We start from the raw sequence: 252712 nt of genomic DNA on the forward strand, positions 1-252712 counted from the left end.
CTTTGTTTGCAAACATTGTGAATCGATCTGTCGGGGAGCTCTAGAAAAATAGCGGTAAGGGCTCCAATTCCAGACGTACAGAATCATCTTTTGAAAATCTATTCAATATTTTCAGCATTCTCCTTGTTTGATTCAGATATAGACCAGTCTTCTGGCTGACTGGTGTTTAGGGCACACTGTTTAAACCAGAGGAGGGTAGAAAACAAGATCTATTCTGTTCTGTAACAGTGCGTAGCAGTCAGATCTGGCTTGGAACTTAATAGAAGGTGGGAGATAATGGCAGGCCGAGTAAGAATGCAAAAGTTTAGAACTCAAGAGTAGTCAGGGTGAATGAAATCTGAGAACAGTGTATTAGGATACAAAAGCTGAAAAATCTTCAAGCTCCATAAAGAAATTTATCATAAAAGACTAGTGGAGATAGAACAAACCAGATTGGCAAAGAATAAGTAGATGTTGAAGCAATGCACATAAATAACTCCTGTGAAAACAAGCAGTGAAAGGAGGGAATAGTGGCTTGAAGGGATGGTGGATGAAAGGAATAGAAGTTTTCTAGTATAATGGACACCTGTTGGATTGTCTACTCAGCCCTCCTTTTCTAGGAATTAACCCTCTCCCCATTTACAAAAACTGTCATGTTAACCATAACCATCGCTGACTGGGTCAAAGGTAGATAACGAATCCAAGCTGGGTCGATCAGAATCTCATTCCCTAGAAATTTGGAATTGGACCAGAGAGATCAGTTTTTCTCTAAGTGTAAAACTTCGAAGCTGTCAGTAGTCAATTTTCCCATCAGAGGGACAAAAGTAAAAGATGCTGGTCTGCAGGAAGAGAGAAAACCGCAGACTCTAGAGCAGAGATGGGAGATAGGGAGTCTTCATCGTGTTTAAGACCCAGGTTCTAGATCATTCCTCAGGCATTCTTGCCCTTGGTTTCTCTGAGGCAACCTCATATCCTTACTATTTTTAAGATAGAGTTGGGTTAGAAACTACTCATGACCAAAAAATTATTAATTCAAGAACTGGTACCAGAAATGGGGTGTGGCAAATTATAGACCCTAAACTATGGAACTGGCAAAGATTGGAGATCTCCCATATCGTTAATTGGAAGTTGGCATTCTGTGTTATTTGGCAGCGAAGCAGTTGCTTATTGCTCTTGAGACTCAAAAGCAGAGCAGCCCTGCCTATATCAAGAGTTTAGCAGTTGCTAATGATTAGATATTCATGGGCTTTGCTGATTTATTGTCTCATTTTAAATGTTCCACTAATTAGGAAACTGGCATCCAGTTTCCAACGAACTGGAAAGAGGTTATCTTTACAAGCCACCACAGTATTCCTTGTTCTCCAGCTCCCCCAAATGTGATGATCTCTTCCTCTGTACATGCATTCAGCTGGAATGCAAGGAAGAGAGGGTAAGTGTAACATTCCCAGAGCAGATCGGAAAAGAGAGGCTTCACATCGTTGAACTCAACCTGTTTCCTATCCACGCTCTGAACTGGAGACCTTGAGCATAATGCCAGGGAGAAGGAGCCAAGTCTTTAGGTAGAGAGCTAAGAAATAGAAACCCGGGCTTCTCTGGTGGCGCAGTGGTTGAGAGTCCGCCTGCCGATGCAGGGGACACGGGTTCGTGCCCCGGTCCGGGAAGATCCCACATGCAGCGGAGCAGCTAGGCCTGTGAGCCGTGGCCGCTGAGCCTGCGCGTCTGGAGCCTGTGCTCCGCAATGGGATAGGCCACAACAGTGAGAGACCCGCGTACCACAAAAAAAAAAAAAAAAAAAAAGAAAGAAAAAAAATAAAATAGAAACCTGCAACAGGGTGATTATTCCCTTTAGCAAATCTGAAGATTCAAAGAGCATAAGTTGACAAGGTTCTTGGCACTTGTTATTAGCATTGTGAGGCCCCTCAAATGAAATTAACAGGCAATATGTGTAAGGTCGGATCTTAACAAACGGCACCGCAAAACAGAGGAAAGCTTCAAGTGAGCTTTATTAAGGAGCGCTCCTGGGCGAGGTTCACTGGTCCGAGAGAATGGGGCCAGAGAAGTCGCACCCGGGCGAGGGTTGGGCAAGATTTTATAGGGGAAGAAGGGAAAGGGGTGTGGTGAATCTGGGAGGGCGCAGGGTATTCCTTATTTGGTGGTCTTTTCGGGTATCCTGGGGGACCGTTAGTCCCGCCCCTCGAATGGCGGGAAGGCTGGGCCGGGTTCAAAGTCCCCAGGTCAGTTCCTGGAACTGGGTGGTCCGGAATGTCTCCAGGGCAGTTTCTGGAACTGGGTGGTCCGGAGAATTTCGGTCTGATGCAACCTGTGAATCTGATTGTGTTCCCCTGCCTCGGGCCAGTTGGCCTTACAATATGAGGTTTTGAGGAAGTTGTATCACTAGAAAATCCTATCTAGTGAACAGGGACCATGAGCCAGCAGTGATTCTCAAAGTATGGTCCCTGGATCGGCATATCAGCACCTAGGAACTGTTAGAAATGTAAATTCTCGGGACTCACCCCAGATCTCCTGAATCAGAAACTCTGGGGGTGGGGCTAGCAATGTGTGGTTTAAATGGTGTCAAAGATAAACAAAGCCTGACATTAGTTAAAGCAATGAGGACAGATTTTATTCAATTACTGATAGTAGGGGAAAAAGCAGAGCTCCATTCCCATTTGTGCAGAGGTGACTGAGCATTTTAAAGGGAAAAGGAGGGAGGAGAAGCGAGGAGAGGCTCAAGTAGAGTCAGGGAAGTGAAAAATTACAGAGTTGGCCAGCGTAAATGCAGTTAGGCTAGCTGTGTCTGCTAGCTGGCAATTATTTAAGTTAGGATTATATCCTCCCACAGTTACTGGGAGACAGAGGCCCTAGCCTTCCCGATGACTACATTTCAAAGGAATGGTCCTTGAGACACACACTCTGGAGTTGTAGGAGATACATATACATCTCAAAGGGACAGGGGAAGAAGTCATAATTTTAAGCCCTTTTTGGTAAATGCTCTAAGAAAGGGAGGTCAGGGGTCTATTGTCAGGTGTCAGCTAGAGTAAGCTATAAATTCTTTTTACAGCCTGAGCTTTTCCAGATGGAAATTGGGTCATCCCAGAGACTCCGACTTAGGAGGCTAGAAGCCAAATTTGGTCTAGTCTCTTAGTGTAGGTGTTTGAATGGAGTGTTTGTGTCGAGAGTTTTTGCAGGTCACACTAGTTCTCCAGGTGATTCTAATGCACCCTTACATTTGAGAATCACTGCTCTTCTAGAGCAGGCCCAAGTACAGACTGGTAAAGCAAAAAGAAGCATCAATAAAATGACTCCCATAAGTTTTTCTATACCCGTACTTTATTTCCTTCCTTCCTATCCAGGTGGAAATGGTGCACACTTGGACTGGTGGCTGATAAAGTTGTGCCCCTCTCCTTTCATAAAAGGGAACTTAGTGGTTAATCTAAATATTTCTCTACTATTGCATGTTAGATCTGTTGGTGGCAGTTAAGTTTATCAGGGAGTGGCAGGATCAAGACGATCCACATTTAGATTGCCACTGAACTAGATGAGGAAGGGGCATGTCCATGCTGTGCCGTTGCTCTGGATACAGTAGTTGCATGTGACTTGCAGTTGTCCATAGATTGTTAGGTGTGGACATTTGTGGAATTGTAGGTATGGGGAAAATGGCATATGTGTTTACGGGGCAGTCAAACGGAGGACTATAGGTAAATGTCTGTTTTGTCTCCCCAGTACCCCTTTTCTACCACTTTCTCTACCTTACCCTCATGGTTGCACCAGGAGCTTATTCTTTATGTACCTTCCCAGAGAATTTGGGATTGAGCTGGAGGAGGGGAGATGAAAAATCCTGGCTGCATTCAAGCACCTGATTTATGTTCCTAAGGCCCATCTGCACTATCGTTGGGTGTTTTGAGACACCACCACCATCTTTATAATAAATCCCTCTTTTTTGTTTAAGCTTGTTCAAATTGGGTTTCTATTACTTACAAACAAGAATCTTAACATATATAGTACAAGAGAAACTTTATGCTAGGCATAGGCCATAGAGAGGGAAGAGATAACAGAGGCCAAAGCCCTGAAAGTAGAAAGGGACAGTAGATGTCACAGAATAGTGGTTAAAGTGTGTGCTTTGGAGCTGAGATCTTGGCTCCAATACCAGTTCAACTCCTTATTTGCTATATAACTAACAAGTTATTTAACCTCTTGAGCCCTTATTGTATCTATGAAATAGGGACTCATTAATTTATTCAACAGATTTATTTGGTACCTACTACATGCCAGGAATAACGCTGGGCTAGGAGAAAACAGTTTTCAAGGCAGTCAAGGAGCTTAGAAGGGAGATGGTAATGTACTTACCTCAGAAACTTTTGAAGATTAAATGGTATATTAAAGTGCTTAGCATAGTAACTGGCACAGTAAGCACCTAATAAACCTTAATTATTAAAATGAAGGCTGGAGAGAAGCATAAAGAAGTTGCATCGAAAATTCATATTGGATTCAATCTTCTGATATCTTCCACCTAAGTAGTAACTAGCTGTTCAGTTTCTGCAAGGGGCCCACTTAGCTTTATCTATTGCCCAAATCCTTGGGGGCTGTTTGAGAGGCTGTAAGCTTATATGGTAATAGTAAATAATTCATTAGAAGGTCTAATAAGGCTGCTATGTTGCTTGTGTTTCTTGAACCAGCAATAATAGCAGGGAGGTCATTTGATTAGTAAAGGAAGCAAGGACTGTGGTTCTCAACCCTAGCTAGTTTAATATGATATTAATATATCACCTGGGGAGCTTTTTAAAACAATACTAATTATAGGAATGGGGCCCAGACACTAATTATTTTTAAATTGTGGTAAAATATATATAACAGAAAAATTACCATCTTAACCATTTTTAAGTATACAGTTCAGTAGTGTTAAGTATATTCACATTGCTGTGTAACCGGGACACTAATTTTTTTTTTTTTTTTGCGGTACACGGGCCTCTCACTGTTGTGGCCTCTCCCGTTGTGGAGCACAGGCTCCGGACGCACAGGCTCAGCGGCCATGGCTCACGGGCCTAGCCGCTCCGCGGCATGTGGGATCTTCCCGGACCGGGGCACGAACCCATCGGCAGGCGGACTCTCAACCACTGCGCCACCAGGGAAGCCCAGGGACACTAATTTTTAAAAATACCTCCCCAGGTGATTTTAATATGCAGTCAGCGATGAGAACTTCTGAACTGGAATGGAGAAATCTTACAAATTTGTAACAGGCATGTGAACTAGTCTTTTCCAGTTCTTCATCTGTTTATCCCAAGGTCCTGCTCCTATTCAGACCATCATCTATGCTTTATTTCATTTCTGTCTTGAGCTCCTGTCTTAAGACCCACCGTCTTTTCCCCAACTCCTACTACTTCAGCTCCTTCTAAATTCTTTAGTCACAGACTTAATTCTTTCATCTGATTCTTTTAATCTAGTGCTCATTAATGATGGCACATTTTAAATGGGTTTTATGGTGTTTTATCCCCCAACTTAAACACTTTCATCTCTGAACCTCACTTTACATCATCTGGCACCACTGGGGCAAATACCCAATCTTTCACCAACAGACCTCACGTTGACTCACAGGTTGAGTTCAGTTTTGTCACATCTCTATGACTGTTTCCTCCTTAGTGATATGTAAGGTCCCTTCAGTAGCTGTTACTATTATTTGAGCAGACCTACTACATGCCAGGTGCAGTGCTAAGCCCTTTATGTTTTTTCATTTAGTCTCAAAATACCACCAGTGAAGCAGTTATCCTTTTTACAGATAAGGAAATTGAAGCTAAAAAGTTAAGTAATTTTCCAAGTTCACAAAGCTAGAATACAAATCCAGGTCTGCTGAACTCCAAGTGGTATCTGTAGCAACTATAATAAGAACCAGGGCCCATTTCCAAACCAGTCTGGTTTCCCAAGTGCAAGTTTATTGTGAAAGTCACTAGAGATGTCTAACAATAAGCACAATTAGCAAATTTGGAACATATCTCATTTAATACTCACAACCACCTCATTTTACAAATGAGAAAATAGAGGTTTGAGGGGTCTGTGAGTCAAAAAACCTGTGTTTGTTCAACTGTGTACCTTGTATCCTCCCTTTAGGGATCACCTAGGAGAGAATACCTTGGAGTCATTGTCATAAAATCAAGGTAATAGATTTTTAAAAACACTTTACAAATCCTCATCTAATCTTGAATATTTCTGATAGGCCTCTTATTCTTCCTCCAGGGCTGTTTGCATAAACATATGCATGATTCTTCTACCTAAATTATCAAATGAACAAGGGATCTGACCTCATTTGACAGTTTCCCAAGTCACTGTAGTGTGGTAAATGAAAGATGTGCAACGGAGATTTCCAAATGCACTTTTTTCTGAAGGTGGACCATAAACACTGTCAATATGAAAGGAAATACTCCTTAATAAATTTACACAAAGGGCACATTTTGAATTCTTGCTTGTACCATAAACATATACTTCTCCTAAAATTATAAAACAAGCACTGGACATAACCTCATGAAAGATATATGAAAAGCGTATGTACTAATCATAATAATTAGTTGAAAACGTAGTCTAAATGTATTTTGAGTATTATTATTACAGTACATCTGAGAGTCAGTATGGCCTGAGGTTTTTCCCATGAATTTTGGAGTCAGACCTGGGTTTGGATCCAGGCTTCATCATTTACTAGCTATGGTACCTTGGTAAATTCTTTAATCTCTCTGATTCTCAAATTTTCTCTGTAGAGACAGTAACAGATCTAGCTTATAGGATTGTTTTATGAATTTTATCACAAGCCTAACTAACACAGTAGGTACTCAGTAAATCGTAGTGACTGTTCCAATTATGGCTCATTGACAAGTGAGGACAAGGGGTCCAACTCAAAATCTGTTGGAGCTATAAATCAAGAGGTAACACACAGCTTAGTTTATTCAGCCAACATATCTATAGGACTAAAGTTTTTAAATCTGCTAAATTAGATTTGGTAAATGAAGAACCAGTTTAAGCCAGATGATTGCAGTGACTATGACAGCGTTTTAATAAGATAACATACTCATTTTAACACAGCCTTTATTTTCTGTTTCAAAACAAAATTTCCAGGAAACAAAACAAATGGTTGGATACAAATGAAATAAAAATCACAATTTTAAAGAACCAAAATCAGACAACTGCTTAAAGGCAGATCACTTGGTTTACCAAAAAAATAATAAAAGTTAATGTCAAGAAGGATTAAAATTAGGTTTAACAACATTCCATATAATGCTACATTCCCCAATTAAGAAAGGAGAGTTCACATATACAACTAAGTGTTAAGTGTAGAGAAGTGGCTGAAATTCTGCATACTTCATAGTAAATTAATTATGCATGAAAGTTTATTAATTGCATAAACTTCCTGAGTGGCTCCCATGCTGCACTAGGTCTACATGCTTAATATTCATATCAAACAAATTACAGCTTTAAGTGATTGAGCATGACAGACCTTGAACAACTGCACTTTCCAATCAGTCACTATTTCTGCTGAGGGTATGTTCTGGACCACAAACCTCAATCTGAAATCTTAAATTATAACGGAGAAGAAATGCAACTTAAAAAAAAAAACTGGAAGGATGACAAGCACACATTTAGGAATTTTATTTTTCACTGGCACTTTTTTTTTTCTCAAGAGCCCAGTTTCTCCCCTTCTTGCTTGACTTTTGGCCTTTCTGTTAGAGGTTTTTTTAATTAAAAGAAGACCTTCCAGAATGGGAGCTGTTGGTTTATATAATCTTCCAGCTATCTCAGTTGAAAATAACTAAGTGTAACCTAGTTACTATCCCAGGCCCCTGCCAATGGTGGCTGTCAAGGTCCCTGACCAATGTTTGTGTTCATCCTTCACATACAAAGACTATTTCCAGGGTGACCTGAAAGCATCTGGCTCCATAAAAATTTCATACTAACTTCACTTCAAAGGATTTTACCAAGTTTGAGTGTCACCATTTTACAGTCTGGATTGTTTGTGGGTTTTTTATTTCAATCCCAGAAATTACATTTACCAAATCAATGACCTTTCCTATGCCCTGCTCCCTTACTGGTTCATCTTCTAAATAAAGGGGGAAAAAACAAGTCCCCAGTAAACTACAGGATTAAAAATGAACAATCTATTCTAGAAAATGGCCTGCACACCACCTCAAATATCTCAAGATTCTTCTAAACCAAACAGAAGATTAAATAACTGAATCCCAAACTGATGGCAAGTATACCTCAGGAATGTACTTGTACATGAAGCCTGAAATACAGTATTTACTAACATTAAACATGCTGTAGTGTTACACACAGTAAACATGTGAAACAAATAACATGTGGTTTACAAACATTTGCTCAGTTTTCTGGAAAAAACAGAGAATGCATCATTTTCATCACTCAGAGAAGACAGCAAAGAAGAAAGTCAATGCCTCCAATAAACTTTAGAGATTGGATAAACAGTTACGACTAACTACAATTCAACTAAAAGCATATGGCCATTTTAAGGTAATAAAATATCATTGCAAATACCTAGCAGTATGCTAATATGCTGAATGATGGGCCACTGCTGTAATAGTTGTCAAATATTTCATTGTGATAGTTAAAGCAGTTTCAACCCATAGCCCTTTAGGCACACAGACAAGAAACGCATCTCTAATAAAAGATACGAAGTTACAGGGCTTCCCTGGTGGCGCAGTGGTTGAAAGTCCGCCTACCGATGCAGGGGAAGCGGGTTTGTGCCCCGGTCAGGACCCCACGTGCTGTGGAGCGGCTGGGCCCGTGAGCCATGGCCGCTGAGCCTGCGCGTCCTGAGCCTGTGCTCCGCAACAGGAGAGACCACAGCAGCAAGAGGCCTGCGTACCGCAAAAAAAAAGATACGAAGTTACAGGCACCAGATTGTCTAATTTAGGTACTTTCTTATCATTTGTTTATTTTGCAACTAACTTCTACAACTAAGTCCTATATTGCCACCAGCTGGATTTATTTCTCTGTTCTCCATCCCTAAATCCCCAAAGCTTATTGCACAGAAGCATGTGGCTCTCGCCACTTAAACATAGATTGGTACCAGAGTGATGGTCCTTCTCATTTCAAACTCATAGTTAGCAGGCCAGATTTATAACCTGAAAGAATACTGAGAATCAAGGCAAAAAAGCAAGTTTCACAGGCAGTGTTTACATGTGTACCCCAAAACAGCACTGAAAAAGAGGTAGATAAACAAATGTAATTGGAGTAGAATTAAATCTGCGGTTCTAAAATGATACATCCCATCATACTGTACATAACACTCCACACTCAATCCAAAAATCACAGCAGAAAAGTGCCTTTTAAACTTTCACAGATAATTTTGCTGTCAAACCATTAGAATTCATGCTTGATATAAAACTGGCAAGAAAAATATGAAAAACGAAATGGATATTTGTTATACTACAGCAAATTGCCTTAGAGATTCAAGACTGCTACAAATATACATAGGGTTATTTTCATTAGATTTACACCAATACTGGTTTCATATTCTTATGATGTTACACCCAACTTCACAAACATAGCAGCAGGTAATTCATGATGAAATGCTCACATTGCCACATATGGAGATACAGTACTATTCATCAGACTTGCACTTTGAGAAGTAAACATGGTGGTTGGACACACAGACTACCTCCAAATAAACTTTACAAGTGGGATGGTTTAGTATAACCTTTTTTTTTCTACAAGAAGGAAAATGGAAAGGACAGGTTTGTGTGTGTGTGTTGGAAATGGGAAGAAGGCCCTTGTTACATAGTAGGCTCTTTGTTAAGTAAGAAGGGAATTTCTGAGCTTTACCTCAAGAGTTAATTATTTCTGGGGGGGGGGAAGTACCTCAGCAAGGATGAAAACAGCACTATCATATGATTTAGCAAAATTATGAAATAATGCAAAACCCCTAGATAGAAAACTAGCTAATATTTACAGTCAAAGTGACTGTAATTGGAATCAAATATTTAAGTAATGGGGAAAAAATAAAAACCCACAGTGATGTGAATAACACTGTTTTCTTCATTTCTGCACAAACTCACTTTTTTCTGTATTTTTAAACTTATACATGTTACATATACATCATGTATACATATGTTAACCCAACTACTGCAGTCAGCATGGAGACAGCAGTACACTACTCACCATCTTCAAACTTTAGAAGACTACTTTTCTTTCCAGCAAAAAATCTGAAAAGATTCTAAATATTACAAGGCACTGCAAAATTCTGCAGGCAAAAGAATGATGAATTATACATAAAACAGAGGTGGTGGCAAAATGTGGGACATTTGATGTAGAGCAGCCATTAATAAATGTAATTGTGCATGTCATCCATGGAGCTTTTTTCATCCTGGGGTACACTGTTTAAAAGGATTGCAACTCGAGAAGAAGGGGTCATAAAACCTGCAGTATTTTCACTTTATAGGTTGTAAGTCTCAATGTAATCACACAAAGCTGACTCTAATAATGAAACACAAGCAGTTTTAAAGAATTACGGATTTTAGGCACATTGTTTTTGTACACATGGAAAATTGCAATGCAAGAATTTGCATTACACTAATGTCCTAAAACCACTTCAACTTGCAAACCAATACTGTAGAAGAAATTTGAAGAATCTGTACATAAGATTTAGAAAGACTCATCCAAACCAGAATATGTTTTATTAAAAGAAAACTGTGGCTCTTATCAACAGCAATTCTCAAAATGCTGCCCTGGATGCCCCCAAATGATAGCAACAGAATCTTCATGATGCTGAGTGTGATCCTCAGGTAAGTAACATAAGACACATTTGTTTTTTTTGAAAAAGTGTACTGCATGTCACAAAGTAGACTGTGCAAAAAAAGGTACACCCATTAAGTTTTCCTCATTACCTGGCAAGATCACGGGGTAAAATTTTTAGAGGAATATGGAGGAAAATCTGTCAACAGAAATGTTGGGTGATCATCTGGAATGTTGACCAGTAGACAACTTGTTATTACGTAAATGTGTACTAGAAATGACCTTGAAATCTTCAGAGCGAAAACTAAGTATTTTAAACATCTTTATATGTGGTAGTCGATAAATACCATTTTAGAATTCTATTTGGGTTTCACAGACTGAGCATTAGGTAACTCTGTGACCAGCCTTTTAAGATTATTACAGTTAACCTTCTTGAAAACTAAAAGTGTATATTTTGACATTGCCTCCCCTCCTCCTAAAACTGGATAAAACCCAGTAAAGTGCAACTTGACAGTGATCTCTCTCAGATTCTAAAGAGGCTGCCAAAATCATCTGAGATCTAAAATCATCTAAGATGCTAGATACTAACAAGGAAACTATAACAACTGAAAAAAAGGTAATCCAAAAAAAAAAAAGCTAAGGGCAACTTAAATAGTATCGTTTGAGGGTCTACTATCTACTGCAGGACAATGTATACCCCACATCTCTTAGAACCCTGTAAAGCCAGTGTTTCATGTGTAAGTCTCAAAACCTACAAAACCTACTGTGTCAAGTAAATTTCACTTCAGAAGAATGGACTAATAGAGGTGTAACTTGAATCCTCTTTGTTAGGAACACTAAGATTCCCCCCAAATGAGATTCACATCAGCTGCAATACATCCCTTGCAAAAGAATGCAAGCCAAACCAATGCCTCTCAGATGCTCAAAAACAATGTAGTGTGCACATGAGAAACAGAGATAGCTGCTTTGAATTACTATGGAAATCCTAAAGCAGCTACAGTATCTGCAGAATCAAGGAACTGTTACAGTTCTGTTTTTTCCTTTCTCTCCGCCTCACCTAAAACAAGGCTTCACTCCTACTGCTGTGACGACGGGAAGAAAATCACATTAAAAAGGGCTCATGTTCTATATTGGTTGACAAAGTTATTCTAATTTTATATACCAAAACATTTCCTGCAGCAAGTTACCCTGCCTTCTGCGAAAGGTAAACCTAAGATAAACGTGAAGAATCCCATAAGACTCCAGCTGTTGGAGGGTCTCACTTTGCCCATGTTAGGGGAATATAAATAGTTTTTATACCTTTTAAAGAAAAGTATCATCCAGCTGCAGAGAGCAGCAATAATGGAAAGTGTCCTGGAAATGGAAATGCTCAAGCTGAGCTTATTAAAGCATTCTGAACAGTATTTTTAAAAAATCAAGTATCAAAGAGGATAGGATTTGAAGTGAAAAAACATTTCTGTGTGCAGTGTTCTATGTACAAACTGCACAGTTCTACAGGATGATGAGCTATATCAAATACTACATTGGAAAAAAATATATAGTGGAAAGTAAACTCAAAACGAGGGAAAATATGGCAGAACCCAAGAAGAAGAAAGTTTATTATCTTAGGTGTCCTGGAAATATTTCTGAAAAACATTTCCTTTTTCTTCATCTTCTACTCTGATTCACTTGGGACCAGGAGGGATCGCGGATGGATTCTGAACTGATGAAGCTGGAAATGCCTGCAAATTCATCCCCGGCTGGAACAGTCCCCCAGATTGGGTAGGAATTACTACAGACTGTTGTGGTGTTCCTGAAATTCCTACCCACTGTACCGGATACCCTGGCCCCCCCACAGCATTATATTGACAAACATGGGGTATTCCATATGATGATAATGGCCCAGGAAATGAAGGGCGTGAGAGTCCTTGTGGCAAGGAGGCTGGGACAGCTCCACGGATTTGGGACAGAGAAGAAATCCATGTTGATGTGTAGCCCATAGTAGATGGAGTATTCTAACAAAAAATAAAAACAAAAGATCAGTTTATTTGGTAGATACTTTTACCCATCTGTATTCTTTTTGCCTTACTACTCTCCCATTATTATTCTGACTGTCTACCATTTTTGGAGTAACGTTCTGTGTGCTAAGCATAGTTATATACCTTATTTCATTTCATCTTCGTAACTGCCCTGCAAGGCAGGCATTTTTAGATGAGGAAACAGAAGCTCAAAATTGATAACACCCATCACCACTTAGCAAGTTAATAGTAAGGTGAGGATTTGAACACAGTTCCAGCTAACTCCAAGACCCCTGCTAAATTTCTGTTCACAGTTTAGTGTCTCCTTTCCTCGTGCTAGCACTACTCTTCAATTTTTACTTCCTTCTGCCAGTCCCAGGCAGTCTCTCATTCAGGGCCACAGACAACAGTAGTCCATGTTACTACATAATTCTTTGAAGAAAGAGGAGCATGATTTAGAGTGGCATAGGGGAAAGCCTGGCATATAGTAGGTGCTCAAGAAATGTCACCTCCCTACCTCCTCCTACTCACTATTTAAAGTCTGACATTTCTGTTATATTTTTGGAAATTTAAACTCGACAATTATGTTTTGGGCAGTACTAAGAAAACATATTCCTGCCTGACTCTTCTTATTATATTGTATTGTAATTATGTGTATGTATAGAGATTACTGAAATCTTATGCACATGGGAATAATAAGTCTAAATGGAAGTAAATAATTCTTACTTAAAGGAGAGCTTGGTATCAGTCCCAAATTCTTAGTTCTTGTAAATTGATGGTCAAGCTAAAACGCTTTCAACTAAAGTTTCAAACTACAGTTAGGTTAAAGGTTTTTAGCTTGACTCAAGAATGAATGACAAGATCTCTTGAGGTAAAAAAGAAACATTTGAAGTCCAGCAATCCCTTTTTCATATCAGTATTTTTGTTCTGTTAAAGTAAAACTAAATACTTCTGATTTTAAAATAGCACATATAGTATGATCACATTTTTGTAAAGCTATTTCTATGTATTCATATACAGACATAGAAAGATATCTGAAATGATGTTTATCTAAAGTTAGTGACAATTATTTCTGGGTGATAGGATTTGAAGGTGGTATTTTAAAATTTTGTACTTTTCTGCATTGATTAAATTCTATAACAAACATTATTATTTTACAAACAGTAACAATGTGATTTTTATTTAAAAAAAATTGGAGATGACATGTTATACTTAATCTTCTCTTGGATATTTAAAAGGCATCTCAGATTCAAATGACCAAAACCAAATGTATGATCTTTCTTCTACCAAAACACACTGCCTGCTCATGTTCCCCTTCTTGATGATTGGTATGCTGGAATGATAGCCAGTTATACCAGCCAGAAACCTTGCCTTGACACCTCCCCTCTGCCAAACATCAGTTCCATCACTAAATCTGGTCCATTTTATCTCTTAAACATTTCTTGTAATCTGTTCACTTCTCTTCATCTCAGCTTCTCTCTCTCTTTTTTTTTAAATTGAAGTATAGTTATTTAAAAAGTTGTTCAACTTCTCTTTATCGGGCCTACTGTGACTAACTCTTAATTGGTCTACCAACATCTACCCTTATCTTCAATAATCTTTCTTCTTGCTTCAAGCCAGAGTGATCTTTTCAAAAAGCAAATCTGGGGCTTCCCTGGTGGTGCAGTGGTTGAGAGTCTGCCTGCCGATGCAGGGGACACGGGTTCGTGCCCCGGTCCGGGAAGATCCCACATGCCGCAGAGCGGCTAGGCCCATGAGCCATGGCCGCTGAGCCTGCGGGTCCGGAGGCTGTGCTCCGCGACGGGAGAGGCCACAACAGTGAGAGGCCCGCGTACCGCAAAAAAAAAAAAAAAAAAAAAGCAAATCTGATCATGTCAACCCTAGGGCTTCAATGGCTATCCATCTGTCTTAAAATAAAGACAAAGTTCCTTGTCATCACCACTTTTAAGACCCTCCTTAGATTCACTGTGCACCAACTCCTCTCTGCTCTCTACACTTCAGCCAAATGGACCTGCTTTCAGTCCTTTCATTCTGTTTCCCCATACAGGGGTTTTGCATATGCTGTTCTTTCTGCTTAGAATCATATTCCCTCCCCTTTTCACCTAGTTAACACTTACTCATCCTGCAGATCTCTGCTCAATCATCACTTTCTCAGGGAAGCTTTTCTTGACTTCCCTTTACTAGGTCAAATTTCCCTTACTGTATGCTATCCTATATCTCTCCTTTGTAGTCCTTATTACAGCTGCAATTTTATGTTTATTTATACAAGTCTGTTCATATCTAACTGTCCCACCAGCATATAAGTCCCATGAGAACAGGGAACATACTTGTTTTTGCTAATCAAACCCAGTGCCTAGGAGAGGGCTTGGCACATAATTGTGACAAATTTTTCTAAGGCACAGAACAGTAACATGCAAGAACATTAGATAGTGAGATGGGCTCTCCACACAAAGATATAATCAACTGAACCTAAAAATACAAAAATAGTTACATATATAGGATACTACTATGTGCTAGGCACTTTAAAGATGTTACCTCATTTAATCCTCACAGCAATCCTGCAAAGCAGGAAGGTATTATCCCTGTTTTAAAGACATGAAAACTGACGCACAAATGACTTGTCTAAAGTCACACAACTAGTAAATGACTGAGCTGACGCTGGAACCCCAGTCCGTATAAAGACCTTCACCGCTTTTATTCGTACTCCATTTTCTACTCACTCTTCTTCCAAACATTCTCATTATACCACAATAAACCACCCTCCAACTCATCAACAAAGGCCTCCATTCACATAGTGCTCAGAGGATCTCTCACGGGCAGCACAAACACATTTATGCCTTAAAATTTGCCTCTAAAGGCTTCCAATTTTTACAATGGTGATACTATCTGTGTATAAATCGGTGCCAGGAATAATATAAATACACAGATCCCTTAAGCAGATACACTGCTTACTAGTTTGGAAAATCTAGGCTTTTGAAAAATTTTATTCAATGTTAACACTAAATGTATTTTCAGACTCTTTACCAAACTACATGCAATGACTATATATACACACACATATATGTACACAAACATAACACACACACACACACTCAGATATATCTCTTTCAATTATATGGGTTCAGATTCTAAGCCCTGATTCACATTTTAATAGATTTATTCATTTTGAAAAAATGATACTTTAAAAATTCAAATACAGAAAAGTACAAAGTAAAATAAGGCCTAAATTCCACCATCCAGCATATTTTAATGGCTTTTCCTATTTCTATGCATATATACATGTATCTTATATAATTTTACATAAATACTATATATACTATTCTGTGAACCTGTCTTCTTCCCACTCCAGAATGCATTGTGGACATCTTTCTACATTTCAATTGCTTGTACACCTGACTAAGGACATATGCAATTAAGTAGACATCTCGTCCATAAACTTAAGATATATTTTATAATATTCTAGTTTAAATATCTTTAAAATTCTTTTTCATACTGAATACGTAAGATAACTTATTGGCTATGAGAATACTGATGTACAATTAACATAAGATAACTTTTCCTCAAAACCCAAATTCTTCTTGCACCACAAGGTTGAATTAACCCTCACTCCAGATGCTTTCTTTTTTGATACTTTTTTTTTCCTTCAGGTATAATAGCCTAAAACAAGGGTTAGCAATCTACAGCCTGCCACCTCTTTTTGCAAATCAAGTTTTAATGGACAAAACCATGCCCACTTGTTTATGTATTGTCTATGACTGTGTTGATTAGTTACAACCACATGGCTTGAAAATATTTACTAATTGGCCCCTTCCCAGAAATAGTTTGCTGGCCTCTGGCCTAAAACTTAATTTGCTCAAAGACATAATGAATCTAGACAAGGATAAAAGTCTCTATGTTGTCAAATCACACCACTCTATCATAGTGACTATAACTATAGGCCTAAGTGAATCAATCTTTATGGTTTTAGTTCTCATAAATAAAGAGGGTCAGGTATAAACAACTTACTTCATATACTTTGTTCCAGTTGTCTGTTTCTAGTTTCTGTTGACTCTGTTTAAGTTGGTTTAAACTTGGCTTAATAAGAGAATTTCCTACTGTTTCCTTTGTCCAGTCATCCACCAGTTTGTGTAAGTCATCTGTGAACATCCCTTTTTTACTAGCTGGAGATTGCTGGCATGATGCTGCACTACTTTCTGCCGCACACAGTGGATCTATAAGAAGAAAAAAAAACAGAGAAACCAGGAAAAGGAATTAAAACTGATAAACAAATACTCTTTTTCGGCCAGTAATGCAGAACTACATATTGGGTATAGATAGGGTAACCAGACATTCTAGTTCTGGCTTAAAGCTATGGTCCTTGTGTAATTACTAACAGTATCTCTTTCACTCTCAAAAGTTTCTTCTTGTTTGGATGGCAAATTATATGGTCACCTTAGGTATAAGTCAAATATAATAAATAGTATCTCAAAAATATTAGTATCAACTGTACTCTTATCATCAGGTTCCTCAGACAGATACTTAGAAGAGTTAAAAAACGATGACAGAATGTTAAAAATGGAAAGAACCTTAGAAGTCTAATCCAAACCACTTGTTTTATAATGGGGAAATGAGGCCCAGAAAAAGTAAATTGACATGCCTGAATTCCTTTTTTTTAAAATACATTTATTTATTTTTTATTTTTGGCTGTGTTGGGTCTTCATTGCTGGGCGTGGGCTTTCTCTAGTTGCGGCGAGCGGGGGCTACTCTTCGTTGCGGTACACAGGCTTCTCATTGCAGTGGCTTCTCTTGTTGCGGAGCACGGGCTCCAGATGTGCGGGCTTCAGTAGTTGTGGCATGTGGGCTCAGTAGTTGTGGCCCATGGGCTCTAGAGTGCAGGCTCAGTAGTTGTGGTGCACAGGCTTACTTGCTCCGCGGCATGTGGGATCTTCCCAGACCAGGGATCGAACCCGTGTCCCCTGCATTGGCAGGTGGATTCTTTTTTTTGTTTTCTTTAACATCTTTATTGGAGATATTAATGCTTTACAATGTTTAATGTTTAATGCTTTACAATGGTGTGTTAGTGGCTGCTGTATAACAAAGTGAATCAGCTATACTTATACATATATCCCCATATCCCCTCACTCTTGCGTCTCCCTCCCACCCTCCCTCTCCCACCCCTCTAGGTGGTCACAAAGCACCTAGCTGATCTCCCTGTGCTATGTGGCTGCTTCCCACTAGATATTTTACATTTGGTAGTGTATATATGTCCATGCCACTCTCTCACTTCGTCCCAGCTTACCCTTCCCCCTCCCCGTGTACTCAAGTCCATTCTAAACGTCTATGTCTTTATTCCTGCCCTGCCCCTAGGTTCTTCAGAACCATTTAAAAGAATTTTTTAGATTCCATATATATGTGTTAGCATACGGTATTTATTTTTCTCTTTCTGACTTACTTCACTCTGTATGACAGACTCTAGGTCCATCCACCTCACTACAAATAACTCAATTTTGTTTCTTGTTATGGCTGAGTAATATTCCATTGTGTATATGTACCACATCTTCTTTATTCATTCATCTGTCGATGGACACTTAGGTTCCTTCCATGTCCTGGCTATTGTAAATAGTGCTGCAATCAACATTGGGGTACATGACTCTTTTTGAATTACAGTTTTATCAGGGTATATGCCCAGTAGTGGGATTGCTGGGTCATATGGTGGTTCTATTTTTAGTTTTTTAAGGAACCTCCATACTGTTCTCCATAGTGGCTGTATCAATTTACATTCCCACCAACAGTGCAAGAGGGTTCCCTTTTCTCCACACCCTCTCCAGCATTTATTGTTTGTAGATTTTTTGATGATGGCCATTCTGACCGGTGTGAGGTGATACCTCATTGCAGTTTTGATTTGCATTTCTCTAATGATTAATGCTGTTGAGCATCCTTTCATGTGTTTGTTGGCAATCTGTATATCTTCTTTGGAGAAATGTACATTTAGGGCTTCTGCCCATTTTTGGATTGGGTTGTTTGTTTTTTTGATATTGAGCTACATGAGCTGCTTACATATTTTGGAGATTAATCCTTTGTCAGTGGCTTCATTTGCAAATATTTTCTCCCATTATAAAGGTTGTCTTTTGTCTTGTTTATGGTTTCCTTTGCTGTGCAAAAGCTTTTAAGTTTCATTAGGTCCCATTTATTTATTTTTGTTTTTATTTCCATTTCTCTAGGAAGTGGGTAAAAAAGGATCTTGCTGTGATATACGTCATAGAGTGTTCTGCCTATGTTTTCCTCTAAGAGTTTTATAGTGTCTGTCCTTACATTTAGGTCTTTAATCCATTTTGAGTTTATTTCTGTATACAGTGTTAGGGAGTGTTCTAATTTCATTCTTTTACATATAGCTGTCCATTCTTTTACATGTAGCTGTCCAGTTTTCCCAGCACCACTTATTGAAGAGGCTGTCTTTTCTCGATTGTATATTCTTGCCTCCTTTATCAAAGATAAGGTGACCATATATGCGTGGGTTTATCTCTGGGCTTTCTATCGTGTTCCATTGATCTATATCTCTGTTTTTGTGCCAGTACCATACTGTCTTGATTACTGTAGCTTTGTATTATAGTCTGAAGTCAGGGAGCCTGACTCCTTTTTCTTTCTCCTTTTTTCTTTCTCAATATTGCCTTGGCTATTTGGAGTCTTTTGTGTTTCCATACAAATTGTGATATTTTTTGTCCTAGTTCTGTGAAAAATGCCATTGGTAGTTTGATAGGGATTGCACTAAATCTGTAGATTGGCAGGCAGATTCTTAACTACTGTGCCACCATGGAAGCCCCATGCCTGATTCTTGCAATTAGATACCAGCAGAGCCAGGCCCAGAATTCTAAAGCCTAGAGAGCCTATAGAGAAGCCTATAGAGAAGAACTTTTTCTTTTAATATACCATACTGACTTTCAACAATCTTCAGAAAACTAGAATCTCATTTAAATTTTTGTTTACCAATATTTCTGTTTATTATTGATAAAAACAATGTCTATCTAGAATAGCAGAAATAAGAAGGCAGATGCTTTTGTTAGCCTCATGAGTTCTGGAGTACAAGATGTCCAAATAGATGAAATAAATCACTTACAGATGTCTTCATCAGTGAAAAGTTTCCTAATCTGAACATCACACTGTCTTTATATTATTTAGTACTATTACACAGGCTAACTAAATCATTCTCATAGAAAAGATTCATAAAGTTCCTCTGACTGATTTACAAGTCAAAACTTACAGAGTGGGTCTAAAATGAATTTTAGTAATGCAGTTGTGAAATGTAAGCACAGTAACACTTCCACAGATTTAATTAAATAAACATGTGAAAATATCTTGTACAATTGTTATGGGACTTTTTTTTAATTGTGAAAAACTATAAAAATGTAAAAGATAATGCAAGAAGCCTACATATAAACACTTTCAAAGTACTTTTCTTTATATTCTTTGAAACTCATAACAGGCCCGTGATATAGGTTCAGCAAGTATCATTCTATTTTGGGGATGGGAAGACTGGAATCCAGAAAGTAAACAGCTGAGGTTATACGCTGGGGTTAGAACCCAAGTATCCTGACTATTTGGTCAGTGTGCTTTCCATTGTACCATGCCAATCCATGCAACAAACTGGGAAAAGGATAAGAAAATTGCTTAATAAGGAGGAACATGATAATCTCAATGACTGCTTATGCATAGTCTGTCATTCTCTATGACCCTTGTGCTACTGAAGGCTTAGAGTCAAGGAGATTAAAAGTTAAATGGACATAGGGAACTATACTCAATATCCTGTGACAAACCATAATGGAAAGAATATGAAAAAGAATACACAGATATATATATAGAGAGAGAGAGGTATATAGATATATATATATATATGGCTGAGTCACTTTGCTGTACAGAAGAAATTAACACAACATTATAAATCAACTATATATACTTCAATAAAATTTAAAAACAAACAGAAAAAAAAAAAAAAAACAAGGGAAGTCTGAGAAAAACTGCCAAGAGGAGCTTAGAGACATGACGCGTAAATATCAGGTGGTATCCTGGATGGGATCCTAGAACAGAAAAAAGAATTTATGCAAAAACTAAGGAAATCAAAATAAAGTGTGGAATTTTTTTTTTTTTTTTTTTTTTGTGATACGCGGACCTCTCACTGTTGTGGCCTCTCCCGTTGCGGAGCACAGGCTCCGTACGCGCAGGCTCAGCGGCCATGGCTCACGGGCCCAGCGGCTCCACGGCATGTGGGATCTTCCGGACTGGGGCACGAACCCGTGTCCCCTGCATCGGCAGGTGGACTCTCAACCACTGCGCCACCAGGGAAGCCCAAAGTGTGGAATTTTGTTAATAAAAATTAAATGGAAATATAGTAGTGAAAATTGCTTAAGAAGAGTTTAATGAATTAAGTGGAACATATTCTCATATAGAAAAGTGTTTTACAAAAATAATGTTTACTAATTTTGAGTAACCATGATGTACTAAAAGGACGTACCAATCTTGTTGGAATTCCTACTTTTTGTTTTTGAATTCCTACTTTTTTAAAACTTAAAACCCAAGGACACACAAGTCAGCCTATAATAAAAGTATCATTTTTTCCTGTTATCCCTCTGCACATTCATGTGATTCTCTGCCAACTCCAGTGAGCAAACAAATAGCACAACAATGTTGGGAAAGACTTTGGAACTGAAGCCTTTATAGATTGTGTTCTTAACCTGGAAAAATGTCAGCAGGTAGAAATAAAAAGCAGACGATAGCCAGAAACATATACATATTAGTGCCAGCATTTCTGCCCACCCAACTAATCTGAAGGAGTATTTTTGTGCTCATTCCCCTTTAGTTTCTTTTAAAACATAGAGCTAAGTTTGAATGTCATTCATTTAAGAACATTTCTGCACTAACGGAAAACCCAACGTCAGGATTCTTCTTGTGTACAAATCTGGTGGAACAAGTGATCTTATGCACTCAATTGGCGGGCAATGATGGCTGCTGCACTAGTGATACAGTTGCCAACAAGTAGAGGAAGAAATAACAAACCGAAACAAGTATTTATTTTTCTTTTATTGAAGTAACATTGATCTATAACATTATATAAGTTTCATGTGTACAACACTGTATGTCTACTTCTGTATACCCTACTGAATGTTATTCAGTGCCTAACTATTCCATTAGGCACATTTATTGACTGATTTCATTTGAAAGTTATTCATATCATATTAAAGTTCACAAACCAGAAATTACCCAATGAATGCACATTAAAAGAAGTACTCTTCAAATGTGTTTTATGATAGGTAGTAACATAACTTCAAAGGTGCTCTTTAATATTCATTTCTTATTGATGAAATGAGTAAAATCAGAGTTCAGTCCTTGGTGTTCTTTTTTGTTTTCCCCCAAGGTGATTCCTATATTCAGATAGTTCCAGCGATCACCCAACTGCAAATGTTTCCATCTCTTATCTCAAATCTTGATGTCTCTTCAGTCCAACCTCACAGCCAACTCCCAAATTGTTTCTCCAATTCAATGTCAATAAATTCTTCAATTAAATACACCTGAAGTCAAGCCTATCATGGTCTAAGCATGACAGTTTGCCTAAATCTTATATTTCTTTTAAAGATACCATATATTTTACAAACCACCCAGTCTCAGACTCTTTGGATCTCTCAACAAACACACACATATCCAGTTTATTACCACATCATGGCAAATCATCCTATACAGCATCTCCTGTCTGTTTTCACTTCCATAGTTCTCTAAACTCTTAATCATCTCATATATGGACTGCCATGATGGCAATGATCTAAACAGATTCACTCCCTGGTTCTAGCCAATACATTCTTCACATTGCCACCAGAGTAGTACCAGTTAAATGCTGTTTTCAGCATTTCATTCCTCTCCTCCAAAAAGCCCCCCAAAACGCAAACTTTAACAGTTTCTTAGTACTAACAATAGTGGGTTTTCAACTTGTTTCAGTGGCAAACTCCTTGGTAGTCATGATTGTCTTTGCAGAAAATGCAAACATAGATTATCTTATTTATTATCCTTGAACATCATATCATTTATTAAGCTTAAATACATAATAATGTGTTAGATTAAATATATTATCTTACATCAAACCATAGTACAGATAAGCTGTGGCAGTTGCCAAAAATTAAAAAAAAAAGTCTGGGGGAAAAAACCTTCTAATGTAAACTCTCCATTTCACCCAACTGTTACATTCTCTTTCTCCCAAATACATCTCACATTTTACGATTTGCATGCCTTTATAACATGCAATTCTACCTACTGACAATACTCTTCACACTCCATTTCATCAATTTTAATCCGGTCCATTTACCTTTCAACACCAACTCAAATCCTACTTCCTGAATGAAACAGTCTCAGACCACTATCGCCTTTGACGATCTCTCATTGCCTCCTTTCAATCCACTGAAGACAGGATGTCTGGTATTGGGAGGCAATGCAGTATAACAGTGAAGAGCCAACACTTTGGAGTCAGACAGATTTGCTTAACCCCACTAACTGTAGTCTCCTTGCCTATAAGGACAGACTAACTTCTACCTACTTTAGAGATGTTTTGAGGATTGAGATTATGTAATGCGATTATGTTTCAGGGCTCCCAAGACCACTCACAGATTTACTGATTCCATAGACGGTCTTACAGAACTCAGCATATAGTTGTGCTCATAGCCAAGTTTGTTACAGCAAACGGATGCACATAGGATCAGCAAGGGAAAAATACACAGGATTCTAGAGAAATTCATGCACAGACTTCCCTATGCTTTCTTCCTATGGTGAGGGAGCATTCTTGAGTATGCTCCTTTCTCTCAGCAACAAAAAATGGTAAGTTTCCGGTCAGGGAAGCCCAGTAGAGACTCAGTGCCCAAGGTTTTTATTTGTGACTGGTCATGTAGGCACCTTTTGCCTAGCATTTACCAAAATGCCAGACTCTAAGAAGGAAAACAGGTATTCGGCATAAATCACATTATTTGTACCAACAATCTAGGCAACGTGAGCTATACTTATCAGTTAGGGAAGAAAGGGAAACCAAGTTCCTGCACACCAGCCAAGGTCCAACCTTGGAAACAGGCCTTTCTACAGATAGCAGTCTTGTGCCTGCTATGTTAACTCTTTTCTGCATAGTTTAGCACAGTGCTCATATTATAAGTTAACCACATACCTAAATTGTAGATACCATTACATGCAATATCCTGCATCAGTTCATGTTTCTCACAAAATAGGTATACCTGTGTGTAGGGAAAGATGGACGTGGATCTTTGTATATATGTTAAGGCAGTGCTTCTTAAAATGTGTTCTGTGAAAAGTGGGTTCTCTGGTAAAACTGTTTTGGGACATGTATATTTATTTCCTTTCTTGAAAATTCTCAATTCATATTAGCACATTAAAGGATCTAAGAGAGTCTACAGTGAAAAAATGGTTTTTATATGATTGACTCCAACATTTCCTATTTGACCATACAACACCTATTAACTCCTTGCTGACAGCTTACAAAATGCTGCGCTAAGGCCAACAAATGTGTCCACCAATCTTGGCCAAATGGGGAAAATATGAAATGTCAGCAAGCTTTGAAAGAGAGCTATTAGAACTAGAAATATGAAATCACTTGGTTCTGTGATAGTCAATGAAGTAATAAAACCACTAGAAGGTATGTGTGGAACACCCTATCTTTGCAAACTTGGCTTCAATGAATTCTTAAAAGAAAGAGAAAATGAAGATAATTTAGTTCCCATTTAGGGAAATAATATTTTCATATTAGGTCTGCTTAGGAATCAATCTAAACATTTTAATAAATAAGTTAATTTAATGGAAGTTTAATAGTTAGATACTGTCATTTCTATCTGCTAAAAAATAATTTATGGCTTCTAGCATGACAGAGTGAGGAGGTTTTCAAATCCTCTCCCTCAAAAGCAGTAATAAAACTGGACAGAACTCTCAAAAACAACCATTTCAGCAATCTGGAATTTGCCCAAAGTCCTACAACAAAATCGAAAGTGTTACTCATGAAAACTACTCAACTTTTAAGAACTGTGTAATCTGTGGCGTTTTTGCCCATGGCTGTTTCTGTTACCTCTGCACCAGCTCTTTTTGCTCAGCAATTCAACCGCAGCAGGACAGGCTGAGAAAACAATAAGCTTTGCTACTGCTGCCAGAGGTAACTCACTTGATTTGGAGCTTTAGAAGCAGTGTCTCCATTAACCTGAGGTTAACAGGGAGACCTGGGAAGTGAGACAACCATCGCAGGCTTGATCAATTCTCCACATATCTCAGGTTGACTGGAATATCGTCACATGCACAGCATAAACTCGAGGGCCCAAACCATACACACATCACTGGCTGACAGAGCCTGAACATGCAAGGAGGAGGCAGGAGAAATCCTAGAGGAAAATGAAAGCTAGAAAATGGCCTCAAGTTTAAATGAGTTTCCCAGGCCAGGCCACACATAGATCCAGTAGCAGAAAGTGGAAGCCCTTCAGGCTTGAGGTGTTTAAAAGTGCAACCTCTGATCAATCTCTGGCTGAACACTAAGTAATGCAGATATAGGGGTCAATCCCAGGAAGTCAAGCTTAAAAATAAAAACTAGGGGGGAAAACTGAGCAGAGACATCAGCAGCTATACACTGCGGGGCAAACGGGCTTAACATATTTAGTCTCTCCATAAAAGCTGGACAGACTACATGGAGCAGCAATCTGAGGATTGTGAAGAGTTAATAGTAGCAGGTGAATAGGGAATAAAACCAAAATTCAAAGTACCATTAAAATAGCAGTGAGTTTACCAATTTTTCCTATCTGGTATCCATGGCTAATCTAGAAGCAGGCACTGGGGTATTCAAAGAGAAATCTCTAGAGAAAATCCTCTACTTTTGGCATGAAAAATGGGAAAAGGAACTTCCAACATTCTCAAAATGTATAGAAATTCCTATTTTTTCTTCTTTTCTCTGTACTCTCTCCCCTACCCCCAAGCAATCCTGTGGTGGGAAAGTTCCTGGAAGCTCATGGAAGCCAAACTCTGAGGGAGGGGACCCCTCCCTTCTGATCAGTGGCGTGAGTTATGGTTCCATGACAGTGAAGACAATCACTGTTGCTTTACTGCTGTCTCTAATCTCCCAAACCTTGGCCCTAAACATGTGCACAGTGGTAGGTGTGCACAAGAGAGCGGAGTAACTAAAATCCCAGATTTCTGGCTGAGGAACAAAAAAAGGAGTCACTGGGAATCAGAAAGTACTGGAGGTACTGCAGGGAGGGAAGAACTGAGAAAAGTTATTTTTGAATTCCTGGATTTACTACTGAGCTGTGCATACATGAATCCAATCCTATTCAGCATACCAAACACATGAAAACTGAAAGAACAGACAACTTCCCGAGACTGAGACCCACTAGGAGACCCACACGTGGGATAGGTCCAAAAAGCACCACAGATGCAAAGCAAATGAACTGACATTAGAACAACAGAACACAGAAAACAGGTTGGAACTCATAAGGTAAAAATAACTGGGTCAATTACCTCCTATAACAAAAATGTCAACATTCTACATAGGATTTTAAAAAGACACCAGAGTCCTAGAATATTCAAAATGTCCAGGATAAAATTCAGTATGACTTGGCATACACAGAACCAGGACAATTTCAACTCATATGGGAAAAGATAACCAACAGATACTAATTCAAGGACAATACAGATGTTGGAATTATCTGACAAAGACTCTAAAGCAGCTATTATTAAAATGCTTAAATAGGTAATCACAAAAACTACTGAACCCAATGACAAAACTGAAAATCTCAACAAAGAAATAGAGAAGAAGATAAATGAAATTTTAGAACCAAAAAATATATAACAACCAAAAAAACCCATCAAAAAACCTCCTTGGATGAACTCAATAGCAGAAGGGAGATGACAAAAGAAAATTCAATTTTTTCCCAGTTTTATTGAGATATAAGTGACATACAGTACGGTATAAGTTTAAGGCGTACAGCATAATGATTTGAATTACATACATCATGAAACGATTACCACAATAAGTTTAGTGAACATCCATCATCTCATATAGATACCAAATAAAAGAAAGAAATTTTTTTCCTTGTGATAAGAACTCAGATTTACTCTCTTAAAAACTTTCATATAACATACAGCAGTGTTAATTGTACTAATCATGTTGTACAGTACATCCCTAGTACTTATTTATCTTATAACTGCAAGTTTGTACCTTTGACCACCTTCGTCACCACACAAAGATACTATATTTTTGTTTTTTTCGTTTTTTTTTTTTTTTTTTTTTTTTTTTGCGGTACGCGGGCCTCTCACTGTTGTGGCCTTTCCCGTTGCGGAGCACAGGCTCCGGACGCGCAGGCTCAGCGGCCATGGCTTACGGGCCCAGCCACTCTGCAGCATGTGGGATCTTCCCGGACCGGGGCACGAACCTGTGTCCCCTGCATTGGCAGGTGGACTCTCAACCACTGTGCCACCAGGGAAGCCCTGTATTTTTTTTTTTGACTATATTTCTCATGCTGTACATTTCATCCCTATGACTCATTTATTTTCTAACTGGAAGTTTGTACTCATTCCCACCACCCCCCAGAAAATTCAATTTAAACAACAGAGAAATAAGACAAAAAACAAACATGTACAGAAGCTAAGGGACCTATAGGACAATAGCAAAAAGTCTAAAATCTGTGTCATCAGAGTCCCAGAAGGAGAGTGAAAAAAAGAGCATGATAAGAAAAAAATATCTGAAGAACTACTAGCTGAAAACTTGCTAAATTTGGGAAAGGACATAAACCCACATATTCAAGAAGCTCAGTGAACTCAAAACAGAAATAAACACAAAGAAACGCATGCCTACATATGTAATTGCTGAAACTGAAACAGAAAAATTGCTGAAAATTAAAGAGAAGAAAAATTCTGAAAGCAACCAGAGAAAAACAATGCATTATACAGGAAAACAATGATTGAAATTTCTAGGGATTTCTCATCACAAACCATGGAAGCTAGAAAGAAGTGGCATAATATTTTCAAAATGCTAAAATACGTTGTCAACCCAAAATTCTGTATACAGCAAAATTATCCTTCAGGAATGAAGGCATGAAAAAAGACATTCTCAGATGAAAAAAAGTTAAGAGAATTTGTCACCAGCAGATCTGTTCTAAAAGAGAGACTAAAGGAAGATCTTCAAACAGAGGGAAATTATATGAGTAGGAAACATGAAAGAGCAGAAATGAAGGAAGACCAACAGAAGTGGTAGATATCAGGGTAAATGTATTCTTTTCAGTTCTGAAACTCAAGCAAAATGAAAATTATAACACAGTGTGATATAGTTTTTCATATATGTAGATGGAATACTTAAGACAGTTTATAGAAGGAAGAAATCTATATGGATGTAAGGTTTCTACATTCCTCTTGAAGTAGTAAAAGATTGATTTTAAGTAGACTGAAAAGTTATAATCCCTAGAACAACCACTTAAAAGTGTACAAAGAAATAAAGAAAAAAACATAATAGATAAATTAAAATGGAATACTAAAAGTACATTCAAATAAACCAAATGAAGGTAGGAAAGGAGAAGGAATAAAAAACAAACAGAAAATGGATTTAAAATATGGCAGACCAAAATCCAAACATATTGATCATTACATTCACTATAAATGGTTCTAAAATATTTGAAAGAGATTGCAAGAATGGATTTTTTTTAATGTGACCATAAGCTGTCTGCAAGAAACTCACTTCAAATATAATAATACAGGCAGGTTAAAACTAAAAGGATGAAAAAGATACACCATGCAAACAGTAACCAAAAGAAAGATGGAATGCATATTTAATATCAAAGGAGACATCAAAGCAAGCAAAAATAACCAAGAATAAAGAGGGATATTACATAATGATAAAAGTCAATTCACCAAGAAGACGTAACAATGCTGTGTCTGTAACTAACAAAATACCCTCAAAATACATGAGGCAAAAACTGACAAAATTGAAAAGAGAAAAAGACAAATCCTTAATTACAGCTGGAGTTTTCTACACTGTTCTCTCACTCAACAATAGAAGTAGTGCACAGCAAATAAGCAAGGATATAAAATAATTGAATAATACCATTCAAACATCTAGATCTAACTGACATTTATAGAAAACTCTACTAAACAACAATAGGGTATACTTTATTTTCAAGTGCACATGAAACATTCACCTAAATAAAACCATATCCTGGGTCATAAAACAAACCTGAACAAACTGAAAGTAATCAAAACCATTGAAAATATATCTTCTGATCATAATGAAATTGAAGTACAAATTAGTAACAGAGATAATAAGAAAAATCTCGAAACACTTGGAAATTAAACAACACAATTTACCAAATAAACCATGGAACAAAGAGGAAGTTTCAAGGGAAATAAGAAAATATTTGGAACTGAAAAAACCCCTACAATACAACATATCAAAACACAGAGGATCCTAGAGAGCAAAGAATAAACCTTAATGTGTGAAAAAAATTTAAATCATTTAGGAAGTCATAAAGATCCCAGGATGGAATGCATTTGCCAAAAAGTACAGAACTTTACAGCAAAAAGAGTCAATTTTAGCGCCTTCCCTGGTGGCGCAGTGGTTGGGAGTCCGCCTGCCGATGCAGGGGACGTGGGTTCGTGCCCTGGTCTGGGAAGATCCCACATGCCGCGGAGCGGCTGGGCCCGTGAGCCATGGCTGCTGAGCCTGCGCGTCCGGAGCCTGTGCTCTGCAACGGGAGAGGCCACAGCAGTGAGAGGCCCGCGTACCAAAAAAAAAAAAACCAAACAAGAGTCAACTTTAATGTATGAAATTTAAAAAAATCATTTAGGAGGCCAGGGGCTCTCAGGATGGAATGCAGAATGTGACAAAAGAATCTAATCATATTACAAATGTATGAAGGAATCTCACATAAAGGAGTACAGGAACAAGTGCTGACCTACATAACTTTGGAAAAGAGTGGCACCTATAATATTAAAGGCAAAAGAAACTATTCATAAGCACTGCATTCTAGTTGATAAAGGTATTTCCCACTGGGGCATAAATGAACAAATCTGAAACCACTATACCTTATACTGGAATTGGACAATTAAATAAATAGATAGGGGATGGTGAGAGCCTCTCACTGTTGGACTGGGAGTTTACAGATAAACAAGGGAAGAAGGCTATATAATCCGTATGGTAATGGATTAAAGTTGGAGATACCAATATGAATGCATATTTACCTTAATATAGACACAGATGGTTACATATAGAAATATTCATAGACATGGATATATATCAGTTAGTATGCATAGATATATTTCCTTATCCGTCAGCTAAAAGGGCCTAGAAGCAATGACACCCCAGTAGCAATGAGCACACCAAGCACCCAGATCTTGTTTTCTAACCTAATCTCCGATAAAATGAATTATGGTTCCTTGTGGAAATGGTGGCTTCTAGGAGCAGAAAGTATACAAGATGAGCTGGAGAATGTTCCACTGCCCGTGTAGGGAAGCAAAACTTGCCACCCCAAAATATCTCTTTGGCTTGTGGATTATTTCAAGCTAAAAATAATCAAGGCCCAAATGACTTGGGAAGAAACTTTGACTTCCCTCTCACTGCCTAAAATAATTTAGATAGAGGACCTGTTTCAATTATAGGGCTATCACCAGAGATATATACAAAGAACAGGGCTAGGTATGGTAGGCTAAACTGTAGGCAGAGGTAAAGATCAGAGTCCACTCTGTGTCCCACTGTCTCTGCATGGCCCAGCAAATATTTGCTTTTCCATCTTCATGTGAATTGCCTTCCTCGCCTTTGAAGTCCCCCAACATCTTCTTTTGTTGTTAGCTAAAGATGGTATTTAAGGTGAGGGCTTCAGTCATTTTGGTGAGTTACTCAGTTTTCCTGGGTCTCTCCCATGTATACATATTTTTTAAAATTTAATTTTATTTATTTTTTTATACAGCAGGTTCTTATTAGTCATCAATTTTATACACATCAGTGTATACATGTCAATCCCAATCGCCCAATTCAGCACACCACCATTCCTACACCCCCGCGGCTTTCTCCCCTTGGTGTCCATACATTTGTTCTCTACATCTGTGTCTCAACTTCTGCCCTGCAAATCGGTTCATCTGTACCATTTTTCTAGGTTCCACATACAGGAGTTAATATACACTATTTGTTTTTCTCCTTCTGACTTACTTCACTCTGTATGACAGTCTCTAGATCCATCCACATCTGAACAAATGACCCAATTTTGTTCCTTTTTATGGCTGAGTAATATTCCATTGTATATAGGTCCCACAACTTCTTTATCCATTCGTCCGTCGCTGGGCATTTAGGTTGCTTCCATGACTTGGCTATTGTAAATAGTGCTGCAATGAACATCAGGGTGCATGTGTCTTTTTGAATTATGGTTTTCTCTGGGTATATGCCTAGTAGTGGGATTTCTAGATCATATGGTAATTCTATTTTTAGAATTTAAGAAACCTCCATACTGTTCTCCATAGTGGCTGTATGCATTTACATTCCCACCAACAGTGCAAGAGGGTTCCCTATTCTCCAAACCCTCTCCAGCATTTGGTGTGTGTAGATTTTGTGATGGTGCCTATTCTAACTAGTGTGAGGTGATACCTCATTGTAGTTTTGATTTGTATTTCTCTAATAATTAGTGATGTTAAGCAGCTTTTCATGTGCTTCTTGGCCATCTGTATGTCTTCTTTAGAGAAATGTCTATTTAGGTCTTCTACCCATTTTTGGATTGGGTTGTTTGTTTTTTTAATATTGAGCCGCATGAGCTCTTTATATATTTTGGATATTAATCCTTTGTCCATTGATTTGTTTGCACATATTTTCTCCCATTCTGAGGGTTGTCTTTTCGTCTTCTTTATGGTTTCCTTGGCTGTGCAAAAGCTTTTAAGTTTCATTAGGTCCCATTTGTTTATTTTTGTTTTTATTTCCATTACTCTAGGAGGTGGATCAAAAAAGATCTTGCTGTGATTTATATCAAAGAGTGTTCCTCCAATGTTTTCCTCTAAGAGTTTTATAGTATCCGGTCTTACATTTAGGTCTCAAATCCATTTTGAGTTTATTTTTGTGTATGGTGTTAGGGAGTGTTCTAATTTCATTCTTTTACATGTAGCTGTCCAGTTTTCCCAGCACCACTTATTGAAGAGACTGTCTTTTCTCCATTGTATATCCTTGCCTCCTTTGTCATAGGTTAGTTGACCATAGGTGCCTGGGTTTATCTCTGGGCTTTCTATCTTGTTCGATTGATCTATGTTTCTGTTTTTGTGCCAGTACCATATTGTCTTGATTACTGTAGCTTTGTAGTATAGTCTGAAGTCAGGGAGTCTAATTCCTCCCGCTCCATTTTTTTCCCGCAAGACTGCTTTGGCTATTCGGGGTCTTTTGTGTCTCCATACAAATTTTAAGATTTTTTGTTCTAGTTCTGTAAAAACTTACACTGGCAACTTGACAGGGATTGCATTGAATCTGTAGATTGCTTTGGATAGTATAGTCATTTTCACAGTATTGATTCTTCCAATCCAAGAACATGGTATACCTCTCCATCTGTTAGTATCATCTTTAATTTCTTTCATCAGTGTCTTATAGTCTTCTGCATACAAATCTTTTGTCTCCCTAGGTAGGTTTATTCCTAGGTATTTTATTCTTTTTGCTGCAGTGGTAAATGGGAGTGTTTCCTTAATTTCTCTTTCAGATTTTTCATCATTAGGGTATAGGAATGCAAGAGATTTCTGTGCATTAATATTTTATCCTGTAACTTTACCAAATTCAATGATTAGCTCTAGTAGTTTCTGGTGGCATCTTTAGGATTCTCTATGTATAGTATCATGTCATCTGCAAACAGTGACAGCTTTACTTCTTTTCCAGTTTGTATTCCTTTTATTTCTTTTTCTTCTCTGATTGCTGTGGCTAGGACTTCCAAAACTATGTTGAATAATAGTGGTGAGAGTGGACATCCTTGTCTTGTTCCTGATCTTAGAGGAAATGCTTTCAGTTTTTCATCATTGAGAATGATGTTTGCTGTGGGTTTGTCGTATATGGCCCTTATTATGTTGAGGTAGGTTCCCTCTATGCCCACTTTCTGGAGAGTTTCTATCATAAATGGGTGTTGAATTTTGTCAAAAGTTATTTCTGCATCTATTGAGATGACCACATGGGTTTTTTTTGTGTGTGTGTGATACGCGGACCTCTCACTGTTGTGGCCTCTCCCGTTGCAGAGCACAGCCTCCGGACACGCATGCTCAGCGGCCATGGCTCACGGACCTAGGCACTCCACGGCATGTGGGATCTTCCTGGACCAGGGCACAAACCCGTGTCCCCTGCATCGGCAGGGGGACTCTGAACCACTGCGCCACGAGGGAAGCCCAACCATATGGTTTTTATTCTTCAGTTTGTTAATATGGTGTATCACATTGATTGATTTGCGTATATTGAAGAATCCTTGCATCCCTGGTATAACTCCCACTTGATCATGGTATATGATCCTTTTAATGTATTGTTGGATTCTGTTTGCTAGTATATTGTTGAGGATTTTTGCATCTATATTCATCAGTGATATTGGTCTGTAATTTCCTTTTTTTTCTAGTATATTGGTCTGGTTTTGGTATCAGGGTAATGGTGGCCTCATAGAATGAGTTAGGGAGTGTTCCTTCCTCTGCAATGTTTTGGAAGAGTTTGAGAAGGATGGGTGTTAGCTCTTCTCTAAATGTTTGACAGAATTTACCTGTGTAGTCATCTGGTCCTGGACTTTTGTTTGTTGGAAGATTTTTTTTTTTTTTTTTTTGCTGTACGCGGGCCTCTCACTGTTGTGGCTTCTCCCATTGCAGAGCACAGGTTCCCGACACGCAGGCTCAGCGGCCATGGCTCCCGGGCCCAGCCGCTCTGCGGCATGTGGGATCGTCCTGGACTGGGGCATGAACCCGTGGCCCTTGCATTGGCAGGCGGACCCCCAACCACTGCGCCACCAGGGAAGTCCTGTTGGAAGATTTTTAATCACAGTTTCAATTCCATTACTTATGATTGTTCTGCTCATATCTTCTATTTCTTCCTGGTTCAGCCTTGGAAGGTTATACCTTTCTAAGAGTTTGTCCATTTCTTCCAGGTTGTCCATTTTATTGGCATACAGTTGCTTGTAGTAGTCTCTTAGGATGCTTTGTATTTCTGCGGTGTCTGTTGTAACATCTCCTTTTTCATTTCTAATTTTATTGATTTGAGTCCTCTCCCTCTTTTTCCAGATGAGTCTGGCTACTGGTTTATCAATTTTGTTTGTCTTCTCAAAGAACCAGCTTTTAGTTTTATTGATCTTTGCTATTGTTTTCTTTGTTTCTATTTCATTTATTTCTGCTCTGATCTTTATGATTTCTTTCCTTTGGGTTTTGTTTGTTCCTCTTTCTCTAGTTCCTTTAGGTGTAAGGTTAGATTGTTTATTTGAGATTTTTCCTGTTTCTTGAGGTAGGCTTCTATAGCTATAAACGTCCCTCTTAGAACTGCTTTTGCTGCAGCCCATAGGTTTTGGATCATCGTGTTTTTGTTCCATTTGTCTCTAGGTATTTTTTGATTTCCTCTTTGATTTCCTCAGTGATTTCTTGGTTATTTAGTACTGTATTGTTTAGCCTCCATGTGTTTGTGTTTTTTACATGTTTTTCCCAGTAATTCATTTCTAATCTCATGGCGCTGTGGTCAGAAAAGATGCTTGATATGATTTCAATTTTCTTAAATTTACTGAGGCTTGATTTGTGACCCAAGATGTGGTCTATCCTGGGGACTGTTCCATGAGCACTTGAGAAGAAAGTGTAATCTGCTGTTTTTGGATGGAATGTCCTATAAATATCAATTAAATCTATCTGGTCTATTGTGTCATTTAAAGCTTATGTTTCCTTATTTCTTTTCACTTTGGAAGATCTGTCCATTGGTGTAAGTGAGGTGTTAAAGTCACCCACTATTGTGTTACTGTCGATTTCCTCTTTTATAGCTGTTAGCAGTTGCCTTATGTATTGAGGTGCTCCTATGTTGGGTGCATATATATTTATAATTGTTATATCTTCTTCTTGGATTGATCCCTTCATCATTAGGTAGTGTCCTTCCTTCTCTCTTGTAATATTATTTATTTTTAAGTCTATTTTATCTGATAGGAGTATTGCTACTCCAGCTTTCTTTAGATTTCCATTTGCATGGAATATCTTTTTCCATCCCCTCACTTTCAGTCTGTATGTGTCCCTAGGTCTGAAGTGGCTCTCTTGTAAGCAGCATATATATGGGTTTTGTTTCTGTATCCATTCAGCAAGCCTATGTCTTTTGGTTGTAGCATTTAATCCAGTCACGTTTAAGGTAATTATTGATATGTGTTCCTATGACCATTTTCTTATTGTTTTGGGTTTGTTTTTGTAGGTCCTTTTCTTCTCTTGTGTTTCCCACTTAGGGAAGTTCCTTTAGCATTTGTTGTACAGCTGGTTTGGTGGTGCTGAATTCTGTTAGGTTTGGCTTCTCTGTAAAGCTTTTGATTTCTCCATCGAATCTGAATGAGATCTTTGCTGGGTAGAGTATTCTTGGTTGTAGGTTCTTCCCTTTCATCACTTTAAGTATATCATGCCACTCCCTTCTGGCTTGTAGAGTTTCTGATGAGAAATCAGCTGTTAACCTTATGGGAGTTCCCTGTATGTTATTTGTCATTTTTCCCTTGCTGGTTTCAATAATTTTTCTTTGTCTTTAATTTTTGCCAATTTGATTACTATGTGTCTCGGCATGTTTCTCCTTGGGTTTATCCTGTATGGGACTCGCTGCGCTTCCTGGACTTGGGTGGCTATTTCCTTTCCCATGTTAGGGAAGGTTTCGACTATAATCTCTTCAAATATTTTCTCTGGTCCTTTGTCTCTCTCGTCTCCTTCTGGGACCCCTATAATGCGAATGTTGTCGTGTTTAACGTTGTCCCAGAGATCTCTTAGGCTGTCTTCATTTCTTTTCTTTATTTTTTCTTTAGTCTGTTCCACAGCAGTGAATTCCACCATTCTGTCTTCCAGGTCACTTATCCATTCTTCTGCCTCAGTTATTCTGCTATTGATTCCTTCTAGTGTAGTTTTCATTTCAGTTATTGTATTGTTCATCTCTGTTTGTTTGTTCTCTAATTCTTCTAGGTCTTTGTTAAACATTTCCTTATTTTATTTTATTTTATTTTTGTGGTACGTGGGCCTCTCACTGTTGTGGCCTCTCCCATTGCGGAGCACAGGCTCCGGACGCGCAGGCTCAGCGGCCATGGCCCACGGGCCCAGCCGCTCCACAGCATGTGGGATCTTCCCGGACCGGCACACGATCCTGTGTCCCCTGCATCGGCAGGTGGACTCTCAACCACTGCGCCACCAGGGAAGCCCTGTTAAACAGTTCTTGCATCCTCTCAATCTTTGCCTCCATTCTTTTTCCGAGGTCCCGGATCATCTTCACTATCATTATTCTGAATTCCTTTTCTGGAAGGTTGCCTATCATCACTTCATTTAGTTGTTTTTCTAGGGTTTTATCTTGTTTCTTCATCTGGTATATAGCCCTCTGCCTTTTCATCTTGTCTAACTTTCTGTGAATGTCTCCCATGTATACATGTTATTAAACTTTTGTTTGATTTTCTCCTATTAATTTGTGTCATGTTAATTTAATTTTAGACCAGCCAGAGGAACCTAGAAGGCCAGAGGAAAATTTCTTCCCGCCCAACACCAGTAAGTAAAGATTTGTTCAAAAACAAAATTCTTCAAAATAACTGACCGGTACTCCTCAAAACTGTCAGGGTCATCAAAAACAAGGAAATTCTGAGAAACTGTTGAAGCCAAAAGGAGCCTAGGAGACATGACTGCTAAATATAATGTGGTGTCCTGGATGTGATCCTGGGACAGAAAAAGGATATAAAGTAAAAACTAAGGAAATCAGAGTAAAATGTGAATTTTGATTAACAATCATGTATCTAGATTGGTTTATTAGCTGTGATAAATGTACCATACTAATGTATAAGATGTTAATAATTGGGGAAACTGGGCATGAGAGATATGGAAACTTTCTGTACTATCTTAATAATTTTTGTGTAAATCTAAAAATATCCCCCCAAAATAAAGCTTAATTTTTAAAAATCTTAGTAGATGCAGCCAAAGTAGGGCTCATAAGGAAAATTTATAGCATTACATGCTTGTATTACAAAAAGAAAGGTCTCACATCAAAAATCTAAGCTTCTATTTTAAGACACCAGAAAAACAGCAAAATAAAAACAAGGCATGTAGAAGGAAGGAAATAATAAAGATAATAGCAGAAATCAATGAAATTTAAAATTGGAAAACAACAGAGAAAATCAATAAAAGTACAAATGGATCTTTGAAAAGATCAATAAAATTGATGAACATCTACAAGACTGACAAAGAAAAACAATGATGCAAATTACAGATATCAGGAATTAAAGAGATGATAATACTACAAATATACAAGATATTAAGAAAATAATAATGAACAACTCTAAACACAAAGATTCAGCAACGTAGATGAAATGGACCAAGTTCTCAAAATCCACAAGCTACCAAAACTCAGCCAACAGAAAATTTATAACCTGCATAATCCTGTAACTACTATTCAAGAATTTGAATTTGCAGTTAAAAACCTCTAAAAAAATAAATCTCTGAGCCCACATTGTTTCCCTGGAAAATTCTTCTAGACATTTAAAGAAGAAATGATACTAATTCAACACAAACTGTTTCAGAAAATAGAAAAAGAGGGAGGAGAATGCCTTCAAAAAATGCAGCGAAAGGACCTAGGTGAATTTGCTCTTAAGACAATGAAAATATGGGCAAAACAACTAAAACCAACCATTTCAGAACTCTAACAATTATCCAAAGACAAAGAACAAAATAAAAATCATTAACCCAGGACAAACTACTGAGGTCTGTGACATTTTTAACTTGTCGTAATTCCCATACCCCTTTCGCCCCAGCTCAGTGTTGTGGTAGCCAAAAGCCAGGAACACTGCAGACAATGGAGAAAACAGACCTCTTTTTGAGCTCCCTTAAAAGCACTATCCCCAGAGCACAGTCAATATTTTGTCTGAACTCGAAACAACCTGGGAAAACCTGTATTATTAGTGTGGTGGATATTTGATTTCACTCAGAGTTCAGCTCAGCCCAGCCAGGCATGGGTATGAGGGGCAGGAAGAGGTAGGGGGCTACCTCCAGAGCATTACTGAAACAATAGGAAAGTGCTGGCAACAAATCAGATGCTTAAGGCTATGATTTCAGTTTGGGCAAATAAGATCCTGGTCTAGAATTTAAAAACAATGTTAGGACAACTAAATGACTATAGGAAAATTTGAAAACCTCTGACATATTCCTGGGAATATAAATCTCTGCCATACCAGGAAAGACCTGAAAAAGGAGAATGGACTAGTCATTCAATTCTGGCTCGATTTGAGTTCCTGGGCAAGCAGGAAGTAAATTCAAAGGATATCTTGCAAACTAAAGCCTGAAGGTGTGCCTTCTCACAGAGATTTTCTTGACGACGACAACCAGACAAGGCATTTAATAAAATATTCTGACCAATTATTGGTTCACCACTAACTGTACTGGCCCAGGTGTGAACCCTAGCATACCAGGCTTTAAAAATTTTTTTTAGAAATTTTTTACCTAGCAAAGAACTCAATGGCTAGCAAAGAACTCAGGGAATACAGAATTAGTAAAGGAAAATCACTAAACAAATAAACAGAGAGACCTTCAAGATGGCAGGGGAGTAAGATGTGGAGATCACCTTCCTCCCCACAAATAAATCAGAAATACATCTACATGTGGAACAACTCCTACAGAACACCTACTGAACACTGGCAGAAGACCTCAGACTTCCCAAAAGGCAAGAAACTCCCCACGTACCTGGGTAGGGCAAAAGAAAAAAGAGAAAACAGAGACAAAAGAGTAGGGAAAGGGCCTGCAGCACTGGGAGGGAGCTGTGAAGGAGGAAAAGTTTCCACACACTAGGAAGCCCCTTCACTGGTGGAGATGGGGGGTGGTGGGGGGGAAGCTTCGGAGCCACGGAGGAGAGAACAGCAACAGGGGTACAGAGGGCAAAGCAGAGAGATTCTCGCACAGAGAATCAGTGCCGACCAGCACTCACCAGCCTGACAGGCTTCTCTGGTCACCCACCAGGGCGGGGATGGGGGTGGGGGCTGGGAGCTGAGACTCCGGATTTGGAGGTCAGATCCCAGGGAGAGAACTGGAGTTGGCTGCGTGAACAGCCTGAAGGGGACTAGTGCGCCACAGCTAGCCGGCATGGAGCCAGCAGATCAAATATCCAAAATCAACTCGATGTACCCTGCATCTCTGGAATACCTGAATGGACAACAAATCATCCCAAAATTGAGGCGGGGGACTTTGGAAGCAACTGTAGACTTCAGGTTTCCTTTCTGCATGTAATATGTTTCTGGTTTTACGTTTATCTTAGTTTAATATTTAGAGTTTATTACCATTGGTAGATTTGTTTATTGATTTGGTTGCTCTCTTCCTTTATAATTTTGTAATATATAGAAATATATACTGTTTTCCTTTTTCCCTTTTTGTGAGTGTGTATGTATATACTTCTTTGATTTTGTCTGTATAGCTTTGCTTTTACCATTTTTCCTAGGGTTCTGTCTGTCCTTTTTCTTTTTCTTAGCATAGTTTTTAGCGCTTGTTATCATTGGTGGATTTCTTTAATGGTTTGGTTGCTCTTTCTTTCCTTTTTTTATGAATTTAAAATTTTTTAAATTTTAATAATATATATTTTTTCTTTTAATACCTTTATTTTATTTTATTATTTTTTTCTTTCTTCCTTTTTTGTCCTCCCTTTTCCTCTGAGCGGTGTGGCTGACAGGGTCTTGGTGCTCCAGCCGGGTGTCAGGCCAGTGCCTCTGAGATGGGAGAGCGGAGTTCAGGACATTGGTCCACCAAAGACCTCCTGGCTCCACATAATATCAAATGGCGAAAGCTCTCCCAGAGATCTACATCTCAACGTTAAGACCCAACTCCACTCAATGACCAGCAAGTTACAGTGCTGGACACCCTATGCCAAAAAACTAGCAAAACAGGAAAACAACCCCACCCATTAGCAGAGAGGCTGCCTAAAATCATAATAAGGTCATAGACACCCCAAAACACACCACGAGACACGGTCCTGCCCACAAGAAAGACAAGATCCAGCCTCATCCACCAGAACGCAGGCACCAGTCCCCTCACCAGGAAGCCTACAAAACCCACTGAACCAACCTTAGCCACTGGGGGCAGACACCAAAAACAACAGACACTATGAACCTGCAGCCTGTGAAAAGGAGACCCCAAACATGGTAAGTTAAGCAAAATGAGAAGACAGAGAAACACACAGCAGATGAAGGACCAAGGTAAAAATATTAAATGGAAAAAATACTAAAAGCAGCAAGGGAAAAACAACAAATAACACACAAGGGTATCCCCATAATGTTAACAGCTGATCTTTCAGCAGAAACTCTGCAAGCCACAAGAGAGTGGCAGGACATATTTAAAGTGATGAAGCGGAAAAACCTACAACCAAGATTACTCTACCCAGCAAGGATCCCATTCAGATTCGAAGGAGAAATTAAAACCTTTACAGACAAGCAAAATCTAAGAGAATTCACCACCAGCAAACCAGTTTTACAACAAATGCTAAATGAACATCTCTAGGCAGGAAACACAAGAGAAGGAAAAGACCTACAATAACAAACCCCAAACATTTAAGAAAATGGCAATAGGAACATACATATCGATAACTGCCTTAAATGTAAATGGATTAAATGCTCCAACCGAAAGACACAGACCGCCTGAATGGATACAAAAACAAGACCCGTATATATGCTGCCTACAAGAGACCCACTTCAGACCTAGGGACACATACAGACTGAAAGTGAGGGGATGGAAAAAGATATTCCATGCAAATGGAAATCAAAAGAAAGCTCAAGTAGCAATTCTCATATCAGACAAAATAGACAAGAGACACAGAATGACACTACATAATGATCAAAGCATCAATCCAAGAAGAAGATATAACATTTGTACATATTTATGCACCCAACATAGGAGCATCTCAATACATAAGGCAAATGCTAACAGCCATAAAAGGGGAAATCAGCAGTAACACAATCACAACAGGGGACTTTAACACCCCACTGTCACCAATGGACAGATCATCCAAAATGAAAATCAATAAGGAAACACAAGCTTTAAATGATACATTAAACGAGATGGACTTAATTGATATTTATAGGACACTCCATCCAAAAACAACAGAATACACTTTCTTCTCAAGTGCTTATGGAACATTCTCCAGGATAGATCATATCTTGGGTCACAAATCAAGCTTTGGTAAATTTAAGAAGACTGAAATCATATCAAGTAATATTTCCGACCACAACACTATGAGACTAGATAACAATTACAGGAAAAAATCTATAAAAAATACAGACAAATGGAGGCTAAACAATACACTACTAAATAACCAAGAGATCACTGAAGAAATCAAAAATACCTAGAAACAAATGACAATGAAAACACAACGACCTAAAACCTATGTGATGCAGCAAAAGCAGCTCTAAGATGGAAGTTTATAGCAATACAATCTTACCTCAAGAAACGTCTCAAATAAACAACTTAACCTTATACCTAAAGCAATTAGAGAAAGGAGAAGAAAAAAACCCCAAAGTTAGCAGAAGGAAAGAAATCATAAAGATCAGATCAGAAATAAATGGAAAAGAAATGAAGGAAACAATAGCAAAGATCAATGAAACTAAAAGCTGGTTCTTTGAGAAGATAAACAAAATTGATAAACCATTAGCCAGACTCATCAAGAAAAAAAGGGAGAAGGCTCAAATCAATAGAATTACAAATTAAAAAGGAGATGTAACAACTGACACTGCAGACATACAAAGAATCATGAGAGATTACTACAAGCACCTATATGCCAATAAATGGACAACCTGGAAGAAATGGACAAATTCCTAGAAAAGCAAAGTCTTCCAAGACTGAACCAGAAAGAAACAGAAAATATAAACAGACCAATCAAAAGCACTGAAACTGAGATTAAAAGATCTTCCAAGAAACAAAAGCCCAGGAGGACTAGATGTCTTCACTGGAGAATTCTATCAAATATTTAGAGAAGAGCAAACACCTATCCTTCTCAAATTCTTCCAAAATATAGCAGCGGTAGGAAGATTCCCAAACTCATTGTAGGAGGCCACCATCACCCTGATACCAAAATCAGACAGAGATGTCACAAAGAAAGAAAACTACAGGCCAATATCACTGATGAACATAGATGTAAAAATCCTGAACAAAATACTAGCAAACAGATTCCAGCAGCACATTAAAAGGATCATACACCGTGATCAAGTGGGGTTTATCCCTGGAATGCAAGTATTCTTCAATATATGCAAATCAATCAATGTGATACACCATTTTAACAAACTGAAGGAGAAAAACCGTATGATCATCTTAATAGATGGAGAAAAAGCTTTTGACAAAATTCAACACCAATTTATGATACAAGCCCTCCAGAAAGTAGGCATAGAGGGAACTTACCTCAACATAACAAAGGCCATGTATGACAAACCTACAGCTAACATCATTCTCAATGGTGAACAACTGAAACCATTTCCAGTAAGATCAGGAACAAGACAAGGTTGCCCACTCTCACCATTACTATTCAACATAGTTTTGGAAGTTTTAGCCACAGCAATCAGGGAAGAAAAAGAAATAAAAGGAATCCAAATCAGAAAAGAAGTAAAATTGTTACTGATTGCAGGTGACATGAAACCATACATAGAGAATCCTAAAGATGCTACCAAAAAACTACTAGAGCTAGTCAATGAATTTGGTAAAGTGGCAGGATGCAAAATTAATGCACAGAAATCTCTTCCATTCCTATACACTAATGATGAAGAATCTGAAAGAGAAATTAAGGAAACACTCCCATTTACCATTGCAACAAAAGAATAAAATACCTAGGAATCAATCTACCTAAGGAGACAAAACACCTGTATGCAGAAAACTATAAGGCACTGATGAAAGAAATTAAAGATGATACAAGTAGATGGAGAGATATACCATGTTCTTGGATTGGAATAATAAACATTGTGAAAATGACTCTACTACCCAAAGCAATCTACAGATTCAGTGCAATCCCTAACAAACTACCAATGGCATTTTTCACAGAACTAGAACAAAAAACTTCACAATTTTTGTGGAAACACAAAAGACCCCGAATAGCCAAAACAATCTTGAGAAAGAAAAACGGAGCTGGAGGAATTAGGCTCCCTGACTTCAGACTATACTACAAAGCTACAGTAATCAAGACAGTATTGTACTGGCACAAAAACAGAAATATAGATCAATGGAACACAACAGAAAGCCCAGAGGTAAACCCACGCACATATGGTCACCTTATCTTTGACAAAGGAGGCAAGAATACAGTGGAGAAAAGACAGCCTCTTCAATAAGTGGTGCTGGGAAAACTGGACAGCTACATGTAAAAGAATGAAATTAGAACACTCCTTAACACCATACACAAAAATAAACTCAAAATGGATTAAAGACCTAAATGTAAGGCCAGAAACTATCAAACTCTTAGAGGAAAACATGGGCAGAACACTCTATGACATAAATCACAGCAAGATCCTTTTTGACCCACCTCCTAGAGAAATGGAAATAAAAACAAAGTAAACAAATGGGACCTAATGAAACTTAAAAGCTTTTGCACAGCAAAGGAAACCATAAACAAGACCAAAAGACAACCCTCAGAATGCAAGAAAATATTTGCAAATGAAGCAACTGAAAACGGATTAATCTCCAAAACATACAAGCAACTCATGCAGCTCAATATCAAAAAAACAAACCACCCAATCCAAAAATGGGCAGAAGACCTAAATAGACATTTCTCCAAAGAAGATATACAGATTGCCAGCAAACACATGAAAGAATGCTCAACATCATTAATCATTAGAGCAATGCAAATCAAAAGTACAATGAGATATAATCTCACACCGGTCAGAATGGCCATCATCAAAAATTCTACAAACAATAAATGCTGGAGAGGGTGTGGAGAAAAGGGAACCCTCTTGCACTTTGGTGGGAATGTGAATTGATACAGCCACTATGGAAAACAGTGTGGAGGTTCCTTAAAATACTACAAATAGAACTACCATATGACCCAGCAATCCCACTACTGGGCATATACCCTGAGAAAACTGTAATTCAAAAAGAGTCATGTACCAAAATGTTTATTGCAGCTCTATTTACAATAGCCAGGACATGGAAGCAACCTAAATGTCCATCAACAGATGAATGGATAAAGAAGATGTGGCACATATGTACAATGGAATATTACTCAGCCATAAAAAGGAACGAAACTGAGTTATTTATAGTGAGGTGGATGGACCTAGAGACTGTTATACAGAGTGAAGTAAGTAAGAAAGAGAAAAACAAATACCGTGTGCTAATACATATATATGGAATCTAAAAAAAAAAAAAAGAAGAAAGAAAAGAATGATCAGAAGAGCCTAGGGGGAAGACAGGAATAAAGATGCCGACCTACTAGAGAATGTACTTGAGGATACGGGGAGGAGGAAGGGTAAGCTGGGACAAAGTGAGACGTGGCATGGACATATATACATTACCAATTGTAAAATAGATAGCTAGTGGGAAGTAGCCGCATAGCAGAGGGAGATCAGCTCGGTGCTTTGTGACCACCTAGAAGGGTGGGATAGGGATGGTGGGAGGGAGGGAGATGTAAGAGGGAAGAGATATGGGGACATATGTATATGTATAACTGATTCACTTTTTTTATAAAGCAGAAACTAACACACCATTGTAAAGCAATTATAATCCAATAAAGATGTTGAAAAAGAAAAAAAACACAAGCTGTGGTACATCCATAGCATGGAATATTACTCAGCAACTAAAAGGAATAAGCTATTATAACACAAAATAACTTAAATAATCCCAAGACAATGTTATGAGTCAAAAAACCAATCTCAAAAGGCATGTTTTTACCATGAGATCCCATGGTTGACTAGAAAGAAGCAGTGTGGTGTAAGTGCCTGACAATTAGCTTTTTTGATTCTAATAAGAAAGTACCTGACATTAAGCTTTTGATTGCTGAGGTATACATTTCAAAGAAATCCATCTCAAATAAACCCATTGCCAGCTATACAACTGTATAAAGAGCCAGGCCACCCCACCCATGAAGTTTCCCTTTTAGAAAGCCCTGGTTGACCTAGATAACTGATCATTTGAGTGACCCTGCTTTTCCCTCCCTGTGCTTTAATTCCCACTCTCACTCTCAATAAACAGTGAACTTGTGAAACACTAGGTACCCCACCCTCAACCAGAATAAAGTAAGAACCCCAGATCTGCTAGTGTGTGCTGTTGCTCTCTAGTATGTACTCCTGTTTCCCACCTCCTGACCAAACCTCTTGCTATGTGGCCCACACGATGTGTACTCCCCAGGACCTGTGAATAATAAACCTTGTTTTTTCAAACTTCCCCAGCCTTTTCCAGCTTCTATGGGTTGCCTGCATTCCTTGGTTTGTGGCCCTTCTCCTCCATCTTCAAAGCCAGCAGTGCTGCATCTCTCTGACACTGCTTCCTTCCTCATATCTTTTCTTCTGCCTCTCTCTTCTACTTTAGAGGACCCTTGTGATTACACTGGGCCCACTCAGATAATCCAGGATATCTACCCATCTTAAAATGTTGATTAGCATCTAAAATTCCATCTACAACCTCAATTACCCTTTGCCATATAATTGAACACAGTCACAGGTTGCAGGGATTTGCACATGGATGTCTTTGGGGGGGGGGACCATTTTTCTGCCTATCACAAATTCTGTTGTGATCTCACATATACCTTTACAGTTCACCCTCAACCCCACCTTGACTATGCACAAGTAACCAAGTAAGTCTGACCTGATTAACAACTTCTTTATTAAGTTGAGACTGATCCTCTCTTTTTACAAATTCAAAGATGTACAGTTTTTCTAATAGTCTCGTAATAAATGAAGATCTCTTACATCAGATAGCACATAACTTTACTTTTAAGATTATCTTTGTTAAGCAATAAAATCCTCAACAAACTCCAAATGCTAGACCAGCAGTTCCCATTGACTACCAACATTTCAAAAACTTATTTGGGGGATTTAAACTGGGTTTCCAGGTATTTGTTTTCCAAATGAAAACATAACACTCATCTGCTCTCCAAAATCTATCACCTATCCTCATCATTATTTCATAAAAGAACATTCAGCACCAACAAAGTGGAAAAGAACCTCAGAATAATGTATACTTCTTTAAATCACCTTAGCTTAATAAAAAATAAGTTAATTGTTATTTTTCTAATTTTGCTGATCTTTGACCAGTTTTTTTTAATCACTTTTAAGATTGATTTACCTGTTACAACTGTGCCACTGTCCACATGTGTCAAGGACTGGGGACGGCTTCGAAGTTTGCTTTTAAAAGATCTTGGTCTACGTGGTGATGCAGGTGGTAGAGGAATCTCTGATGATTGGACTTTGCCATCTTTAATTGCCCGAAGGCGTTCATAGAGCTCCTGTAACTCCTTATTCTGCTGGGTTTGAAGATTTACCACCTCCTGAATGTGTCTGAAGGAAAATCATGCAGAAAGCATTTTAATGGCACAGGCACCATACAAATGAGCCAAGGAACTCTACCAGTACAAGTAAAGTTTAACAAGGAATTTAGATTAAGAATGTGGAAATACAGAATATTTTCACAATTTTAAGATTTTCAATGCCTTCCTAAGTGTGACATTAAACTAATCAGACATAAACAAAAAGCTCAATAAATTGACAAAAACGAATTTCTAAAACTTCAATACAGTAAAAAATAATTTAAAAAATTAAAGTCTCGGGCTTCCCTGGTGGCGCAGTGGTTGAGAGTTCACCTGCCGATGCAGGGGACACGGGTTCGTGCCCCAGTCCAGGAAGATCCCACATGCTGCGGAGCAGCTGGGCCCGTGAGCCATGGCTGCTGAGCCTGCGCGTCCAGAGCCTGTACTCCGCAATGGAAGAGGCCACAACAGTGAGAGGCCCGCATACCGCAAAAAAAAAAAAATAATAAAAAATTAAAGTCTCATAGTACTGATAATATTAACCTTTTCTTTATTATATGTTGCAGGTATAAACAGGAAAAAAATTTGTAACATATAGTAAAAGGTTAATATTCCGAATATATAAATAGCTCCTAAAAATCAATAAGAAAAAAGGAAACAACTTTATAGAAAAAGGGGGAAAAAATATGAAAAGGTGACTCCAAAGAAGAGGAAATACAAGTAGCCAATAAATATGAGATGATGCACATCCTTAGTATTAATTAGAACACAAAATTTTTAACATCTTAATTGCAGTATAATTGTTTTACAATGGTGTGTTAGTTTCTTCTGTATAACAAAGTGAATCAGCTATACATATACATGCATCCCCATATCTCCTCCCTCTTCTGTCTCCCTCCCACCCTCCCTATCCCACCCCTCTAGGTGGTCACCAAGCTGATCTCCCTGTGCTATGTGGCTACTTCCCACTAGCTATCTATTTTACATTTGGTAGTGTATATATGTCCATGCCACTCTCTCACTTCGTCCCAGCTTACCTTCCCCCTCCCCGTGTCCTCAAGTCCATTCTCTACGTCTGCGTCTTTATTCCTATCCTGCCCCTAGGTTCTTCAGAACCATATTTTTTTCTTTTAGATTCATATATATGTGTTAGTATACATAGAACACAGATTTTTAAAACTATTTTTTATTCATCTGATTGGAATAAAATGAAAAGAATCAATAATATCCAGTCTAATCTTGTTAAGGTGTGGGAAAACAGGCACTTTCATATATTTCTGTTTGGTGTGTAAAATGGTATATCTACACTGGATGACAATTTTAAATGTACAAACCTTTTAACCAAGCAATTCCACTTTTAGGTATCTATCCTACAAAAATACTAACATAAGTATGTAAAAATATAAGGATGTTGCCTTCAACACTTTTTACATAAGCAAAATATGGGATAAAACTGAAATGCCCATTAAGGAGAGATTAAATAAACTTTAAATGGCTATATGCTATTCCAATGTATGGAATAAAGATTATTTGTGCAAACATGAATATGAAGAGGAGACAATGTTAAGTCAAAAAATTGTAGAGTAACATATATTATGATCCCACTTTTATAAAACTCAAAAACTATATATTTGTAAATGCAAGAAAAATGACAGGCAAGATATATACCAAATAGTTCATAGTGGTTGCCTCTGAGGAGATTAGGGCATGAGAAATAGGAGACTGGTTTATGTGCATTTTTACAGTTGTGATATTACGTTTTATAATAAAAAAGATATATTTGGTCTTTGTCCCTGTTCTTGGCACACAGCTCCTAAAACCCTTGTAACTTCCTAAGTGATAAGAGCAATGGGAGAATCTTTTGTTATAATATTTGGTCTTTTGTCCTCAAATAGCTCCAGTTCCTGAAATAGTTCCAGGGTGATAAAGGGAAAAGGAGTGTCTCATTATTCAAAACAAGCCCCTCTGATCACGAAGTGACTTTTGGATAGCCCCTAAGGATGGGTACCTCTAAGGAGGGGAATAAGGATGGAAGTTGAATTAATCACCAATGGCCAACGATTTAATCAATCATGCCTATGTAATGAAGCTTCCATAAAAATCCGTGAACTACAGGGGTTCTAAGAGCTTCTAGGTCAGTGAAGACATGAGGTGCTGGGAGAGTGGCACTTCTGGGAGGCCATGAAGTTCCATGCCCCTTCCCTTATACCTTGCCATCTGGCTGTTCTTGAGTTGTATCCTTTTATAATAAACCAATAATCTAGTAAGGAAACTGTTTTCCTGAGCTCTGTAAGCCACTCTAGCAAGGTAATCAAACCTGGGGAGGGGTTTGTGGGAACCTCTGATTTATAACAAGTTGTTAAGAACCATAGGTAACACTACCTGGACTCATGATGGGCATCTGAAAGGAGGCAGTCTTGTGGGACTGAGCCCTTAGCCTGTGGGATCTGATGCTACCTTTGTAGTTTTCAACCATAAATTTTTTCCATCATTAAAATGTCACCAATCCAAAATTAGTTACCAATCAAATACTTAGCTCTATAAAACCCAAGGCAATCAAATTTGTGACAAAAGAGAAGCAGTCCTTACTTTTCTCGTAATCTTTGAAGCTCCACCTTTAAGTCCTCATCCTCTACTTCTGACTCATCATCACTGCTCATTGGGGAAGACGGTGAATAGAAGAGTGAGCTCTGTGTTTGAACATAGGCTTTTTCTTCACGGAGTGGTAAGCACTTTACTCTCTCTGGACCACTCTTTGCCACTGATTTCCCTCTGCCACCAAGAGTGGCTGAAAATTCACTATTAGAGGTAGGCTGCATCCCAGCAGTAAGTATCTCTCTCTCTTTAAACAACAGTTCAGATCCAGACTGCATGCTACTTCCTGTGGCTGAATTTTCTTCCAATGCCTTTTCTGGAGTCATCAAAGATACAACAGTCTCACAAGCCATACTGAAAGATGAGAAGTTGTCAGCTTGTTTGGGAATTCTTTTATCTTCTTTTAAGGTTTCCTGAAGAGCTTGTAACTTCTGAGAAGAAAGTGAAGGTTGCAGATTGTGTGTGGCAGGTTCCATTTCTACCAATTGAGACTTTGCTGTTTTAGTAAAGGCTAAAGCTTCTTCACTAGGCTGGCTTGTCATTTTATTGAATGCTGGTATGTGTTCTATTCCAGAAGATGTCACTTTCACTGACTGCTGCTGAGGAACTGTAATCACCTGAAATACAAAAAGGCAAAGGTGGCTGGCTCTGCCTAACCAAAGAGTAAACCCACAAAGAAATTCAATATCAATATATAGCACAGACAATTGGATGGTCTTCTGTAATGTACAAACACTGATAATAACAAAACTAAAAAATCCCATCTATACTTAATCTATACTTATACTTATATACTTATACCCAATCTATACTTGCAATATTAAAAGCTTTGCAATTGGGCCCTTTGCAAAGAGAATTGGCTTCATATTGCTCAAATAAAATTCTGCAATTAAAAAACATTCCATATGTACACCTAAAACTAACACAATATTGTAAATCATCTATACTTCAATTAAAAAATAAAATGAGGGCTTCCCTGGTGGCGCAGTGGTTGAGAGTCCACCTGCCGATGCAGGGGACGCGGGTACATGCCCCGGTCCAGGAAGATCCCACATGCCGCGGAGCGGCTGGGCCCGTGAGCCATGGCCGCTGAGCCTGCGCGTCTGGAGCCTGTGCTCCACAACGGGAAAGGCCACAACAGTGAGAGGCCCGCATACCGCAAAAAAAAAAAAAAGAAAAAAAGAAAAAAAGAAAAAAATTCAATTGCCAAGATTCTAAAGGACATGAAATTAGATTTATAAAAAAGATGACCCAACCACCCACCAAAAAATGATGACCCATTTCTGTGCTCCAGTCCAGCTACTAAAATCCTCATTTCTTTAGATTTGCCTTTAGTGGATGGCTACAGAAGGTGACAGGATGTATATAAGGGGAGAAATTAAATATGATAATGATCTACATTTAAAATAATTACCATCTACAGACCTAGATCTTCAATGCTGTTACCTTTTATAATGCCTTTGTAGATGATTTAACCAAAGACACAAACCTGGAACCGACCCCGCTGAAATGATCCACTCATTGCTTTACATCTACTGAAAGCCCTAGCATCAGCTGTGGACTCTCCTGTCAGAGGAATGGGGTCAGGAGCAACTGGTGATCTCGTATCTTCTGTATCCACTGCAAGTTTTGCCAAATTGTAAGCAGAAAGGAGAAAATTGCTTGTTAAGACAACATTTGTTTACATTACCAAAAATGAAGAAAAGTAGAAAAAGCTTAACTCCTGCTAGACAATTAAAAAAGTGTTAATGTAATAAGCAACATTGTAGAAGTCCCTAATTCTGAATCAGACATTGCAAGATTTATCCCGAGACTTAGTATCTATATGAAATGAATACTTTAAAATCAAATTAGTTACAAAAGGAAAAATAAAATGGCAATGACATTAATGGGACATGTCACATACATGGGCTACATGGAAAAAGTGGCAAGATTTGTGTATGAACAACAACAAAAAGAAACAGAAGTAAATGAAAAATGATGTTACCTAGTCTATGTCCCTGACTGTAAGCACACTACCTTGACGGACTTTTGATCTCTTGAAAAAGCTGGTTGACTGCCGTAGCCTGTATGCCCAGCTTTTTAATTTGCGAGTCCAGGATTTCTTGCTAATAGGATTTTTGAGACTAGGACAAGTAAAGCTTAGGCCAAAATATCCACCTCCTGTCTGCAGATGAATGGCTCCACCGCTTGACACAGCAGCAGGATAGGCCTCTGGATCCCCTGGAAGTGAAGCATCTGGGGACATCTCCTAATGGAGACAAAAAGAGGAAAACCAAAATGGTAGTAATTTAGGTGAGGTGGAGCAACTGTTTCTACCATTGGAGTTTCTTGTATGGACTAATCAGTAATAAAAAATAGAATGCTATATCCTAAAGGAATTTCTCTAGGCAGAAAACACAAGAGAAGGAAAAGACCTACAATAACAAACCCAAAACAATTAAGGAAATGGGAATAGGAACATACATATCGATAATTACCTAAATGTAAATGGATTAAATGCTCCAACCAAAAGACATAGACTGGATGAATGGATACAAAAACAAGACCCATATATATGCTGCCTATAAGAGACCCACTTCAGACCTGGGAGATATACAGACTGAAAGTGAGCGGAGAGAAAAAGATAGTCCATGCAAATGGAAATCTAAAGAAAGCTGGAATAGCAATACTCATATCAGACAAAATAGACTTTAAAACAAAGACTATTACAAGAGACAAAGAAGGACACTACATAATGATCAAGGGATCAACCCAAGAAGAAGATATAACAATTGCAAATACTTATGCACCCAACATAGAAGCAGCTCAACACATGAGGCAAATACTAACAGCCATAAAAGGGGAAATCGACAGTAACACAATCATAGTAGGGGACTTTAACACCCCACTTTCACCAATGGACAGATCATCCAAAATGAAAATCAACAAGGAAACACAAGCTTTAAATGATACATTAAATGACATGGACTTAATTGAAATTTATAGGACACTCCATCCAAAAACAACAGAATACATTTTCTTCTCATGTGCTCATGGAACATTCTCCAGGATAGATCATATCTTGGGTCACAAATCAAGCCTTGGTAAATTTAAGAAAATTGAAATCATATCAAGTATCTTTTCTGACCACAACGCTATGAGACTAGATATCAATTATGGGAAAAAATCTATAAAAAATACAAACGCATGGAGGCTAAACAATACACTACTAAATAACCAAGAGACCACTGAAGAAATCAAACAGGAAATCAAAAAATACCTAGAAACAAATGACAATGAAAACAGGACGACCCAAAACCTACAGGATGCAGCATAAACAGTTCTAAGAGGGAAGTTTATAGCTATACAAACCTACGTTAAAAAACAAGAAACATCTCAAATAAACAACCTAACCTTACACCTAAAGCAATTAGAGAAAGAAGAACAAAAAGACCCCAAGTTAGCAGAAGGAAAGAAATCATAATGCTCAAATCAGAAATAAATGAAAAAGAAATGAAGGAAACGATAGCAAAGATCAATAAAACTAAAAGCTGGTTCTTTGAGAAGATAAACAAAATAGATAAACCATTAGCCAGACTCATCAAGAAAAAAAGGGAGAAGACTCAAATCAATAGAATTAGAAATGAAAAGGGAGAAGTAACAACTGAAACTACAGAAATACAAAGGATCATGAGAGATTACTACAAGCAACTCTATGCCAGTAAAATGGACAACCTGGAAGAAATGGACAAATTCTTAGACAGGCACCACCTTCCAAGACTGAACCAGGAAGAAACAGAAAATATGAACAGCCCAATCACAAGCACTGAAATTGAAACTGTGATTAAAAATCTTCCAACAAACAAAAGCCCAGGACCAGATGGCTTCACAGGCGAATTCTATCAAACATTTAGAGAAGAGATAACACCTATCCTTCTCAAACTCTTCCAAGGTATAGCAGAGGGAGGAACACTCTCAAACTCATTCTACGAGGCCACTATCACTCTGATACAAAAACCAGACAAAGATGTCACAAAAAAAGAAAACTACAGGCCAATATCACTGATGAATATAGATGCAAAAATTCTCAACAAAATACTAGCAAACAGAATCCAACAGCACATTAAAAGGATCATACACCATGATCAAGTGGGGTTTATCCCAGGAACACAAGGATTCTTCAATATACACAAAGCAATCAATGTGATACACCATATTAACAAATTGAAGGAGAAAAACCATATGATCATCTCAATAGATGCAGAGAAAGCTTTCGACAAAATTCAGCACTGATTTATGATAAAAACCCGCCAGAAAGTAGGCATAGAAGGAATTTACCTCAACATAATAAAGGCCATACATGACAAACCCACAGCCAAAATCGTCCTCAATGGTAAAAAACTGAAACCATTTCCACTAAGATCAGGAACAAGACAAGGTTGCCCACTCTCACCACTATTATTCAACATAGTCTTGGAAGTTTTAGCCACAGCAGTCAGAGAAGAAAAAGAAGTACAAGGAATCCAAATTGGAAAAGAACAGTAAAGCTGTCACTGTTGGCAGATGACATGATACTATACATAGAGAATCCTAAAGATGCTACCAGAACTACTAGAGCAATGAATTTGGGAAAGTAGCAGGATACAAAATTAATGCACAGAAATCTCTGGCATTCCTATACACTCATGATGAAAAATCTGAAAGTGAAATTAAATTAAATCCCATTTACCATTGCAAGAAAAAGAATAAAATACCTAGGAATAAACCTACCTAAGGAGACAAAAGACCTGTATGCAGAAAATTATAAGACACTGATGAGAGAAATTAAAGATGATACAAATAGATGGAGAGATATACCATGTTCTTGGATTGGAAGAATCAACATTGTGAAAATGAATATACTATCCAAAGCAATCTACAGATTCAACGCAATCCCTATCAAACTCCCACTGGCATTTTTCTCAGAACTAGAACAAAAAATTTCACAATTTGTATGGAAACACAAAAGACCCCGAATAGCCAAAGCAATCTTGAGAAAAAGAAACGGAGCTGGAGGAATCAGGCTCCCTGACTTCAGACTATACTACAAAGCTACAGTAATCAAGACAGTATGGTACTGGCACAAAAACAGAAATATAGATCAATAGAACAGGATAGAAAGCCCAGAGATAATAACCCACGCACATATGGTCACCTTATCTTTGATAAAGGAGGCAGGAATGTACAGTGGAGAAAGGACAGCCTCTTCAATAAGTGGTGCTGGGAAAACTGGACAGCTACATGTAAAAGAATGAAATTAGAACACTCCCTAACCGTACACAAACATAAACTCAAAATGGATTAAAGACCTAAATGTAAGGCCAGAAACTATCAAACTCTTAGAGGAAAACATAGGTAGAACACTCTATAACATAAATCATAGCAAGATCCTTTTTGACCCACCTTCTAAAGAAATGGAAATAAAAACAAAGTAAACAAATGGGACCTAATAAAACTTAAAAGCTTTTGCACAGCAAAGGAAACCATAAACAAGACCAAAAGACAACCCTCAAAATGGGAGAAAACGTTTGCAAATGAAGCAACTGAAAACGGATTAATCTCCAAAACATACAAGCAACTCATGCAGCTCAATATCAAAAAAACAAACAACCGAATCCAAAAACGGGCAGAAGACCTAAATAGACATTTCTCCAAAGAAGATATACAGATTGCCAACAAACATATGAAAGGATGCTCAACATCATTAATCATTAGAGCAATGCAAATCAAAAGTACAATAAGATATAATCTCACACCGGTCAGAATGGCCATCATCAAAAAATCTACAAACAATAAATGCTGGAGAGGATGTGGAGAAAAGGGAACCCTCATACACTGTTGGTGGGAATGTAAATTGATACAGCCACTATGGAGAACAGTATGGAGGTTCGTTAAAAAACTACAAATAGAACTACCACACGACCCAGCAATCCCACTATTGGGCATATACCCTGAGAAAACCATAATTCAAAAAGTGTCATGTACCACAATGTTCATTGCAGCACTATTTCAATACCGAGGACATGGAAGCAACCTAAGTGTCCATCAACAGATGAATGGATAAAGAAGATGTGGCACATATATACAATGGAATATTACTCAGCCATGAAAAGAAATGAAATTGAGATATTTGTAGTGAGGTGGATGGACGTAGAGTGTGTCATACAGAGTGAAGTAAGTCAGAAAGAGAAAACCAAATACCGTATGCTAACACATATATATGGAATCTAAAAAAAAAAAAAAAAGGTGATGAGGAACCTGGGGCAAGACGGGAATAAACACACAGACCTACTAGAGAACGGACTTGAGTACACGGGGAGGGGGAAGGGTAAGCTGGGACAAAGTGAGAGAGTGGTAGTGCGTATATGGACATATATACACTACCAAGTGTAAAATAGATAGCTAGTGGGAAGCAGTCGCGTAGCACAGGGAGATCAGCTCGGTGCTTTGTGACCATCTAGAAGGGTGGGATACGGAGGGTGGGAGGGAGGGAGACGCAGGAGGGAAGAGATATGGGGATATATGTATATGTATAACTGATACACTTTGTTATAAAGCAGAAACTAACACACCATTGTAAAGCAATTATACTCCAATAAAAATGTAAAAAAAATAGAATGCTATGTATACTTCTATTAATAGTATCATATCAGACTAAACCTGAAGTATTAAACTTATAGGAATTAAGCCTTCCCCTTTCTTTAAAAATACTATTTAGACTTCAGATAAATAAAACAGCAGAATATTAAACTTCCACCCTAGAATATTTTTTATTATAGCACCTTTGAAAACTGAAAATTAAAATATGAAGGAAATAACCCTCATATGCACCAATTCACTAAAAATGGTTACTTAAACCCTATGATCTTAAAATGGAAAGTTTCATTTATGCTTATATTATCTAAGAGAGTTTAAGATGCCTGACATGCATGATAAACAGAAAAACAAGATGTCTAGGCATTTACATTTACAGAAATATATTACCAAATCAAGTTTCTTACATTACATAAGCACACAGAAATTTACAATGGACCTCAAAATTATTTCAAATTCAAGCTCTAAAAACTGTTAGCATCAGGCCACAGCTGGCTATAAAATCATTCTTCCCTCTTCTTGTCCTCCCATCCCTCCCCTCAAAAATCAGAATTAACTGCTGCTGTATTCTGAGTATTCTAAAAATAAATTTCTTATAATAACTAATATAAGAAATTAATATACAGAGCCAGAAATACTTTGGGAAACATGAGCATGGCCCCTACTAATTTAGAAAATTAAAAGAGTAAAAGTTCAAAGAAAGGGATTCAGCATTTGTCTGAAGGAAGACAGCCTAAGCGGCACTAAGTAAACTGCAGTTTGGGGTAAGCATTATTAACACTTAATTCAGCAGTTATTAAAAGTAAAATTCTGAACAGTTTTTATTTTCCAAAGTCCCATTTTGGACAAGTAATACTACTTTCATAAAGAGGAAAAACTCTCAATAATATTATGATTTAGAAAGTGTTGCATTGGTCCCACTGAAATTACAGAAAAGATTTTTATTAAGTAATAACTGGATCAAGATGATAAATTAAATACAAGTTCTAGCCTCCCTTACCAACCCAAATACACAGGTACAACAGGAAAAACAGATGTAGACACATGCATATAAGATTTTTTAAATTAATTAATTAATTTTTTAGCTGCGTTGGATCTTCATTGCTGTGTGCGGGCTTTCTCTAGTTGCAGCGAGCGGGGGCTATGCTTCATTGTGGTGCGTGGGCTTCTTATTGTGGTGGCTTCTCTTATTGCAGAGCATGGGCTCTAGGCACATGGGCTTCAGTAGTTGTGGCCCACAAAGTCTAGAACACAGGTTCAGTAGTTGTGGCGCACGGGCTTCGTTGCTCCGTGGCATGTGGGATCTTCCCGGACCAGGGCTGAAACCCATGTCCCCTGCATTGGCAGGCGGATTCTTAACCACTGGGCCACCAGAGAAGCCCTGCATATAAGATTAAAGGAGGAAAAAGCAGCCTCCTTCAATGCATAATGATATATGCAGGAACTGTTTCAAAATGCAGCAAATTGAGGTGGTAGATATGGGCAGCAGGAGAGAGCGCCCTGGCCAACCAAAAGGATGGGTGGTTGGACAGAATGTTTACAAAGCTATAACAATCTATCTGTCTCCTATCTGTCACTTCAGCATCATATTATAACACTCTCCTACTTACTGGCCTTCTTTGGTTTCCTGGAACAGGTATCCACCTATGAATGTCACCATCACATACAAATCCTTCCCTGACCACCCTATATAAAGTAATTCCTTAGTCTTTCTATCATAACCCTTTATTTATTTGTTTAGGATCTATCTTCCCCGACTAGAATGTGAGCTCCACAAAAACAGAGATCTTGACTTATTTACTGCTCAGCAGATATTCACTGAACGGATGAGTGAACTGGTTGGGGCACCTTCCCACCTCATCTCCACAATAAACAAAAGACAGCAGAGGAATCTGCTCCCAAATAAGAGTGGTAAGGAGGAAAATGTTTATTGCTAAGAAAAAGGTCAGTAATGTAGGGAAGAGACAAGATCCAGGAGTAAGGGGAAGCCTTGCTACCTTTGAAGACTAGCTATTGGACCTCCCTCTGGGCAGCATTAAAGACAAGTTGCAATACCCAGTGCCAAGAAGCATGTCCCATGCTTTTCCCACAATTACTGGAGTAAGGCTATAGTAATTATATATAACATTTACAAAGAGACAAACAGGGAATCTTATGGGGGAAAAAGAAAAACTGAGTACACAACGAAGAATCACCAACACTTTTGGGAAACCAGCACTTTAAGAAAACACTAAACTCAACAAACAGCATACCCAGGGAAACAGCATTAATAAGACTTTAATATGTTGAAAGAGATGTGTGAATATACTATATCCATAAGAAAAAGAATGAACTATAGTTACTAGAAATTAAAAATGCAATTCCTTGACATAAAAAAAAAAAGCTGAATAGGAGATTATAAACAGCTTAAAAGTTGAGACATTCTCCCAGTACAAAAAGCAAAAGGACAAAGAGATGGAAAGCATGAAATGAGGGACTTCCCTGGTGGTGCAGTGGTTAAGAATCTGCCTGCCAATGGAGGGAACACAGGTTCAATTCCTGGTCCAAGAAGATGCCACATGCCATGGAGCAACTAAGCCCGTGCGCCACAGCTACACAGCCTGCGCTCTAGAGCTTGCATGCCACAACTACTGAAGCCTGCATGCCTAGAGCCCAGGCTCCGCAACCAGAGAAGCCACCGCAATGAGAAGCCCACACACTGCGACAAAGAATAGCCCCCACTCGCAGCAACTAGAGAAAGCCCACACGCAGCAATGAAGACCACATGCAGCCAAAAATTTTTTTTAAAAGCATGAAATGAAAAGTTAATAGATAAGAAAAACAGGAAATGAAGAAATAAAACTGTCTCTATTCACAGATGATAAGATCTTATATACTGATATTATATAGAAAATCTACCAAAAGCTATCACAGCTAATAAAAAAAACTCAGCGAACTTGAAGGATACAACATCAACAATCAAAAATCAATCGTATTTCTATACACTAGCAATGAAAAATCTGAAAAGGAAATTAAGAAAACAATTTCATTTATTATAACAACAAAGAATAAAATAACAAACAGTGCTGGAACAACTGGATAGCCACATGCAAAAGAATGAAGCTGGACCTTTATCTCACACCATATACAAAAATTAACTCAAAATGATCCTACCATCTGTACTTAATTGTGAAGCAAAATAAAGATATTTCTGGACATTAAAAAAAATTGGTCACACATGCAACATATTTTAAAAAATTACTCATAGAAGCATTTCAGGGGGGAAACAAAAAGGAATTCTAGGACACCAGAAACAGTGGCAGGTAATAAGTTTGATCTAGATGTAGCAATGGACACTTGAAACAAACAAAAGAATCCATTTAACCTTGACACTTGGAAGAGTCTCCTGAGCAACAAAGTTTAAATGACAGAGAATTACATTTCTTTCTTTCTTTTTTTTTTTTTTTTTTTTTTTTGCAGTACACGGGCCTCTCACTGTCGTGGCCTCTCCTGTTGCGGAGCACAGGCTCCGGAAGCACAGGCTCAGAGGCCGTGGCTCATGGGCCCAGCCGCTCCGCGGCATGTGGGATCCTCCCAGACCGGGGCACGAACCCGTGTCCCCTGCATCGGCAGGCGGACTCTCAACCACTGTGCCACCAGGGAAGCCCTACATTTCATTTTTTTATGGTTCTAATCATGTTACGTGATTACCAGATAACACAAATAATCATAATATAAATGCTGTTTACTGATTTTCGTTCTTCCAATCAACCTACAGACAAAGCAAAACCGATAAAGAAAAAAATGTAGATGTTATAAACTTTGCCAATGTTAAAAAGTAATTTAAGTAATAAAAATTGGGAGGTGTATGGGGAAGAAAAGTAGAGGAAAGGGAAAATATAATTTCTCTACCCTTCATAGAAGTGAGTCAAATTTTATTGTATAAAATTACTAAATCAAAAAATCGATAAGTATATTATTTATGTTATTAATAGCAATGACCACAAGAATTAAAACCAGGAACTTAATAGTGTTTGGGGAGTGGGAGTGTTAACACAACAATTCCTTTTAATTTTCTATCCTTCTGAATTTCTTTTGCATTTATGCATTAATTGCATAATTTTAAATTACTAGTTTACCAAAAAATAAGTACTTAAATTATATTTGCTCAATGGAATATTATGCTGTTGTTTAAAAAAGTTAGGTGAGGAGACTTCCCTGGTGGTCCAGTGGTTAAGAATCCGCCTTCCAACGTAGGGGATGCAGGTTCAATCCCTGGTTGGGGAACTAAGATCCCACACGCCACGGGGCAACTAAGCCCGTGCGCCGCAACTACCAAGCCTGTGCGCTATAGAGCCCAAGAGCCACAACTAGAGAGAAGCCTGCGCACCGCAACTAAGACCCAATGCAGCCAAATAAATAAATAAATATATTTTTTGAAAAGTTAGGTGAGGTGGAACTATGTATACTGACATGGATAGATGTCCATAAGTGGGAAAAAAATTTAGAACGCACATGTATGTAAGGAAGTATGTGTATATAAATATATAGTATGTATCTGTGTCTTTGTAAACAGATATAATACATATAAAGAAGTGCTATATAAATATTTGTATATTAGTGAAAACCATGTCTGGGAAGATTTATCAACAGCTGTGTCTATAGGTTTAGAAGTGGGGTGGATTTTACTTTATATACATGCATATATTATTTATATAATAATAACAATAATAAAGAGATACAGTGATAAATATTTTAAAATATGTCTATGATATACTGTAAAATTAAAAAATTAAGTTGTAGACCAATATGTTTATAGCACAATACTATTTTTGTGAATAAGAAGTTGTAGGTTTGTAAGTAGATCTGTATAAGCTTAAGTCAAGAAGGATTAGTACCATATAGTGGATAAGCACCAGATAGTGGTTATCCCTATGAGTTGAAGGAACAGAAAAGAGAAATTAAATTCCTACATTACATAAGTTAAAAAAAACAAGTCATGAGATTATGGGTTTTTTTCCTTTTAAAATATTTTTTTCAAATAAATAAAAACCCATAAACAAGATTAAATTAAAACCATAATATTTTTAAAAATGAAACTGATAACAGGAATTTTTAAGTGGAAATCTAAAAGCAAGTTCTTCCTACCCACTAAAACAATCTATAAATCAGTCCTGTTCTGTCATTAATACAAAAATAAACATTGCTCACAAGTTCCTAGCTAATTCACCAGAGGGCTCTCTCACCAAGAAAGTTCTACCATCTCTATTAAGTTCTGGGCCCCTGCAGCCTAAGCTATGGCCTTCTTAAATACCTGTGACCTCAGAATCTTGTGACATAGATAATTTCATTTCAAAGGACAGAACTTTAGAAAAGAAGGCATTTCTTTAAAAGCATAGGATAAGGAATTGGTTAGAAAGAATGATACTTACATGTAAACATAATTCACTGGGTATAGAAGTTATCACATTCAGGTCCCTTTTGAACACTGATATGTTTGCAGGCTGACTCACAGTCACATTGGACAGAATCTTAGAGCCTGTCTGCTGAAAATTAGGGGACTGTGCAGGACTATCTTGAATTCCACAGTGACTGATGCCTATGACTTCTGGCACTGGACATGAGACTGTGTCTTCAGCAGAGGAAGAAAACGGAGAATCTATGCTTTGGGTATCCTTCTGACTCTCAGGATAGATGCTAGATATGCTATGCTCCTGATAGAGCAAATTTCTTAATTTTTCATCCAGAGTTTTAATTCGGTTGTCTGCAAACTCCATTTTTGGAGGTCCTTCCCCGTCTGATTCCAGAACCGTAGAGGACAGCAGGCTAGTTGGTTCAAGGCCAGGGGTCTGAGTGGGAATGACCATCTTAGGAGAACTTGCTTCCACGATCACTGCGGTTTCTCCTTCTTGGGAAATAAACTCTGCATCCATAGTTGGCTGCTGCACCGGTAAGGACTGAGGCTTTTGATCAGACATAAATGCCGGAGTTGTAAGAGAGTTAGGAGCAATCTGAGTTGACTCACCAGGAGCTGCCTGACTGGCAGCTTGGTGACCTGGATACACAGGTAGGAATATGCCTGCTTGGCTGGTGAGTCCCTCACATTCAAGACTGGAACTACTAGCAACTGGTGCCATTATCTGCTTGTCATCTTCCACTTGATAAAGTATAGCTGGCTGCTTAGTTTCTACACTGGCATATTCAGAAATCTTACCATCAACTACATCCTTGTGTTCTGATGTGGAGGTGTAAAGTGCACACTGGCATGGATTATTTTCTAGAGTGAGCAGCGTGTCCTGTGATATTTCCTTATTACTTATGTTTCTTGGACCTGGAACAATAACAAAGAATGGCTAAGCATGTATGGTAAGTACAAAGCATGGACTAGTACCCAAACTCAAAAGGAACAGGAGGAGCAAGGGGCAAATTAGAACCTGTGTGAAAGTATTCTTATAAATAAAACTCAAAATACACAGAATTCAACCTAATAAGGAGAAAAACCTTTTCCTTTTTTTTCCATAAATATTAAAATTTAAATGGCTTAAGTTCCCTCCTAACATTAATATCTTCAAAAATGCTTATGAAAATTCTCATAAGCATAAAATACCCATGAAAACAAGTTAAAGATACAGTATATATTTTGCATCCCCATCTTCCAGGTCTGGATAAAGGTGGCAAAGAACAAACACTTACTAGAAAGCAGATTTAGCCCAGGAACTGTAGACATGGACTGCTGAAGAGAAGAAGGAGATTGAGCATCACGGTTTCTTATTGTCTGATTGATACAAAATCGCCATCGACCAACTGGGGATGACTGAGGAGCAGATTCATCTGTAGAAAGAATTGGCAAAAATTAATATGCTAATCAATTGTCAATATGTTTACCTATTGACTAAGGAAACCAGGTTAAAACACCGTTTTGTCTTTTATCTCCATTTACAACGCACTAGGATATGTGTAACTTATAAGACCAGACCTCCCAACCCTGACTGAAAAATACTCTAACAACTATGCACAAGATATCTTTAGAGAAGGATTTTGGATTCTACGGAAACAAACATTGTATCAATAGCAATTAAAAGCAGGGCAGTTTTGGGAAAAAAACGAAAAGCACTTTTTCCACTAAAACCTACATCTTCTGTTCTGTATCCTGATTATGGTGGTGCTTACACAAATCTATAAGAGGACTAAAATTTACAGAACCCTACACCAAAAGAAAAAAACGTCTATTTTACTGTATGACAACTTAAAAAATAAAGTAAAATAAGCCCCTACATCTGTACTCCTACTTTGTTAACTTATTCAAATAAGTTATTCTCTTTTAAACTTTACCCTACTTTGCCAGTCAGAAATATACTCAGGGACTTCCCTGGTGGTGCAGTGGTTAAGAATCCGCCTGCCAATGCAGTGGACATGGGTTCGAGCCCTGGTCTGGGAATATCCCACATGCCGTGGAGCTACTGAGCCAGTGCGCCACAACTAGAGCCTGTGTACCACAACTACTGAAGCCTGCACTCCTCGAGCCCGTGCTCCACAAGAAGAGAAGCCACCACAGTGAGAAGCCCGCACACCACAACGAAGAGCAGACCCCACTTGCTGCAACTAGAGAAAGCCTGCACGCAACAACGAAGACCCAACACAGCCATAAATAAATAAATAAAAAGAAATCTACTCAGACTCCTGCTAATGAGAAAAAGAAGACAGAGGAGAACCCTGGCATCCTAACACAAACTACATTTGAGGGTAATGGTATCTGGTTCCATGACTCCCACACCACCTGTTGCTTCTTCATGCTGTTATAATTCCTTCAGATGTCCTCATTTGTCTGTGGCTCTCCTCCCCCTCCCAGACACTCTAAATATACCCATGACCAGAGCTGAGAAGAATGGAGAGATAAATTTATGAGAAAAGAAAATAGAAGACACCATTTTTAGTCCCTGGCAGTTTATCTGGTATCTGATTTACAAAAACTTAGTGATCAGAGCAGGTAGAAGCATATCATTGGTAGAATGAAATCAAGATACTAATGCTATTAAAACATAAGGCAAACTTAGAACATAATGATTTTAGTTAAGTAAGTTGTTGTCTATCTCATATAGAGGAAAAGAAAAACTTACCAGTTAAGTTCAAACAGTAAAGCCATTAAAGGTCAGCAGTACTGTGACTGCTTTTCTGGTAACATACCATGCAACAACTCAGAAATAAATTAATCAGGTAAAAAACCAATACTTGGAGGAAATTTGGAGAATGGTTTTACTTCTCACTTTTTTTACTTCTTATTTCCGGGCTATAAAGTCCTTTCAAAGTGTGGGAAAACCTACATTAACAATTTATCAAATTCCTTTATTGGCTAACATCTTTCCCAAGGTATGTACATTAAAAGTTTCCAAATGTCTTGCTTCAAAAGCCAAATAGTAAATTTTATTAAGTATACTTACTGCTGGTTTGAGTGGATGCAGAATTTATCTGTACTTGTTCAGATGATCCTGTCTGAATTAAAAATGAATAGATAAATAAAGAAGTTCCTGTTACATATCCGAGAAGACCTATTTGCTAAGCAATTTCTCTTACTTGGCTACTGCTGGATTCCATAGTAATAGAGTCAACTCCAATGGCTCTTTCTGCAGCAGAGTGGACATGAAGGATCTCCTGGGCTTGACCTACGATAGCCCTCAATTCTTCTACAAATTTTTCTTTTTCACTTTCCAGGACAAAGTTATCTTCAACCTATCCAAAAGTAAAAGTAAGTCTATTCACAAGAATGAATTTAGTTTCTTCAAAATTATAATATGGTGACTACCATAAAGAAAAATAAATTAGGTATTTAGATCTAAATGCCACAACAGAATTAACAAAGACCAGCAATAAAATGCCACATAATACATTAAATTATTCTATTTTGAGACCACTGATATTTTCAGATTGGCACTACCTACCAGAAGCCAGCATTTTTAAAAAATCTGGCATTCTATAAATTGATTGCCATTTGAAGAACATAACTGAGGTAATGTTTACGTTTAAAACTAGGATGTCCAAACGCAAAAGCTTTTAAATAAAAAAAAAACACAAAATGAAGCATCTCTAAAGATGATAAAGAATTGGCCTAGAGACAGTTCAGAAAATACTACATTGAATAAGAGGCAGACTGACAAAATTATTAACTTTTAAAATGTTAAATTCTGCTTGGCCAGGAATGTATATACGAAGAAAACTGGCAGAAACAAAAGCATTATGTACTCTTCGTGCCACCCTAGATCATTCCCATTAAAAAAAAAGAGGAGGGGAATACTAACTTAAGCCTAACAATTCAAAGAAAATACAAAAACTAAATGAAATGATGAACATTACTTGAACACCTATATGTAAGATGTTATATCAGTAGCTAATACATTAGAATTACCTGGGGAACTTTACAAACTATTAATGCTTAGGCCTCATCTCCAAAAATTCTGATTTAATTAGGGACCCAGGCAACGGAATTGTTTTTGTTTTAGTTTTTGTTTGGGGCTTTTTGTTTTTTGGCTGCGCCACGTGGCTTGCAGGATCTTATTTCCCCGACCAGGGATTGAACCCAGACAACGGCAGTGAAAGCACCGAGTCCTAACCACTGGACCACCAGGGTATTCCCAACAGAATTGTTAAAAAACTCTTCCAGTGATTTTGACATGCAGCTAGGCATAAGAAGCACTGACCTAGATCCTCTCTTAATGAAACTCCCTCATATTTTACACATAAATATACAGAAACCAGAGGAGGTATAGTGACTTACTCTTGATCATAACCAATTTAGTTCTGTACAAATTTTAAAAACTAGCAGTACCCTAAAAAAAGATGGCTCTGAATAAATGGGGGGAGAGTTAGAGAGGAAAAAGAGACAGAATGCTTAAGAGAAAATAATTTGGTTTTACTGTACTTACCATATAGTCTGCAATATCCTCTGGTGCATCACCATCAACATCAAACTTGAAGGTGACCATCTTGTTATTGTGTGTCTCCAGTTGACACTCCACCATGTTGTCTCCAGAGATTGACACCTGGGCACAAACATGTCACTAGTTTAAGAGTCAGTCATTGTCTTCTCTTTGTAAATGGTGCAGGAAACATTTGGATGAGCTCACATACGATATATGAAAAAAATGGTTTAAACTGTTCAGAATCTAAAAAGATTCTGTTTTTCCCTTGATGAAATACTGCCTAAACAACTATTGTATGACAAATCTAAGGCTCAAATTATTCAGCAAAAAATAAGTTAGAAATGTGAACCTGTGGGAAAGAAAAGGAACACAACTTTTATGAAAAGGCAAAAAAAAAAGTTACAACGGTCACTATAGCTACCTGCAATGCAAAGATCTAAATCTGGTCATTCATTTCCAAAATTCTCCCACAAATTGACCCTTTAAGCTAAAGAAAATGCACTGCTAATGGAAATGTAAACTGGTCCAGACTTTATGGACAGCAACCTAGAAATACGTATTTAGAAACTTTAAAAAAATCTTCATACCCTTTGACCCACTAATTCTACTTCTAGGAATCTATCATAAGGAAATAATCAGGTATATATACAAAGATTTGTGTTCAAGAGTGTTTGCTGCAGAGTTTCATAATACCCTATACTCACCTCCACAGCAACATCGCCCCTCCCTGACCCCCCCAGACCTCAACATGCACTCTTAACCAAATCATATTTATACACTGACCTGAAGGACAGTAAGCTGAAATTTAGTCCCCTTCTCTGATCGAGGACAGGAAGCTCTTCTTTGTTTGATCCGATCTTGTTTGCCATTTCCACTTGGGTTATCAGGGGTATTGGTGTTTTCCTTCACAGCTGCCACATCATTATTCAAACTATTACTCAAAAAAAAAAGCAACTCCAATTCAATTTCTCAGAGAAGAAATGATTCTCAAAGTCCAATATTTAACCCAAATCAGAGTTAACATCTGAAATTCCTTTGTGGATAGAATCATTCCATCTTGATGGTAAAATTCGAAGAAAAACCCTCAATTATAAAATCATAAATAATGTTTAAATAAAATATATAAGTAGTACAATATCTCTCAAAAAGTTATGACTGCACAACTCTGCAAATATACTAAATGCCATTGAATTGTACACTTTAAATGGGTGAAAATCTAATGGTATGTGAATTATATCTCAATAAAGCTGTTTTTAAAAGTTATGAAACACTGAGATTATATTGTACGTATCAGGCCAACATCTCACAGTAGTGAGAGTGAAAGAAAAACACTGCTAGTGATGGACCTCTGTGGAACCTTTTATCAGGGGATGTTCCTGATCAATTTTTTTTTTTAATTTTGTTTGTTTGTTTTTGGTTTTTTTGTTTTTGCGGTACGTGGACCTCTCACTGTTGTCGCCTCTCCCATTGCGGAGCACAGGCTCCGGATGCGCAGGCTCAGCTGCCATGGCCCACGGGCCCAGCCACTCCGCAGCATGTGGGATTCTTTCCAGACCAGGGCACGAACCCACGTCCCCCACATCGGCAGGCGGACTCTCAACCACTGCGCCACCAGGGAAGCCCCTGATCAATTTTATTTTGTTTGTTTTGGGGTTTTTCTTATTAATATGTTCAAATAAAACTTCTAAAAACCAATTCTCACTCAAAATATAGCTGTTTAGGTAACAAACTCAACAGGGGATACATGAGGTGTGGAAGACAGGAATAGTGCAAGAAACAGAAAAAGAAATGAAAATGAGATAAAGAAAATGTAGTGTGTATATACAATGGAATATTATTCTGCCATAAAAAAGAATGAAATCTTGCCATTTGTAACAACATAGATGGAACTTGAGGGCATTATGCTAAGTAAAGTAAGTCAGAAAGAGAAAGACAAATACCGTATGATCTCACTTATATGTGCAATCTAAAAAAACGAAAAATCTCCCAAGCTCATAGATACAGAGAACAGATCAGTGGTTGCCAGAGGCAGTGGTGGGGGGAGGGGGTGGAGAGGGGGCGAAATGGGTGAAGGGAGTCGAAAGGTACAAACTACCAGTTATAAAATAAGTCATGTAATGTACAGCATGGCAACTATAGTTAATAATGCTGTATTGCATATTTCAAAGTTGCTGAGAGTAGATTTTAAAGTTCTCATCACAAGAAAAAAAATTTTGTAACTATGTATGGTGATGGATGTTTAAACTAGACTTATTGTGGTGATCATTTCATAATATATACAAATGGTGAATCACTCTACTGTATATCCAAAACTAATATAAGGGTATACATGAGTTTTACCTCAATAGAATGAAAGGAAGGAAGGAAGGAAGGAAGGAAGGAAGAGGGAAGGAGGGAGGGAGGGAGGGAGGGAGGGAGGGAAGAAGAAAAAATACACCATAATTTTGGTTAAAAAAAACTGAAAATGAATGATGTGAAAATGATTCAACATGATTAATTCTAACTAGTTATATTTTCAGTTTCAAGTCAATATGATTATGACAGGGCAGACTAACTTTCAGCTGATCTGTGTCAAAGGTATTTTTCAGCTTTTTCTTTAATAAATTTGAAGATATTTCAATAAATAACAAAAATTCCAATAAATACATTTGAAACTTAAATGAGATCTATAAGCAGTAGATATTTTTTAAATTAATTTTTAGGTTAAGTCCTTTCTCCTAAAAACTACTCAGGAAGTATCTATATAAAGATATACAAGAAAAAATAAAACGAACTCCTAAAACTTTTTCTATGTCCCTGTGAAAAAGAATTTTCATAAATATAAGTGGAGGAAGAAAATACATTAATACTGCTCTTAGTTTTTTAATAGACAGAGAAATAGCAGTAATAAATAACACCTTCAGAGGAGAAAAGGGACATAATTCTAGTCAATGCAGCTGTATCATTCACTTTGCAAAGTTATCTTAAAACACTAGTTTAGGGTTTGGGATAAGATGGCAGAAACTCAACTCTCCCCATTCCTCCCCACTAAGTATAACTAAAAAATCTGGAAATAATACAGTAGAATATCACAGGAGGGCACTGAAGAGTGAAAAGATGAAGGCAGACTAGCTAGGGACTCCCAGGACTTGAGGAAAAATATAACAGCTTGGCGTCTCCTGACTCCTGGGCCAAAAGGCAAAGGTAGCCCAAGCCCAGTGGTCTCCTGAACCCCAACCTAGCAACAGAAGGTGATTCAGGTGGGCCCTTTCCTCCCTTGGTGATGCTGGTGGGAACCCTACCAGTAGCATGTGGTCTGGAGAGCTGGCTTAGGGCAGCGGGCCTAGAGAAGTGCTCTCCAACCCCTTGGTCCAGCAGTGGGTCCCAATGGTGTCAGGTGAACCAAGCAGATCCGAATAATAATACAAAGACTCTGAAAACTAAATTGTCATTAGAACCATAGTCCACAGAAGTAGAACAGGACCTTTGCACCTAAACACAATGACTGACTGCTAAAATAGAGTATTTAAATAGGATCCAGAGTATCCTAACATAATGTCCAAAATGTCCAGGAGACAAATGAAAATTCTCTGTCATACAAAAAACCAGGAAAATCACAACTTGAATGTGAAAAGACAATCAACAGATGCCAACACCAGGATGAATCAGATATTGGAATTACCTGACAAGGATTTTAAAGCAGCCATTATCAAATTGTTTCAATGAGCAATTACAAATACTTTTGAAGCAAATGAAAAGCCAGAAAATCTCATAATAATAGAAGATATTAAGAAAGAAACAAATGGAAATTATAGAAAGAGTACAATCATAGAAATAAAAAATGCACTGAGTGGGCACAGTAGCAGAATGAATAGGACAAAGGAAAGAATCAGTGGACCTGAAGACAGAACAAGAGAAATTAACCCAATCTGAACAAGATAGAGAAAAATATTAGTTTACAACTACCAAATGACAATATAATCATATATCTGGTTGTAATTTATTTCTTTAGATTAGCTGGAACTTTAAATTACATTATTTCTTATTTCCTTTTTAAATTCTTATAACATTTTCCTAAGAACAGAATATGATGGGAATTCCCTGGCAGACCAGTGGTTAGGACTCTGTACTCTCACTGCCAAGGGCATGGGTTCAATCCCTGGTCAGGGAACTAAGATCCCACAAGCCACGGTGGTGCAGCCAAAAAGAAAACCACCCCAGAATATTATAATAATGTGAAAAAGAAAATGGTCAATAATTTCATAGTCCATATGATATTTATTAACATAAAAAGTAAAAATAATATCTACTATTTTTATTGAACATACACACAAATACTAGAACACTGAAACTTCTTCAGTCAGGACACACTAAGCACCTAATGAATGCAGTACTTCAACATACCCTCATCGCTTTCATGGTATTAATTTGAAGATACTCACCTTCGAACTAAATCCGGTTTTAGAAGAGTTGCTGTTTGTTCAGCTCCAACTGCTTGGGATACAGGCTGTAAATAGCACAGAAATAAAACTTATTATGATAACAGCAAAACTTTAAGCTGAAGGTGCAATTTGCTATTATTGCAGAAAATGTGTTTGTTACATTTCATACTTTGGTTACCACACAAACCAGGTAAAATGTCTACATTACTGAATGTCTATATCAATCCTATTATTGATGTTACTACCAAACATAAAGAAAAATAAAATGTAGCAGTATTGATATTCATCAAGACTTTTTCATTTAAAAAGACAGCATTTATTTTATACTTTTGTTTGTGTTATTTTTCAATGGCTTCCAGTCCTGACTGTAAAACTACTAATAAAAGGAAGAGTTGCTACCATTCCAGAAACAGATAAATCAATGATTCAAGTTTTAACGTATTGTATGGTCTCTCTCTCTTGTTCCCTTTTCACTAAACTACTGCCAACAATTCCTTTGAGATGTTAGTATCCAGCAGCTGCAATACTGGCATCTAGGAGAAAAGTTTATAAAGGCAAATGCCAACCCTGCTGGAAAATAATGTTAAACATTTATCTAATCCATCCTATGCATTGCCGCTGGTGACAGTACAGTGACTTTAAAATGCAAATCTACCAAGATCAATCACTTACCTACCTAGTTTAAACCCTCTATGATGGCCCCTCATCTTCTATAAGGTTAAGTTCCTTTGGATGGCAAATAAAGTCCTCAATGAACTGGTCCCTGCCTCATTCTCTAGCTCTTCTCTTCTTGAAGCCACACTGAACTCTAGCTCCTCTGAATGAGTTGGGCTTTTTCATATACAGTGACTCTACTTATATTCCTTCAACTCCCTGGACTATTTCAACTACTCCTTAGTCCTGTCCATTTAGCAAATATCTGAATGGAACTCCTGTATACAAGAAGGCTCTATTACAATGGGCTCCAGAAAGACCAGCAAAATCACCTTGGAGTCTCTTTAAAAAACACATATACCTTATCTCATATCTTGGTTTCTAAACTAAAAGGGATAAAGGTTCCTTGGAGAAATGGCTGATTCCAGCACTGGGGTAAAGAAAATATAAGATGAGCCTGGATCATCTTGCTACCCACCAAAGTAAAGAACTGCTCACAGAACGATGGGAACATATCAAAAGCACACTTGACCCACCCTGAAGGGGTTCCCTATACCCAAATATGGAAAAATTGGGCATGAAAATAAATAATGAGTAACAGAATATAATGCATTTAATAAAATAATCCAAGAGTTCATACTGATACAAACAAAAGAAAGCTCTTACAATACAAAGCCAAATAAATATAAGGAATGACAAAGTTAGAAAATCATCAATGGATGATAAAACTAGTGGGTGAAAGTTGGATGAGGAAAAAGATATCTACATAGTTTCAAAATATCTCCCCACAAATCATTTATTCATTAAAAAGCAAAACATGGTAACTTTACAGTGGAAGAACTTGGCAGCCTCCACCTTAACCAAGTAATCAAATTTAACCTCAGAAATATTGGGACAAATTGACATTACATGGCTCCTAATATGATACAATGCACAAAGGTTACAACATTGTTTGCATGGTATTCCTGACAAAAATGCATGATCTGAATGTGGGGGAAAAAAGGAAACTTCAAACACACTCAAATTGAAGGGCATTCTATTCGGTTGGCCGAAAGGTTCGATCGGTATATCCGTAAGATGGCTCTAGTAGCATTTAGTTGTCTTTAACTGCATTCGAAACAGTTTTCTTAGATTGTATGTGACAGGTGTCATATCAGCCCGCATTAAAAAAAAGACTTACCAAGACTGGTGAATTTTTGTGTATCCATTTGAATATTGAAGATGGAAGAAAAAATGCAACATTTTCCGCATATTATGCTTTATTATTTCAAGAAGGTAAAAACATAACTGAAAACGCAAAAAAAAATTGTGTAGTGTATGGAGAAGGTGTTGTGACTGATCAAATGTGTCAAAAGTGGTTTGTGAAGTTTCATGATGGAGATTTCTTGCTGGACAATGCTCCACAGTTGGGTAGACCAGTTGAAGTTGATAGCCAGCAAATAGAGATATTCATTGAGAACAATCAACATTATACCACGCAGGAGACAGCCGACATACTCAAAATATCCAAATCAAGCGTTGAAAATCATTTGCACCAGCTTAGTTATGTGAATTGCTTTGATGTTTGGGTTCCACATAAGTTAGGCAAAAAAAACCTTCTTAACCATATTTCCTCATGCGATTCCCTACTGAAACGTAATGAAAATGTTCTGTTTTTAAAACACAGTGTGGGGCTTCCCTGGTGGCGCAGTGGTTAAGAATCCGCCTGCCAATGCAGGGGATACGGGTTCGAGCCCTAGTCCGGGAAGATCCCACATGCCATGGAGCAACGACACCCGTGCATCACACCTAGTGAGCCTGCGCTCTAGAGCCCGTGAGCCACAATTACTGAGCCTGCATGTCACAACTACTGAAGCCTGTGTGGCTAGAGCTTGTGCTCCGCAACAAGAGAAGCCACCACAATGAAAAGCCCGTGCACCACAACAAAGAGTAGACCCCACTCTCCGCAACTAGAGAAAGCCCTTGCGCAGCAACGAAGACCAACGCAGCCAAAAAAATAAAGAAAATAAATAAAGAAAATTTTTTTTAAAAAGTGTGATGGGAGATGAAAAGTGGATACTGCACAATAATACGGAACGGAAGAGATCATGGGCCAAGTGAAATGAACCGCCACCAACCACACCTAAGGCTGGTCTTCATCCAAAGAAGGTGATGTTGTGTATATGGTGGGGTTGGCAGTCCTCTATTATGAGCTCCTTCTGGAAAACCAAATGATTAATTCCAACAAGTACTGCTCCCAGTTAGACCAACTGAAAGCAGCACTTGACAAAAAGTGTCTGTAATTAGTCAACAGAAAACGCATAATCTTCCATCAGGATAACGCAAGACCACATGTTTTTTGATGACCAGGAAACAACTGTTACAGCTTGGCTGGGAAGTTCTGATTCATCCACCATATTCATCAGACATTGCACCTTCGGATTTCCATTTATTTCGGTCTTTACAAAATTCTCTTAATGGAAAAAATTTCCATTTCCTGGAAGACTGTAAAAGGCACCTGGAAGAGTTCTTTGCTCAAAAAGATAAAACGTTTTGGGAAAATGGAATTATGAAGTTGCCTGAAAAATGGCAGAAGGGGGGACGAGGGGAAGATGGTGGAAGAGTAAGACACGGAGATCACCTTCCTTCCCACAGATACACCCGAAATACATCTACGTGTGGAACAACTCCTACAGAACACCTACTGAACGCTGGCAGAAGACCTCAGACCTCCCAAAATGCAAGAAAGGCCCCACGTACCTGGGTAGGGCAAAAGAAAAAAGAATAAACAGAGACAAAAGGATAGGGACGGGACCTGCACCAGTGGGAGGGAGCTGTGAAGGGGGAAAGGTTTCCACACACTAGGAAGCCCCTTCGAGGGCGGAGACTGCGGGTTGCGGAGGGGAAAGCTTCAGAGCCGCGGAAGAGAGGACAGCAACAGGGAGACATTCCCTGTTGTCCCTCTGCGGAGACATTCCCGCAGAGAGGATCAGTGCCGACCAGCACTCACCAGCCCCAGAGGCCTGTCTGCTCACCCGCCAGAGCGGGCGGGGCTGGGAGCTGAGGCTCAGGCTTCGGTCTGAGCTCAGGGAGAGGACTGGGGTTGGCGGCGTGAACACAGCCTGCAAGGGGTTAGTGCACCTCGGCTAGCCGGGAGGGAGGGAGGGAGTCCGGGAAAAAGTCTGGACATGCCGAAGAGACAAGAGACTTCTTCTTCCCTCTCTGTTTCCTGGTGCACAAGGAGAGGGGACTAAGAGCGCTGCTTAAAGGAGCTCCAGAGACGGGTGCGAGCCGTGTCTAACAGCGCGGACCACAGAGATGGGCATGAGACGCTAAGCCTGCTGCTGCCGCCAGAAAGAAGCCTGTGTGCGAGCACAGGTCACTATCCACACGCCCCTTCTGGGGAGCCTGTGCAGCCCACCACTGCCAGGATCCTGGGATCCAGGGACAACTTCCCTGGGAGAACGCACGGCGCGCCTCAGGCTGGTGCAACATCACGGTGGCCGCTGCCGCCGCAGGCTGGCCCTGCACTTTGTAGCCCTCCCTCCCCGTGGCGTGAGTGAGCCAGAGTCCCCAAAGCAGCTGCTCCTTTAACCCCCGTCCTTTCTGAGCGAAGAACAGACGCCCTCCGGCGACCCACATGTAGAGGCAGGCCAAACCCAAAGCTGAGCCCCTAGGAGCTGTGCGAACAAAAAAGAGAAAGGGAAATCTCTCCCAGCAGCCTCAGAAGCAGTGGATTAAAGGTCGACCATCAACTTGATGTACCCTGCATCTGTGGAATACATGAACAGACAACGAATCATCCCAAATTGAGTAGGTGGATTATGAGAGCAAGATTTATGATTTTTCCCCTTTGCCTCTTTTTGTGAGTGTGTATGTGTATGCTTCTGTGTGAGATTTTGTCTGTATAGCTTTGCTTCCACCATTTGTCCTAGGGTTCTATCCGTCCATTTTTTTTCTTACTTTAAAAAAAATTTTTTTTCTTAATTATTTTTATTTTAATAACTTTATTTTATTTTACCTTATTTTATTTTATCTTCTTTCTTTCCTTCCCTCCTTCCTTTGTCCCTCCCTCCCTCCCTTCTTTTCCTTCCTTCCTTCCTTCCTTCCTTTCTTCCTTCCTTCCTTCCTTCCTTCCTTTCTTTCTTCCTTTCTTTCTTACTTTCTTCCTTTATTTCTTTCTTTCTTTCTACTTTTTCTCCCTTTTATTCTAAGTTGTATGGATGAAAGGCTCTTGGTGCTGCAGCCAGGAGTCAGTGCTGTGCCTCTAAGGTGGGAGAGCCAACTTCAGGACACTGGTCCACAAGAGACCACCCAGCTCCACATAGTATCAAACTGCAAAAATCTCCCAGATATCTGCATCTCAACACCAGCACCCAGCTTCACTCAATGACCAGCAAGCTACAGTGCTGGACAACCTATGCCAAACAATGAGCAAGACAGGAACACAACCCTACCCATTAGCAGAGAGGCTGCCTAAAATCATAATAAGTCCACAGACACCCCAAAACACACCACCAGACGTGGACCTGCCCACCAGAAAGACAAGATCCAGCCTCATCCACCAGAACACAGGCACTAGTCCCCTCCACCAGGAAGCATACACCACCCACTGAACCAACTATAGCCACTGGGGACAGACACCAAAAACAACGGGAACTACGAACATGTAGCCTGCAAAAAGGAGACCCCAAACACATTAAGATAAACAAAATGAGAAGACAGAAAAACACACCGTAGATGAAGGAGCAAGATAAAACCCCACAAGACCTAACAAATGAAAAGGAAATAGGCAGTCTACCTGAAAAAGAATTCAGAATAATGATAGTAAAGATGATCCAAAATCTTGGAAATAGAATAGACAAAATGCAAGAAACATTTAACAAGCACGTAGAAGAACTAAAGATGAAAAAAGCAATGATGAACAACACAATAAATGAAATGAAAAAGACTCTAGATGGGATCAATAGCAGAATAACTGAGGCAGAAGAACGGATAAGTGACCTGGAAGATAAAATAGTGGAAATAACTACTGCAGAGCAGAATAAAGAAAAAAGAATGAAAAGAATTGAGGACAGTCGCAGAGACCTCTGGGACAACATAAAACGCACCAACATTCGAATTATAGGGGTTCCAGAAAAAGAGGAGAAAAAGAAAGGGACTGAGAAAATATTTGAAGAGATTATAGTTGAAAACTTCCCTAATATGGGAAAGGAAATAGTTAATCAAGTCCAGGAAGCACAGAGAGTCCCATACAAGATAAATCCAAGGAGAAATACGCCAGGACACATATTAATCAAACTGTCAAAAATTAAATACAAAGAAAACATAATAAAACAAGCAAGGGAAAAACCACAAATAACACACAAGGGAATCCCCATAAGGTTAACAGCTGATCTTTCAGCAGAAACTCTGCAAGCCAGAGGGGATTGGCAGGACATATTTAAAGTGATGAAGGAGAAAAGCCTGCAATCAATATTGCTCTACCCACCAAGGATCTCATTCAGATTTGATGGAGAAATTAAAACCTTCACAGACAAACCAAAGCTGAGAGAGTTCAGCACCACCAAACCAGCTTTACAACAAAGGCTAAAGGAAATTCTCTAGGCAAGAAACACAAGAGAAGGAAAAGACCTACAATAACAAACCTAAAACAATTAAGAAAATGGGAATAGGAACATATATATCGATAATTACCTTAAATGTAAATGGACTAAATGATCCCACCAAAAGAAAAAAACTGGCTGAACGGATACAAAGACACGATCCATATATATGCTGTCTACAAGAGATACACTTCAGACCAAGAGACACATACAGACTGAAAGTAAGGGGAGGGAAAAAGATATTCCATGCAAAAGGAAACCAAAAGAAAGCTGGAGTAGCAATTCTCATATCAGACAAAATTGACTTTAAAATAAAGACTATTAGAAGAGACAAAAAAGGACACTACATAATGATCAAGGGATCGATCCAAGAAGAAGATATAACAATTTTAAATATTTAGGCACCCAACATAGGAGCACCTCAATACATAAGGCAAATACTAACAGCCATAAAAGGAGAAATCGACAGTAACACATTCTTCGTAGGGGACTTTAACACCCCACTTTCACCAATGGACAGATCATCCAAAATGAAAATAAATAAGGAAACACAAGCTGTAAATGATACATTAAACAAGACGGACTTAATTGGTATTTATAGGACACTCCATCCAAACACAACAGAATACACATTTTTCTCAAGTGCTCATGGAACATTCTCCAGGATAGATCATATCTTGGGTCACAAATCAAGCCTTGGCAAATTTAAGAAAATTGAAATTGTATGAAGTATCTTTTCCAACCACAACGCCATGAGACTAGATATCAATTACAGGAAAAGATCTGTAAAAAATACAAACACATGGAGGCTAAACAATACACTACTTAATAACGAAGTGATCACTGAAGAAATCAAAGAGGAAATAAAAAAATACCTAGGAACAAATGACAATGGAGACACAACGACCCAAAACCTATGGGATGCAGCAAAAGCAGTTCTAAGGGGAAGTTCATAGCAATACAAGCCCACCTTAAGAAGCAGGAAACATCTCGAATAAACAACCTAACCTTGCACCTCAAGCAATTAGAGGAAGAAGAACAAAAATACCCCAAAGCTAGCAGAAGGAAAGAAATCATAAAAATCAGTTCAGAAATAAATGAAAAAGAAATGAAGGAAACTATAGCAAGATCAATAAAACTAAAAGCTGGTTCTTTGAGAAGAAAAACAAAATAGATAAACCATTAGCCAGACTCATCAAGAAAAAAAGGGAGAAGACTCAAATCAATAGAATTAGAAATGAAAAAGGAGAAGTAACAACTGACACTGCAGAAATACAAACGATCATGAGAGATTACTACAAGCAACTATATGCCAGTAAAATGGACAACCTGGAAGAAATGGACAAATTCTTATAAATGCATAATCTGCCAAGACTGAATAAGGAAGAAATAGAAAATATGAACAGCCCAATCACAAGCACTGAAATTGAAACTGTGATTAAAAATCTTCCAACAAACAAAAGCCCAGGACCAGATGGCTTCACAGGCAAATTCTATCAAACATTTAGAGAAGAGCTAACACCTATCCATCTCAAACACATCCAAAATATAGCAGAGGGAGGAACACTCCCAAACTCATTCTACAAGGCCACCATCACCTTGATACCAAAACCAGACAAGGATGTCACAAAGAAAGAAAACTACAGGCCAATATCACTGATGAACATAGATGCAAAAATCCTCAACAAAATACTAGCAAACAGAATCCAACAACACATTAAAAGGATCATACACCATGATCAAGTGGGGTTTATTCCAGGAATGCAAGGATTCTTCAATATACGCAAATCTATCAACGTGATAAACCATATTAACAAATTGAAGGAGAAAAACCATATGATCATCTCAATAGATGCAGAGAAAGCTTTTGACAAAATTCAACACCCATTTACGATAAAAACCCTGCAGAAAGTAGGCATAGAGGGAACGTTCCTCAACATAATAAAGGCCATATATGACAAGCCCACAGCCAACATCATCCTCAAAGTTGAAAACCTGAAAGCATTTCCACTAAGATCAGGAACAAGACAAGGTTGCCCACTCTCACCACTCTTATTCAACATAGTTTTGGAAATTTTAGCCACAGTAATCAGAGAAGAAAAGGAAATAAAAGGAATCCAAATCAGAAAAGAAGAAGTAAAGCTGTCACTGTTTGCAGATGACATGATACTATACATAGAGAATCCTAAAGATGCTACCAGAAAACTACTAGAGCTAATCAATGAATTTGGTAAAGTAGCAGGATACAAAATTAATGCACAGAAATCTCTGGCATTCCTATATACTAATGATGAAAAATCTGAAAGTGAAATTAAGAAAACACTCCCATTTACCATTGCAACAAAATAATAAAATACCAAGGAATAAACCTACCTAAGGAGACAAAAGACCTGTATGCAGAAAATTATAAGACACTGATGAAAGAAATTAAAGATGATACAAATAGATGGAGAGATATACCATGTTCTTGGATTGGAAGAATCAACACTGTGAAAATGACTCTACTCCCCAAAGCAATCTATAGATTCAATGTAATCCCTATCAACTACCACTGGCATTTTTCACAGAACTAGAACAAAAAATTTCACAATTTGTATGGAAACACAAAAGACCCTGAATAGCCAAAGCAATCTTGAGAACGAAAAACGGAGCTGGAGCAATCAGGTCCCCTGACTTCAGACTATACTACAAAGCTACAGTAATCAAGACAGTATGGTACTGGCACAAAAACAGAAAGATAGATCAATGGAATAGGATAGAAAGCCCAGAGATAAACCCACGCACATATGGACACCTTATCTTTGACAAAGGAGGCAGGAATGTACAGTGGAGAAAGGACAGCCTCTTCAATAAGTGGTGCTAGGAAAACTGGACAGGTACATGTAAAAGTATGAGATTAGATCACTCCCTAACACCATACACAAAAATAAGCTCAAAATGGATTAAAGACCTAAATGTAAGGCCAGAAACTATCAAACTCTTAGAGGAAAACATAGGCAGAACACTCTATGACATGAATCACAGCAAGATCCTTTTGGACCCACCTCCTAGAGAAATGGAAATAAAAACAAAAATAAACAAATGGGACCTAATGAAACTTCAAAGCTTTTGCACAGCAAAGGAAACCATAAACAAGACCAAAAGAGAACCCTCAGAATGGGAGAAAATATTTGCAAATGAAGCAACTGACAAAGGATTAATCTCCAAATTTATAAGCAGCTCATGCAGCTCAATAACAAAAAAACGAACAACTCAATCCAAAAATGGGCAGAAGACCTAAATAGACATTTCTCCAAAGAAGATATACAGACTGCCAACAAACAGATGAAAGAATGCTCAACATTATTAATCATTAGAGAAATGCAAATCAAAACTACAATGAGATATCATCTCACACCAGTCAGAATGGCCATCATCACAAAATCTAGAAACACTAAATGCTGGAGAGGGTGTGGAGAAAAGGGAACACTCTTGCACTGCTGGTTCGAATGTGAATTGGTATAGCCACTATGGAGAACAGTATGGAAGTTCCTTAAAAAACTGCAAATAGAACTACCATATGACCCAGCAATCCCACTACTGGGCAGATACCCTGAGAAAACCATAATTCTAAAAGAGCCATGTACCAAAATGTTCATTGCATCTCTATTTACAATAGCCCAGAGATGGAAACAACCTATGGGTCCTTCATCGGATGAATGGATAAAGAAGATGTGGCACATATATACAATGGAATATTACTCAGCCATAAAATGAAACGAAATTGAGCTATTTGTAATGAGGTGGAGGGACCTAGAGTCTGTCATACAGAGTGAAGTAAGTCAGAAAGAGAAATACAAATACCGTATGCTAACACATATATGTGGAATTTAAGAAAAAAAATGTCATGAAGCACTTAGGGTTAAGACAGGAATAAAGACAGAGAGCTACTAGAGAATGGACTTGAGGATATGGGGAGGGGGAAGGGTAAGCTGTGACAAAGCGAGAGAGTGGCATGGACATATATACAATACCAAACGTAAAATAGATAGCTCGTGGGAAGCAGCCGCACAGCACAGGGAGATCAGCTAGGTGCTTTGTGACCACTTAGAGGGGTGGAATAGGGAGGGTGGGAGGGAGGGAGTCGCAGGAGGGCAGCGATATGGGAACATATGTATATGTATAACTGATTCACTTTGTTATGAAGCAGAAAATAACACATTATTGTAAAGCAAGTATACCCCAATAAAGATGTAAAAAAAAAATTAAAACCAGGAGCAGAAACATTTATTAGATAAATGCTAATGCAAACTGGAAGTAGACCTCTTGCCCTATGCTCCCTTCAAGGTTTGCGTATTTTGCTGTAGGTTCACCGTCCATATATTTTCTGAATGAATGAATGAATCCATGAGTTTAACCAAATATTCACATTTAAATATTAGAATGTTATTAAAGCAAGTTGCAAACGGTGTTCAACATGATCTAATATTTAAATATATATTATTTTGTATATATTCAACTATTATGTTGAATATATTATTTTACTTATTATTGTATTAAATGGATTGCTTATATATTATTATATTGAATATATTATTTTTGTATATGTACATATATAGGAAAGAAAAATAATCTGGAGGGATATACAAAAAAAATGACAGAAGGTATTGGAACAAAAGAGTGAATACGTTGTTCAATAAAGTTCTTGGTGAAAATGAAAAATGTGTCTTTTATTTTTACTTCAAAACCAAAGGCACTTTTTGGCCAGCCCAATACAAAATAACTGACCTTTATTCTTCAAAAATATCAATGCTATAAAAGACAAATGAAGGCTGAGGAACTGTTCCAGATTAAAGGAGATAAAAGAGACAAACAGTACAAGGCAATGTATGATCTTCAATTAGATCCTGGATCAAGGGGGGGAAACTGCTATAAAGGACATTACTTGGACAACTGGTGAAATTTTAATGTGGACAACAGATTAAATAATAGTATTACAGTCATGTTAAATTCCCTGAATTTGGTCATTGTATTGTGGTTAAGAAAATATCCTTGTTCTTATAGCAATGATATATTTAAGGGTAAAAGGACATTATGTCTGCAACCAGCTCTATACATCAGAGGGAAAATCGTGTGTGGATGAATGGATGGATGGATGGACGGACCGACCAACTGACCAACAGATCAATGGACTGTCATCCTCTAATGTCTTTTATCATAGCCTTCTTTATCATATATGTTTAATGCCTGACTTTAAGGACTCTGAATGATTCATCTTTGTATTCTCAGTGCCCCTTAACACAGTGCCTGGAACATTTTAGGCTTCCAATAAATATTTGAAGGTATTGACAGAAAGAAATAAGAAAGAAAATGATATAAAAAAGGCTGTGCCATACACATGTTTGTGGTCCCATATTACTAACCCTGGACATCAATCCTAAGGAAATAATACAAAGGAAGAAAAAAGTACACAGTATAAAGTTTGTTTCATAGTAAATGTTCAATAAATGGTAGCTAACTCTGTTTTTATTGTGGTATTATGCACAATAAAAACTGGCATCAAGTTGTTGTCCAGGAATAGGGAAAGAGGTAAATATGAATACTTATTTCACTACTGTGTGGCCACTGAAAACTAGAATTGTGAAGTCCAAGTAAAGGCAGGGAAAATTACTTAACAATGAATGAAAAAAGCAGAAAACAAAACTGTACATATAATTACAACCACTTATGCATATGACAAAAGCTTGGAATATAATAACAAATATCATAATACTACCATGTTAAAAAAATAGCATTCTTTGGTGATTTTCCCCCATTTTACTATTTTTTATAATGTTACTACTTACATTTGATTATTTAAAACTTTCAAAGGATAGCAAATACTAAGTGTAGAGGAAAATAGGCACTTTCATAAACCACTGGGATTTATGGGATTGTAAATTGCTTAGACCTTTCTGAAGGGTAATTTGACAATATGTATCAAGTTTTTAAAAGGTCTAGCAATTTTATTCCTAGAAATCTATCCCAAGGAAATAATTAAGAGTGCATAGAAAGATTTAGCTACAAGAATGTTCCTCACAACATGGAATATAATTACAAACAGCAAAAAAATAGTCACTTGTTTCCTTTATCTGCTCCATTAAATAAATAATGGTACATCCATACTAAAGGATATTATGCAGCCCTTTTAAAATGTGCTTAAACATATAAGATGTTACAAGTGAAAAAAGATTGTAAAAGAGTATATATACATTATGGTTAGATTAAAATTGCATGTATGCATAAGCATATAAAATGGTCTGGAAGAATATACACCTGGTGTTAAGCAAGCTTAACTATATTCATCTTGCTTTGGTAATAAGAAAAAAATTAATTCAATTTTGTACAGATTTATCAACCCTGAAATCTGATAATCTCAGTGCAGGTCCCCATTATTTCAACGCACAACTTTATAGTTATTTTAGACAAAAGTAAGAATGAAACATTTCACTAAATTTGAAAAACATCTACAAATGGCCCAGCATCTATTTGCAAATAATAATTTTGAAACTCCTAGAAATATTATGACAGAACTTGGTTTGAAGCTGGCATATAAAAAAAGCAGATGAACCAACTATTAGCCATGATTCTGAGGACCAACAGAAAGTAGCATTAATAATCCTGTTAATAATTATAAGTGGTTATAAAATATAATTCCAGATTGTTGCCATAGTAACTATCTTTTGTTTACTTTGCCTCCAGATTTATGCATCAGGACACCATGGCACTGCTCCATCTTGCTGGGACTCACCATAATTTTTTAAAGTTCCTTTAAGGCAAACATTTGTTAAAGTTGGATACATTTGTTGAATCTTGTGTGTACCAAAAAAAAAAAAAGAAATCTCTTTGCCAAAGTATTTGCTCTCAATGTTTAAACAGTGATTATATTAAAGAGTTAATTGTCTAATCTATAATTAGAAGCTAGTCTAATTTGTCCAGGAAAAAAACCTCAGTATGAACTGACCAGGTTAGAGGGGGAAGGGGAAGGCAGGAAATGGTATATTATGCTCATTTCTCCCCAACCCTCACCTTCAAATCCAAATGAAAGACAGGTACCAATCCCTTTTCCTAATGAGACCTTGATATCCGGATATCTGAGACCTTGATAACTAGGTAGCAAAGTTCAAAAAAACTAAAGTACCTATACTCACTTGCAGAATGAGGACAAGGCCAAAATGAGAAGCAAAACTAGGCCTGAATTCCATGGGCCACACCATTCTCTCCTCTCTATCTTGGCATTTAAAAATGCTCTCTTGAACTTGTTTCTTTTCTTTTTTTTTTAACATCTTTATTGGAGTATAATTGCTTTACAGTGGTGTGTTAGTTTCTGCTGTATAACAAAGTGATTGAACTCGTTTCTTGATCTTTCTCACCCATGATACTGTGAGCTCTTTGAGGGAAGAGACTGTATCTGTAAGATTTATCACAATATTCCCAATGCCTAACCAATACCTGAAATAGGAACAGCTGCTCAATAATGCCTTTCACTATTATAATGTTCTCATTTTATTATTGTTTTTATTTTTATTATAGCAACAAAACAATCACTATTTATTGAGCATTTATTAAATGCTAAGTACTTTATATACATTATTTAACTAAATTCAACCCTTATGACAACTCTAAGCAGTAGGTATTATTACTTTCATTTTACCAATGAGGAAGCTGAGGCTATAAGTGATGGAGGCAAAAACTGAAAGAAAGAAAATTAATGAATAGACAAATGACCCCAAAGAATACTGAAGAGCAGAGACCCCTTGTGCATACCACAGAAGCTTTTCTGTTAGTTCCTAACCCTTCTCTCTCCTTTACTTACTTCACTATTACTTGCCCTCCTCCCATCAGTGGTTCTTAGCCCTTGGATGCACTTTATAATCTTAAGGGAAGCAAAGGAATAGGGGAGGAAAAAGTGGACAAAAGAAAACAGAAGGAAAGAAAATGCAAGCTCAAGCACATTCCAGAAATTCTTACTCGGTTATTCTGGAGTGAAGGAGACCAGTAAAAGTGGGAAGTATTTTAAAACATTTTATAAACTGCCTTATTGTATTACTAACACTACAAAACATGTCTCTTCCACGAAGTGCTTTTAACAACCATTATTTCTTGAGCACTTATTACATGGCAGGCACTTCTCACATGTACCTCATCTACTCCTAAAAAGCCTACAAAATAGGCATTTTTTCTGACATTATGAAAAATTTCCAACATACAGAAAAGCTGAAGAATTGTTCAGTGAAAACCTATATATCCACCACCCACAGTCTATTGCATTTTATTATATTTGCATTATCACATGTATATCCATCAATCCATCTTATTTTTTATGCATTTCAAAGTAAGTTGCAAATGCAAAAGAGGCATTTTAAAACTTCGTTTTACAGATAAAAAGAACCTAAACTAAAAGAAATTAAATAACTTGCTTCAAATCACATAATAAACAATTCAAAGAGCCAGAGTTCAAATTCAGGTCTAACTAAAGACATAAAGTAGCTCAAACCTATATGTATGTTGTATATACCTGTTTAACAGTGAAATTTTTGCTTATTTAATTAAAGAAAATTATCACTGTGTTATGACGCCCACTTCCATATTTTTATATTTATAAAGAACCCTGCACCTATAAAGTCATTGCTTATGTAAGCCCAATTTTTGGCCAAGCCAAGATTCCGAATAATGAAATTTACCCTAAGAAATAACTGATCCACACACAGCACAGTTCCTTGGATAAACTCACATAATGACACCCAGGCTATTAAACAGGCAGGAATAAAAAAAAGATGAAAACACACCAGCACCACAAAGACTGACAGACAAGAGTAACAGAAACTAGGAAGAAATTTCATTAATTACAAGGCATGTAGAACTGGATTGAAGAAAATATTACCCAGGTTTCACTCCCGGACCTCTCTAGAGATCACCTCATGAAAGGGAACCTAACTCAAATGAGACTTATACTTCATACTTCCCCCTTGATATCTGCTGTTAGTTGAGTTATCGAGAGTCTGTATCAACCAGCAAATTGATCATGCACTACTCTTGTCTCAGCTCCTCTAAGCTTTCTATCGCTATTTGGAGAGAGCAACTAACATTGTTTTTTGTTTGTTTGTTTATTTGTTTTAATGGTAGGAGTGAGAATTCATATTGGAGATAAAAAGGAGGAGACTAACTGAGCCATCTGGCTTTCTAGGAGGAAGAGTCCTCACAAGTAAAGCCAACTCAGCAAGGATACAGAAAGGAAAAATTTTGGTATCCATACATGTTAGAGAATGTAGTCTTTAATATATTTGATTATTACAAGCATTAGAGAACTCATTATGGGGATAAAAGTAAACCACACCTCAGCACAGAGGAACTACAATAGATCAATACCTACTAATACACAGAAAGTGTACATCTCCTTGTCCTCAAGCTATAGATCTGTGAAAGAATTTAATTATCACTCAAGAGGACAACAGAATTCAAAGAAAATCTACATGAAGTCAGAGGGTTGGGCAGGGAAGTCCAGATCCTATAGAGCTTTCAGGCCACTAAGTACAGTATTATGACTTTTACTGTGAGTGAGATGGCAATGCGAGGTTTGGGGTAGGGTTCAGATATGATCTGACTTGCATTTTTTGAAAGTATCGCTCTGCTTCCTATAATGAGAAAAAGGGTATAAAAGAGCAAAAGCAGAAGGAAGAACAACAGTTAGAAGTCTAATGCAATGATTCAAGAAAGAAATTAGACTAGCATGATTATCATTATGCTAGTGATTATGGTGGAGGTGGTGAGAAGTAGTCAGGTTGTAGATGTATTTTAAAGGAAGAGACAAAAGACTCTCTGATGATCTGAAGTCAGATATGAGAGAAAGAGAGGAATAAAAGATGGCCACAGATATATGGCTTGAGTAACAAGAAAGACAGGGTTCCTATTTGCTGAGAAGAAGACAACTGTGGAAAGAACAGGCTTCAGGTGGTGGTGGGAGGGGAGTGCAAAAAAATGTTTAACTTTGGACTATTAAATTTGAAATGCCTATTATACAATAAAGTGGAGATGTTGGGTGTATACTGGAGAAACATACCAAACAAATTTTTTTTCCCTAGAACACAAAGTCAAAAGCAAAATGGGCTGGAGGTATCAGTTTGAAATACACACACACACAAGCATGCACGCACACACTCTCATCTGTCCACTGAGAACCCTAGAAGTTATGACTCCCATGTACCATCAAACACACCCAACATCCAAATTCTGGTTCCTAAATTACCTTCCTCACTAAAAGGAATCAGGGCCCCATGGAGAAATAACTGATTCCAGGGCTAGGGAAGGGAAAGCACAAAATGAGCCTGGAATATCTTGCTATGCCAGAAAGTAAGGAAGTGCTCAAAGAATAATGGGGATATGACAAAAATACACAAGAGCCACCCTGAATGGGCCCCCATTATCCAAATCTGGGGCACCTTAACCATCAAAATAAATAATGATAATATTATATCACACTCTATTAAATAAAATAAAGCCTCATGAATCCATACTGACATGAACAAATGACTGAATGACTGAATAAGTAAAGGAAGGAGAAAGGCCAACTAATAAATATAAGGAGGAATGATGAACTTAGAAAATCATCAACAGATACTAAAACTAATGGGTGAAAGTTTTGATGAGGAAAGGGACATTTACAGAGTCTCAAAATATCTCCTTACAAATAACCCGTAAATTATAAAGGAAAAAATGGCAACTTTATGGTGGAGAAACCTGGCAGGTCCTACTTAAAGCAAGTAATAAAAGTTAACATCACCAATATTGGCATCACCAATATGCCTCCTAACAAGATGTCCTAAGAAGAATACAATGTCACTTACATGGTACTCCTGCCAAAAACGCATGATTTGACTCTAACCATGAGGAAACTTTAGTCAAACCTAAAATGACAGGCATTCTATAAAAAACTGGCCTCTGCATTTCAACACTGTAAAGAACAACAAAGCCTGAAGAACTGGTTGAGATTAAAGCAGACTAAAGAAAAAGATAAACAACTCAAAAAAAAAAAGAGTTAACTAGGCACACTTCACAAAAGAAGATATTTGAATCTCTAATAATTACATGAAAAGATGCTCAATATCATTACTTATCAGGGAAATGCAAGTTAAAACCACAATATACACCACATCACATCCACCAGAACAGCTAAAATTTAAAGGACATACAATACTAAGTGTTGATAAGGATGTGGAATAACTGTAACTCTCTGACATTGCTGCTGAGAATGCATTATGGACCACTACTTTGGAAAACTGTCTGGCATTATTTAGTATAGCTAAACATACCTTTATCCTGTGACCTAGCAATCCCACTCCTAGGTACATACACAAGAGAAATGAATGCAGGTGTCTACAGGTGTGTCTACAAACATACAGGAGCATTCACAGTAGCTTTATTTTATAAGAACCAAAAGCTAGAACAAATCATTTTTTAATTTAATGTAATTTTTTATACAGCAGGTTCTTATTAGTTATCCATTTTATACATATTAGTATATATATGTCAATCCCCATCTTAATATACATCAACAGACTGGATAACTGAACTGTGGTATATTCTACAACTGAACAACTCATAGAAAAGAAATGAAACGAACTACTGATACATGCAACAATGTGGATGAATGTCAGTGAACCTTCTAGGGAGCTGGAAACGCTCTATATCTTCATTTGCATTTCACAGAGGAATACATATGTAAAAACTCATCAAGCTGCACATTTAAGATTTGGATACTTCAATGTATATATGCCTTATATAATTCAATTTAAAAAACAGAAATCTTTTAAAAAGCTGGTATGATCCAATTCTGATAAAATAAATACTAAAAAATGTGTATGCATAGAGAAATGTCTGAAAATTTTCAAAGGTTTTAATTTCTCAGAGGTGGGATAACAGGTAATTTTACTTTCTTTATACTTTTCTGTATTTTCAAGAGGATTTATAAGAATAAAAGTTACTTTTGAAAAGCTATTTTCAGACTTCCCTGGTGGTCCAGTGGTTAAGAATCCACCTGCCATTGCAGGGGACAGGGGTTTGATCCCTGGCCCAGGAAGATCCCACATACTGCAGAAAACCTAAGCCCATGCGCCACAACTACTGAGCTCATGCACCACAGCTACCGAAGCCCGCGCGCCTAGAGCCCATGCTCCACAACAAGAGAAACCATCCCAATGAGAACCCCGTGCACTGCAACGAAGAGTCACCCCTGCTTGCCACAACTAGAGAATGCCCGCGCACAGCAATGAAGACCCAGCGCAGCCAATAAATAAATAAAATTATTTAAATAAAAAGCTATTTTCATATGAGGAAATAAAATATCCATACCAAGACATATAAAAGATGTACACCAAATTTTTCACTTATGAGAGTAAAAAAATGCCACCTATAAGCACTTAGGAAAAAGGAAGCAAAAATCTGACTGGCTTTAGGTTTCTCTTGTGCAGCATTAACTCTAAGTCAACAGAACAAAATATCTTGTAGATATAAAGAAAAGGTTGTTAACTGATTTTTTGTGTACTCAGCCAAGTTATATTTCATGTATAAATGTAAACAAAGGGTCAGTTTCAGATACCCAAAGAATTAAAAATTGTACACCCAAGTAACCTTGAAAAATTACACAAAGCCATTCTTCAAACTACATAGGTACTTACCAAAATTAAGAATCAAGAATAGGGAACTTGTGGTATAAATACTGGTGTTGTATACTAAAACCAATAATCAGTATTAAGTTCAAATAGTTAAAACTGTGTTTTAAAATTGGATGTACACATAAAATCTGAAAACAGGGCTTCCCTGGTGGCACAGTGGTTGAGAGTCCACCTGCCGATGCAGGGGACACAGGTTCGTGCCCCGGTCCGGGAAGATTCCACATGCCGCGGAGCGGCTAGGCCCGTGAGCCATGGCCGCTGAGCCTGCGCGTCCAGAGCCTGTGCTCCGCAACGGGAGAGGCCACAACAGTGAGAGGCCCGCGTACCGCAAAACAAAACAAAACAAAACCCTGAAAACATAACATGCATAGTATGATAAACTTTCATAATTGCTATCCCCCCCAAACAGTAGTCTGCCTTTTCCTTAAATACCTTATATAATAGTAATCTACAGATAATCAGCCTCTCAGCTCTTTCCACCAACCTCCGAAATCGAAGATTTCGACGGTGCTGCAATTTCGTAGGGCGGTTCCTTCCTGGAGAATGAGATCAACCTGAAAGGTTCCCAGCCCTTCAAAATCCTCAATATTTCCAACTAATTTACATTACAAAAGGGCAAAGGCTGAATAATGTGGCTGTAAATCAATCCAAATGACTAATGTCCTCAACATTACCAGTTTCAACATTATGAAGATATACTAAGCAATATGTACCTTTTGGGAACATTTTTTGACAATGTTCAGCAAATACACCCACTGTTTAGACCAATTTCCCTTCAATTAGAGGAAAGTAATTTCACATAAATACAACATTGCACTAAATACCGTTTTTATATAAATGGTCTGATACCCTGGAAGCCACAATCTTTCTCTCCAGGGAAAGAAATAACTTTAATTATCAATTTTTACACAAACATTTTTATTTAATGGAATTAACTTCTTTATAGAGGAAGTTACAATGAATAGATTTAATGAGATGACACTGCTTGATATATAGTAGGTCCTCAATGTCAGCTCTCTAACTATAAGATTTATTCTTTCGAATACCTTAGAAACTGATTACATAACATATTAAAACTGTCTCTACCAGAATAAACTTGTTGATTGTTTTAATCATATGCATACACAGTAGGCCCGTGGATGTTTTTGAACAAACCGAACACTGGAGAATCTTTTGCCAGTTAACATCAGCATCATACACATTAACAGAATCCATTCCTCATATAGTTTCTACACTGTCCTGAAAGCACTAGAAGAATAGAAATATAACAAAAGAGAAGGTAAACATCTCAAAGGCACTGATACCTTCAGTAACTATCTTTATGGGTCTTAAACATACTATGGTTAGAATTAAAATCACCTGACTGAAGACTGAAACAAATATATTATTTCACTGATTAAGAAACCAGAGCTGAAAATTATAATGACTCCATTAAGATCAGCTATGAAACAGTAGTAAAAGAGGAAATGCTAATAAGAATCACAACTTCCAGAGTAATCTTACAAATATACAACTCAGATATGCTAACACGTAGATTTATCTGTGAAAACAATTAATACATGGTATCATTTCAATGACTCCTGATGCATTCAAAGTCTGAAATCTGGCCAATCCTGTCACTGCTTTTTAAAAAAAAAAAATCAACAAAAACCTGAATGAAACCCCTGCTAGTAGTTGTCAATGATAAATGTTTGCGACAACAAAAATCACAAAGTGACCTTTCCCTTAAAATGTTAATCCACATTACTCATGCAGATAAAAAATTCTAAGAGACTGATTCAATACAGTAACAATGAACACATACATCCACTCTGAAAAGCAACAGAAATGATGTTTTTAAAAAACTAGAAGAATAAAGTCATAACATCTCAGAAAAACTCGTAAATGGTGGAGAATCTCCAAAGGAACAGAAACCAATAGATCACATCCATAGGGAAACAGAATCTACAGAAACCAAAGCTTCAAACACATATACATATAGGAGAAAACTACTACAAAGTTAGGAGTGATTTGGGAAGCACCAAACCTACTCAACAGACACCAGAAGCATGAGGTGGCCTTGAGGAATTCATCAATTCATCAAATGGGAAGGTAAATGAAGAGCAACTGGGCAATTCTATCCACCCCCAACCCGCTGTTGTGCTAAGTAATGAGCAGCAATGAAATTTGCCCCAAAAACTCAAGCTGTAGCCTGGGAGGAAGGACAGATCTACAGGTGACAACTGAAGAAAATATGCTCCCTCAATAACCTGCCCCTCCTCTGCCAAGACTGGAGGGAGGCAGACTACTGTAAACAAATCAGAAAGGTGAGTAGGATCCTTAAATACAAAGGACCAGAAAATCAAGAATACCCAAACCCCTGAGAAACACCAAGGCTCAGAAGAAGAGAAGCACCAAATTCAACAGAGATTAAGAACTTTAGAACACTTAACTTCAAGTAGGTACTTAATGTTGCCTGGCAATCTTACTTCCTTTCATTCTACCATTCTCCTAGAAAACTATACCTTCTCCTCTATCCTCAAACTTTTAATACACACTCCCTTCCCAAACTCATGCTCAGATGACCTTGCTTCTACTTCACTGAGAAAATTAAAAAAGCAACAAGGAGAAAATTGCCATAAGCTACCACATCTACTCACCCAATAGCATTTGTGCCCATACTCTCTGCCTTTACCCATATTATTATGGACAACCTGTCTGGGCTCCTATGCTAAGGCTAGCCCCTTTATTTAGAAACTAAACTTTATCTCCTTCCACCTTCTCAAGGATATCACTCCAGTAATTCTCCTTTCTCTCTCCTACCTCACCATTTTTTCCCTCACACCTGAATCATTCCTATTACTAATATGATACTGTACCTCCTTTACAACAACCCTTTCGACCAGAGCTCACTGAGCACAACCAATTATGAAACTGGGGCAGGAAATAATAGAATAGGCCTGGAACATCTTCTTGTATAAAGATAAGTTCAAAGAATGATGGGGACCTGACAAAAGTACAAAAGAACCAGCTTGAAGAGGATCGCACTAGCCAAATCTGAGATAGCTGGTACATCAAAATAAATAATGACTGCCAGGGTCCTGTGATCCAGGGACAACTTCATCGGGAGAACACACGGCGCGCCTCAGGATGTTGCAACGGTACACCAGCTTCTGCCACCACAGGCTCGCCCCGCATTCTGTACACCTCCCTCCCCCCAGGCCTGAGTGAGCCAGAGCCCCCTAATCAGCTGCTACTTTAACCGGGTCCTCTCTGAGGAAGAACAGACGCCCTCAGGCAACCTACATGCAGAGGCAGGGCCAAATCCAAAGCTAAACCCCAGGAGCTGTGCAAACAAAGAAGAGGAAGGGAAATCTCTCCCAGCAGCCACGGGAGCAGCAGATTAAATCTACACAAACATCTTGATGTACCGTGCATCTCTGGAATACCTGAATAGACAACGAATCAAACCAAACTAAGGCAGTGGACTTTGGAAGCAACTGTAGACATGGGGTTTGCTTTTTGCATCTAATTTGTTTCTGGTTTTATGTTTATCTTAGTTTAGTATTTACAGTATATTATCATTGGTAGATTTGTTTATTAATTTGGTTACTCTCTTCCTTTTTTTTATATAGCTACATATATATTTTTTTTCCTTTGTCTCTTTTTGTGTGTATGGGTGTGCTTCTTTGTCTGATTTTGTCTGTATAGCTTTCCTTTTACCATTTGTCCTAAGGTTCTGTCTGTCTGTTTTTTTGTTTGTTTGTTTTAGCATAGTGTTTACCACTTGTTATCATTGCTGGATGTGTGTTCTGGTTTGATTGCTCTCTCTTTGTTTTTTCTTTTACTACTTTTACATATTTTATTAATTTTTAATAATTTTTAAATTTTAAAAATTTTAATAACTTTATTTTATTTTTTGTTTTTTCTTTCTTTTTTCTCCCTTTTCTTCTAAGCCCTATGGCTGACAGGATTTTGGCATTCCAGCCAGGTGTCAGGACTGTGCCTCTGAGGTGGGAGAGCCAAGTTCAGGACACTGGCACACCAGAGACCTCCCAGCTCCACATAATATCAGACGGTGAAAGCTCTTCCGAGATCTTTGGAAAAGATCTCCATCTCAATGCTAAGACCCAGATCCACTCAACGACCAGCAAGCTCCAGTGCTGGACACACTATGCCAAACAATTAGCAAGACAGGAACACAACCCCACCCATTAGCAGAGAGGCTGCCTAAAATCATAAGGTCACACACACCCCCAAAACACACCACCGGACACAGTCCTGCACATCGGAAAGACAAGATCCAGCCTCATCCATCAAAACACAGGCACCACCCACCTCCACCAGGAAGCCTACACAACCCACTGAACTAACCTTAGCCACTGGGGGCAGACACCAAAAACAACGGGAACTATGAACCTACAGCCTGCAAAAATGAGACCCCCAAACACAGTAAGTTAAGCAAAATGAGAAGACAGAGAAACACACAGCAGATGAAGAAGCAAGGTAAAAACCCACCAGACCAAACAAATAAACAGGAAATAGGCAGTCTACCCGAAAAAGAATTCAGAGTAATGATACTAAAGATGATCCAAAATCTTGGAAATGGAATGGAGAAAATACAAGAAATGTTTAACAAGGACCAAGAAGAACTAAAGAGCAAACAAACAATAATGAACAACACAATAAATGAAATTTAAAACTCTCCAGAAGGAATCAATAGCAGAATAACTGAGGCAAAAGAACAGATAAGTGACCGGGAAGATAAAATAGTGCAAACAACTACCGAAGAGCAGAATAAAGAAAAAAGAATGAAAAGAATTGAGGACAGGCTCAGAGACCTCTGAGACAACATTAAACACAGGAACATTCAAATTATAGGGGTACCAGAAAAAGAAGAGAAAAAGAAAGGGACTTAGAAAATATTTGAAGAGATTATAGTTGAAAACTTTCCTAATATGGGAAAGGAAATAGTCAATGAAGTCCAGGAAGTGCAGAGAGTCCCATACAGGATAAATCCAAGGAGAAACACGCCAAGACACATATTAATCAAACTATCAAAAATTAAATACAAAGAAAAAATATTAAAAGCAAAAAGGGAAAAAAACAAATAACATACAAAGAATCCCCATAAGGTTAACAGCTGATCTTTCAACAAAAACGCTGCAAGCCAGAAGAGAGTAGCAGGACATATTTAAAGTGATGAAGGGAAAAACCTACAACCAAGATTACTCTACCCAGAAAGGGTCTCATTCAGATTTGACAGAGAAATTAAAACCTTTACAGACAAGCAATATCTAAGAGAATTCACCACCAGCAAAACAGTTTTACAACAAATGCTAAAGGAACTTATCTAGGTAGGAAACACAAGAGAAGGAAAAGACCTACAATAACAAACCCAAAACAATAAAGAAAATGGTAATAGGAACATACATATCGATAACTGCCTTAAATGTAAATGGATTAAATGTTCCAACCAAAAGACATAGACTGGATGAATGGATACAAAAACAAGACCCACACATATGCTGTCAACAAGAAACCCACTTCAGACCTAGCAACAAAAACAGACTGAAAGCAAGGGGATGGAAAAAGATATTTCACGCAAATGGAAATCAAAAGAAAGCTGGAGGAGCAATTCTCATATCAGACAAAATTGACTTTAAAATAAAGACTATTACAAGAGACAAAGAAGGACACTACATAATGATCAAAGCATCAATCCAAGAAGAAGATACAACAGTTGTAAATATTTATGCACCCAACATAGGAGCAACTCAATACATAATGCAACTGCTCACAGCCATAAAAGGGGAAATTGAGAGTAACAAATCATAGTAGGGGACTTTAACACCCCACTTTCACCAATGGACAATAAACCAAAATGAAAATCAATAAGGAAACACAAGCTTTAAATGATACATTAAATGACATGGACTTCATTGATACTTATAGGAAATTCAAACCAAAAAGAACAGAATACACTTTCTTCTCAGGTGCTCATGTAACATTCTCCAGGATAGATCATATCTTCGGTCACAAATCAAGCCTTGGTACACTTAAGAAAACTGAAATCATATCAAGTATCATTTCTGACCACAACGCTATGAGACTAGATATCAATTACAGGAAAAAATCTGTAAAAAATACAAACACATGGAGGATAAACAGTACACTACTAAATAACCAAGAAATCACTGAAGAAATCAAAGAGGAAATCAAAAAATACCTAGAAACAAATGACAATGAAAACACGACGACCCAAAACCTATGGGATGCAGCAAAAGCAGTTCAGAGGGAAGTTTATAGCAAAACAATCTTACCTCAAGAAACATCTCAAATAAACAACTTAACCTTACACTTAAAACAATTAGAGAAAGAAGAACAAAAAATCCCCGAAGTTAGCAGAATGAAAGAAATCATAAAGATCAGATCAGAAATAAATGAAAAAGAAATGAAGGAAACAATAGCAAATATCAATAAAACTAAAAGGTGGTTCTTTGAAAAGATAAACAAAATTGATAAACCATTAGCTAGACTCATCAAGTAAAAAGGGAGAAGACTCAAATCAATAGAATTAGAAATGAAAAAGGAGAAGTAACAACTGACACTGCAGAAATATAAAGGATCAGGAGAGATTACTACAACCAACTATATGTCAATAAAAGGGACAACCTGGAAGAAATGGACAAAATCTTAGAAAGGCACAACCTTCTGAGACTGAACGAGGAAGAAACAGAAAATATAAACAGACCAATCACAAGCACTGAAATTGAAACTGTGATTAAAAATCTTCCAACAAACAAAAGCCCAGGACCAGATGGCTTCACAGGCGAATTCTACCAAACATTTAGAGAAGAGCTAACACCTATCCTTCTCAAACTCTTCCACAATATAGCAGAGGGAGGAACACTCCCAAACTCATTCTATGAGTCCACCATCACCCTGATACCAAAACCAGACAAAGATGTCACCACGAAAGAAAGCTACAGGCCATTATCACTGATGAACATAGATGCAAAAATCCTCAACAAAATACTAGCAAACAGAATCCAACAGCACATTAAAAGGATCATACACCGTGATCAGGTGGGGTTTATCCTAGGAATGCAAGGATTCTTCAATATATGCACATAAATCAATGTGTATACCATATTAACAAATTGAAGAAGAAAAACTGTATGATCATCTCAACAGACACTGAAAAAGCTTTTGACAAAATTCAACACCCATTTATGATACAAACCCTGCAGAAAGTAGGCATAGAGGGAACTTACCTCAGCATAACAAAGGCCATATATGACAAACCCACAGCCAACAACATTCTCAATGGTGACAAACTGAAAACATTTCCTCCAAGGTCAGGAACAAGACAAGGTTGTCCACTCTCACCACTATTATTCAACATAGTTTTAGAAGTTTAACTACAGCAATCAGAGAAGAAAAAGAAATAAGAGGAATTCAAACTGGAAAAGAAGATATAAAGCTGTAACTGTTTGCAAATGACATGATACTATACATAGAGAATCCTAAAGATGCTACCAGAAAACTACTAGAGATGATCAATGATTTGGTAGCAGGATATGAAATTAATGCACAGAAATCTCTTGCATTCCTATACACTAATGATGAAAAATCTGAAAGAGAAATTAAGGAATCACTCCCATTTACCACTGCAACAAAAAGAATAAAATACCTAGGAATAAACCTACCTAAGGAGACAAAAGACCTGTATGCAGAAAATTATAAGACACTGATGAGAGAAATTAAAGATGATACAAACAGATGGAGAGATATACCATGTTCTTGGATTGGAAGAAACAACATTGTGAAAATGACTCTACTACCCAAAGCAATCTACAGATCAATGCAATCCCTAACAAATTACCAATGCCATTTTTCATAGAATTAGAACAAAAAATTTCACAATTTGCATGGAAACACAAAAAACCCTGAATAGCCAAAGCAATCTTGAGAAAGAAAATGGGGCAGGAGGCATCAGGCTCCTGGATTTCAGACTATACTACAAAGCTACAGTAATCAAGACAGTATGGCACTGGCACATAAACAGAAATATAGATCAATGGAACAGGATAGAAATCCCAGAGATAAACCCACACACATATGGTCACCTTATCTCTGATAAAGGAGGCAAGAATATACAATGGAGAAAAGACAGCCTGTTCAATAAGTGGTGCTGGGAAAACTGGACAGCTACATGTAAAAGAATGAAATTAGAACGCTCCCTAACACCATATAGAAAAATAAATTCAAAATGGATTAAAGACCTAAATGTAAGGCCAGATACTATAGAACTCTTAGAGGAAAACATAGGCAGAACACTCTATAACATAAACCACAGCAAGAATCTTTTTGACCCACCTCCTAGAGAAATGGAAATAAAAACAAAAATAAACAAATGGGACCTAATGAAAACATAAACAAGATGAACAAGATGAAAAGACAACCCTCAGAATGGGAGAAAATATTTGCAAACAAAGCCACTGACAAAGGATTAATCTCCAAAATTTACAAGCAGCTCATGCAGCTCAATATCAAAAAAACAAACAACCCAATCCAAAAATGGGCAGAAGTCCTAAATAGACATTTCTCCAAAGAAGGTATACAGACTGCCAACAAACACATGAAAAAATGCTCAACATCATTAATCATTAGAGAAATGCAAATCAAAACTACAATGAGATATCATCTCACACCAGTCAGAATGGCCATCATCACAAAATCTAGAAACAATAAATGCTGAAGAGGGTGTGGAGAAAAGGGAACACTCTTGCACTGCTGGTGGGAATGTGAATTGGTACAGCCACTATGGAGAACAGTATGGAGGTTCCTTAAAAAACTACAAATAAAACTACCATATGACCCAGCAATCCCACTACTGGGCATATACCCTGAGAAAACCATAATTCAAAAAGAGTCATGTACCAAAATGTTCATTGCAGCTCTATTTACAATAGCCCAGAGATGGAAACAACCTAATCATCCATCATCAGATGAATGGATAAAGAAGATGTGGCACATATATACAATGGAATATTACTCAGCCATAAAAAGAAACGAAATTAAGTTGTTTGTAGTGAGGTGGATGGACTTAGAGTCTGTCACACAGAGTGAAGTAAGTCAGAAAGAGAAAAACAAATACCATATGCTAACACATATATATGGAATCTAAAAGAAAAAAAATGGTTCTGAAGAACCTAGGGGCACGACAGGAATAAAGATGCCAATGTAGAGAATGGACTTGAGGACACGGGGAGGGGGAAGGGTAAGCTGGGACAAAGTGAAAGATTGGCATGGACATATATACACTATCAAATGTAAAATAGATAGCTAGTGGGAAGCAGCTGCTTAGCACAGGGAGATCAGCTCGGTGCTTTGTGACCACCTAGAGGGGTGGGATAGGGAGGGTGGGAGGGAGGGAGATGCAAGAGGGAAGAGATATGGGGACATATTTATATGTATAACTGATTCACTTTGTTATAAAGCAGAAACTAACACACCATTGTAAAGCAAATACACTCCAATAAAAATGTTTAAAAAAATAGAATAAAAAATAATGATACTATTTGATTATAACTCATAGAAGAAAATTAAAAGCCATACTGTTATATTTAAATAAATGGTAAATTGGTAAGAATGGAAAGCTGTAATCCAAATAATATATACAAAATCCAAAAATCACTATTTGGGAATCACCATAGTGATTGTTACTGGTAAGAAATTCTTCAATGGCTGCCAAAACCGTGAGTAAAAGTCTTATGATATACAGAGTCTCAAAGTAACTCCCCAGAAATTACCTAATTACAAAGTAATAAATGATAACTTCTCAGTGGAAAAATGTGGTAGATACTGCCTTAGCCCAGTGATCAAAATTAACATTACCAATAATAAAACAATGGACACTATGTGCCTCCTGATATGATACAATGAAAAGGACCCAACATCACTGTTACAGTATTCCTGCCACAAATGCATTAACCTGAATCCAATCACAGGGAAACATCAGACCATCCCATTTTTAATGAAATTCTACAAAATAACCGCCCTATACTCATCAGAAACGTCAAGGTCATGAAAGACAGGGTAAAAAATTGTTCCAGATTAGAAGACACTATTAAAGAAGCATAACAATAAAATGCAACCAGTTATCCTGCATTAGATCCTGAACCAGAATTTTTTCTTTTGCTATTATGGAGAGGATTCATATATTTAGAAGAAATCTTCTTTGGAGAGTAGTTAAAAATGGAGAACCTTAGAGGCTTCAGGAACACCCCTTTAAACATCCCGCACAGAACAGCTGACTACAAAAGATTTAACTGCTACGGCAGGCATTCTTGAGATGTGAGGTGAGGCATTAATAACCTAGAAGTCACAAAGTTTACACACTTTAATTAAGGAAAGGAAGCCCAAATCAGCTACCAATGCTGATCAATCAGACCTTCATTTTTAAATGTAAGGTAACAACGAGAAAAAAAAAAAAGGCTAAACATGGGAGCAGATTTAGCAACCATTAAAATTAATAATACATACTCTATCCCAAAGGAATGGGCCAGGAATGTGGGAATAAGCAAATTAATGGAAAGAACTCAATTGTACGTCAACAGGAGAAAGGGAAAATGAGTGAACTAGAGCTATATATATCAACATGTAGCTTAATTAATCTTACAAACAATGTTGATTTTTTAAAAAATTGGAGAAGAATGCATATGCTAGGATACCATTTACATGAAGTTTTAAGTCTTGTAAAAAAAATACGGTTTCCAGGAGACTGCAACTGCACTGATATTTTTTTATTTCTTAAGTTATGTGATGGGTATATGGGTCTTCCTTGTATTATAAATATTTTTGCATTATAAATATTTTTATAATTGTTTTTCAATATAAATATTGTATTATAAATATTTTAAGTCAAGAATGCAGATTAACTATTGAAATATTTTAGCGATATTTAATCTTGTTCCACAGGGAGTTCTTACACATACCAATTTTGTAATCCTTAATATAAAAGAATGCACCTGCTTTAAAAAGAAAAATATGTATATCAGTAGGCATCAATTCACGTCAGGTTTTCCATCAAATGAATTTTGGCAACAAACAGAAGAAAGTTCTTTCAGTATACTGAAACATAGAATTAAGGCATTAAGGACCTACAATAAGAAGAAATGGAGAAAGTCCCAATTATAGTAGGATACTTCAACACAGTTTTCTCAAAAAGTGGAAGAAAAACTGGACCAAAAAAAGTAAGAATACATTGAATTTGAATATTATAATTAAGAACCATGACATAACAAACATATAAAGAACTGGGAATGTTCCTCCAAGAACAGATAATATAAATCTTCAGCAAATAATGCACAAAAACATCAAATTCCAAAAAATAGCCATAGTCTGATTATAATGCCATAAATATAGAAATTAACAATAAAAATCTATCCAATTCAAAATTAATAATCATTTTAAATAAATTTTAAGAGGAAATCAATGTAATAATTTTAAACTTCTTATAAAAAAGATAAATTAATCAAAACACAAGTATTGTATAAGAATAGATCAAAGGAACAAAACAAAGAGTTGAGAAACAATTCAAGTATGTATAATAACTTCAGATATGATAAAGATACCATTTCAGATCAGCATGGAAATGATGGACTGTTTATTAATAAATGTGTTTGGACAAAAGTCTATGCATTTTGAGAAAATACAATTAGATCTCTACCTCACACAGTCCACAATAAAATAAAATCCAAACAGAATACAGAACTAGACAAAGACAAAATTTTTTAAGTATCAGATGAAAATACAGAAGAATACTTTATGCTCATGAGCCTTGCTAAGCAAGACACAAAATCTCAAACCAAAAACACATTTGACCTTATAAAGAATAAAAACTTTCTGTGTCACAAAGGACACGATAAGCTAATTAGGACACACTGGTAGAAAGTAATTGCAATACACTTAACAAAGGATTAGTATCAGAATGTATAAAGAAAACAAAGAAAGAAAGAGAAAGACCTCAACAGGCAAATGGGCAAATATAAATGGTATTTGCAAAGAAGAAAAATGAGTATTCAATAAACAAATGAAGACATAAACAACTATCGTATAACCATACAACTGAATACTATTCAATAATAAAAATAAGCAACTACTATACATGCAACAACATAAATGGATCTCAAGTTAATCTTAAAAGGTTACATATCATATGATTCTATTTATGTAACATTCTTGAAATGATGGTGATGGAGAACAGATCAGTGATTGCCAGGGGTTAGAGGTAGGGGGAGGGTGTGACTATAAGTGCACAGCTCAAAGCAGTTTTTTAGGTGATGGATCTGTTCTGCATCCTGATGGTGGTGATTGTTATATACAAATCTATACAAGAAATAAATTCATAGAACTACAGATACACACAAAATAAGTGAGGGCATGTGAAATCCAAACAAGGTTTGTAGTTAACAGTATCATACCATTGTCAATTTCCTGGTTTTGATGATTGTACTATGGTAATATAAGATGTTAATACTGGGGAAAGCTGAGAGAAGGGTACTCAGGAACTCTCTGTACAATTTTGGCAACCTCTATATGAGTCTAAAATCATTTCAAAATAAAAATTTAAAAATAAATAAACGTATGAAGACATGCTCAACATTTCTAGTAATCAAGGGAATAGAAATTCAAATAATATATTATTTTTCACTTACCAGCCTAGCAAAAAATATCTGGTATTATCAAATATTGACAGTAAGACTGTACCACTGGCTGATGAGAATTTAAATTGGTCCAGTCCCTTGGGAAAGTAATGTGGCAATATATATTAAAGTAAAAAATGTATAGAACTTATGGTCCAGTAATTTTGCCCGTGTCTCCTCTAGCATGATCTACTTTGTTCTTTTTTTTTTTTTTTTTTTTGTGGTACGTGGGCCTCTCACTGCTGTGGCCTCTCCCGTTGTGGAGCACAGGCTCCGGACGCGCAGGCTCAGCGGCCACGGCTCACGGACCCATCCGCTCCGTGGCATGTGGGATCTTCCCGGACCGGGGCACGAACCCGTGTCCCCAGCATCAGCAGGCGGACTCTCAACCACTGAGCCACCAGGGAAGCCCTACTTTGTTCATTTTAACACTAGTTAAAACAGTGAAAGACTGGAAACAGCCAAAATGTCCAGTGGTAGGAGGAATAGCTAAATAAACTGCAGTGTAGTCTTACTATGGAATACTATGGGGCAATTAAATAAAATCAAGTATATCTATATGTAATAACATAGATATATTTCCAGAACACATAACTGAGTAAAAAATTTACAAAGTGACACATATGGTAGGATCTCTTTTATGCGCTTAAAGTAATAAAACAAACCAGAAAATAATGCTATATTTGGGCTAAGGGTACATATCTATGCATGTAATTACACCGAAAAAGATCTAGCATGAAACACACCAAACTAATAACAGAAAGGACAAGGACAAAGAGAGGGGCGGGGTTAAATGAGATTTCTCAGCATTGTTTTAAATTTTTTACCAGGAATTTATATTGGCATACTACTTATGTAATTAAAGTAAGTAGAAAAAATTTTTTAAGAAAATATGATGCAAATATTGTGGTTGAGAATCAAAGTGATATTCAAACACTGTGATGAGTAGGGATGCAACTGCATACAAAATGCTGAGGTTTCATATTTATCTCCAGGAGCTGAAAATTGAAACCATCTAAACAGATGTTTGATTAGACCACAATGTCAACTGAAAAGGAACCAATCTCAACCACCAAAAGTACTAATGCACTAGTACTAACACATCACACTACAAGAGGTAAGAAACGCTAACCTCAGCAGTAGATAAAAATCGGATAAGTGGTTTTCCATATTATTTGATAAAACAATCAAAACCACAATTGGCACATCTGAACTCATGATTCACTTCCTGTCTCTTATATACCCTTGTTCATTGATACATGGGGAAATAAAATGGAGAAATAAGAACAAATCTTTGGTAAATGGAATATAATCTATAAAAAAGTGAATCACTATGTTGTACACCTGAAACTAATATTGTAAATCAACTATACTTCAATGTAAAAAAGAAGACAAAGTAGATTTAACCAGCTATGCATATTGTGAAATGTATCAAAGTCTTATTTGTTCAAATATCACAATTTTTTAAATTAATATAGAAAATAGAAGACAGATCTTAGGTTGTCCACAAACACAAGTTCATTATAAATTTGTAAGTCCTGATTAGGCAGCAAGAATGATAAAGATCAACAAAGAATCCTCTCCCATTGAGAGCAGGCTGATAGAGATATCTACAGTCATTCTTATTGATTATTCAACAAACATATAACAAGCAACTGTTGTAACAAACACTGTGCTAGGTGCTAGGAATACAGAGATAAATTGGGTACAGATCTCTGCCACAAAGAATTTCAGTTTTATTGGGGAGAAAGACATAAAATATAAGTACAGCTTGCTATTTGACCAGGATGAAGATCCCTCTCCCCTGTGCCTTGGCAATAAAAAAACCCCCAAACATCAGAAATTCATTCCATCCCTTTGTCATCAACTCTTAGAGGTTTACGGATGGGCATATAGTGGTTACCTCAATTAAGTGAGAGGTGATATTTTGCAGTGATAAAATATTAGGAAAGAGAGGTTATACTTCTGGTAATGGTCCCATAAGACCAAACCCCACACACAGAGATATCAACAAAAAGTGCTGGACAAATGTAAAAAAACAACTGTCTGAAAGCATAAGACAGCAATCAAAAGCAGGTAGAAACTGGTAGGAAGGCAACACTTGGAAGAAAGGAAGGATAGTAGATGAGTTTGCTATTTTTATGGCTTTTCATCTGGGGGCAAGCCCCATAGCAGCTAAAACTCAGAAGAAAACCCACATTCTTACAAGACTGAAGAGACAGAGGAAGGTGACTGGTAGTATAGAGGCTTCAAGACCCAAGAAGCTCCTGGTGCTTCACCACACAACAGAAAAAGATCCAGGCCATGAGTCTCCTGACCCTTCACCCAATGGCAGAAGGCAACTGAGGGCATTATGTCTCAGCCCTCTACCCAATGGCAGAGAGCCATGCAGACCCCACAACTCCTGACCTTCTACTCAGCAGTAAACAGTGGCCAGGTAAGTACTTCCGTACCCCAGTGGCACTGGCAGAGATCGAGTATTAAGGGTACCAGCATCAGATGGCCAGGAAAGAGGCCAGGGAAAATGCTCTCTGTCCTATGGGTCCAGTATCCTCCACTCCCCAAATCTAACACTTGGTAGCCCAAAGAAGCACCTTCCACTCCTGCAGGTAGCACCGATGGAAACCCAGCAAGAGCTTGAACAGAGCCAGAAGACCAAGCAGACCAGAATAGCATTACAAGAGTTCAGAAAACTAAATTATCATTGGAACTACATACAGCTCGCAAAAGTAGGATAGAATCTACAGGCTAAACTTATCAGGGCAAGTGCCTACTAAAATAGAAGATTTAAATATGATCAAGACAACATATATATACTACCGAACATAAAATAGTTGGCTGGTGGGAAGCAGCAGCATAGCACTTAAGTCTTAGGACTTAAGTCTGCCATTTTATTTTTTAAAAATATTTATTTATTTTATTTTTGGTTGTGTTAGGTCTTAGTTGCGGCACACAGGATCTTTTGTTGTGGTGTGCGGGCTTCTCTAGTTGTGGTGTGCCAGCTCCTGGGTGCGTGGGCCCTCTAGTTGCCCTGCCACATGTGGGATCTTAGTTCCCTGACCAGGGATGGAACCTGTGTCCCCTGCATTGGAAGGCGGATTCATAACCACTGGACCACCAGGGAAGTCCCGAGTCTGCCATTTTAGTATTTGCTTTTTCCCTATGGTTGTCTTTCCTCTGTTTCTCTTTTCTTGCCTTCCTGTGGGTTACTTGCAAATTTTTTAAGATTCCTTCTTGTTTTATGTATACTGTTTTGAGTATATTGGGCTGTAAGTTTACTTAGTGGTTGCTCTCTCTCTCTCTCTTTCTCTATGTTTATCCGTGGTTGTCCAGTGGTTAGGACTCCAAGCTTTCACTGCCAAGGGCCTGGGTTCAATCCCTGGTTGGGGAACTAAGATCCCACAAGCTGTACAGCATGCAGCCAAAAATAAACAAATAAATAAAAATTAAAAAAACATAGAACAGGATAAATTAATCTATGGTGAAAAAAATCAACAGTGGTCAACTCTGGTGGGGTGGGGGGGCACTGACTGGGAAGGGGCATGAAGGAACTTTCTGTAGTAATGGCAATATTCTTTATTATGTGGGCAAGCTAGAGCCTACGGGCCAAATCTGGTGCACCAACCATTTTTGTGAATAAAGTTGTATTGGAACACAGCCATGCCAAATATTTTACATATTGTCTATGGCTGTTTTCATGCATGCAATAGCAGAGTTGAGTAAATGCAACAGAGACTACATAGCCCACAAATCCTAAAAGAGTTACTATCTAGACCTTTGCCAACATCTGTTTTATATTTTGATAATGGTTTGGGTTACACAGGTGTAAGCATTTGTCAAAACTCACTGAATTATGATCTGTGCATTTTACAGAACATAAATTTAAACTAAAAATATATATAAACAAATACTGAGTTCTAGTCAATGATATGCATGCTTAAGTGTTAATGGATGAAGTGTACTAATATCAGCAACTTTAATTTTGAAATGACCAGAAAAATAAGATGGACTAATAAATGGATAAAGGGGTGGATAGATATGTGATAGAGCAAATACAGCAGAAGTTAACTGCAGAATCTAGTTGGTAGGTATATGGGTGTTCACTTATTTTTTATCAACTTTTCTGTAACTTTGAAATTTTTCTTAATAAAATGTTGGGGGAAACTACTGGGCATATGCCCTGAGAAAACCATAATTCAGAAAGAGTCATGTACCACAATGTTCACTGCAGCTCTATTTACAATAGCCAGGACATGGAAGCAACCTAAGTGTCCATCAACAGATGAATGGATAAAGAAGATGTGGCACATATATACAATGGAATATTACTCAGCCATAAAAAGAAACGAAATTGAGTTATTTGTAGTGAGGTGGATGGACCTAGAGTCTGTCATACAGAGTGAAGTAAGTCAGAAGGAGAAAAACAAATACCGTATGCTAATACATATATATGGAATCTAAAAGAAAAAAAATGGTTCTGAAGAACCTAGGGGCACGACAGGAATAAAGATGCCAATGTAGAGAATGGACTTGAGGACACAGGGAGGGGGAAGGGTAAGCTGGGACGAAGTGAGAGAGTGGCATGGACATATATACACTACCAAATGTAAAATAGATAGCTAGTGGGAAGCAGCTGCGTAGCACAGGGAGATCAGCTCCGTGCTTTGTGACCACCTAGAGGGGTGGGATAGGGAGGGTGGGAGGGAGACGCAAGAGGGAGGAGATATGGGGTTATGTGTATATGTATAGCTGATTCACTTTGTTATAAAGCAGAAACTAACACACCATTGTAAAGCAATTATACTCCAATAAAGATGTTTAAAAAATAATAATAATAATAAAAGAAAATGTGGTATAGATATACAATGGAATATTACTCAGCCATAAAAAATGTTGGGGGAAATTTTTTTAATTAGGAAAGGAAAGTATACAACACTTGCCCACAGAAATGAACATTCCATTCTGAAATACCTTGTTAAGAAATTTATTCTAAAGAAATAAATCCCTAATAGCATGCTTTGTCTGAAGAAACTTCAACTCTAAAGATCTTTATTAATCCTTGATCATTCCTGTTAGAAGTCAGAGTGCACACATCAGAATTCATTATAATTTATGCCCTTGATGAAGAGGGAATTTTATAAAACACAATACTTGAGATCATAGCTGTTTGGAATAGTAATATCACCACTAAAATACTCTTCCCGCATAGCACACCTATTATCTAAGGACCTCATACATTTTATTAGCAAAACCCAATAAATTCAGAGTCTTTAGAGATACCTGAAGCAGAACAGAAGAGAAAAAAAATAAACTGGATTCTCAGTTCCTTCCTTTAATTAATTCAATCAATCCCCTGAGTTAATTATATCTCACTGAAGTCATCATGCTCTTTTTCTCAAATTTTGGCAGGGAGGATAGCTATCTTACAAAGAGGACGAATGGTGTATAACGATTAAGGGCACAACCTCTGCAGCCAGGTAGTCTGGGTTCAAATCCTGGCCCTCCCGTATGACACTGGGTAAGTTATTTAACCTCTCTGAACCTCAGTTACCCCTAATGACAGCTACTATTCATAGGGTTGTTGTGAGGATAGTGCACATAAAGCCATTAGAATAGTATTTAGCACCTAAGAATCACTCAGTAGTGTTCACTATTATCATCTCATAAAGGCAAATGCTTTATTATAAATGTAGAACAATAAGATAGCCATAGGCTTGTAACATACTAGGACTAACAGGCCTTCTTGCTGTTCTTCGAACATCCCAGACCCACTCCTCCCTCAAAGCCCTTGCACTGGTTATTCCCTCTACCTGAAATGTGTGCTATGGACTCTCTCATCTCCTTCAAGTGTGTGCTCAATTGTCAACCTTCTCAATGAGGCCTACCCTGATCTCCACCTTATTTAGAATTGCAACCCACTTTCCTCCTTACCCTGCTCCACATTTCCCCCAATCTCCCTGTACTGTATTATATAATTTACTTTTTATACTATTATGGTTAGTGACAGTCTACCCACATTAGGCAACAAAACTCAATGACAGAAGGGATTTTTGTCTTTTATTCACTGATACATCCCAAGTAGGTGTTCAAATATTTTTTGTTAGCATCATCCAGTCTACCCCTTCACTTTACAGATGAGGAAACTCCAAAAAGACTCGAATCAAAGCTACCCAGTGAGTAAGGAATAAAGGCAGGAACAAGGACTGTGACTTCCAGTCTGGTGCCATTTCTACTATAGCTCACTATCTCCTTGACCCTTGAACATTACAGAAAATTCACAATCATCTATATTTTCCCCCCAGCAGGATTTACCTTTGGAATTTCTTGGCCTTGCAAATACTGCTGTGTCTGTAACACAGAAATGCTCTGAGAGGCAGTAGAAGCCTGTACTGGAATACTAAGTGGCGACAGATGAACAGAAGATGGCTGATTTGTAAGGGCTATCCCAGAGCTTGGATGAGGGTCTGGTGTTGTAATTGTGTTTCTGATGACCCACAAACAAGCGCTAAGCTAGAAGATGACTGCCACTGTGGCTGGACAGAAGACTGCTGCTGAATGCATGCTGGCTGGTGCTGTGCTAGGTTTCATTGCAGGGGAAAGGTTTGACTGCTGTCTAATGCCTGAAGCACTTGAGGCTGCTCTAAAGGCTGTATTACATATTGTTCCATTGCCGCTAGTTGCAACTGTTCTTGCAAAGGAGGTGTAATCTGGACCATGTTTGTAATGGCCTTTGGAATACCTGTAATGGCTGAATGTGGTTAGTTGCCTGTGAATGAGGTACCTGCTGCTGGAAAGCAGCATGTTGGCTATATAAAGACTGCTGTTGATTTATGGGACCTTCTTGAGTAGACAACTGATGGGTTTTCTGCGCTTGCCTATGAGATGAATGAGTCATCTGCTGATGATGAATGAAACCTGAGTGAGAAACCTGGCTTGGTGTTACATGTGATTGGGAAAGCTGTGCAGAGAAGTGTGGGGGCTGGATCTGGGCCTCTGAGGAGGCCTGCTGAATGAAGGACATTTGTGCAGGGTGTTGAAGCTGTCCTTCCACAGCCATCTGAGATGTAACACTGACTGGGCTTTTAGCTGCTGGTACCCAAAACTGACATCTGCTTAGGATAGAAATGCTGAATTCTGCACATTAAATAAAGGCTCAATAGAATGTGTTTGTGTATCTAAGGTTAATGATAAATAATGTTAAATGTCTTATGTCTTTTGTTCCAAGGCTGAAGAACCTTGGGGTTGTGTTAAATAGGCTTGTTGCTCAGAAGTCTGTGCTACATAAAGTGGTACTAAGTATAAGTCCTGATCTGCTGAGTTTGTAATATGTACTTGCCTGCTATCAGAAGGGTTTACTGTGTATACTTGCTGGGTTATGAAGGCTGCCTGTTCAGTTGTCTGGATAGTATAAACAGCATGTCCTGAATAAGGGACATACTCAAGTGCCTGGTAAGCAGGCTGTTCCACAGGTTGCACAGGGTAAGCTGCTTGGATTATACATCCTGGCTGGTCTGGAAAAGGTGACCGAACCAGAGGTTGCACTGTATAAACAGGCTGCCCCTAGGCCGGGACCAAATAAGAGGGCTGTGCCACAGGTGGGACTGGATAAGAAGAAGCATGTATAGAATAGGTTGGCTGTGATATCAGTGGTTGTACAGTGTAAAGAGGATGCTCTGGGGCTGGCAGTGAATAAACAGGCTGTGTTGGAGCCTTCATTGGGTAAGTGGCTGTGATGGGTAAGAAGCTTATTCCTGGGGAAGTATCACAAAGGGCAGCTACTCAGGAGCCTTCAATGGGAAAGATGGCAGTTCTGCAGGTGGTCCTGAATAAGTGTGTTGAACAGAATAAAATGGCTGTTCCAGGGACTGAATCACACTTTCAGTACTACCCTTTGACTGCTGCTGACTTACATGAGTTTCAGATTTTCATAGTACAATCCTGCTGAACATTTTTCTGTGGTGATGCCATAATCTTAGGTTGTAAAATTAATGGCTACTGCTGAATAGAGGCTTGGAAACAAGGCTTCTTCAAACGCACAGTCTGGCTTTGTGGCGCTGAAGAACCGGGAATTATAGACTCCTGATGTATCACTGAGTATGGCTGGGATATTGAATGTATCTTTTGTGAGAAGGGTGATGGGCTCCCGAATGCCCCCCAATGGAATTAGAAGGGAGCTGAGCTGTACCAGCAGCATTCTGTGTACTGCTCACATGTTGGGCAAAAGAATGATTCAACAAAGCTTGAGGGTGATTAACTAACAAGAAACTAGGAATTTGATTGGCATTTGGTAATTTGGTTAATGCCTGATTCCCATTTCTAGGGTCAGGCTCAAGTTGAAGACCAACTGTTGGATCCTGGGAAGTCATTTGTGAAGCAAGCAATATCTGAGGAGAAACTACAGAAAAGACTGGTTGTGGAACTCCAGTAACTGACAAGTCTAAAGTCATAGGTTGAGCTGAAATTTGTCCATCTGCTCCAAAGGTCAGCTATAGTTCCTAATGCTGGTGCAAGGAAAATTCAAATTATAAATGCATATACCATGGGAATTCCCTGGCGTCCACTGGTTAGGGCTTGGTGCTCTCACTGCCAGGGACCCAGGTTCAATCCCAGGTTGGGGAACTAAGATCCTGCAAGCTGCACAGTGAGGCCAAAAAACCTTTTTTTTATTAAAAAATAAAATAAATGCATATACCATGCTCATTTTAATGGTCCCAGACAGAATGATAGATAAAATAATGCTATGTTGTAAAAATTTCAGGGACTTCCCTGGTGGTGCAGTGGTTAAGAATCCACCTGCCAATGCAGGGGACACAGGTTCAATCCCTGGTCCGGGAAGATCCCACATGCCATGGAGCAACTAAGCCCGTGTGCCACAACTACTGAGCCTGTGCTCTAGAGCCCACGCGCCACAACTACTGAAGCCCGCATGCCTGGAGCCCATGCTCCACAACAAGAGAAGCCACCTTATTGAGAAGCCCACGCACAATAACAAAGAGTAGCCCCCGTTCACCACAACTAGCGAAAGCCCGTGCACAGCAATGAAGACCCAAAGCAGCCAAAAATAAATTTAAAAAAATTTTCAGAAGGTTATCAAAAAGGTGCTGGGTATAGCATTAGTCCTATAAAAATCCTAATACCATGAGTAAATGCTAATTGAATACACTAAGGGACTGAGACCAGTCCCCAGGCAACATATTGCTCATGGCTTCTCATTTATTGCACTTGCCACATAACTCATTCAAACCCTGGCAGAAATTCAGAGTAATTGAATCTGACACCTTCACACACCAGACAGTGGAAGTTCAAAAGGATTTCAATATCATAGTTAAAGGGAACAGAGAAGCTCTCTCAAGAGGAGAGGAGTGAGTTGGCTGAATACATATAGGCTGGCTGTAATAATTCCTAGAACTTGAACCACCACATTCATAAAAAGACCCCCACTGGTTAAAGTGCTTGCTTATGTGGATTCTATATATTAGGTGAAAAAGGCAGGCTACAAAATAGTATGTATGTGATATACATATGTATGTATAAACAAAGTTATATATGTATACATAGAAAAAAAAGACAAATCTAGAGTCTCTACCACCAAATGTAAACAATAATTTATTTCTAGCTGGAGAGATAGTAAGTGATTTTCACTGTCTTCTTTATAACTTTATAGGCTTTATTTTAAATAGGTAAATAACACTTTCATAAAGTTTTTAAACTTCTTTTAAAAATTTTGGAAACACATTTCAAAATACACATGCCTGTATATTTACGTGGTTGAACCTAAGTTAATTTAAGCATCCATCCAACACACTTCGCATTATAGTCTTAAAAAGAGATAAATCCAACCACAACATAAGCTCAAGTATGAACATATACCATATAAGCTACAAATACTAGCCAAACACCATGCACTGTCAACCATATCAGATTAAATATACCCCCAGCAGATTTTAAATGCATCTGGCATTTGTCAAGTACATGTATGTTTTCCCCTACAAGCCTGTGAGTTCTTCAGGGCAAGGACCATATTTTATCTCATTTTATATCCCCAGAGATGATGGTCGTTAAAAGTTTGTTGATGAACTATGACTATATACCAATCTCTTAAAAGCAACAGATCACCAGCTGCTAACTAAATCACATACAGAGAATGCCTAGGAGCTCAGACCAACTCATTCCCAAAGAGAGAAGAGACACACAGGGGATGGTAGGGTTGAGGAAAGAAAATGGGATAACAAAGAAAAGCCCAACCATGTATCCAGAGTCCATAACCTAGGAAACCAGGATATGGTCTTGATATATGAACTCTCACAAAGACTGTGTACTCGTTGTCAGAAATGAGTACCATTGACTTTGAGAGTCTAAATGACAAAAACACTTATTTCTCCTACAGAAATAAACGTGAACCAAAAGAGTCAAGAATTTAGATGAAAGTGCTTAAAATTATAAGAGTCTATGAAATACTATTTCTACTTAACTACCAAAGACATCCCTCTACATTCAAACCAGGCTGGAAAAGTCCAATACAAAAAACAAACCATAAAAAGGGATCTGAGTCCTAAATAATTTTTTTTTAATTTATTTATTTATGTTTGGCTGTGTCGGGTCTTTGTTGCTGCGCGTGGGCTTTTCTCTAGTTGCGGTGAGTGGGGGCTACTCTTCGTTGCGACGCACGGGCTTCTCATTGCAGTGGCTTCTCTTGTTGCAGAGCACGGGCTCTAGGTGCACGGGTGCGTGGGCTCTAGAGCACAGGCTCAGTAGTTGTGGCGCATGGGCTTAGGTGCTCCGCAGCATGTGGGATCTTCCCGGACCAGGGCTCTAACCCGTGTCTCCTGCATTGGCAGGCGGATTATTTTTTTTCTTTTTTTTTAAATTTACTTTATCTTTGGCTGCATTGGGTCTTTGTTGCTGCGTGCAGGCTTTTCTCTAGCTGCGGCAAGTGGGGGCTACTCTTCGTTGCGGTATATGGGCTTCTCAGTGCAGTGGCTTCTCTTGTTGTGAAGCACAGGCTCCAGGCGCATGGGCTTCAGTAGCTGTGGTGCGCAGGCTCAGTAGTTGTGGCTCGTGGGCTCTAGAGCACAGGCTCAGTAGTTGTGGCACATGGGCTTAGTTGCTCCACGGCATGTGGGATCTTCCTGGACCAGGGCTCGAACCTGTGTTCCCTGCATTGGCAGGAGGATTCTTAACCACTGTGCCACCAGGGAAGCCCTGGCAGGTGGATTCTTAACCACTGCACCACCAGGGAAGTCCCCTAAATAAACTTTTTTATCCGTATATGGAGTTCTCAGTTTCTCTTCCAATTATACAAGCAGTGTCTCAAGATTCTAGTTACACAATGTTAGACACATCCTCAAGAAGAATGTCTTAAGTGAAGGAAAGTATAAACAACTTTTTGCTTTCAGTGACTTTTATATAAACTAGGATGAATTTATGAAAGAGAGCCTTTGCCTGTCAGAAAACCTAGGCAGTGTTAAATAAGTTTAAGTGAATATGGAGCCTCTAAAATGTATCTTACCTTTACCTGTGAGACCTTTGGGACACTTAATGGCAAAAACTGGAGTTGTGAGACAAGCGGAGGTCCAAGGACATGTACAGGCAGAACAGTGGACTGACCTTGAAGCAAAGGCAAAATTTGGGGCTGAGTCAGCTTTGGCTGCTTCTGCAACTGTTAAAAAAAAAATTAAAGATAAACTCTCCCATTTACAGTAAATATACTGATTATATATTTAAAATATATTTAAAACTTCACCTCACCCCTGAAATCTGCTGGTGATGTCCCACTAACTGCTGGGATGGATAAATTTTCCCTGGAACATTTATTTCAGCCTGTGGGTTGTTAGAAACCATTTGAGAGCCCATCATCTGGTCTGAGGAGTAGGCTATACTGGGCTGATTTGAAGTTTCTGAATGTATAACTGATCCAGCTCCTGCCTCAGACAAACTGTCACCTATGGCAAAGAAAACAAGTGATAGGTAGAAGGGAAAAACTTGAAACACAAGGTCCAAATAGCACAGGAAATGGTAAGTGTTTCTTTAATTTTTTTCTTTTTTACTCTGACAACCTTAAACAGCTTCAAATAAAATATGTACACTGCAGAATTAATAAAAAACCATCATGTAAACTCTCCATGTTGATACTGTGGTATAACTAAAATATTCTTAGTAAAGCAAAACTACAAAGAATCACATAAAAGTCAACTCGATTTGCTGGCCATTTCATGCATATCCTAACTAATCTTTGTTTGCCATTAGGATTTCAGTAAAATCTAGGTAGCATATTCTCATTCTCCTAGAATCTGGCTAGAAAATAATACTGCCTTTATGGAACAACTGGTTATGACTACGAAAATACTGTGTCCTTCTAGAGAAGAGAATGCGTTACAGCAGAAATATTAGAGAAACTGTGTTAATTTTATACTTGGGTCTAAAATACAAAAGTTCTTAAAGTCTAGAAAATTCCCTCTTGAAGAATAAATTCTATCTTTAGTTGCATATCTTCTTTACTAAAGGATTTACCATGAGACCCTTAAAAATGGTAAAAAGATTATAATCCTTATTCAACTAGTACCTTGGACAAGTCACTTAGCAGGACAGTTTCTTAATTTTAAAATAAGGAAACTATCTGCCTTGCCTATTTCAGGGATTTTGTAAAAGGATTAATGAAATGATAGATAACAAAATGCTTTGAAACATACAAAAGTACTATTTAAAGATAAGGGAATACAATTACACATTTCCTTTTATAAATTATAACTGTGTTACTTGTAACAGAGGAGCAATGCCATTGTGGTTTTCTTTGCAGAAGCTGTTGTCGCACATGTTGATCAACTTCAGTTTCTTCACATTCAGCCCCGCTGTGCTGGGCAGGAGGAGGGGGCAAAGCTGTATTTTGGGGCTGAGGGAGTACATTCCCCACAGACTTGCACTGGGAGTCTCTGCGTTCTTCCAAACAGCCAGCTGGCTTCTTCTCCCTTGTCTTCTTTATCAGGGCCACCCGGTCTCTAATGGACTTAGCAACAGCTTTGGAATCACTTTCATGGAAGAATCCTGACTTGACCTACAAACAAAACATAATAAGCAAACCACATCTTTAAGATTTTTACTTTTACTTTTTACTAGCAGAGTTATTTTCTGCCCCCAAATTCCAAATGCTATTAAATAACAGTTAATTTGTTTCTATGTTCTTTCTTAATCAGACATGCATAAATGCCAGAGCCTTTAGTAAGAAAAGCAACACTATTACCAAGCATTGTTGAAATAATTCTGGCTTTAAACAAAAACAAACAAATAGCTTGGTATTTCAGTACATGCAGTCTTATTACAGGTAATTTATGACTGCCATTAAGTTTTGTGAAACATTAAAAAGGTTTCCTCATTCAACAACAGTAAGTGTCTACAATGTGCCCAGTATTGGGCTCTGGAGACATATAAGTGCCTAAGCTGGTCCTTTGTCCTATATGCACACACAAGCTGGTGGTGAGAGAAGGATAAAAACAATATAAGGGGCTTCCCTGGTGGCGCAGTGGTTAAGAATCTGCCTGCCAAGGCAGGGGACATGGGTTTGAGCCCTGGTGCGGGAAGATCCCACATGCCGCGGAGCAACTAAGTCCGTGCACCACAACTACTGAGCCTGCACTCTAGAGCCCGTGAGCCACAACTACTGAGCCCACGTGCCACAACCACTGAAGCCTGAGCACCTAGAGCCCGTGCTCCGCAACAAGAGAAGCCACCGCAATGAGAAGCCCATGCACCGCAACAAAGAGTAGCCCCCGCTGGCCGCAACTAGAGAAAGCCCGTGCACGGCAACGAAGACCCAACACAGCCAAAAATAAATAAATAAAGTAAATAAAAATTTTAAAAAAACATAAAGTGAAATAAAAGGTAGAAATGAGCTGCTGCAAAAGCCCTAAAGGAGCACAAGCCTCTCTGGTGAAAGCAGAGAAAGTATCACAGAGGAAGGTAAAGTCTGACCTGGATTAAAACAAAACAAGGAACTTGCAGGCTATTGAGGGAGAGGTAGATGAAGTTCAGAGATCAACACTCTAGGCAGAGGAAGTATGCTTATGGCAAAGTGCTATATCTTACTAGGTGTTAGAAGAGTGACAGAAGTTAAGGGCTTATTGTCTGAAAGGAACAGGGCTGAGTAACAGAGATAATGACTTGAGGAGGTGCCATGGCATATTATTCTCAGTCCTACAATCTGTTTTTTAAAGCATATCATGGGGGTCTGCAGACTCGGGGAAATTTCATCGTAGTTGAAAAATGATTAAAATGTTAGATGGAATCCATATATTTAATTTCACTCCCTCCCAAAGTTCAAAAAACACTCCCAGAGTAAATGGATTTTTAAGTCATAAACTCACAAGAATAGAAAGAATAAAGGCAACAGCAACAACAGACAATGTTTTGGACATTTGGGGATGTGGAAAACAAACAGATAATAACTGACCTAGTGGACCTGAAAAAGTGAACCAGGGAAAGCTGAAAATCATTCCCATTTATACTGAATAATACTCGTAACACACAGGAACTGGCAGTACCAGGTACTTACAGAACTGGGTAAAGTCAAAAGAGATGACTAAAATAAGGAAGACTAAGTGAAAGGGTTTTGAGAAGTAGTTAGGTATTAGGTCCCTGTGCTCCACCCTCCAGTCCACACCTTTGGGTGATTGCTTCTTCCCTACCCGAGAAGTCTGTAATTTTGTTCTCTGGAGAGGGTAAAAGAGGATCATATCTGGACTAGGGAACACCAGGCACAGTTGAGGGTATGGCTACCATAACAAAAACAAGAAGATTAAATGGACCATATGCATGCTGAACGCCATACACAGAAACCCCCAGCCCTCTTCCCCACTTGGCTACCAAAATATCAGTAACCAGATCCTTACCCTCCAGGCAGGATATTGAAAGATGCTTCTCTGGAGAATCTGGCCAATCCAAGAAGAAAGACCCACAACTATTTATGTCAAAGATTCCCCAATTATTGGCCCACCTAGATACTTGAGAGTAGAGGTTAACACGTCTGACATAAGCGATCATACCATCCAATCAGCTTGTTAGTCCCTGTCATAGGCAAAATCATGGCCCCTCAAAGATGTCCCATCCTAATCCTCAAACCTGTGAATATGATGAGATAGCACTCCCATTATTGAGCTATACACAATTGACCTTAAGACAGAAAGATCTGGGTGAGCCTTTTACCAGCTAGTGAAGGATTAAACTTGCCATTCCTGACTTTGAAGATGGAGTGGGGGCATGTGAAAGGACTGAAGAACAGTCCCTAGGAGCTGAGAGTGACCCCCAGCTAACAGCCAGAAAGGAAATGAAGACCTTAGTCTTACAACTGCATGGAACTAAACTCTGTCAACAACCTGGTTGAGCCCAAAAGCAGATTCTCTCCCAGAGCCTCCAGCTAAGAGTCCAGGCCACCAAACCTTGATTTCAGCCTGTGAGACTCTAAGCAGAGAATCCAGTAAAGCCTACCAGGACTTCTGACCCACGGAACTGAAATAATAAAAGGGTGTTGTTTTAGCCCACTAAATCTGTGGTAACTTGCTATACAGCAGTAGAAAACTAATAGTCTCCTACTATTGATCATGAGCAGCCAGCCAAGAATGATCAGAAATATGAGAAAAGCCTCTAACAAGAAGATGGAGCACAAAACCAACAAAAAACCCCAGCAACTTGGAGAAAAGATACTATGCAGGGAGGAAAAAAAGTGTCAAAAACACTCTCTTCACTAAAATTACAGAGAGGTGCCATAATATCGCATCCACAAAACAAAGAACAAGACGTTTACTCTAAAAAGGGAACAGACCAAAAAAAAAAAAAAAATGAAAAGGAACTCTTGAAATTAAAAACAAGATAGTAGAAACGAAAAACTCAATGGAAGAGTTAGAAAATAAAGTTGACAATGTCTTCCAGAAAGGAGAATAAAAAGACAAAAAGATAGAAAATAGAAAAGAACATTGGAGAAACAGTCCAAGAGGCCAAACATCCAAATAGCAGTTCTAGAAAGAGAAAACAAAGAGAAAACAAAGGGAAAGAACTCAACAATAAAATACTTTTAAGAAATTTTCCAGAAACTAAAGGATATGAGTCCACTGAGTATCCAACACAGTGGATGAAAACAGACCCCAACCAAGACACACTGTGAAAATTTATAATCCTGAGAAGAAAGAGAAGATATTACAAGCTTCCAGAGAGGAAAAAATGGATCACATGCAAAAGATCCAGAAAACAGAACATCTTTGTATTTCTCAATATCAATACTGAAAGCTAGAATATCATGGAGCAATGACTTTAAATTTTTTTAATTGCCAACCTAAAATGACTTAGCCAGCCAAATATGAAGACAGAATAAAGATGTTTTTAATACATGCAAGTCTCAAAGAATTTACCTCCCATATACCCTTTCTTAAGAAGTTGGCAGAGGAAGTGAGCCACTAAAACAAAAGGTAAGCAAAGAAAGAGAAAGACATGGGATTTAGGACACATGAATTCCAATACAGGAGAGAGGCAGAGAAGTCTAGAATGATAGTAAAAAGAAAGATCAGTATGATAGTTATGTAGCAGATGTCCAAGACAATCATTCTAGATTAGGACCATGTGACTAGAAAGATAGGCATGTTAAAGGCTATCATCTCCAAGATACCCACTGTCAATGTCCCATACTCCTTTTATTTATTTATTTTAATTTATTTATTTTTGGCTGCGTTGGGTCTTTGTTGCAGTGCATGGGCTTCTCATTGCAGTGGCTTCTCTTGTTGCAGAGCATAGACTCTAGGCACACGAACTTCAGTAGTTGTGGCTCGCGGGGTCTAGAGTGCAGGCTCAGTAGTGATGGCACACGGGCTTAGTTGCCCCGCGGCATGTGGAATCTTCCCGGCCCAGGGCTCAAACCCGTGTCCCCTGCATTGGCAGGTGGATTCTTAACCACTGAGCCACAAGGGAAGCCCCCATACTCCTTTTAAACCTGAGGACAGAATGCCCAGGTGAGCCTGGCTCAAAGTATCTGGACTTTGCTAATTTGACCACATGCTGCTGAAGCTCATGCACACCCTCCCTCCAAGTACTGCACAGCCTGGATCGGGCATGCACATACATTCCACCCAACAGAAGTTATCTGCTGTCTTCTACTCTTGCGGGGGGAGCGGGTCATGGGGAGATGAGAAGTAGAGAAGTCAGAGGGGCCCACTCCCCGTCAAAGCATATTGTTACCAGACAACTAATTTTTCTGGTCTGCACAACAGCCCTCTGGTACCCTAACTGTGGTGAGCCATGTGTGTTTCCCTGGACTCACATGTGACCTCACCCTGATGACCTCCCTAGACTCGGCTCTCATAAACTCTTAGGGAAGCTGAAGCCTGACTATGACCGAGAGACTGTTCAGCTTATCCCCTCCTGGGCATCTTCACCTAACAGTAACTTCAGTAACCAGCTAGGTGTGTGTTTGCCACTCTGGTTTTCAAAACAAAATAATATATATTATTTAGGTAAACTATAATGAAAAGCAAAGGAATGAGTAACACAAAAGTCAGGGTAGATATGACCTGTGGTAATGAGGGAGAGGAACGCAAGTGGGGGAGGGGCACACAGGTAGCTTCTAAAGTTCCAGTAGTGTTCTATTTCTTAACAAAAGTAGAGTTTTACTATTCTTTTTATACTGTACATACAAATTTAATATACTCTGTTGTAGAGATATATTTCACAATAAAATTACAATTTAAATAAAGAAAATGAGAGGAAAGAAAGCAATCAGAAGGAGAAAGGAATCAACCCTGATACTATAAGGGGAGGGGAAGCCAGTGGTAGGATTCACTTACCATTTCATATGCTACTTCCTCAGGTGTATCTGTTTCTAAATTGAAACTGAATTCAATAGCTTCATTGTCTTTATGCTTGCCTTTCAATTTTTTAGGGTCTTCAACCCAGAGCCTTAAAGCCAGAGATGAATTTGAGCAATCATCTTCCTCCGCTAACTCCACCCTTAGCCCTGTATCTTCAGCAAAAAATGCGTGGTTTAGTAGGTCCCTGACAGACAACCTAATAAACAAAATACAAATCTGTTATCAATTCTTCCAATCATAAACAAGGTATAGAGCACTTAGTTAGTAAAAATTGTGTCAAAGTAACAACCTGATTTAAAATTTTCTATTAATTAAACCATTAATCTGCCTTCTTATAAAAACCAAATCTTATATCCAATTTATTATTACCAAGGATGCAAAGAAATCCCAACTAACATGCATTTGTAGTGATCTTAATTAAGGATTATTAACAGTAACATATCTAGATACTGAAGTTTAACATACCTAAAGGTATGCCTAGAGATAATTAGAGAAGTGCTGCAGTAAACGTCAGATGGACTGAGTATCTTCCCTAAGCCACTGGCTTAAGTTACTAAAACTCACACAACAGATTGTTGGCAAAGGAAACTAAAAACTCTTCGAGGTATATAAACTCTAAAGTAAATTAGGAATTCAAACACTTTTACAAATGTTATAAATAGAAGTCATTAACTCTATTAACAATAATCTAGTCAGTGTACTTCACTCTTTAGGGAACGCCATGGGTGAAGCTAATTCAGTTCAGTAAAGTCACACGGTTTTCTTAAAGTATTTAAGTCCAGTATCCTAGGCCAAAGTATACATATAATGGATACAACTCTAGTCTAATATTAGGGATTAACCATCTCTGAAGAGAAACAAGCACAGAGGTTCAAAAGATTCTTTTATAAGCTGGGAGAGTTAATTTCCTTTTCTTTGACCAACTTCTAAAATAGATAAATAATATCTATCTATATTACAGGCCAATGAGAGCTATAACTGATGTATTCCATAGTTTGTATGTAGAAAGCCCATCCTGCACTATTTAAAACAGACAAAGCATATTGACAGCATGGTATCCTGTAAGTTGAGGATTTTCAACCTTCTACATTTTTAGTGATCAAGAGACAAACACTTAACTAAGACAGTTTTATAAAAAACAAGCTTGCTCAGACTAATTAGTCTTAAGGCTAAGGTGAGATGTGTTTAAGAAGGTACAACCAAGTTAAGCACTCTGCTTCTAAATGAAAGTTTTGCCTAGATATTTTTACTAAGGAATAACCACTGCAATAGCAGCAGACAATATCATTCATTAAATACTTATTACTCTGTTAGGTATTTTATATGCATTCATTAACTTTTTTTTTTTTTTTTTTTTTGCGGTATGCGGGCCTCTCACTGTTGTGGCCTCTCCCGTTGTGGAGCACAGGCTCCGGACGCGCAGGCTCAGTGGCCATGGCTCACGGGCCCAGCCGCTCCGCGGCATGTGGGATCTTCCCGGACCGGGGCACAAACCCGTGTTCCCTGCATTGGCAGGAGGACTCCCAACCACTGCACCACCAGGGAAGCCCAATTATCTTTTTAACTATCAAAATAATACCTATTTTGAGGAAAAGCTAAAGTAAGTTTCTCAAGATCACACTGGCTAAGTGTGAGTCCAGATTTGAGTCTTATTCTGCTGTGGAAGCCTGTGCTCTTTCCAAAACACTAATGTGCCATAAATCCTTTTGAATATTCCAGTGTTCTTTGGTAATAGATCATAATTAAAATGCTGTACAAACAACAATCAGAAACCAAACTAAAATGGCTACTTCAACACAGTAGTTTTAGCATAGCTTAAAAAAAAGCATGCCTAAATTACTACAACTCAAAAATGACAACAACAAAATAAACAACTCAATTTTTTAAAAAGGCAAAGGACTTGAATAGACATTTCTCCAAAGAAGATATACAAATGGCCAATAAGCACATGGAAAGATACTCAACGTTATTAGTCCTTAGGGAAATGCAAATCAAAACCACAATAAGATACCACTTTATACCCATTAGGATGCCTATTAACAAAAAATGGAAAATAAGTGTTAGGGAGGACGCTGAGAAATTGGAACCATCACACATTGCTGGAAGGAATGCAAAATGATGCAGTCTCTATGGAAAAAATATAGTGGTTCTTCAAAAAATTAAATATATTATTACCGTATGATTCAGTAATTCTACTCCTAGGTATATACCAAAAAGAATTAAAAGCAGACTCAAGAAAATACTTGTTCACCAATGTTCATGCCGCATTATTCACAATAGCCAAGAGGCAGAAATAACCAAAGTGTCCATTAACAGATGAATGGATAAACAAAATGTGGTGTGTGTGTGTGTGTACACACACACACACACACACACACACATACACACACGCACACACAAAGGAACAGTATTCAACCGTAAAAACAAAGGAAATTCTGATACATGCTATAACATGGATCAACGTTTAAACACTATGCTATGTGAAATAAGCCAGACGCAAAAGGAAAAATATTTTATGATTCTACTTATATGAGGTACCTACATAGAAGTAGAGACAAAGTAGAATAGAGGTTGGCAGGGGTTGACGGGAAAGGGAGTGGGGAGTTACTGTTTAATGGGCACAGAGTTTCTGTTTGGGATGATGAGAAAGTTCTGGAAATAGTGGTGATGGTTGTACAACAATGTGAATGTGCATAATGTCACTGAATTGTACATTTTAAAATGATTAAAATGGTGACTCTTAGGTTATTTATATTTTACCATAATTAAAATATAGAGATATATAGATATAGCCTGTTGGCACAAACACCAAGAATGTTGTGTAATAAAGCTATAATTAAACAGGTTTTATCTTAGTGACTTTTTATATTTTCAGATATGCAACACTAAACTTAGATAGATAACTAATAAAAATGGGAGACAGTCAGTGAAATGCTGGTGGAAATAATTTCTATAAAGGATCTATCACCTTATTAATCATAATCAATAAGGAGGTAAAAATCAAAATACTAACCGAGCAATTTGAGTCAGTAACTGTCCAAAGCTCAAATTAAAGGGAAAAGCTAAAACTAAAAGGAATTGTCCATAAGAAAAATAGAAATTGTGATACAAATAAATCTAGAATACTATTTATTGAACAAAAATAGCCCTATCAGCATTATCGTTATCATGACACAGGACATTATGGACAAATAAAAAACATCTGGTGAATTGATGGTTAAATTTTTTCTTAAACTATCATAAAAAACCATTTAAGCACTTATGTGAAGGTGACAATGCAGGAAACTCTCTACTATCTACCAACTGTTAGAAGCAAGTTAACCTGGGAGGGGGTCCCACTGACTGTTAAACTGATGGCTGAAGGTGATCTTGTCACAACACACACAGAAAAACACAACCCAAATTTCGGTTCAAGGAAAATTCAGCACATGATATCAGTTTAAAATGGCAAACAAGATGCACTGATACACTTCACTCTAGTCAGTATGGTTTGGATTCCACTGAAAAGTCATACCCAGCATGATTCAAAGATCAGAAAAAGACCCAGCTCAAGATAAGAGAAAAATTCATCCATCAGTCATGTCATTTCACTACATATGCACCCACCTTTCAGATTTATTTTGACGAATACATCCCTCGATGATTTCTTTCACTTCAGGATCAGTGACTTTATTGAAACTGGCTGGTTTTATACCCTGGAAGAAGAAAAACGGTTTCTAGTCACAAATCAAGCAACTGAAAGCCGAAGCCAACATCATTACTAAAATAATGATTTTTTTTACCACTAAACCATATTCAAATTTTAAATGAGATATATACACACAGTATAAGTTTAACAACTTTTTGACAAGGATTTTGTCATAGCTCTACAAAAAACAGTGAAAAATTGTAAATGATCTAAATCTCTAATAACAGAGGTAATATTACATAAATTATGTGATATACATATATATGCATATGCTAATACACGGAAACTAAACATGTTCTCATAGTAATTAATAATGTGGAGAATTCTCATGCTGCAACATTAAGTAGGAAAAAAACAGGATCCCAAAATGTACATACAGTATAACCCCAATTAGTAAAATATAATAAGTATTTTTTTGAAATCAGAAAAGTCAGTTATTAAAAAACACTTTTAGAAATTCCAAATAAGGGCTTCTCTATCGCAAACATTTCAAATCAATATTTCAAAGTCTTCTAGAATGGCTAGACACAATGAGCAATCAGTAAACATATATATAAAATATATATATTGTTATATATATATAAACTTTTGAGAAATCTATATTATGTTTATCCTTAAACAATACCAAAATATTGAGAGAACCTCAAGCTAATTATCAGGTTCTAGGAATTTAATATCAAATTAATGAGGTCCAGATAATTCAAAATGTTCTTATAATAACTGTTAGCTGCCTAAATGTACTTATTTTACATTCTGTTACCCTTAATTTATGGGTTTTAGATTTAAAAAATAATACAAGAACATTGCCATCATTTAATAGAAAATTCAAAATTAAGCTATAAGCAGAAAGGTATAATAGAAAAATTATCATGGAATGAGGCAATCTAAGATCTAGTTCTGGGTCTTCACACTACCTCACAGAATACAGAATCAGAAAGCCAAGTACCATATCCTAGATAAATCTGGTGAGATTAGGAGTTAATTTGGGCCTCAAATTCAAGAAGCTTTAGTAGAGATGGAAATCTGAATTGTGATATGGCATTTTTGTGACCTGAATATAAAAGAATAAAATCACCATACAAAAAATGGAATTTTTTATTCTACTTATAGAAAAAGCCCTCTTTGACCTTTCCACTGATCTCTTACCCATTCCCCAGCCCTGGATAATTACTGCCTTTCTCTGCTCCTAGGTGAAAATAATTGGGGAGCTGCAACTTAAAAAATCAAGTACAGACTCTTCTATTTGTGGTCGTACAATATATGGGCCCAAACTAAAAGGGCATTCTAGTCCCATTTCTTTTTCTCAGCTGTTTATTATAGAAATTTTCAAACATACTCAAAAGTAGAAGTCCCATGTAATCATCACCAATTTCAACAACAAGCATCATTCCTTAACCTCGTTTCAGCTATCTACTACCACACCACTTTTATCCTGGAATATTTTAAAGCAAATACTAGGCACCATGTCATTTCACCCATAAAGTCTCCAGTTTCTATCTCTAACAGATATCATGTCATCATCCCACCTAAAATTATCAATAATTATCAATAATTGCTTAATATCATCTAAAACCCAATCCATACTCAAATTTTCCAAATTGTCTAAATGAGGTGTTCTTACAAATTGGTCTGTTCAAATCAGGAGCCAAACAAGGTCCATACATTACATGTATGGTGCAATGGAACCGGCTCATACCAGCTCACAAGGGCCAACTATTACATTTTCAGGAATTGTGCAAGCTGATTATTAAATACATCCATTTATAAAATTTAAATTATATAAACTTACGATTAAATAAATTATATTAAGAGCCAAGGTAATAAATACTGAAAACACAATTCCTTGATTGTTTTACTACATTTTACTATTATTTATGCTCTTGCAGTTGTTTACATCTTTTGTATCCATATGGTGGAAATACTACATGAGTGCCACTCTGCACCCTTTCTTAACCCTGCATTCAAGTGAGGTCACATTGGTGACTTGAAATCAGTCATGGTGGGAGCACTTACACCAAGGAAATTAGCAAATGCTAGAAATCAGTGCTTTTTCTTTTTCAGAGAATCAGTTGTTAAACATTTACCAGCTCATCACTACTTTAAGTCTCTTGTATTCTGTAACAGTCCCTTCCCCTTTTTTCTTTCAGGAAATTGATTTGTTGGAGAAACTAGGTCATTTGTCATATAGAATTCTGGATTTCTTATTGTCTCCCTAAACAAACCTCTGAAGTCAGACTTGAGGTCAAAATCCACCATTACTAGTAGCTGTGTGAACTTGGGCAGGTCACAACCTCTGATTCTCAGTCTCATCATTTCTAAACTGAAGACAGTGCCATCTTGTAGGAATATAAAGATAAAACCATGTGGCATATATTATGTACTTAAAAATGGTACCTATTAGTATGTTACCTGAAACACTCTAACAATCTCTTTTGTGGCCTACCTTGAGCCACCCAACTGGATATGAAAGGACCTATTTTCAACAATCTTAACACTTTGCTTCTACCTCCCTTACTATACTCCTATTCTCTTATTTTTATAGTTATTTGTGAGTTTATATTACTGCTCTACTAAAAATGTAAGCTCTTTGTAGGTAGCAAACACTTCTTACTCATCTTTGCATTCCTTGTAGTTTCTAATGCAAAAAATTACTCATAGCAGGGAACCAAATACTGTATCCATTGAATGCCACTTCATAATCAGGCTTCTAGAACCAGAAGAAATCTTCAAAACCATTTAGCCAATCTTTATTATGTAGCTTTGGAAAATAAGATCCATCTAATAAATACCTAAAAATTCTTTACAAACAAATGGATATAGATGATATACCTGTACATTTTCCCCAAAGATACTAATACAGAGCATTTTATATGACCCCATTTGAGTATAGGTATATAGCATAAATCTAAAGCTTGTTTCATTAAAATTATGTTAAATTTAGCACTGTTATACAGAACTAAACCAAAATTAGGTTTTTTGTTTGTTTGTTTTAATTTGATTTTTCTGTTTTTATTTTTGGTTGTGCTGGGTCTTCGTTGCTGTGCATGGGCTTTCTCTAGTTGCGGTGAGCAGGGGTTACTCTTCATTGCGGTGCGCGGGCTTCTCATTGCAGTGGCTTCTCTTGTTGTGGAGCATAGGCTCTAGGCACACGGGCTTCAGTAGTTGTGGCATGCGGGCTCTAGAGCGCAGGCTCAGTAGCTGTGGTGCACGAGCTTAGTTGCTCCGTGGCATGTGAGATCTTCCCGGGCCAGGGATTGAACCCGTGTCCCCTGCATTGGCAGGCAGATTCTTAACCACTGAGCCACCAGGGAAGCCCCCAAATTAGGTTTTTTAAAATTAATTTTTATTGGAATACAGTTGCTTTACACCAAAATTATGTTTGACTAAGTCAACTTCTAAGTTTACTTTATCATGAAATGTGGCAATTTGTGAAGTAAAAAGAATAAAGTTATACCTACACTAGTTACTTTACGGTATATTTGAGCTGCATTCTGGCACTCAGAATAAGGGTACTCCGAAGTAGCCATTTCTAGCATACACATTCCAAAAGCATAGACGTCCACAGATTCATCGTAGTGCTCTTCATACATCTCTGGGGCCATAAACTCAGGAGTGCCTACAAAATACCACAACCACATTTTTTTTTAAAAGAAAGAAAAATATAGAGAATTCCCTGGCGGTCCAGTGGTTAGGACTCTGTGCTCTCACTGTCAAGGGCTGGGGTTCAGTCCCTGGTCATGGAACTAAGATCCCACAAGCCACGCAGTGTGACCAAAAAAAAAAAAAACTGTATCCACCAAGATCACATTCCCTTTGCCATAAGGATTATCTGAGTTAAGTTCTGTTCCCTAAAAGCATATATATATATATATATATATATATATATTTATACATATAATATACATATATATACACATATAATTCCTTAACTTAATTTCTTTAACTTTCCATATTGATGAAGTACAATTTGCAATGTTCAAAATTAGGTAATGATTACCAAAATCTGTTTTTATTTCTATCCTTGTTTTTAGTTATTTAAATTTTTCTGAAGTAGTAAATCCTATTTCTTAAGTCCTCAGAACCTTTCAATAATATTAAATACATCACAAAAGAAATACACTGCGATGTCTCTAAAATCAGTCAATATATAATAGATATTTCAAAGCAAATTCACATTCTAGACCAGGGGCCAGCAAATTTCTCTGTAAAGGGCCAAAAATAAATATTTCATGCTTTGTAGTCCACATGGGCTCTATCACAACTAATTAACTCTGACACTGTAGTGAAAAAGCAACCATAGACAATATGTAAATGAGTGTGTGTGGCTGTGTTCCAACAAAACTTTATTTACAAAAATAGGCAGTGAAGCTAAATTTGGCCCATAGGCTGTGGTTTGCTGATCCCCGTTCTAGACATATACAATTTAAAAGATCTGTCTTTACGCAACCAACAAACTATAAAACGTTAATCACCAATGACACTTTTAGCAAATGATGTGCGCATTAAGGTGGCTAGTCCTAGATCACCAATCTTCACAGATCCAGTGGGTCCCGTGATGAAAATATTGTCACACTTCAGATCCCGGTGAATAATAGGAGGAGTCCTAGTGTGCAAGAACTGCAACCCCTTTAAAATTTGCCTGCACCAGCTCCTTAAGACCTTTGGTTTCATGACTTTAAATCGTTTTAAGTACCTACACAAAGAAACAAAAACCACATGTAAACAAACATACCTAGCTTACTGTATGAGCACATTAGGGTAAATCATGTAAGCTAGCTGATACTATATATATTATGATTGCCATCACTGAGTTATCTTCTATTGTCTGTTATGACAAAAAATTATTAAATCTAAAGCCTCATTCTTAGAGAAGACATCCTACTAAGTTTAGCATTTTTAATTCAAAACAAGAATCATTCCAATCAGAGTGACCTTTTGTGGAATGGCATCAAAATTTTGAAAACAAAGTCCTCTCTACCTCCTAATAACTGCTTAAATAGAGTCATCAGAGGGTTTAACTATGTAAAATTTTAGTGCAAAGATGCTAGGAAACAGAAAAAGTACATCGCACATTTCATAACCACAAATAAGTGGTTATACCATCAAATGAAATACTGTATTCAGAAACAAAACAATAGACTATAGTACTGCTCACTAGATATGTGAATCTGGCCACGTCCCCAACCTTTCATCATCTTCTACAAAATGGCATTATATTATCTCTATAATGATTTCTAATTCTAAAATTCTATGATATCCCACAAATATTAATTTCTCAACATTGTATTTTCTAACAAACTTCATTAACATCAAAATTTTTTAACCTGCCCTGAAACATAGTCACTAGATTCAGATTCTACAAATTCTTTAATCAAGTAGTGTTACTTTACAAACAACTTTTGCGAATCCTGAAAATTATTTCCAAATAAAACTCCATTGGCACTTTCAGGGTCAACTTACGTCTTTAAGGTTCCTGATGTCATAAGTTCAGTCACTAATACAATACATTTCTTTCCTTTTAGTATAGACTCCCAGGAATCATAGAATCGAACTATATTGGGATGCTGGAGACCCTTTAACATCTCTGCTTCTTCCTTGAACCTTTGCTGCTCAGCTTTAGTTAACTTCCGGTCCTAAAATGGAAGATCAAGTTCCAAATTAAAGTCTAGAAATTCTCTTGCACACTTCTAACACCACTCAAATGAGTGCTTTATTTATTTTTTTATTTTTATTTTTTTGTGGTACCCGGGCCCCTCACTGTTGTGGCCTCTCCCGCTGCAGAGCACAGGCTCCGGATGCGCAGGCCCAGCGGCCATGGCTCACGGGCCCAGCTGCTCCACGGCATGTGGGATCTTCCCGAACCGGGGCACGAACCCATGTCCCCTGCATCGGCAGGCGGACTATCAACCACTGAGCCACCAGGGAAGCCCTGAGTGCTTTATTTTATTATATGTATGTATCTATTTTCACCTGTCAATTCTTTTCTCAGTACCTATATAATCATTGATATTCTTTGTTAGGTAGTTACTTTGACTCCTCTCATACAGCAAAATGCAGCAGTTGTTACATTTCATAACTATGTTACAAACCTACCTACATAATAAATCAATGCCTTGAAAAACAATATCTTTGATGTTAACTAAACTTTTGTGATAATCATTTCACTATATATATATCTCAAATCATTATGTTGCATACCTTAAACTTCTACATTGTTATATGTCAACTACATCTCAATAAAACTGGAAAAATAAATAATAAATAGTAAGTAAAAATTCCCTTGCTGGAAAAGAAAAACAGTATCTCAAAGTGAGAAAAAGTAAAAAATCAAAACAATAAGAAAGTTTCCCGAGGTGGAGGGGAAGATGGCAGAAGAGTAAGACGCGGAGATCACCTTCCTCCCCACAGATACACGAGAAATACATCTACACGTGGAACAACTCCTAGAACACCTACTGAATGCTGGCAGAAGATCTCAGACCTCCCAAAAGGCAAGAAACTCCCCACGTACCTGGGTAGGGCAAAAGAAAAAACAAACACAAAAGAATAGGGATGGGAACTGCACCAGTGGGAGGGAGCTGAATGCGGAAAGGTTTCCACACACAAGGAAGCCCTTTTGCGGGCGGAGACTGCAGGTGGCGGTGGTGGGGAGCTTCGGAGACGCGGAGGAGAGCGCAGCAACACGGGTGCGGAGAGCAAAGCGGAGAGATTCCCGCACAGAGGATCGGTGCCGACCGGCACTCACCAGCCTGAGAGGCTTGTCTGCTCACCCGCCAGGGCGGGCGGGGTTGTGAGCTGAGGCTCGGCTTTGGTCAGAGCACAGGGAGAGGACTGGGGCTGGCGGCATGAACACAGCCTGAAGGGGGCTACTGCACCACAGCTAGCCGGGAGGGAGTCCGGGTAAAGCTCTGGAGCTGCCGAAGAGGCAAGAGACTTTTTCTTCCCTCTTTGTTTCCTGGTGCACGAGGAGAGGGGATTAAGAGCGCTGCTTAAAGGAGCTCCAGAGACGGGAGCGAGCCACGGCTAAAGGCGCGGACCCCAGAGATGGGCAGGAGACGCTAAGCCTGCTGCTGCCGCCGCCAAGAAGCCTGTGTTCGAGCACAGGTCACTATCTACACCTCCCTTCCCAGGAGCCTGTTTGGCCCGCCACTGCCGGGTTCCCGGGATCCAGGGACAACTTCCCCGGGCAAACGCACGGCGCGCCTCAGACTGGTGCAACGTCATGCTGGCCTCTGCCGCCGCAGGCCCGCCCCACACTCCGGGCCCCTCCCTCCCCCCGGCCTGAGTGAGCCAGAGCCCCCAAATCAGCAGCTCCTTTAACCCCGTCCTGTCTGAGCGAAAAACAGACGCCCTCTGGCGACCTACACGCAGAGGCGGGGCCAAATCCAAAGCTGAACCCCTGGGAGCTGTGAGAACAAAGAAGAGAAAGGGAAATCTCTCCCAGCAGCCTCAGAAGCAGCGGATTAAAGCTCCACAATCAACTTGATGTACCCTGCATCTGTGGAATACCTGAATAGACAACCAATCATCCCAAATTGAGGAGGTGTACTTTGAGAGCAAGATTTATGATTTTTTTCCCCTTTTACTCTTTTTGTGAGTGTGTATGTGTATCCTTCTGTGTGAGATTTTGTCTGTATAGCTTTGCTTCCACCATTTGTCCTAGGGTTCTATCCGTCCATTTTTTGTGTTTGGTTTTTCTTTAATTTTTTTTCTTTCTTAATAATTAATTTTAATAACTCTATATTATTTTACTTTATCTTCTTTCTTTCTTTACTTCCTTCCCTCCTTTAGACAACGAATCATCCCAAATTGAGGAGGTGGACCTTGAGAGCAAGATTTATGATTTTTTCCCCATTTCCTCTTTTTGTGAGTGTGTATATGTATGCTTCTGTATGAGATTTTGTCTGTATAGATTTGCTTCCACCATTTGTCCTAAGGTTCCATCCGTCCGTTTTTTTTTTAAGTTTTTTTCTTAATAATTATTTTTTAATTTAATAAATTTCTTATATTTTACTCTATTTTATTTTAATTTATTTCCTTCATTCTTTCTTTTTTCCTTCCTTCCCTCCTTTCTTCCTTCCTTCCTTCCTCCCACCATCTGTCCCTCCCTCCATCCCTCCCTCCTTCCTTTCTTTCTTTCCTCCTTTCCTTCTTTTCTTCTTTCTTCCTTCCTACCTTTCTTTCTGAGCCATGTGGATGAAAGGCTCTTGGTGCTGCAGCCAGGAGTCAGTGCTGTGCCTCTGAGGTGGGAGAGCCAACTTCAGGACACTGGTCAACAAGAGACCACGCAGCTTCACATAATATCAAAAGGCGAAAATCTCCCAGAGATCTCCTGCTCAACACCAGAACCCAGCTTCACTCAACGACCAGCAAGCTACAGTGCTGGACACCCTATGCCAAACAACTAGCAAAACAGGAACACAACACCACCCATTAGCAGAGAGGCTGCCTAAAATCATAATAAGGCCACAGACACCCCAAAACACACCACCAGACGTGGACCTGCCCACCAGAGAGACAAGATCCAGTGTCACCCACCAGAACACAGGCACTTCTCCCCTCCACCAGGAAGCCTACAAAACCCACTGAACAACCTTAGCCACTGGGGACAGAAAACAAAAACAACAGGAACTACAAACGTGCAGCCTGAAAAGGAGACCCCAAACACAGTAAGATAAGCAAAATGAGAAGATAGAAAAACACACAGCAGATGAAGGAGCAAGATAAAAAACGCACCAAACCTAACAAATGAAGAGGAAATAGGCAGTCTACCTGAAAAAGAATTCAGAATAATGACAGTAAAGATGATCCAAAATCTTGGAAACAGAATAGACAAAATGCAAGAAACATTTAACAAGGACCTAGAAGAACTAAAGATGAAACAAACAATGATGAACAACACAATAAATGAAAAGAAAAATACTCTAGATGGGATCAATAGCAGAATAACTGAGGCAGAAGAACGGATAAGTGACCTGGAAGATAAAATAGTGGAAATAACTACTGCAGAGCAGAATAAAGAAAAAAGAATGAAAAGAACTGAGGACAGTCTCAGAGACCTCTGGGACAACATTAAATGCACCAACATTCGAATTATAGGGGTTCCAGAAGAAGAAGAGAAAAAGAAAGGGACTGAGAAAATATTTCAATACATTATAGTTGAAAACTTCCCTAATATGGGAAAGGAAATAGTTAATCAAGTCCAGGAAGCACAGAAAGTCCCATACAGGATAAATCCAAGGAGAAATATGCGAAAACACATATTAATCAAACTGTCAAAAATTAAATACAAAGAAAGCATATTAAAAGTAGCAAGGGAAAAATAACACACAAGGGAATCCCCATAAGGTTAACAGCTGATCTCTCAGCAGAAACTCTGCAAGCCAGAAGGGAGTGGCAGGACATACTGAAAGTGATGAAAGAGAAAAACCTACAACCACGATTACTCTACCCAGCAAGGATCTCATTCAGATTTGATGGAGAAATTAAAAACTTTATGGACAAGCAAAATCTGAGAGTTCAGCACCACCAAACCAGCTTTACAACAAATGCTAAAGGAACTTCTCTAGGCAAGAAACACAAAAGAAGGAAAAGACCTACAATAACGAACGCAAAACAATATAGAATATGGGAATAGGAACATACATATCGATAATTACCTTAAATGTAAATGGACTAAATGCTCCCACCAAAAGACACAGATTGGCTGAATGGATACAAAAACAAGACCCATATATTTGCTGTCTACAAGAGACCCACTTCAGACCTAGAGACACATACAGACTGAAAGTAAGGGGATGGAAAAAGATATTCCACGCAAATGGAAACCAAAAGAAAGCTGGAGTAGTAATTCTCATATCAGACAAAATAGACGTTAAAATAAGGACTATTAGAAGAGACAAAGAAGGACACTATATAATGATCAAGGGATCAATCCAAGAAGAAGATATAACAATGGTGAATATTTATGCACCCAACATAGGAGCACCTCAATACATAAGGCAAATACTAACAGCCATAAAAGGGGAAATCAACAATAACACATTCATAGTAGGGGACTTTAACATCCCACTTTCACCAATGGACAGATCATCCAAAATGAAAGTAAATAAGGAAACACAAGCTTTAAATGATACATTAAACAAGATGCACTTAATTGATATTTGTAGGACACTCCATCCAAAAACAACAGAATACACATTTTTCTCAAGTGCTCATGGAAGATTCTCCAGGATAGATCATATCCTTGATCACAAGTCAAGCCTTGGCAAATTTAAGAAAATTGAAATTGTATCAAGTACCTTTTCCGACCACAATGCCATAAGACTAGATATCAATTATAGGAAAAGATCTGTAAAATATACAAACACATGGAGGCTAAACACTACACTACTTAATAACGAAGTGATCACTGAAGAAATCGAAGAGGAAATAAAAAAACACCTAGAAACAAATGACATGGAGACATGACGACTCAAAACCTATGGGATGCAGCAAAAGCAGTTCTAACAGGGAAGTTTATAGCAATACAATCCAACCTTAAGAAACAGGAAACATCTCGAATAAACAACCTAACCTTGCACCTCAAGCAATTAGAGAAAGAAGAACAAAAAAACCCCAAAATTAGCAGAAGGAAAGAAATCATAAAATTCAGATCAGAAATAAATGAAAAAGAAATGAAGGAAACAATAGCAAAGATCAATAAAACTAAAAGCTGGTTCTTTGAGAAGATAAACAAAATAGATAACCCATTAGCCAGACTCATCAAGAAAAAAAGGGAGAAGACTCAAATCAATAGAATTAGAAATGAAAAAGGAGAAGTTACAACTGACATTGCAGAAATACAAAAGATCATGAGAGATTACTACAAGCAACTCTATGCCAATAAAATGGACAACCTGGAAGAAATGGACAAATTCTTAGAAATGCACAACCTGCCAAGACTGAATCAGGAAGAAATAGAAAATATGAACAGACCAATCACAAGTAATGAAATTGAAACTGTGATTAAAAATCTTCTAACAAACAAAAGTCCAGGACCAGATGGCTTCACAGATGAATCCTATCAAACATTTAGAGAAGAGCTAACACCTATCCTTCTCAAACTCTTCCAAAAAATTGGAGAGGAGGAACACTCCCAAACTCATTCTACGAGGCCACGATCACCCTGATACCAAAACCAGACAAGGATGTCACAAAGAAAGAAAACTACATGCCAATATCACTGATGAACACAGATGCAAAAATCCTCAAAAAAATACTAGCAAACAGAATCAAACAGCACATTAAAAGGATCATACACCATGATCAAGTGGGGTTTATTTCAGGAATGCAAGGATTCTTCAATATACGCAAATCAATCAATGTGATAAACCATATTAACAACTTGATGGAGAAAAACCATACGATCATCTCAATAGATGCAGAGAAAGCTTTCGACAAAATTCAACACCCATTTATGATAAAAAACCCTGCAGAAAGTAGGCATAGAGGGAACTTTCCTCAACATAATGAAGGCCATATATGACAAACCCACAGCAAACATCATCCTCAATGGTGAAAAACTGAAAGCATTTCCACTAAGATCAGGAACAAGACAAGGTTGCCCACTCTTACCACTCTTATTCAATATAGTTTTGGAAGTTTTAGCAACAGCAATCAGAGAAGAAAAGGAAATAAAAGGAATCCAAATCGGAAAAGAAGAAGTAAAGCTGTCACTGTTTGCAGATGACATGATACTATACATAGAGAATCCTAAACATGCTACCAGAAAATGACTAGAACTAATCAATGAATTTGGTAAAGTTGCAGGATACAAAATTAATGCACAGAAATCTCTTGCATTACTATACACTAATGATGAAACATCTGAAAGGGAAATCAAGAAAACACTCCCATTTACCATAGCAACAAAAAGAATAATATATCTAGGAATAAACCTACCTAAGGAGACAAAAGACCTGTATGCAGAAAATTATAAGACACTGATGAAAGAAATTAAAGATGATACAAATAGATGGAGAGATATACCATGTTCTTGGATTGGAAGAATCAACATTGGGAAGATGACTTTACTACCCAAAGCAATCTACAGATTCAACGCAATCCCTATCAAACTACCACTGGCATTTTTCACAGAACTAGAACAAAAAATTTCACAATTTGTATGGAAACACAAAAGACCCCGAATAGCCAAAGCAATCTTGAGAACGAAAAACAGAGCTGGAGGAATCAGGCTCCCTGACTTTAGACTATACTGCAAAGCTGCAGTAATCAAGACAATATGGTACAGGCACAAAAACAGAAAGATAGATCAATGGAACAGGATAGAAAGCCCAGAGATAAACTCACGCACATATGGTCACCTTATCTTTGATAAAGGAGGCAGGAATGTACACTGGAGAAAGGAAAGCCTTTTTAATAAGTGGTGCTGGGAAAACTGGACAGGTAGGTACATGTAAAAGTATGAGATTAGATCACTCCCTAACACCATACACAAAAATAAGCTCAAAATGGATTAAAGATCTAAATGTAAGGCCAGAAACTATCAAACTCTTAGAGGAAAACATAGGCAGAACACTCTATGACGTAAATCACAGCAAGATCCTTTTTGACCCATCTCCTAGAGAAATGGAAATAAAAACAAAAATAAACAAATGGGACCTAATGAAACTTCAAAGCTTTTGCACAGCACAGGAAACCATACACAAGACTAAAGAACAACCCTCAGAATGGGAGAAAATATTTGCAAATGAAGCAACTGACAAAGGATTAATTTCCAAAATTTACAAGCAGCTCATGCAGCCCAATAACAAAAAAACAAACAACCCAATCCAAAAATGGGCAGAAGACCTAAATAGACATTTCTCCAAAGAAGATATACAGACTGCCAACAAACACATGAAAGAATGCTCAACATCATTAATCATTAGAGAAATGCAAATCAAAAGTACAATGAGATATAATCTCACACCAGTCAGAATGGCCATCATCAAAAAATCTAGAAACAATAAATGCTGGAGAGGGTGTGGAGAAAAGGGAACACTCCTGCGCTGCTGGTGGGAATGTTAATTGGTACAGCCACTATGGAGAACAGTATGGAGGTTCCTTAAAAAACTACAAATAGAACTACCATATGACCCAGCAATCCCACTACTGGGCATATAACCTGAGAAAACCATAATTCAAAAAGAGTCATGTACCAAAATGTTCATTTCAGCTCTATTTACAATAGCCTGGAGATGGAAACAACCTAAGTGTCCATCAACAGATGAATGGATAAAGAAGATGTGGCACATATATACAATGGAATATTACTCAGCCATCAAAAGAAACGAAATTGAGTTATTTGTAATGAGGTGGATAGACCTAGAGTCTGCCATACAGAGTGACGTAATTTTGAAAGAGAAAGACAAATACCGTATGCTAACACATATATATGGAATTTAAGGAAAAAAATGTCATGAAGAACCTAGGGGTAAGACAGGAATAAAGACACGGACCTACTTCAGAACGGACTTGAGGATATGGGGAGGGGGAAGGGTGAGCTGTGACAAAGCGAGAGAGAGGCATGGACATATATACACTACCAAACGTAAGGTAGATAGCTAGTGGGAAGCAGCCGCATAGCACAGGGAGATCAGCTCGGTGCTTTGTGACCGCCTGGAGGGTGGGATAGGGAGGGTGGGAGGGAGGAAGATGCAAGAGGGAAGAGATATGCGAACATATGTATATGTATAACTGATTCACTTTGTTATAAAGCAGAAACTAACACACCATTGTAAAGCAATTATACCCCAATAAAGATGTTTTAAAAAAAATGAAGCCTAAGTAACTGTGGCTAATATGTTTGGTAAAATTTTCTAAACAGTAATTAAAATAGAAGATATATGCAGTTGACCTTTGAACAACACAAGTTTCAACTCCATAGACCCACTTACAAATGGATTTTTTTCCAATAAATACTACATTGCTACATGATAGGTGGTTGGTTGAATCCTTGGATGCAGAACTGCAGATATGGAAAGCCGACTATAAAGTTATAATGAATTTTCTACTCCTCAGGGCCAGCACCCTTATCCCCCACGTTGTTCAAAGGTCAACTGTAATGCAAAAAGGTAAGTCTTTAATTAAAATTCCAGATTATTTCATTAAAATCTAATAGAGAAGGAAGAATAAAAACTATTTCTGTCTTCTGCAAGGGGAAGCAGGAGAGAAAGGAGTGACAGAACTATTTTAAGCTTTGATGTTGATAGAGAAATAATCAAATATGCTAGTTAAAAATTTAGGTATGATTTCCATTTCAAGATGGTTAACAACATATTAAATTAATTCCCATCCCTTCCTAAACCCCACCAAAATGAAAAAAGAAATATATAAGTAAATCCACAGTAGTGTTTGAAATATGAGAAGGGTTCAAAGGATTTTTTTAAGATAAAAAATATATACCTTGATAGAATTTTTTTAATTTAATTATTTTTGGCTGTGTTGGGTCTTATTTGCTGTGTGCTTCTCACTGCGGTGGCTTCTCTTGTCGCGGAGCATGGGCTCTAGGGCCCGTGGGCTTAGTTGCTCTGAGGCATGTGGGATCTTCCCAGACCAGGGATTGAACCCATGTCCCCTGCATTGGCAGGCGGACTCTTAACCACTGCGCCACCAGGGAAGTCCCTAGAATGTATTTTTATCAAACTCAAGAGAGTAGAAGAAATGGCAACTTGATAAAAGGAAAAGACTTCTGTTAAAAGAGGTTTTTTTAAGACTTCATAGTAACCCTAGTTAAGCAGCACACCAGAGCTCTGGCAATTTCATTTTTGGTTATTTACATTATTCCTTGATGTGTATAAGAAAATATGTAAAAGGACAGTCAGTTGCAGCATGGTCTGTAGTTGTGAAAAATTAGAAATAATCAAAATGTCAATAACAAAGTTTATTATATGCCAAGCACTGTCCTAAATTTTTTTGTATATTAACACATTTAGTCCCTACAACAACCCTTTGAGATAGTCACTACTATTGTCATCGCCATTTTGAAAAAAAAAAAACTGCGGTTAAGGTGGTTAAGTAACCTGCCCAGGATCAAATGGGTCACAGTATGCTAAACTTGGTTATAAACAAGTAACAGTTAAACGAATGAGCTAGATCTATGTGTACTAATGTGGATAGATCTCTAAGACCTACTGGTGAGTGAAAAAAATCGATCTGAAAGAAAATTTATAATATACTTTGTACATAAAAGAAGAACCATCCCGAACAATGCTATGCTTTCTAGTATATATTTAAATGTATTGAAAAAGGACTAGACAGATATACAAATGAATAACTGCAGTTATATCTGGAAAATTAGGGGGAGAAGACTGGCACAGAAGAGTCTTTTCTTCAGATAATGACCATTTAGTACACCCCATAGTCACTCAGTAATATCTTTTACTTTATTGAATATCTCTTATGTAAATATCTAAATTTTAGTCTTCTAAGACTTTACTTTTTATATTTAACTTCTTAATCCATCTGGAATCCATTTCTGTACATGCAGTATTCTCATCTAGATGGTTAATCAGTTTTGCTAGCACCACTTAAACCATTCGTTTCTCACTGACTTGAAGAACATGTTTGTTGTATATTAAATTTCCAGCTACAATGGGTTCTGCTTCTTTCCACCAATCTGTCTATTCCTATGGCAGTAGCTTTCAGTATGTTTAATAACTGGTAAGACTAAGTCACTTTCCTATTCTTCATTATTTTCTTGGCTAATCTATTTATATTCCATAAAAAAATTAAGATCTTTTTTTCAATTAAAATAAAAGAGAATCAGGAATACCCTGGTGGTCCACTGGTTAGGACTCTGCACACTCATTGCCAAGGGCCCGGGTTTGATCCCTGGTCGTGGAACTAAAATCCCATAAGCTGCTCAGTGCAGCTTTACAACAGCAGCAATAGCCAAGGCATGGAAGCAACCTAAATGTCCATCAACAGATGAATGGATGAAGAAGATGTGGTACATATATACAATGGAATGTTACTTGGCCATTAAAAAGAATGAAGTAACGCCATCTGTGGCAACATGGATGGACCTGGAGATTGTTGTGCTGAGTGAAGTGGGTCAGACAGAGAGGGAGAAATATTGTATGATATCCCTTATATGCGGAATCTTAAAAAAATGATACAAATGAACTTACTTGTAAAGCAGAAACAGATTCACAGACTTATCGAACTTGTGGTTGCCAGGAGGGAAGGATTGGGGGGAGAGATGATTAGAGAGTTTGGGATTGATGTGTACACAGTACTATATTTAAAATGAATAGCCAACGGGGACCTGCTGTATAGCACAGGGAACTCTGCTCAATATTACGTGGCGGCCTAATTGGGAAAGGAATTTGAAAAAGAATAGATACGTGTATATGAGTAACTGAATCACTTTGTTGTGCAGCTGAAACTGGCACAATATTGTTAATCAACTATACTCCAATATAAAATAAAAAGTTTAAAAGTAAATCAATAAAATACAAAATAAAATAAAATAGAATCCCCTGGAATCTTAATTGGAAACATATATAAAATTTTGGATAAAACTGGCATCTGAAAACCATCTAAGAACATGGCTTTCCATTTGTCCAGAGTTTCAGTAAGATTTTTTTTGTGCAGGCCGGGGGTAGGGAGAAAGAGCTGATAGTCTCTCAGCTTCTTTCTCCTGAGCCATATATTAAATTTTATTTTAAAGTTTATATCTAGTAAAATTGACTCTTTTTGGTGTACAGTTTCATGAGTTTCAACAAATGCATAAAGTCATGTAACCACTGCCACAATTAAAATACAGAACAGTTCCATCCTCCCCCGAAAAAACTCCCTTGCACCATCCCTTTATAGTCAAACTCTCACCTCACCCTTAAATTCTAGAAACCACTGATCTATTTATTATTCCTATAATTTTGTCTTTTCTAGAAACTCTTATAAATGAGAAGAAAGCCTTTGAGCCTGGCATCTTTCACTTAGCATAATGTCTTTTAGATTTATCCTTATTGTGCAAGTATCAATAGTTTGTTGCTTTTAATTGTTGAATAGTATTCCACCTATGGATGAAACATAGTCGACTTATCCATTCCCCAGATGAGGAGAATTTGGGTGATTTCAGTTTTGAGTAATTATAAATAAAGCTACTATAAATATATTCATGTCTTTGTGTGAACATAGGTTTTCTTGGGTAACTATCTCATGTAGGATTGATTGGTCATAAGGTATGCTTAACTTTATAAGAAAAAGACAGCAATATATGAGAATTTCTCTGCATTCTTCATCCTCACCAACAGCTGGTACTGTCAGGTGGCTTTTCTGGTTTGGTTGGTTTTAGCCATTCTAATAGTTGTACTGGAGTATGAGATTATGGTTTTAATTTCCTTTTCCCTAACAATATAATTTCCTTATTTAAAGCATCTTCTCAAACGCTTACTTGCCATATATCTGTCTTCTTTGGTGAGATGACTGTTCAAATCTTTAGCCCATTTTAAAATTGGGTTGTTTTACCTTGTTAAGTTTTGCGAGTTCTTTACAGATTCTGGACACAAGTCCTTTGTCACATATGTGATTTGAAAATATTCTCTGCCAGGGGGACTTCCCTGGTGGCGCAGTGGTTACTAATCTGCCTGCCAATGCAGAGGACACAGGTTCGATCCCTGGTCTGGGAAGATTCCACATGCCGTGGAGCAACTAAGCCGGTGTGCCACAACTACTGAGCCTGCACTCTAGAGTCCACAAGCCACAACTACTGAAGCCTGTGCGCCTAGAGCCTGTGCTCTGCAACAAGAGAAGCCACCACAATGAGAAGCCCACACACCGCAATGAAGAGTAGCCCCCTCTTGCCGCAACTAGAGAAAGCCCGTGCGCGGTGATGAAAACCCAACGCAGCCAAAAATAAATAAATTTTTTAAAAAAGGAAAGAAAATATTATTTGCCAGTCTGTGGACTGTCTTTTCATTCTCTTAACATGTCTTTCTTAGAGCAAAATATTTTAATTTTGATGAAGTCCAATTTATTGATTTTTTTCTTTGGATCATGATTTTGTTGTTATATCCAAGAACTCTCTGCCTAACCAAAATTTCAAAAAGATTTTCTCCTATGTTTCCTTCTAGAAGTTTTAGTTTCTTGTTTTACTTTTTAGGTCTATAATTTATTTTGAGTTAAACTTTGTATAATGTATGAGAGTTAGGTCAAGATTCATTTTTTTGGATATGTATGTCCAATTGTTCCGGCACCTTTTGTTGAAAAGACCATCCTTTCTATGCCAAATTAACATTGCACCATTTTCCTTTTTAAAATCACTTGACCATATGTGTTTGGGTCTATTTCTGAACTCTGTTTTGTTCCACTGATCTGTGTGTCTACCTTTTTGCCAATACCAGACATGTATTATTACTATACCTTTAGAGTAAGTCTAGAAATCAGTTAACATGAATTCTTCAAACTTGTTCTTCTTTATCAAAATTGTTTCAGCTATTCTAGTTCCTTGCCTTTCCATATTAGTTTTAGAATCAGCTTGTCAACATGTAAAAACATTCCTGCTGGGATTCCGATATAATTGTTTTGAATTTCTAGGTCATATGGAGAGAATGAACATCTTAGCAACAGTGAGTCTTCCAACCAACCAATCCATTTATAGAGATCTTCGATTTCTTTTAACAGTGTTTTTTAGTTATCAGCATACAGATTCTACACATACTTTGTTATTTATACTTAAGTATTTCATTTTTGGGTGCTACTGTAAATAGTACTTTTTAAAAATTGCAATTTCCAATTATTCCTTGCTACTGTAGGAGATATAATTGGTTATCACATGGTATGTGTCCTTTTGCAAATTATTTTGCTCAATATTACATTTTTTATATTTATGTATTTTGATATGTATAGTTCTAGTTTAACTATTCTATAATATCTCATTAGATAGTTCTAACACAATTTAGCCATTCACCCATTGATGGGCATTTAGACTGATCCAAGTTTTCTTTATTATAAACAATTTCGCATTGCAAATTCTTGGGATGCTTCCTTGCCCTGGTATTAAGAGGGGGAAAAAAAGAGCTTAAATCCCCTCTCTACATCGTCTTAATAACTGGCCTATTTAACTTTTCTTTTTCTCCTGTACATTTTGGGTTTATATTTTGATTAGGAGTAATCCATTACTTAAGATTTAAACTGTGTTATCAATGTGAAAGGTAGAATCTAGACAGCAGATATTACGAATGTTCTAAGATTTTCAACTTTGTTCTATATTTGAAATGTTTCATATGAAAATGTTAGGAAAATTTGTTGTCAAATGTCCACATCATATTCTCTTATAATTCTTTTACTCTTCCAGAGCTGGCTATGTTGCATTTCTCATATCTTCTCTCATGTATTTTTTGCCCTCATATTTTCTTTCATCAGGCTTATTAATCATTTTTCAGAGAGTCCAAAATATTAGAATTTCATATCTATTTATAATTTTTGATTTCAGGTATCTTTATTAATTCCCTCTTCCTTTATTTTGCTTTCTTTTACTGTTATTTTCTAATGTCTTAAGATAGGTACTAAATTCCTTCTATCGGGTTGGCCACAGGTTTGGCCAGTTTTTTCCATAAGATGGCTCTAGTAGCACTTAATAGTCTTTAACTTCATTCAAACAATTTTGTTAGATTGTATGTGACAGCTGTCATATCAGCGTGCATTTAAAAAAAACTCTTATCAAAATTGGTGAATTTTTGTGTAGTGATTCTAATATTGAAGATGGAAGGAAAAAAAGCAACATTTTTGGCATATTATACTTTATTATTTCAAGAAAGGTAAAAACGCAACCGAAATGCAAAAAACGATTGGTGCAGTGTATGGAGAAGGTGCTGTGATTGATCGAACATGTCAAAAGTGGTTTGCGAAGTTTCGTGCTGGAGAGTTCTCGCTGGACGATGCTCTACAGTTGGGTAGACCAGTTGAAGTTGATAACCATCAAATCGAGACATTCATTGAGAACAATCAACGTTATACCATGTGGGAGATAGCCGACATATTCAGAATATCCAAATCAAGCGGTGAAAATCATTTGCACCAGCTTGGTTATGTGAATTCCTTTGACACTGTACAATAACGTGGAGCGGAAGAGATCGTGGGGCAAGTGAAATGAACCACCACCAACCACACCTAACGCTGGTCTTCATCCAAAGAAGGTGATGTTATGTATATGGTAGGATTGGAAGGGAGTCCTCTATTATGAGCTCCTTCTGGAAAACCAAACGATTAATTCCAACAAGTACTGCTCCCAATTAGACCAACTGAAAGCAGCACTTGATGAAAAGCGTCTGGAATTAGTCAACAGAAAACGCATAATCTTCCATCAGGATAACACTAGACCACATGTTTCTTTGATAACCAGGCAAAACCTGTTACAGCTTGGCTGGGAAGTTCTGATTCATCTGCCATATTCACCAGACACTGCACCTTCGGATTTCCATTTATTTCGGTCTTTACAAAATTCTCTTAATGGAAAAAATTTCCATTCCCTGGAAGACTGTAAAAGGCACCTGGAAGAGCTCTTTGCTCAAAAAGATAAAAAGTGGGGCTTCCCTGGTGGCGCAGTGGTTGGGAGTCCGCCTGCCGATGCAGGGGACACGGGTTCGTGCCCCGGTCCGGGAAGATTCCACATGCCGCGGAGCGGCTAGGCCCATGAGCCATGGCCACTGAGCCTGCGCGTCCGGAGCCTGTGTTCCGCAACAGGAGAGGCCACAACAGGAGAGGACCACATACCGAAAGAAAAAAAATGATAAAAAGTTTTGGGAAGTTGGAATTATGAAGTTGCCTGAAAACTGGCAGGAGGTAGTAGAACAAAAGGGTGAATACGTTGTTCAATAAATTTCTTAGTGAAAATGAAAAATGTGTCTTTTATTTTTACTTGAAAAACGAAGGCACTTTTTTGCCAACCCAACAGTTACTGTTCATTGATAATGAAGACATTTTAGCTGATAAATTTTCTTCTGGGTATATAGCTTTTGCAATGACTCACAAGTTTTGTTGCAATGTCTTCTTTTTCATTGCTTTCTAGGTAGTTTATACTTTGAGTTTTGATTTTCTCCTTGATCCAAATTTTATCTAGGAGTGCGATTTCTGATCTCCAATTAGTTAAGAGTTTTTTGGTTACTTTTTTCATTATTTATTTCTAATTTTATTGAGTAATGCAGAATATAAAATCTCTTTTCTTTTAACTTAAGGTTTTCTTTGGGCCACATATTTAACCAACTTTTTTAGTGGCTTGTAGACCATAAAAATGTATATTCCCCATTTGGAGAATATAAGCTTCTATATATCCATCAAATGGAGTTTGTGGATTATATAATTCACTTCCTCTATATTTATTCACTTTTCGTCCACTTGATCTGCACCTGAAATTTCCTACTACAGCTATATGTTTATCCATTTTCCTTTAATCTATTAGAGGTTCTGAATTTAAAATATTAGCCAGAATCTTTTTGGTGCCTATAGGTCTTTATCAAAGGGCTTTATCTTCTTAAACTGTGAAGTAAATAACTTTATAATACCCTGTTTAATGCTTTAAGTTTACTTTCTTTCTTCTATAATAGATATTAATATTGGTTGGTACTCCTGCAAGTGCAATCTGTCCACATTTGATATAGCAAAAGATATATTTAATTTTAGTCCTTCCATCTTATTTTAGGTTCTTTATTTATTTTACTTTGCTGTTTACTTTATTCCTGTTAACTTAAAAATATATCATATTTTTTTCCTTTTTACTAGTGGTTAGCTTCCTTTTCCAGACACTCAAAATCAATCACTACTGTGACAAAGTGAGAGAGTGGCATGGACATATATACACTACCAAACGTAAAATAGATAGCTAGTGAGAAGCAGCCGCATAGCACAGGGAGATCAGCTGGGTGCTCTGTGACCACCTAGAGGGGTGGGATAGGGAGGGTGGGAGGGAGGGAGACACAAGAGGGAAGAGATATGGGAACATATGTATATGTATAACTGATTCACTTTGTTATAAAGCAGAAACTAACACACCATTGTAAAGCAATTATACTCCAATAAAGATGTTAAAAAAGTTTTTTAAAAAGAAGATATATATGTATATATATATTAAAAAATGAATCACTACTAAACTAGTTCAGCAAAGTTGCAGGATACAAAATCAACACTCAAAAATAAGTTGTGCTTCTAGAATATAAAGGGATATCCTGCATAAAGTTGGGAACCCCAAGGGGGATAGCACTGATGTAATGATAAATTATAAATAAATTCACCCTAATGAAAAAGGAAAAAAAAGTTGTGCTTCTATACACTAAAATAAATAATCCAAAAAGGAAATTAAGAAAATAATTCAATTTATAATAGCATCAAAAAGAATAAAATATCTAGGAAGAAACTTATCTAAGGAGGCAAAAGACTTATAACACTTAAAACGACAAAACATTGCTAAAATTATAGAAGACATAAATAAATAGAAACACATCCCATTTTTTCGGATTGAAAACCTTAATACTGTTATGATGTCAATGCCAAAAGAGATCTGCAGATTCTATCAAAATCCCACTGTTTTGCAGAAATAAAAAAAAACTATCCTAAAAAACCCAGAAATTAAAAAAATACCCATCCTAAAATTCATACGGAATCTCAAGGGACCTCAAATAACCAAAACAATCTTGAAAAAAGAACAAAGTTGGAGTTCTGGACTTCAAAACTTACTACAAAGCTATGGTAATCAAAACACTGTGATACTGGCATAAAGATCAATGGAATAGACTATAGAGCTAGAAATAATCCCTCGTATAAATAGTCAAATAGATGATTTTCGACAAGGATGTCAAGATCTTTCAATGGAGAAAGGATTGTCTCTTCACAAAAGGTTGGAGAAACTGAGTATCCATGTGCAAAAGAATGAAGAACTTGTAAAAACAGAGAGCAGAACAGTGGTTACCCTTACCTTACACCATATACAAAAATTAACTCAAAATGCATCAAAGACCTAATAAACATAAGAGGTAAAATTATAAAACTTTTATAAGAAAACATAGGGGAAAAATTCTTCATGACACTGGGTTTAGCAATGAATTTTTAAGTGAAAGTACACAGGCAACAAAAGATAAAATATATAAACTGAACTTAATCAAAATTAAAAACTTGGGCTTCCCTGGTGGCGCAGTGGTTGAGAGTCCGCCTGCCGATGCAGGGGACACGGGTTCGTGCCCCGGTCCGGGAAGATCCCACATGCCGCGGAGCGGCTAGGCCCATGAGCCATGGCCGCTGGGCCTGAGCGTCCGGAGCCTGTGCTCCACAACGGGAGAGGCCACAACAGTGAGAGGCCCGCGTACCACCCCCCACTCAAAAAAAAGAAAAGAAATTTAAAACTTGTGCATTAAAGGCACCATAAGACAGTGAAAAGGCAATCTACAGAATGGGAGAAAATATTTGCAACTCTATATCTAATAAGGGATTAATACTCAGAATATATAAAAGAACTCCTGTCACTCAACAACAACAGCAACAACAATAACAACCCAATTCAAAAATTGGCAAAGGACTTGAATAGACATTTTTCAAAACCAGAAATACAAATGGTGAATAAGCACACAAAAAGAGGCTCAACATCTCTAGTCATTGGAGAAATGCAAATCAAATCCAGAATGAGATGCCACTTCACACCCATTAGGATGGCTATTAAACACACACACACACACACACACACACACACACACACACACAGAGAGAGAGAAAATAACAAATATTGGCAAACATGTGGAGTAAATAGAACCCTTGTTCATTGCTGGTGGGAATGTAAAATGAACGCTATGGAAAACAGTATGGCAGTTCCTAAAAAACTGAAATATGATCCAGCAATCTCACTTTCTAGGTATATACCAAAAATAATTGAAAGCAGGGACTTGAGCAGATATTTGTACACTAATATCATAGCAGTGTTATTCATAATAGCCAAAAGGTGGACACAATACAAATGTCCATCAATGGATGAATGGATAAAACAAGTGTGGTATATACATACAAGTTCAGTCTTAAAAAGGAATGAAATTCTTATACATGCTACAGCATAGATGAATCTTGAAAACATTACGCTAAGTGAGATAACCCAGACACAAAAGAACAAATATTGTATGATTCCACTTATATGGGATACCTAGAATAGACAAATTCATAGAGACAGAAAGTAGAATAGTGGTTACCAGGGGAATGGGAAGAGTAGGGAATGGGGAGGTTTTTTTTTTTTTTAACATATTCATTGGAGTACAATTGCTTTACAATGTTGTGTTAGTTTCTGCTGTAAAACAAAGTGAATCAGCTATATGTATACATATATCCCCATATCCCCTCCCTTTTGCATCTCCCTATCCCACCCTCCCTATCCCACCCCTCTAGGTGGTCACAAAGCACCGAGCTGATCTCCCTGTGCTATGCAGCTGCTTCCCACTAGCTATCTATTTTACATTTGGTAGTGTATATATGTCAATGCTACTCTCTTACTTCGTCCCAGCTTACCCTTCCCCCTCCCTGTGTCCTCAAGTCCATTCTCTAGTTTGCATCTTTATTCCTGTCCTGCCCCTAAGTTCATCAGAACCTTTTTTTTTTTTTAGATTCCATATTTATGTGTTAGTAAGTTTCTGTCTTACTTCAGTCTGTATGACAGACTAGGTCCATCCACCTCACTAGAAATAACTCAATTTTGTTTCTTTTTATGGCTGAGTAATATTCCATTGTATATATGTGCCACATCTTTATCCATTCATCTGTCGATGGACACCTGAGTTATTGTTTAATGGGTACAGAGTTTCAGTTTGGGATGATGAAAAAGTTCTGGAAATGGGTGGTAGTGAAGGTGAATGTACTTAATGCCACTGAATTGTACACTTAAAATGGTTAAAATGGTAAATTTTATGTTATGTACATTTTGTCACAATAAAAATTTATTTTAAAAAAGAGTTAAGGAACTTATAGTATTTGTCTTTCTCTGACATCTCACTGAGAGCAATGCATTAAAGGTCTTTCTATGTTGTCACAAATGGCAGGATTTCCTTCTTTCTCATGGCTGAATAATATTCCATTGTATACGTATACACATCACATCTACTTTACCCATTCTTCTGTTGACAGACACTTAGGTTGTTGTCATATCTTGGCTACTGTGAATGCTGCAATGAACATGGGTATGCAGATATCCCTTCAAATTACAAATATCATACATTTATATGGGAGTCTAAAAATCTGAACTTGTAAAATCAGAGTAGAATAGTGGTTACCAGGGGCTGAGGGGTAGGGGAATGTTATTTCAGGGTACAAACTTACAACTAGTAGAGAAATAAGTTCTAGAGATCTAATATACAGCATAGTAATTATAGTCAACAATACTGTATGGTAAACTTCAAAGTTCCTAACAGACTAAATCTTGGCTGTTCTCAACACAAAAATGAAATGATAAATATGTGACATGCATGATAAAGGTGTTAACTAACGTTACTATAGTGATCATATTGCAATATATAAATGTATCAAACCAACAGTTGTACACCTTAAACTTACACAGTGTATCTCAATATTTTTTAAAGCCTGAAAAAAAAAGAGTTAAGGAACTCAAAGAACAAAAGCAAGGAACAACAAACTTAGAAGAGAGCTGGAAACAAGTAAAGTGTTTATGCTTTTCTAGCTAACCTAAAATGACTAATAAATCCTAAATGTCTCTGTAATTAGCTAGGAGTCATCCTCTCATGATAGATCAGCAGATCTACTCTGAAGAATAATGAATAAATTTTGATGCCTTCTGATTAAATTAGCAGAGCACAAGTCTTTTATGTACCAAACTAAATTACTCCACTTTATCCTTTGATCCTATGGACCAAAAGTAGTCAGCATTAAGAGTAAACAGCTTTACAAAATTACAACTGCTGTCCCAGACATAATGCTGGAGGTAAAGTCCACTAAAAAGGTATGGCCAAGATCTTCAAAGGTCCACTTCTAATTCAGTGAGAGGAAAGTAAACCTGTCAAACTAGCACCAAAATCAAAGGAAAGTTTTCAGCTACTATAGTAATCCTCCTTTAAACGCAGACAGATTGACACACAGACACACACACACACTCTATTGTATTAATGATAACCACTTTGATAAGGTAATTTTCACACGTCGCCAATGAGTAGAGTTCGTACTCAAGAAAGGAGTGATGAACCACAAAAGGCAAACTAGAGAGCAGTGACAGTTAATGGAGCTGACAGAGTCGGAAAATTATAGTCTACAAAAATGATCCCTAAATCTACTGTCTCCAGTAGTAAGGTCACCAAAAAATAGCATCAAATATCAATTTTTCAGTGTTACAAATATTAATTTATATGGCTGATAAATATAATAGAGGTCAAATACAAATTTACCAAACAGATTTTAACTACTCCACACTTCTTTAAAAAGAAATATTGTCCTCATGTTAACTAAACACTTAATCTATTATAATATACGGAATGCTAAAAATGTATGCAAAACCTTTCCTGAGACAAGGCACAATACCAACATGACTAACCTGCATATGTATTTATTCAAGATAAGAAGCATTTAGTTTCCAAAAGGTAAACTATGGCGTTATCAGCTATGTCTCTTAATGCAAACACCAACAATGAACTACAGAACCAAGTCAGAGGCTATGTGGATCTGTTTCTGCAAACGTGAAAAAAGGAAGAAATCATCAACATTGTTATAAAAGCTGTATTATAAAATAACTTGTTCAAGTAAAGATGAATGCTATGAAGTCTTCAAAATGGTTCTTAAATATCAATGAATATTCTGGATAAATATGAGGTTATTATTCTTTTTTTGGATATCAGTAATATTTATTATATTTTTCTTTTTTAAAAAAGTGAAAAAGTAAAGCTCCAAAATGCTAAACTGCTTAGCTTGCCCAAGGTACCTAACTGGCACAGGCAAACGAACTTAGGTCTGCTGTGTTATGAATCCCAAGTACTTCCTAGTTCAAAGCTCTGCCTCTCAGAAACAATATTCACAGTAATGACCTCAGATACGTCATTCACAAAACACTTTCCATGGAGAGATATGTGTAAAACTAAATGAAATAAACACACACTAGGGTAATTATAATTTGTAAATGGTAACATCAAAGTATTAATCAAGAAATCAGCATATAATAATCACAGTTTGGCCATACGAGCATGTTAAAGCTTTTAGACAGCAATGGTATGTATTAATACCTAAAGAAAAGTGCTCATCGATGGTGATAAAGATAACATATGGAAAGGGGGATGAACCACAGACATAACTAGGTTCACTTGTCTTCCAGTACTGTTGAACAAAGAGGATGTCCTCATCCAGTTAGGACCTGAGCATCCAGTTCATTCGGTCAGTATACTGTTTTAGCAGGACACACAGGAACATTTAGTACCTTTGTTCTGACTCTGTACTTACTAAGCCAGCTTCTGATTATAATTTAGCTTCCCATGTATCTAACCTACAGACCAGTTAGACCATATGACCTAACAACTATATCAGATAAAATTAATTCATTAATTCATTCTAAATTAATAAATTTCTGTCCTAAACCTAGGCATTTGAGTTAGCACAAGTCAGTCTCCCCAACGTGTCCAACCACCTCTAGACACTGACAAAAGGTGAAGGCCAGACACTGAACCATGGCAACCCAACCATGAAACTGTTCCTCAGAGCCCCCAAGCCAGAGAGTGTCCTTAAATGACACCATTAACTAGTACCCTTTGAGCTTCAGCAGTTAGTTTAATGTTAAGAACCTTATTTTACAGGAATGATGATTTCTCAGACTAGAGTCTCTGACGCTGGTCCTGAAGCCCAAAATTAAGTTCTAACTCATTTGGGGGGGGAAAAAAGAATCTTATTTTAAACAGTGTCCATTTAAGAAATCATTTGTTGTAAAATGGTTAAAAACATGAAAGAGTGATCTGCTCAAATAAGTAATGAGGAGGAAATTCTTAAATCATCTATGTAAGTGTTTTATATATACAACTGATGGACTATAAATCCTTACTCTACCCCTTTGGGAAAGTTACTTAATGTATCTAAACCTCACTTCTACCACCTGAAAACTAATCATCCCTACCTCATATAACTATTGCAAGATTAAATAAAATATTCAAATTAAGTACCTGCATAAGTACTCAATTAATACTAATTTTGATAAATGCAAAAGTGTATGACACCATTATTTATAACTTAAGATATACTAAAGTTCCTCAATGACAAATTTCCCCAATTGTTGGGTTTTCAGAAACTTAACAGTCATACTTAAGAAGAGACCACACAAAACTAAGAGGTAATTCCAATGAATAAATGTTATGGTATTCTTGCCAAAATTCATAGCCTAAATCTAATCATGTGAAAACATAAGACAAACCCAAATTAAGGAACACTCTACAAACTAACTGAGCAGTACTCATTAAAAGTTCAAGATCATGAAAAACAAAGATTGAAGAACTGTCACAGATTGGAAGAGACTAAAGGGACATAACTACATGCAATGTGGGATCCTGAACTGGATCATACCATTGAAAAAAGAACACCAGTAGGAAAACTGGTGAAATCCAAACAAGTTCGGTACTTTAGTTAATAGTACTGTAGTAATACTAATTTCTTAAGTTTTGATAAATGTTCTCTGATTAAAATATTAGCATAAGGGAAAACTGAGTGAAGGACATACAGGAACTTCTATACTATCTTTGCAACTATTCTGTTAGTAGCAAATTATCTCAAAATAAAAAAGAAAACTAAGTAGTAAAGGAGTAGTATCCATGTCGCTTGCTCTTCCCAACCCTACCATTTCTTTCAAACAAATCTATATTTAACAGCCCTTTCATCTTTTCACTAATTCCAATCTCCAAGCCTTCTTCTTACTGACTATAAACTACCTCTACTGTAAGCTTTATGAAAATGGTGCCTGTGTCTGCTTTTTATCCCCATTACATCCCTAGCACTTAGCACAGTTCTGGTACACTGTAGGTACTGAATATTTATTTGTTGAATGAATGAACAAATGAATAAATCATAGCTATGTGTACTGTATTCATTTCCTATTGCTGCTATAACAAATTACCACAAATTTAGTGGCTTAAAACAACACAAATTTATTATCTTCCAATTGTAGAGATCAAAACTCCAAATGAGGGCTTCCCTGGTGGCGCAGTGGTTGACAGTCCGCCTGTCGATGCAGGGGACACGGGTTCGTGCCCCGGTCCAGGAAGATCCCACATGCCGCGGAGCGGCTGGGCCTGTGAGCCATGGCCGCTGAGCCTGAGTGTCCGGAGCCTGTGCTCCGCAACGGGAGAGGCCACAACAGTGAGAGGCCCGCGTACCGCAAAAAAAAAAAAAAAAATCCAAATGAGTCTCAACTAAAATCAAGGTGTTGGCAAGGCTGTGTTCCTTCTGTATGCTCTAGGGAAGAATCTGTTTCCTTGTCTTTCCCAGCTTTTAGAGGTTGCCCATATTCCTATCACTCCAACCTCAGCTTCCATTATCAGATCTCCTTCTGACTAATGGCCATCCTTCCTCTCAAAATGACCCTTGTGGGATTTCCCTGGTGGTCCAGTGGTAAAGAATCCACCTTCCAATGCAAGGGACGTGGGTTCAATCCCTGGTCGGGGAACTAAGATGATCCCACACGCTGCAGGACAACTAAGCCTGTGCAGCACAACTACTGAGCTTGCACACGTCAATGAGAGAGCCCGCGTGCCACAAACTACAGAGCCCACACACCCTGGAGCCCATGCGCCACAACTAGAGAGAAAAACCCACACATCACAACTAGAGAGAAGCCTGCGTGGCGCAACGAAAGATCCCGCGTGCCGCAACTAAGACCCAACGCAGCCAAATAAATAAATAAATACTTTTTTAAAAAAAGGATCCTTGTGATTACACTGGGCCCACCCAGATAATCCAGGATAATCTACCTATCACAAGATCTTTAGTTTAATCGTAGCTGCAAAATCCATTTTGCAATGTTACGTAACATAGGTTCCAGGGATTAGGACATGAACATCTTCGGGGTGCAATTATTCATTCAGCCAACTAGATGTATCAATTTGTTATCTATCAAGCAGATAGTTAGCTCAAAACTAACTCATTGAACTAACTGGGGAAATTAATGGTATTTCCCAGACCAAGTCTGTCTCCTGCCACTCTCACCCTTTGTCATTTTATGAAAACATCTGTCTTTGGTTTATACTTAATAAAGTTATGTGACTAGCTTTTAAACAAAGAAACTAGAACATATATAGTTAAGCAAGTTTTATCCCTCCTCCCTTCGATGTAATCATTCTTTGCCTATGAGAGTATTGCACTTTGAGGGCTGGGTCTGATGAAGACAGTGGGAAATTAAAACTGAATAACACTATTTAGGGTGTGCTTATATGTAATGAAGCATTTTCTTGTGTAGCTCTAACAGAATCTGGAATCACTTCCAAGAGGGTCATAACAAAAATATTTTAAGAGCAAAAATATCCCAGAGTGAATACTTTAGACAACAATATTTATTCAGAAACAGAAATTCTAGCATATATTTTAATTACTTTTTCCTTTATTGGAAATTCAGCTATCTTCACATTATTATCTAATTCTAATTTCACAATTAAATGTACGTCTGCCTAAAAATATACTTCTCCCCAAAGTGTTTTTATTTGATAAATGAAAATAAAACAGAAACTAGTTCCTCCACAATTTTGATAAGATACTTTAGGCATGAAAGTACAGATCTTTAAACTGTTACTTCTACTGCATTGCTTGAAATATCTTCATTACTATAATCAAAGTGTATTAGAATGCTCACTCAACACATCAACTTGCTACAGGCAACTATGTCTTTTTTTAAATCTTTCTTTTCAGTGCCATTTTTGGTTCAGTTCAGAGACTACAGCTGACTTGTTAGAGGTCTAGTTGTTAGATGTTACTTAAAGAAGGCCTGTTTAATTACCTTGAAAAACACACAATCACAGAATTGACCCCACAGTGAAGCTTATTACAAGCACACTCAAATACATTTTAGAAAGAGTCAAATAACAAAAAAATTTACATATCTATGATGTTCCTTCAATTGGAAAATAGCGTTATATGAAAACTCAGTTCCATCAAGAAAACAAATGACAAGCATGCTAGCGGAAGTAAAGCAAAAACTGGTTGTGTTTCCATATGTAAAAGCAAGGTGTTGTTGATTTTCATGTTGTTAGTGTAGGAGAAAACTATTACAAACTCTTGTGACTGACTCGTTCTAAAAGTTACTAAACAGGTCTTTTAGTGACATGTGACCAGGTCTTTCAACATCATGAACTAAAAGTCTTCTAAATAAAACGTATGACTGACAGCCCTCACTCACAATAAATTACCAATTTACCAAGTAATTTACAATTCTTTACAAAGAACAACAGGTTCTTCCCAATAATGCATTAAAAATCAAATTATAGAAACCATAAAATATGACAAACTGTTGAAATGCAAATGTTTATGGCCAAATCCTAAATCTGACCCACATCTTCAAAGGATTTGTTTGTTTTCAACATCCTCAAAGTCAAATATCAGCAGTAAAATCTGTCTCTCCTTGTTCTTTGCACTGCCCTAAAGTCCATGTATTCTAAATAAATGGATATGAGGCTTTTAAGAATTGTTACACAAGGCTCAAGTATCTACAATAGGCGGAAATGCCATCAAGAGAAAAAGGTATAAAAACCTTTTTTTGAGCTGTGAATTTCAAATCAAACATGCAAAAATAAAATTTTAAGAAAGAAAAGAACTGCCAAATTTCAGGGGAGAAGATTAAGAGGTGGTGTGTACGCAATAAAATATAGTTTACATATTTTAATGATGTTAATAAATAGAAAATATATGTCAAATTGATAACAAAAGTATAGACACACCAATTTTATATATTATACACACACATATATATATATAAACAAAGGTTGGGAAAGAATCAAGAATAATTTAAACATTTAAACTGCTCACTGGGATGTTTTTCAACAAAATTATTTAATTATATAATAAAGAGTAAGACTTTACAGAAAAAATATGAGAAATTGTACATTACAAACTGCATACTACTCACAGGAAAGTAATTAAAAGATGATACCCTTATCCTTCTGGGATTCTAAATAAGTTAGTTTTTCCTAATTCCAAACATGCAGAAAGTGACATGAGATCCAAAAATTGTATCAACTAAGTCCACTAATTCTGACATTCCTTTCAGAATAGAAGACTGCAATTGTTGTTCTTTGTATAAATTAAAATGTACTTTATTTTTGTAAATTAAAATTTACAACATTTGCTCCACATGAGAGATCCCCAAATCTGGCTATATATCCAATTACCTGGAGAACTTTTAAAAGTAAGTTCCTGTGGGGAATTCTCTGGCGGTCCAGTGGTTAGGACTCTGAGCTTCCACTGCAGGGGCCACAGGTTCGATCCCTGGTTGGGGAACTAAGATCCCTCAAGCTGCACAGTGTGACCAAAAAATAATAATAATAAAATAAAACTTCATAAAAAATATAAATAAATAAATAATAAAAGTAAGTTCCTGGTGGAACTTGTGGCACAGTGGTGCCACAGTGGCACAATGGTTAAGAATCCGCTTGCCAATGCAGGGGACACGGGTTTAAGCCCCAGTCCGGGAAGACCCCACATGCCACGGAGCAACTAAGCCCGTGTGCCACAACTACTGAGCCTGCACTCTAGAGTCCGCGAGCCACAACTCCTGAAGCCCACACACCTAGAGCCCATGCTCTGCAACAAGAGAAGCCACTGCAATGAGAAGCCCGCACACCACAAGGAAGAGTAGCCCCCCTGCTCACCGCAACTAGAGCCCACACGCAGCAACGAAGACCCAGCACAGCCAAAATTAATTAATTAATTTCTTAAAAAAAGTAAGTTCCTGGGCCTCACCTCCTGAAGATTCTAATTTAGAAAGTCTGGAGTGGATGCCAGGAATCAGTATAAATGATATAATATAAAGCTCATGTTGGTGTATTAAGGGAATTCCTCCTCTGATTCAGCTAGCTCTTGGAATTAGTCCCTTATTTCAGTGCTTTTCAAGCTCTACTGTGCATACAAATCACCTGCAGATGTTACTAAGAGGTAGACTCTGATTCAATAGTCTGGGATGAGGCCTAGGAACCTGCGGCTCCAAGTTCTCAGGTGATGTCCATGCTGCTGGTCCAGAGACTACACTTGGAGTAGTAAGACTTTATGGGATCTTTCAACCTTTCCACAGGTGAATAATAGAAGGTATTCCCCTAGGCAGTTCCTACCACTAAAATATTTTCAAGTTTTACCTAAACATTCTTTAGCATAGCTAGAGTACACAATTTGCAAAATATATGACATATCTTCACTATGTGTCCTACTACCAAGTGAATGGAAATTATCTCCCCCATTTACAAACAGAGTATCATTAAAAGATGAGTGTTACTGCAGTCAAAAGATTTATAAGATAAATAAGTACTAGAGATGTAATGTACAACATGCTAAAGATAACACCACTACTGTATGTTATCTGTGAAAATTGTTAAGGGAGTAAATCCTAAGGGTTGTCAGCACAAGGAAAAAATATTTTTTCTATTTAATTTTGTATCTATTTGAGACGATGTTCACTAAACTTACTGTGATAATCATTTCATGATGTATTTAAGTCAAATCATTATGCTGTACACCTTAAACTTACACAGTGTTGTATGTCAATTATATCTCAATAAAACTGGAAGAAAAAAAGCAAATGACAATAACAACAACAAAGGACCAGATAGTAAATATTTTACATTTTGTGGCCCCCACTCCAGAAAAAGATGAGTGTTACTGAAATCACAATGCAGAGATTAAATTAAAATTTACATAATTTTCAATATATATATATATGCAAGGATACTGATCACAACCATGGTTATAACAGTGAAATATCGGAGAAAAATGTAGAAGTCCAACAATAGATTGAATAACTTATAAGGGCATCTATTAAAAATAATGATGTAAATGTACAATTACCAGTAATGAAAAGATGTTCATGATAAGTTAAAAAAAGGTTTTGTTCAAACCTAACAGTACAATTCCATGGGGTGGCATACAGTCATATATACATTTATGCAAAAGAAAGAGTCCATAAAGATATATACTGAAATGTTTAAAGCATCCTCAAAGTAGTATAATTTCAGGCGATCTTAATGTTTGTTTACTCGCAGTATCTAATATTCCTACTGTGACACAGACCTTAAAATAAAATTCTTAAAGGGTAAAAAGGGGGTAAGAAGAAAACCAAGCAAACCCCACACAGCACATGCACACATCTTTTAAGAACTACTGGAATGGCTCGACTGCTAGGTAACTTGCATTCCAAAGAGTCGTCAAGGGACCTCCTATACTGGAAGCACTTTGAAAGCTTGTTAAAATTGCAGTCTTGGCCTTCCCTTCCCTGGTTGAGAGTCCGCCTGCCGATGCAGGGGACACGGGTTCGTGCCCCAGTCCGGGAAGATCCCACATGCCGCAGAGCGGCTGGGCCTGTGAGCCATGGCCGCTGAGCCTGCGCGTCCGGAGCCTGTGCTCCGCAACGGGAGAGGCCACAACAGTGAGAGGCCCGAGTACTGAAAAAAAAAAAAAAATTGCAGTCTTGCATCCCACCCCAGACTTACAGAATCTCAGTCTCTGACAGTAGTCTCCTGAATCTGCATACAAAGCAAACACTGACAGAGTAAGTGTTTTGAAACAAAAGGAGAGTAAAGTTTTTTAAAAAACAGAAAAAAACAGAGTAAAGTTTTGAAACAAAAGGCTTCCTAGAAATGCAGGGACCAAGACTAAATTTCAACCTATCTAAATGGCAATCTATAGTAAATTAAGAAGGTGTGAAATCATGGTACATACATACACACCCACACACAAGACCACTGGAATTTGAACAACAAAAAAACCTGTACTTAGTGATTGGCTTTATTTAATCTTAATTTTAAGCACCTATTGTGAACACTGACCATTTCCCATGAGCTGGCTGAGGTCACAAAGCTTTTCCTTAGGTTTAACCTACATCTGTCTGAAACTATTCCTATTATAACCCTTTCTATGATGTTCTGTCTCCATTTAGTCCTTCATTAGTTACAAGTACCACATAAACATTTATTATGGAAACAAATATCTAGGTAATTCAACTAGTCTTCTGATGCTTCCACTTCTCCTTCCTAAACAACATTCCAGTTGACTAAGCTCAGTAGATTCTGGTGATTATTTCTTCCAGAGATCCTCTCTGAGGTAAACTCAAAGGCATGGAGAGGAGTTTATATTACTAGAAGCCCTCAAAGAAACAAGAAAACCATTTCCTGTTCTGAAAAACAAGACATGAACCCCCAAAAGTTTGTTGAAAGAAAAAGAGAGATGGGAAATATCATACTGCATATATCCCTAACATATCACACTCTCAAATATTTAGTATAACAATCAACTCATAAGGCATACATTTACTAAAAGTTTTCAAAATGAGACATTAAGAGTTTCGGGAATTTCCTAAGGGTAATGAATTAGGGGCATTTCCCCAAAGAAAGGCAGAATAGACTTTTTCCCTTTAAAACAGAGGGGAAAACAACAGGAAAAACAAAAGTTTGGCGTGAGCTCCTAAGAGGATCTAAGAAAGGAGCATAATTTCAGGGATGTGGGGACAAGTCCTTCGTTTTATTTTAATCCATGATACATTTTAATACTGGATCACTCAGAAGCCCAGGCCAGCTAAAACTGGAATGCATTAAAACCAAGAAGATTGTATACACACCTGCAGCTCACACCAAGCAACTTCAACCCATGTTTCAGTGTCCAGTCCTTTATATACTGTTTTAAATGCTCCTCTTCCCAGCTCTATGTCAAATTTCAGGAACCTGCCACTAGGAGAAGTAGCTACAGCCTTCATTTCTGCTTCTTCTTCCATTTCCTTTTCATTTTTCTCCTTGAAACAATCTTTTGAGGATTCTGACATTCCCTTTGAACACTGCTCATATTTAACTTCTTGTCTGCCTCTTAGCACATTTGTAGGAAGCTTTTCTACTCTTGGAATATTTGTTGCAGTCTTTATTCTCTCATCTTTGGAGGAAGATTCAGCAACTTTGCCATCTTCTGTCATCTCAACACTCTTTCGAAAGAATCTTTTCCTTTCTATAGTTTCTCCAGAAGCACAGAAGGTACTGTTTTTCTCCTTTAGTCTAGCTTCCACGGTCAAAGTTGCTGCAACCTGACGAACTCTGTTTTCCAATGAAACTCCATCAGGTTTCTCAGAATCTTCTGTGCTAGCTGGCCCTCCTGAATCAGTATCCATTGTAATTAAGGTTGGCACTAAAATTTTTCCTGTTCCACTCTTCAGTCCAGTTGCATCTCAGGTAACAGAATTATCAGAATAGACTTCCTTTTATGTGGTCATATGTTTCCATAGCAACCTGAAGGGGGAAAAAGGATATATTAAAATCACCCCACAAAGGAAATCATTAAGGAGAAAAGTCACCTGACTGTTTAATCCCTTTTTTCTTAATAAGAAGTTTGTTCTTTTTTCTGTCCAATCTTAGCAACCAGCAGACTCCAGGGACTGTGTCTTATCTTGTTTACCACTGTAGTCCTCAGTGCTTAGCAGACTACTTGGCATATAGCTCAATAAGTCTTCATATTGCATGAACGTTGGTTAGCAATCTAGTTCTCATACCCTTCTATCAATCCATCATATTTTTTCCCCAAGGGGCTTAAAATTCTTTTAATCAACTTTCTCAGGTATAATTGTCATACAGTAAATTACATGTGTTTAAAATGTACAATTTGATAAATTTTGACACAGATGTACACCTCTGAAACCATCTCCAAAATCAAGACAATGAACATACGCTTCTCCACCAAGAGCTCTTACTCCTGTCCCTTTGTAATTCCTCTAAGTAGTCCATTATCTGGATATATCATAATTTGTTTATTTATTCACCTCTTGATGACATTTGGGTTGAATTTCACTTATGGACTATTATGAATAAGGTTGCTATGAAGATCTGTGTACAAATCTTTACATGGACATATACTCTCATTTACCTTGAGAAAGTACCTAAGAGTGGAATGGCTGTATCAGAAAATGTATGCTTAACCTTTAAAGAAACTGCCATCTGTTTTTCAAGGTGTATCATTTTGCATTCCCAGGAGCAGTACATTAGAATTCCAGTTCCTCCATATCTTCATCAATACTCTACACTGCCAAATCAATATACTTTGAAAGTCAATAAGACTAGTATTACCTGCAAGTGGGAAAAGGTAATTAACAATGCCTCACTTAGGTAGAGAATTTTTTCTTTAACTTATTTTGACATAATTTTGGACTTGGAAAAAGACCTGCAAGAATATACAAAGAATTTAGTATACCCTTCACTCACATCCCCAAATGTTAACATTTTAGATTGGACATTTTTAAGTAAGGATAACTCTACTCAAAAAAAAAAAGAATAACTCTATTCACTTAACTAAAGGTAACTTATCCAGAAACCTCAAAAGCAAAGATCCATAAGTAAGACAAAAGGATTGCTAAGCAGACAAAAATAGGTAAAAATCAGAGAATTTAAGTAGGAAAAAGACTTCAGAATTTTTTAACTGCAGAACCTCTTTTATAAAATGAAATCTTACTCAGAATCCTAATATAAAAATAGAGGGGAAAGTAGTGTTGCTTTGGTATAATAATTTTAATTATAATGTCTGGTCACCTGGTTTCCCAAACTGTAGAATAAGAAGCAGCAAAGTAGAGAAATGGGGAAATGAGTGTTCCTTTAGCCTTTAAAAAACCAACCCTAAGACAAAAAATATTACTAGAGACAAAGAAGGACATTTTATAAGCATGGAGAGATTAATTCACCAGGACAATATAACAATTATAAACATATACACATCTAACAACAGAGCCCCAAATACATTAAATAAAAACTGACAAAACTGAAGAGAGAAATAAACAATTCAGTAATAACAGTAGAAGATGTTAATACCCCATTCTCAATAATGGGGAGAAAAATGAGACAGAAAACGAGCAAGAATCTGGAAAACCTGACCAATACTATCAATCAACTTGACCTAACTGCCATCTATAGAACACTCCACTCAGCAAGAACAAAATATACATTCTTTTCAAGCACACATGGAAAAATCTCGAGAACAGATTATGTACTATGCAATAAAATAAATCTCAATAAATTTAAAAGGATTGAAACCAAAGTATGCTCTCCTACCACAAAAGAATTAAATTAGAAATGAACAGAATAAGGTAAGGGTATATAGATCAATGAAACAGAATTGAGAGTCTAGAAGTAAACCTTAACATTTATGGTCAAATGATTTTCAACAGAGAGGCCAAGACAATTCAATGGGAAAAAAACAGTCTTTCAACAAAAGGTACTGGGACAACTGGATATCCACATACAAAAGAATGAAGTTGGACTCCTACCTCACACCATACAAGAAATGAACTCAAAGTGGAACATGGACTAAAACTATAAAACTCTTACAAGAAAACATTAAAGTAAATTCTAGTGCCTCTGGGTTATGCAATGGTTTCCTAAGTACAATAGCAAAGGTACAAGTGATAAAAGAGAAATTGAGAAGCTGACCTCAAAAAATTTAAAACTTTTGTATTTCAAAGGATGCCATCAAGGAAGTGAAAAGTGAAAAGGCTGGGGGAAAATATGTGCAAATCATATACCTGATAAGGGACTGGTATTCAGAATATATAAAGGATTCCAACAATTCAATAGTGAAAAGATAAATAATCCAATGTGCTAAAGATCTGAATAGGCATTTCTCTAAAGAAGATATACAAGTGGCCAATAAACACATGAAAAGACGTTCCACATTGTTACTCATTAGAGAAATACAAATCATAATCACAAATACTACTCCGTACCCATGAGGATGGTTACAATAAAAAAGACAAGACAGTAACAAGTGATGGTGAGGATATGGAGAAAATAGACCCCTAATACATTGCTGGTGGGAATGTACAATAGAACACAGTCCGGCAGTTCCTCAACAAGTTAAACATAGAGTTACTATATGAATACCATCTACCCAAGAGAAATGAAAACTTATGTCCACACAAAAACTTATACACAAGTGTTCATAGCAGCACTAGTCACAATAGCCAAAAGGTGGAAACAATCCAAATGTCTAACAACAGTTGGATAAACAAAATGTGTTATATCCATGCAATACAATATTATTCAGCAATAAAAAGAAATGAGGTATTGATACATGCTACAATAAGGATGAACCTTGATAACATTATGCTATGTGAAAGAAGCCAAAGGAAAGACCACGTACTGTATGGTTACATTTATATGAAATGTCTAGAATATGCAAATCTATAGAGATAGAAAATAGATTATTTGTTGCCTTGGGCTGGGGTACAGGAATAGGACTGACTTCAAACTGGCACAAGAAATATTTTGGGGGTGATGAAAATGTTCTAAAATCAGATTGTAATCAAGGTTATAGAACTCTATAAATTTGCTAAAAATCACTGACATTTATATTGGTGAATTTTATGATATATAAATTATATCTCAATAAAATATGATGTCCTTAAGAATCTTAAAATATTGTGACTAAAATCAAAGCCACTGTAATATCAAATATGCCTTTTTAAAACTATACTCGCTACCTCCCTCACCACCACCACCACCCCATTCGGTCCACTCTCCTTATCTTCTGCCTGGATTCCTGGGTTGAGAATCATTGGTCTGAAGAGAAAAGACCTGACAACAATAAAATGTAATAGCTGGTGGCCTAAGGGTAAACATGAATAAGAAAAACAAATTTTAACAAAACAGGCAAAGACTTTCCGGGAAGATGGCGGAAGAGTAAGACGCGGAGATCACCCTCCTCCCCACAGATACACCAGAAATACATCTACACGTGGAACAACTCCTACAGAGCACCTACTGAATGCTGGCAGAAGACCTCAGACCTCCCAAAAGGCAAGAAACCCCCCACGTACCTGGTTAGGGCAAAAGAAAAACATAAACAGAGACAAAAGGATAGGGACGGGTCCTGCACCAGCGGGAGGGAGCTGTGAAGGAGGAAATGTGTCCACACACTAGGAAGCCCCTTCGCGGGCGGAGACTGCGGGTGGTGGAGTGGGGGAGCTTCGAAGCCACGGAGGAGAGCACAGCAACAGGGGTGCAGAGGGCAAAGCGGAGAGATTCCAGCGCAGAGGATCAGGGCCGACCGGCACTCACCAGCCTGAGAGGCTTCTCTGATCACCCGCCGGGGCGGGCGGGGCTGGGAGCTGAGGCTCGGGCTTAGGTCTGAGCGCCAGGAGAGGACTGGGGTTGGCAGCGTGAACACATTCTGCAGGGCGTTAGTGCACCTCGGCTAGCCGGGTGGGAGTCCGGGGGAGTCTGGACCTGCCGAAGAGGCAAGAGACTTTTTCTTCCCTCTTTATTTCCTGGTGCACGAGGAGAGGGGATTAAGAACGCTGCTTAAAGGAGCTCCAGAGACGGGCACGAGCCGCGGCTAAAAGTGCGGACCCCAGAGACAGACATGAGACGCTAAGACTGCTGCTGCCGCCAACAAGAAGCCTGTGTGCGAACACAGGTCACTATCCACACCCCCCTTCCGGGGAGCCTGTGCTGCCCGCCACTGCCAGGGTCCCGGGATCCAGGGACAACTCCCCCGGGAGAACGCACGGCGCGCCTCAGGCTGGCAACGTCACGCTGGCCTCTGCCGCCGCAGGCCCGCCCCGCACTCCGTGACCCTCCCTACCCACCCCCCCCACCCCACCCCCCACCCCCACCCCCCGACGGCCTGAGTGAGCCAGAGCCTCCGAATCAGCGGCTCCTTTAACCCCGTCCTATCTGAGCAAAGAACAGACGCCCTCCAGCGACAGACACGCACAGGCGGGGCCAAATCCAAAATTGAGCCCCTGGGCGCTGTGAGAACAAAGAGGAGGAAGGGAAATCTCTCCCAGCAGCCTCAGAAGCAGCGGATTAAAGTTCCACAATCAACTTGATGTACCCTACATCTGTGGAAAACATGAATAGAAAACGAATCATCCCAAATTAAGGAGCCCTGTGGATGAAAGGCTCTTGGTGCTGCAGCCAGGAGTTAGTGCTGTGCCTCTGAGGTGGGAGAGCCAACTTCAGGACACTGGTCCACAAGAGGCCTCCCAGCTGCACATCATATCAAACGGCGAAAATCTCCCAGAGATCTCCATCTCAACGCCAGCACCCAGCTTCACTCAACGACCAGCAAGCTACAGTGGTGGACATCCTATGCCAAACAACTAGCAAGACAGGAACAGAACCCCACCCATTAGCAGAGAGGCTGCCCAAATCATAATAACTCTACAGACACCCCAAAACACACCACCAGACGTGGACGTGCCCACCAGAAAGACAAGATCCAGCCTCATCCACCAAAACACAGGCATTAGTACCCTCCACCAGGAAGCCTACACAACCCACTGAACCAACCTTAGCCACTGGGGACAGACACTAAAAACAACAGGAACTACGAACCTTCAGCCTGCAAAAAGGAGACCCCAAACACAGTAAGATAAGCAAAATGAAAAGACAGAAAAACACACAGCAGATAAAGGAGCAAGATAAAAACCCACCAGACCTAACAAATGAAGAGGAAATAGGCAGTCTACCTGAAAAAGAATTCAGAATAATGATAGTAAAGATGATCCAAAATCTTGGAAATAGAATAGACAAAATGGAAGAAACAGTTAACAAGGACCTAGAAGAACTAAAGATGAAACAAACAATGATGAACAACACAATAAATGAAATGAAAAATACTCTAGATGGGATCAATAGCAGAATAACTGAGGCAGAAGAACGGATAAGTGACCTGGAAGATAAAATAGTGGATATAACTAATGCAGAGCAGAATAAAGAAAAAAGAATGAAAAGAACTGAGGACAGTCTCAGAGACCTCTGGGACAACATTAAATGCACCAACATTCGAATTATAGGGGTCCCAGAGAAGAAGAGAAAAAGAAAGGGACTGAGAAAATATTTCAAGACATTATAGTTGAAAACTTCCCTAATATGGGAAAGGAAATAGTTAATCAAGTCCAGGAAGCACAGAGAGTCCCATACAGGATAAATACAAGGAGAAATACGCCAAGACACATATTAATCAAATTGTCAAAAATTAAATACAAAGAAAACATATTAAAAGCAGCAAGGGAAAAACAACTAGTAACACAAAAGGGAATCCCCATAAGGTTAACAGCTGATCTTTCAGCAGAAACTCTGCAAGCCAGAAGGGAGTGGCAGAACATATTGAAAGTGTTGAAGGAGAAAAACCTGCATCCAAGATTACTGTACCCAGCAAGGATCTCATTCAGATTTGATGGAGAAATTAAAACCTTTACAGACAAGCAAAAGCTGAGAGAGTTCAGCACCACCAAACCAGCTCTACAACAACTGCTAAAGGAACTTCTCTAGGCAAGAAACACAAAAGAAGGAAAAGACCTAGAATAACGAACCCAAAACAATTAAGAAAATGGGAATGGGAACATACATATCGATAATTACCTTAAATGTAAATGGACTAAATGCTCCCACCAAAAGACACAGATTGGCTGAATGGATACAAAAACAAGACGCATATATTTGCTGTCTACAACAGACCCACTTCAGACCTAGAGACACATAGAGACTGAAAGTAAGGGGATGGAAAAGGTATTTCATGCAAATGGAAACCAAAAGAAAGCTGGAGTAGCAATTCTCATATCAGACAAATTAGACTTTAAAATAAAGACTATTAGAAGAGACAAAGAAGGACACTACATAATGATCAAGGGATCGATCCAAGAAGAAGATATAACAATTGTAGATATTTAGGCACCCAACACAGGAGCACCTCAATACATAAGGCAAATACTAACAGCCATAAAAGGGGAAATCGACAGTAACACATTCATAGTAGGGGACTTTAACACCCCACTTTCACCAATGGACAGATCTTCCAAAATGAAAATAAATAAGGTAACACAAGCTTTAAATGATACATTAAACAAGATGGACTTAACTGATATTTATAGGACATTCCATCAAAAAACAACAGAATACACATTTTTCTCAAGTGCTCATGGAACATTCTCCAGGATAGATCATATCTTGGGTCACAAATCAAGCCTTGGTAAATTTAAGAAAACTGGAATTGTATCAAGTAGCTTTTCCGACCACAATGCTATGAGACTACATATCAATTACAGGAAAAGATCTGTAAAAAATACAAACACATGGAGGCTAAACAATACACTACTTAATAACGAAGTGATCACTGAAGAAATCGAAGAGGAAATAAAAAAATACCTAGAAACAAATGACAATGGAGACACGACGACTCAAAATCTATGGAATGCAGCAAAAGCAGTTCTAAGAGGGAAGTTTATAGCAATACAATCCAACCTTAAGAAACAGGAAACATCTCGAATAAACAACCTAACCTTGCACCTAAAGCAATTAGAGAAAGAAGAACAAAAAAAAACCCAAAGTTAGCAGAAGGAAAGAAATCATAAAGATCAGATCAGAAATAAATGAAAAGAAATGAAGGAAACAATAGCAAAGATCAATAAAACTAAAAGCTGGTTCTTTGAAAGGATAAACAAAATTGATAAACCATTAGCCAGACTCATCAAGAAAAAAAGGGAGAAGACTCAAATCAATAGAATTAGAAATGAAAAAGGAGAAGTAACAACTGACACTGCAGAAATACAAAAATCATGAGAGATTACTACAAGCAACTCTATGCCAATAAAATGGACAACCTGGAAGAAATGGACAAATTCTTAGAAAGGCACAACCTGCCAAGACTGAATCAGGAAGAAATAGAAAATATGAACAGACCAATCACAAGCACTGAAATTGAAACTGTGATTAAAAATCTTCCAACAAACAAAAGCCCAGGACCAGATGGCTTCACAGGCGAATTCTACCAAACATTTAGAGAAGAGCTATCACCTATCCTTCTCAAACTCTTCCAAAATATAGCAGAGTGAGGAACACTCCCCAACTCATTCTATGAGGCCACCATCACCCTGATACCAAAACCAGACAAGGATATCACAAAGAAAGAAAACTACAGGCCAATATCACTGATGAACATAGATGCAAAAATCCTCAACAAAATACTAGCAAACAGAATCCAACAGCACATTAAAAGAATCATACACCATGATCAAGTGGGGTTTATTCCAGGAATGCAAGGATTCTTCAATATACGCAAATCTATCAATGTGATAAACCATATTAACAAATTGAAGGAGAAAAACCATATGATCATCTCAATAGATGCAGAGAAAGCTTTCGACAAAATTCAACACCCATTTATGATAAAAACCCTGCAGAAAGTAGGCATAGAGGGAAATTTCCTCAACATAATAAAGGTCATATATGACAAACCCACAGCCAACATCGTCCTCAATGGTGAAAAACTGAAAGCATTTCCACTAAGATCAGGAACAAGACAAGGTTGCCCACTCTCACCACTCTTATTCAACATAGTTTTGGAAGTTTTGGCCACAGCAATCAGAGAAGAAAAGGAAATAAAAGGAATCCAAATCGGAAAAGAAGTAAAGCTGTCACTCTTTGCAGATGACATGATCCTATACATAGAGAATCCTAAAGATGCTACCAGAAAACTACTAGAGCTAATCAAAGAATTTGGTAAAGTAGCAGGATACAAAATTAATGCACAGAAATCTCTGGCATTCCTATACACTAAGGATGAAAAATCTGAAAGTGAAATCAAGAAAACACTCCCATTTACCATTGCAACAAAAAGAATAAAATATCTAGGAATAAACCTACCTAAGGAGACAAAAGACCTGTATGCAGAAAATTATAAGACACTGATGAAAGAAATTAAAGATGATACAAATAGATGGAGAGATATACCATGTTCTTGGATTGGAAGAATCAACATTGTGAAAATGAATATACTACCCAAAGCAATCTACAGATTCAATGCAATACCTATCAAACTACCAATGGCAGTTTTCACAGAACTAGAACAAAAAATTTCACAATTTGTATGGAAACACAAAAGACCCCGAATAGCCAAAGGAATCTTGAGAATGAAAAACGGAGCTGGAGGAATCAGGCTTCCTGACTTCAAACTATACTACAAAGCTACATTAATCAAGACAGTATGGTACTGGCACAAAAACAGAAATATAGATCAATGCAACAGGATAGAAAGCACAGAGATAAACCCACGCACATACGGTCACCTTATCTTTGATAAAGGAGGCAGGAATGTACAGTGGAGAAAGGACAGCCTCTTCAATAAGTGGTGCTGGGAAAACTGGACAGCTACATATAAAAGGAGATTAGATCACTCCCTAACACCATACACAAAAATAAGCTCAAAATGGATTAAAGACCTAAATGTAAGGCCAGAAACTATCAAACTCTTAGAGGAAAACATAGGCAGGACACTCTATGACATAAATCACAGCAAGGTCCTTTTTGACCCACCTCCTAGAGAAATGGAAACAAAAATAAACAAATGGGACCTAATGAAACTTAAAAGCTTTTGCGCGGGGGGGGGGGGGGGACCTTCAAGATGGCGGAAGAGTAAGACGCAGAGATCACCTTCCTCCCCACAGATACACCAGAAATACATCTACACGTGGAACAACTCCTACAGAACACCTACTGAAGGCTGGCAGAAGACCTCAGACCTCCCAAAAGGCAAGAAACTCCCTACGTACCTGGGTAGGGCAAAAGAAAAAGAAAAAACAGAGACAAAAGAATAGGGACGGCACCTGCACCAGTGGGAGGGAGCTGTGAAGGAGGAAAAGTTTCCACACACTAGGAAGCTCCTTCGCGGGCGGAGACTGCGGGAGGCGGAGGGGGGAGCTTCGGAGCCGTGGAGGAGAGCACAGCAACAGGGGTGAGGAGGGCAAAGTGGGGAGATTCCCGCACAGAGGATCGGTGCCGACCGGCACTCACCAGCCCGAGAGGCTTGTCTGCTCACCCGCCGGGGCGGGCGGGGCTGCAAGCTGAGGCTCTGAGGCTCGGATTTCGGTTTCGGACGGAGCACAGGGAGAGGCCTGGGGTTGGCGGCTTGAACATAGCCTGAAGGGGCTAGCCGGGAGGGAGTCCGGGGAAAAGTCTGCACCTAACGAAGAGGCAAGAGACTTTTTCTTCCTTCTTTGTTTCCTGGTGCATGAGGAGAGGGGTTTAAGAACGCTGATTAAAGGAACTCCAGAGACGGGCGCGAGCCGCGGCTAAAAGCGCGAACCCCAGAGACGGGCGCGAGCCGCGGCTAAAAGCGCGGACCCCAGAGACGGGCGCGAGCCGCAGCTAAAAGCGCGGACCCCAGAGACGGTCGGGAGACGCTAAGGCTGCTGGTGCAGCCACCAAGGGGCCTGTGTGCAAGCACAGGTCACTATCCACACCCCTCTTCCGAGGAGCCTGTGCAGCCCGCCACTGCCAGGTTCCCGGGATCCAGGGACAACTTCCCCGGGAGAACGCACAGCGGGCCTCAAGCTGGTGCAAAGTCACGCAGGCCTTGGCCGCCGCAGGCCCGCCCCGCACTCCGGGCCCCTCCCTCCCCGCCGGCCTGAGTGTGCCAGAGCCCCCGAATCAGCGGCTCCTTTAACCCCGTCCTGTCTGAGCAAAAACCAGACACCCTCCAGCGACCTACATGCAGAGGCGGGGCCAAATCCAAAGCTGAGCCCCTGGGAGCTGTGAGAACAAAGAAGAGAAAGGGAAATCTCTCCCAGCAGCCTCAGAAGCAGCGGATTAAAGCTCCACAATCAACTTGATATACCCTGCATCTGTGGAATACCTGAATAGACAACCAATCATCCCAAATTAAGGAAGTGGACTTTAGGAGCAAGATCTATGATTTTTTTCCCTTTTCCTCTTTTTGTGAATGTGTATGTGTATGCTTCTGTGTGAGATCTTGTCTGTATAGTCTTGCTTCCACCATTTGTCCTAGGGTTCTATCTGTCCATGGTTTTAAAAATTTTTTTAATAATTAATTTTAATTTTAATAACGTTATTATACTTTACCTTCGTTCTTTCTTTCTTTCTTTCCTTCCTTCCCTCCCTCCTTTAGACAACGAATCATCCGAAATTGAGGAGGTGGTCTCTGACAGCAAGATTTATGATTTTTCCCCCTTTACCTCTTTTAGTGAGGGTGTATGTGTATGCTTCTGTGTAAGATTTTGTCTGTATAGCTTTGCTTCCAACATTTGTCCTAAGGTTCCTATTTTTTTTTCTAAATAAGAATTTTTTAATTCAATAACTTTATTATACTTTATTTTATTTTTACTGTATCTTCTTTCTTTCTTTTTTCCTTCTTTCCCTCCTTCCTTCCTCCCTCCCTCCCTCCTTTCTTTCCTTCTTGCCTTCTTTCCTTCTTTGCTTCTTTCTTTCTTTCTTTCTTCCTTCCTTCCTTCATTCCTTTCCTTCTTTCTTTCCCCATACTTCTACTAATTCCCTCTACTTTTTCTCCCTTTTATTCTGAGCCGTGTGGATGAAAGGCTCTTGGTGCTCCAGCCAGGAGTCAGGGCTCTGCCTCTGAGGTAGGAGAGCCAACTTCAGGACACTGGTCAACAAGAGACCTCCCAGCTCCACACAATATCAAACGGCGAAAATCTCCCAGAGACCTCCATCTTAACACCAGCACCCAGCTTCACTCAACGAACAGCAAGCCACAGTGCTGGACAAGCTATGCCAAACAACTAGCAAAACAAAAACACAACCCCACTCATTAGCAGAGAGGCTGCCTAAAATCATAATAAGGCCACAGACACCCCAAAACACACCACCAGACGTAAACCTGCCAACTAGAGAGACAAGATCCAGCCTCATCCACCACAACACAGGCACTAGTCCCCTCCACCAGGAAGCCTACACAACCCACTGAACCAACCTTAGCCACTGGAGACAGACATCTAAAACAGCGGGAACTACGAACCTGCATTCTGCAAAAAGGAGACCCCAAACACAGTAAGATAAGCAAAATGAGAAGACAGAAAAACACACAGCAGATAAAGGAGCAAGATAAAAATGCACCAGACCTAACAAATGAAGAGGAAATAGGCAGTCTACCTGAAAAAGAATTCAGAATAATGATAGTAAGGATGATCCGAAATCTTGGAAATAGAATGGACAAAATGAAAGAAATAGTTAACAAGGACCTAGAAGAAATAAAGATGAAACAAGCAACGATGAACAACACAATAAATGAAATTAAAAGTACTGTAGATGGGATCAATAGCAGAATAACTGAGGCAGAAGAACGGATAAGTGACCTGGAAGATAAAATAGTGGATATAACTACTGCAGAGCAGAATAAAGAAAAAAGAATGAAAAGAACTGAGGACAGTCTCAGAGACCTCTGGGACAACATTAAACGCACCAACATTCGAATTATAGGGGTTCCAGAAGAAAAAAAGAAAAAGAAAGGGACTGAGAAAATATTTGAAGAGATTATAGTTGAAAACTTCCCTAATATGGGAAAGGAAATAGTTAATCAAGTCCAGGAAGCACAGAGAGTCCCATACAGGATAAATCCAAGAAGAAATACGCCAAGACACATATTAATCAAACTGTCAAAAATTAAATACAAAGAAAGCATATTAAAAGCAGCAAGGGGGCTTCCCTGGTGGTGCAGTGGTTGAGAGTCCGCCTGCCGATGCAGGGGACGCGGGTTCGTGCCCCGGCCAGGAAGGATCCCACATGCCGCGGAGCGGCTGGGCCCGTGAGCCATGGCCACTGAGCCTACGCGTCCGGAGCCTGTGCTCCGCAATGGGAGAGGCCACAACAGTGAGAGGCCCGCATAATGCAAAAAAAAAAAAAAAAAGCAGCAAGGGAAAAACAACAAATAACACATAAGGGAATCCCCATAAGGTTAACAGCTGATCTTTCAGCAGAAACCCTACAAGCCAGAAGGGAGTGGCAGGACATACTGAAAGTGATGAAGGAGAAAAACCTGCAGCCAAGACTACTCTACCCAGCAAGGATCTCATTCAGATTTGATGGAGAAATTAAAACCTTTACAGAAAAGCAAAAGCTTAGAGAGTTCAGCACCACCAAACCAGCTCTACAACAACTGCTAAAGGAACTTCTCTAGGCAAGAAACAAAAAAGAAGGAAAAAACCTATAATAACGAACCCAAAACAATTTAGAAAATGGGAATGGGAACATACATATCGATAATTACCTTAAATGTAAATGGACTAAATGCTCCCACCAAAAGACACAGATTAGCTGAATGGATACAAAAACAAGACCCTTATACATGCTGCCTACAAGAGACCCACTTCAGACCTAGAGACACATACAGACTGAAAGTAAGGGGATGGAAAAAGATATTCCATGCAAATGGAAACCAAAAGAAAGCTGGAGTAGCAATTCTCATATCAGACAAAATAGACTTTAAAATAAGGACTATTAAAAGAGACAAAGAAGGACACTACATAATGATCAAGGGATCGATCCAGGAAGAAGATATAACAATTGTAAATATTTATGCACCCAACATAGGAGCACCTCAATACATAAGGCAAATACTACAGCCATAAAACGGGAAATCGACAGTAACACATTCATAGTAGGGGACTTTAACACCCCACTTTCACCCATGGACAGATCTTCCAAAATGAAAATAAATAAGGAAACACAAGCTTTAAATGATACATTAAACAAGATGGACTTAATTGATGTTTATAGGACACTCCATCCAAAAACAACAGAATACACATTTTTCTCAAGTGCTCATGGAATATTCTCCAGGATAGATCATATCTTGGGTCACAAATCAAGCCTTGGTAAATTTAAGAAAATTGAAATTGTATCAAGTATCTTTTCTGACCACAACGCCATGAGACTAGATATCAATTACAGGAAAAGATCTGTAAAAAATACAAATACATGGAGGCTAAACAATACACTACTTAATAATGAAGTGATCACTGAGGAAATCAAAGAGGAAAGAAAAAAATACCTAGAAACAAATGACAATGGAGACAAAACGACCCAAAACCTATGGGATGCAGCAAAAGCAGTTCTAAGGGGGAAGTTTATAGCAATACAAGCCCACCTTAAGAAGCAGGAAACATCTCGAATAAACAACCTAACCTTGAACCTCAAGCAATTAGAGAAAGAACAAAAAAACCCCAAAGCTAGCAGAAGGAAAGAAATCATAAAAATCAGATCAGAAATAAATGAAAAAGAAATGAAGGAAACAATAGCAAAAATCAATAAAACTAAAAGCTGGTTCTTTGAGAAGATAAACAAAATAGATAAACCACTAGCCAGACTCATCAAGAAAAAAAGGGAGAAGACTCAAATCAACAGAATTAGAAATGAAAAAGGAGAGGTAACAACTGACACTGCAGAAATAAAAAAGAGAATGAGAGATTACTACAAGCAACTCTATGCCAATAAAATGGAAAATCTGGAAGAATGGACAAATTCTTAGAAAGGCACAACCTGCCAAGACTGAATCAGGAAGAAATAGAAAATATTAACAGACCAATCACAGGAACTGAAATTGAAACTGTGATTAAAAATCTTCCAACAAACAAAAGCCCAGGACCAGATGGCTTCACAGGCGAATTCTATCAAACATTTAGAGAAGAGATAACACCTATCCCTCTCAAACACATCCAAAATATAGTAGAGGGAGGAACACTCCCAAATTCCTTCTACGAGGCCACCATCACCTTGATACCAAAACCAGACAAGGATGTCACAAAGAAAGAAAACTACAGGCCAATATCACTGATGAACATAGATGCAAAAATCCTCAACAAAATACTAGCAAACAGAATCCAACAGCACATTAAAAGGATCATACACCATGATCAAGTGGGGTTTATTCCAGGAATGCAAGGATTCTTCAATATACGCAAATCTATCAATGTGATAAACCATATTAACAAATTGAAGGAGGAAAACCATATGATCATCTCAATAGATGCAGAGAAAGCTTTTGACAAAATTCAACACCCATTTATGATAAAAACACTGCAGAAAGTAGGCAAAAAGGGAACTTTCCTCAACATAATAAAGGCCATATATGACAAGCCCACAGCAAACATCATCTTCAATGGTGAAAAACTGAAAGCATTTCCACTAAGATCAGGAACAAGACAAGGTTGCCCACTCTCACCACTCTTATTCAACATAGTTTTGGCCACAGCAATCAGAGAAGAAAAGGAAATAAAAGGAATCCAAATCGGAAAAGAAGAAGTAAAGCTGTCACTCTTTGCAGATGACATGATCCTATACATAGAGAATCCTAAAGATGCTACCAGAAAACTTCTAGAGCTAATCAATGAATTTGGTAAAGTAGCAGGATACAAAATTAATGCACAGAAATCTCTGGCATTCCTATATACTAATGATGAAAAATCTGAAAGTGAAATCAAGAAAACACTCCCATTTACCATTGCAACAAAAAGAATAAAATATCTAGGAATAAACCTACCTAAGGAGACAAAAGATCTGTATGCAGAAAATTATAAGACACTGATGAAAGAAATTAAAGATGATACAAATAGATGGAGAGATATACCATGTTCTTGGATTGGAAGAATCAACATTGTGAAAATGAATATACTACCCAATGCAATCTATAGATTCAATGCAATCCCTATCAAACTCTCACTGGCATTTTTCACAGAACTAGAACAAAAAATTTTGCAATTTGTATGGAAACACAAAAGACCCTGAATAGCCAAAGCAATCTTGAGAACGAAAAAAGGAACTGGAGGAATCAGGCTCCCTGACTTCAGACTATACTACAAAGCTACAGTAATCAAGACAGTATGGTACTGGCACAAAAACAGAAAGATAGATCAATGGAACAGGATAGAAAGCCCAGAGATAAACCCACGCACATATGGACAGCTTATCTTTGATAAAGGTGGCAGAAATGTACAGTGGAGAAAGGACAGCCTCTTCAATAAGTGGTGCTGGGAAAACTGGACAGCTACATGTAAAAGTATGAGATTAGATCACTCCCTAACACCATACACAAAAATAAGCTCAAAATGGATTAAAGACCTAAATGTAAGGCCAGAAACTATCAAACTCTTAGAGGAAAACATAGGCAGAACACTCTATGACATAAATCATAGCAAGATCCTTTCTGACCCACCTCCTAGAGTAATGGAAATAAAAACAAAAATAAACAAATGGGACCTAATGAAACTTCAAACCTTTTGCACAGCAAAGGAAACCATAAACAGGACCAAAAGACAACCCTCAGAATGGGAGAAAATATTTGCAAATGAAGCAACCGACAAAGGATTAATCTCCAAAATTTACAAGCAGCTCATGCAGCTCAATAACAAGAAAACAAACAACCCAATCCAAAAATGGGCAGAAGACCTAAATAGACATTTCTCCAAAGAAGATATACAGACTGCCAACAAACACATGAAAGAATGCTCAACATCATTAATCATTAGAGAAATGCAAATCAAAACTACATTGAGATATCATCTCACACCAGTCAGAATGGCCATCATCAAAAAATCTAGAAACAATAAATGCTGGAGAGGGTGTGGAGAAAAGGGAACCCTCTTGCACTGCTGGTGGGAATGTGAATTGGTTCAGCCACTATGGAGAACAGTATGGAGGTTCCTTAAAAAACTACAAATAGAACTACCATATGACCCAGCAATCCCACTACTGGGCATATACCCTGAGAAAACCAAAATTCAAAAAGAGTCATGTACCAAAATGTTCATTGCAGCTCTATTTACAATAGCCCGGAGATGGAAACAACCTAAGTGCCCGTCATCGGATGAATGGATAAAGAAGATGTGGCACATATATACAATGGAATATTACTCAGCCATAAAAAGAAACGAAATTGAGCTATTTGTAATGAGGTGGATAGACCTAGAGTCTGTCATTCAGAGTGAAGTAAGTCAGAAAGAAAAAGACAAATACCGTATGCTAACACATATATATGGAATTTAAGAAAAAAAATGTCATGAAGAACCTAGGGGTAAAGCAGGAATAAAGATGCAGACCTCCTAGAGAACGGACTTGAGGTTATCGGGAGGGGGAAGGGTGAGCTGTGACAGAGCGAGAGAGAGTCATGGGCATATACACACTAACAAATGTAGTAAGGTAGATAGCTAGTGGGAAGCAGCCTCATGGCACAGGGATATTGGCTCGGTGCTTTGTGACAGCCTGGAGGGGTGGGATAGGGAGGGTGGGAGGGAGGGAGACGCAACAGGGAAGACATATGGGAACATATGTTTATGTATGACTGATTCACTTTGTTATAAAGCAGAAACTAACACACCATTGTAAAGCAATTATACCCCAATAAAGATGTTAAAAAAAAAATCTAGAAACAATAAATGCTGGAGAGGGTGTGGAGAAAAGGGAACCCTCTTACACTGTTGGTGGGAATGTAAATTGATACAGCCACTGTGGAGAACAGTATGGAGGTTCCTTAAAAAACTAAAAATAGAACTACCATATGACCCAGCAATCCTGGGTACCCTGAGAAAACCATAATTCAAAAAGTCATGTACCGGGCTTCCCTGGTGGCGCAGTGGTTGGGAGTCCGCCTGCCGATGCAGGGGACGCGGGTTCGTGCCCCGGTTCGGGAAGATCCCACATGCAGCGGTGCGGCTGGGCCCGTGAGCCATGGCCGCTGAGCCTGCGCGTCCGGAGCCTGTGCTCCACGGTGGGAGAGGCCACAGCAGTGAGAGACCCACGTACCGCAAAAAAAAAAAAAAAAAGTCATGTACCAAAATGTTCATTGCAGCTCTATTTACAATAGCCCAGAGATGGAAACAACCGAAGTGTCCATCATTGGATGAATGGATAAAGAAGATGTGACACATATATACAATGGAATATTACTTAGCCATAAAAAGAAACGAAATTGAGCTATTTGTGATGAGGTGGATAGACCTAGAGTCTGTCATACAGAGTGAAGTAAGGCAGAAAGAGAGAGACAAATACCGTATGCTAACACATATATATGGAATTTAAGAAATAAAATGTCATGAAAAACCTAAGGGTGAAACAGGAATAAAGACACAGACTTACTAGAGAATGGACTTGAGGCTATGGGGAGGGGGAAGGGTAAACTGTGGCAAAGCGAGAGAGAGGCATGGACATATATACACTACGAAACGTAAGGTAGATAGCTAGTGGGAAGCAGCCGCATAGCACAGGGAGATCAGCTCGGTGCTTTGTGACCACCTGGAGGGGTAGGATAGGGAGGGTGGGAGGGAGGGAGACGCAAGTGGGAAGAGATATGGGAACATATGTATATATATATAACTGATTCATTTTGTTGTGAAGCTGAAACTAACATACCATTGTAAAGCAATTATACTCCAATTAAGATGTTAAAATGAAGAAAAAAAACAGGCAAAGAACTTCACTAAGCATAGTATATCTGGGGCCTTTTCATCATGGATCCAATAGCTTCTTGACCATAAAACAGAGTATCAGAACTCAGGCTTTGGAGTGGGAGAAACCTGGAATCAATCATGGTTCTGCCTCTCACTCCTCAGAGATTTGTGGCAAATTACCTAACCTCATTCATTTTTTATTTCATCTGTGAAATCTCACAGGAATAATATGAAAATAAAATGGCAATATACATGTAAAGTACTTAGCACAGTGCCTGGCACAATATAATAATCAATAAATGGAAGCTTTTATTTCCTACCTCTTAATAACCCCTAAGGGCAGCACTATACTAAAGCGCTATACAATAATACTCAAGAAAACATTAAATGATTTTTCAGGAGGAGACTATTTAGTAAAGTTGAAAAGTATATAATACATTCTTTCAAAGTTTTCCAGTAAGAAACCATGGTGGCATTGCTAAAGGGGTATGCTTCAGTGACCAGGGTATCTCTTCTATACTCAGCAGTGCAGAAACATAGCTCAGTAAAATAGTCCACAAAAATCAGGCCTCAAACCTGAAGTCTCTTACTGAGTTCAACGGCTATGTATCATAACCCATGTGTGACCATTATTTCCTTCATAAAATGATAACACATTGATTTAAGCCCTAGGAATATGTATAAAGACAACTGCAAAAGCACTTCTATAGAGATTGAAATTACAGGGAAAATCTCACAAATCTGTGTCCCATATGTACTCCTTCAATATATTTGATATATAATCTTGGAGCATTTGAATTAAAAGCTCAAGATAAGTTTCCCCCTGTAGCTTATCAATGTTGTATCCATGGGAAATCCAGCATACAATCAGTACTTTGTCAATGACTCAATAATTTCTTCAACTTTTGGAAACAGCAATTGAAAGAATGCATATTTAAATAGTCAGAATTACACAGTAAATTTTCCACTGACAATCTTCTCTCTCTCTCTCATACATGTGTATTCATTCCAATAAACATTTACCAAGTGCCAAGCACTGTGTCAGGGTCTGGGGATAAAAGAGCAAAAGTCAGTCTTTGTCCTCAAGGACCCTACAGTTTATTCAAGCTTAAGATATACCACTGCCGCCTTCTAGTTCAAGAAGGTGAACTGAACACCTATATCTCTTGTACTTTCCAAGACCCTGAAAAAGTGATGGTAAAATAGTATAGAAGTATAAATCACAAGTCAAAGACAGGAATGGAAAATGGCATAGCAAATACAAGATTTCAACAATTTCTGACAAAGAGCAAACAGGAAAGAACTAGCTGATAACACAAATCAAAGGAATGCTACAACCTGAAATATGTAATAGAAAGGGTTCCAACCCGGGAGGGAGCTGACTCGCAGGACAAAACCCCAGAGGGGTTCCACACTCAAAGAAGACTGATCCTAAAGAGAGCCAGAGTGAGAAAAGGGCTAAAAACAGGGGTTAACTGAACGTCTGAATTATGACACAGTTGATGAACTCTCCCCCCAAAATAAAGAAATTCCTGCAGATAGAATACCAAATTCAACAAACTAGGAAGAATAAGGGCACCCTAGTACAAAGCCCTCTGCACTCTGGCATTTGGGCCCTCCAAGTGTAAAAGCCAGCTGCCCACCCACTCCCCCCAAAACCAGTTGACAACCTGCCTAGGTACACAGAACTCCCAGTCAGCCCTTCTACTAGGTCATTCTTTAATACGAACAGAATCAGGAGACAGCCATTTTGAAGAAAACGTAACACAGAAAGAACAAGAAAAAAATGTCCTTGGAAGAGGTGAAATAATTCAAGAAACCATTTTTAATTTAATTTTTAAAATATAATCATAAGATTCAAAAATCAAAGAAAGAGGTATATAATGGACAGGTTCACTCCCCAATCTGTTTCCTATCCATTCAGTTCCCCCCCCACACTCTCCCACAAGTAACCACTCATTAGATTCTGTGTAGCCCTCCAGAGTTTCTTACAGCAAATAAGCAAATATAAATATATGTCCTTTTTCTACCTCTCTACACGAAAAGTAGCATAGTATATACCAAGCTTTTTTTTATAGTCACAATAATTTAATATACTGTTTTCCCTGTCAGTACATGAGATTCCCTCATTCTTATTTTTAATACCTATATAGTAATAGTATTTGATTATTTGCTTATGACAGATAAAACTGCATATTTCATTTTGCATATATGTATGTCTGTGTGTATATACATACATATATATATATATATATATATATATATATATATATATGTAAATTCCCTGAAGTGGGATTGCTGGGTCAAATGAAATTTGCATTTTTAACTTTTAATGAAGTATACTAATATACCCATAAGAGTACACATAATTCATGTGTACCTTTATATAATGCTGCCAAACTGCCTTCCACAGGCATTGTACCAATTTAAACTCCCACCTGCAATGTGCAAGGTGTCTTTTACCCCACAGCCTTGACAACAAAAAAAAGGTGTTATCAAACATTTTGATTTTTAACACTCTGATAGGTTTAAAAAAGGAATCACAGTGTGGTTTCAATTAGCAATTATCTCATGAGTGAGATTAAGCATCTTTCACATAAACAATAATTAAAGTCAGGAATAAGCCAAGAATTGCTATTATCATTGCTACCACTTACGGAAATAAAATAAGACATACGAATATTGGAAAGTAGGAGACAGAACTCAAAACTTGCAGATTATATGATTACCTGCCTAGAAAATCCAAGCAAATTCAACTAAATAAACTATGATAGGAAGTAACGAGAGAGCTCAGCAGAAAGGCTAAATGCAATATCAACAAACAAATCAATAGCTTTGCTATACATCAGCAATAATCAATTAGAAAATGTAATTAAAAAAACAACTATCAGGGACTTCCCTGATGGTCCAGTGGGTAAGACTCCGCACTCCCAATGCAGGGGGCCTGGGTTCGATACCTGGTCAGGGAACTAGATCCCTCATGCATGCCACAACTAAGAAGTCCAGATGCTGCAACTAAAAGATCCCACATACAACAATGAAGATCCCATGTGCCACAACTAAGACCCGGTGCAGCCTAAATAAATAAATGAATTAATTTAAAAAAAAAAACCTATCCTAAGGTAAGGGTTCCAGGGGCAGGTGGCACCAGGAGGGGGCAGGAAGGGCTGGGTGCTCTGGAAGGAGGGCAGGTCACTGCAATTACTATATAGATATAGATATATAAATATAGATAGTATCCTGCTCATAAGAGCAACAGAGCTATAAAATAATCATCTAGGAATAAACTCAAAAAGAATTATGTAGGGCTTCCCTGGTGGCGCAGTGGTTGAGAATCCACCTGCCGATGCAGGGGACATGGGTTCGTACCCCAGTCTGGGAAGATCCCACATGCCGCGGAGCGGCTGGGCCCGTGAGCCATGGCTGCTGAGCCTGCGCGTCCGGAGCCTGTGGTCCGCAACGGGAGAGGCCACAACAGTGAGAGGCCCGCGTACCGCAAAAAAAAAAAAAAAAAAAAAAAAAAAGAACTATGTAACACCTATATAAAGAAGACTAAAATTTTACTGAAGTACATAAAATACACCTTTCTTTGGTAGAAAGACCCAATATTAGGATCTTCACCCCTCTGAGATTATTCCAAAGTCAATGCAAGTTCAATAAAAATCCCAAAGAGATGTTTTTGTCCCAAACTGACAAACTGATTTGAAAAGAGTACAAGGAAAGCAAAGAAAATCTTGAAAAAGAACAATGAGAGTTTGCTTTAACAAATATTACTTATAGCTATAGTAAGTTAAACAATGTGGTTTCATCAGAGAAATATACAACTGGATAATGGAGAACAATCAGTAGAGAAAGAGACACATGTATGTATGGCAATGCAGTCCATGGTAAAGATGGCATTCAAATTTATGAGGAACAGATAGCATAATAAATGGTGTCAGAATAACTGGCTATCCATTTTGGGGGAAAAAAGTTAAAGCCCTACTTAAAATCAGTCACAAAAATAAATTCCAGGTAGATAAAAGGGCTAAACATAAAAAACAAAACTATATAACTATGAAAAGAAAATATGGCAGAATATATTTCTAATCTGAAGAAAGGCTCCCTTAAAAAGATAAAATACAAAGACCATTAACAACAACAACAAAAAAAATACATTTGACCATGAACAAGGTTAAAAGACAGGCAACAGACTGGGAGCAAACATCTGCAACTTGTATAGCAAAGCATTAATATCCAGAATGTATAAAGAGCTAAAAAAAAAAGCAGTAAGAAGAAACACAAATGGACAATACATGCATGGTAGGGGGATGGCTCAAACACCTTAGTAAGCAAGGAGTAAGCAAGGAGTAAGCAAGTAAGCAAGTAAGCAAAGAGATGCAAATTCAAATAATTCAATATCATTTTTTGTCTATCAGATGAGTGAAAATTATATATCTGTTAATATCACATTTTGAGTGTGAGAAATTCAGTACTCCATGCACTGTTGGCAGATAAACTGGAATAGCCTCTTTATATGGCAAATTCCAAATATCTAGTACATACCTGTCATCCAGCAATTCCACTTCTTAGTATCTACCTGAGAAATATTCCTGTATGTGTACAAATACGTATGTACAAGGATTTTTTACTGAAGGATTTTTTATTGTTTGCAACAGCAAAAAAAACTGAAAAGAACTTACATATTCATCTATAAGAGAATGGTAAAATAAAAAGTGGTGCATCTGTACTACATAATAATATGCATGTTTAAAAACTGAGAGGTGGTTATACACTGATGTATAAAAATCTCCCACACATATATACTATTGAGAAAAGTGAGTTGTAGTACAACACATACATCATACCTATATGTCATTTATATATTAAATATTATATATAAATACATATATAAAAGACAAAACTTTATGTTTCTAAATGTACTCATATATGTGTAAATGCATATAAAAAAGACTGGAAGGATATGCTCTAAACTGATCCTGGTGGTTAAAGAAGCACGTAGTATGAAATACTATGTATCCATTAAAAAGGATAAAGTGAACATATAAAACTGACACTAAAAGAGCCTTAAGGGCTTCCCTGGTGCCACAGTGGTTAAGAATCTGCCTGAATGCAGGGGACACGGGTTTGAGTCCTGGTCCAGGAAGATCCCACATGCCACAGAGCAACTAAGCCTGTGCACCACAACTGAGTCTGCGCTCTAGAGCCTGCAAGCCACAACTACTGAAGCCCATGCGCCTAGAGCCCATGCTCTGCAACAAGTGAAGCCTGCGCACCACAACAAAGAGTAGCCCCCACTCACCACATCTAGAAAGCCCACGTGCAGCAACGAAGACCCAACGCAGCCAAAAATAAATAAATAAAATAAATTAATTAAAAAAATACTTTGAACCAATTTCTTAAAAAAAAGGGAGAGCCTTACAACATATTCTTTGGGAAAAAAAGTAAGTCATAAAATACACATTTTTTATTTGTATATGCACATGCATATGCATGTAAATACAGAGAAAAAGGACTGTACAAGTTCACAGTCAACTCTTAACAATGATTACCCACTGGGAGGGCAGGAAATTGGGTAAAGGGGGACTTGGTTTTAATCTACCTCTATATTATTTTAATTCGTTAAAGAAGAATTGTCCATCAACAACCTGTACCAAGAACCAGTTAAAGATATTATAATTTCTTAAAATAACTGAAGGAAGGATAAAACAAATAAGGTATGTACAACTTATATCCAAATGAATATTATCACTTAACACTTATTGAGTGCTTTGTGCTAAGCACTGTAAGCCCTTCCATGCATTTTCTCATGTAATCATAAGAACCTTGAGGTAAAATTATTCCCATTTTACAAATGAGGAAACTAGGCTCAAAAAATTAAGTTAAACTTCCCTAAGATTACACAGCTAGTAAAAACCAAGGACAAAATTCAACCCAGGCAACTGACTCCCAAGTCCACTCTTAACTACTCATAATACAGGGTCACATATGACTTGGAGCCACATGCACACACTATACACAATCCTGAATTGCATAGCTACATACACTGCACAACCACATCACATTAGAGGTGCCCATTTTATGTGAAAAAATTTCTGGATCATATTAGAAAAAGAATTGAAATCATCTTCATCTTCTTTCATCATCAAAATTAAACAATTTTGGGCTTCCCTGGTGGCGCAGTGGTTGAGAGTCCGCCTGCCGATGCAGGGGACACGGGTTCGTGCCCCGGTCTGGGAAGATCCCACATGCCGCGGAGCGGCTGGGCCTGTGAGCCATGGCCGCTGAGCCTGCGCGTCCAGAGCCTGTGCTCCGCAACGGGAGAGGCCACAGCAGTGAGAGGCCCGCGTACCGCAAAAAAAAAAAAAAAAAATTAAACAATTTCTATCTACCAATCACCTACCCTGGAATCCCTAATTAACACTTTACTCTGCCTAACCCTTTACAACAGTGGTAGCCAAACTACATACAGCCCTCAGGCCAAACCTACCTCACCTCCCAGCCTGTTTTTGTGCAGCAGGTGAATTGAGAAAGATTTTTACATTTTTAAATGGTTGAAAAAAAATCAAAAGAAGAATAGTATTCATGACACATGAAAATTACTCAAAATTCATTATTTCAGTGTTCATAAATAGTGTTATTGGAACACAGCCATGCTCATTCATTTACATATTGCCTGTGACTGCTACACAGCAGAGCTGAGTTGTGGCAACAGAGACTCCATGGCCCACAAAACCTAAAGCACTGTATTTACTATCTGGTCCTTTACGGAGAAAGTCTATCAAACCTTTCTTTATAGTTTTCAAAAGAACTTCATCTATTTAACTCAATTACTCCTAACAACAACGCTGAGAGCTACTTGGTATTTGCCTGAAAATTAAAAAGGCTCAGAGAAGTTTAGTGTCTTGCCCATCACAGAGCTAGTAAGTAAAGGGGAGAATTCTGGAAGCCCAGTTTTCCAGCTCCGAATCCAACATACTTTCTACCACACTACCACTTTCTAAGAACCCAACCCCTTCTGACTAACCAATGAGTTTAGACATTTGGTGCTAAAATTTACCACATGGGGAGAGACATAAATGCTTTACATTGGTGGGAAAACATGTCTCAATTGAGAAACGTTGACGCCAAAAATAGATTAATAGGATACACTGCATTTCATATGTAGCTGTATAATTTATAAAGTATATTTTCTCATTTATTAGCAAAGAAACCCTGCTAAATAGGTAGTGCTTTTGTTTTGTTTAGTAACAAATAAGAAAATATATAGACTTGCATAAGATTATACTAAGGCAAGACCAGAACCCAGGCTGACTCCTACTCCAGGGACATTTCCACTTGGGAACACTGTCTCTTCTCATAAGGAATGTACCTGTTGTTGTTTTCCTTAGAAACAAAAAGCAGTAACTCATATTCTAAATAGTAAGAAACTAAAGTGTTATTTTAGACAGGATAAATTAACAATTTAACAAAATAATAACAGAAGGGATACTTTTTTTTTTTTTTCGGTACGCGGTCCTCTCACTGTTGTGGCCCCTCCCGCTGCGGAGCACAGGCTCAGGACGCGCAGGCTCAGCGGCCATGGCTCACGGGCCCAGCTGCTCCACGGCATGTGGGATCTTCCCGGACCGGGGCACGAACCCGCGTCCCCTGCATCGGCAGGTGGACTCTCAACCACTGTGCCACCAGGGAAGCCCCAGAAGGGATACTCTTAACATCTGGATCTCTGTTCAGTCACCTCCTCAAAGAAGGTTTCCAAACTAACCACATGAGCCAAAGAGGCTCCTCCCTAACATCCCAGCACCCTTTAAAAATTTTTCTTCTTGGGGCTTCCCTGGTGGCGCAGTGGTTGAGAGTCCGCCTGCCGATGCAGGGGACGCGGGTTCGTGCCCCGGTCTGGGAAGATCCCACATGCCGCGGAGCGGCTGGGCCCGTGAGCCATGGCCGCTGAGCCTGCGCGTCTGGAGCCTGTGGTCCGCAACGGGAGAGGCCACAACAGTGAGAGGCCCGCGTACCGCAAAAAAGAAAAAAAAAATTTTTCTTCTTAGGATTTATTTTCTGAAATATTTGTTGACTGTCTGTCATCCTCCACTGTAATGTAAGCTCAAAGATGGCAGGGTCATTGTCGGCTTTGCTTCCTTTTCATCTATTCCCAATACATCAACCCTGGCAAACTGGAAGAACACAATAAATATTTGTTGAATGAACAGTAGAACCTACATATACACTGGATAAGTTATACTTATAATTCACAGATTCAGAGTAAGTTATCAGTGTATTTGAAAGGTTCCTTCGGAAATAAACCACGGATCTTCAACAAGAGTTTTTTCTCTTGCCACAAAGACACCTTCAAAGGCAAATTCAATGGAAATACCACAGTAGCCCAGCAGGACAAAACTTATTCCCTGGGCAGCAGTGGATATAATCAGAGATGAACTAGCACCTTATAGGTCTTAAGGCTGATCAAGCAGATTTTCCATTCTTGTATTAAAACACATCCCCTAATTTTTTTTAATTTCAAATAATTGTCCCTATTTTAATTATGTTTAACTAGAGGCTGAGATTTAACAACCAATTGTGCTGTGCTAAATTTTAATTCTCATTTCTACAAGAAAACAAACTGAAATAATCTTACATTATCCCTAAATAAACAGAATAATATATGGTGATTATAGCCCAAGTTACAAGTAAAAAGTCTCCACAAAGTACTGACTGTTACATGTTTTCGTCAAGAAGTTGGCTCACAATAATAAACTATATAACACATACATATGAATTACTTTTAGCATAAATCTAATATAAATTTATGGTAATTATAGGTTAAATCTGCCTTTTTCCCTAGGTTTAAGCAAAGATTTCACCCTACACAAACAATATTCTTTACAAAAAAAATCACTTTACAAAAAAGTAAAGATCACTTTACAAAAAAAATCACTTATGGGGCAGTCCAGTGGTTAGGACTCTGTGCTTTCACTGGCGAGTGCACAGGTTCAATCCCTGGTCAGGGAACTAAGATCCCACAAGCCGTGAGGCACGGCCAAAAAAAAAAAAAAAAAAATCACTTATGTAACTTTAGCATAAGGATTATCTAGCTTGCCATATTGAAGTTTCCTGATCATAAAAGTCTCATTGACTCATAAAGAGTTTTAGAATCACCACACTTCAAATATAAGGCCTTCAAAAATGCATTTAGAAACATTTCTTCCCCACAACTACCCGAAGAGTGATTAGATATCGCCACAAATAGCTTTACTTAACTAACATACATGTATAGTATTATTTATTATCTATTTTATAGTTTAAAAATCTTCAAGTTAAACTACATGCAAAAGAATGAAGCTGCACCCTTACCTTGTACCAGATACAAAAATTAACTCAAAATGGATCAAAGACTTAAATACTAAAGCCAAAACTATAAAATTCTTCAAAGAAAATATAAATCTTCATGATCTTGGATTTGGCAGTGGTTTCTTAAATATAATACCAAAAACACAAGCAACAAAAGAAAAAGATAAATTGGAGTTCATCAAATTTTAAAACTTTTGTGCACCAAAAAACACTATCAAGAAACTAAAACGAGGGCTTCCCTGGTGGCACAGTGGTTGAGAATCTGCCTGCCAGTGCAGGGGACACGGGTTCGAGCCCTGGTCTGGGAAGATCCCACATGCCATGGAGCAACTAGGCCCATGAGCCACAACTACTGAGCCTGTGCATCTGGAGCTTGTGCTCCGCAACAAGAGAGGCCGCGACAGTAAGAGGCCCGCGCACCGCGATGAAGAGTGGCCCCCACTCGCCACAACTAGAGAAAGCCCACGCACAGAAACGAAGACCCAACACAGCCATAAATAAATAAATAAATAAATATTTTTTTAAAAAAAGAAAGTAAAAAGAGACATACAGATGGCCAACTGGCACACGAAAAGATGCTCAACATCACTAATCATCAGGGAAATACAAATCAAAACCATAATGAGATATCACCTCACACCTGTCAGAATGGCTATTATCAAAAATATAACAAGTGTTGGTGAGGATGTGGAGAAAAGGGAACCCTCATGCACTGTTGGTAGAAATGTAAACTGGTATAGCCTCTATGGAAAACAGTATGGAGATTCCTCATAAAATTAAAAATAGAACTACCATACGATCCAGCAATTCCACTTCCGGGTATTTATCTGAAAAAAACCAAAACACTAATTCTCAAAGTTATGTGCATGACTATATTCATGGCAGCATTATATACAATAGCCAAGATATGGAAGCAACCTAACTGCCCATCAACAGATGAATGGGTAAAGAAGATGTGGTATATATATACACAACAGAATATTACTCAGCCATAAAAATACTGAAATCTTGCCATTTCAACAACATGGATGGACCCAGAGGGTATTATAATAAGTGAAATAAGTCAGACAGAAAAGGACAAATACTGTGTGATTTCACTTATATTTGAAATCTAAAAAGCAAAACAAATGAACAAACACAACTAAACAGAAACAGAGTCACGAATACACAAAACAACGAGGTGGTTGCCAGAGGGGAGGAGGTTGTGGGGAGGAGAGAAATAAGTGAGAAAGATTAAGAGGTATAAACTCCCAGTTACAAAGTAAATGAGTCACAGGTATGAAATATACAGTGTGGGGAATACAGTCAATAATTATGTAATATCTTTGCATAGTGACAGATGATAACTAGACTTACCATGGTGATCACTTTGAAATGTACAGAAATATTGAATCACTATGTTATGAACCAGGAATTAACATAGTGCCATAGGTCAATAATACTTCAAAAACAAACAAACAAACATAGAAAAAGAGATCCGATTTGTGGCTACCAGAGGTGGGGGTAGGGGGATGGGGAATTAGATGAAGGTAGTCAAAAGGTACAAATTTCCAGTTATAAGACAAATAAGTACTAGGGAGATAATGTATAACATGACAAAATAATTAATACTTACATAACTGTATGTTATACATGAAATTTTTTGTTTTGTTTTGTTTTTTGGCCGCATTGTGTGGCATGCAGGATCTTAGTTCCCCGAACAGGGATCAAACTCGTGCCTCCTGCATTGAGAGCACAGAGTCTTAACCACTGGACTGAGCCTGCACTCTAGAGCCCGCGAGCCACAACTACTGAAGCCTGGGCACCTAGAGCCCATGCTCCGCAACAAGAGAAGCCACGACAATGAGAAGCCCACGCACCACAAGGAAGAGTAGCCCCCGCTCGCTGCAAATAGAGAAAGCCCGAGCGCAGCAAAGAAGACACAACACGGCCAAAAATAAATAATTAATTTTTTTAAAACTCCTACAACTCAACAATAAAAAGATAGACAACCGAATTTAAAAATGGGCAAAGGACTTACATAGATATTTCTCCAAAGAAGAAATTCAAATAGCCAAGAGCACATGAAAAGATGTGAAATGGGGGCTTCCCTGGTGGCACAGTGGTTGAGAGTCCGCCTGCCGATGCAGGGGACACGGGTTCGTGCCCCAGTCCGGGAAGATCCCACATGCCGCGGAGCGGCTAGGCCCGTGAGCCATGGCTGCTGAGCCTGCGCATCCGGAGCCTGTGCTCCACAACGGGAGAGGCCACAACAGTGAGAGGCCCGCGTACCGCAAAAAAAAGATGTGAAATGGGAATCAAAACCACAATGAGATATCACTTCACACTACTAGATGGCCATAAAACACACACAAAAAAACAAAACCCCCCAAAGTAACAAACGTTGGGAAAGATGTGAAAAAATTGGAACCCTTATACACTGGGGATGTAAAATGGTGCAGCCACTGTGTAAAACAATTTGGTGGTTGGTTCCTCAACAAGTTAAACACAGAATTACCATATAACCCAGTACATACCCAAAAGAATTGAAAACAGGTGTTCAAACAAAAACTTGTACACAAATATTCATACCATCATTGTTCACAAAAGCCAAAAGGTGGAAAGATCCCAAATGTCCATTTTGAATAGATAAACAAAATGCAGTATATCCGTACAATGGAATATTATTCAACCATAAAAAGGAATGACATACTGATACATGCCACAGTAGGAATGAACCTCAAAAACATGTAAAGTAAAAGAAGCCAGACACAAAAGACCATGTACTATATGATTCCTTTTATATGAAATATCCAGAATAGACAAATCAATAGAGACAGGAGATCAGTGGTTGCCAGGAGCTGAGGGAAAAGAAGAATGGGGAGTGACTGCTTAATGGGTACAGGGTTTCCTTTTGGGGTGATGAAAATGTTTTGGAACTAGATGTGCAACATCATGAAGGTACTTAATGCTACTGAATTATACAGTCTAAAATGGTAAATTTTATGTTATGTGAACTTTATCACAATAAAAAGTTACAAGGTTAAAACACAGAAAACAATTTCTTCATTTCTAATTTTTAAAAAGTTCATGAAAAAAATAATATATTCCTTGAAGAAAGGGGCATTAAAGGCTCACTTTTGCAGTAAGTTAATCTCAACATTTTCCAAACCAGATATCTCATGACAAGTTCTACCAAAACAATTAAAACTGGCATCAAATTCTACTTTTGAAGCTTTGGGAATTTCTGTATGAATGCCTTTATAATAGATGTCCTTTACAGCTATCAAATATGTCCTAACAGTGCCAGAAATTTTATGATCTCAAACAAAAATGGAAAAGACCCACCCCTCTGAAAGTATTCTGGCTTTTAGCCAAGAGACATAATCAGGTATACCTGCAAATAGAGCTGGTCTACTTATACTTAGATGGGAGACAGAGAAAGGAAGAGTTTTTTCTTGCACACAACCCCCCCCACACACACACACAAACATATACACAAAAATGTAGGCCCTCCGTTAATTATTTTTAAGTTATTTATCTGACTAGAAATGTGATAGCAATAAAACAGTTCTCATCTTTACTCTGGTTCTGTGCAACCATTGGCTTTATCATTTCCTGGCTAAGTGATGGACAGGTTAATGAAAAGAAATTCCCCTAGGGAAGAAAGTTAAAGTCCACATTACAGAAATTTAACTCCTAAAACACTACAGAATAATTACATCAACAAATGTAGACTTGTGATATGGGTGGGGATCAACATTGGTCTAGAAGTCAGAACTCCAGGGTCGACCACTTACTTACTAGGGCAAGTCTTATTTTTCTGAGCTTTATTTTCTCTCTCAGGTATAAAAAGGAAAATAACTTTCCTGCCTGCTTCCCAAAAGAAGTACAGTAATAAAAATATGTACAAGGTGTGATAGGACCACTAAAGAGGGGCACCTAACCTAGCCTGGTGGAGGATGCTGGGAAAAGGAAAAAAGGGGGAGCAGGAAAGGCTTTCAGGAATAGCTAATGACAGAGGTTAGTATAAAAAGAATGAATTCAAATTCAAAGGGAGGGGGAGAGATCAGAAGCAAGAGAGACGAACACCACAAATCTGCTTATGCTATTCCCTCCTTGGTAAATAGTCAAGGGCTCCTAACTCTGCAGGGTAGTCCTTCATCCCAGCCTCAATCTAAGATTCCAGACTTATCTCATTCCACTCCCCAAATATACCATGCCTACACTTTCTTGCCTCAATACTTGAATGTTCTTCCACTCCAGGAACATCTAGTTAGAAACTGGGAGACGAGTTTGCCTGCCAGAGTTGATGCAACATTTCCAGGGTTTCATGGTGCTTTTATACTTCTACTCTACTGCTTAATACACTAAGTATTCATTTAATCTAAGAGAATATGAACATTGTATTAACTTTTATATTTAAACTCTGGGTAGCCAAAACAAGGATTACACTCTTTCCAACATCAAAGCAGAATAAAAGAAAAAGGGCATGGGAATGTTCTCAAATTTGCAACATTTCCAAGATCAATGAATATATGTCAGTAAAGTTTGTAAAAAGTAACCATGAAAAGTTAAAAATCCATAAACTATTACTCTTGACCCAGAAAAGAATGAGACCATCACAAGGCATCCTTAACAGAAGATATGAATTTAGAGAACAGCGCGTCCAAGTAATCTGCTGTAATTTAAACTCACACCAAAAAGCAAGTGTCAATTTTCAAACAAGATAAATTCAGATTAACGAAAAAAATCATGTAGAATTATTTTAGCATTCAAAATCAGCATTTTAGTTATCCTTTAATGCAAGGTATCTTTCCTTTGGACTGTTGACAATTTTTAAATTCATCAATTCAAAGGATAGAGACTGTCTAGAAAACACCTGCTGCTCTGTGTCATATACAGAGACCACTTTAAAAGTTCTCTTGGTATTACAACTTACTATAGATGAAAAACAGGTAACAATGCCTCTCAAAATTGAATGCAATCACCACCACACAGAAGATTTTCACAACTTAAACGCTATTATCATACAGTTGCTTCAGTCCACAGTAACTCTTAAGAAGGAATAGCCATACCACTTGCATCTGTTTTGAGGGTTCAATTTCATTTTAACAAGATCTACCAACTCGCAAGATAGAGAGATACACACGTGCAGGATTTCCACCTACACCCCACTACATAAATGTTTCACCATTCTTAACTAGTCAAACAAAACCTCTTTCAGTACAGTGAAGCCACCTCACCACTTTTATCCTACCCTCATCATACCATCTCCTCCCCATCCCCAACCTGTCAGTCACAAAACACACCGTTCCCAAATAATACCTCTCAATCTCCTTGAACCTAACCCATTTACACAACCAGGTAGCAGTATCCCTCACAAGATACAGTCCTATCGACCTTCACACATCAACTGAATCTCTAAATTAAATCCACTTTCCCTCACCCCATTATATACTGAAACTCAACTTCGAAAACCCGAAGCGATCTTCCCTTTCAGTAGCCTCAACCTCACTTAAATGACCACTCAGTCCTTTGTCAAACGTCACCCGGCCCCCTCATGTAACCGCCTCACCTTCTCTGTCCCCTAGTCTCCCATGAACTCCCAAAGTTGCCACCCACCCCCCCAACGAAAAAGACAAAAAACGTACCTCAACCTTAAACCTGCCCTTCCCCACTTTCCCCCTCTGATTTTCCTCTCTGCCTGTTGGCTCACACCGAAAGCAGCTCCGACAACCCTGAAGACCCGAGCCCGGCCTCGTCCCACACGTCTTGGTGACGGCAATCACCCTGCCTCGGTCAAGCCGCCCCCCACTAGGGCGCTTACTCTGAACAGACTCTTGGCCGCCGCTGCCTCCCTCCATTCATCCCCGGCCCATTCATCTCTCAACCCAATCCCAGACACGCCCCCCGGCCTCCTCCCTCACTCCCAGCTTCCCGGCCGGCCCGGGACCCTCACCAGATTAGAGGCTCTCGCGGAGGGTGACTCTCTTTTCGGTTCTCCCTCGCCCTTCTTCAAGCCTCCGCTCGCCCCTCGGCTAGCTACACCGTAGAACACACAGATACACAAACCGCCTCCTCTGATGCCGCTTACTCCCCTCCTCGATGTCTCGCGCTCCGCTCCGCGTAGTGTGCGCGTGCGCGCGCGAGCGTCTCCGCGCGAGCCCACCCGGCCAGCTACCGCCGGTAGGTAAAGAGCGGGCGGGGTTAGGGGAGTGGGGTACGATCGCAAGCTCGCGCTCGCCCGAGAGCTGGGCAGGCGCACGCGTACACCAGTCAGGGAATTCAGATGGAGAGGAGAGGGGGACGGAGCGGGGCGGGGAAGGGAGGGGAGGAAAGGAGGGGGGAGGGGCGGGGAAAGCCGACTGAGCAGCCCCAACTCCGAACAGCTCCTATCGCTGCGAGGTGCCGAGTGGCTAGACAACTAGAGCGTGCGCACTCTTCCCCCGCCCTCCTCAGCGCAGCGGGAGAGAGGGATGCGCGTCGAGAGAAAGGATTCTCTCCCTTCCGAAAAGAAAATCTGTAAGGAGCCACGCGTGACACCTCCTGTGTGTTCTAAAAGCTGTCTCTCCACGGCTGCGTTACCCTCTTCCCCTCCAAAAAAAGAGTCCAAGCACACACTTGTTCTTAGCTACCCACCGCCCACTCAGTTCTCCACAAGATGCTAAATGCGGTCGCTCTACCGTGATGTGGTACCCCCAGCACCTTTTCAACCACCACCCCTAACTCCATTTTTCCAACTCTCGGCTTCTCTCGCGATACCCATACCTGCCGGCTTCGGGATTAGAAGTCGAAGCACAGATTTACAAATACCTGTCTCCCGATTACGTTGCGAGGGCAACGGCCATGGCATGTCCCCCCTACCACCCCAGGACCGCAGTGCGCGCGCGCGGGGGCTGGGCAACGACGAAAGCGGGGATGGGAAAGGAAAGCTATGAAACGGATTTTTGACGGCATGTAACCGCTAGGCCTGGGCACGTGCCCTGCGCCTCGCGGGCGGGTGCGGTGTACCCTGGGAATTGTAGTTTTTGTTCCCACCTCCAGACCCACTCCCACCTCAACCTTACTTAGGCCTCCGTCCGAGAGGGGGATTACTGACGCCATTTTGCCAGGAACAATGGCCCTCGGCCCAGGCGGTGGCGGGTGGGGGAGGGAATAATGTTTTAAGGGTTATGTTAACCTCCCCTGGCCCCTCGATACCATAGCAACCCCTCAAAAACCTGGCCACGCCCCCTCGCAGCTCCGCCGGGCTCCAAGACTTCGCGCATGCGGAAAGGCCACCTCCCCCTGAAGCTACCTTTAACCGTCACCTAAAGTCCACCTCCCAGATTCTCTAGTTGGTAGTGACTGCTAACTTCTTCGAGCTTTCACTACATGTTAACCTCTGCGCAGTGGCTTTATTTAAGAACTGCTTCCTGCACTGTCAGGTGCAGTAGAGTCCTTTCTGTCGTTCTCCCAAGAGCGATCCTGGCTCCACAGAGGAGGAAACTGAGGCTCAGGAGGGGAAAATGGACAAGTTCACACAACTATGTTTGGAGGAGTCAGAACTTGAACCCAGGTGTGTTCACTCCAGAGCCCATGAACTTTTAAATCCCTCAGGTTGCATCTGGTGTCAGAGACCCTGAACAAAAGCTCCTAAAGGGCGGGATTGCCCCTCAAGCCTCAGCAGGATGCCTTGAGGGTAGGAGGCTAAATGGAAAATGCCAGGCTAATATTTTTAAATGCCCAGCCTCAGGGCCCTATCACTGAGCTATACTAATCTCTCCTCTCTCCACCATTTTCTTTTTTTTTAAACATCTTTATGGGAGTATAATTGCTTTACAATGGTGTGTTAGTTTCTCCTTTATAACAAACTGAGTCAGCTATACATATACATATATCCCCATATCTCCTCCCTCTTGCGTCTCCCTCCTACCCACCCTATCCCACCCATCTAGGTGGTCACAAAACACTGAGCTGATCTTGTGCTATGCAGCTGCTTCCCACTAGCAAGCTATTTTACGTTTGGTAGTGTATATAAGTCCATGCGAGTATCTCACTTCGTCCCAGCTTACGCTTCCCCCTCCCCATGTCTTCAAGTCCATTCTCTACGTCTGCGTCTTTATTCCTGTCCTGCCCCTAGGTTCTTCAGAACCATTTTTTTCTTTTTAGATTCCATATATATGTGTTAGCATACGGTATTTCTTTTTCTCTTTCTGACTTAACTTCACTCTGTATGACAGACTCTAGGTCCATCCACTTCACTACAAATAACTCAATTTCGTTTCTTTTTATGGCTCAGTAATATTCCATTGTATATATGTGCCACATCTTCTCTATCCATTCATCTGTCGATGGACACTTAGGTTGCTTCCATGTCCTGGCTGTTGTAAATAGAGCTGCAATGAACATTGTGGTATATGACTCTTGTTGAATTACGGTTTTCTCAGGGTATATGCCCAGTAGTGGGATTGCTGGGTCGTATGGTAGTTCTATTTTTAGTTTTTTAAGGAACCTCCATAGTGTTCTCCATAGTGGCTGTATCAATTTACATTCCCACCAGCAGTGCAAAAGGGTTACCTTTTCTCCACACCCTCTCCAGCATTTATTGTTTGTAGATTTTTTGATGATGGCCATTCTGACTGGTGTGAGATGATATCTCATTGTAGTTTTGATTTGCATTTCTCTAATGGTTAGTTATGTTGAGCATTCTTTCATGTGTTTGTTGGCAATCTGTATATCTTCTTTGGAGAAATCTCTATTTAGGTCTTCTGCCCATTTTTGGATTGGGTTCTTTCTTTTTTGGATATTGAGCTGCATGAGCTGCTTGTAAATTTTGGAGATTAATTCTTTGTCAGTTGCTTCATTTGCAAATATTTTCTCCCATTCTGAGGGTTGTCTTTTCGTCTTGTTTATGTTTTCCTTTGCTGTGCAAAAGCTTTTAAGTTTCATTAGGTCCCATTTGTTTATATTTGTTTTTATTTCCATTTCTCTAGGAGGTGGGTCACAAGGATCTTGCTGTGATTTATGTCATAGAGTGTTCTGCCTATGTTTTCCTCTAAGAGTTTTATAGTGTCTGGCCTTACATTTAGGTCTTTAATCCATTTTGAGTTTTTTTGTATATGGTGTTAGGGAGTGTTCTAATTTCATCCTTTTACATATAGCTGTCCATTCTTTTACATGTAGCTGTCCAGTTGTCCCAGCACCAATTATTGAAGAGGCTGTCTTTTCTCCATTGTATATTCTTGCCTCCTTTATCAAAAAATAAGGTGACCATATGTGTGTGGGTTTATCTCTGGGCTTTCTATCCTGTTCCATTGACCTATATTTCTGTTTTTGTGCCAGTACCGTACTGTCTTGATTACTGTAGCTTTGTAGTACAGTCTGAAGTCTGGGAGCCTGATTGCTCCAGCTCCATTTTTCTTTCTCAAGATTGCTTTGGCTATTTGGGATCTTCTGTGTTTCCATCCAAATTGTGAAATTTTTTGTTCTGCTTCTGTAAAAATGCCATTGGTAGTTTGATAGGAATTGCAATGAATCTGTAGATTGCTTTGGGTAGTATAGACATTTACACAATGTTGATTCTTCCAATCCAAGAACATGGTATATCTCACCATCTGTTTGTATCATCTTTAATTTCTTTCATCAGTGTCTTATAGTTTTCTGCATACAGGTCTTTTTTCTCCTTAGGTAGGTTTATTCCTAGGTATTTTATTCTTTTTGTTGCAATGGTAAATGGGAGTGTTTTCTTAATTTCCCTTTGATATTTTTCAATTTTAGTGTATAGTAATGCAAGAGATTTCTGTGCATTCATTTTGTATCCTACAACTTTACCAAATTCATTGATTAGCTCTAGTAGTTTTCTGGTAGCATCTCTAGGATTCTCTATGTATATTATCACATCGTCTGCAAACAGTAACAGCTTTACTTCTTCTTTTCCAATTTGAATTCCTTTTATTTCTTTTTCTTCTCTGATTTCTGTGGCTAAAACTTCCAAATCTATGTTGAATAATAGTGGTGAGAGTGGACAACCTTGTTTTGCTCCTAATCTTAGAGGAAATGATTTCAGTTTTTCACCATTAAGACCAATGTTGACTGTGGGTTTGTCATTCATGGCCTTATTTTGTTGAGGTAAGTTCCTGCTATGCCTGCTTTCTGGAGGGTTTTTGTCATAAATGGGTGTTACGTTTTGTCAAAAGCTTTTCCTGCATCTACTGAGATGATCATATAGTTTTTCTCCTTCAGTTTGTTAGTATGGTGTATCACATTGATTGATTTGTGTATATTCAAGAATCCTTGCATTCCTGTGATAAATCCCACTTGATCATGGTGTATGATCCTTTTAATGTGCTGTTGGATTCTGTTTGCTAGTATTTTCTTCAGAATTTTTGCATCTATGTTCATCAGTGATATTGGCCTGTAGTTTTCTTTCTTTGTGACATCTTTGTTTGGTTTTGGTATCAGGGTGATGGTGGTCTCGTAGAATGAGTTTGGGAGTGTTCCACCCTCTGCTATATTTTCGAAGAGTTTGAGAAGGGTAAGTGTTAGCTCTTCTCTAAATTTTTGATAGAATTTGCCTGTGAAGCCATCTGATCCTGGGCTTTCGTTTGTTGGAAGATTTTTAATCACAGTCTCAATTTCAGTGCTTGTGATCAGTCTGTTTATATTTTCTATTTCTTCCTGGTTCAGTCTCAGAAGGTTGTGCTTTTCTAAGAATTTGTCCATTTCTTCTGGGTTATCCATTTTATCAGCATATAGTTGCTTGTAGTAATGTCTAATGATCCTTTGTATTTCTGAAATGTCAGTTGTTACTTCTCCTTTTTCATTTCTAATTGTATTGATTTCAGTGTTCTCTCTTTTTTTCTTGATGTGTCTGGCTAATGGTTTATCAATTTTCTTTATCTTCTCAAAGAACCAGCTTTTAGTTTTATTGATCTTTGCTATTGTTTCCTTCATTTCTTTTCATTTATTTCTGATCTGATCTTTATGATTTCTTTCCTTCTGCTAACTTTTGGGTTTTATTGTTGTTGTTCTTCTTCTTTCTCTACTTGCTTTAGGTGTAAGGTTAGGTTGTTTATTTGAGATGTTTCTTGAGGTATGATTGTATTGCTATAAACTTCCGTCATAGAACTCCTTGTGCTGCATCCCATAGGTTTTGGATCATCGTGTTTTCATTGTCATTTGTTTCTAGGTATTTTTTTATTTCCTCTTTGATTTCTTCAGTGATCTCTTGGTTGTTCAATAGTGCATTGTTCAGCCTCCATGTGTCTGTATTTTTTACAGATTTTTTCCTGTAATTGATATCTAGTCTCATAGCATTGTGGTTGGAAAAGATACGTGATACAATTTCAATTTTCTTAAATTTACCAAAGGTTGATTTGTGACCCAAGATATGATCTGTCCTGGAGAATGTTCCATGAGCACTTGAGAAGAAAGTGTATTCTGTTGTTTTTGGATGGAATCTCCTGTAAATATCAATTAAGTCCATCTCGTTTAATGTATCAGTTAAAGCTTGTGTTTCCTTATTGATTTTCATTTTGGATGATCTGTCCATGGGTGAAAGTGGGGTGTTGAAGTCCCCTACTATGATTGTGTTCCTGTCGATTTCCCCTTTTATAGCTTTTAGCATTTGCCTTATGTATTGAGGTGCTCCTATGTTGGGTGCATAAATATTTACAATTATTATATCTTCTTCTTGGATAGATCCCTTGATCATTATGTAGTATCCTTCTTTGTCTCCTGTAATAGTCTTTATTTTAAAGTCAAGTTTGTCTGACATGAGAATTGCTTCTCCAGCTTTCTTTTGATTTCCATTTGCATGGAATATCTTTTTCCATCCCGTCACTTTCAGTCTGTGTGTGCCCCTAGGTCTGAAGTGGGTCTCTTGTAGGCAGCATATATAGGGGTCTTGTTTTTGTATCCATTCAGCCTCAGCCAGTCTATGTGTTTTGGTTGGAGCATTTAATCCATTTACATTTAAGGTAATTATGGATATGTATGTTCCTCTTACTATTTACTAAATTTTTTGCGTTTCTTATTGTAGGTCTCCTTCTTTTGTGTTTCTTGCCTAGAGAAGTTCCTTTAGCATTTGTTGTAAAGCTGGTTTGGTGGTGCTGAATTTTCTTAGCTTTTGCATGTCTGTAAAAGTTTTGATTTCTCCATCAAATCTGAATGAGATCCTAGCTGGGTAGAGTAATCTTGGTTGTAGGTTTTTCCCTGTCATCACTTTAAATATGTCCTGCCACTCCCTCTGGCTTGCAGAGTTTCTGCTGAAAGATCAGCTGTTAACCTTATGGGGATTCCCTTGTATGTTATTTGCTGTTTTTCCCTTGCTGCTTTTAATATTTTTTCTTTGTATTTAATTTTTGACAGTTTGATTAATATGTGTCTTGGCGTGTTTCTCTTTGGATTTATCCTGTATGGTTTTCTCTGTGCTTCCTGGACTTGATTGACTATTTCCTTTCCCATATTAGGGAAGTTTTCAACTATAATCTCTTCAAATATTTTCTCAGTCCCTTTCTTTTTCTCTTCTTCTTCTGGGACCCCTATAATTCGAATGTTGTTGCATTTAATGTTGTCCCAAAGGTCTCTGAGACTGTCCTCAATTCTTTTCATTCTTTTTTCTTTATTCTGCTCTGTGGTAGTTTTTTCCACTATTTTATCTTCCAGGTCACTTATCCATTCATCTGCCTCAGTTATTCTGCTATTGATTCCTTCTAGAGAATTTTAAATTTCATTTCTTGTGTTGTTCATCATGGTTTGTTTGCTCTTTAGTTCTTCTAGGCCCTTGTTAAACGTTTCTTGTATTTTCTGCATTCCATTTCCAAGATTTTGGATCATCTTTACTATCATTACTCTGAATTCTTTTTCAAGTAGACCGCCTATTTCCTCTTCATTTGTTTGGTCTGGTGGGTTTTTACCTTGCTGCTCCATCTGCTGTGTGTTTCTGTGTCTTCTCATTTTGGTTAACTTACTGTGTTTGGGGTCTCCTTTTTGCAGTCTGCATGTTCGTAATTCCCGTTGTTTTTTGTGTCTGCCCCCAGTGGCTAAGGTTGTTTCAGGGGGTTGTGGAGGCTTCCTGTTGGAGGGGACTGGTGCCTGTGTTCTGTTGAATGAGGCTGGATCTTTTCTTTCTGGTGGGCAGGACCGCATCCAGTGGTGTGTTTTGGGGTGTGTGTGACCTTATTATGATTTTAGGCAGCCTCTCTGCTAATGGGTGGGGTTGTGTTCCTGTCTTGCTAGTTGTTTGGCATAGGGTGTCCAACACTGTAGCTTGCTGGTCGTTGAGTGGAGCTGGGTCTTCGCATTGAGATGGAGATCTCTGAGAGAGCTTTCACTGTTTGATATTATGTGGAGCCAGGAGGTCTCTGGTGGAGCAATGTCCTGAACTCGGCTCTCCCACCTCAGAGTCACAGGCCTGATGCTCGGCCGGAGCACCAAGACCCTGTCAGCCACACGTCTGCCAGTGTTGGAGGGTCTCCTGAGGAGGCGGGGAGTGGCTGTGGCTTACCAAGGGGACAGAGACACTGGCAGCAGAATTTCTGGGAAGTACTCCTTGGCGTAAGCCCTCCCAGCATCCACCATTAGCTCCCTGAGACCTAGGTGTTTGTTTTATGGGATAAAGTTTTCAACATGTAGTTAAAGCTGGTCTTCCTAAAGCCGGGCCGCCTGCAGCAGCAACTTCTTCCAGCCCCTCTTCCATCTCCCCATTTTCTTTTTCCTACTGTACACCTCAGAACCTCAGCCCTTTTCAGCTTTAAAAAAAGACAATAAATTTAACTGTGGAGTTTCTTAAGTCCAAATGGAGTGGAATGGTCGGAGACCTTGTAGCCCTGTTTCTTGTCTCTGCATGTTTCATCTTGAAGGTCACTTATTAATCCCAGTATTGCCAGAACATATAAGGAAACCAGACCATGCGTGCTGTTAATAAATCCAACCCCCCCTTCCATTTTTGACAATGGAGGGAGACTTAGGGAACGAAATTCAGGACTATGAGGTCCAGCTATTCCACCTGTGGAGATCTTCCTTCCTGGCTAAATTTGTAAGAGCAAGGTGTGATTTCTCCAAAGAGTGCAACCACCTTACCTGAAAGGTCTCTGCATTCCAAATTAGCTGTAGAACGGATGGGGTTTCCCAAACTCCTTCTTTCCTCACTGTCCCTAAAGATAGTCCCTTTTCCCTGCTGAATTGTTTACTACTATGGGGAAAACAGGAAGCATAGCCAAATAACCACCAAAGTACAGTGCAAAGGTTACAAAGTTACTCCAAGCTTTAGTAGGTCCTAACTCCCACTGAGATGGTAACTAGAAACTTTTGCCCAACCATTTTTTATTTCTCAATGTCACCCTACTCCCACCACCACCACACACATCTATCCACCTTTAGGAAAATCAACAGGTACTTCCCTCAGTTGTGTCCTGCTCTTCTTCATTTGTTTCTGAGCCTTGTGATGTTAGCCCTTCAACCTGCTCACATGTGAACCCTTCTGAGAAGGTCCTCTTCAACAGTCAAACATTTGCTAAATAACTACGAAGTAGTATGACTTTTACAAACCTCAGAAGTTAGAAAATCAAGTAAGTCTTCTCCCCATCCAAATACAGACCCTTCTCAATTTAGATCTTTTATTGACAGATGTGCTCTTCTATTTGAAAAAAACCTGTCCATAACTCAGCACAAATGCCATTGTAGGCAGAAAGGGAAATGGGCAATTATAGCTAGTCAACAATGTATGGCAGGGTACACTCCCTTCTGACCTGCTGGTTTCCACTGACTCTCAAATGTCATTTGTGATATTTCTATTCACCAGATAGAAACTTTGATTCATATTAACCATTTGTAATTTGGCTTTACATTATTCTGGGAAAACATCCTTCCAATAATCTAGTTAATCTTATCTGAGGGCTCTGGTGCCAAGAAATTAGCAAAGGCTTCACTGGACCTGTTTTTCGACACCAGCATCCCACAGGGGTAGGAATGGGGTTAGTTTCATGGCCCTACTAGCTTTTGATCTCCTCCTTACCACACAGATGGTAACTCCTTCAATGAACAAGATGGAACTGAGATGAGCATCAAAGTTTACAGTTAGCTGACTACTACAGCCATGGGTAGAGTAGTGACTGTTTCTGGAACTCAGTTTCTGACCATGAGCCCTCCTTTGACCAGGTTTTTGGAAAACAATATGTCATTCTTGTTCTTTTCCCTTATCCCAGGTGACACCACAGTTTGGGGGTCTTACATAGTACCCAGGCATGGAGGTAGATAAAAGTGTCTGCTTCCAAGTCCTTAGATCCCATCAGTTACTGTTAAGCCCTCTGCCCACATGGGCTTTTTCAGGTGCTGTGTCATCTCCAACATCTCTGCCAGTCTTGGGGCACAGAAATCATTGCCAAGGTTACTTGTTGGTCCATCTATCTAGACATTCCACACAGCCCTTCCTCTTTTGAGTCTTCATGCCAACCAAGTGTTGCTTCTGGAAGTATATTCTGCTTGAGCTACCACAGAGCTCTCTCTCTGCATCTTCCCCCGCCACACACACACAAGAAGAGGGGAGTAAGGAAAAGAAGAATCTTTTTTTAGGCTTACTCAAATCTTTCTTCCTTCTAGTTTCCTGGCCTAGATACTTCATCACTGTGCCTATACCCAATTCCCCTTCCCTAGGGCTTACACTTTGGGAACATGAAAGTCATAGAGACTGGCAGAATATTTGTTTCCCTGCCTTGCCACCTCCCTCCCCTGAGACACACCACAAAGATGACTACTTTGGGGAAGGGGGGAGAAAAGAGAAAGGGGGGAAAATACAGGAAAGAAAAAAATCCATTTATATCTCAAAATAATATTGCAGCCACATTCTCCCTCTATTAAATCTTAGCATCTCAGCAAAGAAAATTTACTTGTCATCCAGATGACCCCTCCTTAAGATAGTAACTCCCAGGGCTTGGATACCTGGGTGATCTTTTCTCCAGGCAAACCTTGGCACTGGGAGAATTTCTCACCTCGATCATCTAGGGGATGTTAATGTCCTCCCAGGAGGTTCTTCTTACTCTCAGCACTAGTTGAGTGTCCCCTGAGTAAGAATAAGCATCACCTACCTCAGAAATGAGCAGCTATCTTCGGCATAGTGACTGACTTAGAAACACTCCACCTTTCAGATGGTCAATGTAATTTCTTGAGCCTTACTATGGAGTCTGATCTCCTCTTCCTAGACACAATCTTCCCTCATGTGCCCTAGGCCATATATCAGGGAGCAAATTTAAGGTAAGTGCCTTTGCCTTGGCAACTAACTCTTGGAGAGCCTAAAAAAAGAGTAAGCCCACATTACTCTCTAAAACTTGCTAGGTGTCCGAAATTGTAACTCCTCTGCAAAGACCCCATGTGGGCAGGATACAGAGCCTGAGTTGGGGTGGCTGGAATAAACCTTTCCCTCTCCAGAAGAGGATCAGTTCTTCTAGAAATGTACAGTACGGTATATTTTTCTGAGAATCAGATAATTCAGTCTCCTGGGCTAACAAACAAGGCTGCATTTACCTGCCTACCTTTCCTTTCTCTCTCCTTCCCTCCCTCCCACCTTCCCTTCCACTGACCCTTCTGTATATGTTCCAACATTCCATAATAGTCCTTCAAATCAGTCTTGTTACAAATCCTTCCTGTAGCAGGAATGAATCAGAGTCTACCACCACCACCACTACTACTACTATTACTACCACCATCATTGCTACTACTACTAATAATAAGATAACATTTACTATGTACTTTATACAAACCCACTGAATCCTATGGAGTAAGTGCATTATTAACACCATTTTTCAGATTAGTAAACCAGGGCACAAAGAGGTTAAAGAACTCGCCCATGGTAGCACAGCGAGTAAATGGCAGAGTGAGGTTTAACCCCAGTTAGTTTAGTTCAGAGTCTATGCCCTTTAATCATTTTGTTGTATCTTTCTTTATCGTCTATGATTTAACTTTAGACTCCAAGCTCCCCATTCCATGGGGCTGGTAAAATAACCTCAATTCATCTTGGTATTCCTCCACCCCAGGCTTATGCCAAAATCCTGGGCTATTACACAGTGCTGAGGCCTAGGAGCAGAGGTCCGTTAAGTCCCTGGTCACCAGGCAACATAACTTAGCAGTCCACTGCCTCTGCCCACAGTGTTCCTTTATGATCTGGCAGGCCTTAGTTGCGCTGGGACCCTGCCAGTGACTTGGGAATTTTTGTTAGGGCTGCCTAGGACAGTCTCTCTTCTCTCAGGTTTTCCTGTCTACCTACGGGTTGTGCCAAGAAGCAGGACACAGGTCCCCTCTATCCGGGACCCATGGGTCTCCCTCATAGCATTACATTATTGTCAGCCCTAGTAGGCAGGAAAAACTATCTCTAGGCCGGATAAAATCCTTCTCCCTTCATATTTTCTGGCCAACAAACTTTGTCTACATCCCTAATCCTCTACTCCTAAGGATGTGAGCTTTTGAAACACAAAACCAAAGAGATTGGGAAGTGAAATCTGCTTTTAGTCTTGTGCATCCCTACCCCTGAGACAATAAAACCTGGGTGGGAGGCAGGGTCAGGGAGAGGGAGATATAGGAAGGAAAGGCAGTAACTACAGAAAACATAAAAATATCTGTTTCGGAACTTCCCTGGCAGTCCAGTGGTTAAGACTCCACGCTTCCAATGCAGGGGGCATGGGTTCGACCCCTGGTTGGGGAACTAAGGTCCCACATGCTGCACGGTGTAGCCAAAAAAAAAATGATATCTGTTTCAATTCTGTGCAAAAAAGATAGTTTATTTAATAAATGGTGCTTTCAAATTTGGTTATCCAACTAGAAGAAAGCAAAGATCCCTACCTTATGCCATATACCAAAAAAAAAAAAATGCCTGATGAATGTTCATTTCTCTGCTTCCATCCATTGCTGATGGAAGTATGACTCACTACTACCTTTTTTTGCAAAGTAATCTGCAAGAATCTAATAAAATTAAAAATCTACAGTATCAGTTCAGAATGGTTTGGGCTGCAAGTGATAGAAAATATGACTAATAGTGGCTTAAACAAATAGAGGTTTGTTTTTCTTTGTCACATAGCAAGAAATCTGAAGGGACACAGGTGCTAGGCTGCTCAACAAGGTAATCAAGAACCTAAGCTTTTTCTGTCCTTCTACTCCACCATCCTTGACATGTTGGCTTTTGTCCCTAGGCTTTTTACTTCATGCTTACAAGGTGGCTGCTGAATCTAGATATCACAACTGCATTCAAAGGCAGAAAAAGGAGTAAGGGAATGCAATGGCCAGGAAAGTAAGAGAGGTACCACTCTCCTTTTATCAGGGAAGGCATTTTTTTCCAGACGTCCCCCAAGAAATTACCCATACATCTCCTTTGTCAAAATGGAGGGAGGGAGATGCAAGAGGGAAGAGATATGGGAACATATGTATATATATAACTGATTCATTTTGTTGTAAAGCAGAAACTAACACACCATTGTAAAGCAATTATACTCCAATAAAGAAAAAAAATATATAGTCCAGAGAGTGGAACCAAATTCTTTGAAATCAGGGTTCTCTGCCTAATACCTGAACAAAATTAGTATTCTCTTAGCAGGAAAGAAGGGAGAGAATGCCAGGTAATTAGGCAACCAGTGTCTGCTACATACACTTACCTTCTGACTGAGCTGTTCGGAGTCTCTCCTACAGAAATAAAAGCACCAAGAAACCTGCATGCCCATCATAGAGGAATGGTTGAATAATTTCTGTTAAGAATGCTTGTTAGTGGTATAGTTTTAAAAGAGTATTGGACTAAGAGTCAGGAAACCTGGGCAAAATACTTACACTAATGCTGCTACTTGGAGAAAAGAGAAGCGTGCAATTATAGTCCCTGCTTCTGGTGGACGTAGAATGCAGCTGAAGAGATAAGGCATAAACAAGTGAAAAGGAAAATAATAATTCAAGAATTGTTACAGGGTACTGAACAACTAAGTGGCATGTGCATGTTGCTTATAATAAGTGCTACAAGCAGTCAGGCATTCATTCATTCATTAGTAGGGTTTTAGTACAATCCATAAGCTAATATATCAGATCTTGCCTGGATAGCTGCCTCTGCATTCTCCCCTTTCTCAAAATTGGTGTCTAAGATTCATTTCTCATCTGGTTTCCCAGTTTTGGTGACTGATCTCCTGGCTTTTTATCATCTAACAATCTGCCCTGTGCATTGGGTCCGGGGCCCAGCTTTGCTCTCCCTTGTCCACCTCCTTCCCAGAGACCAGTCCTGAAATCTGTCCTGGGAATGGCTGAGTTTGTGCTTCTTACTGCCAGATTTCCATGATGCTGCGTACATGGATCTAAATTGCACCAGCCTCCTTGCCAATCTCTCTGCGTATGTTTCAGTACCACCTGTAAGGCCAACTGGCCCGAGGCAGGGGAACACAATCAGATTCACAGGTTGCATCAGACCGAAATTCTCCGGACCACCCAGTTCCAGAAACTGCCCTGGAGACATTCCGGACCATCCAGTTCCAGGAACTGACCTGGGGACTTTGAACCCAGCCCAGCCTTCCCGCCTTTCGAGGGGCGGGACTAACGGTCCCCCAGGATACCCGAAAAGACCACCAAATAAGGAATACCCTGCGCCCTCCCATATTCACCACACCCCTTTCCCTTCTTCCCCTATAAAATCTTGCCCAACCCTCGCCCGGGTGCGACTTCTCTGGCCCCTTTCTCTCGGACCAGTGAACCTCGCCCAGGAGCGCTCCCTAATAAAGCTCACTTGAAGCTTTCCTCTGTTTCGCGGTGCCGTTTGTTAAGATCCGACCTTACACCACCAGTCCACCTCTCACATTAGCCATCAATGATCTTTCTAACCCACAGATCCATCCTATCATTTATCTGCTTAAAAACCTTCAATGGGCTTCCAGCCATGATGGAATAACAGGGACCAGATTTACCCTCTGCCTAAAACAACTTAAAGGTAGACAAAATATATGGAAAAAATGACTTTCAGACATTGGACATCAAGCAGTACAGAAAAGTAAACCCTGAGAGATGGGAAACAAATGAGATGAGTTCTGCAATTGCCCCAGCTGACTCCTGAAGAGAGACAGGGATAGGGGATTCAAATAGAGCTTGATGTTCTCCCTAAGTTGAAGAGGTGGAGCTGAGGATTCAGGGAAGCCAGGATAGCTAGAATTCATAGAGCAAAATACCAGAGAGAGAAGAGCTGCATGGAGAGTATAGAACTGCACAGAGGAAGAACTCCAGAGACCTGCAGAGCGTTCCTCTTGAATCTTCAGCTGAATACTGGTCAGCACATGCATGTGAAGAAATTATCCAAGGCTGAGGAAAGAATCACCTGAAAGGAGCAGGGGGGGGGGAAATTCTTGGAGCTCATGTAGAGCTGGGATCATTTACATTTCCAACAGTCAGAGTGGAGAAAACTTGAAACACATGGGACATCAGGAAAAGTACTCAGAGGCATACTGCCTCATTAGTAAGGCAAAATTAGCACTAAAGACTACTCTGTTCCCATCTACAATGCTTGAAAGCAAGCCTCAAAGGGATAAAATTGTTTCCTAGTAATGTATCTGTGTCCTAAAACAAAGCTCAAAATCTTTTAAAGGAATAAAAATAAAACCCAGAACCCAACATTGTAAAATTCACAATGTCCGGGGTCCAATAAAAAAAGTGATCAGACATGCACCATAGCAGAAAAATGCAACCAATAAGGAGAAATCTATTAACAGAAAGAAACCCAGAAATGATACAATGATAAAATTAATTTAAAAGGGCATTAAAACAGCTATTATAAATATACTCTATATGTTGAAGAAGGTAGAGGGAAGAGTGAGCATGTTAAGGAGAAAGATGGAAGATTTTTTTTAAAGGACCCAAATTGAACTTCTAGAGATGAAAAACTCATTGTCTGAGATGAAAAATACAACGAAGGGATAAATAGCCTCATTATTTTCCAACAAATATTTTCTGAGGTCCACAAAAGAGATAACACATTTCTTGAAAGCAAAATGCTTATAAGCATAAGGCTTACTTGTGAAGACAGCGTCTGTTCCCAATAGGTTATATTGTTTCCAACAAGAAGTCTGCTATCATTTTTATCATTGTTCTGCACATAAAGTATCTTTTTTAAAACAAGTTTTTTAAAAAATATTTATTTATTTACTTATTTGGCTGAGCCGGGTCTCAGTTGCGGCACACAGGATCTTCATTGCCATGTGTGGGATCTTCGTTGCGGCGTGCGGGACCTTTAGTTGCGGCATTCAGGAACTAGTTCCCGTACCAGGGATCAAACCTGGGCCCCCTGCATTGGGAGCCCGGAGTCTTAACCACTGGACCACCAGGGAAGTCCCATAACAAGTGGTTTTAAGATTTTCTTGGATATTGGACATTGGACATTGAAGAAGAAAATATTAATGAACTTGAAAACATAGCTATAGAAACTATCCAAAATTAAAGACACAGAGGGAAAAAAAGATTGAAAAAAAAATGAACAGAACTTTAGTGAGCTGTGAGACAACTTCAAGTGCCTTAATATATGTATAATTGAAGTTCCAAAAAGAGAGGAAGGGTGAGAAAAAATATTTGAAGAACTGTTGGCTGAAATTTTTCCCATTTTGTTGAAAATTAGAAAACCATAGCTCCAAGAAGCTTAAAATAACCCAGGTAGAAGAAACATGCAGAAAACTACACTAAGGTATGTCATAACCAAATTGCTTAAAACCAATGATAAAGAGAAAAATCTTAAAGCAGCTCGTTAAAAAAACAAAAAGATGCTTTATGTACAGAACAATGGTAAGAATGATAGCAGACTTCCTGTTGGAAACAATATAACCTATTGGGAACAGAAGCTCCCTTCACAAGTAAGCCTTACATTTGAAAGCATTCTGCTTTCAAGAAATGTGTTATCTCTTCTGTGGACCTCAGCAAATATTTGTTGGGAAATAATGAGGCTCATTTATTTATTACATACATTAATTTAATACACTCTGTGCTCATCTTAAGGTAAGAACCCAGGACAGAATGCCAAGTCCCAGCATTTGAGCTTACAGTTTAGTCAGAGGCCCCAAAAAAGATCTGTGGTTTTATAATCTCAAACAAATATTTTTTCACCACCACCCACCCACCCACCCACCACTTTCCCCCCTTGGTGTCCATACATTTGTTCTCTACATCTGTGTCTCTATTTCTGCCCTGAAAGCTGGTTCATCTGTACCATTTTTCTAGGTTCCACATATATGCGTTAATATACGATATTTGTTTTTCTCTTTCTGACTTACTTCACTGTGTATGACAGTCTCTAGATCCATCCACGTCTCTACAAATGACCCAATTTGTGCCTTTTTATGGCTGAGTAATACTCCATTGTATATATGTACCACATCTTTTTTATCCATTCGTTTTTTAAATGTTTGGCCATTAGTTCTTTAAACATTTTTGGTTTTAATGTTGGGAAGAAGGACTTGTTGATAACGGCTTTCAAAGGATTGAGCAGGGAATTTTCATGTGGATTTTGAGGTGTCTTTTCAACCCTCTTGACAAATCCAATGGAATTGGAAAACCAGCCTTCTTTTTTCATCTGATAGCACTGTATATAGTATTGATAAGTTGTATCCTGATCAATAGCTCTGTGGAGCTGTGAACTTCTCTTATTCTGGAAGCCCGTATACATCAGTAGTAATCAATACTGATTCTCAGTCTAAAACCTAAAAAATTTCTCCTTTTCCTTCTTCATTACATTGTACCTTTTAGACTCAATTTTCAATGATGTATTTTCAGTCATATGTACATATATCTTTTACCTTGCTCTTTTCCTTCACAATTGAATCCCCTGCTGACCAATGGTCTAATATACTTATCTCAGGAGTCATTGCTTTTGATGTTTAGTGTTATTAGTCTTTGTATAAATTGTGGTATTAACTCTTTTACTTTTTTGGCTTTCCATTTGTATTTTATATAAAATAATAAGAGAAAATATTTGAATCACTGTGCAAAATCTGCTCTACCACGATGGCTTCATTGTCAGAACTGGAGGGTTGGCTGGCAGGCAATAGCTTGAAATGTTTGTCTGATGTATTCAAGTCCAAATTCAGCCCAAAGAAGATGGTTTAGGTATGTTATATACGACTGCAGATTTTATGAAAGTCAAATGTGTAAAAGTTGAAAACCTCCTGTGAAACCAAATAACCCTAATACAAAGTAGAAAGTTATGTGTGCTATAAACAGATATCCAACTTAGAAAGAGCTATGGGGAGTTATGGGAGATCAAGTAGAAGCAACATTGATGTGGGCCTTGAAAGACTGGTAAGATCTAGACAGGCCAAGATGATGGGAAAGGACATTCTAGGTGGAAGTAAAGGTTTGCTTGCATATTTGAAGTTTGCAACTTCCTTGGGTTGGTGGGAAGAGTTCAAGCTTCCCTTATTCCTACCTACTCCCAAATGGAAGTCTTGTGATAAGGTTTAGGAGCACATAACTGAATCACTCTCTCAGGAGTGGAACTTTATGAGGTAAGAACTGAGAGGTTAAAAGCTATTGCTGGGACTTCTCTGGTGGTCCAGTGGGTAAGACTTCGCACTCCCAATGCAGGGGGCCTGGGTTCGATCCCTGGTCATGGAACTAGATACCACATGCATGCTGCAACTAAGAGTTTGCATGCCGCAACTAAGAAGCCCACAACTAAGACGGGGCACAGCCAAAGTTAATTAATTAATTTAAAAAAGCTATTGCTATGGGATCTCTACTTTGGCATATCTCTATCTTGACCTTCCCCTTGCTTGGATATCTTTCTCTCTCTAGTTAACCTGTTGGATTGTGCCTTTTCTCCAGTGCAGGTGGCAGAATAGAAATGTCCATTCCTAGACCACCATCCTTTACTGAACAGGCTAAATGGGAACTCGGATGGAGCCTGGAAATGGAGGTTGGGAGTGAGGCATGTTCTGCTCTAAGCCCTCTAAGCCAGGGTTTCTCAGCTTTAGTACTGTTGATATTCTTTGTTGTGGGGGCTGTTCTGTGCATTGTAGGATGTTTAGCAGAGTCCCAAGTAGATGCCTGTAGCACCTCCTCCACACACAGTTGTGACAACCAAAAAATGTCTCCAAGCATTGCCAAATGTCTTCTGGGCATGGGAAGGAGGGGACAAAGTCATCCATGGTTGAGAACCACTGCTCTAAGCCTTATAAATTAGGAATTCAGGCCCCCACCAAGCGCCCATGTGAGATCCCTCTGACTGAAAAAAATGACATGTAAGGTGCTTTGGATATATTGGGGGCTTTAATTTTTCCTTAGGAAGAAAAGATTCATTTGCTCATAGAAAGGACTTGATATTATTAAATTTTATTGGCATTATATAAGTCATTATAGTTACTCGATACACACTGTGAAATTCAATATGTAGAGCTGGGTTGCATAGCAGGTACATTGTTCTAAATTCCCCCCTACCCCCGCACAAACTCACTTCTCTCAGAGCCTTCCCACAGCCTCATTGAGCAGGCAATGGGCCACTGTCACCTCATTCCTGGGCTGCAGCTGATTGGAACAGGGTAGACACTTAACCTAAGCTGAGCTAATCAGCTTCTCTTCCCTAAGAATTTGGAAGGGGACTCAGTCACTCCAGTTAGCTAGCTGCAGGTGCTGGACTGACACAGAAATAAATTTGGAGTTCTGTAGGCCATGTCTGGGCTACAAGAACAGATGAGCTAGCAGATAATTGAGTCTTCATTCAGTATGTTTATTTTCTGTCTCCCTTGCAAGGTTATAAGGTCAAAGAGCACTGGAACCATGTCTCTTTTGCACACCATAGTATTCCCAAAGTCTGGTACAGTGCCTGATGCATAATAGACACAATAAATGTTCATCGAATGAAGTTATGACCAGCTTTACCGCTTAAGAGTATAAATAATGGCTATTTGTCTTCTTTCTCTGATTAACTGTTTAAGCATTCGTCTGCCTTTATTAATAGGAAGTCACCATCTCCCTTTTGAGACCTCTGTCCTCCCTAACTTGGTAAAGAAGCTAAGTACCTATTCATTCCAAGATGATGGGTCCTGTTTCTAAATTCTAGGCAGAGGGAGAAATAACTAAAAAGCCTAGTCAGTGCACTAGCACCATTACTTCTCTTGCCATCTGCCCTGGTCCTGCACAGTGTAAGAGTTTAGAGTGCCAAGGTCACAGGTCTTTGAGTTAATTCTTCATGTTCAGCTGCTGACCCTCAAAACATATCACTGCATTTTCTAGATTCAGTCCTGGGGCTTTAAATCTTAGAACCAGCCCAACCCCCAAGAACCCTTAGGTTCTGGTGTTGATCCCAGATATGCAGCCCAGATTCTTGCTGCCTTCAAGGTAATTTCTCCTTTGGGACCACTGGCATACTTTCTTGCCACTCCAACAGATCTCTAAAACTTTAAATCTAGGGAAGAAGGGTTTGGATTCTTGGCCCTTTCCCTCTCAGAAAGCCCCTTGCTTTCTTATGCAAATTGGTCTACTCCTTCCGCCAAGACTCTCCAGAACTCTGAATAACATTGCTAAAATACACGAAAAAAGGTCTTGTTATTTCTTGGTTAAGAGTGCCTTTCTGCCTTCCATTTACATGACCTAGGGTACTAGGCAAATCTTTTTTTTTTCTATAATAAAATATCTGCCCAGAGTGAGTCACAGTCTTGATGACATCGAAGAGAGTGGGATAATTTTTTTTAATTCCACTTTACTAGGTACCTAGCTATAAAATAACAAACAAAGATGCAGTTACTTGGAATGTGCTTTCAGCATAACTCTTTCAGGAATCTGTAGAGGTAGTAGACCAAGGATTGGGTCATTACAGTTTTGACTGTCCTCTGAAGTATCTAACAACATGCAAGGGCAAGAGAGTGGAGTATCCAGTATTACCTCATCTCAACTTGTTTACATCTGCAAAGACCCTATTTCCAAATAAGGTCACATTTACAGGTACTGGGAATTGGGACTTAAACATCTTTAGGAAGAGCACAATTCAGCTCACAAGAGAGGCTAATATCTCCCATGAAGACACCAACATCTCTGTTAAGGATTGTGTCTCTTGCTGCTTCCAATCTTTTTTTATAAATTTATTTATATTTTTATTTATGGCTGTGCTGGGTCTTCGTTGCTGTGCATGGGCTTTCTCTAGTTGTGGTGAGCGGGGGCTACTCTTCCTTGCAGTGCTCGGGCTTCTCATTGTGGTGGCTTCTCTTGTTGTGGAGCATGGGCTCTAGGCACGTGGGCTTCAGTAGTTGTGGCACGTGGGCTCAGTAGTTATGGCTCCCGGGCTCTAGAGCGCAGACTCAGTAGTTGTGGCTCACGGGCTTAGTTGCTCTGCAGCATGTGGGATCTTCCCGGACCAGGGCTCGAACCCGTGTCCCCTGCATTGGCAGGCAGATTCTTAACCACTGTGCCACCAGGGAAGTCCCTTGCTGCTTCCAATCTTTGAGGTGCTAGAGATATGCTGTGTTCTGCATAACAGTAGGGATAAGTTTCATCTTCTCCACTCTGCGTCACCTTTTATCCCCCTGTGTCTCATGGGATCCCTTGTAAAATCAACTCCTTGTATTCTACCCAAAATCTCTTTCTACACAGGGTTCAGACACCAGCCCACAGTGTTAGTCAGGAGACAGACAATATATGTAGCAGAGTGATCAAGCATGTGGGTTTTGCAGTTAGACTTTCTGGATCTACTAGTATGTGTGATATTGGTTAAATTATTTAATCTCCTTAAGCCTTAGGCTCCTAATTTGGAGAGTAAGTATGAATGATAATCTACCTCATTTGAGGATTAAATGATATATCAGACATATATATAAAACATTTAGCAAAGTTCCTGGCACATGGTAATTGTTTAAATGAGAATGAACCTACCACTAAGATTAAACATATTAATATATTTCACAATTGCTACAGATTTTTTAATGCCAATTCTTTCCATGGCTGATTTTATTTTATTTTCTTAATTTATTTATTTACTGGCCATGCCATGCGGCATGCAGGATCTTAGTTCCCCAACCAGTGATCAAACCCGTGCCCCCTGGAGTGGAAGCATGGAGTCTCAACCACTGGATCACCAAGGAAGTCCCCAGATATTTTTACTTTTGAAAGAAATAAAACATTATAGATACTTCTCGAGCCCCACCCCACATCCCATTCCCCTTTGTCCTCTTCAGAGGTAGCCATCACCCTGAAGAGGATATATATTATTTCAATAAATGTTCTTACACTTTTACTTCATATGTCAGTAGCCATAAACAATATTTACCATTGCTTTTGCACAAATGGGCTCATAGTGTATGTATGATTTTGCAGCTTGCCTTTTAAACTTAACATTGTTTTCCAGGTTTTTCCAAGTTGATTCATTATATATTATATTCCATTATATGACTAAATCACAGTTGATTTATCCATTCCTTTACTGAAGGACGGTTGAGTTGGTTCCACTGTTTTGCTATTACGTACAGTGCTGCAGTAAATATCCTTGTACATGTCTACCTATATTCATGTTTGAGATTTTTTTCTAGGATAAATGCCTAGAATTGGATTACTGGGTAATAGGGAATATGCATCTTTAATTTTTCTCCAACATTTTATTATGAAAATTTTCAAACATACAGAAAAGTTGAAAGAATTATACAGAGAGTTCACATGTACCCACCACTTAGATTCTACAATTAACATTTAAAAAATATTTTATTTATTTATTTGGTTGCTCCAGCTCTTAGTTGTGGCAGGAGGGCTCTTTAGTTGTGGCTTGTGGGCTCCTTAGTTGTGGCTCACCGGCTCCTTAGTTGTGGCGTGCAAACTCTTTGTTGCATTATGCATGTGAGATCTAGTTCCCTGAGCAGGGAATCGAACCTGGGCCCCCTGCATTGGGAGTGTGGAGTCTTAACCACTGCACACCAGGGAAGTCCCTACAATTAACATTTTGCTATACTTGTTTTATGATACATAATTATCCATCTACCCATTCCTCTATTAATCCATCAATCTTATTTTTTTGATGCTTTTCAAAATTGCAAACATCAGTAACTTCACTCCTAAATACTTCAGCACACACATCAATAAATAGAAGTCAATATTTGTTTATGTTCTTTTTTCTTTTGAGGTAAAATTTGTATGTAATAAAGTACACAAATCTTAAGTGGTAATTCAATGAGTTTTGACAAATGCACGTACTTGTATTGTTGAAATGCCTTTCAAGACACAGAAAATTAGCATCAACCCAGAACGTTCCTTCACACCTCTTCCCAATCAATTACCTCCACCCCGGGCAATCACTGTTTTTCTTCCATAGATTAGCAGTTCTGTCTGTTATAGAAATTCATATAAATTGAATCATGCACTATGTATTTTTTTGTGTAAGTCTTCTTTCACTCAGCCTTTTTATTACTAAAGAGTATTCTATTGTATGAATGCATCATTCATACAATAGAATGCATCATACTTTATTTATCCATTTTCCTATCAATGAACATCCAAGCTGTTTCCAGTTTGGGGCTGTTATGAATAAACCTGCTGTGATAGGCAACCTCTAAAATGGCCCCCAAATGATCCCTGCCTCCTGGTACTCATGACCTTGTCTAATCTGCCTCCTTCAGTTGAGCCTTCAGATAAGACCACAGCCCCAAATTTGCCTCGATTGCAGCCCTCTGAGAGACCTTGAGGCAGAAGCATTCAACTAAGCCATGCCTGGATCCACAGAAACTGAGAAAATAAATATTTGTTGTTTTAAGACACTAAATTTTGAGTTAATTTTTTATGTGGCAATAGATAACTAATACAGTGGCTGTGAACATTCTTGCAAAAGTCTTTTTGCAAACATGTGTTTTCATTTCTCTTGGACCTCAATATTTAATTTTACTAGGTATTTCTGAATTAATCTCCAAAGTATCTGTACTGATTTATATTCCAACCATTAATGTCTGAGATCGTTTTTCTTCACCTTCTTACCAATACTTGATATTACCAGGCTTAATTAATTTTTTAAATTTAATTAAATGTTGCCAATCAGATGGATGTGAAATATTACCAATTAGATTGCATAGATGTGGGAATAAGTACCATCTCTTTCACTCCATGTCATTCTACTTTTAATTTTCCTGACTACTAGTAAGATTTACCATCTTTTCATATGTTTATTGGCTCTTTTGTAGTTCATTTTCTGTGAATTGTCTTCATATGATTTTCCCACTTTTTAACTGATTTTTAAATCTTTTTTTATTTATAGGAGTTTTTTATATATACTGGATATTAATCCTTTGCTGCAATATTTATGGCAATTTATTTTCTCCCAATTTGTGGCTTAAATTTTCATAAAATTATGTCTCTATACATCCACCATCCCTCCACTCATCTATATATCCTTCTTCCTGTTTGAATACATTCTACAGAGAGACCTCACCAATTGTTAACTCTAGTTATTCCTGGGTGGTGGGAGTTGGGGGGTACTTGTTGCCTTCTTTGTTCTTTTATCTATTGCTTAACATAAAAAGCATATGTGATATTTGTAAAAGCAATAAAGTTTGCATCTCCTGTTTAGTTGAAGGTTTGAGATGAGAATCTGGAGAAGGAAAAAAAAGGAAAAGAAGAAAGATATTTGTAATTTGCTTGGGGGGTGAGGCTTGACATCAAGTGAAGTTGGGCAAGTAATGTCAAATGAATTGATGTCCCTCACTTCCAGCTGAGGTAAATATGGATTAAGTTTCCCAATGGGTGACTGCCCACCATATTTAATGAAAGCCTACATATGTGCTCAGATTACTTTATTCAAAATTCCAGTAAGAGGACCTATAGAAGAAATTTTGCTGAGTCTTCTCTTTTCCAAGAAAAGCTGTATAAGGATATCATCAGGAAAAGTGGAAGGGCAGTATTTAAAGAAGCTTCAGGGTGGCATTGATTACCTTGGTGAATCAAATTTCAGAGTCTGGCCCTCAGACTTACAGGTTCAATATAGCTGGATGTATTTTAGGTAAAAGTGTTTTAGGTAAACGTTTTATTGAAGTATTACATACATATAGCAAAGTACCCAGGTCTTAAGTATAGAGTTTAGTGAATTTTCATAAAGAGAACACAGCTGTGTAGCCATCATCCAGATCCCAAAACATGACCAGTCCCCCAGAAACCCTCCTCATATGCCTTCCCAGTCACTACTCATCTCAAAGATAACCACTTTTCTGATTTCTAAGATCAAAGATTAATTTTGCCTCTTTTAGAACTTTATATAAATTGAATCATACAGTATGTACTCTTATGTCTGGCTTATTTCACTTAATGTTGTATTGGTGAGAATCTTCCATGTTTCATGTAGGAATAGCTTATTGATTCTCATTGCTGTATGTTATTCCACTGTATTAATACACTATAGTTTATCCATTTTACTGTTGATGAGAATTTGGGTCATTTCCATTTGGATCTATTATAAGTAGTGCTGCCACAAATATTCTTATATATGTCTATTGGTGAACATATGTATGTATTTCTCCTGGGTATATATCTAGAAGTAGAATTGCTGGGCCATTGGGTATGTGTATGTTTAGCTTTAGCAGTTATTGCCAGCTTTCCAAAGTGGTTGTACCATTTTATGTTTCTCATCAAGATGTTCCACATCTTTGCCAACATGTGGTATTGTTAGTCTTTTCCATTTTAACCATACTGGTAGGTATGTAGTGGTGTTATGTTATGATTTTAATTTGCATTTTCATAATGACTTATGAAGTTGAACATTTGTTCATATGTTTATTGGCCATTTGGATGTCCTCTTTTGTGAAGTGTGGTTTTAAATCAGTTTTCAATTGGATTGTCTGCATTTTTCTTACTGTAGATTTGTAGAACTTTGTTATATATATATTTAAATTAATTAATTAATTAGGCTGCACTGGGTCATAGTTGTTGCATGCAGGATCTTCATTGTGGCATGTGGTATCTTTTTTTTTTCTTTTATTGGGTTGGCCAAAAGGGTTCGTTTGGTTTTCTCAGTAAGATGACTCTGGTAGAACTTAGTTGTCTTTAACGTCATTTGAAACAATTTTGTTAGATTTCATGTGACAGCCGTTATATCAGCGTGCATTAAAAAGAGACTTACCAAAATTGGTGAATTTTTGTGTAGCCATTTAAATATTGAAGATTGAAGGAAAAAAGCAACATTTTTGGCATATTATGTTTTATTATTTCAAAAAAGGTAAGGGCTTCCCTGGTGGCACACTGGTTGAGAGTCCGCCTGCCGATGCAGGGGACACGGGGTCGTGCCCCAGTCCGGGAAGATCCCACATGCCGCGGAGTGGCTGGGCCTGTGAGCCGTGGCCGCTGAGCCTGCGCGTCCGGAGCCTGTGCTCCGCACAGAAGAGGCCACAACAGTGAGAGGCCCACGTACCGCAAAAAAAAAAAAAAAAAAAAAAAGGTAAAAACGCAACTGAAACACACAAAAAGATTTGTGTGGTGTATGGAGAAGGTGCTGTGACTGATGGAACGTGTCAAAAGTGGTTTGCGAAGTTTCGTGCTGGAAATTTCTCTCTGGACGATGCTCCACAGTTGGGTAAACCAGTTGAAGTTGATAGTGATCAAATCGAGACATTCATTGAGAACAATCAACATTATACCACGCGGGAGATAGCCGACATACTCAAAATATCCAAATCAAGCGTTGAAAGTCATTTGCACCAGCTTGGTTATGTTCATCACTTTGATGTTTGGGTTCCACATAAGTTAAGCGAAAAAAAACTTCTTGACCATATTTCCGCATTCGATTCTCTACTGAAACGTAATGAAAGCGTTCCCTTTTTAAAACAAAGTGTGACGGGCGATGAAAAGTGGATACTGTACAATAATGTGGAGTGGAAGAGATCGTGGGGCAAGCGAAATGAACCACCACCAACCACACCTAAGCCTGGTCTTCAACCAAAGAAGGTGATGTTGTGTATATGGTAGGATTAGAAGGGAGTCCTCTATTATGAGCTCCTCCTGGAAAACCAAATGATTAATTCCAACAAGTACTGCTCCCAGTTAGACCAACTGAAAGCAGCACTAGACGAAAAGCGTCTGGAATTAGTCAACAGAAAACGCATAATCTTCCATCAGGATAACACAAGACCACATGTTTCTTTGATGACCAGGCAAAAACTGTTACAGCTTGGCTGGGAAGTTCTGATTCATCCACCATATTCACCAGACATTGCACCTTCGGATTTCCATTTATTTCGGTCTTTACAAAATTCTCTTAATGGAAAAAATTTCCATTCCCTGGAAGACTGTAAAAGGCACCTGGAAGAGTTCTTTGCTCAAAAAGATAAAAAGTTTTGGCAAGATGGAATTATGAAGTTGCCTGAAAAATGGCAGAAGGTATGGAACAAAAGGGTGAATACGTTGTTCAACAAAGTTCTTGGTGAAAATGAAAAATGTGTCTTTTATTTTTACTTCAAAACCGAAGGCACTTTTTGGCCAACCCAATAGTTGGGGCGGGCATGTGGGATCTTTTAGTTGAAGCATGAAGGATCTTTAGTTGCAGCATGAGAACTCTTACCTGCGGCATATGAGATCTAGTTCCCTGACCAAGGATCAAACCCGGGCCCCCTGCATTGGGAGCGCAGAGCCTTAGCCACTGGGCTACCAGGGAAGTCCCTGTTATGTATTATTAACATGAATCCTTTGTGGATATATATATTTCAGATATCTTCTTCCTGTTTTAGTCTTGCCTTTTCACTCTGTTAACAGTGTCTTTTGATAAACAACAGTTCTTTATTTTAAGAAATTCAATTTTTTCCCTCTATGGCTAGTACCCTTTGAACCCTATTTTAAAAACATTTGCCTATCTATCTATATTTTGAAATACTAAAGTTATTTTCTCCCTGTATTTCACCCTTTCCTTTTCCCCCTTTCTTGCAGATAGCAGACTCTGCTTCATTGCTTTAGAGGAAGTATGTGGCTGAGCTGAAAGCAGATTAGCTTGCAAGATGTTTGAGCTTTCTTTTCTAAAAATTCAAGCACATTAAGGAGAATTGGATTTGAGGGAGAATGGGACTTCCATCAGATTCACAAGGAGTGTCCCTTGGGCTGAGGTTAGAGAAGGTGGGAGAAGTCAGGAAGAACCTGGGCCCTGCTTCTGGTGGCCTCTTGGAGAAGCCTCAGAGAGGAATGGCTGCTTTAATGAACTTGAGGGACAGGAATGCAAGGCCTGAGGTTATAAATATTAAAAAAGACTTCTGTGTCCCAAGGCTGGCACAAGAAGCCACAGAGATACTGCCAATCTAAAGATGTCAAGTGGGGGGCTTCCCTGGTGGCGCAGTGGTTGAGAGTCCGCCTGCCGATGCAGGGGACACGAGTTCGTGCCCCGGTCCGGGAAGATCCCACATGCCGCGGAGCGGCTGAGCCCGTGAGCCATGGCCGCTGAGCCTGCGCGTCCGGGGTCTGTGCTCCGCAACGGGAGAGGCCACAACAGTGAGAGGCCCGCATACCGCAAAAAAAAAAAAAAAAAAAAAAAAAAAAAAAATAAAGATGTCAAGTGGACAATGTCACAATAACCTGTGAGGACAAATGATCCTCCTCAATACCTACCCAAGGTTTGGCATTGCATAAGACCCCAGAACCAGTTAGGGAAGCCCCAAAAGTATAACTGAGACTGACCCCCTTCTAGCCCCAACAGAAGTAGTTCATTCTACTTCCTTTTTTTTTTGAAAAGATTTTTTTAATTCTTTTTTTTTTAAATTTGTTTTTTAAAATTTTTGGCTGTGTTGGGTCTTCATTGCTGTGCACTGGCTTTCTCTAGTTGCGGCGAGCGGGGGCTACTCTTCATTGTAGTGTGCGGGCTTCTCATTGTTGTGGCTTCTCTTGTTGCGGAGCACGGGCTCTAGGTGCACAGGCTTCACTAGTTGTGGCACATAGGTTCAATAGTTGTAACTCAAGGGCTCTAGAGCACAGGCTCATTAGTTGTGGCACACGGGCTTAGTTGCTCTGTGGCATCTTCCTGGGCCAGGGCTCAAACCCATGTCCCCTGCATTGGCAGCTGGATTCTTAACCACTAGCGCCACCAGGGAAATCCCTATCTACTTCTTTATGTGGTAGTTTCTGAAGCTTGAGGTTGATTTGAGAAAGGAGAGCATTTAAAACTATTTAAAGATGTAGAAACAGAACATGGATGAAAATTACTTGATGTGAACTGCAGGTAAAAGTATAATCTTCTTAATAAATTCCAGTTTCAGCCAGCATAGCTTCCTGAATGATCTAGGATTAAAATAATAACATGGTTTAAAATGGAAGTTTTTTTCTTTTCCCTGAATTGTATTCCTTTTCTTGATCCTCTTAGGAGCTCACCAAACTTTTCTTCCTCCTGTATTTTTCGTTCCCATTTAAAAAATGAACTTTGCTACTTTTTTTTACATGTAAAAAAAAGCTTTTAATTTTCCATGATAAAAAATAAAAATACTCCTAATTTATTCTAAAAATATTTAAAATAAAGTAATATTTGATGCATACAAAATAATATTTGCAACTTATGTTTAAGTTATAAAGCTTAAAAATAAAATAAACACCCATGGGCTTCCCTGGTGGCACAGTGGTTAAGAATCCGCCTACCAATGCAGGGGACACGGGTTTGAGCCCTGGTTTGGGAAGATCCCACATGCTGCAGAGCAACTAAGCCCGTGAGCCACAACTACTGAGCCTGCGCTCTAGAGCCCCGAAGGCACAGCTACTGAGCCCACGTGCCACAACTACTGAAACCTGCGGGCCTAGAGCCTGTGCTCTGCAACAAAAGAAGCCACCGCAATGAGAAGCCCATCGACACAACTAGAGAAAGCCTGCACGCAGCAACGAAGACCCAATGCAGCCAAAAATAAATTTTAAAAAGTAAATAAATAAAAATAAAATAGGGCTTCCCTGGTGGCTCAGTGGTTGAGAGTCCGCCTGCCGATGCAGGGGACACAGGTTTGTGCCCCGGTCTGGGAAGATCCCACATGCCATGGAGCGGCTGGGCCCGTGAGCCATGGCCACTGAGCCTGCGCGTCCAGAGCCTGTGCTCTGCAACGGGAGAGGCCACAACAGTGAGACCCGCATACCGCAAAAAAAAAAAAAAAAAAAAAAACTCTCCATAAAGTGTGCACAGAGGGAACCTACCTCAACATAATAAAGGCCATATATGACAAACCCACAGCCAACATCGTTCTCAATGTTGAACAACTGAAAGCATTTCCTCTAAGATCAGAAACAAGAGAAGGTTACCCACTCTCACCGCCATTATTCAACATAGTTTTGGAAGTTTTAGCCCCAGCAGTCAGAGAAGAAAAGTAAATAAAAGGAATCCAAATTGGAAAAGATAGAGTAAAACTGTCACTGTTTGCAGATGACATGATACTATACATAGAGAATCCTAAAGATGCTACCAGAAAAGTACTAGAGCTAATCAATGAATTTGGTAAAGTAGCAGGATACAAAATGAATGCACAGAAATCTCTTGTTTTCCTCTACACTGATGATGAAAAATCTGAAAGAGAAATTAAGGAAACAATCCCATTTACCATTGCAACAAAAAGAACAAAATACCTAGGAATAAACCTTCCTAAGGGTACAAAAGACGTGTAGGCAGCAAAGTATAAGACACTGATGAAAGAAATTAAAAATGATACAAACAGATGGCGAGATATACCAGGTTCTTGGATTGGAGAATCAACATTGTGAAAATGACTATACTACCTAGAGCAATCTACAGATTCAATGGAATCCCTGTCAAACTGTCAAAGGCATTTTTCACAGAACTAGAACAAAAAAATTCTACAATTTGTATGGAAACACAAAAGACCCCGAATAGCCAAACAATCTTGAGAAAGAAAAACAGAGCTGGAGGAATCAGGCTCCCCAGCTACAGACTATACTACTACATTAATCAGGACAGTATGATACTGGCACAAAAACAGAAATATAGATCAATGGAACCGGATAGAAACCCCAGAGATAAACCCACGCACATATGGTCACCTTATCTTTGACAAAGGAGGCAAGAATGTACAATGGAGAAAAGCGTCTTCAATAAGTGGTGCTGGGGGCTTCCCTGGTGGCGCAGTGGTTGGGAGTCCACCTGCCAATGCAGGGGACACAGGTTCATGCCCTGGTCCGGGAAGATCCCACATGCCGCAGAGCGGCTGGGCCCGTGAGCCATGGCCACTGAGCCTGTGCGTCCGGAGCCTGTGCTCCGCAACGGGAGAGGCCACAACAGTGAGAGGCCTGCGTACCGCAAAAAAAAAAAAAAAAAAAAAAAAAAAAGTGGTGCTGGGAAAACTGGACAGCTACATGTAAAAGAATGAAATTAGAACACTTCCTGACACCATACACAAAAATAAACTCAAAATGGATTAAAGACCTAAATGTAAGGCCAGACACTATAAAACTCTTAGAAGAAAACATAGGCAGAACACTCTATGAGATAATTCACAGTAAGATCCTTTTTGACCCACTTCCTAGAGAAATGGAAATAAAAACAAACAAACAAACAAAAAACAATGGGACCTAATGAAACTTAAAAGCTTTTACACAGCAAAGGAAAATATAAACAAGACGAAGAGACAACCCTCAGAATGGGAGAAAATTTTTGCAAATGAAGTAACTGACAAAGGATTAATCTGCAAAATATACAACCAGCTCATGCAGCTCAATATCAAAAAAACAAACCCAATCCAAAAATGGGTAGAAGACCTAAGTAGACATTTCTCCAAAGAAGATATACAGATTGCCAACAAACACATGAAAGGATGCTCAACATTACTAATCATTAGAGAAATGCAAATCAAAACCACAATGAGGTATCACCTCACACCAATCAGAATGGCCATCATCAAAAAATCTACAAAAAATAAATGCTGGAGAGTGTGTGGAGAAAAGAGAACCCTCTTGCACTGTTGGTAGGAATGTAAATTGATACAGCCACTATGGAGAACAGTATGGATGTTCCTTCGAAAACTAAAAATAGAACTACCATACGACCTACCAATCCCACTACTGGGTATATACCCTAAGAAAACCATAATTCAAAAAGAGTCATGTACCCCAATGTTCATTGCAGCACTATTTACAATAGCCAGGACATGGAAGCAACCTAAGTGTCCATCGACAGATGCATGGAAAAAGAAAATGTGGCACATATATACAATCAAATATTACTCGGCCATTAAAAGAAACGAAATTGAGTTATTTGTAGTGAGGTGGATGGACCTAGAGTCTGTCATACAGAGTGAAGTAAGTCAGAAAGAGAAAGACAAATACTGTATGCTAACACACATACATGGAATCTAAAACAACAAAAAAATGGTTCTGAAGGACCTAGGGGCAGGACAGGAATAAAGACACAGACGTAGAGAATGGACTTGAGGACACGGGGAGGGGGAAGTGTAAGCTGGGGTGAAGTGAAAGAGTAGCATTGACATATAAACACTACCAAATGTAAAATAGCTAATGGGAAGCAGCCATATAGCACAGGGAGATCAGCTCCGTGCTTTGTGACCACCTAGAGGGGTGGGATAGGGAGGGTGGGAGGGAGGTGCAAGAGGGAGGGGGTATGCAGATATATATGTATACATATAGCTGATTCACTTTGTTATACAGCAGAAACTAACACAGTATTGTAAAGCAATTATACACCAATAAAGATGTTAAAAAAATTAAAATGAAGATAATAATGATTAAAAAGAAATGGGCAGAAGACCTGAATAGACATTTTTCCAAAGAAAACTTACAGATGGCCAACAGGCACATGAAAGGATGCTCAACATTGCTAATCATCAGAGAATGCAAATCAAAACCACAATAAAATATCACCTCACACCTGTCAGAATGGCTATCATCAAGAGACCACAAATGTTGGTGAGGATGTGGAAAACCCTTGCACACTGTTGGTGGGAATATAAATTGGTGCAGCCACTGTGAAAATGGTATAGAGTTTCCTCAAAAATCTAAAAATAAAACTACCATATGATCCAGCAATTCCACTCCTGGCTATATGTCTGAACAAAACAAAAACTCTATTTTGAAAAGATACAGGCACCTTGATATTCATAGCAGCATTAGTTACAATAACCTATATGTGAATGCAACCTATGAGTCCATTAACAGATGAATGGATAAGGAAGATATGGTTATATCCCATATACAATGGACTACTACGAAGCCATAAAAAAGAATGAAATTTTGCTGTTTGCAACTACAGAGTTGCAACTACCGCTTTGCCATTTGCCGTTTGCAACTACAGAGACCTGTAGAGTATTATGCTTAGTGAAATAAGTATAGACAAATACTGTATGTTATCACTTATATGTGAAATCTAAAAAATAAAACAAACTAGTGAATATAACAAAACAGTAACAGATTCACAGATATACAGAGCAAACTAGTGGTTACCAATGAGGAGGCAGAGGGAGGGGAAAGATTAGTGAATTAAGAGGTACAAACTACTATTATAAAACAAATAAGCTACAAGAATATATTGTACGGACTTCACTGGTGGTCCAGTGGTTAAGACTCTGCGCTCCCAATGCAGGGGACACGGGTTTGATCCCTGGTCAAGGAAGATCCCGCATGCTGTGTGGCCAAAAAGAAAAAAAAAAAAGAATATGTTGTACAGCACAGGGAATATAGCCAATATTTTATAACTTTAAATGGGGTATAATTTATAAAAATTTTGAATCAGTATTTGTACACCTGAAAATATTATAATATTATATATCAACTATACCCCAATTAAAAAAATCAAAACCAACAACAACAAAAACCTAAATATGCAATTACCATATGACCCGGCGATTGCACTTCTGGGCATTTATTCCAGAGAACTGAAAGTTTATGTTCACACTAAAACCCATACATGAATGTTCATAGTAACTTTATTTGTAATAGCCAAAAACTAGAACCAGTCTGGATGTCTTTAAATAGGTCAATGGTTCCACTATCTGTGGGACATCTATATCCTTGAATATTACTCAGCAATAAAAAGGAATGAGATATTGATAACTTAGCTGAATCTCCAGGGAATTATGGTGAGTGGAAAAAGGCAAATCTCCAAAGGTTACATATTGTATGATTTGATCAGTATAACATTTTTGAAATGACAACATTTTATAATTGGAAGACAGATTAGTGGTTACTAGGGTGTTGGTAGAGAGGGGGCACAGGAGGGAGGTGGGGGTGGTTATAAAAGAGGAATATGAGGGATCCTGTGATGATGGAACTGTTCTGTATCTTGACTATGGTGATGGACACACAAACCTACATAGGTAATAAGATTGTACAGAATTTGATACAAACACTCATGCACACACATGAAAATGAGTATTAGCAAAACTGAGAAAATCTGGATAAGATCGGTGGCTTGTATCATTCTCAATATCCTAAATGTGATATTATGCTATAGTTTTGCAGAATGCTACCATTGGGGGAGACTAGGTAAAGTGTACAAGGGATCTCTCTGTATTACTTCTTACAACTGCATGTGAATCACAATTACATAAAAACATTTTTCAATTAAAAAATGTTTAATAAGAATGCTATTGTTGTTGTTTGTCATGAATTATGGAGTGACCTTCAACATGACAATCAATTCCAACATTTTTTTTTCATGAAAACGAGAAGAAAAATATAAGCCTAGCTGCATACATAACAAACAGATTAGAGCTCCCACAGCTCACTTTGCTAGATGAGAATCCTATGTCAAGAGAAAGCAGTTTCGGGGCTTCCCTGGTGGTGCAGTGGTTAAGAATTCGCCTGCCAACGCAGGGGACATGGGTTCGAGCCCTGGTCTGGGAAGATCCCACATGCCGTGGAAGAACTAAGCCCGTGCGCCACAACTACTGAGACTGTGCTCTAGAGCCCACGAGCCACAACTACTGAGCCCGCGTGCCTAGAGCCCATGCTCCTCAACAAGAGAAGCCACCGCAATGTGAAGCCCGCCCACCGCAATGAAGAGTAGCCCCCGCTCGCAGCAACTAGAGAAAGCCTGCACACAGCAACGAAGACCCAATGCAGCCAAAAAAAGTAAATGAATAAGAGGGTTAACATAAATTATATATATATATAAAGAGAAAGCAGTTTTCTTCAATCCCCTGGGGTTAAATTCAGGTTGCATCACCTCCTGTCTTGTTCAAGTAAATGAAGGCTGAACCCCTGATCCTGCTTACATCAGCAACAAAATGATTGCAACTCCATGTTTCAATTGTTAAGGCTACCTGGAAGAAGTAACCTTCAAAAACATTTATGTAGCATTTCCAGTTAACTGTAGATTTTTGTGCTCAGAGAAATCAATAGGACATTGTTACTTTTTTTTTTTTTGCGGTATGTGGTCCTCTCACTGTTGTGGCTCCTCCCGTTGGGAGCACAGGCTCCGGACGCACAGGCTCAGTAGCCATGGCTCACGGGCCTAACCACTCCGCGGCATGTGGTATCTTCCCGGATCAGGGCATGAACCCGTGTCCCGTGCATCGGCAGGCAGACTCTCAACAACTGCACCACCAGGGAAGCCCCATTGTTACTTTTAATTCCGGTTTATAAATACTCATCAGCACTAGAAAGTTAGTGGGATTATATATTTCAATCTACTTTAAAACTAAGGGAGCAGTACAGTTCTTCTTGAAAGTCCAAACTAAATGTAGGCTACAGAAAGTGATGTAGGTAATGGATATTAAAGATTAAAAGGGTCTTATGAAAGGTTCAAACAATCTTGAAAAAGAACAAAGGACTCACACTTCTTGATTTCAAATCTTACTACAAAACTACAGTAATCAAAAGTATGGTAATGACATAAGGATAGATATTGAGATTAATGGAATAGAATTGAGAATCCAGAAATAAGCCCATACATTTATGGTCACTTGATTTTCAACAAGGCTGCCAAGACCATGCAATGGGGAAAAAACAGTCTTTTCAACAAATAGTGCTGAGAGAACTGGATATTTACATGCAAAAGGATGAAGTTGCACTATTACCTCACACCATATTCAAAAATGAACTCAAAATGAATCAAAGGCTTAAGTAAGAACCAATATAAGAATTAAAACTATAAAACACTTTGAAGAAAACATAGGAGTAAATCATCATAACCTTGGATACAACAACAGTTTCTTAGATATGACACGAAAAGCACAAGCAACTAAAGAAAAAATTGATAAATCAGACTTCATCAAAATTTAAAAGAGAATGTATTTGCAAAACATATATTTGATAAGGGACTAGTATCTAGGTTATATAACAAATTCCTATAGCTCAACAACAAAAAGACAACCCAATTTAAAATGGGCAAAGGGGGCTTCCCTGGTGGTCCAGTGGTTAAGACTCCGTGCTTCCACTACATGGGGCACGTATTCGATCCCTGGTCAGGGGACTGAGATCCCACGTGCCGCATGGTGCGGACAAAAAACAAAATGGGCAAAGAACTTGAATAGACACGTATCCAAAGAACATATACAAATGCAAATCAAAACCACAGTGATATACCACTTCACACCTACTGGGATGGCCTTAATAAAAAAATTTTTTTAAAAAAACAGAAATTAATGTGTTAAGGATATGGAGAAATTGGAACCATCATACATTTCTTGTTTTTCTTTCTTTGTTGTTTAGGCCACGTCATGCAGCATGCAGGATCTTAGTTCCCCGACCAGGGATCGAACCTGTTCCCCCTGCATTGGGAGTGTGGAGCCTTAACCACTGGACAGTCAGGGAAGTCCCACCATCATACATTTCTGGTGGCAATGTAAAATGGTGCAGCCACTGTGGAAAAGAGTTTGGTGGCTCATCAACAAGTTAAACACAGAATTACCACATCATCCAGAAATTCCACGCTTTATATACCCAAAAGAATTGAAAACAGGTTTTCAAACAAAATCTTATATATATAAATATTCAGAGCAACACTATTCACGGAAGCCAAATGGTGGAAACATCCCAAATGTCCACAAACTGATAAGTAGATAAACAAATGTAGTATATCCATACAATGGAATGTTATTCAGCCATTAAAAAGGAATGAAGTACTGATACGTGCTACAACATGGATGAACTTTGAAAAGATGTTAAGCGAAAGAAACCAGACACAAAAGGCCACATATTGTGTGACTCCATATGTGACTCATATTCTGGATATGAAATATCCAGAATAGGTAAATTCATAGAGACAGAAAACATGTTTGTGGTTTCAGCAGATTGGGGGAGGGGAAAACTTGGAGTGACTGATTAATGGACATGGGGTTTCCATTTGGAATAATGAAAATGTTCTCGAAATAGATAGTGGTGATGGTTGTACTTAATGCCCCTGTATTATACACTTTTAAATGGTTAAAATGGTAGGTTTCATGTTATGTATATTTTACCACAATAAAAAATGGAAAAAAAGGAAAGAAAAAATAAAGAGATCTTACCAAAACAGCCAAATTAAATATCATTGTCCTCTAAGCCATGATACAAGATGCTCCATGACATACCAAATAGATTAAGGAACAGTCCAGAAACCTGTGAGATCTCTGCAGAGATGGTAAAATTACCAGCATAAACAAATCTCAATAGTATAAATGTGGAAGTTATTGAGATGAAGATGAGACCACTCTCCCTTAAAAAAAATAACTAAAAGCACTCATATATATGCCAGGAACTGTTATAAACCCTTTACAATATTAAACTCATGGTATCCCTATAACAACCTTATGAGGAAGGTGCTACTATTAACTCTATGTGGTACCATGTTTGGATTGAAGATACCACTAAGGAGTATGGTTGCATTACTTTTCTATTGCTGTGTAACAAACTACCACAAATTTAGTAGCTTAAAACAACACACACATTTATTATCTCCCAATTGCTGTGTGTCGAGAGTCTTGGCACAGATAAGCTGGGTTCTGTGCTTCAGAGTCTCGCCAGTCTGCACTACAGGTGCTGGCTTCTTCAGACCCAGGGAGGGCAGTCTCTCTGATTCCAGTCTTCTAAGATGGGGTCATGTATAACGTAATGTCAACACAAGAGTGACAACCCATCCCCTTTGCCATGTCCTATTGGTTAGAAGCAAGTTACAAGTTCTGTCTGCACGCATGCACGGACATCAGGAAGTGGGATTCTTTGGGGGTCATCCTAGGGTCTTATCTGCCACAATGATTGAGCAAATCAATCCAACTCTGGGACCCAGAGAGCCAGAATTTAAAACAATTTTAAAGGATTTTAAAAATTGAAAATTTTTAAAGAAAAGAAAAATTCCCCAGAAGAGATCCATCTTCAACTTGGTGACTGGAGGGCTCTGTAGGCCTCTTGCTTCCTTAACCAGTTTTGACACTTGCTCTGGCTTTGGCTTTGCATTTCCTCTCAAGATGACCATATCAGGTAGTCCTTTAAGGACTTCACAACCTCCGTTCCACTTCTTCCTGGCAATTGTTAAGAGATTGTTTCAGACTGAGGCTCCTACTTCATTGCCTAAAAACCTGACAGTTGTTGTTTTTTGGGCTATCTAGTTTCATACTTTCCACTGTGTGTAGTCTAGGCAGGAGGGGAACTCCCAACACCTGCTTCCCACTGCTGGCTCCTATTACAAAAGCCAATGGGACCAGATCCTTTTTTTACCTCCCCTCTGGTATAGACACTGTGTGGGCATTTGACCCAAATTTGGCTCTCTTTTAGGACTTTGAATCCTGAGTGAATGATGCAATGATGGTGGAAACTTAGGAAATGAGAGTGTTAGCTGCAGTTCCAATGATGTCACAAATCTTTTTTTCTTCCTACTCCTCAGGATCAATAATCAAAGAAACTTGTGCTGTGTGTACTAATGTGGGACTTATAGAACTGAGGGTTCCCTAGATATCAGTTTTGTTCCGCCGTGAGGGTGAGTATGTTATACGAGACCCTCTACGTAAGGCTGTACTTCTGGTTATCAGAGAAAAGTCATAAATTAATTCATGCAACAAAAATTTCTTCAGCATCTGCTTTGGGCCAGCACTGCTCTAAATGCTGGCAATACAATGAAGTACAAGGCAGACATGGGCTTGGCTCTCATAAGCAAATCATAAATAAACAAGGTAAATTCAGATAGTAAAAGTTATATGAAGAAAATAAAACAGGAAAATGTAGTCAAGTGGGACATGGGGTTGGAGTGGAGAGGTCTTTGTCGGATAAGCTCATCACGGAAAGCCTCTTTAAGGATATGACATTTGAACTGAGACCTGAAGGATGGGAAGTCAACAATATGGATAGCTGGACGAAAAGAATTCCAGGCAGAGGAAAAAGCAAGTACAAAGACCCTGAGATGAGATGGGTTTGGTATGTTTAAGAAACAGAAAGACATCTAGTGTGGCTAGGATAGAGTGGTTGATGGGGAGAGAGGTAGGAGTTAAGATTATAGGGGTATTGGGAAGCCAGATCATGCAGGGCCTTGTAGGCTACTACAAGGACTTTGGTTTTCACTCTGAGTGAAGTGAGAGCCATAGGAGGATTTTGAACAGAGGAAGGATGTCATTGACTTAGGTTTTCACAGGACCCTTTTGGCTGCTGCGAGGATATGGAGATGGAGGCAAGGATGAAAGCAAGAATAAGGTTGCTGTTTAGGAGCTATTTGCCTATCATTGTGTGACTTCAAAAAAAGTGCCTCCTCCAGGTGGACATAGCCCCATGGCACTTGGCTTGGAGAAAAGGGCCTTTATCTAAAGAGAAAGATGCCTCTTCCTGCAGATGCAGCCCCACACCCAGGTGCAAGACTTAGCACCAGAATACAAACTGGACTTCAGCCCCTACTGGGCCCCTAGCCAGATATCCTTGTGCAGTGCACAAACCACACAACTGTCTATAGCCCTGATCAAAGAGACTTATGGAGGTTGTTGCAATAATTCAGAAGAGAGATGATGATGGCTTGGATCTAGGTGGCAACAGGGTGGAGGGAGGAAAATGCACAAGGCATATTCCGAGGAAGTCCTTTGTCCTGGGTCCAGCCCTAGCACTGAGAAGAATGGACTGTTATTGCTTCTCTAAGAGCAGCTCTAATGTCCACCAAACCTGTTGGCTCAGACTCATTCCAGCCCTAAACAATTCCCTCAAGGGAGAAGTGGGGAGTGTTTACAAAGGAGGTGGAAGCAGTGGTTGGGGGAGGTTTCTCTCCCCATGGAGAGAATCCATAGTCCCCAGGAAGCTTTGGCCTCCCAAGAAGGATGATAGCCAATAGGCTGCCCTCCCAAGGGAGTCCAGGAGCAGTTGTGCATCTATGCAAATTGTGAGAAATAAGGATATTAATCCCTATTTATTGTTACAAGGTAGTTGTGAGGATCAAATATATGTTCAAAGCAACTAGACTGGGCCTGGCACTTAGTAGGCCTTCAGAAGACCTTGGCCCTAGTCCTGGTTCCTCCACAGACTCACTGAGGGATCTTAGACAAGTCGCTTTTCCTTTCTGAGGCTTAGCTTCTTCATTTTTACAATGGATATGATATTCCCTATAAAGAAGAAGTTGATGGAGCAGATAGACTGAAACCCTGAATGTGAACATGATAGAAATGAGATTGCCCTAAGAAAGCTTAGTGGAATGGTACCCAGAAAATGGTGATAATTCCCTCAGAGGAGCTTAGAGGAGCTGGTCCACCACTTTTCTTTATGCCTTCTGGTCTTTCTGTATTTCTGTCTTTCTTTCCCTTTGTCTTTCTGAGAAATTTTCTGCTTCCTGGCCTCCCTCTGTGTTGCCCCTTTCTCTTTTCTGTGATTCAAATTCTGCTTTTCTTTTTTTCTGTCTCACTCTTCTCCTTCCCTTCAATGGTCTCCACGCCCCCTTCACCACTTACCCCAGCTCTCTCTGTCTCTTGTGTCCGCCCGACCCCCACCCTACCCTTCCTCCCTCCTCCCAGGTTTAAGGATGAGTAATGTCTGAGAGTCTGGAGCTACTGCAGCTGTTCTGAGCCACTGGGGCCTCTCACCTCCCAGACCTGAATAAGGCTGACCCTCAGGAGGGGCAGAGGAGAAAGGGTAGCAGGAAAAAAGGGGTGTTGTTACACTTGTAGTCTCCTTTTTTTGCCATTAATTTTGGAGGGGAAAAATGAAACAAATGAGGAATTTAAAACTTCCTCTTTTATCTTGCTCCAGATGCAATCAATGTTGCCCTAAGAGCTAGGTTTGACTTTCTAGGAAAGAAAACTCCTCTAAGAAACCACACTGTTTAAACACTAGGTTTGCCTGGACCACAGCATCTGATAAGACAATGAAAACAGAAAAGGCTTTTAAAACCAATTTAATCTACACACAAATGTAATTCTAATGAAGGATCAATAGTCTGGTGGATCATTTTTCCTGTGACTCCTTGGAGAAGCTTAAAGAGCCTTTCGATCAATAGAGTGGATAGTGAATAAAATGTTCTTTTTGAAATAAATTGAGTTGATTTAAAGATGAAGATTAAGTAAATAATAGACAAGATGGTACTTGGTCTTGGCAAACTTTCTGAGGTGGTTCTCCAGTGGCTGCTGTTTAGGAAACAATGATCTAATGAAATCAATATATAATGGGAGGTGGCCAAATGCCTACACAAATTAATCAGGGCTATGACCACATCTGAAGAAAGAACGGTTCCACAAACAAGTGTGCCCAGCCTTAAAAAGGAGAGATGCAGAATTGGAAGAGCGTGGCTAGTCCTGTCCAGGGGAGAGAGATTTGGGGATATTGCTTGTTGATTTATGGTTTCCCAGACCCACTTCTCCCCCTTCCTTTGTTGTCTGTGGAGAATTCTCTCTGACCCATTGTATCAGGACCTCTCAGTTGCCCCCTTCTTCCAGGCTGTCAGGGGCCTGCCTTGGTTCCAGGGCCCACTCTTCTCCTATATGATTCAGGACTAAAGTCCTGATTAATTTGAGCCAGTGGTCCTCAAAGTGTGGTCTAAGATTCTCAGGGGATCCCCAAGACCCCTTCAGACTACAAGATCAAAACTCTTTTTGTGATGTTATTTTCCTTTTTCACCCTCATTATTTCATAGGTATATGATGGAGTTTTCCAGAGATTACATGACATTATGATGTCATCACTCTGACAGTTAACAGAATGTGTGTTTGTGTATTCTTGTATTTTTTAGAATTTTCTAAGGTTTAGCATATAAATATATGTGTTTTTACAGATTAACTTAGTTTAATCTCAATGTGCTGTTATTAACTATCTTTGGTGGTACGTGCTATAATCTCTGTAACCATATTATCATTTCAATATATTATTACTTTTAAATCACAAAGTTTTCCTTGCATCTACATGGAAACACACAAGAAGTTAGTATATTTTGTTGTTTTGTCTTACAATCATGTTTTTAAAATTTCTCAGTCTTAATTTCTAACATTATATAAACTGGCAGCTATCACTCATATAAACAAAAGCTCTTTGAGATCCTCAATAATTTTTAAGAGTATAAAGATGTCTTGAGGCCAAGAAGTTTGAGAACTATTGGCTGAAGCCAATTATAAGGGGTCCCATTCCTTTTTCCAGCAATTGGTTAAAGAAGGAGAATGTGTCACTGTCTTGACTCATGAAACAGAAAAGGAGGTCTGCTGTGGGGTAGAAATGTGAAAAAGGTTTTCTTGACCTGAAAAGGAAACACACAAAGAAGCAACCATTCCTTAGCTTGTCTTTTGATATTGTCCTGTGTGGAAGTGATGCTGAGACTCAGCAGCCAGCAAGGCAAGGTAGCCTAAGAACAAAGTCAATGCACTGAAGGAAATCCAAAAAAGAGGGGATATATGTATACATATGGCTGATTCACTTCGTTGTACACTAGAAACTAACACAACATTGTAAAACAGCTGTACCCAATTTTTTTTAAAAAAGCATAAAAAACAAAACAAAACAAAAAAACAAAGTCAATGCACTGGGTTTCATAGAATGGCAAGGTAGGAAGGACTGGGTGCTAGAGGTACTGAAGTAACCAACCCAGAAGCCTCCCTACCTGAGGACTTCCTTTTTTTGTGAAATAACACACTTTTTTGTTTTTTAACCCAGTCGAGTAGAGTTTGAAGTTACTTGCATCTTAATTAATTAATTGATATACCCATTGTATGTAGTCTTGGTGGGATGGTAAAACCCACTGTGAAAACCTGAATAGGCTAGATATTACCTCTTTGCTCCCAAGTGTGTTGAGGGAAGTGGGCTTATAACCTAAGCTTAGTCAGCTAGATGCTCTTTTTGAATTATGAGCAAAGAATACAAGGATGGAGGGAAGAGGATGAAGTTGTTCACTCCCCAGAGCCCTCCTACAGCTCTCTTATTTCCTGCCCTGTTCTCAACCTGGTCCTCCAGTCATGCATAGATTCTACAAGCACAGAGTTGATTTCTGTTGTTCACAACCAACAACCTTAACGGAGATGCAGGGAGGGTCAGAGACAGGAATATACTAATCACTAAGAGGTGCTCTCTATTTCATTTTGTTTCATCGGACAAAAAAATCACTCAAGACTCTCCATCTCTGGGGGAATTTCCTGTCAGTCCAGTGGTTAGGACACTGCGCTTCCACTGCAGGCAGCAAGAGTTCAATCCCTGGTCAGGGAACTAAGAAAAAAGCGGGGAGTTCGCTCAGGTTCCCGCCTGTGACCTAAGATGTCCTCTCCCTCCCCCGCTAAGTTCTGAGACCCCAGAGCCCCCTCCACCGGCCTCCAGGTGAAAGCCACTCAAGTTCGGCTTCCAGACACTTGGCTGGGATCGGTCCAGGGACCCGGTCCCTCGGGGCAGCCTGAACCAAAAGGAAGCAAGGGGTCCTAGAGTGAGAGAGCGCGGCACTGTAACGACCCCCAGACGCACAGTTTGAATCTAGTCCTCAATTGCATGGCGGGTCAGCCGCCCCCCTTCTCGTCCTCTCCCCGAAAGGGTGAGAATTATCTGGCACCCAGCTCTGGGTGCGGTTGCAGAGAGCTCGGCAATCTGGAGTTTGGAGGCGACCGCACTCTAAGGAGATTCTCTGGGGCTGCACAGGGGAGTCAGCGCCACAGCCGGGAAGGCAGAAAGGGAGCCCGCAGCCGAGACAGGAAAGCGCCCGAGTCCTTCAGACACATCCCCGCCTCCATACTTCCATCAGCCCGGGCCAAGGGGACGCGGTTCCTAGTCCCGAATTTGGGCAGCCGCCCCCGCTCCGCATCCCGGCAGATGTGAAGCGAGTCTTCTTGGTCAGGCAGGACCCCCAGCCGCCCCGCACTCGCGGCAACTTTGCCCCAGCCCCTCCGGGCGCTTACCTCCTGCTGGAGCTGCCGCGGGACTTCCCATCACAGACCCTCCTACTTTCCATTCTCTAGGGATTAATCCCTGGAGCTGAGAGGCTTTCTTTTTTAAGCCCCTGAAATTCCCTTTCTTGGGCAAAATAACTTCATTGCCTCCAAGGAGGGCCCAGATCTAATGAATACACAAAGTTTTGTTAACCCTTCCTAGGAGAAAACACCTTCCAAACCTCACCCTCCCAAAGAACAAGGGTGAAATGGATATTTAATTGGTTCTTAGCCACCCAGCATTCATTCCCCACTCCTTTGGTAACAGCACCCTTATTTGGGAGATTTGAATTATTACTCTTCTATTGGATATAGTCTGGCAGGACTGTCAACCACAGTATCATGCTTTCCTCTAGTCAAGGGAGTGGCACGTGACCCGAACCAGACCAGCTGGATCTTGAAGAGGTCAGCGCTTCTCTGAACTCTAACGTGCATATGAATCACCTGAGAGCCTTGTTACAATGCAGATTCTGAGTCAGTGGGGCCTGAAATCCTGAATTTCTAAAAAACTCCCAGATGATGCCAGTGCTGTTGGTCCACAGACCACCTTTTGAGTAGAAAGGGAGTGGAGTGAGCAAACAGTACTTTCATCCAGAACTGTGTGTAATAGCTTCATCCAGATGGAGCAACCTTGAAAGATCATCAGTCTAGAGTTGCTAGACTGGATCCAGATCCTGTCCCCTCTGACCTGAATCTTCAGCCTTTCCTTCCATTTCTACAAGCTCTCTCTATCCTTACAGTAAATTATATTTCATATTCAAGGTGACAGAATTTATTTCTGATATTTGCAGCCAGAAGAAGGAAGGAGGAGAGCGAGGGAGGGAGGGAGAGAGACAGCAATTTCCCTCCAGCATGTAACTGGGTCAAAGTACCATTGTCTCTCTGTACAGCCAGCACCTAGTTTTCAGCCTTTATGTGCTGCTGATGTCATCAAACACATTCTATTTTGTGAACCCCTTTGGGAGACTATTAAGGCTCTTGGGCATCTTCAAAGTAGTAGAAAGTTTCTTTGTCCAGTAACAACTGGAGGAAAACTTTGGGGAACTATGTGCAGAGATGCTTGACTGTTCATCTAGTTTTCCTGTTTTGATAAAGAAAAAAGGTCTGCACATCACTGTGATTCTTTGCATCGATGTCAAAATCTCCATTATTAATTGTTCTGGTTCATCAAGTTGCTGGAAGGTCATGTTTGAAGGAATTGGCATTACAAATGCTGTAGCTTATTGAAGGCTATGTGGTGGGAAGGAGACATGGTTAAGGGGTGATCTGAGCTTGATATCTGACAACTCAGGTACAAAGCTGCAAGACAAAATATGAGTTTCTTAGTGTGTACGTGAGAGATTGTTACCAGCTGATAAGAACAATTCAGAAAGTTCCTCCTTAAAAATAAAAATAAAACCAGACCTACCATCTCTGTGAGGGTTAATCTTTGAGTAAAGCCCTCATATGAAATCCCTGGTTCCCAGAGATGGAATGAATGTCTGAGGACATAAGCATTATTGTGGATGAGGCCCAGCAGCTGGGAATTCCAGGAACTGTTCAGCTCTGGTTTCTCCCAGGCAAGTAATGGAACACTCTTATGGGATTTCCATCTAGGGCCATATTTGGAATGGAGCAGATTCCATAGTGGATGAAGCAAAAAAATGGATGAGTTTTGCTTCTCCACACTGTTTTCACAATCAGTGGTTCCTGCCTGCCCAACATTTTGCCCAAATGACTCTGCTTCCAAGGCTCCAGAAATTTTCTGAGAGCAAATAATATGAGGTATTATGTCCACTTTAACTTTTGTTTATAATAGGCTTATTATCTTATATCACATAGTAATTTATTAGAGTTCACTCATAGGGAGCAAAACTTGAATCTGTAAGACTTCATTCATTAGTATTCAGAATGATATATGTAAGGGTTTCCTCTCAAAATCATTCTTGTAAGGTTGGCAGAAGTCCAGCCCAACCTCATCTCCTCTCTTATAACTGTGATTTTTGATAAGAAGTGTTTGCTTGCAAGTAACAGAAAGTGGCCCTGGCTACCTTAAGCAAAAATGGAATTATTTCAAGGCTGGGGGAGAACTCACTGGATTGAAAGGAAGGCTAGATAGACAGAAGCCATTCAGCTACCAAGGGAACCTGATAATAGCAAAAAAATTAACAGTTTCCCCCAGATACCATTCCTAGAGTGCATGAATAAGCACCAATCATTTCTTCTATCTTTGCATCCCTGGGTACAAAACCCTGACATTCCAGTAGAAGAATAAGCAAGGGATATGAACAGACCATTTGCAGAAAAGGAAGTACAGTGGAGGAATGAGTGTTAGACTATCTGAACAGAGGTGGTCCCTGCCCACAAGGGGTCACATACACTATTAAACTGAGTGCTCCTTAGGGCAGGGCCCAGGTCCCACAGCCCTCTCCAGGACTCCTCATCAGATATTTTGCATAAATTAACTCCTTTAATCCTCACAACAACCCTGTAGAATAGGTATGATTATGTCCCATTTGTCCAACAAGGAAACATGCTCAGACAATGGAGGTGGCTGTCCCTAGCTTGCCTAGCTAGGAGGTGGCAGAGCTGAGGTTGACCTTACACTGGTCATTTCCCCTACACATGCTGCCTTGGCTGCTGTATATTGTTGTGCATTTTATGCATTGTACAAAGGTGCCCAGTCCAGAGGATTGGGGCTGAGCTGAAATCTAGCCTGTGATCCACTCAACAAGCCTGCTGCCCCTTTGTAAACCTGTGCCTATCTGGAAGAAGGGGCTCATGTTTCTAATTTGTCCACCCAGGGGAGTGTCTTTTTCACTCTATTCAGAGAACAGCACCGTATGGGCTAGTAGCAGCCTTATCTGCTGCATCTCCCTGGAGTAGGTGTGCGGAGGGGGTGAGTAGGGGTGGCTGGATAAGGATGAGACAGCATAGGATGAGAGGCTGTTAGCTTGACAGAGGTGGAGGGAAACAGATAAAACATTGTGTGAAACCCAGGTGGGTACTCAGGGCAGGAGCTTTTATGTAAGGAAAAGGACAAACAAAGGGCATTGCCTCTCCCTGGGAATTTACTCAGGCCGATGTGAGCTTCTCAGTATAATCTGGGGGCTTTATCTGAGGGGCATGAAATCTGTGGGACTCTAGGATCTCAGTTTGAGGGCTCCATTTGGGGGGCAGGGCTCAGTTTATAAGGCTCTTATGGCAGGCTAGGTCTTAGATGTAGATGACCCATCCACCATCCTGGCCTCTCAGTGTTCTGACCTCCTCATTTCTAACCTTGTCCTTCAGCCACTTCAGCCTCATACTTCCATGGTCACAGCCTAGCCCTTGTCCTCAGCAAAAAAGGAAACTCCTCCCCAAATTTCATTTTCAAACATACCACTCTAATCATCATTTCCTGGTCCTCTAGCTGATTTACTCTCGTACCTGCCCTGCATAAGAATTCTTCAATCTCATCTCAACCTCTGATTCTTTCACTCCATCACCTTTTCACTGCCCCTCACTCTTCTCATGTCCTCGCTTACTTCCTTAACTAGTGTGATAGGCAGAATTTTGAGATGACCCCCATGATCTCTATCCCCTGGTATTTTGCCCTATATAATCCCCTCTCTAAAGTATAAGCAGGACTTGTGACTTGCTTGTAACCAATAGAGTATGGCAAATGTGATGGGAGAATATCTCTATCTATCTATCTATCTATCTATCTATCTATCTATCTATCTATCTATCCGTATGTATATTATGGCTCCATCTTGTTACCATGCAAGGAACTCAGCTGCTGGCCTTGAAGAGATAAGTTGCTAGGCTGTGAACTTCCTGTTGAGAGGGCTGCATGGCAGGTAATTTCAGGCAGACCCGAGGATCTGTGGTCCTCGGTTTTACAACCACAAAAAAACTAAATTCTAACAACAACCATGTGAGCTTAGAAGAGAATATGAAATGATACGTGGCCTCATATGAGACCATGGCCTTGGCCAATATCTTGCATGCAACTTGTGAGAACCTGAACAAAGAATCCCGATAAGCTGTGTCTGGACTGCTAACATATGGAAACTGTGAGATAGTAAACATGTGTTGTTTTAAGTTGCTAAGTTTGTGGCAATATGTTCTGTAGCAATAGAAAACTAATACACCCAGCTTAGGTTTCATTATCCATCATTATAATCACTCCCTTGCAAACATCCTTACTATTCTAGCCCTTGTGGTGACAGACCCTAAAGTGACCTCTAGTAATCCCCACCACCTGGTGTTCATGCCCTGTGCAATTCCTTCCCTTTGAGCAGAACCTGTGAGTTGAACAGAACCTGTGACTTGCTTCTAGCCAATAGAGTATGGCAAAAGTGATAGGATGTCACTTCCCTAAGACTCCATCTTATCAGACTGGAGTTAGAGAGACTTTCTGTTGCTAGCTTTGCAGGAGTAAGCTGTCATGTTGTGAGAGGGCCAATGGAAAGGACCAAATGGTGAGGAACTTGGCTTCTAGCAGCTGAGAGAGCTATCCCTGCCTGAAAGCTAGCAAGGAAATGAGGATTTCAGGGGCTTCCCTGGTGGCGCAGTGGTTGAGAGTCCGCTTGCTGATGCAGGGGACACGGGTTTGTGCCCCGGTCTGGGAGGATCCTGCGTGCCGCGGAGCGGCTGGGCCTGTGAGCCGTGGCCGCTGAGCCTGCGCGTCTGGAGCCTGTGCTCCGCAAGGGGAGAGGCCACAGCGGTGAGAGGCCTGCGTGCCGCAGAAAAGAAAAAAGAAAATGAGGACTTCAAAAGCCAAAAAACAAATAAAAAATAATAAAAATAAAACAAACAAAAAACAAAAAAAGGAAAAGAGAAATTAAAAACAGAAAAAAAAATAAATAAAAAAAGAACAAAAAAAAAACAAAAAAAGAAAAAGAAAATGAAGACTTCAGTCCTAGAGCTTCAAGGAGATGAATTCTTCCAAGAACCTGAGGGAGCATGGAAGTGGATATTTTACCTAGTCAAGACTCTGATGGGACTGCAGCTCCAGTTGACATCTGTACTGGAGCCTAATGAGATCCTGAAGGAGAAGACCCAGTTAATTTGTTCCCAGACTCCTGACACATAGAAACTGTGAGATGATAAATGCATGTTGTTTTAAGCCTCTAAGTTTGTGGTAATTTGTTATGCAGTGAAGAAAACTAATACAGCTCCCCTATCCCATCTTTATACTGACTTGGCCAAACATAACCCAGGTTAGTCACAATGCCCCACCTACTCTGCATCTGTATCAGAGCAGCTGAATGTTATTAGAGAAAACCAAAAACCACACAAGTCAATTAATTTCACTCTAAATTATTGTGGTTTTTAAAATTTTATTTATTTTAATTTATTTATTTTTGGCTGTGTTGGGTCTTTCTTGCTGCGCATGGGCTTTCTTAGTTGCGGAGAGCGGGGGCTACTCTTCATTGCTGTGCATGGGCTTCTCATTGCAGTGGCTTCTCTTGTTGCGGAGCTCAGGCTCTAGGCACGTGGGCTTCAGTAGTTGTGGTGCACGGGCTCAGTAGTTGTGGCTCACGGGCTCTAGAGTGCAGGCTAAGTAGTTGTGGTGCACGGGCTTAGTTGCTCCGCAGCATGTGGGATCTTCTGCGGCATGTGGGATCTTCCCAGACCAGGGCTCGAACCTGTGTTCCCTGCATTGGCAGGCGGATTCTTAACAACTGTGCCACCAGGGAAGTCCTAAATTATTGGTTGTGGACCTCAAATGGGCATTAATAGCATAGCAATCCTGCTCTGCTCACTTCCCCACTCTCAGAACTATTTCATACTTTATCTTCTCCTCCCAAACCTCCCACATCCCAGCCTCTGTCCTCACCTTTAGCTGATGGCCTCACATCACCCTTCATTAAGAAGATAGATATATTCAAATGGGAATTTCCTTATCTCACCACCAGATCTACAATCCTCTGGATACACAACTTCCTCTTCTGTCTTGTCACATGGAGAAACTGTCCCTCCTCAAGTCAAAGACCAGTCCCTCTACCTCTGCTTTAGACTCCTCCCACCCACTCAAGGACTTCACTCTTTCAGTCACTCCCATCTCTCTTGCATCACCAGTTTCTCCTCTTTTCGGCTATTCCCATCAGTGCATGCATGTGCTCTATCATCTACCATTTTAAGAGTCCCCCTTGAATTCCACAAGCTCTTCCTGCTATGCATAGTTCTCTGTTTCTTTCACAGCAAAACTTCCCAAGACATGCATTACACACTGATTTCTCCACTTCACCTCCCTTTCACTCTTCAACCAACTGCAGTCTAGTTTTGTACCGCTCCGTGAAAGCTGCTCTTGTCAAAGTCATGAAAGACTTTGTGTTGTCAAATCTGACAGATACTTTCCTCTCATACTACTTGTCCTCCAGTGGCATCTGACGCTGTCAACCAATTCCCCCTTCTTGAAACATGTCTATTTCTTCTCATTCTCCCTTGCTGACTTCTAAATGTTGACATTCTCTAAGCTTGTAGACCCAATTGCCCCCTTATCATCTGCACTTGAATATCTCACAGGCTCCTCAAATTGACCGTGTCTAAAACAGAAATCTTGATATTTCCCCCAAGTCTGTTCTTCCTGCTTCCTTTCCCTATCTCAGTATAACTGAGACAGGAGAGAAGGGGTGCAGAACACAACTTTTAAAGGAATGACATAGCCGTTGAGGATATGATATAAACTGGTTAGAACTAGGCTCAAGATGGTGGAAGATTTGACTTCCAGTGGACCTTGAGCCTCACTGTATTCTCATTGTAATACATCAGCATATGTTAAATGACACACCCACTGGTGCCGCGACAGTTATGAGGCCAACCATTAAAGGCTAAAAAGTGGGTGGCACCCTAACTCCTGGGAATCCCCACCCCTTCTCCAAGATAGTTAGAATATTCCTCCCACTTGTTAGCCTATGAAATTACCCAGCCCATAAAAACTAACCCCCCCCACTTCAGGTTGCTCTTGCCTTCTGAGATGGCCCACACTCTGTCTGTGGAGTGTGCATCTCTCTAAATAAACCTGTTTTCACTTTGCTATGGCTTGCTCTTGTATTCTTTCCTACATGAAGCCAAGGACCCTCACTTGGCAGCCTGTCCCAGGGACTCACCAGAGACCTGGGACATGACCGTCCTCTTGTGCCCCATTTTCCCTACAACACAATTACCAGCTACTCAGAAAGCCAAGAATCAGGAATTCCCTGGTAGTCCAGTGGTTAGGACTCCGTGCTTTCACTGCTGAGTGCGAGGGTTCAAAATCCTGCAAGCTGCAGGGCGCGGCCAAAAAATAAAGCTGAGAATCATCCCTTTCCCTCACCTCCTCCACACTCAATAGTACTTATTATGGAGTACTATTGGTTTTATCTCTAAAATTTAACTTGAATTTGTCCGCATCTCTCTGTCTCCACTATCACTAACCTATGCCAAACCACCACTGTGTCTTGTCTGAATTATTATAATAGTTTCCCAATCGTCTCTCTGCTTCCACTTTTGCCCCTTTATAATTCCTTCTCCACACAAGTAGGTAGGGTCGTCTTTCAAAAAAAGTAAATCACATCATTTTATCACCCTGCATAGAACATTTTCCACTGCATTTCAAATAAAATTCAAACTTCTTGCCATGACTAACAAGGCCCTTGCTGGTGTCACCCACCTCATCTCCTGTAGCTCTTTCCATCCCATACTAAGTTCTGTTTCCCTGGCCTTTGTGCCTGTTGTTCCTTTTCTTGGAACCGTTTTCCTTGTCCTCCATCTCCTCCTTAAGAGCACAGCTTAAATGTTATATCCACAGAGGCTCTTTCCATGACCATCCTATTAAAAACTCTTCCTCCCCCCTCTGTTATCTTCATTCACATTGTAAGCCCTGTGAAAGCAGAACCTTTGTCTGTCATGTTAGCTCCCCAGTGCTTAGTGCAGTGCCTGGCACACATTCAGCACTCAATCAATATTTGGTTAATGAATGAATGAATGAGTGAGGCAGTTTCTCTGAGAATCTGAGTACTTCAGTGTGGGGACTGAGATTGGTGTGAAGGACAAAATGCACTGGACAATTAAGGAGATGATTTTATTCAGGATAGTACAATAGAGAAACTGTACACTATGGAGAAATGTCTCAAAGAATATGAAGGGAGACTGGGATTCTATGGAGGCAAGTAGACAAGGGTAGATGGTCTGGGAGCTTTATGGAGTGATGAGGAATGAGAGAGACAGGTCTTATCTGAGTCACTGAAGAAAGGTGGAGCTGAGCCTTATCTTGGACTACACGGGAGCAGGGAAGTCCTTTGCCCTTTCTCAGAGCACAAAAGAGAGGGAGAATTTTTGGACCAAGCTGCTTTCCAGGAACATCGGGCTCAGATAAGTTTCAATATTGTCACTGGTTATCTCAGTTTCAGTATAGGGGTTTAGTCTGAAGATTTCAATCTGAAAGAATCAGTTCAGGGGTCTAGTCCAGGCAGTCACTATGCACACCTATATTTGGGTTCAATCTGAACAACCCAAGTGGACCACCTAGGGCTATCATTGCATATAAGTCAATCTGGAGTCTTAGCCCGAGGGACTCCAAGTTGGGACCTTAGTTTGACAGATCAGTTTCAGGGAGCTCTATCTGGGAATTATACTCTGGAGAACTCAATTTGGACTCATCAACTGGGGTACTCAGGCTACCAGGCACAGTCAAGGGGCTCACTCTGGATGTGAGAGACTGGTGCTCCATCTAACAGTTTATTCTGATGTTACTCTGATGTACTCTGAGATTCATTTTGGTGGGGGGCTCAGTGTGGCCTCAGTATGGGGATCTGAAACTTCATTCTGCAAACTAAATCTCTTGTACACAACCTGGGGAACTTCTTCAGGGAGCTCAGGCAGGGTATTTGTTCTGGGGATATCATTTTGGGGGTTTGACCTGGAAACTGTTTGGTCACCTACCTTATTGTTGCCTGTCTAGGGGCTCAGGCACTGCTAACTTAGTATCAGGGATCAGTCTCATGGTACTGGTCACTCAGGAGCTCTATCTGGATCATTCACTGTTGGGTGCTCAGCATGAGGATTTGGGTTTAGAGTGCTGACTCACTGTGACTCAGACATCACCCTCCCACCCCCGCCCGGGAGGGCTCAGCATCTCATCAAAGATGTGATTGCAAGCAACAGAAAACCACCTTATAAGGATGGCTTGAACAAGGCAAAAGCTTTTATTTCTCTCAGGTAAAAACAGTCCCAAGGAACTGCCCCTCTATTCCATTTAAATCTCCTTGGCCAAAGCGTGTATCACATGGCTGTACCCAGTTGCAAGAAAGACTAGGAAATGTAGTCTTTTAGCTGGACTCTTGCCCACTCAGCTAAAAACATGGATTCTGTTCTAAAGGAGGAAAGGGAGAATGTAAATTGGAGTGTTAAGCTAGCAGTCTTGCTACACAGGTGTCTCATCCTGGGTTTCTCAGTCTGAGCCCCTGGTTCTGTGGATACAGTTTTGGGTACTAATTCTGGGGGTATGAATTTAGAGTCTAAGAGATTGGAAGTTCATTCTAGGGAATCAGTTTCATGATCACAGTTAGGGGACCTTGGTCTAGAAACTTACTCTAAAGGCTTCAGTTCAACTTCTGAATCTGTAGACAATATGGTAGATTCAGTCTATAGAATCCCATTCTTGGTTTTCATTTTATAAGGGGCTTAGTCTGGGGGTGCTCAGACTGGGGGTCATTCTAGTACTTCAGTATGAGAGTTCAGGGTCTTCCCTGGTGGTCCAGTGGTTAAGATTCCATACTTCCACTGCAGTGGGCGCGGGTTTGATCCCTGGTTGGGGAACTAAGATCTCGCATGCCACGCTGTGCGGCCAAAAAAAAAAAAAGAAAAAAGAAAAAATAGAGTTCAGTCTAGGAGTCTGATTCTTGGGGTTCTATCTGGGGACTCAGTCCAGGGTCTGTCTGAGCTTCTGTATCACCAGTCTGGTGATTCATTCTGGGCTTTGGGTTTGTTTTGTGGGCCCAGAGGTTAGAGGTTCAATCTAAGGAAACCAGCTAAGTTTTGGGGATTAGCCTTCAGTCATCACTTTTCAGATTCAGGGTAGGGTCCTCAGTCTGGATTGTTAGGACCCCCTCTCTGGATACTTGTCTGAGGATTCATTTTTTGGCATATGTCTTGAAAGCTCAGACATTGGTAGCTCAGTCTGGGGGCTGTGTGGGAGCTTTCTCGGGGGGTCAGTTAAGAGGAGCTCATTCTGGGGCACTTAGACTGGGCGCTCAGTCTGGGCAGCTAATTCTGTGAACATAAGCCTAAAGTTTTCAGAGTGGGAGTTCCATCTGGCAGCCTTTGGGGTCCACCTGGGTTGCTCCCTCTTCCATACAAACCTGAGGACTCAGACTGGGTTATCAGTTTGAGGCTGAGACCTTGGAAGCTCATCTGGGAGCATGCTGGCTTCTGATCTCAATCTGTAGACTTATTCTGAAAATGGGAGTTGTGGGTCTCAGACAGTGGCAGCTCAGTCTGGAGCAATTAACCTCACAGTCTCATGCCTGGGAGCTTGTGTTAGTTCTGAGAAGCAGACACTAAGATGGGATTAGTGTCACAAAAGTGAGCAACAATTTTATCAGGGGAAATGCCAATGAGAGAAAATGGGGTGGGTGCCATGGAAGGCTGGGAGAGCCATTGGAACATAATGCAGTCTGACCCAGACTAAGGAGACAAAGAGGGAAGGTTGAGTGAAAGTGTCCTAGACTGCTGTGCAGTGCAAGGGAGTTTTGGCAAGGCTGTGTGGGATTCCTCGAACCAAAGTCACCCAAGTATCCATACCACACTCAGTCATTGGCTGGGAGTAGCTCGTGGGAAGTATGGTCTCTGCACAAATGAGGGGAATTCAGAACACAGAAGCTGGGGCTCTTGATCAATTATGCATCCTGAAGTTTAAAGTCTATGAGATGCATTCTCATGGTTACCATGGGATGCATACTTGTTCTCTCTGGGGATTCCCTCTAGGGCTCATTCTGGGTGTGTTATTTGGGACCTCAGACATTAGGTTTTCAGTCTGAGGGAATCTGTTTCAGAATGTGGACTCAGTCTGTATTTTCAGTGGGGGCATATTTGTGGCCTCAGTGTGTGAGGGGTCCTTCTGGGAACTCAGTTTGGGCTCACTTCCAAGATACCACCCCCATTCTCCTTCAAGGAGTTAAGCTTGAGGTCTTAGTCCTATGGCTCTGCCTAGAGGTTCATTATGGGGAACCTGACTTTGAGGGTTTAAATGTTGACAGTTCACTCTTGAGACACCTGAGGATTCAATATGGGAGCCTGATTTTTGGTCTAAGATATGACTGAGTCTCTCACCAAGAGAGTGCTAGGCTCAAGGCTCTGTCTGGGTGGCGGGTCTGGCCAACTTCGGGAGGCTCAGATACTGGGGGCTCAGTCTGGGGTATTTTAGTCTGAGGAGTCATGCGTAGGGTATCTCAATGTGAAGACCTTACCTGGGGATTTCTGTCTGGTGGGCTCTGTCTTGGAATCCTAAGAGGGGTCCTAGTCTGAAAAGTTTCATCTGGAAGCACTCTCTGCATTTACACGCTAGCAGTTCAGTTTGGCAGTTCAACCCGCATTTCAATCTTGGAGCTCTGCCTGAGGTCTCATGCTGGGGATTGAATTTTGGTTTAAGTTTTGGGAGTTCAGTCTTTGATACATCAATCTGATCATCTTCATCTGAAGGTCTAAGCTAGCCTGAAATGTTCCCTCTAGAGTAGGGTCTAGGAATATTTAACCTGGGATTCATGGATTTATAAAGTTTCATGCATAGAATTTGGAGTGTCTGTGTATTTGGATGCTAGAAAAACACATCTTATTTTCACCAACCTCCACTGAAACTTGACATTTCTTTCAATAATGAAAGTAGGCAACCGACCACAGTAGTATTAGCAGTACATATGACTTTGTCACCAATACACAGATATTTCTCATAGCAGATCTCTTAAAGTATTGTTTACATTCATCATTAATTTGAAATCACAGTAGTCATTTAACCTGTTAGTGAAACTGTGCGCCTGATGTTGGGACTTGAACCCTCGTGCCAGGACTTGAACCCAGACAAAACCTACAGTCTTTTAATTGAGATCACACACCTGGTCTCAGGACTTATTGAAGCTCAGGTTCTTTATGTCTCATCGCAGAAAGAATTCAGTAAGAGACAAAGTGATAGGTAAGAAGTAGATTTATTTAGAGAGGTACACATTCCATAGACAGAATGCAGTCTGTCTCAAAAAGGGGAATGGCCTTGGGAGAAACACTCCACAGACGGACTGTAGGCCATCTCAGAAGGCGAGAGGCCCTGAAATATGGGGTGGTTAGTTTTTTTTTATATATTTATCTATTTATTTATTTTATTTTGGCTGCCCGGGGTCTTAGTTGCGGCACGTGGGATCTTCGCTGCGGCATGCGGGCTCTTAGTTGCAGCATGCGTGCGGGATCTAGTTCCCTGACCAGGGATCAGACCCAGGCCCCCTGCACTGGGAGCATGGAATCTTACCCACTGGACCACCGGGGAAGTCCCCCGCATGGTTAGTTCTTATGGGCTGGGTAATTTCATAGGCTAATGAACAGGAGGATTATTCTAACTATTTTGGGGGGAAGGGGGCGGAGATTTCCAGGAATTGGGCCACCGCCCACTTTTTGGCCTTTTAGGGTTGGCCTCAGAACTATCATGGCACTGTATTACAATGAGTGTATAATGAGGCTCAAGATCTACTGGAAGTCGAATATTCTGCCATCTTGGACCTAATTGGTTCTAACCAGTTTATGTTATGTCATCAACTGCTGTCATTCTTTTAAAGGTTGTGCCCTTCCCTCTTCCCTCCTGTTTCATTAGTAGATCATGGTATTTAATGCATTAATAAAGAAATATGTATACTGGGAATTCCCTGGCAATCCAGTGGTTAAGACTCAGTGCTTTCAATGCCAGGTCCTGGGTTCGATCCCTGGTTGGGGAACTAGGATCCCACAAGATGCACGGCATGGCCCCCCAAAAATGTATATTACAATTAATTTTTATATTATTTTGCTATTTTAATATAATTGGTTTCCTTTGTAATTCTATATTTTAGTTTATGCACTTAAAAACATCTTTCTGGCAAGAGGTATATTGGCTTCACCAGATTGCTAGATGGGTTCAAGTCACAGAAAAGGTGAAATCTTAGTACACTCAGCTTTGCACTTCAGTCTCAAGACGAAATCTCAGGATTCATTCAGTGGCCTTGGTTTGTTGGAGCCCAGAATTGGGTTCCCTGTGTGGGAATTTCCAGCAGGCCTACTGTGATATTGTGATTTATAATAAGAAATACAAATTGGGTCTTCAACCCATTCCTGACACAGAGCTCCTACAACCTTTGAAATTTCCTCTGAGATGAGAGTGATAAAAAGTGTCTTTTGTTACGTTAATGAAGAGATGTTTGGAAAGCCCCTAGGTAACTAAGTATGGGGGCTGGTTGTCTGTGGCGCCAACCACGGGGATTAGAGGTTTGGCACTTTCAGTCCCTCCCCTCCACCTCTAGGAGGGGAGAGGTGCTGGAGTTTGAGTTCAATCACTAATGACCAATAATCTAATCAATCGTGCCTCTGTACTGAAGCCTCCATAAAACCCCAAAAGAACAGATTCTGAGAGCTTCAGAGTTGATGAACACGCAGAGATGCCAGGAGAGTGGCATGCTCAGAGAGCTTGGAAGCCCCTTGACCCTTCCCACATGGCTTGTCCTATGAATCTCTTCCATCTGGCTGTTCCTGAGTTATATCCTTTTATAATAAACTGATAATCTAGTAAGTAAAATGTTTCTTTGAGCTCTGTGAGCCGCTCTAGTGGGGGGGGGGGCGTTGGAACTCTGACCTGTGGGCCTGTGGGTCAGAAGCACAGGTGACAACCTGGACTTGGTGATTGGCGTCTGTGGTGGGGGCAGTCTTGTGTGACTGAGCCCTTAACCTGTGGAATCTGACACTATCTACAGGTAGATAGTATCAGAACTGAGTTGAATTGTAGGACACCCAGCTGATATTGAAGAATTGCTTGGTGGTGTGGGAAAACTCAAGACACACACACTGCAACTGGTAACCGGAATCTTACCTACTCTCTCCACGTACGTAACTTTGAGGCCCTGGGAACTCACACGCAAGTGCTTAATCTCAGTTTCTTCGTCTGGGCTTCTTTGAACTCAATTTAAATTGCTGAGTCTGCAGGAATGAGTCTCTAGAGCCCCGTAGGAGTTTATGCCTCCTGAGATTATCAGTCTGGGAATGCTCATGATTATCATCACACACCATGTTGTTCCCTGCTTCTGTTTCTTTGTATAGATTGTTTCCTCAGCATGAAAGGCTCTTTCTTTCTTTAGAAACACACCCTCACCCTCATCTACACAAACTCCCCATCACCTGGCAAAATTCCTCTCAAACTTTAAGTCTGAGGCATTATCTCTCAGAGGCTTGCCATAATCCCCAAGGCTGTATCAGGAACACCCTCTGCTGGACTCCCATGGGCTCCTGTGATCCTTTCTCCTCTAGCATTGCACAGAGATGGATTTATCATAGAACTAATAAAGTTTAAGCCTCCGCACTTCACACTTACACAGACCACTTCCAAGTCCCTGGGTGTTGAGCATTGTCAATTTGAGAAGTACTTAAGATTTGTCACTGCACAAGAACAGTCAAAATACCATGAAATTTTACAGCTTACATGTAAACGAAACTAAATAGAAGTTTTCCCAAATTTAACAACAATCTTAAATTTTGTGTTACTAATAACAAGCTGTGAAGTTGAAATTTTTCTAAACTACCAATAACAAAATATTTTGATCAACCGAATGGAATTGAATTCAATCGAATTCTTTTTATTCTCTCTTGAACATGTTATTATAAAATAATTGTCATTTACTTACAGGAGGATATCAAAGTGTTTGCAACCAAAAAAAAAAAGGAAAAATTAGTAGAGAGATTAGTCAGGCAATTAATAAAAATATTTTATTTCTCTAGTTTTGAGGATGTTTGTGGCGTTTGTCAGTTTTTTTTTAAATTGGAATTTGTAAATTTTAAAATTTCTTTTATAAATCTAAAGCAATACTCACTTTCATCCCTAAATTTGTACTGTTTTTCTTAAAAACAGCTTGCAAAATTCTATCTGCCTCAGGCCTTTCAAAAATCTGCATTCACCCTGAGCACTGATCATACTCTATGGTCCTTGGAAAATCTTGCATGCCAGACTGTAAGCTCCTTGAGCATCTGACCAAACCCCATGACCCAGCAGCACTAAGCACAGGGCCAGACACAGAAGTATCAGTACTGTTTGTTAACATGGACTTGTCCGAAGTTTGCAACCTTTGCTGTGAGAGGGAATCACCTATAATACTTTTCTAAAAACAGCTTTATTGAGATATTATTTATATACCATAAGCTTCACCCATTTAAAATGTACAATTAAATGGTTTTTAGTATATATTCAGAGTTGTGAAACTATATTAGTTTGCTAGGGCTGCCATAACAAAATACTACAGACTGGTGGCTTTAACAACAAAACTTTATTTTCTCAAAGCTCTAGAAGCTAGAAGTTTGAGATCAAGGTGTTGTCAGGTTTGGTTTCTTCTGAGGCCTTTTTCCTCATCTTGCAGATGTGTGTTCACATGGTCATCTCTCTGTGCATGCGTCTGGTTTCTCTGTCCTAATCTCTTTTTTTTTTTGGCCACACCATGAGTCTTGTGGCATCTTAGTTCCCTGACCAGGGATTGAACCCCCTGTGTCCCCTGCAGTGGAAGCACTGAGTCCTAACCGCTGGGCCATAATCTCCTCTTCTTATAAGGACACCAATCATATTGGACTAGGGTGCACCCACATGGCCTCATTTTACCTTAATTACCTCTTTAAAGGCTCTGCCTCCAAATACAACCACATTCTGGGGCTTAGGGCTTCAACGTATGAATGGGGTTGGGGGCGGGACACAACTCAGGCCCTAACAGCAGATATCACCACATCTAATTTTAGAACATTTTCATTGCCCCTAAAAGAAACCCTATACTCATTAGGAGTCAGGCCACATTTTCCCCCTTCCTTTATCCTTAGGCAACCATTAATCTATTTTCTGTCTCCATAGATTTGCTTGTTCTGTACATTTCATATAAACGATACCATGCAATATATGGGCTTTTTTGACTAGTTGGCAGTGATGTCACCTCTTTCATTCCTCATTTCAGTAATTTGAATCTTCTCTATTTTTTACTTAGTTAATGTAGCAAAAAGTTTGTCAATTTTGTTGATCTTTGTTAAAAAGACTGAGTTTTGGTTTTACTGATTTTCTCTGTTGTTTTTCTATTTTCTGTTACATTTATTTCCTCTCCAATTTTTATTATTTCCTTCCTTCTGCTTGCTTTGGGATTACTCTGTTCTTCTTTTTCTAGTTTCCTAAGGGGGAAGTTCAGGTTATTCATTTAAGATCTTTCTTCTTTTTTAATAGGGACGTTTACAGCTATAAAATTCCATTTAAACATTGCTTTGGCTGCACCTCATAAAGTTTGGTGTGCTGTGCTTTAGCTTTCAAGTCATTTCAAGATGTCTTATTTCTCTTGTGATTTTTTTCTTTGACCCATTTGTTATTTAGAAGTGTGTTAATATCCACATATTTGTGAATTTCACAAATGTCTTTCCGTTATTGACTTCTAATTTCACTCCATTGTGGTCAGAGAATGTACTTTGTATGATTTCAATCCTTTTAAATCTATTGAGGCCTGCTTTAGACTTAACATATAGTCTGTCCTGGAAAATGCTCCACGTGCACTTCAGAAAAATGTGTATTCTGCTGTTATTGGGTGGAGTGTTCTATAAGATGTTAGGATGCATTATTAAATGCAGATTTTTAGGCAA

At 39.0% G+C, this 252712-nt stretch overlaps 1 protein-coding gene across 3 annotated transcripts; it reads right to left on the bottom strand.

Annotated features, from left to right (window-relative positions):
• Positions 1-12371: 12371 nt before the first annotated feature.
• Positions 12372-159326, bottom strand: WNK3 (WNK lysine deficient protein kinase 3; the record flags this gene model as incomplete). Of its 3 annotated transcripts, none has more annotated exons than XM_082864604.1 (22): positions 12372-12701; positions 16710-16915; positions 46143-46354; positions 48913-49535; positions 50408-50538; positions 51079-51169; positions 60945-61843; positions 62206-62343; positions 63951-64002; positions 64084-64239; positions 65430-65546; positions 66210-66357; positions 69848-69912; positions 112977-113126; positions 113246-113409; positions 114224-114518; positions 119287-119506; positions 122917-123005; positions 126457-126614; positions 127471-127691; positions 128459-128631; positions 158790-159326. In XM_082864604.1, 22 exons carry the CDS (start codon positions 159324-159326, stop codon positions 12372-12374), a joined length of 5175 nt encoding a protein of 1724 aa, XP_082720730.1. The 3 variants fall into 3 exon arrangements, with proteins under 3 accessions (XP_082720730.1, XP_082720729.1, XP_082720728.1); XM_082864603.1 differs by having other exon boundaries at positions 113216-113409; XM_082864602.1 differs by having other exon boundaries at positions 50938-51169; positions 113216-113409.
• Positions 159327-252712: the final 93386 nt, after the last annotated feature.

Source organism: Leucopleurus acutus, assembly GCF_964270905.1.
Source record: "Leucopleurus acutus genome assembly, chromosome: X".
Lineage (NCBI taxonomy): Eukaryota > Metazoa > Chordata > Mammalia > Artiodactyla > Delphinidae > Leucopleurus > Leucopleurus acutus.